The 236,392-nt window shown below is 38.5% G+C and overlaps 1 protein-coding gene, 1 non-coding gene and 2 pseudogenes across 2 annotated transcripts; 1 reads left to right on the top strand and 3 right to left on the bottom strand.

Moving 5' to 3' along the window:
- Positions 1–18,929: 18,929 nt before the first annotated feature.
- On the bottom strand, positions 18,930–19,027 carry LOC123456877 (annotated as a pseudogene).
- Positions 19,028–23,431: 4,404 nt separating this feature from the next.
- Radx (RPA1 related single stranded DNA binding protein, X-linked) lies at positions 23,432–231,062 on the bottom strand. The gene is given in 21 exon segments (XM_045139920.1): positions 23,432–23,556; positions 30,965–31,138; positions 33,644–33,706; positions 33,709–33,961; positions 67,560–67,712; positions 67,714–67,746; positions 68,742–68,902; positions 73,518–73,658; positions 83,158–83,280; positions 83,387–83,452; positions 84,413–84,430; positions 84,628–84,744; positions 98,876–98,882; positions 100,825–100,850; positions 100,853–100,959; positions 109,091–109,097; positions 127,562–127,721; positions 127,723–127,951; positions 127,953–127,995; positions 128,645–128,855; positions 230,937–231,062. Coding segments are annotated over 21 exon segments (2,343 nt in total).
- On the top strand, positions 96,071–96,561 carry LOC101594852 (annotated as a pseudogene).
- LOC123456817 lies at positions 176,869–176,975 on the bottom strand. Its single transcript, XR_006634695.1, has one exon. It is a non-coding gene; the product is annotated as a U6 spliceosomal RNA (small nuclear RNA).
- Positions 231,063–236,392: the final 5,330 nt, after the last annotated feature.

Raw genomic sequence — 236,392 nt, 5'->3', positions numbered from 1 at the left:
CAACCAGTTACGCTGGGAGAAAGTTATAAAACTCTAATTTTAATAGTTATGGCATCAATAGAAATAAATTCACTGCCTTATTTCTCAAATTTATTTTGATTCTTTTCTAAGCACATTCCCCAGGGAATCCTCTGCTACCTCACTTATTCATTAAGAAGTTAAATTTCATTGGTTAGTCATCTCATTAAGTACTGTGCCTTGCCCTTGGTAGGCAACGAATATTTGTTGATGGATACCTACAAGTCATTATGTTCCATTATTTTACTCCACATGCTATATTTGTCTTTATTTCACTCTTTTTTTTTGTTTTATGTACTGTTTTAAGTCAGTATTATCCTGGGTGCTAGTCGTAGTTAGACATGTATTATTAGAAGGTCAACTAGCTGGGCAATGTGCTGGGATGAGGAGATTAAAATGTTTGCTAAGGGCTGCTGAAGGAATACATGAACAGACAAGACAAATAGATATCAGTAGTTTCATTGGGCCAAGAGTCAGCAATCTATAAAACAAGTATCAGGCTGTCAGAGGAACAGAAAGCAACCAGGTCAAAAGGAAGGCAGGGACATTGATAGTTCAAAGTCCAAGGCAAGTAGTCTGGGACCAGGAAGACTGCTGAGTCTAAGGGACAGACCTACAGAAAATAAAAGACACTACTGCTTCTTCCTCATACTAAAGTCATGTCTTGTGTATCTGAGATATTAGCATGACATGAATACTAATTACTTAATAATTAATGTAATTGGACTAAAGTTTCAAAGATCTATGTATTAATTTATGGCTACTTAAAAAAACACAAATAATTTGTGAGTTTCAGTTAGCACAACTATTTGGATATATTAAACACAAAGGAAATCTTTAGAGTAAAAAATGTCACTGTTATTATAAATGTTATATATATCAAACTTTGTGATTGCTGAAAGTCAGTCACCTGTGATAACTTCGACATCAGCATTCAATATGCAATCTAATGAAGCTCTAACAGGCTGACATAAACTTTTCTATCAGTTATTAAATTGTTCTTAAAGGAAAACTTCTCATGAAATAGTTTACAAATAGGATAGTGTAAGCCAGGTATGGTGGCACATGCCTTTAATCCCAGCACTCGGGAGGCAGACGTAGGAGGATCGCCATGAGTGCAAGGCCACCCTGAGACTACATAGTGAATTCCAGGTCAGCCTGGGCTAGAGTGAGACCCTACCTCAAAAAAACAAAAATAAATAAACAAATAAATATTGTTTGCTAAATATAACAAACAGAAATCAGATTTTATTAATCTTAAAATACTGGTGTCATATCTTCACATGATATTTCTGGATAAGTCATGCCTTTATATATCATAAAAAACATAATTTTCTCATAATACTTTGTGATAGTACTGGAGTATTGAGGAGAACTTCACTACACAGGGTAAATCGCTCTGGAGGCTGAAGTTCATGACTTTAAATCGTCACCAGCATCATATCACTAGTGTATAGGTGCCTTTACCTTTTCCTTTTGTGACTTTCACAGAGAATCATCACTTTAAAAGATAATACTAAATTCCGTGTACAACTTTAACAATTGAGAAAAAAATTCTCTTGGAATAAAATGCTATGCAATTTTCTCTTTAACTCTTAAGGAACTTTATGGAGGATTACTAGTTTAAGTCCTCATTCAGTGTATTTATAGTTATGTTTGTGGAATACCTATATTATAATCTTTCAGAGGGTTATTTAAATAAAAGATTCTTGTGTCCCTTACTCCCAACCTTCTGTATCGGGTTAATAAGGAAAAACCAGTGATTTTATTTTTTTATTTTACTTAATTCTGTGGTTCTGAGGCTTGAGCCCAGGGCCTTGCACATGCCAGGCCAGCAACTGTTTCACTAAAGCCACACCCCAGCCCAGAATTCTCATTTCAAATAATCTTTCCAGTTAATTACTATGCACTGCCAAGCTTAAGGCCTTTGGATACTACTAGTTGTGTGATGGATAGTAGTAACTGGATCTAGGTCTGCTTTTGACAAATGAGTTCTTGTCACCTTATTTCAATCTCATTACTTCAACTAGAATCTATAACAGCTTGATGATTACTTGTACTCCAGGTGGGTGGTACCTTGCACATTTATGAAGGGTTTAACAAACGAAAAGCTTTGATCAGTCCAAACTCTGAAACTAGTGCTACATCCTTATGAATATAAAAGCCTCTTTGTGCCTTTTTTCACCTATACAATAAAATAGGGTTGGCTAGGTTTATGTGTCTTTAATTACTGATTTCTAATTTTTGTTTCATCAGAACAAGTCATGATAAAGCTAGAACTGAATACATGAAACCGTAATACCAAATGGAGTTAAGTTCAAAGCATTGTGGAATGCCTGAGCTCCAATAAAACTAAAACAAGAACTATATACCAGTGGTTTTCAAACTTGTCTGTACATTGGAATAATCCTGGGACCTTTATGTTATTCTGATACCCAGTAGTTACAATGCCACCACTCATAGAGTGAATCTCTGGAATATTTTGGAACTATTTTTTTCTCAATAATATCTATAATTATACAAGTTTGAGACCCAATGGTAGAGTTTTAAACATTGTATATTGCTGTTTATGATTACTTGCATTTAATATTCAGATTATTGTTAAAGGTACTAATTACATTTAATATATATATATATATATATATGTATGTATATGTATACATATGTGTGTGTGTGTGTGTGTGTGTGTGTGTGTGTGTGTGTGTATGTATTTAAGAAAGAAAGAGGGAGGGAGAGAGAGAGAGAGAGAGCGAGGGGATGGGCACACCAGGGACTCCAGCCACTGCAAATGAACTCCAGACGCATGCACCCCCCTACGCATCTGGCTTACTTGAGTCCTGAAGAATAGAACCAGGGACTTTTGGCTTTGCAGACAAATGCCTTACCACTAAGCCACTTCTCCTACCCTAAAAATATTTACTTAGATAATTATACCTGAATTTTAATATTACCTTTCAAGAGTTATATTTAGCCACCTATCCCCATTTCACTTGTCACCTAGCTGGCCTCTATACTATCAAATTTTCCACCTACATTAGTAGAATAAAATGTTTTTTTTTTAATTTTTGTTCATTCTTATTTATTTGAGACACACACACACACAGGGAGAAAGAGGGAGAGAAAGAGAGAGAATGGGTGCGCCAGGGCTTCCAGCCACTGCAAATGAATTCCAGATGCGTGCGCCCCCTTGTGCATCTGGCTAACGTGGGTCTTGGGGAACCAAGCCTCAAACTGGTGTCCTTTGGCTTCACAGGCAAGCGCTTAACTGCTAAGCCATCTCTCCAGCCCTGAAATGTTTTTAAATGTCTTTTTTTTTTATTATCAATGTAGAGTCTCACTCTCTAACCTAGGCTGACCTGGAATTCAAGATATAGTCTCAAGGTGGTCTCAAATTCATGGAGACCCACCTACCCTGCCTCTCGATTGCTGGGATTAAAGGTGTGCACCACCAGGCCTGGGTTAAACTTTTATTTATTTGTTTGTGTATATGGGCACTTGTGTTATGGTGCATGTATTGTCAGAGGACAACTTCATTGTGTCTGCACTCTACCTTCTTGCTACTCCAAATAAACTGCCAGAATGCAAATTAACATCAGACTAGCTGGCCTGTGTGCTTTGGATTCTCTTGGCTCTGCCTCCCATTGTCATAGGCACCTCAGGATCACAGATGCATGTGCCAGTTTCCATCCTGCTTTACATGGGTGCTGAGGGAACTGAACTCAGGCTAGCAGGCTTTGGAAGCAAGCACCTTTAACCCCTGGACCATCCCCCAAGCCCTACAGATTAGAATGTAAATTTGATTTTGGGTCAGAGTCTCAAAATAATGGTGGGTTATTGGTTTCTCATGTATAACTAAAATATATATGGAATACAAAACTGATAATTGCACCTCCACAGGAACCTAAGCTCCTACTACCTAGTGACTTTGCCATTTCTATGGTGTTTTATCTGCATGATCAAAGATGGCTCAGCACTATGCACATTCTAGCTAGTAGGAATGAAAAGAAGAGATTATTGCCTTCTAAATTTTGTGGCAATGATTCAGAAATTGAATACTGTGTATGACTATTCCCACTGGTCTAAGCTTAGATACAAAGCCATGCCTAGTTACAAAGGAAGGAAAGAAAACAATTCTTTCTTCCAAATGGCTTATGTATCCAGTAAAAAGCTGGGATAGCTACTGTTATAGAACATAAGAGGTGCTGTGGTATATCTAGCCATCTGCCAACCTCCTTATAACCCACACTCCTTCTAACAGACAGTGACCATTCTAAAACATCCATCAGGGCATATTTTGACCACAAGCCACTCAAGGGCTTCCCAGTGCTTCAGATATACAAACTCAAGTCCCTACTATGGCATGGTAAGGCTCTGTATACTCTGCAAATGTCCTTGTTTACTTGTCTGTGTAATCTTGTATGCCACTTTTTAAAAAATATTTTTTTTTATTTTTATTTATTTATTTGAGAGCGACAGACAGAGAAAGAGGCAGAGAGAGAGAGAGAGAGAGAGAGAGAGAGAGGGAGAGAGGGAGGGAGATAATGGGCGTGCCAGGGCCTCCAGCCACTGCAAATGAACTCTAGATGCGTGTGCCCCCTTGTGCATCTGGCTAACGTGGGTCCTGGGGAATTGAGCCTCGGACCCGGGTCTTAGGCTTCACAAGCAAGCGCTCAACTGCTAAGCCATCTCTCCAGCTCAAGTATGCCACTTTTTGGTACATCAATCTTATCTGTCCTTATTCAGTTCGTCAAATATACTTTCTGCTGCTAAGTCTTTTTACCTTATTTACTTGGGAAAATGTTTCCTAAATGTCCTCTTTTTCAAACTGTTCTAAGAGACAGTGATGTATAAGTGGAAGAGTTTTTGTCTAACATGCACAAGGTTCTGGGTTCTTATCCTCAGCAACCCTCACAATTATCTGGAATATAAGCACCTACTTTCCATTGTGATACTTACCACATTTATTTGTACAACTATTTCTTTCCTCTCTATAACCTTGTAAATTCCATGGAAGTAGAAGCTATGTTTGGTTTTGCTTGTAGTATATTATGTTCCTACTGATAACACAGTACTTGGTACAGAGTGAATACTCAAATACTTGGATCTATACTATAGTAGTTTGGCTTGTTATGAGTGCCAGAGTTTACAGGTTATCTATAGTGAATTATTGTTATTATCATCATCATTACTTTGTGGTCAAATGGAGTATAAACCTTTTCTTACAGTTTCATTGTCATGACAACCTTACATAGTCACTTAAGTCTTTTTCTCTTTCAGTTCTCCATTTAAAAATAAATATTAGGGCTGGAGAGATGGCTTAGCAGTTAAGCGCTTGCCTGTGAAGCCTAAGGACCCTGGTTCCAGGCTCGGTTCCCCAGGTCCCACGTTAGCTAGATACACAAGGGGGCGCACACATCTGGAGTTCGTTTGCAGAGGCTGGAAGCCCTGGCGCGCCCATTCTCTCTCTCTCCCTCTATCTGTCTTTCTCTCTGTGTCTGTCGCTCTCAAATTAAAAAAAAATAAAATAAATATTAATCTTCTATCAAGGAATGATTCTAGTTTTTAAGTTACTAAGAATTAGATATAGTAACAGTGTAATAACATTCTAAGAATTATGCAATAGATAATTTAGGGCAAATGACTAATCATTTGTGAAAAATGTTTAACTCCCAATTTGGATAGGCACATTACTAGAACATAAAAGTGTTATTGATGCTCTTTTTAAAACTGAAAATAGTTTTTACTTTGCATTCAAAGTAAGAACAGAAATCATACCTTTGTATAATTTTGAAATCTTTACCTATGGTATTCAGTTAATAGGTATTTCAATTTTTCTTTTTCCCCACATTCATGTCACACTAAAGTTGATTATCTTTGGAAAGTTAAAATAGGTTAGCACAAAAGACCATATTTCGTTTGATAAGCAACAGTTTTCAAATCCACATGGAAAATTATCTTGGATCATTTAACAAGCACATATATAGTCCTACAATATGGAGAAGCATAAAATATATTCAAAATTGGGTTACTACATTTAAACTATTTATTAATGCACTTAAACTTGTAATACAAGGATTTGCAATTTCAAACAACAGTTAAATACTGTCATAAGTAATGGTACCAAACTGTCTGTATTTACTGAAAAGAAAACTAATAAATTAAATTAAAAAAAATACAAAAAAAACCAAAAAACAAAACAAAAAAAAAAAAGATTCAAAGACTAAACACCTTTATGAACAAAGTGCAGTATGTTTTTATGTTCAGAGCCTGCCCACCACATTAAAATTGTATAGCATGTGAAGTCACAGTTACAGGGCTACAAGAAATCTTTCATGTTTAATAGCTTGATTCTAATCAGAATCATAATTATAATACTAATCTTTAATCTTGCTAACTGTTTTGGTTCATCTAACAAACCACACAGGTCTCAAACATAGAGCATTACAAATACAAAATGGCCATTTCTTTTTAAAATGAATGTAGTAGACAAATACAATAAAGTAAAATCCTTTTGTTGCCATTTTATTCTTTCAATATAAGCACATCAGATATTACTGTGAGAATATTTCACTATGTAATCACATGCATACTGAAACTACAAATGAATATAGTAAGATTATATATGTAGTGTAGCTTCTGGATTTACCACTATGCACTGGTCAAAATATTTAGAAATTTAATGCAAATCAAAGTACAATCAAGAGTCATGGTTGAACCTTCACTAGGCCCTTAGAGAGAACACCTGAGTCACAAGGCTCTGGAGAGGGTACAATGAAGACTGATCTTAATCTTCTACAGCTTCTCTCTCTCTCTTTGTTTTTCTCTCTCTCTTCTCTCTAACTCTTTTATATTATTTATCTTTTTCTTCTTTCTCTTAGTGGGCACTGACCTGGAACTCCCAGTACCAGCAGTATCATCCACAATGAGCTGTTCATCAGAGAGACTTACAAGGTTTCTTAAAGAATGATAGATTTCTGTCAGAGTACTTGATGACCCACCAAAAGTTAGTGGTAAGACCCTACTGCTGAAGACACCATTTGCGGCTGACACGTAACATGGAGTGACATGGCTGGAAGCTGGAAGAGAGTCAGTCCCCAGATAGTTAGCGCGTCTAGTGCCAGAAGGTGCTACATGGGCGACTGGGGGAAAATTACCAATCTCTTTCCAAGCAACCCATGGTCTAACTTACTTAACAGTAGATAACCCGTTGTGATGCTCATACAAGTGCAATAGTGGCACACAGCCATGGTAGGAAACCAACTGCTCTTGATTTAGCTAACCAATCCACTCAGTGGAACGGGACCCATAGCTGGAGCTGGGAAACATGTCAGAACCATATCCAAACATGAGCCCTCTCTCTATTATCAAGCAACCACCAATTGTGGGCTACAAGAGGGCCTACACCTATTAAATTCTCTATAAAAAATAAGGGTTGTCCCATGTATCTAGTGCTAACTTTCTCTATTGGTGAATCTGCTTCTCTTTTTCAGATAGACGCTGATCCTAAGGAGAGAACCACCCCATCATACCTCAAAAGGGCCCCAGCTGAAACTAAGAATAATTGGCAAAACAAGAAAGGGTGCTGTTTTCTTGGCGAACCTGGTACCAGCACAATGGTGAAGGAGATAGACACAGAGAACAACCAACTCCTACCAAATCAGATATACAGAGACACAGAGGCCCCCAACACCGCATCATTGAAGCAGACCAAAAATGAGCCCAACATGGCTCAGGGAAATTTTTCAGAAGATGGGGGAAGAAAGAATGTCACAGCCACAAGTTGGGTCATGGTATGCAGAAGCATTTCCTCCTACCCATAACTGTGGGCTAACCCCACAATGAATGACCCATCTACCTCAACAAGAAGGGGCCAAGGGGAGGGGGTAGGAACATGGAGGAGACTAACAATGGTACCAACTTGACTGTTTTCACTGAGTACAAAACTAATTAACAAAAAAAAGTTTAAAAAATTAAGAAAAAAAAGAGTACAAAATTGTCTGACAATTAAATACACTTATTGGACAGCTGAGAAAACAGAGAAACTGAGGGCAACTGGCTAAATAAAAACCATATGTGTCCTTTTGGTAATGATAAAAACTACTTTGCTTGAAAGAAATGCAGGTTGAACACTTTGGGAGAATGAAAATTCAATCTTTAAATTGGTAATGCAAAACTTGCCATTATATTTGAATAAAATTTGAATGATATTATGTCTTGTAAATCAGGATGAAGCATGACTTTAAAGCATGCATCACAAAAGGAACAGTAAGCCTCAATCATTTTAAGTCAAGATAATTGTCATATAGAAGGTAATTCTCAATGCACAATTTGTTCACTTTATTCAATAACAATATATTCTTTTTTTGTTTGTTTTATTTTCCAAGGTAGGGTCTCACTCTAGCTCAGGCTGACCTGGAATTCACTATGTAGTCTCAGGGTGGCCTTGAACTCATGGAGATCCTCCTACCTCTGCCTTCTGAGTGCTGGGATTAAAGGTGTGTGCCACCATGCCCGACAACAATATATTCTTTTTAAAATTTAACTATTTTTAAAATTTGTTTATTAGATATGGACATACTGAGTATGTAAACAACCCATTTTGGTACCATCCTTTCTTTCTTCCCTGCCACTTTTTTTTTTTTTTTTTTTTTTTTTTTGGTTTTTCGAGGTAGGGTCTCACTCTGGTCCAGGCTGACCTGGAATTAACTCTGTAGTCTCAGGGTGGCCTTGAACTCATGGCGATCCTCCTACCTCTGCCTCCCGAGTGCTGGGATTAAAGGCATGCGCCACCATGCCCAGCTCATCCCTGCCACTTTTCTGAAGAGGCCCTCCTTGTTAGGAAAGCAGGTTAACCCCATGGGGTTTGTGGGGGCAATAGTCAGTTATGGGGGAGAGGCAACTTCTCTCTGCAAAATGTTCCAAATTGTGGCTCTAATAATCTTTCTGCCCCCCTCTTCCATAGGGTTTTTGGGTCATGCATTGTGGGGGCAGCAGTCATTATGGGGGAGAGGCAATTTCTCTGTGCAAAATTTCCCAACTTGTGGCTCTAACAATCTTCTGTGCCCTCTTCCACAAAATTCATGAGCCATGCTGGGTGCATTTTAAGTCTACTTCAGTAATAGGCTATTAGGAGCCTCTGGATGTCAGCTTTGGTAGGTGTTGAGTGTCCTCAGTGTCTATCTCCTTCACTCTTGTGCTGATATATTCACAGAGAAAGCAGAATTCTTTCTCATTTCCCCAACTCCTCTGTGGTTTCAGCTGGGGCCGGAGTAAAGTACACTGGGTTGTTTATCTCCTCAGGCCCAGCTCTGACCTTTTTTAGTCTGAAAAAGAGAAGCAGATTCTCCAACAGAGAGTGAAGTTATCACCAGGTAAAAGAGATAACCGTTATTAATTTAGAGAGAATTTCAAGGCTGCAGATCCTTTTACAGCCCAAGATTAGTGATAGCTTGACAATGGACAGTAGGATCATTATCTGGATATGATTCTGACTTGTCTCTCAGTTCCAGATATAGTTTCCTTACCACTGAGTGAGTCTGTTAGCCAACCGAAGAGCGGTTGCTTACTCACCATGGCTGTGTGCCACTATTGCACTTGTGTGAGCATCACATCAGGTTGTTTGCTTCCGAGTGGCTTAGACTTGAGTTTCTCAGACAGTTATTGGCCTCACTAGATGGGCTAATTGTCTGGGGACTGGCTCTCTTCTGGATTCCAACAAGTCTCTCCATGGTCCTTGCTGACAGCATATGTTTTCTTCAGCAGTAGGGTCTTACCATTAACCTCTGGTGGGTAATCAAGTGCTCTGACAGAAGTCTGTCTGGTTTATTTGTGGAGACCTTGTAGGTTTCTCCAATTAACAGCTCAATGTGGGTGTTAACTGCATCCTAGAACAGGGAATTATAGGCCAGAACCAAGGGAAAAGAAAATAAAAAAAAGGAGACAACTTAGAGAAACAGGAGAAATTTAAGGTTAGGCTTCATCTCACCCTCTCCAAGGCCCTTTGTTTCAGGTGCTCCCCCTAAGGTCCTTTTGAGGGTTCCACCTTTCAGTCTAACTCTCAGGATATAAATTTCTATGGTACCAGTTCAATTTGGGTTCAGTTTTGTGCTCCCCTCACCCTTCCCCTTCCCCCAAGGCCTACCCTCTCTATTGTATAAACCTCAAGATGCCATTCAGGAATGTGAGCAACTTTGGCTGATCCAGGTTAGGAACCACAGATGAATGATACCATATGAAATTGTCTTTTTGTGATCATGTGAGTTGACTTACTATGATCTGTTCCAAGTTCAACTATTTTTCTACAAATTTCATTGTGTCATTTTTTTTCTTTCTGCAGAGTAGAATTCCATTGTGTAGATGTACCACATCTTGGTTATCCATTCATCCAATGATGGGCACCTAGGTTGATTCTAGTTCTTAGCTATTATTAATTGAGCAGCTATTAACATGGTTGAGCAAATATCACTGAACTGAGATGTGGAGCTTTTAGCGTAAATGTCCAGTAAGGGAATAACAAGGCCAGTTGTTAACTCCATATTCATCCTTTCAGGAGTCTCCATATTGAAATCCATAGTGGTTATACCAGCTTACATTCCTACCAACAGTGAATGAGTGCTCCTATTTCTCCACATCCTAGCCAACATGTTTTCACTTGATTTTTTTTTATTATTAAACTATCTTTACTTCTCAGTATTTTATTGTTTTTTTCTGAAGTGGGGCCTTACTCTAGTGACCTGAAATTCACTATGTAGTCTCAGGTGGTCTCAAACTCATGGCAATGCCCCTGACTCTGCCTCACAAGTGCTGGGATTAAAGGCGTGTGCCACCATGTCCAGCTTATTTCTCAGTATTTCCTTCCTTTCATCTTTTTTAAAAATTAAATATGGACATATTTTACATGTAAACAACACATGTTGGTACCATCCTTTTCTTCCTCCCTGCCTCTTTTCTGAAAGGCCTTCCTCATTGGGGATTCAGGTCAACCCCATGGGGATTATGGGTCATGCATTATGGGGGGGGGGGGGGAGCCAATGTCTCTGTGCAAAATGTCCCAACTTGTGGCTCTAACAATCTTTCCACCCCATCTTCCAGAAAATTCCCTGAGGCATGCTGTGAGCATTTTAAGTCTACTTCAGTGATAGACACTTAGGAACCTCTGGTTTGGTAGGTGTTGAATGTCCTCTGTATCTTTCTCCATCACACCTGTGCTTATATCAGATTCACTAAGAAATCAGCACTCTTGGTCATTTCCCCAATTCCTCTGTGGTTTCAGCTGGGGTTGGGGTGGAGTGCACTGGATCATTTATCTCCTCAGGTCCAGCTCCTGTCTGAAAAAGAGAAGCAGATTCTCCAACAGAGAATGAAGTAAACACAAGTTAAATGGTATAACCATTTAATTATTAATTTGGAGAGAATTTAAATGTTGTACACCCTCTTATAGCCCAAGATTAGTGGGGGCCTGACAATGGAAAGCAGAATCATTATCAGGATATGATTCTGACTTGTTTCCCAGTTCCAGATATGGTTTCCTTTCTACTGAGCAGATCTGTTAGCCAATTCAACAGTAGTTGGTTACCCACCATGGTTATGTGCCACTTCTGTACATGTGTGAGCATGATATCAAGTTGTTTACTTCTGAGTCACTTAGACTTTGAGTTGGTTGGACAGATGTTGGACACTTTCCCCCGGTAGCTCCTGTAGCACATTCCACCACCAGATGGGCTAATTGTCTGGGGACCGGCTCACCTCCAGATCCCAACCAGGTTTCTCCATGGTCCATGCCAACAGTGTTTGGTGTCTTCAGCAGTAGGGTCTTACCATTAACCTCTGGTGAGTAATTAAGTGCTGACAGAAGTCTATCTTGTTTGCTTAGGGAGAGCTAGTAACTGTCTCTTATCAACAGCTCATTGTGAATGTAGACCACATCCTGGTACAAGGAATTACAGGCCAGCACCAAGGGAAAAGAAAGAATAAAAAGCCAAAGAAGAAAGAGAAACAGAAGGAATTTGAGGTTAGGTTTCATCTCACTCTCTCTAGGGTCCTCTGATTCAGATGCTCCCTCTAATGTCCTCTTGAGGGTTCCACCTTTTAGTCTGACTTCCAGGGTATAGGATTCTATGGTATCAGTTCAATTTGGGTTCAGTTTTGTGTCCTTCTCCACCCTTTCCTTTTCCCCAAGCCCTACCCTCCCTATTGTCCAAGCCTCAAGATGATATTCAGTTATGTCAGCAACTTGGGCTGATCCAGGTTAGGAATTGCATATAAGTGAGACCATGCAATGGTTCAGTTTATTTATGTAGCATATTACATTGACTAATTTCCATATGTTGAACCATCCCTGCATCCCTGGGATTAAGCCTACTTGATAAAGGTGGATAATGCTTTTGATGTGTTGTTGAGTTCAGTTTGCAAGGATTTTGTTCAGGATCTTTGCATCTATGTTCATGAGGCATATAGGCCTATAATTTTCTTTCTTTCTTGCATCTCTGTATGGTTTCGGTATCAGGGTGATGCTAGCTTCATAAAAGGAGTAGGGGAGGATTCCCCAGTCTCTGATTATGTGGAATAGTTTGAGAAAATTGGTTTGAGATCTTCTATGATGGTTTGATAAAGTTCAGCTGAGCCTGTACTTTTGGGGGGGGGGGTGCGGGGGTTGATTACCTTTTCAATCTCCATGGATGTGATAGGTTTGTTTAGGAGATTAATCTCTTCTGAATTTAGTTTTTGTAGGTGGTATATGTCTAGGAATTCATCCATTTCTTCCAGATTATTTAATTTTGTGGAGTAGAGGATGTGGAAGTATGCCTTGATGATTCTTCTAATTTCATTGATGTCTATTGTGATCTCTCATTTTTCATTTCTGATTTTATTAGTTTGAGAGTTGTCTTGTTTTTGGCTTGATAAAATTGGCCAGGGGTAATTCTGATGTAATTTTGATGGGATTACCTTTGTATATTGTGAATTGCTTCTCTCTTCCTGCTTTTAACACTCTTTCTTTTCATTTTTAAGAGTTTTAACTGTGATGTGTCTTGGAGAGTTTCTTCTTTCATCCTGTCTGTTTGGTGTTATATAGGATTCTTGTATCTGGATGGGCCACTCTTTTCCAAGATTCAGAAAATTTTCATCAATAATTTTGTTGAGTATGTTCTCTATGCGTCTGGCCTGGATTTCCTCTCCTGGTATACCCATGATTTGGATGTTTTGCTATTTTGGGGTGTCCCACAGTTCCCTCATATTCTCTTCACTTGATTTTTTGAACTTAGTTTTTGGCCTTCTGATCAATTTCTTCTGTCTTATCTTCCAGGTCAAAGGTTCTGTCTTCCACATGAGTAACTCTAGTTATGAGGGCTTCTAGAGAGATTTTTACGATTTATATTTGTTTTTATTGTTTTCTGTAATTTCCTGGGGCACTGGGGTTTTATTTAGGAAGTTTTTTTTTCCCCAGTCATGTATCATGGAGAGTGTCTCCTATCTTTATTGAGGAGGAAGCAAGTTTTTTTCCTTTGGCCCATTCACCCACTGACTCAGGTGAACAGGGATGTTGGTATCTAGCAGCCAGTCAGGATACCAGAGCAAAAGGCATGATTCCACAGCTTACACAGAGGCCTCCTCAAGCAAGGCACCATGGGACCTACCCAGACCAGGGGACTGAGAGGAGCAAGGGAACAGGAATCTGGCCTAATTTGTGTGAAGCTCTCCAGGTCACAGACCAGTGTGAGCAACCTAGACTGGGGAGGTGGGAGGAGGCCAGATACAGAGGTTTGGCTTACACACTCCAGACTGCTGCACCCGCCTACACACTGAGCAAGGAAGTCATACTGGGAGGTAGGAGGAGTCCATAAATGGGTGCAGCCTACTCACTCCAGACTGTGGTGCCTGCCCAAACACTTTCCATGCCTGCATTTGATTTGTTTTTAATGGGCAACTTCAAGGTATTTTCCTTGCTCCACTTTTTTTCTTTTAGATATATTTTTATTTGAGAGAGGAAAGAGGGGGAGAGAGAGAGAATGAGCATGCCAGGGCCTCCAGCCACTGCAAACAAACTACAGATGCATGAGCCGCCTTGTGTGTCTGGCTTACATGGGTCCTGCAGAGTTCAACCAGGATCCTCTGGCTTTGCAGGCAAACACCTTATCTGGTAAGCCATCTCTTTTAATGTGTGCTCTCCTTACTGCGGTAATGTGGAATCTCATAGTTGTTTTAATTTGCATTTCCTTAATGGTTAGGGATGTGTGTTAGCCATTTGTAAGTCTTCTGAAAATTCTCTATTCAGTTCTCTGCCCCACTTTTGGAGTGGGTGGTTTAATTTTTTGTTCAGTTATTTGAGTTCTTTGTAGATTCTAGATATTAGGATTCTGTCTGCTGGCAAAGATTTTCTCCCATTAAGTGAGTAAGCTATTGGGTCTGCTTATGGTATGCTTGTCTGTGCAAAAGCTTATTACCTTCATGAGATCCCATTGGTTGAGTGCCTGTTTAATTTCCTGGGCGCTAGGGTTTTGTTCAGGAAGGTTTTTTCCCAGTCATGTATCATAGAGAGTGCCTCCTATTTTTTATTCCAGTAGTGGAAGCATTTCTGGTCTTATATTGGGGTCTTTAATCCATTTAGAGTTCTTTTTTTTTAATTTTTATTAACATTTTCCATGATTATAAAATATATCCCATGGTAATTCCCTCCCTCCCCACCCCCACACTTTCCTGTTTGAAATTCCATTCTCCATCATATTACCTCCCCATTACAATCATTGTAATTACATATATACAATATCAACCTATTAAGTATCCTCCTCCCTTCATTTCTCCACCCTTTATGTCTCCTTTTCAACTTACTGGCCTCTGCTACTAAGTATTTTCATTCTCACACAGAAGCCCAGTCATCTGTAGCTAGGATCCACATATGAGAGAGAACATGTGGCGCTTGGCTTTCTGGGCCTGGGTTACCTGACTTAGTATAATACTTTCCAGGTCCATCCATTTTTCTGCAAATTTCATAACTTCATTTTTCTTTACTGCTGAGTAAACTCCATTGTATAAATGTACCACATCTTCTATCCACTCATCTGTTGAGGGGCATCTAGGCTGGTTCCATTTCCCAGCTATTATAAATTGAGCAGCAATAAACATGGTTGAGCATGCACTTCTAAGGAAATGAGATGAGTCCTTTGGATATATGCCTAGGAGCGCTATAGCTGGGTCATATGGTAGATCAATCTCTAGCTGCTTTAGGAACCTCCACACTGTTTTCCACAATGGCTGGACCAGATTGCATTCCCACCAGCAGCGCAGAAGGGTTCCTTTTTTTCCACATCCCCGCCAACATTTATGATCATTTGTTTTCATGATGGTGGCCAATCTGACAGGAGTGAGATGGAATCTCAATGTAGTTTTAATCTGCATTTCCCTGATGACTAGTGATGTAGAACATTTTTTAAGATGCTTATATGCCATTCGTATTTCTTCCTTTGAGAACTCTCTATTTAGCTCCATAGCCCATTTTTTGATTGGCTTGTTTGATTCCTTATTATTCAACTTTTTGAGTTCTTTGTATATCCTAGATATTAATCCTCTATCAGATATATAGCTGGCAAAGATTTTTTCCCATTCTGTAGGTTGCCTCTTTGCTTTTTTCACTGTGTCCTTTGCGGTGCAAAATCTTTGTAATTTCATTAGGTCCCAGTGGTTAATCTGTGATTTTATTGCCTGAGCAATTGGGGTTGTATTCAGAAAGTCTTTGCCAAGACCAATATGTTGAAGGGTTTCCCCTACTTTTTCCTCTAGCAGTTTCAAAGTTTCCGGTCTGATGTTAAGGTCTTTAATCCATTTGGACTTAATTCTTGTGCATGGCGAGAGAGAAGAATCTATTTTCATCCTTCTGCAGATATTTATCCAGTTTTCAAAACACCATTTGCTGAAGAGGCTGTCTCTTCTCCAATGAGTATTTTTGACATTTTTATCGAATATCAGGTGGCTATAGCTACTTGGGCTTACATCTGGGTCTTCTATTCTGTTCCACTGATCTACATGTCTGTTTTTGTGCCAGTACCATGCTGTTTTTGTTACTATGGCTCTGTAGTATAGGGTAAAATCAGGTATGGTGATACCACCAGCCTCTTTTTTGTTGCTCAGTATTATTTTAGATATTCGAGGTTTTTTGTGATTCCAAATGAATTTTTGGATTGTTTTTTCTATTTCCATGAAGAAAGCCTTTGGAATTTTGATAGGGATTGCATTAAATGTGTAGATTGCTTTAGGTAAGATTGCCATTTTCACAATATTGATTCTTCCAATCCAGGAACAAGGGATGTTTCTCCACTTTCTAGTGTCTTCTGCAATTTCTCACTTGAGTGTTTTAAAGTTCTCATTGTATAGATTCTTTAATTCCTTGGTTAGGTTTATTCCAAGGTATTTTATTTTTTTTTGATGCAATTGTGAATGGGAGTAATTCTTTGATTTCATCCTCTGTGTGTTTGTTGTTAGCATATATGAAGGCTACTGATTTCTGTGTATTTATTTTGTATCCTGCTACATTGCTGTAGGTTTTGATCAGCTCTAACAGCTTGCTAGTAGACTCTTCAGTGTCCTTTATGTATAGAATCATGTCATCTGCAAATAATGATAACTTGATTTCTTCCTTTCCAATTTGTATCCCTTTTATGTGTGTCTCTTGCCTTATTGCTATGGCTAAGACTTCCTAAACTATATTAAATAGAAGTGGGGACAGTGGACACCGTTGTCTTGTTCCTGATTTTAGTGGAAAAGCTTCCAGTTTTTCCCCATTTAGTAATGTGTTGGCTGTAGGCTTGTCATAAATAGCCTTTATTATATTGAGATATGTTCCTTCTATTCCCAGTCTCTGTAGGACTTTTATCATGAAGGGATGTTGGATTTTGTCAAATGCTTTCTCTGCATCTAATGAGATGATCATGTGATTTTTGTCCTTCAACCCGTTTATGTAATGTATTACATTTATAGATTTGTGTATGTTGAACCATCCCTGCATCTCTGGGATAAAGCCTACTTGGTCAGGGTGAATGATCTTTTTGATATACTCTTGTATTCTGTTTGCCAATATTTTGTTGAGAATTTTTGCATCTATGTTCATGAAGGAGATTGGTCTGTAATTTTCTTTTTTTGTTCTATCTTTGCCTGGTTTTGGTATCAGGGTGATGCTGGCCTCATAGAAGGAGTTTGGTAGAATTCCTTCTTTTTCTATTTCCTGGAAAAGCTTAAGAAGCAATGGTGTTAGCTCTTCCTTAAAAGTCTGGTAAAATTCAGCAGTGAATCCATCCGGGCCTGGGCTTTTTTTAGTTGGGAGATTATTGATAACTGTTCGGGTCTCCATGTTTGTTATAGGTCTATTTAAGTGATTAATCTCATTTTGATTTAATTTAGGTAGGTCATATAGATCAAGGAAATCATCCATTTCTTTCAGATTTTCATAGTTTGTGGAATATATGCTTTTATAGTATGTCCCTATGATTTTTTGAATTTCTCTGGAATCTGTTGTGATGTTACCTTGTTCATCTCTGATTTTATTAATTTGTGTCTCTTCTCTCTTTCTTTTGGTCAGATTTGCTAAGGGTTTATCAATCTTGTTTATCCTTTCAAAGAACCAACTCTTTGTTTCATTAATTCTTTGGATTGTTCTTTTGTTTCTATTTCATTAATTTCTGCCCTAATCTTTATTATTTCTTCCCTTCTACTAATTTTTGGTTTGCCTTGTTCTTCTTTTTCCAAGGCTTTAAGGCGAAGCATTAGGTCGTTTACTTGCGACCTTTCTAATTTCTTAATATAGGCACTTAAGGCTATAAATTTACCTCTTAGAACTGCCTTCATTGTGTCCCAGAGATTTTGGTATGTTGTGTTCTCATTATCATTTGACTCTATAAATTTTTTGATTTCCTTTTTGATTTCTTCATTGACCCACTCATCATTTAGTAGTGTATTGTTTAGTTTCCATGATTTTGTGTATGCTCTATAGCCTTTCTTGCTACTGATTTGTAGTTTAATTCCATTGTGGTCAGATAGAATGCAAGGAATTATTTCAATTTTCCTGAATTTGTTAAGATTTGCTTTGTGTCCTAATATATGGTCTATCTTAGAGAATGTTCCATGTGCTGCTGAAAAGAATGTATATTCTGCAGCCTTTGGATGAAATGTCCTGTATATATCTGTTAGGTCCATTCCTTCTATGACCTCATTTAGTCCAGATGCCTCTCTGTTTATTCTTTCCTGGGATGACCTGTCAATTGATGAGAGTGGGGTGTTAAAGTCACCCACCACCACTGTGTTTGGTGTTATCTGTGACCTTAGTTCTAATAGTGTTTGTTTGACGAATTTGGGAGCCCCCATGTTAGGTGCATATATGTTTAGGATTGTAATGTCCTCCTGTTGGAGTGTGCCCTTAATCAATATAAAGTGACCTTCCTTATCTTTCTTGACTAACGTCGGACTAAAGTCTACCCTGTCTGATATTAGGATAGCAACTCCTGCTTGTTTTCTAGGCCCATTTGCTTGAAACACCGTCTTCCAACCTTTCACCCTAAGATAATGTCTATCCTTTGTAGAAAAGTGAGTTTCTTGGAGACAACAAATTGTAGGATCCTGCTTTTTAACCCAGTCTGCAAATCTATGTCTTTTTGTTGGGGCATTGAGACCGTTGATATTAAGAGATATTATTGAAAGGTGTGTATTTATGTTTGCCATTTGTGTGTGTGTGTGTGTGTGTGTTACTGGTTCTACCTGTGTTCTCTTCTGTTAACTGGTATTTGAGTATAGCTTGTTTTTTCTAGGTTCCTTATATGTGTGCTTTTCCTTTTGTTCAGCATGGAGGATTCTATCAAGTATTTTCTGTAGAGCTGGTTTTGTCTTCAAATACTCCTTTAACCTGCTTTTGTCATGGAATATCCTTATTTAAAAATATGGAACGCTTCACAAATTTGCGTGTCATCCTTGCGCAGGGGCCATGCTAATCTTCTTATTATAATGACCAGATCCTCTATCAATAAAGAGGTTTAGATTTCTGGTCTGTTGAGGGATCCAAGTCAGCTTGTGACCAAGTGAGACCCTTCCCTGGTGCAATCCCAGTTACCTTGGGTGATTTTGGTCTCAGTCAAGTTGCTGCCTGGGTCGTCGGGCTGCTGTTCTGATTTCTGGAGCTGGGCACTTGCTTTTCCTACGGGGCAAACCGAGCTGCTGCTGCTGCCGTAGCTGCCACCACCGGAGGCACCACCACTGTTGAAGCTGCCGCTGCCGTGTCCACCGCCGCTGCTCCCCCCGAAGCCACTGCTGCGGGATCTGCCGCCGCTGCCGCTCCTGGGTCCGCTGCTGCTGGGGCCGCTGGTACCGGTGCTGGAGCCGCTGAAGTTGCTGCCGAACTCTGCTCCTGCTTGGGTCCCGCTGTCAGCCCAAGTTGGCGTGGCCGGGTCCCGGGCCGCTGCTGTGTTCGCTGGAGCTGGGTTCAGGCGTTGGGGGAGGGGAGGGAGCCGCGGCTGCTCTGGATCTCTCGCTGCTCCACGTGTTCTTCTACCTCGCGGTCTGCTCCTCCGCTGCTCGCTGCCGCTCTCCTCTCACATTTCCCGAGTTGCGGAGAGTGCGGTGTGAGCGGAAAATCCCGCACCTGGCTTTTCCTGCGGCTCGAGCCAAGAGTCTGGCGGCTTTCTGCTGCGCCGCGGCTGCGGCGGTTGGCCGAGCTGCCGGAGCCGCTTTTCCCACCTGTGCAGGCTCTGGATGCTCTATAACTCTTCTACTTCTCCGCTGCCGCCTCAATTTCCTATACACCTCACTTTTTAGTAAAAGTGTGTATTTTGCTGAGTTTTTTTGTTCTTTTTCCCCCCTAGGCAGCTTTGGCATGGTACCTACACCTCCATCTTAACCGGAAGTCTCTAGAGTTCAATTTTGTATAAGGAGAAATGATTGGATTGAATTTCATTTTTCCATATTTTTCATCCAATTTTTTCAACACCATTTGTTGAAGATGCTGCCTTTTCTCCACTCTACATTATAGGCAACTGTGTCAAATATGCAGCAGCTGTAGGTACTGTTCCTACGGTCTGGGTCTTCAATTCTGTTCTATTAGTCCATGTTTCTATTTTTATTCCAGTACCATGCTGTTTTTGTTACTATGGCTTTGTAATATAGCTTTATATCAGGTATTGTGACACTGCCAGAGGTGTTTTATTTGCTGAGGATATATTTGGATATCTGAGGCCTTCTTCCTTTCCATATGAATTTTGATATCATTTTTTCAGTCTCGTTGGAGAATGATGCTGGTATTTTTCTTGGTATTCATTAAATCTGCATATTGCTTTTTATAGTACTGCCATTTTCACAATATTAATTCTACCTATCCAGGAACATGGGAGGTCTTTCCATATTCTCAAGTCCTCCTTGTTTTCTTTCTTGAGTTTTAAATGTTTTCATTATATAGGTTTCTCCCATCCTTGGTTAGTGATATTCCAAGGTAATTAAATTTTTTTGGTGCTATTGAAAATGGGGCAGACTCACTTATTTCTTTCTCTGTATATTGACCATTGCATGTAGAAAATCTACTAATTTTTGTGCATTTATTTTGTATCCTTCTACTTTGCTGAAGGAATTTGTCACCTTTAGAAGTTTGAGATGGAGACTTTTGGATCACTTATATAGAGGATCCTGTCATCTGCAAATAGGGCTAACGTGAGTTCTTCATTTCCAGTTTGATTGCCTTTTATTTCTTTCTCCTGTTTTATTGTTTGGGCTAGTACTTCTAGTACTATGTTTAAGAGCAGTGGTGGGAGTGGGCACCTCTGCCTTTTTCCTGATATCAGTGGGAAGTTCTTGAGCTTTTCCCCATTAAGTATTATTTGGGCTTAAGGAGCTTTATATATAGCCTTTATTGTGTTGAGGTATAAGCCCTCTGGGCCTATTCTTCACAGTGTTTTGATAATGAAGTAGTGTTGTATTTTGTTAAAGGACTTGTATGCATCAATTGAGGTGATCATGTGGTTCTTATGGTTAAGTTTATTTTTGTGGTGTATTGCGTTGTCTGATTTCCATGTGTTGAACCATCCCTGCATCCTTGGGTAGAATCCTACTTGATCAAGGTGAATAATGCTTTTTATGTGTTGCTGAATTTGGTTTGCAAGGATTTTGTTCAGGATCTTTGCCTCTATGTTCACCAGGGATCTAGACCTATAGTTTTCTTTCCTTCTTGCATCTATGTCTGGTTTTTGTATTAGGGTGATGCTAGCATCATAAAAGGAGCTAGGAGGGATTCCCTGGTCTCCTCCAATGATGCAAAACAGTTTGAGAAAAAAGGGTTTCAGCTCTTCAATGAAGGTTTGATAAAATTTGGCTGAGAAGCCATCTAATCCTGTACTTTTCTTTTTGTGGAGATTTTGGATTAATTTTTCAATCTCCATGGATGTGATAGGTTTGTTTAGGAGATTAATCTGCTCTGAGTTTAGTTTTGGTAGGCAGTATGTGCCTAGAAATCCATCCATTTCTTTCATATTATTTAATTTTGTGGCATAAAATTTTTGGAAGCATGCCCTGATGACTCTTCTAATTTCATCGATGTCTATTATGAGCTCAACTTTAGAATTTTTGATTTTATTAATTTGAGACTTGTTTTGTTTTGCTTGATCAGAGTGTCCAGGAGTTTGTCAGTCTTGTTTATTTTTTCAAAGAATCAGCACTTAGTTTTGTTGATTTTTAAATATTGTTTTCTTAGTTTCCCATTCATTAATTTCTGCTCTAATCTTGATTATTCCTTTTCATCTGGAGCTCTTTGGGTTGGATTCCTCTTGTTTTTCCAGTGACTTTAGGTGGACAGTTATGTTATTAGTTTAGGATCTCTCTGTCTTTGTAATGAAGGTGTTTTTAGTATTATGATATTTCCTCTTAGGACTGCCTTCATTGTGTTCCATAAGTTTGGTTGGTTATGTTTTCATTATCATTCAATTTTTGGAATTTTACAATTCCTTTTTTGACTTCTTCCATGATTGGTTCATTGTTTAAAAGTGTGTTGTTTAGTCTCCAGGAGCTTGTTGAGTTCTTGTTGTGTCTCTTGTTGTTAATTTCTAGCTTTAAAGCATTGTGATCTGACATGATGCAGAAAGTTACTTCAATTTTTGTGACTTTATGAAGGCATGCTTTGTGTCCTATTATATGGTCAATTTTGGAAAAGGTTCTGTGGGCTGCTGAGAAGAATGTTCATTCTGTAGAGTTGTGGTGGAAAGTTCTGTAGATATCACTAAGGTCTATGATGTTGTTGAGTTCTATTGTTTACCTGTTTATTTTCTGCTTGGGTGATCTGCCTATTAATGATAATGGAGTATTGAAGTCTCCAAGTATGATGGTGCATATGAACTCCAGATGTGTTCACCCCCTTGTGCATCTGGCTAATGTGGGTCATGGGAAATTGAACCTGGGTCTTTTGGCTTTGCAGGCAAATATCTTAACTACTAAGCTATCCCTTCAGCCCTCAGGGAGAGTCTTTATTTTATTGAGGAAGCAAGCTTTTGCCCTTTGGCCCTTGTACCCTCTGACTGAAATGAACAGGGATGTTGGTACCCAGTGGCCAGTGAGGATACTAGGCCAGTGAGGGCAAAAGTCCTGATTCCCCAGCCCACATAGGAACTAGCCCTCCCCAAGCAAGGCACAAGGGGCCCTATCAGTACCAGGGTACTGGCAGGAGTCAGGCAACAGGGATCTGGCCTACTCAGCTCTGTGTCTGCCCATACACTGTCAGGCACAAGGAAACAGGACCAGGGAGCTGGGAGGAGCCGGGAAACAGGGGTCTGGCCTACTTACTCCACACCGCCACTCCCACCTGCACACCCTCTGGTGCAGGGATCAGTAACAATATATTCTTAAAGGGTGTATAAGAATGCCAGAAATTGTTTTATTCTTAAATGCTGTATAAAAATGCTAGTAATTGTGTTTGCAACAATTTTCTATCAGAATATTGACATCCATCAGTTCCATCTGTCTAATGTCACTGTAAATTGTTCTACTTAAAAAATAACAACAGGGCTGGGGAGATGGCTTAGTGGTTAAGTGCTTGCCTGTGAAGCCTAAGGCCCCTGGTTCAAGGCTTGATTCCACAGGACTCACGTTAGCCAGTGCACAAGGGGGTGCATGCATCTGGAGTTCATTTGCAGTGGCTGTAAGCCCTGGCCCGCCCATTCTCTCTCTCTCTCTATCTGCCTCTCTCTCTCTGTCACTCTCAAATGAATAAATAAAAATGAACAAAAAGTTGTTAAAAAGTAACAACAAATCTAATTTGAAGTAAGTTAACTTCAAATATAAAACAAACAAAAACTAACAATGTAAGAGGTCATACAGTATTGTTGTTGAATATGCCAACAAAATAATACAATATTTTTAGAGAAGTATCTTGTTTACAGCCTATAATTGTTCCATTTGCTAATCGTTAGAAAGAATTCAACAAAGTATAGTCTTTTTGCAAATAGACTTCCACATTATTATCACCCAAATTACAAATATCCAAGACACCAATGATATTGATTCCATCCATTTCAGCTGCTGCTTTTATAACATAATGTAAATGTGAAAAGCAGATGGTATGTATTGTAAAACAGTTAAATATTTACTTGGATTTCCAGTCACATAACTTGATGATTTTCTTCTTACAATATTAACAATGCCCTTAATCTTCATTCCTCTAATTCATACATGCATTTACCAATCTTTTCCAGATAAAGTTGAGAACATCAAAAGACACAATCAATCATGTGATGATGACATGAAACTTCAGAATCATATTTGATCTATCTATTTTCTTCTTTTTTTTCATTTTTAGTACAGCAAAGTAAAACTACATATCTTCAATGGTACATAGAAAACACAAACAAACGGTTTCTTGTTGGATTTCAAAGAAGTGCAAAATTTTTTTCCTATTTTAAAATGTAATTATATTCTTTTTGCTAAGTCTGCTATGGTATAAAGTAAAATAATAGATATTTACCATATATATACATACACACACATACATACACATACCTGTGCATGTAACTCATGTAACTTATATATATATTTTAACAACAAAAGCAGCTTTGGATACTCTCTGGAAGTTTAACCAAAATAGAATAAGTGAATAGAATCACTGAAAATACAGAACGGAAAAATGCAGATCTCTGACTCTTTACTAAGCCAGTAAAAACTCTCATAATCAGCCCATACCAGTATCTACACAATGCTAAGAACAATGATGAAAAATTTGAATGAAGGAAGAAACTGCTGCTCTGCTGTATGAGTATGCTGTAGTTTTGTAAATTGCCTGCCTACCACCTTTTACTTCTCAGGTAATTGGCAACCATGAAAAGAACAGTTCACATTCTTGGTTGAGGTTGCTAGACTAAAGGCAGCAACTCAGAAATTTTCTCAAAGATGTGGCTGTATGTTTTGGCTTAGCTTTCAATTTCCTCAAAGTCAGATGCAAAGGTTTAAGAAGTTTCAGCCAGTTTGGAGCATTTTCAGAGCTGAGGTAGCTTTTCCAACAGATATATGTTGAAAGTATATAGAGCAAAGTATTCGCCACTGACGCTGAGTACAGTATAATGTTAGGACAAACAATGGATAAAAAATCCAGCACAGAAACCAGCTGGGAAAAGAGTTATGTAAGGGAATAAGGTGACTTAAAAGAGACTGTTTAAGAAGGCTATCTGCATACCCAGAGTTGGCTACATGTTCAAAAAGGTGTGATAAGATGCTGAACACCTTTGGCTGATTTTAGGGTTTGAACCAGAAGGAAGTAAAGACTAAGGCAGAGTTACATATAACCTGAATGAGTGTTTAAGAGGTGCTGTGGCACCAGGCAAATGTGAAAAATTTAGGAAAATATATTTTTCTTTATATTCTTCATTTTATTTGCTCCAGATTTGTAAGAAACTCTCTCAAAATACTAAACAACCTAATGGATAAACAAATTCAATGATGACAAAAGAGACTTTATATTAAGTATAACACATGAAATACAGGATCTGCGTAATCTCAGGCTCAACCACTACATGGAAAAAGAATCCCAAATGGATTACAATTTTAAGTTGTAAAAATAAAGTCATAATAACAGTAAGTTATCCCCTAAAAAATTAAAGGATGAGCAGGGAAGTGGATCAATGGATAAAGGTGCTTGCTAGCAAAACCTGCCAGCCTGGGTTCAATTTTCCAGCACCACACAGAGCTGATGCAAAGTGGTACATGCATCTGTGATCTCAATGCACCTAGGACAATTTGAGGTGGAGCCAGGATAATCTCAAACACATGGTCCAGCTAGTCTGACATTTGTTTGTAGTCTGAAAATTCACACTCAAAAGACTGTCTTAAAGGTAAAGCACAGACTTCCAAAGTTGTTCTCTAACCTCCACATGCATGCTATAATATGCATACACATGCATACAAACAAAATAAATTTTAAAAGACTTAATTACAAGAAAGGCCTCCAAGTTAGGCTTCATTAAACAAGGTAATAATAAATAAAAATAAATAAAGGAACTGACAATGATTTACTATCTCACACATTTTTAGTATGGCTGGCAAAACAAAACAAAATGCAACAGTACAACGAGGCAGTTACTGGTGTTGGTGTGGATATGAAGAAATTACACATTACTGATATAAATGTAAAATAGTGTACTTACTATGGAAAAAGAGTTTGGCTAGTCCTCAAAAATTTAAACATGGAATTATCATATAACCCAGAAATTCTATCTCTAGGTATTTTATTCACCCCAAAGAATTTACATCATGGATTCAAACAGATGCTTCCACAAATGTTCCTAACAGAATTATTTACAAGAGCCAAACAAAAACAAGTCAAATTAGACGGGCGTGGTGGTGCATGCCTTTAATCTCAGCACATGGGAGGCAGAGGTCAGAAGATCCCGTGAATTTGAGGCCAACCTGAGACTACATAGTGAATTCCAGGTCAGCCTGGGCTAGAGTGAAACCCTATACCTCGAAAAAGCAAACAAGAACAACAAAACAAGTCAAATTTCCAGAGAGTTAGCAGATGAATGGTTTAAAAATGTTTCAGAGTAGCTGGAGAGATGGCTTAGCCATTAAGCACTTGTCTGTGAAGCCTAAAGTCCCCAGTTCAAAGCTAGATTCCCCAGGACCCACATTAGCCACATGCACAAGGGGGTGAACACATCTGGAGGTCGTTTGCAGTGGCTGGAAGCCCTGGCGCACCCATTCTCTCCCTCTCTCTCTCTCTCTCTCTCTCTCTCTCTCTCTCTCTCTCTCCATCTGCCTCTTTCTCTCTCTGTCACTCTCAAATAAATAAATAAAATGAATTTAAAAATGTTTCAGAGCTAGGCGTGGTGGCACACACTTTTAATCCCAGCACTCAAGAGGCAGATGTAGGAAGATCACAGTGAGTTTCAGGCCACCCTACATAGTGAATTCCAGGTCAGCCTGAGTTAGAGTGAGATCCTACCTCGAAAAACCAAAAAGTTTCCAGCATAAAAAAGAATAAAATTCTGATATATATTACAACATGGATGAACTATGGTAATGTTATGTTAACATTATAGGCCAGATAATGAGGGAAAATATTCTATGATTTCATCCACATGAAATAAGTATAAGAGAAGAGTTAGAGATACTGGTATAATATGTGCCAAGGAATAAGGAAAAGGGGGAAGAGAGATTCTTTTTTAGTTTAACTTTTGTTGTGTATATTTTATCAAAATAAATATATGTATGATGGGTTGAGGAGATGGCTCAGCAGTTAAAGGTACTTGCTTGTAAAGCCTGACAACATGGGCTCAATAGCTCATGTCAAGCCAGGCACATAAAAGTGAAAATCCAGGGCTGGACAGATGGCTTAGTGGTTAAACTTGCTTGCAAAACCAAAGGACCAGGGTTTGATTTCCCAGGACCCACATAAGCCAGATACATAGGATGGCACATGCATCTGGAGTTCATCTTCAGAGGCTGAAGGCCCTGGCACACCAATTCTCTATCTGCATCTTTCTGTCTCTCTCAAATAAATAAAATAGATATATTTTTTTAAAGTGGCAATGCATCTGGACGTTGTTTGCAGTAGCAAGAGGCCCTGGCATCTGCATACTCACTGTTGGGATTCATAGTTGAAATTTTAATCCATTCTGCACCTGCCTTAGTAGCATGGTACTAGTTCCTAGCAGTAGGGACATTTCATTAATCTTAATATGTTACATCCATACACTCTCTGCTGTTCTCTTTTCTTTTTAAAAGCTGACATGTAGCTTGCCTTCTCAGTAAGACATCACTCTCTGTCAACTCTGCATGTGGAATTGGCAACTCATAACTCTAACTCCTCTCTGCTCTTTCCCTACACAGGACAAGTTCAATATTCCCTTTCTTTCAAGGGTAATCTCCTTTGATGATTAGCCTTTATAAACAATCCTCAGATGTGTTTTCTTTAAGTTCCTTGGTTTACCTACTACATGAACTTTTTACCCATTATCTTGACAGTAAACAATATGTGCTTTCCCTAATCAAAGACTAGCTCCTCATTCAGCTGTGCACTTCTCTATCTGGAGTTTGCCCTCTGAGGCCTTTCAGTTAAAAACTACCTGAGGTGATTCTGTGTCATTGTCCTTTAAGACACTCCCAGATAAATGCTGTGAGTCCCGGGGTTCTTAGGCTTCACAGGCAAGCGCTTAACCGCTAAGCCATCTCTCCAGCCCTTTTGAGGTTTTTTAAAGGTAATCATTTATTTTACAAATTTTAGAATTGTTATAATAAATAATTACAAATATACAGTACCATATAAAGTATAAAATATGCATATATTAATTCTTAAACATGAACAGAGCAATATTTTATGAATTTTTTGTTTGTCTTTTCATAGCATTTTTAATTATTCCCAGTGTAAAAATATCCTCTTGCCAGGTGTGGTGGCACACGCCTTTAATCCCCAGCACTCAGGAGGCAGAGGTAGGAGGATCACTGTGAGTTCAAGGCCAACCTGAGACTACAGAGTGAATTCCAGGTCAGCCTGAAATAGAGTGAGACCCTACCTCGAAAAACAAAACAAAAAACAAACAAACAAAAAATATCCTCTTATATACATGGTTTCAAGGTAATATACATTACTAGTACAACTAAATTGGTTGTCCATTGTTAAGTAACTTTAATATGTGTTATTTATGTCATTTATACTTTGTCTTCTGTTACAGAATAAATATAATTATTTACATTGTTCTTTTTACCGATATGAGAACTTTAATATATGAACATAATGCAAAGCGGTTATATTCCCATTGGTTTATACTCATATGTCCCTCCTCTCTCCTACCCCCATTCCCCTTAGGTGCCTCCTCAGTAGGTGTTCACAATGTTGTGAGTAAAGTGCCATTCTTACTTTGGCTCCAGTGTTAATTAATATAACCTTATGGAGAACTATTTTTGATGTCTATCAAAATTCTCAACAGACAAACTTTTTGAATCAGTGGCTTTTCATCTTGGAATTCATTTTATAGGTTTAGTTGTTTAAGTTTACAAAGATTTTATGTATATATACACACATACATATACTCATTGTATCATTGTTTAATTATACAATAAGTCATTTGGAAGCAATTTATCTATCTTATGAGACAGGGTCTCAATATAGCTCTGGCAGTCAGGAAATTACTCTGTAGTCCAGGCTGGCCTTGAAATAGCATTGGTCCTCATGCTAGAGCCTCTTGAGCTTTGCGCTTACTAGCATGAACCATCATGCCTGGCAGAAAAAAAACAAAACAAAACAAAAAAAACCTAAATGCCCGTCAATAGGGAACTGGTTAAGCAAATTTTGGTATAGTCATACAGTAGAATACTTTGTTATTACTAAAAAGATTGAGATAGATCTTACTGTAATATTAGTAGTATGAAAAATGTCCAAAATATACAGTTGGGAGCAAAAAGCTTATTTATACAACATCTTTTTATAAAATTCAATTTACATTTATTTATTTTACAAAGAAATATAATGTAGTTATATTAAAATATAAATTTCTTAAATGATTAAGGAGGCACCCCAGTGAAATAATGCTAGGAAATGGAAACAAAAGAGGATAACCCAATCAAAGTATGACCAATTTGTAATATGTTCATATATTAAAATTCCCAATAAACTCATTAAATAAGATTGATCATCTCTCCAGTTTAAGTGAGTGAGTGGATGGGCAGGGTAGCACCTGGGAAGACAAGGAAAGGAACTTTCACTTTTACCTAGGACCTTTCTGTAATTATTTGAAATTTAAAAAATATTAACATACAATTTTTGTGATCAAAACAGAACGGTTAATAAAAGTGTTTGAAAGATTACATCAGTGTTATTTTATGAGTCACTGAATTATATTACTGAGCTTATTTATGTCTTTCATCCTAGAATCATGAAAGGAAAAGTTTCTATTCAGACAAATTTAGTTTCAGATTATAGCTGTTACCTACCTTGGAGAGTCACATTGATCTTCAGTCTAGATACTGATCAATAGGGAATATCAGTGTATGTTTTGCAAGGTACTTGTTAGGAGTAGTTGAAACATGTAAGAGGCCTGGGCACAACGACTAGCACAGTCTTAAATGAACACTATCATTATTATTCATTTTATATCATACAAAATGATGTTCCACTCAACATGAATCACTTTGCTTTTGGCTACTATTTCAGTTTTCTTTCCAAATGATTTTCGTCCTTCGTGTGCAAATATTAACTACTTGGCAGACTGGTATCAGATATTTTTCATGTGACTGTGCTAATGATGACTGGAAAAATACCAGCAACCAGCAGATAGCTGAGAACTCTGACCTGACACTTTTATCAATGAATGACAGCATATACATTTAGCCAAAGGTATGTGACACAGTAGAGTTATATGAAACAAAAATATTAGTACACAAATATTAAACATACATGTTAGAGAACTAAGAAATGTGGGGTTAATGAAACCTAAGGAGTTGTAATATAGAAAATAATACTGCAAGTTATATCATCTCTAAAATTGACTGTGGGACAATAACAAAAAAACTTAATCTTATAAAATTAGATACTCAAGTTCAGTCTACATAACCATTAATGTCAACCTTACTTTATTCTCAGTTGGGGCTTATATTACTTGTTCAAATACACATATAATCAATAGATTCATGATCGTATAAAGTTTCAATAGAAAAACACCAAGATACTAAAAGGTTTTCTGTTTTATTTACTTGAATTTTACTTTTGAAAATGCCATTTCTGTATATAACATATTTTGATCATATTCACCCCATTACCCTCTTTTATCCACCTTCCACTTATATTGAAACCCTTCTATTTCCAACTAGTCCCTCTCTTGTGTCTTTTTAAAAATATATTATTTTGTTAAACTTAATAAAAACAGCTAAAAATTTTACCACTTGTTGAGGAAGTAGAAATGATAATGGAAAATGCACAAGATAATTATAACCTGGAGAGATAATTTTATAGGTACATATAAGTAATATGAAGTTTTGTTTATTTTGCAGTAGCATAAGTAGCTGCTTATAGAGTTGCACTACTGAGATTACATAAAATTGTAGTAGTCCTCAAGGAAATGATTGCATAGCACCTGAATAACTAAACATTTATGAAAGAAAAGAATTGTCAAAGTATTATGATTTCACGCAATTATGCAGTAAAATCAAATTGTCCTATCTGAGCATAAAGGAGAAAAGAGTAGACTTTACTATGCCTCCATGTGCATAACAATAGATCTGAGGAAATAATTATATTTCAAGTTGTACTATAATACGTTAATATTAATTAATTCACATAAATAAACTTAGCTTTATTTTAAAGACATACTCTCATTTTAAGTCTTAGATATATATTTATTTAAATTAATCTACATCAAGTTATGAGGCTATAGCTGTTCTCATAATAAAATTCTGAGTGGAGAAGGTTAAGCTTATTTAGAGGTTTTTTTGGTGAATGAAAAGAACACTGAGACTCTGTTACCTTTAAGTTCCTTGTGGTCTGGCAATTGTTCATTGACAGCTACTTCTGGTAGATACACATATCTATAATTCATGCACCTAAACAATGTGTGTATCTGGGATGTTCAGACATCTTCTGGACAATATATAGGTAGGAATGCAATGTCAATGGCGATCTCCTGGTTCAGAACTGTTGGAGAAAAATCACATTGTTTAAAGCTCAGTTTACAAATGATATCAAATTTTCTTGTTTGATCTTAACATGTACCTAATAGTTTGAGACCTGGATAAACCTGTTTACACACTGTAGACTAAACTCAGATCAGCAAACAACTTTTGAATACATGCTGTTGGTTCAAAGAGTAGGAACTTCACTGGAACATACCCTGCTAGAAATATTTTAAAATGTTTTTCCTACTGATAGAAAATTGATGTTATATTATCCAGAGGATAGCCTTGTCACATAAATGAAAGCCTGTGTTTCTTGGGTAATTCAGGACACCTTGCATTGAGGGTAGGAGGTTCAGAGAAGGTTATTGGTTCTCTTATTACCACCTGGACATAGTAATGTATCTGACTCCAGCAAGGTCAAGGATTATAATAACCAGTTCCTGTCTGGCCTAATACATAGAAGAAAAGGCTCACAGACTCACCATTAGAGTAAATTAAAAAAAAAAATAGTATAATAGAGCAAAAGGGGAACAACCAAAGGAACCCTGAATTTTGAACACACTTTTTTTTTTTTTTTTTTTTGGTTTTTCAAGGTAGGGTCTCACTCTGGCTCAGGCTGACCTGAAATTCACTCTGTAGTCTCAGGGTGGGCTCGAACTCTCAGCGATCCTCCTACCTCTGCCTCCCGAGTGCTGGGATTAAAGGCGTGCGCCACCACGCCGGGCTTTTGAACACACTTTTATGTGCATTAATGTCAATTAGGGCCAAAAAGAAAAAAAAAAAAAAGCTTTCTTAGAAGAAGCCAAATATTTGACCCAGGTACTAGAGGATGAATGGTATTTATGTAACCAGAGAGAAGGACATTTCAGACATGGCAGAGAGCACAGAAACTAAAGATATAGACAAGAATAAGGACAGCTTAATAGCTGGAACAAGAGCAAATAGCATAGATTTAAAACTACAAATTCTACCCATTTATTTGTGAGGAGATTGGAAAGAAGGAGCGTAAGAGAGTGAAATAGTTTGAATAGATGACCCCCAATATATTCAGTGTAAAAATGAACCATTCTCGGCGTGGTGGTGCACACCTTTAATCCCAGCACTTGGGAGGAAGAGGTAGGAGGATTTCCATGAGTTCAAGGCCACCCTGAGACTATATAGTTAATTCCAGGTCAGCCTGGGCCACAGTGAGACCTTACCTCAAAAAACAAATAAAAAAAACGAACCATGATAAAAGTAAAAACCAGGGCTGGAGAGCTAGCTTAGTCTTTAAGGCACTTGCTTGTGAAGCCTCAGGGCCCAAGTTCGATTCCTCAGTACCTACGTAAGCCAGATGCGCAAGGTTGTATATGCATCTGGAGTTCATTTTCAATGGCTGGAGGCCCTAGCATGCTAAATCTCTCTCTCTCCCTCTCCCTCTCCCTCTCTCTCTCTCTCTCTCTCTCTCTCTCCATCTCATTCTCAAATTCATAAATAAAATAAATCTTCAAAACATCAAAACCACTAGTATTGATACTATAGATGTATGAAAAACTGAATTTTTCCAAGAATTAATATGCTTATGTTTTTCCCTCATTGCTTTGTTTTGAAGTAACAAGACCTAGTGATAATATCATCCAACTGAGGACAAATGAAAAGCCTTTCCTGGACTTGGAATTATTGTGGTTAAGATTTCATTTTAGAATTATATTATGTACAGTTTTCCCTTATTAGAAACAAAGTACCTGGGCTAGGGAGATTTATTATTTTTTTAAAGGCTTTTGCTTGCAAAGCCTGATGGCCTGCGTTTGATTCCCCAAGACCCACTTAAAGCCAGATGCACAAAGTGGTGGCAAGAGGTGCTGGCATGCCCCCACCCTACTCCATCTGTTTCTTTTCTCAAATAAATAAATACTTTAATAAAGAAATAAAGTTCCTACATTTAAAATTGTTTTGCTTTTTTACATTTCTAGAAGTACTATAGCCACCACTTAGTTTTGAAAAAGTTGAGATCAGTTTATTTTCCCATTTAGACAATGTTAATTTTTTGTCATAACTTCTTTCTGGTGAATCTTAATTATTTGAGAGTTTCTTTTTTCTTCAATGACTAAATTGACCGCTTCTCATAGGAGCTTCCCTGAGCTACTACCCACTTTCCTCTTTAACTTACAATTTATTTCTCAATGATTTTAATGCACTGAGAAAGCAGCAGAGAATATGGGCAAGAAGAAGTGGCTAAGAGACAACAGAGTCAGTGTTAGAGGTACAGTACAGTAAAGTACAGTACAGTAACCAGATCAACACTGGTGAAGGGGAGTTCCTTTAGTTCACATTCTTGCTTTCCAAGGACTTGCCAATGTGGAATGCACACAATCACAGCTTGATTTATTCAAGAATTACTGTACCAGTCATAATTTGCACCAAACAGATATTCCTCTTGGTTTTGTGAATGCGTGTGTGGAGGGGGGCGTAGTTTTTTAAGACTGTATCTATCCCTAAATTATGCTAAATTTGTAGTATTCAATGAAAAGAACAAATGACTTACCTAAGAAGATTACTTCAAAATGTTCCAGGCTTCAGGAATTCTTAAATTCACTGAGTTTTGGGGCTTTCCTTCAGGAGTTACATATCCAGCAGGCTGAGAATTATACTGCTGAGTAACAAACTTCACATGCTCCGAAGTAAATTGCTGGGGAATACTTTCAGGATGAACATGGCTGTATTTGAAATGGTTTCTTAAACAGAATCTTTTCTCTTTTCACAGCTGACTCTCCCACTTGTTATTGATGATTTTTATGGTACTAGCACATGAACTTTCTTGAAGTACTAAAGACTCAGGAGACAGGTACAATTGGCTTATAAACTAGGCATGACAAGACATTTACTATTTGAAAGAATACAGATTAATGACTTGTAAAGAACTTTAAAACTCAATCACCTAAAAAAAAAAGGAAAATGGAAAAGAGAAAATGAATATCCAAATGACAACTCCTATTAAAGTGAGGAAAGAAATAAATTCATGTTTTAATCCAAAATATTAACTGATATTCTTTTCTCATTTGTTGGAGTTATAGAAATCTGTGATTATATTCCTTATACTATTTATATATTTTCTGATTGTTCTTTTTAAAAATATTTTTGTTGGGCTGGAGAGATGGCTTAGCGGTTAAGTGCTTGCCTGTGAAGCCTAAGGACCCCGGTTCGAGGCTCGGTTCCCCAGGACCCACGTTAGCCAGATGCACAAGGGGGCGCACGCATCTGGAGTTCCTTTGCAGTGGCTAGAAGCCCTGGCGCGCCCACTCTCCTCTCTCTCTCTCTCTCTCTCTCTCTCTCTCTCTGCTTCTTCTCTCTCTGGCTGTCACTCATAAAAAAAATACATAAAAATAAAAATAAAAAAAAATTTGTTTATTTTTATGTGTTTGAGAGTGACAGAGAGAGAAAGAGGCAGAGAGACAGAATGGGTGCGCCATGGCCTCCAGCCACTGCAAACGAACTCCAGACGCGTGCGCCCCCTTGTGCATCTGGCTAACGTGGGTCCTGGGGAATGGAGCCTCTAACCGGGGTCCTTAGGCTTCATAGGCAAGTGCTTAACTGCTAAGCCATCTCTCCAGCCCTGATTGTTCTTATATTCATTTTAAATTCAGTGATGAAAAAATCAAGTACAGGTCTGGAGAGATTGCTTAGTGGTTAAGGCACCTGCCTGCTAAGCCAAAGGACCCAGAATTGATTCTCCAGTACCCCCATAAAGCCAGATGCACAGGGTGGCATATGCATCTGGAGTTGTTTGCAGTGGTTAGAGGCCCTGGCCTGCCCATTCTCTCTCTCTATACATCTCTCTCTCTCAAATTAAATAAATGAATAAATAAATATTTTAAAAAATCAAGTCCACTCAAATTCACAACAATGGTAATATTATTTATTTATTATTCTTGTTTGCTTTTGATATGTAGGCCAGGCTGATCTCAAACTCACTGTGTAACTGACGCTGGCTTTCAACTCCTGAACTGTTTGCCCATGATTCCCAAGGGCTGAAATACAGATGGGCACCACCACACTTAGCTAACAGCAGTACTTTTTAGTACCTCACCATTGGAAGAATTCAGGCTTTAAATAAAACTTTGCTAATTTCTGATGGAAATAGCCTTTTGTGGATAACATTTCTCCTTCAATAAGACTATATTTAGCATGTATGACACTCCTTAAAGATATAAAATATATGGTAAAGATGGAACTAATTTAAAGTAAGAAATTTCATTTCTCCATTTTTATTATTAAGTCAATTTAATACTTAGGTACAACATAACTAGCATGCTTAGTTTTTAAGGCAGAAAACAATTTATAACTTAAACCATATATCACCACTTAACAAATATTCATTGAATACCTATTACATAACAGACATTGTACTAAGGAATTAAGTACAAACAGTATTTTGATTAAATAGTTCACCTTATAAAGTGAAAACCTATGATAAACTCAGAAAAAAATGAATTTCAGTACATGATGTTCACGTTATCAATTGCACTAGCTAAGGCAAGCTGTGAGTAACTCTATTTTAAAGTGTATTGAGCTTGGCAAGTTGCTTCCTTACAATTACCCATGTTCTGGTGTTGATTCTTTGTCTAGCATAAGAAAACTTGCTGAAGCAGAAGGTAGCAAAAGCAAGGTCTCAGCATGGTTAAAATACTACTATGCTTCTCAGAATCTATTCCATATTTCTTTTTTTATGAATTATGAACTTTATTGTGTGGACAAATCATGTTTAGGGCCCATTTCTCTCATATTATCCTATTATATCCACCCTCTCTGCCCCCTTGCACTGAGAGCCCTCCTCAGTGGGGTTACTGGTATTCACCATGGGGTTATGGGTTATGAATGCAGCATTCACTCATGCTGAAGGAGAGCAATGCCTAGGATACTCCTTCCCACCTTATGGCTTTCACAATCTTTCTGCCCTCTCTTCTGCAATATTCCCTGAGCCTTGGTAGATGTGTTAAAATTTTACTTTAGGGCTGAGCTCTCTGCAACCTCGGGATTTCTGCTGTTATAGGTTTTGAGTGTCTGCAGTGTCTATTGCCATCTCCCTGGCACAGACTGTCAGCACTGCCTTAATAGCACCACTCAAGCTTAACATGACATTTCCTCTGTGGCTTCACCTGGTCCCTGGCAGATGTGCTACAGATGGCACATATGATGCTAGGCAGTCGGCTATATTTTCTTGTCATATTGATGGATTTTGGTTCTCCCCAGTGTTCACTGAGTTCACTGTGGATAATTCCATTGTGTATATGCATCACATTTTCATTAACCAATTCTCTGTTCATTGGCATCTGGGCTAATTCCAGTTCCTAACTCCAGCAGACGTGTGATGTGGAAGCCTTCTCCTACTTCCTCACATGCGTGAACTTCATGGCTGGAAACTCTTCTGCGCCCTGGAGGCAGCCAAGAGTTCCCAGGCACTAATGGGGGACAGTGGGCGGGCGTGGTCCCTGAGGGCTAAGGGCGGACACCACAACAGCATCACCTTGGAGGGTCTCCTGCAGGCTGTCTACAGAGTGGTCATCATTTCTCCTGTCTTCTAGGAACAGCTTGGCACAGTCGCAGGGGTGGGAGCCGCTGTGTCACTTCATTCACTGACTGATGGTCAGCTTTTCCATTCGTAAATAAGCTATATTTTGGGGTTGAAATTTGTTGCTTCCTGATTTACAGTGCCTTTGTCATCTTCTGTTATTTGTGGGGACAGGGTCAGACTAGGATCCAGGCTGACCTGGAAACCTTTACAGACCAGAAATCTCACCCTCCCAGTTGACAGGATTAAGGGTGAGGGCAACATACACCCTTAGGGACTTTGATATTGTTTGTTTGTTTGTTTTAATACCCACTCTTAATAAATACTTCGTGCTGGTTTTGATTGAATGTGTATATCGTTTAGTTGAATTTTAGAATTTGCCTGTATTTTGCTCCATCCTGCCTGCTAGAACACTTGCACAGCAGTCAAACCCAACATGTAGGGACACTTAGGCTGTTAATCTAGGAGTCATCTACAAGTCACACATGGCACACTAAGCCCCTATCCTGAAGTTATATAATGTTAGATGTAAATCCAGGCAGCTACTGCCATCTGAGTTTTGACAAAAATGCCAAAAATATTCACTGGAGAAAAGACAGCCTCTTTAACAAATGATGCTGGGAAAACTGGATATCTATCTAAAGAAGAATGTAAATAGATTCTTATCTCTCTCTATGAACAATAATGAAGTCCAAATGGATAAAAGATCTTAATATCAGATATGAAACTCTCAAACTACTAGAGGAAAAAGCAGGGGGTCCACTTGATCATATTAGGATGTGCAATGACTTTCTGAATACAACCCTGGTTGTGCAGGAAATAAATCCTATAATCAAGCACTGGGACCTCATAAAATTACAAACTTTTGTACAGCAAAGGACACTGTGAGTTGAGCAAAGGGGCATTCTGCAGAATGGAAGAAAATATTTTCCAGCTGTACATCTGGCAAAAAAACATTAATATTCAAGGCATACAGAGAAATCCGAATAATAAATGATAAGAAGTCCAACAACCCATTTTAAAAATGGGCTTTGTAACTAAATAGACAGCTCTCAAAAGAAGAAATACAATGGCATATAAACATCTAAAAAATGTTCTAGGGCGGGAGAGATGGCTTAGTGGTTCACGTGCATTCCTGCCAACCCAAAGGAACCAGGTTCGATTCTCTAGGCCCCATGTAAGCCAGATGCACATGGTGACATATGCGTCTGGAGTTCGTTTGCAGTGGCTGGAGGCCTTGCCATGCCCATTCTCTCTCTCTTTCTCTCTGTCTAATAAATAAATGAATAAATCTTTAAAAAATACATTTAAAAAATGTTCTACATCCTTCCTCATCAAGGAAATACAAATTAAAACTAATTTGAGATTCCATTTCACTCCTGTCCGAATGTCTATCACCAAGAAAACAAGGGAGATGGCTTAGCAGTTACGGCGCTTGCCTGTGAAGCCTAAGGACCCATGTTCAACTCTGCAGATCCCACATAAAGCAAGACCCACAAAAATGAGGCACACGCAGGGTCACACCTGTCCACTAGGTGGCACAAGTGTCTGGAGTTCAATTACAGTGCCTGAGGCCTTGGCATGCCAATTCTCTCTGTCCCTCTAAAAAAAAAAAACTAAAAAAGTAAAGTTTAAAAACAAGTTAAGAAAAGAAAACAAATGACAATAATTGCTGGGGAGGATGCAGAAAAAAGAGAACCTTTCTACACTTGTGGTGGGAATCTAAACTGTTACAGCCTTTGTGGAAATCAGTGTGGAGGTTCCTGATACAGCTAAAAATAGATTTACCACATGGCTCAACTATCCCACTCCTAGGGATATACACTAAGGACTTTTTCATTATCTTACAGATAATAATCAACCATGTTTATTGCCACCCTATTCACCATACCTAGGTAATGGAACCAGCCTAGATGTCTCTCAACTAATGGGTGGATAATGAAGATGTGGTACATTTATAAAATGGAGTTCTATTCAATGGTAAAGAAAAACAAAATTATGAAATTTGCAGAGAAATGGATTGATCTGGAAAGCATTGTACTAAGTGTGTTAACCTAGGCCCAGAAAGCCAAATGTCACATGCTCTCTCTCATATGTGGATCCTAGCTACAAAAGCTTAGACTTGTATGTAAGTTGAGTAAAAATCAGTAGCAGAGGCCAGTAAGCTAGAAAAGGGCTCTGGGCTGGAGAGATTGCTTAGCAGTTAAGGCATTTGCCTTCAAAGCTAAAGGATCTCAGTTCAATTTCCCAGTACCCATGCAAACCAGATGCACAAGGGGGCTCATGTGTCTGGAGTTCATTTGCAGTGATTGGAGGCTCTGGCATGCCCATTCTCTCTCTCCCCCGCTTTCTCTCTTGCTTTTTTAAATAAATATTTAAAATTAAAAAAAAATAAGTAAAAGGTTCTAAGGTGAGGGAGGAGAGGGGAGGACTTAAGGGGATCTGTTATATGTATGTAAGTAGATGAACAGATTACTGGGGGTGCAATGGCCTAAGTGGAAAAGATTGAGTAAAACAAGGGTGGGGGTAGGTTTAATCAAAATTCAAGATGTTTTGAATGAGCCATATGGAAACTCACTTTTTTGGATAATGATGCATCCAGAGGCCAAAGACTGTTACTAGAAAAATTTCAGTGTCATGGATGGGATACTTTCCACTCAGTTGTTTGCTGGGACGTCCCTGATGCCCCCAAAACATAGGTCATTGTCAAGGCTCTTCGTTTCCCACCAGAAATAGATGGTAAGCACTTTACTTAATGTTCATACCCATTCGCTAATGCTACTCTCGATTTGAATTAGAGAAGCTTCTCTTTACAGAGGGCAGTGACCACTGGGAGGACCCACTACAGTGCTGAGAACTGACAGAGGAGTATTCCACACTAAAATATCTCTATCACACCCTCCAAGGCTCAGGGTTCATTGTGGAAGAGGTGGAAGAAAGAATGTAAAAGCCAAAGGCAGGGTAGGACTGCTTATTATGCAATTGGTCAGACAAAAATTGGCCTCAATATCCATGGCCTCCAAGTGCTTAGCACTACCTTCACAAGACCCTGACAATAGGAGGAAAAAGTAATGGTATCAAAATAAAAGAGAGACTAATGAAGAGAGGGAGGTGAGATGATGGAGAGTGGATTTGTGAAGGGGAAAGTGAGGGAGGGGAATGAATTATCATGGTTTATTGTCAATACTTATGTTAGATACTAATAAAAAAGTATAAAAAATAGTTAAGTACAATAAAAGAAACACTAATTGAGAGGGGTAGGGGATATGATGGAAAGTGTATTTGTGAAGGACAAAGTGGGGGATGGGAGGGAATTATGGTTTATTGTCTATAATTATTGATGTTGTCAAAAAAAAAAAGTTTAAAGGGGCTGGAGAGATGGCCTAGCTTAAGGCACTTGCTTGTGAAGCCTAAGGCTCCATGTTCTACTCTCCAGATGTCACATAAGCCATACACACAAAGGTGAGGCAAGTGCAAGGTTGCACATGCACATCTGATGACCATTCTCTCCCTTTGTCTTTCCATCTTTCTGTGTCTAAAAAATGTTAAAAGATAGGGCTGGAGAGATGGCTTAGTGGTTAAGTGCTTGCCTGTGAAGCCTAAGGTCCCTGGTTCGAAGCTCAATTCCCCAGGACCCACATAAGCCAGATGCACAAGGTGACTCATGAATCTGCAGTTTGCTTGTAGTGGCTGGAGGCCCTGGAACACCCATTCTCTCCCTATCTATCTGCATCTTTATCTGTTTGTCACTCTCAAATAAATAAAAATAAATAAAATAATAAAAAGAAAGAAAAAAACTCCCAACAGATCTGGAGAGATGGCTTAGTGGTTAAGGCACTTGCTTGCAAAGCCTAAGGACCCATGTCTTGACTTTTCAGATCCTATGTAACCCAGACGAACAAAAATGAGGCAAGTGCAAGGTTGCACATGCCTACTAGGTGGCACAAACATCTGGAGTTTGACTGCAGTGTCTGAGGCCCTGGCCTTTCCCTCTCCCTCTCTCTAAAATAAAAATAAAAAATATATAAGGGCTGGAGGAGATGGCCTAGTGGTTAAAGCATTTGCCTGCAAAGCCAAAGTGCCCAGTTCGATTCCCCAGGACCCATGTAAGACAGATGCACAAGGTGGTGCATGCATCTGGTGTTTGCAATGACTGGAGGCCCTGGTGTACCCATTCTATCTTTCTGTCTTTCTCTTTGTCTGTTTTTTTTTCTCTCTCTCTCAAATAAATAAATAAAAATAAATTATTTAAAATAAATAAATAAATAATCAAAAGGGCTGGAGAGATGGCTTAGTAGTTAAGGCACTTGCTTGTAAAGCCTATAAACCCAGGTTAGATTCCCCAATAAAAATGTAAGCCAGATGCACAAGGTGGTGCACATGTCTTGAATTCATTTGCAGTTGCTAGTATCCCTGGAATGCCCATTCTCTATCAGCCTCTTTCTCACTTTCTTAAATAAATAAATAAAATATTTTTAAAAGCTTTAGTTGAGTAGCTGGTGAATTAAAATTCACTCATGCATCCTAGGTAATTCTGAAGGTCAAGAATATAACTCAAAGTTATAAACTAAGAAAAAACCAGAAACGAGCTTTCTACTCAGGTTGCTCCTTACCCTCAGTGTAAGTCCAGTAAAATAACAAAGGAGGGATGACCAGAATGTAAAAGCCATCCTGCCAGACTGTGCGAATTAGTATTTATTTTTTATTTCTGTTGTTCAAAGAAATGTCTGTGAGAACAGATGAACCCAAGTAAGGAACAAACATCAGTGGCCACATATGGTAGTGTCTGAAAAAAAAAAAAAAAAGGTAGAGTCACTAGACAAAGGGATAACAGCTTTCAACATATAAAAACACTGAGAGGAAGAATAATCTCATCTCTATAGTTTCACATTATAATAATATCCCAATGTCCACTTTCAATAAGAAATTAAACACTTATAAAGGATGGAAGCACATAAGTTCAAAGGAACCATATCAACAAACAGAAATACCTACTGGAGAAGTCTTAACATTGGAGTTTCAAGAAAAATGTTCAAATGCCTAAGTAGGAAAATGAACATGAACAGAAACATCAGACTATACTTATGTGTCAATTAACATCTGTGATGTACAAATGTTTTAACTTCTAACTTCCTACCCATATTACCTTAAATAGAATGTTGTTTCAAATTACATGATTATTATAATTATGCTCATTACCAGTATTTTCCCAATTTATTTTCCTTCCCTTTGTTACACTACTGGGGATTTAGCTAAGACTACACATATGCTAGGCATTAACCTATCACTGAGCTATATCCCAAACCCCAGCAAGTTCATTTATTCTTGCATTTGGTTTTGTTTTATTTTCCCTTCTTTCATCATACATTAGTATCTCATTTATTGAAACTGTATAAGTAATATCTTTTATTATGCTTTGAATATGTGAAAATATATTTATTTTATACTTACTGTCATTTGCTTAGTTGGATAGAAATTATAGGTAAGAAATTACATTTCAAATTATTTCACAAAGATGTCTATTGATATTAAAAATAAATCTTTCAGTTTAATTATATTTTCTTTGTAGATACATCTGTCATTTTAACTCTTGTAGCTTTTAAGACATTTAAAATGTCTTTGATGCTCTGCATGTTCACAATGACATGTCTGGATATAGAGCTATCTTTATTCTGCCTATAGTTAACTGTGATAATTTAATGATTTTATCCATCCTTATTTTTCATAAACTCACTCTATTGCTTATTCCTATAATTATAATGTAGAATATTTTATAATAAAAATTATAAAATATTATATATTGCTTATTCATAACAATTTTATTGGGTTTTCTTCCCAATATACAACCTTACCCTATATGTACCTAAAGTTGCCTTTTACCTTTTAATATTCTTTACAATGCTTTGGTCTATCTTCCTTCATATTTATCTTCAAATATTATTCTTTCTTCATCTGCATTCATTTTCTCTCCAGTCCTCCACGACAATAAGCATGGGTACTCTTTCCATATATGTCAGTTCTTTTTTCATACTGAACTGCTTCTGGTCTTCTGATTCTTATTTATTGCTTGAAATTTCTAAGCATTTATTTGTTTAAATCCTTTCTTGTGATTTCCTTTCTAGTGTTAGAGACATAAATTCTTCTTTGCATCTGATCACAGTGATACAAAGTAGCTCATTTTCTTAGAAAATGTATGATTTTAACAATAAGTTTATTTTTGGGGGGCATTTTCTATTTTATTAGAATGCAAAGAATCAGGTTTCATTATGGTGCTTTCCACACAATTTTGGGGGGGCGGTATATGTTTCCCTCTTCCCATATTTCCGTCTATCCTTCACCTTCTGATACCCTCTCTCCAGAAGTCTACTTTCCACTTTCATACTCCATTATTTCTCATACTCACCCCCATTTCTTGTCACATCATGTTCCCCTGTCCTATTGCCAATTGTGATGCATAGCCTACACCTATTTTCACATCCCCTTATTTACATACATACAAACATTGAAAGTTAGGATCCATATATGAGAGAAAACATGCAATTTTTAACTTTCTGGGCTTGGGTTACCTCACGTATACTCACACTAATAGGAGTAATTTTCCTGGTTCTCTAGATTCCCAGCTTTCTATTAGTTCTTTTACACATTCAGAAGGCCTATGATCTATATTCTACTTCCCTTGTGATTATTAATTAACATTTTAGCTTATTGTTATTAAGGCCTATATGTAGTTCAGAAGAAATTTTAGTTTATGTTTCGTTTCACTACTAGCTTTAACTTACTTTATGCTTCTGTCACCTGGGTTTTTTTTGTTCATATTTTGAGCTTGAAAGCATGATTAAATTCTAATATTTTCTCATGTTCCATGGTTTTGGAGGGGTTGTGGTTTTTCAACCTGTCAGATGAACTAGAAATAAATGTCCCCTTTCCTATTTCTTTTCTTTCTCTTTTTTTGAGCATACATATGGTGTGCATGTATGTGTTTATACATGTGGAGGTCAGAGGTAACCTTTGGGTTGTGTTCCTCAGTCACATTCCACCTCATTCTTTGAGACAGTCTCCTGCTGAGCCTAGAACTCACTGACTTAGCTACACTAGCTACTCAGCAAGCTCTAGAAATTTCCTTTTCGCTGTCTCTCCAATACTAGCATTACAGGCACACATTGCCATGGAGGACATTATTTTTTAAGTTATTGGAGATCTAACCTTAGGTCTTAATCATTGCCGAGCAAGCATGTTAACTGCTCACCCTTTCCCCCACTCTTTAATCTCTACTTTTATTACTAGTTTAGCCAGCTATTCTTGAATTTGCTTCTTTCTGTAGTTTAAGAACCAATCATTTCTATGGTAATGATAAATTGCAAATAAACAAAGGCTTTCTTTCAAACACAATGAAATGGGAGAGAAATTAAATTAATTTCAAGTAATCACTGCCTATGAAGTAAGTATAATGTATACAAAAAATTCATTTCATAATATATGGAAAATTAGTATTGAAATAAATGGCTGGTACTATTATTATTTAAATGTGAAGAGTATATTACTTTTAGTAGATAAATTAGAAGGGATATTGTAAGCAGATAAGGTTATAAATTTTTATGATAAATTTAGTCACCAAGCTAAAACTGAATAATACAAATTTACCTTGTTTTCTTGGATATTATGTTCAGCAGAGAAACACAAAATCTAAAAGTAATTATGTTTTACTCTTTAAGTTTTAGAATTTAGACTTCAGGTAATTCTGAGAATTAAAACAAAATCAGTTTTAGGGCTGGAGGGATGGCTTAGCGGTTAAGGTGTTTGCCTGCAAAGCCGAAAGGACCCTGGTTCGATTCCACAGGACCCACGTTAACCAGATGCACAAGGGGGCACACGTATCTGGAGTTTGTTTGCAGTAGCTGCGTGCCCATTTTCTCTCTCTCTATCCCTCTTTCTCTGTCAATTAATTAATAAATAAAAATAAAATATGAAAAATATAATCAGTTTACACTTTGTTGGGAAAATAATTTCCTCTCCCTTAGTCCCAAGCATACTTTGTTAAAAACTACAAACATACTTTATTTTTTTACTATAATCATATGAAATGTTCATTGAAACAATGGAAAAATTACTCAGCATTATTTGGAGTACAGTTTGTCTAGAATAGGGAATGAAGATACTTTATTAGCTCACCCACATAAATCTAACACTTTGGGTTAGTAGTACCGATTGTGCATTATTTATTCATTTATTTAGAGTATAAGTGATTGAACTAAGGGCCTTGAGCATTCTAGGCAATACTCTAGCACTGAATTATGCTCCCAGTCCCTGTAAATGACATTATTTTTACAGATAGATTAATTTTTAAAAGAATGGTGTTGCTTAAAATAATCCAGTTACATATCTATGTCATGTAACAATCAACAAAATCTGTTATCAAAATATTTTGTAAGTTTCACTAACACATAATATTTAACAGGATTGAATGGAACAAATGACAGTCTTACCTCTGTCTAGATGAAGAATGCAAACAAAATAAAAATCATGCCAAAACTAAGATGGAGGAAAAGGGTTAAAAGATTTAACCCAGAGGCAGTATCCCATATATGATTTAATTTACATTAAGTTATTATCTACTCACACTAAATCATATTAACAAACCACTTCAGAAATGAACCCTAATGTAAAACTGGTCAACCCAGTAGTGAAAAAAGAAATAAGACATGCTTGGATTTATCTCCATCAACTATCAAATAAAAGTTAAACCTCAGCTAGATCTGGCAGTGCATTCCTTTAATCCCAGCACCTGGGAGGCAGTGGTAGGAGGATCACCACAAATTCAAGACCACTCTGAGACTACATAGTGAATTCCAGGTCAGCCTGGGATACAGCAAGACCGTACCTCAAAAAAAAAATAAAAAATAGATAAACCTCCTACTTAATCACTCTTCCATTAACCAAAAAGCCAATCTTTATACAAATATACTACTACCAAACAAACAAACTGGTAAATATTTTTATAGTTACTTTCACGTTTAAAAATTGCTATTTACCCATTTACTGCTGCAAAACAGATGTACCTGAGAGAGATATTGGATATTAAGGGAAAATATTAAAGGGAATATTATTACCAAAGTGCAATGAAATTCATCATTAAATGAAATATAGTAATATTCCACATAAAATTGCTTTCATTTTGAATTAGAGTTAGTTGTATTTTCAAAGTGTGTATAAGAGCATCTTCAAATGGACACCAGGTGCATGGTGCTCAATAGGAGGTGATTTCTTTAAAAGGATGGGCTTTTCAAGAAATTTAACTTACAACAAGTATGCAAATATTGAAAAATTTCAGTAAAATTTTTAGATAGTATTCAAATAATGCAACATTTAAATTTCAAGTTATACTGAGTTACAAGTGTCTTTGTAAAAATATATCCCTTTTTGGCTAAAACTATCTAAAATATTCACTGACATTTTTCCTAGAAAAATGAATAGCAAGCCCTATACAGAATCATGTGGAAAAACCATTACATTTTTTGCCTTCAGTAGTTTCTGTTTCTTACAATATCACTCATGATATTAATCTCAAGTACGCTATACATATTGACATAAAATATTTATTTTAATTGTGAAATTAATGTTAGCAGCAGATAGGATGATGAACACCCACTTAAATAGCAAGAATCACAAACAAGACACATGAGCTTGTGACCACTTCTCTTGTATCACTACTTGTCCTTGTCACTAAGCATTAATAACCTGAATCTTCAAACAGGCTTGCCTGTATTTTCTGCTTTCTAGTTGAGGTTAATGTATTTCTTTCTTCTAGCCAAAAGAATATCTACATTGATAGTTAAGATCTTTTATTAAAATATATTTTACCATTTTAATACATGGAAGCTGTTCACATAGACTACTTATTTTTTTAAAGTGACAGCTATGAAATATCTCTAGCACACCTTCCAAGGCTCAGGGTCCATTGTGGAAGAGGTGGTGGAAAGAATGTAAGAGCTAAAGGAAGGATAGGACTCCTTACAACGTGCTCCTACAGACACAAAATGGCCTGGATATCCATGACCTCACAGTGCCTGATGCTACCTATACAAGACCATCATAATAAGAGGAAAAGATCATGACATCAAAATAAAAGAGAAACTGATTGAGAGGAGGAGGGGATATGATGGAGAGTGGAGTTTCAAAGGGGAAAGTGTGGGAAGGGAGGGAATTACCATGGGTTATTGTCTACAATTATGAAAGATGTCAATAAAAAATAAACAAACAAAATAAAAATAAAGCCAGATGCACCTACACATTTCTATGGTACAGTGTGATGTTTAAATACATGTATGCAATGTATAATAATCAGATCAGAGTAACCAGCAAATATATCAATTCAAAAATGTATCATTTATGTTGAGACCATACAAAAACTCAACTAGATATTTATGAAAAACACAATAAATCTCAACCATGGTTACTACATTATTATGCTACAGAACAACAGAAAGCACCTTAAAATTGTTCTGCCTCCATCCCTCTACTCTTATTCCCAGCCTTTAGTAACTACTATTATAGTTCTTTCACTTTTGAGATAATAGGAAACTACTTTTCCCAATGACATAAATTCATATAAAACATTTATATCTTAATTATAACATAGAATATATAATCATTTAAATACCAATCTGAATGCAACAGGCTTGGGTTACACAAAATCTTCATAAAAAAATAATAATAACAGCAACATACCTTGGAAGATGTGTGATATACAGGGTCTGTGTATTTCCATTTCTTTATAAGCATATGCCTGAGATACAAAAACTCTCGAAATAACTAAAATATAACCAATAATTATAAACAGGCGACTCATACTGGGAAAAAAAGCTAATTAGGTCTATTCAGAATATTTTTTTCCCAGTTTTTCGAGGTATGGTCTCTCTCTAGCCCAGTCTAATCTGGAATTCACCACGAAGTCTCAGGGTGGCCTTTAACTCACAGCGATCCTCCTACATCTGCATCATGAGTGCTGGGATTAAAGGTATGTGCCACCACTCTCACCTTCAGAATTTATTTTTAATGTTGTAATTTTATAAAATATGCAATTTAAGGTTTTTAAATGTAACAATTTAAAAATATTCCTGTAATTATGAAAAAACATCCATTCAGTAATATTCAAAAAACTGCAATAGATTTAAATATTCTTTTAAGGAGCAATCCACAAAAGAGAGAATTTAATCTTATTATATATCAACTAAAATGGAAACATTTTCATTCTCTTTAATGGGAATTTAAAAATCAGCACAATAGCCATATTTTCTTCATTCCACAGTCCTGAAAAATAGCTTTGCTTATATCTCCAACTTCACTACAAAGGTTTTTGATAGTTCCATACCACTTTAGACCTTCATGGTTTTCTTTCTGCATGGAACAATCCTCTATTCCATTTCCTTTGCCTGATAAACTCCTATTTATCTTTCAGGTTTTAGCTCAATCATTTCCCACATGAAGCCTCTCCTGACTTTTCAAGGACAACTGCTAATTCAATATGTTGGCATAGCACCATAAGTTAAAATGTCCTTATGGTAGGCTTCCCACCAGTAATAGCATGACCCCTTGCCCTCCTGAACTCTTAGCAGCTGTGATTACCCCCAAGAGACCACCAGAGCATGGGCCCATTGGAGATGAGGTCCCAAAGACATACCCCTTTCAGGGAATCTATAAGTAGTTAATGGTTGCTAGGGGGAGGGGATCATGAGGCCCTTTTCCTCCATGAGGATCCATAGGCAGTTAAAGGTTGATGGGATATATAGAAAATATCTCTTCAGTACTGTAGCTGCTTGTAAATAACCCCTTACTCATATCCCTGTAAGTAACTCTAAGTAAACTCATTGGTTCATGAAAATAGATTTGGGTAAAATAGTTTCTTTGGTCTGTCATTGGTGCCCTATCTAGGGTGAAAAGATATTTGTTCTAGTAACAATATATGGCTTCTGGATGTGCCATTATTCAAGAAAGTAGCTTTTCATATGTTTTATTCAGAATATTCTGAATTTTGATTGACCTTCCCCCCACCCTTCTTCTATACAATCTCTTCCACTGACCTAGCTTAGCCTCTGTAATCTGTTTTTCTACTTACATATATACAATACCATCCCCTAAAGTCCTTCCCTCTCCTCCCTCCCTTATAGCCTTTTTCTAGCTTCTAGGCCTCTGCTACTGATTTTTGGTTCTAGTTCATACAAAAGTCCATACATTTGTAGCTAGGATCCACATACGAGGGAGAACATGTGAAATTTGGCTTTCTGGGATGGGGTTACCTCACTTAGTTTAATCCTTTCCAGATCTATCCATTTTCCTGTGAATTTCATAATTTCATTTTTTAACCACTGAATAGAACTTCATTGTGTAAATGTACCACATCTTTATTATCCATTCATCTGTGGATGGATATCTAGACTGGTTCCATTTCCTAGCTCTTGTGAATAGAGCAGCAATAAACATGGTTGTGCAAGTATTTCTAAGGTAGTGAGAAGAGTTATTAGGATAAATGTCTAAGAGTGCTATAGCTGGATCATATGGCAAATCTATTTTTAGCTGTCTCAAGAACCTCCACACTGATTTCCACAATGGCTGTACCAGATTACATTCCTACCAACAGTTTAGAAGGGTTCCCCTTTTACCACATCCTTACCAACATTTATTGTCATTTGTTTTCAGGATGGTAGCCATTCTGACAGGAGAGAGATGGAATCAAAAAGTAGTTTTAATTTGCATTTCCCTGATGGCTTTTTTTTTTTTTAGATGTTTTTATGCCATCTGTATTTCTTCTGTAAAGAACTTTCTATTTAGCTCCATGGCCTATTTTTAATTGGGTTGTTTGATTTCTTATTGTTCTAATTTTGTGACTCTTTTGTATATTCTGGATATTAATCCCCTGTCAGATGTGTAGCAGGCAAAGATTTTCTCCCATTCTGTAGGTTGTCTCTTTGCTCTATTCACAGGGTCCTTTGCTGTACAAAAGCATTGTAATTTCATGAGATCACAGTGGTTGATTAGTGGTTTTATTTTCTGAGCAATTGGGGTTATATTCAGAAAGTCATTACCTTCACTTCCTTGGTTAAGTTTATTACAAGGTACTTTTTTTCTTTTTTTGAGGTAATTGTGAATGGGAGAGAATTCCTGATTTCTGCAGGTTTGTTGTTAGTATATAGGAAAGCTACTGATTTCGTGTATTTATTTTGTATCTTGCTATGCTGCTAAAAGTGTTTATCAGCTCAAACAGTTTGCTGGTAGAGTGTTTAGGGTCTTTTGTGTATAGAATCATATCATCTGTAAATACTGATAATTTGATCTCTTCCTTTCCAATTTGCATCCCTTTTATGAGTGTCTCTTGCCTTATTGCTATAGCTTTGACTTCTAGTACTATATTAAATAAAAGTGGGAACAGTGGAAACCCTGGTTTTGTTCCTGAATTTGGTGGAAAAACTTCAAGTTTTTCTCTATTTAGTATTATGTTGGCTGTAGGTTTGTCATAAATAGTGTTTATTATGTTGAGAAATGTTCCTTTTATTACCAGTTTCGGTAAGACTTTTACCATGAAAGCATGTTGGATTTTGTTGAATGCCTTTTCTGCATCTATTGAGATGATCATGTGATTTTAGCCTCCAGACCATTTATATGATGTATTACATTTATCAGTTTGCGAATGTTGAACCATCGCTGCATCCCTGGGATAAAGCCAACTTGGCTAGGGTGAATATTTTTTTAATATATTCTTGTATTCTGTTTGCCAATATTTTGTTCAGTGTTTTTGCATCTATGTTCATGAGGGATATTGGTCTGTAATTTTCATTTTCTTTTTTGTTGTTCTGTCTTTGACTAGTTTTGGTATGAGGGTGATGCTGGCTTTATAGAAGGAGTTTAGTAGAATTCCTTCTTTTACTATTTTATGGAAAAGTTTGAGAAGCACTGGTGTTAGCTCTTCCATGAAGGTCTGGTAAAATTCACCAGTGAATCCATCTGTGCCTGGACTTTTTTAGTTGGGAGACTTTTTATAACTACTTGGATCTCCATACTTTTTATAGGTCTATTTACATGTTTTATCTCATCTTGATTTAATTTTTGGTAGGTCATATGAATCTAGAAAATTTTCAGTGCAAATTTCCAGTGAGTTGTTGGCCAAGGAGGTCCCTGTTGCCTCCAAAACATTATAGGCTTTGCCAAGGCCCTTTGTTTCCCATGAGAAAGAGATGATAAGACCATGTTGCTGAATACTTCACATGCCTGAGTTTCAAAGTCACTGAGAAATCAAGCTGGTGCTGAGCAGAAAACCTTTTCCCTGTAACCCAGACAACTGAAAGTTGGAAAAAGCTGTACTATGCAGTCCTATGGGAGACAGAAGTCATCAGCAGTGAAATCAGTAAACAGTGGAAACCTCAAGTTTGGCCAGACAGGTCAAATGACTGAACAAGTGCAATAGTGGCATGTCTGCTCTGGGGGAAACCAACTGCTCTCTAATTGGACTGAAGCCCTGCTCTATGGGAGAGAATACATGCCTAGTACTTAAAACCTAATCAAATGCATATGACAGGGGAGGTCATGAGCCTTAAGGGTATAAAGCCTGCTCTTTTCTGTACAAATGCATATAATACTCTCACCAAATTGTCCTAAAAGCACTATACTTAATGTTCATATTCATATTTAATGCTAATCTCATTTCTGGTTAGAGAAACTTCTCTTTTCAGATGGTGATGACCACTGGGATGACCCAAAAGGCAACATAGTGCTGAGAAGAGGGGACAGAGGAGTGTCCAGCACAGAAACATCTCACAACCTCCAATGCTCAGGGTCCATTACAGAAGAGGTGGCCGAAAGAATGTAAGAGCCAAAGGAAGGGCACCACTCCTTACATACAACTGTCCGGACAGAAATTGGCCTTGATATCCAAAACCTTGCAGTGCCTAGCAATACCTACACAATTACCTCATAATAGGAGAAAAAGATGATGACATCAAATTAAAAGAGAGGCTAATGGAGAGAGGGAGGGGATATGATGGGAGCAGAGTTATAAAGGGGAATGTAGGGGAGGGGAGGGAAATACCATCATATGTTGTCTGTAAGTATAGAAGTTGTCAAATATATACAAATATATATATTTGTTCATCTACTCAGGGAAAATTTTCACAATACCTATTTTACTGCACATCACAATGTTCTAAAATCACACATTAAAAAATCTATATCTTCTATAAAATTAAGCATTCTACAAGAGAATAGACTTTGGATTTGAATTTTGAGCTAGTAGATCCTTAACAACTATTTTTTGAACTAAAATTAATAATGAAAAAAGGGAGCATCTTATATGGAAGGTAAGGAGAATCGTGCTTTTATAAGAAAATACTGATGATTAATTTTGATTATTTCATTTCCAATATTAAAGGTATAAAGCAAAATAAAAATGTCATGGTAAAAACAACATATATTTTGCTCACCTTATTTTATCAAAATATTTTTCTCTCATTATAGTGTTCTTTGTTCTGATAGTTGTTAATGAACTAAAAAGAAGTATCTATAAACATGAAAACACCATTTTAATGTAATCATTTTTTTGAGGTAGGGTCTCAGTCTAGCTCAGGGTGACCTAGAATTCACTATGTAGTCTCAGGGTGCCCCCAACCTCATAGTGAACCTCCTACCTCTGCTACCGAGTGCTGGGATTCAAGGCATGCACCACCATGCCTGGAACATGTAAACTTTTAACAAATAAAAGTTTATTTGGGGACTGGAGAGATGACTTACCAGTTAGAGCACTTGCCTGGAAAGGCTAAGGATGCATGTTCATATCTTTCCAGATCCCATGTAAGCCAGATGCAAAGGTGAGGCAAGTGCAAGGTCACACATGCCCACTAGGTGGCGCAATTGTCTGGCATTTGATTTCAGTGGCTGGGGCCCTGGTGTGCCATTACTCTCTCTCTCAGGTGATGGTGCAGATCTTCAATCCCTACCCTTGGGAGGCAGAGGTAGAATTGCTGTGAGTTTGAGACTAGCCTGGGGCTACAGAGTGAGTTTCAGGTCAATCTGCACTAGCATGAAACCCTACTTAAAAATAAAATTAAAAAACTAAAATATAAACTTAAATAAATTTTGAGATACTTTATAAGTGTGCATGGACTTTTCAAAGAGTATGATTATATAGTGATTTTATGTTCATTAAGTCAGCCAATTTATTGCACTCTTAACAGTCCTAACACACTAGTAAACATTTTGATACTAGAAAGTGGGATGACGGTGTAACAAATAGCTAAAAATGTGAAAGCAGCTTTGAAATTAGATAATGAGTCAAATCTGTAAAATTTTGAAAGGAATAGAGAAGGCCCAGAAATTCCTGTTGGTAGAAACCCAAACTTTAAAGGAAAATTTAGTGGGAGCTCAGAAAAAAAAAAAAAAAAAAAAAAAAAAAGAAACCTGTAGAGGAATTTCCATTATCTTAGACAACACCATACATCATTATGAATAGAACAAAGTGCCTATAAATAGTAACCTGAAAGGTTATTGTGGCAGAGTTTCAGACAGACATAAGGAATGGTATTAGGGAAGGTGAACCTTCTTATACTGTGACAGAGGGCTTAGTCAACTTGTACTCTGCTTGCATGGAAAGCTCAGCTTGTAAGTGATAATACAGGATATGTAGCTGAGAATTTTTCTGATCAAATTGTGAAGGCATGATCTGTTTTATCCTTCATATTTATAGCAAAATATAAGAGGAGAGATATTTACTGGAAGGGAATTGCTAAGCAAAAAGGAAGTTATTAAGGAAAATGTGAACATTTGGGAAACTGTCATCCTCAATATACTGAAAAAAATGAGGAAGCATGTACTTTACAGTTCACAAAGGTGAGGTTGAAGAATCATTTGCTCAAGACGTGGTTTACATAAATAAATATGAAATATCATTTGAATTAAAATAAACACAGATCTCACCATGTTAAACAATATAATTCAGACACAGAAAAACATATATCAAGTTCTCTTTCATATGTAGAATTAGAATATGAGAGAGAGAAAGAGAGATACAGAGGGAAAAGGAGAAGCAGAAATAAGGACTATTGAGAATAGTGGCAACTAATGGGAGAGGGAGTGGTGGGAACATGAGAGGGTAATGGGGTAGATGAAAGATAAATATAAACATCACTTATTTTCTTCCACATGGAATCTATATTTTTATACATATATGTGTATATATGCACATATATGTAAAAATATATGAAAACATAAAGGGGATTGAACTATTTAGTGGAAAAAGGGAAACAGTGAGGAGGAAGAGGGGTACAGGAGACAACAGAGGACAAATAATGAGTAAAGTACAGTGATACACATTTATGAAAATATTATAATAAAGCAAATTATTTTGTACATTGATTAAAAATTAAAATATAAAACTATTAGACTTGGAGATGAGTCATCTCTATCACATCTGTCATGGCCCAGGAAACATTACCGATATAGACACAGATTAAATGAGAGCTGCTCTCTGATAGTCTGACAACCCCCTGCAAGAAGATTGTAGTAGATACTGAAGAAACTCAAAACTAATCAAAGGAGAATATCAGTCTGCCAAGAATTTAACACAAAAGGGACTTATAATACATCCTCCAAGGCTTAGGAAACATTATAGGAGCAAATATAAGAGCCACAATCTGGGAAGGCATACTCTGAGGCATTAGAGACATTACCCCCCCTCCCAACCAAGCCACAGAGAGTGACTGGTAAATTAATATGATGGGAATGGGACTAATATGCAATATGTTCATACAATAAAGTTCTCAACAAGGAGATTAAATGTGGGCTGGGGAGATGGGTCAGCAATTAAAAGAATTTTCTGTTTAAACATGAGGGCCTCTTAGAGACCAAATCCAAATCCCCAGAAACTATCCCACATACAAAACCTTGGTTTATAGGCTGCAATTGCAGGACATTTGAAAAATCAAGAAAATTAGATGGAAGCAACTTCCATGCCACCGAGCTGTCATGGTGCTGGAAATCACTATGCAAGCTACTAGGGGATAAATGTCACCAACAGTGTAAACAAGCAGTGGATCATGCAAGCTACAAAATTTACCAGTGGTGGAATAGTAGCACATAAATTAAGGGAATAATCAACTGCTTTGTTTGGATACGAGGTCTGCTCAGTGGGAGGGAATTCATGCCTGGTACTAAGAACCAAGTCAAAAGCCTATGGCTTAAAAGATCATAAATCACAGAGGGAAGCTGACATTGCTTTCTGGCTAAGTAAAGAAGTTATGCTCATCAAACTGCCTTCTAATTGTATAAGTTTATCCCCTTTTATCAATGCTGCTGACACATTTGGTTAGGAAACCTGGTTTTTACAGATGGTGGCAAATACCGTGGGAGACTCAAGACCCATCAAAATGACAAAAGAAAACTAAATGCCTAATTTGATAACTAACAGTTGTCAGTATCACAGCGATCAGTCCAGGAAACATTACAGGGGAAGAGGCAGATTAAATATGATTACTTCTGTCATGGTTAGCCAGAGAGGCTTTTCCACAGTTTGGCAGTAGACACTGAGGAGATACAAAAATTATCTAAGCAGAAAATATGAGGCTGAACACTGAAGTAGACTTCTACCATGTCCCCCAAGGATAAGGGAGTATTGAAGAAAATGAGTCAGAAAGAATGCAAGAACTATAGAGTGGAAAGATGTACTATGAGGCATTTTCTTCCTCATAGAAACTAACTGGTGTAATTGTGACCCCAACATGACTATCAATACCCACTGAAGAGGGCCCTCAATGGAATGGGGGCAAAAGAAAGGGAAAATAAGAGAATAACCCAATAGGAATACAGTTAGTTTGCCATATGTTCATAGATTAAACTTCCCAATAAATTTCAAATTAAAAAAAAAAAAAAAACTGGATGTGTCTAAGCATGTGTGTGAACCCCAGTCTCTGAGACACTGAGGTGGAAAATGGAGAATTACTGGCTATTTCAGACAGACAGTAGCTCTAGGTTGAGGAAGATACCCCATATCAAGAAAAGAAATATGTGGAGTGATTCTCGTCTATTCTCTGGTGAATATGCATGCAGGCCCATTCATCTACATACCTGTATATACTATACACCACACATAGCACATGCATACCACAACACCACACACACACACACACACACACACACACACACACACACATATACACACACAAACATACCTACAAACCAAAGAAAAATTTAGGCTTATGACCATGGATTAAATCAATCATCAAATTGGAAGGCCTATGTCCATATGGACCCACACTCAGGAAAGAGGATTAGACTAGGAACCCCCAAACTAGTCACCTTCCCCAGTGCATAGTCTCCTATGGAGTATACCTACAAATGGGTAGGCTACTCAGCTTCCAATGTTTCAAGCCCAGACCTGTGCCTAGACCACCAGTCTGTGCATGACCAGATCACTTAACATAGGCCTCACAAAAGCTGCCTGTTCCTGTATTCTCAGAAGACAAAAAGATAAATTCTGCTATAATTAGCCTTGCATTACTGAGGCAAAACACTTGACCAAAAGCAGCTGATGACAGGAAAAGTTTTATTTAGGCTTACAGTCTCAAGGGGAAGCTTTATGATGGCAGAGAAAAGCAAGTCATGTGGCTGGAAAACACAATATGCCATAGAAGGTAGAAAATAGCAGCAAGAGAGTGAAGTGAGCTCTGGCAAGTAAGAGCTGATTGTAACACTCCTTAGTTCACTTCCAACAAAACACCTCCTCCAGCATGGCTCCATTTACCAAATCACCAACTGGGGACCAAGCATTCAGAGCCTTTGTGTTTATGGGGGACATATAATTCAAAGCACAATTTACAGAGGGACAAACTCCAATGTAAAATAAATGTCACAAGAAATCAAGGCAAGTTATCCCCATCAAGAATGCTTTGTGCTGTAGTAGAAGCTGCCAATGAAAACTACTTAGAGATAACTCCAGACAAAGAATTCCAAAATGCAATTATGATATGCATCTTCAACAAACTTAATGAGACTATGGAAAAATGGATGAATGAAATGAAAAAATAACCAACAATAGACACCAGAATGAATTTAATGTATTCAAAGATGTCATTATTAAAGGCCTCAATGAATTCCAAGAAAGCACAATCAATCAACTAAAAACAATGACAAAGTAAAATCAATAAATGAAAATAGAACTAAATAAAGAGCAGATACTGAAGAAAAAGCAAACAGAAATCCAAAATGAAATAACTGAAAAGGCTTCCAAGAGAGCCTCACCAACAGAACAGAACATGTGGAGGACAGACTACTGGGACTTGAGGACAACACAGAGGAAATAGTTTGGGAGGCCACATTAATGGTTAAAAACAGCAACAATAAAAACATACCACCAGAACACGAGGGAAATGTGGGACAACATGGGGAGATCAAACATTTGAATCATGGGTATACAAGAAGGAGCAGGACTACAAGTTAGGGGCATAGAGAATATCTTCAATTAGGTTATAGAAGAAAAAGTTCTGAAAATTATAAAAAAGAGATCCATCCAGGTACAAGAGGCACAGGGAACACCAAATACACAAAACCAGAGAAGAAAATCAAAACATCATATTATAGTTAAATTACTAACTGTACAAAATAAATAGAGTACTAAAAGCTACAAGATAAGAAAAGAGCTCATCACTTACAAAAGTAAGCCATCAAAATTACATGTAATTTTTCAATGGAAATTCTAAAAGCAAGAAGTGTTTGAAATGCAGAATTAAAAATTTTTAAAGACTGGCTGCCAACCCAAACTACTATATTCAGTCAAATTATCCATCATAATAGGTGAAAAAAAAAGTCCCATAATAAAAGCCAACTTAGCTGGGCATGATGGAGCATGCCTTTAATCCCAGCATTCAGGAGGCAGAGGTAGGAGGATCACCATGAGTTCGAGACCACCCTGAGACTACATAGTTAGTTCCAGGTCAGCCTGGGCCAGAGTGAGACCCTACCTTGAAAAACCAAAATAAATAAATAAATAAATAATAAAAGCCAACTTTATAAATATATGAGCACTAAACCAACCCTATAGATAATACTGCATGGAATACTTTGTACTGAAGAGGAGAGTAAACATACTCAAGAGTCTTCAAGAGGGAAAAAGAACAATAATCAAAACTAGAACATTGGGCTGGAGAGAAGGTTTGGTGGTTAAGGTGCTTACCTGCCAAGACTAAGGACTCCTGTTTGACTCCACAGGTCCCATGTAAGCCAGTTGCACAAGGTGATGCAAGAGCACAACGTCGCATATGCACACTAGGTGGTGCACACATCTAGAGTTGGATTACAGTGTCTGGAGGGTCTGGAAGTTCTCCCCACCTCCTTCTCTTTTTCGCTCTCTCCCCCCCCCCCACAAACACACACACACAAACAAATGCACAGGGCCAAAGGAAAAAAAAAACTAGAACATATAAGAAAGCAAATGAAGATCAAAAACATCAAAAGTCACAAAAACCTACAACTTGACAGAGATTAACTCAATTTTTAAATTATAAAATGTGTATCAACAAACCCAAAAATCCAAAGACAAGTTAACAGGCTTGATGAGAAAAGTGGATTCATCCACTCACTGCCTTCAGGAATTCCTCCTTACCATTAAAGATAGATATCACCTTGGGGTGAAAGGATGGTAACAATCATTCCAAGCAAGTAAGAATAGGGGAAAAGAACATGTGTAGCTATAGTAATATCAGATAAAATAGTTGTCCAAAGATATAAGGAAAGTCATTTTGTATTCATCAAGGGAGCAATTCAACAACAGGATATTAGAATCATATATGCAACAAACACAGGTGTACCAAATTTTATGAAGTAAAATCAACTAGACATTAAATCAGACATCAATCTTAACACAACAGACAGTAAATCAGAAATAATTCCTAGCATAACAGTAATAGGTGACTTTAATACCTCATTGTCATCAATAGACAAACTATCTAAACAGAAAAAAAAAATGGAACTAAAGAACAACATAGATCAAATGGACTTAATAGACATCATCAGAACAGTCCACCCTACCTCTACAGAATACACTATCTTCACAGCAGCTCACAGAACCTTTTCTAAAACAGGAAGCAAGACTCTACAAATTTAGTAAATTTAATAGAACTACTTGCATTATATCTGGCTATAATGCAATAAAGCTAGAAACGACAAGAAGGGAATCATTAAAACACACAAACACCTAGAGGTTAAACAACACACTACTAAACAAAGACTGGGTCATTGGAGAAATGAAAAAGGAAATTTAAAAAAATCCTAGAACTAAACAAACAAACAAACAAGCAAAAAACTATGGGGCACCATGAAGGCAATCCTAAGAAGGAAGTTTAAGTCATAAATACCTACATTACAAAAATAGAGAGATCTTAAAATAACAATTTATATGAAGGAATTGAAAAAATAACAACAACACAAACCCAAAATAATGGTCACAAAGAATTAATGAAGATTAGGGAAGAAAACAATGAATTAGAAATGAAGAGCACACCAGTGCCAGAAATTGGTTACAACCCACATTAATCTGTTGAGACTTAAAAGGTCCCCCAAATAAGACAGGCTTCTGTCAAAGTACTTGATTACCCTCCTGAGGTAGAAGGAAAGACCCTTTTTCTGAAGACACCACAAACTGCTGACACAGAACAATAGATCATACAGGAATCTGGAATTTGGAAGTAAGCCAGTTCCCTGATGGCTAGCTCAAATAGTGCTGGAAAGCACAACATGAGCTGCTGGGGGAAAATAGCCACTGAGCAGGGATCCCTGCTAAACGATGGACAAAATGTACACACCTGTGCAATAGTGGCACCCAGCCTAAGCATGTAACAAATGGCTTTCTGATAGGCTAAGAGACTTTCTCAGTGGGAAGGAACTCATGGCTGGTTCTGAGAACCAAGTCAGAATTCTGTGGGGACAAGGGTCATGGTCTCCAGTGAGAAGCTGTCACTAGTCTTTGGCTAAAAGCGAGGTTACACCCATCAAAATCTTTCTTAATTAACAGTGCTTATCCCCTTTCACCTGTGCTACATTTACTTTCCATTGGAGAATATTTTTTTCTTTATAGAACCCAGCAAAACTGGGGACAACCAAAATCTATCAATATGACAAAAAACATATAGCCAAATCTCTAGCATGAGATGTGCCACCTCTTGCATACCATCCAGGGTCAAGGTGGAACCAGAGAGGAAATGGTGAGTTAAGCAAGAGTGCTGCTCTCAAGTGCTGACCATCTGTGCCAGGTTGTTGTCAATATACACTGAGGACACTCAAGTATTACTAAAGTAAAAATCCAGAAGTTTTCGAGAGCTTAACACTAAAGTTGACTTATAACAACTCCATCAAGGCTCAGGGAACATTTTTGGAGGAGGGGGAAGAAAGATTATAAGAGCCACAGGGTGGCATGGAGTATCCAGAGGCATTTCCCACCCCCAGTGAATGACCGCTCCTCTCATAATTCATAATCCCATAGTGAAACAGTAGCCCCACAGAGGAGGGCCCTTAGTGGAATGTGGGCAGGGAGGAGAAGAATGGTACCAACATATGATTTGTCCAAAGTTTCTACTTAATAAAAAGGGGTAACATGAAAGTAAGATGGTGATTAATTTGGAAGAAGAAATTGTTAGAGAGAGGGGAATAAGACAGGGTAACAGAAAAGAATAATATTAACATCCATTATATAGATATATGAAGGTGTCAAAATAAAAATTTGACAATTTTGTAAATACATGCAAAAGAAAGAAAAATAAAATAAATGAAGAAAACAATTTTACAATCTATTAAGTGAAGATCTGGTTCTGGAGAAAATAAACATAACTGATCAACCCCTGGCCAAATTGCTCTCATGAAAGGAAGATCCCAATCAACAAAATGAGAGATGAAAAAGGAGATGTTATAATACATACTAATGAAATTAAGAAAATAATGAGGACATATTTCAAAGACCTATGTTCCACTAAACTGGAAAATCTGGACAAAACAGATTAATTTCTTGATTCATACTATGTATCAAGGCTAAACCAAAAAAATATGAATTATCTGAATAGAATTGTAATATCAAGAAAGAAGTATTAAAACCTCCCAACCCCCCCAAAAAATATGTAGGTCCATATTGATTCACTAATTCTACAAAATCTTTAGAGAAGAACCAAAACCAATTCTTCTCAAGTTATTTCACAATATTAAAAAGGAAAGAATGCTCATTAACTCCTCCTATAAAGGCAGAATTACACTAATACAAAAATCAGAATCATAATGATAAAATAAAAGTATAGGATAATATCTCTGATTAACTTGGATATAAAACTTCTTAATAAAATTTTTACGAATCATATCTAAGACCAAATCAAAAGCACCATCCAACTTGATAGGCTTCATCCCAGAGATGCAGAAATGGTTCAACAAATGGAAATCAATAAACATAATGCATTATGCAAATTAACTTAAGAAACTGCATGACCATCTCAATACATGGAGAAAAAGTCTTTGACAAAACATAGCATCCCTTCATGAATAAAAGACTGGAGAGATAAAATATCAACGTGATAAAAACGATATAAAACAACCATCAAATGCATTAACACACAAAATGGGAAAAAATTGAAACTTTCACACTAAGGTTTGGAATAAGACAGGGTGTCTACCTTCACCTATAATATTCAATACAGTGCTTGAAGACTTACTTCAACCAATCAGACAAAAGAAATAAATAAAAGGGATAAAAATTAGAATGAAAGAATTCGGCCTAGCCTCATTTGCAGATAATATGATTCTGTATTTTATTTTTTTTGTTTTAAAATATATTTTATTTATTTTCTTACCTATCTGAGAGAGACAGACAGAAAAAGTAATTATGGCCTCCAGCCTAAGCAAACAAACTCCAGACACATGTGCCACTTTGTACACAGCTGGCTTTATGTGGGTACTGGGGACTCGAACCCAGACCATCAGGCTTGGCAGGAAAATGCCCTTAAGCCACCAGACCATCTCTCCAGCCCCAAGATGGAGAAATCATTTTTTCCCTCATTTTAATAATTTTTTTCTTTTCACAATTTTTATTAACATTTTCCATGATTATAAAAAATATCCTATGGTAATATCCTCCCTCCCTCCCGCACTTTCCCCTTTGAAATTCCATTCTCCATCATATTACCTCCCCATCTCAATCATTGTACTTACATATATACAATATCAACCTATTAAGTACCCTCCTCCCTTCCTTTCTCTTCCCTTTTTAACTTACTGGCCTCTGCTACTAAGTATTTTCATTCTCACGCAGAAGCCCAATCATCTGTAGCTAGGATCCACATATGAGAGAGAACATGTGGCACTTGGCTTTCTGGGTCTGGGTTACCTCACTTAGTATAATCCTTTCCAGGTCCATCCATTTTTCTGCAAATTTCATAACTTCATTTTTCTTTACTGCTGAGTAGAACTCCATTGTATAAATGTACCACATCTTCATTATCCACTCATCTGTTGAGGGACATCTAGGCTGGTTCCATTTCCCAGCTATTATAAATTGAGCAGCAATAAACATGGTTGAGCATGCACTTCTAAGGAAATGAGATGAGTCCTTTGGATATATGCCTAGGAGCGCTATAGCTGGGTCATATGGTAGATCAATCTCTAGCTGCTTTAGGAACCTCCACACTGTTTTCCACAATGGCTGGACCAGATTGCATTCCCACCAGCAGTGCAGAAGGGTTCCTTTTTTTCCACATCCCCGCCAACATTTATGATCATTTGTTTTCATGATGGTGGCCAATCTGACAGGAGTGAGATGGAATCTCAATGTAGTTTTAATCTGCATTTCCCTGATGACTAGTGATGTAGAACATTTTTTAAGATGCTTATATGCCATTCGTATTTCTTCCTTTGAGAACTCTCTATTTAGCTCCATAGCCCATTTTTTGATTGGCTTGTTTGATTCCTTATTATTTAACTTTTTGAGTTCTTTGTATATCCTAGATATTAATCCTCTATCAGAAATATAGCTGGCAAAGATTTTTTTCCCATTCTGTAGGTTGCCTCTTTGCTTTTTTCACTGTGTCCTTTGCAGTGCAAAATCTTTGTAATTTCATTAGGTCCCAGTGGTTAATCTGTGATTTTATTGCCTGAGCAATTGGGGTTGTATTCAGAAAGTCTTTGCCAAGACCAATATGTTGAAGGGTTTCCCCTACTTTTTCCTCTAGCAGTTTCAAAGTTTCCGGTCTGATGTTAAGGTCTTTAATCCATTTGGACTTAATTCTTGTGCATGGAGAGAGAGAAGAATCTACTTTCATCTTTTTATAAATATATATCCAGTTTTCCACCACCATTTGCTGAAGAGGCTGTTTTTTCTCCAATGAGTATTTTTGGCATTTTTATTGAATATCAGGTGACTATAGCTACCTGGACATACATCTGGGTCCTCTATTCTGTTCCACTGATCTACATGTCTGTTTTTGTGCCAGTACCATGCTGTTTTTGTTACTATGGCTCTGTAGTATAGGTTAAAATCAGGTATGGTGATACCACCAGCCTTATTTTTGTTGCTGAGTATTATTTTAGATATTTGAGGTTTTTTTGTGATTCCAAATGAATTTTTGGATTGTTTTTTCTATTTCCATGAAGAATGCCTTAGGAATTTTGATAGTGATTGCATTAAATGTGTAGATTGCTTTTGGTAAGATTGCCATTTTCACAATATTGATTCTTCCAATCCAGGAACAAGGGATGTTTCTCTACTCTCTAGTGTCTTCTGCAATTTCTTGCCTGAGTGTTTTAAAGTTCTCATTGTAGAGATTCTTTACTTCCTTGGTTAGGTTTATTCCAAGGTACTTTATTATTTTTTTTGATGCAATTGTGAATGGGAGTGATTCTCTGATTTCATCCTCTGTGTGTTTGTTGTTAGCATATATGAAGGCTACTGATTTCTGTGCATTTATTTTGTATCCTGCTACATGGCTATAGGTTTTTATCAGCTCTAACAGTTTGCTAGTAGAGTCTTTAGGGTCCTTTATATATAGAATCATGTCATCTGCAAATGATAACTTGATCTCTTCCTTTCTAATTTGTATCCCTTTTATGTGTGTCTCTTGCCTTATTGCTATGGCTAAGACTTCTAAAAGTATAATAAAAGTGAGGACAGTGGACATCCAAGTCTGGTTCCTGATTTTAGTGAAAAAGCTTCCAGTTTTTCCCCATTTAGTAATATGTTGGCTGTAGGCTTGTCATAAATAACTTTTATTATATTGAGATATGTTCCTTCTATTGCCAGTCTCTGCAGGACTTTTATCATGAAGGGATGTTGGATTTGGTCAAATGCTTTCTCTGCATCTAATGAGATGATCATGTGATTTTTGTCCTTCAACCCATTTATATAATGTATTACATTTATAGATTTGCGTATGTTGAACCATCCCTGCATCTCTGGGATAAAGCCTACTTGGTCAGGGTGAATGATCTTTTTGATATATTCTTGTATTCTGTTTGCCAATATTTTGTTGAGAATTTTTGCATCTATGTTCATGAGGGAGATTGGTCTGTAATTTTCTTTTTTTGTTCTATCTTTGCCTGGTTTTGGTATCAGGGTGATGCTGACTTCATAGAAGGAGTTTGGTCGAATTCCTTCTTTTTCTATTTCCCAGAAAAGCTTAAGAAGCAATGGTGTTAGCTCTTCCTTGAAGGTCTGGTAAAATTCAGCAGTGAATCCATCTGGGCCTGGGCTTTTTTTAGTTGGGAGAATATTGATAACTGTTCAGATCTCCATGCTTGTTATAGGTCTAATTAAGTGGTTAATCTTATCTTGATTTAATTTAGGTAGGTCATATAAATCAAGGAAATCATCCATTTCTTTCAGATTTTCATACTTTGTGGAATATATGCTTTTATATTATGTCCCTATGATTTTTTGAATTTCTCTGGAATCTGTTGTGATGCTACCTTTTTCATCTCAAATTTTATTAATTTGTGTCTCTTCTCTCTTTCTTTTGGTCAGATTTGCTAAGGGTTTATCAATCTTGTTTATCTTTTCAAAGAACCAACTCTTTATTTCATTAATTCTTTGGATTGTTTTTTTTTTTGTTTGTTTGTTTCTGTTTCATTAATTTCTGCCCTAATCTTATTATTTCTTCCCATCTACTGGTTTTTGGTTTGCCTTATTCTTTTTCCAAGGCATTAATGTGAAGCATTAGGTTGTTTACTTGCAAACTTTCTAATGTCTTAATATAGGCATTTAAAGCTATAAATTTACCTCTTAGAACTGCCTTCAATGTGTCCCCGAGATTTTTGTATGTTATGTTCTCATTATTGTTTGACACTATAAATTTTTTGATTTTCTTCTTGATTTCTTCATTGACCCATTCATCATTTAGTAGTGTATTCTTTAGTTTCCATGATTTTGTGTATGCTCTATAGCCTTTCTTGCTACTGATTTGTAGTTTAGTTCCATTGTGGTCAGATAGAATGCAAGGAATTATTTCAATTATTTTTGTGTGTGTGTCCTAATATATGGTGTATTTTAGAGAATGTTCCATGTGCTGCTGAAAACAATGTATATTCTGCAGCATTTGGATGAAATGTCCTGTATATATCTATTAGGTCCATTCCTTCTATGACCTCATTTAGTCCAGATGCCTCTCTGTTTATTTTTTTCCCGGGATGACCTGTCAATTGATGAGAGTGGGGTGTTAAATTCACCCATTACCACTATGTTTGGTGTTATCTGTGACCTTAATTCTAATAGTGTTTGTTTGATGAATTTGGGAGCCCCCATGTTAGGTGCATATATGTTTAGGATTGTAATGTCCTCATGTTGGAGTGTGCCCTTAATCCATATAAAGTGACCTTCCTTATCTTTCTTGACTAACATTGGACTGAAGTCGACCTTGTCAGATATTAGGATAGCAACCCCTGCTTGTATCCTAGGCCCATTTGCTTGAAACACTGTTTTCCAACCTTTCACCCAAAGATAATATCTATCCTTTGTAGAAAGGTGAGTTTCTTGGAAACAACAATTGTAGGATCCTGCTCTTTAACCCAGTCTGCAAATCTATGTCTTTTGGTTGGGACATTGAGGATGTTGATATTAAGAGATAATAATAATTATTAATAGTGGAACACAGTTGATGTAGATAACCAACTGCTCACAGATTGGACATGAGACTCCCCTCAGTGGGGATAAACCCATATTTGGCTCTGGGAAATAAGTCAGATTCCCTAGAATAGGAAACCAACAGGCTCCAGAGAGGACCTCCATTGCTCTCTACCTAAGAAGAATAGATATACACATCAATATATTTTTCTAATGACTAGGCTTATTCCCTGTTATTAAAACTGTTCTCATATTTTGTTGGAGAATCTGTTCTGTTTTAAAGATGGGGGAGAATGTAAGCAAGAACAAGGATACATCAATACATCAAGAAGAAAGAGCCATTAGTCTACCAGGAAGCAGGTCGTCTCCACCACATTTACCCAGGCCCAGAAGTTATTACAGGGGAAATGGTGACACAAATGCTGCTCTCACAGCTAGCCAGAAGAACAGTTCCAGGGAAATGGTGACAGATACTGTGGTTGCTCAAACCATAAAAACAGAGATCCATAGTCTATGGAGGAAACAACACTAAATCAGATTTCCATCTTGCTCACCAAGGGTCAGGGATTATCATGGAAGAGGGGAAGGAAAGATTGTAAGAGCTTCAGGGTGGATGGGAATAGTTTGAGAACTCATGGTTCCACCATTCCGGTAGACATTGACTGAGGTCTCTTGGTGCCCCCAACAATGAATACCAATATCCTACTGAAGATCCTCAACAGAATTGGGGCAGGAAGGGGGGAGAGAGGGTCTATGTGTACAACCTTTTTATTAAAAAATCAGTAAATTAAAAAAAATCACAATTGTACACATAAACATTGTATATGTGAAAACACTTAAAAAGAAATAATCCCCTTGGCTCCAGAGTGTGAGGCCACCATAGAGGGCTGAGGGCTGAATGAGTGGAGCTACCTTCTTCCCTGGAAGATATAACAATGAACCAGAGAGGACAATTCTAAAGAATTTAAAATCAAGTGTAATTTTCTACAGTAGATTTTGGAGTTGCTTGTGTCTCATAACTCATTTTTACCTTCTAATTTCTCTTTCAGAATGGGAATGACTATCATAAATCTCATCCCACCATTGCATTTTGGACATATCATTTGTCTGTTTTCATAGGTTTGCAGGATGAATCATCTTATTTTTCTTTTTTACTATTTATTGATTTGCTTATTTGAGAGACAGAGAGAGGCAGAGATGAGAGGAGAGAGAGAGAGAGAGAAAATGGGTGAGCCAGGATCTCTAGCAATGGCAAATGAACCCTAGATGCATGCACCACTTTGTGCATTTGGCTTTACATGAGTAATGGGAATTGAACCTCAGTCCTTTGGCTTTGCCAGAAAGTGCCTTAAGCAGTATGCCATCTCTCCAGCCCTGGGTTTCTTGATATGAAGATTCTGAACAAGATTGGAGACAGATTTATGTTAAGATTTTTAAGGATATTATGATGAAGCAAATATTTTCAAGGGATAACATGGATTTGGGGGAAGTAGGCTTGGATGTAAACTCTGTCCCTCATTTTTCATATAATGAAATGCTAGCCTTGTATACCACAGAACATAACTTTATTTAGACACTGCATTTATTGCAGAAGTAGTGGTTAAGGTAAGTTCACAGCCTGGCCTGGAAATATATAGCTATAATCTAAGCACTCAGGAAACTAGAACAGAAGGATCATGAGTGCAGTATGGCCTAGATAATGAGTCCAAAATAAAAAAAAAATACATTTGGAAACAGACATACACACTGGAGAACTCCATGACAAAAATAAATACATACAATGCAAGTGATTTTCAGATTGGAATATGGGTCTTCAGTAAATTTTCCTTTCTTGCTGGGACTTTTATATATAGTAAGAAAACACTGAGAACTCACAGGACTGTCATCTTGATCCCTTTCACTACTGTCTTTCCAGCTGATGACTTTTATCTTTAGCAGCTTGAGATGTTGAGTGTTGGTCAACACTCTAAAACCAGCAATTTAGACAACACATGTTAAAACAAATTCACAAAACTCCTTCTTCTAAAAGATTCATAACTTTAGTTTCTTCATGTTTTAATACCTTAAAGAGCTAAGCAAAACTTTGCAACCATATTACTTTGATAAAGATTACTAAATCAAATCTATGTAGCATTACCTATCTTAAAAAGATAAGTCTTTTAATGCTAGTCTAACCTAGACTAAATACATATCCAAAGTAATAATGCTAGACATAGCTTTTAAAATATATTTTATTTTTATTTATTTAGTTGACAGAGAAAGAGGGGGAGAGAGAGAGAGAGATTGAGAGAGAGAGAATGAGAATGTGTGAGCCAGGGCTTCCAGCCTCTGCAAACAAACTCCAGATGTGTGCGCTCCCTTGTACATCTGGCTAACATAGGTCCTGGGGAATCGAACCTGGGTTCTTTGGCTTTGCAGGCAAATGCCTTAACCGCTAAGCCATCCCTCCAGCCCTCAGCCCTAGACATAGCTTTTACATGATTAACAGGAAAAATTAACTTGTCTTGATTGTGTTTAGATTCCATAACCTACCTCTTTTAATATATAATTTATCTTATAAGAGTTATAGCTTTATGGTATAGAACCTGGGTAAGACTACCATGCCATCTATACAGATTAAAAACTTCCCCATGGAAGTTTTCCCATCATAATCTCATGGACCAAAGTTAGTAAATCAATTAGGTCATATAAACCACCAGGAAATTTAAGGCAGTTGTGATAGGCTTGGATTATTTAGAAAACAAAAGTAAGGTCGAGTTTGTTATTTTTTTTTTTTTTTTTTGAGGGGGGAGTACGGGATTGAGGCCATTAGCTCTGTTTGCTCCAAAATAAACCACAGAAATGGGAAACAAATACAAAATCTTAAAGCATTATTAACAGTCAATATGAAACATGAGAGACTAATTTTAATTATGACCACAGTGTTTTCAGAGATGTAATACTAGTTCTGTGGCAACATACTCAAAGTGTTTCTGTTGCTGAAGCACTTTCAGATGGACAGTTATGGCAGACATACTTTACAGCAGTCATTATCCCCTGAATTGCAATGCACTTTTGTTCCCTCTACTGTAATTCTTCAATCGCTCTTCTTACTTCACTTATAGCTGTCAAGAGTTTCTGAACTGTAAATGAGCAATTCCAAAGAAGTCATCACTATTAAAGAAGTAAAATGATAAAAATAAAACTGGGCCTGAAAGTTACAACATAGAATTATAAACTTGCTATATTAATTTAAATCTCTGAGATTTTGTGTTTATATTTGACATCATCTTAAGTATTTTTTATAAAACAGAGAAAATATATGCATCAATGAAACTGTTATTCGGTAATAAAGGCTTCCAATCTGAAATCTCTAAAGTTACATAGTGATTATAATTTATATATCATATTTCCAATTATAAAACACTAGTCAGTGTCCAGAAAAAACACATTTTATTTTATCAACCATATATGGAATGTTGTTAACATTAGAACATGCAAGAGGATGTCAATATTTAAGTGACAATATATCAGCATTTCAATGTTTATTTTTCCCCAAATCATGTAATTATCTTATAGTTTTTAAAAAGAACCCACTTAAATTTAACCTTTTGGCTGTCATATATTAATTCTATTTAAAAGAAAATTAATGCTAAGGTGTTCAACAGTAATTAAATTCCAAATTCAGTATATTTTCTTTGCTATCATATTTTAAATAAAGATAACCCTTGTTTAAGTTATATACGATCATCCTATAAGAATAGCATAGTAATACTGTTAACACCTAGATACTAAATTCCCTAATGTGTCTTTTAAATAGCATTGGTCTTTCTATGTAATTTGAGTTGAGATTATCAATGCCAGATGTCATCTTAATAACATTGGGATTCTTGGTGGGTCTTTTGTTGTTGATTTCTAGCAATATAGCATTGTGATCTGATATCATGCAGGGAATTATGTCAATCTTCCTAAATATGTGGAAGCAGTCTTTGTGACCCAGTTTATGGTCTATTTTAGAGAAGGTTCCATGGGCTGCTGAGAAGAATGTATAGTCTGTGGATTTGAGATGGAAAGTTCTGTAGATGTCCCTTAGGTCTAAGTGATCTATGGTTTTGTTGAGCTCTCTTACTTCCCTGTTGAGTTTCTGTTTGGATGATCTGTCTATTACTGATAATGGTGTATTGAAGTCCCCAGCTATGATGGTGTTGGTGGTTATTTCTGTGTTATCGTCAAGTAGGTTTTATTTTATGAACTGTGGAGCCCCTGTGTTTGATGCATACAGATTTATGATTATAATATCCTCTTGATGGATCGTTCCCTTGATAAGTAGGAAGTTTCCTTCTTTGTCTTTTTTGATTATTTTTGGTTTGAAGTCTATTTTATCCGATATTAATATAGCTACACCTGCTTGTTTCTTATTCCCGTTTGCTTGGAATATTGTTTTATACCCTTTCACCCTGAGGTCTTTAGTGGTAAGGTGGGTTTCTTGAAGACAACAGATTGAGGGGTCTAATTTTTTGATCCATCCTGTTAGCTTTTGTCTCTTGATTGGTGAATTAAGGCCATTAATATTTACAGTAATGATTGTGAGATTTGATTTGATCCCTGCCATATTGTGATGGCATATGTGGTTTGGTGTTTTCATGGACTTTGAAGCAATTTCACATATCTCAAAGATAAAAGTCAAGTTTGCTTGTTTACTATAAAGCATATAATTATCCAATGACAGTAAACCTGTTTAAAAAAATCAGACATATTACAGCTTAGGGGTACTAAACTGCAATAAACTTTTTTTTTCTTACTATCCAAATGGTTGGCTCCTCTAATGACTGACATTTAGACCATTATCTTGAAAGTATAGTGCCATGTAAGACATAAACTGTCTGTGGATATAGTTTGGCATTTAAACTCATGTTCATAGGGCATACTTAAAATGGAATATTTATGTCAGATATTGTCAGTATTTACAAAATATGGTATTGAGACAGATACTTTATATACATTTCCTAAACCTCTTCTTGTAACAAATTTCTTAATTCCAACAAGGTAGCAATCTGGTATATATCTTATTCTATTCTACTCCCTTATTCTTTCATTTGGAAATTTTTAGCTTAAAAGTATTAGGGAAACAAGATAAACAATGTAGTTTTTCTTCAGTAAGTATGGAAACTTAGTTCAAGAACTATTACAGAAAAAAAAAAAATCTGCAGATGCCCAGGGCTCTTATATAAACCATTATTGTTGTCAGGTTCTCACTATTGGCATAAGTCATCCGACTAAGAGGAGATTTTGGGAAAAAGAGGTTTAGTTTGGCTTACAGACTCAAGGGGACACTCCACAATAGCAAGGAAAACAATGGTATGAGCAGAGGATAGACATCACTCTGTGGTTAACATAAGGAAGACAATAACAACAGGAGAGTGTACCAAACACTGGCAAGGGAAAACTGGCTATAACATTAATAAGTTTGCCCCAAACAATATACTGCCTCCAAGGGGCATTAATTCCCAAATCTCCATCAGCTGAGAAGCTAGCATTCAGAATACCTAAGTCAAACCATCACTTTCTGCCCCTGGCCCCCATAAACTGATCACCATCCATGATGTAAAAAGTAATGCATTCAGTCCAATTTTAAAGTCCCCATATTTTTTTAATCAAACATTATAATCCAAGGTCTTTTAACTGAGCCATAATACCAAAAAATCCCCCCAAATTCCATGATGGCACAAAATAATCATTCACACTGCAAAAAATGGCATTGGGCATAGCAAAGAAATATTCAGCAAATACAAGATTTAAACATGACAAAGATCAAAATCAGTAGTTCCAAGTTCAACAACTCTAGCCACTGACAAATTTCCAAGTCCGATAATTCTAACCAGCAACAAGTCTCTGGAGTTCCAATTCTGCCCCTTCTAGCTAGGCTACTCACAGACTGGGAAAACTTCATCTGGTGCCAGCAACTTTCCTTAGCAGCATGTACCTCTCCTCTGGGTCTCCACTGCAATCCATGGTTCATCCTAATGGCTCCATCGGGGGTCTCTATGCAGGCATCCAGCAAACCTGCTACACATAGCTCATGGCCATTTCAAAAATACAAGACTGCATTGAAAATTCAATGAACCTCTCTTTCCTGCATTGACTATGCTCCATAATACCAGGTAGAGTACCACTTTGTTAGTCTAGGGGGAATAAAGCAGACTTTGAAAAACAGTACACTACTTGAGTACTCAGGCCCCTTCAAAAGGATCTACATTCTTCCTGTTGCCCCAAAGCAGGTCAGCTGGCCCAATCTCAATGGTTGTAATCTCTCAATTACAGCTGAATAGTCAGCAGTTTCAGCCCAAAGATTTCACTTCTGTGTCATATCTCTATGCATACACCATTCAATTTCTACAAAAAGCACAAGTTCTCAGGATACAGGCATAATAGCAAGCCTTTCACACAAACTGCTTCAAGCCCAGGTCAGGCAAAGTTCTTTCCCTCATAAGACAAATGTCACAGTCCATAGTTCTTACTGCATTCAGGTCTTTCAATAATGACCAGAATAGTATATCAAGCTGTATTTACAGCACTTCAAGGCATCTCTTAGGCCAAAGTTTCAACTCCTTCCACATTCCTCTTGAAAATCAGCTCCAAAAGGCCAAAGACACACAGTGAATGTCTAGTAGCAATCCCACTCCTCGATACCAACTATACTGTTGCAATCAGGTTCACATTGCTGGCAGAAATCACCCAACCAAGAGCAGATTGTGGGAAAAAAGAGTTTATTTTGGCATACAGACTCAAGGGGACACTCCACAATGTCTGGGAAAATGATGGCATGAGCAGAGAGGGTTGACATCAACCCCTGGCCAACATAAGGTGTACAATAGCAACAGCAGAGTGTGTCAAACAGTGGCAAGGTGAAACTGGTTATAACATCCATAATCCTGCCCCCAACACTATACTGCATCCAAGAGGTGTTAATTCCCAAATCTCCATCAGTTGGGAACCTAGTATTCAAAACACCTAAGTTTATGTGGGACACCTGAATCAAAATAGTCATTGTATTTGAATGTAACCAATACACATCATTCTGTACAATTTAAATCAATTTTTGGATTACTTATAACACTAAATACAATGCTATACGAATAATTGTTATATTGAACAGGTAATAATGAGACTAAAACATTTGTGTACATCTACCACATATACAATTTTTTCAAATATGTTTTGATCCAATATTAGTTGAATTAATGGATGTGGAACATGAACATAGAGAGGGACTAATTTACTTTTAGAAAAATTGTCTGATAAATAAAACAAAAAATGTACATCAAAATTTAGCCTTAGAAACACATATTAAAATTATATAAAGAACATAATATTTCTGCAATTAGGCTTTCTGTATCTTTATGTTCCATATCTATAAATGTTAGCTGATACTTGCTTAATATCATTATAGAAATTATATTTATACTTTCTGTGGTATGAAACCTATTAATCTTCAATATAGCAAGCCATTATGATTATCTATATTCTACAACATGCAGGAAGTAAAGGTAACCAACAAAATAAATTCAAATCTATGGTAAGCTACAAAATAATTTTCTCAATCAGACATAATCTATTTCATAGGCCAAATATCCTTTAATAAAATATTTTACAATCATAATGAGGTCAAAATAAAGCTATGTAATAATTGAACATTATAACGTAAAAGTTCTAGTCAAAAGACAATAAAATTTCAATAAAGAATATACAAAAAGTTACTAATAACAAATACTTGGCTCTCATTTGTGGTGGTGAAATACAGCAGTTTAGGCATTCAAGTGTCTTTTCTAACAACTTTCAACTGGATACTCACTTTCAACTGGGTATTCACCAAATATATCATGGTATAAAATGAAGACACTTGTGAATAAAATTGCTTTTGGATTTCAAAGAGTACATATCAAGATGAATACCTAACACAATGCTTTTATTTATTTATTTATTTCATTTTATTTATTTTTTTGCAAGCAAGAGGGAGAGAAGAGAAACAGTCACAATGGGTGCACCAGAGCCTCCAGCCATGGTACATAACTCCAGATGCATGTGCTACTTTGTGCATCTGGCTTTACATGGGTGCTGGGGAATCAAACTGGGGTCATTAGGCTTTGAAGGCAAGTGCCTTAACTGCTGAATCAGCTCTCCAGCCCTAACACATGCCTTTAAACTTTAAAGAACACAGGAATTACATAGGATTGTTATTAAGATGTAAATTTAGATTATATATGAAATGGACCCTGAGATTTTGCATTTCTAATGGGTTAGGTCATACTTGTGCTATTTGTCTTATTACTGTACAGTGATCTGCACATACTAGGTAGCCTACATTTTTATAAACAGAGGCTTTTCCTTTGCAGAGTGCAAGAGCTAAATATAAGTAAAGCTATTTGCTTCTTATGTATATGAAGAGTACAGGAGTCATTATAGCTGTGAAGAAAAGTGAGTATAAGTAGTTATTTTCTATAGGGAAAGAGGTTACTTTCTCTATTGCACATTCATTAACTTACTCTATATAGCATAAAATTTGAATATATGGAATCCTATCACACAGAGCTATAGTATTAAGTTGTATTTCCTTATGCAAGTGTTTTATATCTCTCATATAGTTATCGTAATTAAATGACAAGGCCCAATGACAGAGCTTAAACATCTATTTACTTTTTTTCATTTTGCTAGTGTACTTGATAGGTTACAAAGAATCTTTGTAAATGGGCTTGTAATATCCTAAGACTTAAAATTACTTTGTAAAGCTGTCAAACATTTTAAAATACAATTATTTTTAAAACAACAAATTATTTTAAATATTAGGTTACTTAGTTTTTAAAATTTCATTTATCCAACCTTATTGTTTCCTTCAACTCACCACATGCCCAAACAATCTTCATTTTATAAGCTAGGGAATGACTAAATAAATAATCATGTCTTTATACAACAATATGTTTTTGTTTGAAAGTGTCCACAAGATAAGTATCACCAATATCACCAGTATCAAACAATTTCTCCAGAGTATGAGTATAAATCTATTGGTTACTGTCCCTTTTTACTAAGTGATTTTTTTTACAGCAACCAAAGTAAAGGAAATATGTCCAGATCCTGAGGATAGTCTTAATTTATGCCACTTTAATTAAAAAACTAAAAACTCATTGATATCAAAGCCTAAAGGTATTGGTAGAGTAGTATCCAATAAATTTCTAAAATATATTAGGAGGGTAGATCATATGTTGTGTTCTTACCACAAGAAAATTAAACCTCTCATTCTAATTTCACGACCATCAAAACATTTCATAGTACCAGAAATGATTTAGACTTGTAAGTGCTTCCAGTAAAGTATTTGGATAGAAAAATAAACATGTAATCTCAAAAGTCTTTTCTATATACTAATAATAAATATATTGAGAAACAAATCAAGAAAACAATCCTTTACATAATACTATGAAAATACTAAGAATATACCTAACCATTCAGGTAAAAGACTTCTAGAAATAAAACTATGAAACACTGAAAAAAGTAGAAATATAACATGTTATTGATGGAAGAGCTGGAATTAATGGATTGGCTGACTACTGTGAAAAAGGACATAAACTACATCAAAATTCAATGATATTCTTTTTTAATATTTTATTTTAATTTATTTATTTGAGAGAGCAAAAAAGGCAGAGAGAGGGAGAGGGGGAAAGAGATAATGGGCACATCAGGGCTTCTAGCCACTGCAAACAAACTCCAGATGCATGTGCAACCTTGTGCATCTGGCTTACATGGGTCCTGGAAAAGTGAACCCGGGTACTTTGGCTTTGCAGGCAAGTCCCTTAACCACTAATCCATTTCTCCAGCCCTCAGTGATATTCATTACAGAACTAGAAAAAAATCTCCAAATTTATATGGATGCATAAGAGATCCTGAATACCAAAAAGAGTAATCTGCAGCAAATGCAGTGATGCTAGAGGTCTCATAATAACTGATTCTAAATTATTCTGCAGACTGATAGCAACAAAACAACATGGTACTAGCACAAAATAGACATATAGACCAATAGAAAAGGACAGACACGCAGAACAATACCTGCACAATGAAGATGCACATGTCAAAAAATATTACAATGAGACTACCTCACCCCAGTCTGAATGAATACTATCAAGCAATCAAACCATGTCGGTGAGTGTATAAGAAGAAAGGGCCTGTATACACTAAGTGGGAATGTTATATTATAAAAACAAGTATAGATGTCCTTCAAAAAACTAGAAATGCAATTCTGTATTTCTTTTTTTTTTAATTTTTATTAACATTTTTCATGATTATAAAATATATCCCATGGTAATTCCCTCCCTCCCCACCCCCACACTTTCCCGTTTGAAATTCCATTCTCCATCATATTACCTCCCCATTACAATCATTGTAATTACATATATACAATATCAACCTATTAAGTATCCTTCTCCCTTCCTTTCTCCACCCTTTATGTCTCCTTTTCAACTTACTGGCCTCTGCTACTAAGTATTTTCATTCTCACGCAGAAGCCCAGTCATCTGTAGCTAGGATCCACATATGAGAGAGAACATGTGGCGCTTGGCTTTCTGGGCCTGGGTTACCTCACTTAGTATAATACTTTCCAGGTCCATCCATTTTTCTGCAAATTTCATAAGTTCATTTTTCTTTACCACTGAGTAGAACTCCATTGTATAAATGTACCACATCTTCATTATCCACTCATCTGTTGAGGGACATCTAGGCTGGTTCCATTTCCCAGCTATTATAAATTGAGCAGCAATAAACATGGTTGAGCATGTACTTCTAAGGAAATGAGATGAGTCCTTTGGATATATGCCTAGGAGCGCTATAGCTGGGTCATATGGTAAATCAATCTCTAGCTGTTTTAGGAACCTCCACACTGTTTTCCACAATGGCTGGACCAGATTGCATTCCCACCAGCAGTGCAGAAGGGTTCCTTTTTTTCCACATCCCCGCCAACATTTATGATCATTTGTTTTCATGATGGTGGCCAATCTGACAGGAGTGAGATGGAATCTCAATGTAGTTTTAATCTGCATTTCCCTGATGACTAGTGACGTAGAACATTTTTTTTTAATTTTTTTTTTATTTTTATTTATTTGAGAGCGACAGACACAGAGAGAAAGACAGATAGAGGGAGAGAGAGAGAATGGGCGCGCCAGGGCTTCCAGCCTCTGCAAACGAACTCCAGACGCGTGCGCCCCCTTGTGCATCTGGCTAACGTGGGACCTGGGGAACCGAGCCTCAAACCGGGGTCCTTAGGCTTCACAGGCAAGCGCTTAACTGCTAAGCCATCTCTCCAGCCCTAGAACATTTTTTTAGATGCTTATATGCCATTCGTATTTCTTCCTTTGAGAACTCTCTATTTAGCTCCATAGCCCATTTTTTGATTGGCTTGTTTGATTCCTTATTATTTAACTTTTTGAGTTCTTTGTATATCCTAGATATTAATCCTCTATCAGATATATAGCTGGCGAAGATTTTTTCCCATTCTGTAGGTTGCCTCTTTGCTTTTTTCACTGTGTCCTTTGCAGTGCAAAATCTTTGTAATTTCATTAGGTCCCAGTGGTTAATCTGTGGTTTTATTGCCTGAGCAATTGGGGTTGTATTCGGAAAGTCTTTGCCAAGACCAATATGTTGAAGGGTTTCCCCTACTTTTTCCTCTAGCAGTTTCAGAGTTTCCGGTCTGATGTTAAGGTCTTTAATCCATTTGGACTTAATTCTTGTGCATGGCGAGAGAGAAGAATCTATTTTCATCCTTCTGCAGATATTTATCCAGTTTTCAAAACACCATTTGCTGAAGAGGCTGTCTCTTCTCCAATGAGTATTTTTGGCATTTTTATCGAATATCAGGTGGCTATAGCTACTTGGGCTTACATCCGGGTCCTCTATTCTGTTCCACTGATCTACATGTCTGTTTTTGTGCCAGTACCATGCTGTTTTTGTTACTATGGCTCTGTAGTATAGGTTAAAATCAGGTATGGTGATACCACCAGCCTCTTTTTTGTTGCTCAGTATTATTTTAGATATTCGAGGTTTTTTGTGATTCCAAATGAATTTTTGGATTCTTTTTTCTATTTCCATGAAGAAAGCCTTTGGAATTTTGATAGGGATTGCATTAAATGTGTAGATTGCTTTAGGTAAGATTGCCATTTTCACGATATTGATTCTTCCAATCCAGGAACAAGGGATGTTTCTCCACTTTCTAGTGTCTTCTGCAATTTCTCGCTTGAGTGTTTTAAAGTTCTCATTGTATGCAATTCTGTATTTCTACTTATACCGAAACCTGGACACAAGTCTTAATAAATCAAACACAGCATGCACAGAGTTATTTGTATACCTATGTTTATTGTGGCACTATTCACAACAGTCAAGTTATGGAATTAACCTAGGGACCCATAAATAGATGAATGTATAAAGAAAATGTGGCATATATACATATTGGAGTTTTATTCACCCATAAAAAATACAATCGTGTAATTTGGAGGAAACTGAATGCAATTGAAGGTCATCATGATAAATGAAATAGCCAGACTCAATGTATCAGACAGTTTGCTATTATATGTGGAATTTGAAAAAATAAAAGCATGAACCTAGAAGGGGAGCTACTGGCAAATAGGAAGAGGACCAAGAATAAAGGGAAAAAGGGCCAGTGAAGGTAATGGAAGGGTTAAGTATGCTCAAAGTACCTAATTTTCATGTATAAAATGGGATAAATCCACTACTTTGTACAATGAGCAATAATGAAAATGTGTCCAGCTGGGTTGTAATAAGGTTCAGAGAGCATGTCAGCATGTTTGAGGACCAGAATTAAATTTCCAGGTCATAAAAGTTAAAATAAAAATATTGCAAGCTCCATAGGTTGGGAATAACATATCCTCTTTGAGAAAACTGAATATTCATGTGTGTAGGATTCAAAGTAATGTCCTGTTTTTCACCCCTGTGTAGCTATTTCCTCTGAATTAGTAAGATGCCCTCCTGGAAGTAAGAAGGAAGCTATAAGTTTCAGGAAACTAACAAAAATTACAAGATTCAGGAAGTTCAGAAAGTGGTAAGACTCACTAGGCCCCTCCCTAAAGTTAAATAGAGCAAAAAACAGTTGCTGGGGTGGGGATAGAAGGGAACTCTAGAGTGTAGCTACTCATAAGTTTGGTAGGGAGTTCCAGGGATACAGCTTTTATGAGTCATGATCTATGCTGGGGTTGCCTTTGGTGATGCAGCTCCTTGGAGTAACCTGTGCTCCTGCAAGTAACCCTTTACCCAAGCCCTTGTAAATAACCAAGCTAGACTTGAGTGGAATCATTTCTTTGGTCTGTTGTTGGTGCCCTTTCTGGGGTGAATAAATGTTTGTTTACATCTTCGCAAGAAAAACCATGCAGCTCTATTGGCATCTGAATGAAACCCAATAGGACCTAACATGAGTTGGGAAGGAGCAGTAGCATGGCTCCTGTAATTGACAATAAGAAATGACAAAGGCTGGTCTGTCTAAAGGAGTTATAGGACATGTAATCAAGACTAAGCTGTCTGAGAGTGGAACATTCTTGTGGGTAATCCCAATAGCTGCCTACCTCCATATGGAATGAATTGGCATGCCTCCATGATGAATAAGGCCTGCCACGCAAATATGAGGAAGCCCCACTAAACAACAGATTAACTAAATATATACTTTTATCTTGGAAAGTAATGGAGAGTGATCATAAGCAGGCAAGGGCAGAAGTCATATAGTCTTTGCTTTGGGCAATAAAGCATGCAACTGAAGCTCAACTTTCTCTCCAGTAAGACCTTGTCTGAGACAGGCATGTTGGCACAAGCCTTTGATAACAGCACTTGGGAGGCAGAGGTAGGAAGATTGCTGTGAGTTTAAGGCCTGCATGAGACTACACAGTGAATTCCAGGTCAGCCTGGGATAGTGGGAGACCCTACCTTGAAAACCGGGGAAAAAGACCTTGTCTAAGTAAGGTAGGAATCACAATGACAAAAAGACAAGTGTCTGCAATCTCCCCTGTTATTTTCTGATTTGGTAGGATGTTATGTTGTAAATGGAGGATGATATGGAGGTGATGGCTTGCCATTTCTTCCTTTCTTCTGATATTGTGTGGGGGGAGGAAAGGAAGATGAGACAAGTTCTCAGGTAGTATAGAGTACAGGCTGGCTTACAACTCACTATGTAGTCAAGGGTTACCTTGAACTTCTGATTCTTTTGTATCTCACTCCCAAGTGCTTGGATTACAGGCCTATACCACCATGTTTAATGGCAAACATAAACCACTATGTCTGATGACTTGCCATTTATTACAGTTGAAAGGATACAAGGAGATGAAAATAAAATTAGGTATGTTTGAAAGAGCCCTTCCTGGAATCAGTGATGACAGAGGTAGCAAAGTGATACGATGAAAGGCCTTTACTCAGGTCCATCCTTTAATACAAAGAGAGGGGAAATCTATGATTCAGCATGCAGATGGAGGTCTTAATAATGGCCTAGCACAGGAAACTATGCTCTGCACCTGACCTGCTTAAATCAGATGAAAAGACAAGAATAAAAGAGAACCTCACAACCTGGTTCTTTAGGCTGTGGACATAGGGTTGATGGGACCTAGTCTGGTAGCTATGGAAGTGTCCTCTTTTGAGGTAAAGGTTACATAATCTGAGGCAATAAAAAAATCAATCTCTGATGGATTGACTCATACAAAACATTAGGAACAATGGTTATCACTAACTGAGGTCCTCAGAGGCATCAAGAGCCTGGAAGACAATAGAGGTAGAACATGCATTATTGAAGGAACTGGGAATGTGACAGGCATGATAAGGACTATGTTCACAAGAGAGTTAAGAAAGAAGTTGATTCAGTTTGGACCTCAGGATAGGTATGGGACTTTAGTGGATTTCTGAGTTCCCTGGAAGGATATGATATTTATGATGTAAGAAAGGCTCTGGTAGACCTGAATGATTCTACTAGTGTGTAAATCAAGTTTGTAAAGCACAAAACAGACCAAAAGGACATGAATAAAAGAAAACTCAAAGTAGTCTATTTGAATCACTCAACACCTTTATAAAAATATCAATTCAGAGTGGATCAAAATACTTAATGTAATTCCTGAAGCTGAAACTTCTAAAGGAAAACAAAGGGGTACTTCAATATATATATATATATGTGGGGACTTTCTGAGTAGGAATATAAGAGTTCATGGAATAATAGTAAGAACTGGTAAATGGCATTGCATCAAATTTCAAAGCTTCTGCACCACAAGGATAAACAAGAACCAGAGTGAAGAGACATTTTCAGAACCTGGGAAAATCTTTGCCAGCTAAATTTATCTGACAAGGTGTTAATATCCAGAATATATAAAGAACTCAGAAAATTATAGACCAAAAGAATAAATAAGGCCAATAAACTGGGAAATGAATTGAATATACAATTTTTAAAAAGTAGTACAAATGGGGTCTAGGAACATTACTATAAGTAGAGTGCATGACTAGCCTGTACAAAGCCCTGGTTTGATCTCTAAGAACCACATACACTAGGATACATAAGACCCTATCTCAAATGTATAAATAGTAATTTATAATATTCATCAACATTCTTAGCCATCAGGAAAATAATAATCAAAACTACATTGAAATTCCATCTCAGCCCAGTCAAAATGACTGCCTTAAAAAAATCATAAAGCAAATGCTGGCAGGGTGTGAGGAAAAAGCAACTCAAAAATAGTATTGGTGGTCAAGTAAATCAGGGTGGCCACTGTGGAATTCAGTATAAAGGTTCCTCACAAACCTAAAACAGAGTTTCCATACAATCCAGCCATACAATTCCTGGGTATATACTTGAAGAAATCAGAGGAAACACAACAGTGATGTCCATATTTACTACTGCACTATTCATGATAGATATCCAAGTTGTGTTATTAGCCAACTTGCCCATCAATTGGTGAATGAATAAAGAAAATGTGTTATATGTATACAATCGAGTTTTATTCAATCACAATGAAGAATGAAGCTGTGTTATTTGTAGGAAAATGGGCAATATTGGAGATCATCATGATAAGTGAAATAAGTTGCACTGAAAAAGGCAAGTAGTATAGGTTTTCTTTCACTTGCAGAATCTACATTTTAAAAGACATATTAGGGCTGGAGAGACAGCTTAGAGGCTAAAGCACTTGCCTGGGAAGCCCAAGGACTCATGTTCTACTCTCCAGATCCCATGTAAGCTAGATGCACAAAGGTAAGGCAAGCACAAGGTTGCACATGCCCACTAGGTGGCTCAAGCATTTGGAGTTTGATGGCAGGGGGTGAGGCCCTAGCATGCTCTCCTTAATTCTTCACTTTGCTTTGAAGAAAAACAAAGCCAATTAATAAAGGACTTTGCATATAACCAAGGCATAGACCTCCAAGGTATTTTTCTCAAAGATTTGGCGTGAGGTTATGTTCTATCCAGATACATTGACAAAATTTTATCTCACAAGCCAAGGATGGACTCTAATGAAGCAGAGGCATAATACCACTACGGCAATTATTTTTTGTCTTATGATAGATTTGAAGGCTGCTGTTTGCCATGTTATATGGACTATATACTACGGCAAATAGGGCATTCTTAAAAAATATCTTCAAATAAATAAATTAGTGGAAAGATGCCTTTAATGAAAGTTTGGGAAAAGTCAATGCCAATATAAGAGGAATACTAATTAGCTGTTTACCAACAAAAATAAAAGTAATTTTATATTCAAGTGAAGTCAGACCTACTATCAGTATTTAATCACAGTATGCCAATCCTTTCCCAATCAATGCCACTCTAATAAAGTCTCTAGTATATTTAATGTGTCTACTTGGTCAATTTCAAAGTGAATATAAATGTAATTAGCTGTCCATGTTTTAATTTTACTGAATTGTAATACTTTTGTGTATGAATTTCTACCCATGAGAATTGATAAGAATACCATTTTTTTCCCCTAAAACTCTGGTACATTTCCCAAGATAATTCTTGAATAGTCAACGAGAAGGTGATTAATATCTGTAAAGATATTAACAAAGAAAAGATTTAACCATGCTTTCAGATCACTTGCTTTTAACGTCATTACAGTACACTATTGGTGTGAGATACAATTTTGTTAATGTCATGCCATTTCAGTATGTCTGATATTTTTACCATATATTTGATTTTTCAAGGTAGTGTCTTGCTCTAGCTCAAACTGACCTGGAATCCACTATGTAGTCTCAGGCTGGCCTTGAACTCACAGCAATCCTCCTATTTCTTCTTCCCGAGTGCTGGAATTAAAGGTATGCACCACCAACCTGGCCTTTTAATAAACTATTTTTAAGTTAATAGTATTCAGATAAATAAAAAGATGAAAACATTAATTACTTGAGCAAATGGTTTCAAAGATTTCTGGCTGAAATGTAGAAAACAGTTCCACTATAAACAGCTGCTCTGAGGTCCTATCAACAACATGAATCCAGGGATATGACAAGTAGTCTTGGTGGTTTTCTGTCAGATAGAATATTAAAATAAGTGAAGGTAGTTGACTATATGCATATGAACTCAAGATTATCTTCTGAAATACTTTTTATCATTTTCAAATTTAAAAGGTTACCTCTTTTTTGTGGATGCTGGACCTTCCCTACAAAGGGTAACAGACTAACCAAATCACAAATGGTGCGAGACCCATAGTTGGAGCTGGGAAACAAGTCAGAATCATATCCAAACATAGGCCCACTCTCCAATATCAAGCTACCATCAATCATGGACTACAAGAGGGCCTACACCTTTTTCATAGAGTTTAATATTTGCTATAAAAAACGTAAGGGCGGGCTGGAGAGATGGCTTAGTGGTTAAGCGCTTGCCTGTGAAGCCTAAGGACCCCGGTTCGAGGCTTGGTTCCCCAGGTCCCACGTTAGCCAGATGCATAAGTGGGCGCACGCGTCTGGAGTTCGTTTGCAGAGGCTGTAAGCCCTGGCGCGCCCATTCTCTCTCTCTCCCTCTATCTGTCTTTCTCTCTGTGTCTGACGCTCTCAAATAAATAAATAAATAAATAAATAAGTAAAAAAATATATTAAAAAAAAAAGTAAGGGCTATCTCATTTGTCCTGGTGCTAACTTACTCTCCATTGGAGAATTTGCTTCTCTTTTTCAGATAGATGCAGATACTAAGAAGAGAGCCACCCCATCATACCTCAAAAGGGCCCCTGCTGAAACTAAGAAAAATTGGTGAAACAAGCAAGGGTGCTGTTTTCCTGATGAGCCGGATACCAGCACAAGGGGCAAGGAGAACAACACAGAGAAAAATCAACGCCTACCAAATCAGAGAGCCAGGGCCCCAGAGGCCCCCAACACCTCATCACTGAAGCAGACCAAAAATGAACCCAACATGGCTCAGGGAAATTTTGCAGAAGAGTGGGTGGAAAGAATCTCAGAGCCACATGTTGGGTCATGATATGTAGAGACACTTATTGTACCAATAACTGTGGGCTAACTCCACAATTCACAACCCATATACCTCAACAAGGAGGGGCCAATGGTGAGGGGGTAGGTCGTGGATGAGCCTAATAATGATACCAAACTGCCTGTAGTTGCAGAATAGAAAACTAATTTAAAAAAAGATAAAATAAAAAAAATGGTGCTTTCTGGAACATCATTCACTTCTGATCTGAAAAGACAAAATTATTAAAGAGATTTTGTAGCTTTAAATAGTGAAAACATAATTCTTCAGTGGTTACCATGAACCTGTTTATTTGCATAACTGATATAGCTTGATTTGAGGTATATTTTGAGAAAGCTATAATATATTCTTCAGTTACTAACATTTGAAGATTAATATTTAAGAAAATTATAAGACACTTTTATCTTGTGATAAATTGGTGACTTAGGTTTGGCAGTCTTCATTCTGGTCTCAACTGCTTCTCTGGAACAATTATTATATTAGCTACAGGATCACGAACATCCAGGCAGATTTCTAAAAAGCAAATATATTACTTTAATACACTGTATATTATATATTAAGGAATATATCTGCACATAAATTTCAATGGAAAATAGCCTAAACGTTATTAAACCCAAGATCAAGACCATTACCAGTGGCCTGTTACCTCTTTATAATTGACTTTTCAAATCCCATCTGTGGTAGTTTAAATAGATGCCCCCCAATAGATTCAAGAGTTTTATTAAAGTTTCTTGGATTTCCAGCTACCTGGCTGGAGGAGGTATCACTGGGTGAATCCTAGGAACCAGCCCTAAGGTGTGGGGGTGCAATTGGAATTCCAGTCTAGAGATATGCAAAATGTTGAGCTTGGTCTTGGGTTCCCGGAGTGTGCTTACTTGTGCTGGTGTGGCTGTTTTGGGTTTTTCTCTCTCTGTTTGGTCCTATGAAAGGAGGCCAACTTCTTCTGCCATTATGGAACTTCCCCTGGATCTGTAAGCTTAAATAAATCCCTTCCTCCTCCCATAAACTGTGTCTAGTCTGGATTTTCATACTAGCAATGTGGGATTGTCTACGACAGAGTCAAAGCTTGAATCTTGAATTTTGTGTTTTATAATTTCCTTAACTTAAACAATGTATCAGGGGTGGAGAGAATGCTTAGTGGTTAAGGAACTTGCCTGAAAAGCCTAAGGAACAAAGTTCAATTCCCCAGTACCCATGTAAGCCAGATGCACAAGGTGTTGCATGTGTCTGGAGTTCATTTGCAGTGACTAGAGGCCCTGGAATGCCCATTCTATCCTTTTTTCTCTTCTCTATCTCTCATAAGTAAATAAATAAAATATGTAGTATATTTTTAAATGTATTGTGCATGTGCCTTGCCAAAACAAAATTCTGTTGGCTTTGTGAAGTTTATATGAATGGAATTATGCCATGAATAATCCTGGGACCACCTTGCCAATTCAGCATTATATTACTAAAATTTTTACCTTAACATGTACTACTACTTTTTTTTTTTTTTTTTGATTTTCTGAGGTAGGGTCTCACTCTGGCCCAGGATGACCTGGATTTAAATATGTAGTCTCAGGGTGGCCTTGAACTCACAGCAATCCTCCTACCTCTGCCTCCCGAGTGCTGGGATTAAAAGTGTGGGCCACCAAGCCCAGATTCTACTTTTTCAGTTTTAACTGAATAATATACCAGTGTGGTAAAAACAACAAATTATATATGTATTATTGTGGTGATGTAAATCTGGATTATATCCATGTTTTCAAAATTATAAGCAGGCTTTAAAATGTTTATTTATTTATTTGAGAGAGAGACAGTGGCAGAGGGGGGAGAGAGAAAATTGGCATGGCAGGGCATACAGCCACTGCAAATGAACTCCAGACACTTGTGCCACCTTGTGCATCTGGCTAATGTGGGTCCTGGGGAATCAAACCTGGGTCCTTTGGCTTTGCAGGCAAGTGTCTTAACTGCTAATCCATCTCTCTAGCCCTAAAATCAGGTTTTTAAGTGAACATGTTTGTATCTGTCTGCTTGGGCATACAGGCAAGTTTTTCTAAAGAACTGTATCTAGAAGTGAAAAGTGGATTCCACCATATACAAACAGTCCTACATAGACAAATATCAAGCTAAGTAATGAAACCAATGGTATTTCTACCAGCATTGTGTAAGAATTCCCATTAATATATATCATCTCAAAATTTTGATACTTTAGAATTTCATTTTTGTAAATCTAGTGATATAACAAATTTTTGTGGTCTTTGTACTTCTCGTATTAATAGTTATGTTGAACAACATCTCATAGATTCATGATTCATACTTGCTTTTCTTCTGTGAAATGCTTATTATGTCTTTTTCCATTTTTTTCTTTTTTTGTTCATTTTTATTTATTTGAGAGCAACAGACACAGAGAGAAAGAGGCAAATAGACAGACAGAGAATGGGAGCACCAGGGCCTCCAGCTACTGTAAACGAACTCCTGATGCATGCGCTACACTGTGCATCTGGCTCATGTGGGTCCTGGGGAATCAAGCCTCGAACAGAGGTCTTTAGGCTTCACAGGCAAGTGCTTAACCACTAAGCAATCTCTACAGCCTTTTTCCATTTTTATATTATATTATACTATATTACATTACATTATAATACTTAAGTTAGCACTTATGGAGATGGCTACAAATCCATGTTTATTGTGCCTCTATTGATGATATCTTGGTTATGCTATCAACCTAAGTATTAAAACATCGACAGATAGGGGCTGGAGAGATGGCATAAGGGTTAAGGTGCTTGCCTGAGAAGTCAAAGGACCCAGTTTTAATTTTCCAGGACCCACATGAGCCAGATGTGCAAGGTGGCACATGCACCTGGAGTTCCTTTGCAGCGGCTGGAGGACCCTGGCATTCCCATTGTCTTTATCTGCCTCTCTTTTGTCTCTGTCTCTCAAATCAATAAATAAGGACTGGAGAGATGGCCTAGCAGTCAAGATGCTGGTCTGCAAAACCAAAGGACCCATGTTCCACTCTGTAGGTCCCTCTAAGCCCGATACATAATGGTGAGGCTAGTACAAGGTTGCACATGCTCACTAGCTGGCCCAAGCATCTGGAGTTCGATTGCAGTGGCTGAGGCTCTGGCGTGCCAATGCACTTGCTCACTCTCTCTCAAAAATAAAAGTATAAAGAAAAATAAAAATTAAAATTAAAATTAAAATTATTTTTAAAATCTACAGATAAATGAAGAAAGAAAATGTGACATTTATGACTAGATTTGAATTTTATTCAACCATAAAAAGAGATAAACTATGTCATATTTCAGGAAATGAATGCAACTAGAGGCCAATGTAATTAAGAAAATAAACCAGACTTAGACAAATACAGTGTGGTCTCTCATATGCAGAATCTAGATTTTATATGACCTGAAAGTAGAAAAGGGAATATTTGATAACTAGAAGGTGACTAGCAGGACAGAGGAAGGAAACGGGAGAAAGTAAAGGGTGCACATGGTCAAAGTATATGATATAATCATATGAAAATGTCTTAACTTAATTGCATTTGTGTTAAATTACATTAAATAGTGAAAGAGTAAATGAGATTCAGAAATACCCTTTAACAAAATATAATATCCCTTCATGAATAAAACACTAGAGAGACTAGGGGGGAGTGACCATATCTCAATATAATAAGGGGTATATATAATAGATCAGGAGACCATCTCCTATTAAATGGGAAAAAACTTGATGTATTGCCACTAAGATCTAGTACAGGATAGGGGTGTCCATTTTCACCATTACCATTTAATATAGTATTTGAAGTATTACTTTGAGCAGTAAGGCAGGAGAAATAAATAAAAAGGATACAAACTAGCAAGGGAGAGAAGTCAAAGTAGTACTAATTGCAGATGATATGATTCTGTACATAAATGACACGAAAGACTCCACCAAAGAAATTCTGGAGCTGATAAACAGGTAGAACACCTATTCATGCAAAGTGAGAGGATATAAATCAACACAGAAAAAATCCTTATCTTTTATATATAACAATGACAAACATACTGAGAAAGAAATCAGGGAAGCAGTCCCATTTACATAGATACAAAATTAAATGTTTTGGAATATCTCTAACCAAGGAAGGTAAAGAGGTCTACTATGAAAACATTAAATCATTGAATAAATTGAGAAAACATAGAAAGACAGAAAGACCACCAATCAAAGTTCTAGCAACATTCTTTACAGAAATAGAAAAATTCATATGGAAACCCAAAAGGCTACAGCCAAATTGTCTTCAGAAAAATACATCACCACATCTGATTTCAAGATAAACCAAAACAACAACAACAACAAAAAAAAAAAAACCAGTAATAAAACAGCTTAATACTAGGCACAACAGATACACAGTGTTGTAGTCAGGTATGCACTGCTGGTAGAAATCACCTGACCAACAGCAGCTTGTGGGAAACAAAAGGGGTTTACTTTGGCTTACAGACTCGAGGGGAAGATTCATCATGCCAGAGGAAAATGATGGCATGTGCAGAGGGAGGACAACACCTTCTGGCCAACATCAGGTGGACAACACAACAGGAGAATGTGCCAAACACTGGCAAGGAGAAACTGGCTATAATAGCTATAAGCCCGCCACCAACAGTAAACGACCTTCAGAAGGCATTAATTCTCAAATCTCCATCAGCTGGGAACCTAGCATTCAGAACACCTAAGTTTATAGGGGACACCTGAAACAAACCACCACATTCCACCCCTGACCCATAAACTGACAACCATACATGATATAAAATACAATGCATTTAGTCCAACTTCAAAAGTCCCCATACTTCTATCAATCCCAGAGATTTTCAAGCATCTCTGTAATTCAAGATGTTTCAACTGAGCCATAATACCAAAAAATAAACCTCTAAACAACAACAACAACATAGTGGCACAGGCTAAACACTCACACTGCAAAAGACAGCATTAGGCATAGCAAAGAAATATTCAAAAAATACAAGGTTTAAACAGAGAAAAGAGTAAACTCTGTAGATCCAAGTCCAACAACTCTAGTCATTGACAAATCTCCAAGACCTATAATTCTAACCAGCAACAAGTCTCTGGAGTTCTAATTCCACCCCTCCAGCTAGGCTACTCAGTCTTGGAAAACTTTATCCAGGGCAGGCAGCTCTCCACTGGGTCTCCATTGCAACCCACTGTTCATCCTCATGGCTCCATCTGTTCTCCATGCAGGCATACAGCAAACCTGATACACACTGCCCATGGCTGTTTCCAAAACACAAGATAGCATTGCAAATTCAATGCCTTTCTTTCCTGCATTTCTTATACTCCATGATACCAGGTCAATTTGTTAATCTGAGGGGGGGGGTAAAACAAACTTTAAAGAATAGGACACTCCTTGAGCATTCAGGCACTTCCAAAAGACAACATTGTTTCTGTTATCCCAATGCAGGTCAGCTGGACCAATCTCAATGGTTGAAATCTCTCATACAATTGAAATTAAAAGGGCAGCAGTTTTGGCCCACAGATTTCTTTTTTTTCTGTGCCATATCCCTCTGCTCATACCAGTCCATTTCTATACAAAGCAACCCTCCACAATTTCTCAGGTCATGACCATAACAGCAAGCCTCTCACATAAACTGTTTGTAGCCCTGTCCAAGCAAAGTTCTTTCTCACCCTCATAAGCCAAACTTCACAGTCCATAGTTCTTACTGCATTCAGGTCTTTGAACTCTGATCAGAATCAAGCTGTACTTATAGCACAGCAAGGTGTCTCTTGGACCAAAGTTTCAAATTCTTCCATATTCCTCTTGAAAATAAGCTCCAAAAAGCCAAAGCCACACAGTCTGGTGTCTAGCAGCAAATGACACCACTCCTTGGTATCAACTTTACTGTTGCAGTCAGTTTCACATTGCTGGCAGAAATCACCTTACAAAGAGAAGCTTGTGGGGAAAAAAGGCTTATTTTGGTTTACAGCCTCAAGTTGAAGTTCCATTATAGCAGGGGAAAATGATGGCATGTACAGAGGGTGGGCATCACCTCCTGACCAACATCAGGTGGACAACACAACAGGAGTGTGTGTCAAATACTGGCAAAGGGAAACTGGCTATAATACCCATAAGCCCACCCTCAACCATACACTGCCTCCAGTAGGCATTAATTACCAAATATCAGTCAGTTGGGAACCTAGCATTCAGAACACCTAGGTTTAATGGAGACACCTCAATCAAACCATCACACATAGATCAATGCAATGTAATAGAAGATTCAGCTTTAGGTTCTGGTAATTACAGCTATGTGAACTTTTACAATGAGGCCCAAAATACACACTGGAGAAAAGATAGCATTTTCAACAAATGGTTTTGGAGAAATTGGATAACTACATGTTGAATAATGAATCTAGACTCTCTCCTATCATCCTGTACAAAAATCAACTCCAAATGGATCAAGGACCTCAATTTAAGACCTAAAACTCTAAATAAACTGGGAGAAAAAAAGGAGAATAGTTCAAGGTATAGGTGTGGGAAAAATTTTCTGAATAAGACCCTAGTAGATCAAGAAATGAGACAAACACTCAATATTTGGGATCTCATGAAAGTAAGAAGAAATAATCAAGTCAATAGATGATGTACAAAATGGAAGAAAAAAAATCTTTGCCATCTATACATCTGACAAAGGTTTAATATCTAGACTATATAAAGAACTCAAAAAACTAAATAACAAAAAATCTATTAACCCACTCCAATAAAAATGGGGCAGGGAACTGAATAGACAGTCCTCAAAGGAGAAATATAAATGACCAATAAACATCTAAACTATATTCAAAATCTTTAGCCATCAGGGAAATGCAAAATAAGACAACAATGAGACTCCATCTCACATTGGTCAAAATAACTATTATTAAACAATATCTAATGACAAAAAATGCTGTGGAGGGTGTGAGGAAAGAGAAACCATCATCCATTGTTGGTAGGAGTACTAACTTATACAGTCACTATGGAAATCAGAATGAAATAGCCTCAAAAATCTCAGAATAAATTTACCATCTGATCCAGCTATGCCACTCCTGGCCATATACTTTAAAGACTCTACTATAGATACTTGATCAGCCATGTTTGTTACTGTTCTAGTCACAACAGTTAGGAAATTAAATCAGCTCAAATGCACATCAAGTGAGTAATGGATAAAGAAGATATAGTACATAAACACAGTGGAATTCTACTCATAGGTAAGGAAAAGTGAAATAGTAAAATTTTCAGCATAATGGATGAACTTGGAAATAAGAAATTATGCTGGAACTGAGATGGAAGCCAGATGCCTTCTGGCTAGCTCCCATAGTGCTCTAAATTTCTATGCAAGGTGCTGGAGTATGAAGGTCACCAATAGCATAAATAAGCAATGGGTCCTGCACACTACAAAATTGACCAGCCAAGCAAGATGTGCACACTAGTTTAATAGTGGCAAACAGGTTATGGGGGTAATCTACTGCTCTATGATTATATATGAGGCTCACTCAGTGGGAGGGAATTCATACCTTGTACTGAGAACCAAGTCAGAAGCCCATGACTTGGAAAGTTATAGACCCTAGCAGAAGCTCTCACTATTCTTTGACTAAAATAAAGAAGTATGCCGGTCAAAAATTGTTCTAAATATCTGTTTTTATACCCTTTTATCTTTTATCCATGTTGTTCTCATTTTTAAGAGAATACTCTTTTTAAAGATGGTAGTGAGTACTGGAGAGACCAAATTACAGCACAAAAAGAAAGTCTCACACATAGTAAGAGGCCAGCCATCTCTATCACATCTATCACATCTTCTAGGACCCAGGACATATTATAGAGGAAGTAATCATTTGAATACATATGCTACTCTCACTCCTAGCCTGAGAACCTCTCCTCCAGGGCGATGGAATTAGATGCTGTAGTTGTTTGATTCAGGGGACCCCCATAAACATAGGTGTTCTGAATGTTAGGTTCCCAGCTGATGGAGATTTGGGAACTGGAGGCAGTGTATTGTTGGGGTGGGCTTATGGGTATTATAGCCTGTTTCCCCTTGCCAGTGTTTGGCACACACTTATGTTGGCCAGGGGTTGATGTCCATCCTCTGCTCATGCCATTGTTTCCCCCTGCCATCATGGAGCTCCACCTCCAGGCTGTAAGCCAAAATAAACATTTTCTCCCACAAGCTGCTCTTGGTCAGGTGATTTCTGCCAGCAATACAAACCTGACTGCAACAGTAAAGTTGGTACTAGAGGAGTGGGATTGCTGCTAGATAACTGACTCTATGGCTCTGGCCTCTTGGAGCTGATTTTCAAGATGAATATGGAAGTATTTGAAACCTTACCTTAAGAGACACCTTGCAGCTGCAGATGAAGTTTACCAGGACTGTGTGTAGCCTAGCTGAAGGGGTAGAATTGGAATTCCAGAGACTTGCTGCTGGTTAGAATTATTGGACATGGAGACTTGTCACTGGCTAGAATTGTTGGACTTGAAACTATAGAGTTTAACGTTTGCCCTGTTTAAATCTTGTATCGGTTGAATATTTCTTTGCTATGCCCAATGCCATCTTTCGCAGTGTGAGTGTTTATTCTGTGCCATTATGGGTCTTTTGGTTTATTTGTGGTATTATAACTCAGTTAAAAGGCTTTGAAAGTGATAAAAACTATGAGGACTTTTATAGATGGACTGCATTGCATTGTAGATCATGGACGGTTATCAGTTTATGGGGGCCAGGGGCAGAATGTGGTGGTTTGATTCAGGTGTCCCCCATAAACTTAAGTGTTCTGAATGTTCCCAGCTGATGGAGATTTGGGAACTGACACCTCCTGTAGGTGTGGGCCTATGGGTATCATAGCCAGTTTCCCCTTGCCAATGTTTGGCACTGTTGCTGTTGTTCACCTTATGTTGGCCAGGGGTGATGTCCAACCTCTGCTCATGGCATCATTTTCCCCTGCCATTATGGAATTTCCCCTCAAGTCTGTAAACCAAAATAAACCTTTGTTCTCACAAGCTGTTTATGCCAGCAGTGTGAACCTGAATGCAAAAGATGCTAAGGAGACACAAGTAATCAAAGCCAAAATTCAGAGGCTGATGAGAACTTAACACTCAAAGAGGGTTATGCCCTCCAGGGCTCATGTAACATTGCAGTAGAGGAGAGGGTGGAAAGATTATTAGGACCACTATGTAGGAAGGACTATTCTGAGCCATTGTGCCCATTCCCACAAAGACTGACTGGTTCATTCATAATCCCACAGTGAATAACAATAACTCTACTGAGAAAAGTCCTCAGGGGAGTGGAGGTGGGAATAATGAACTTGAAATATAACCTAATAGGAATAAGCCCAATATGCAATATGTTCATACAGTAAAGTTTACAATTAATAAATATAAAATTTTAAAAATCTGGGTCTAATGTTTGGTTCGGTTTCAATAGTACATGTTTATTGGCTACTTATCTAGTGACTACATGCTGTCTACTGTCATAGTTTTCATAAAGCAGCAACTATTACAATCAGCTACATTTGTAGACCTATCCAAAAGCATGTGAAGTTATTACAGTAAAGTACATATTTTCATGTAAGAAATACTGCATTAGGTATCAAGAGAAGTAGGGATTTTATTTTTATTAATTAATTAATTAACATAAATTGTATTATGACACCTCCTCCAGTCTCCATTTCCCTGTGGGACCTGTTCAGTAGGGTTTTTGGTGATCACTGTGGGGTAATTAGGTCTTCTGTCTTTGTTGTGCCTCAGGTTGTTTCTACCTGCCTTGTGGCTCTTACAATCTACCTGGCCCCCCTTCTGTAATAGTCCCTGAGCCTTGGCAGATGTGTTATGGTTCAGTGTTTACTTCTCTGTAGCCTCTGTATTTCTGTTTTGATGAGTTATACTTCACCACAATGTTGCTATTTTCCTGGATGCGGATGCTGGGCTAGCACTGAGGTAAGTCACTTACTATGACAGCATTGGGATTTATTTCTGTTATCAAGTAGATTTTGCTTTATAAAATGTGGTGCACCTATGTTTGCTGCATATAAATTTATGATTATGATATCTTCTTTTGGGGTCATTCTCATAATTAGTAAAACCTGGCTCTGGAGGCCCCCAAACATGAGGTCAGGAATTTCCTGTCTGTGGTGAGGCACTCCCTATCACTCTGTCAGTAAGGCCACAAGCATGTGACCATCCAAGCAGGGCCCATGTTCAGGCACTCTATCACTGTGCTTTTTCTCTCTGCTTCTCTCTTTTTTGAAAATTATTTATGAGAGAGAGAAAGGCAGAGAGGGGGACATGCCAGGGCGTCCAGCCACTGCAAACATACTCTAGATGCATGTATCTCCTTGTGCATCTGGCTTACATGGGTACTGGGCCATCAAACCTGGGTCCTTAGGCTTCTCAGGCAAGCAGCTTAATGACTAAACCATCGCTCCAGCTCTCTTCCTCCTTCTTATTAAATAATTAAAATTAAAACTATTTAAATTTCAATAAGGTATCTATAATTCTGAAGAATAAAGCTTGAGAGTCCAGTCAAGATGGTGGACTCAAAACCACCCTAGAATTTTAGAGGAGAAAGGAAGGAAGAAAGAAGATAAAACGGAGGACAACAAAAATCTACCAACACGAAAAAGAAAAGATAGCTGACTTCCTATCATGAGATGAGTCACCTTGCACATCAGCTACAGATCAGGTGACACCACAGAGGAATTGGCTAGATGAGCAAGAGTGCTACTTCCATGGAAATCCTGACAACCTGCACCAGGGTGATGGAGACAGACCCTGAGGATCCCCAAATTGTATCAAAGCAGAAATCCAGAAGCTGCTGAGAGCTCAACACTTAAAATGTAGCCACCGAGGCTCAGGGAACTTTGTGGAAGAGGGGTTGGGAAGATAAGAGGCATAGAATGGGAGGGAATATTCAGAGGCATTGACCCCTTTCAATAACTGACTGCTACTCTCACAACTCAGAACTCACAACCCCATGGTGAATAACAGCATCCCATGGAGGAAGTCCCTCAACGGAATGAGGGTAGATAAGAGGGAAATGGTACCAACACATGATGTGTCCATACAAAGTTTCTACTTAATTAAAAAAGAATCCTGAAAAATGATACCCTTGTCTAAAGTAATTATTAAGTCAACCATCCTAAAATCTTTGGTACAACTAGATATAAACTTTGATTTCAATACTAACTAGAAAATGCTATGCTGTATGTGATGGCTCATGCCAGTAATTCCAGCATTTGAGAGGCTGAGGCAGGAGGATTGCTGTAGACTAAAGGCCAGGCTGTCCTCCACAGTGAATTCTATGACAGCCTTTTCTATGGTGAGACCCTGTCTCAAAAGAAAACAACAATGGGCTGAAGAGATGTTCAGGAGTTAAGTGTGCTTCCTGTGCAAGTATGAGGGCTTAAGGGGACTTAAAATGCCCTGAGTTTGAATCTCCACATCACACATAAACAGTTGGGTATGGCTACATGTAAAGCCAAGCATGCAAAGGGTAGCAGAGACTAGGAAATCTGCCAGGCTTGTGAAAAATAGTAAACCCCCTATTCAGTAAAGAGACTCCAGCGGAAATAATAACAGGCAGAACGGTGGAACAGGACAACTCTGGCCTTTGCAGGTGAATGCCCCCCTGCTACTGGTGAGTGAGTGGGCAATTCAAGAGTACATATATATGTATACACCACACACACACACATACTACTTTACATACATACATGCAAACAACAACTACAATAGCAACAACAAACAACAAAAAGCCCTTTTAAGAATGTAGTCATAGAGGGGCCTTGTCCGTCTTTTTCTCCCGTACGCAGATGACTCGTCTTTCCTGTCGGCCTTCAGCCCGTGTTGCTGACCCCCAACACCATGCCTTCAATTAAGTTGCAAAGTTCTGATGGAGAGATATCTGAAGTTGATGTAGAAATTTCCAAGCAGTCTGTGACCATCAAAACCATGTTGGAAGATTTGGGAATGGATGATGAAGGAGATGATGACTCAGTTCCCCTACCCAATGTTAATGCAACAATACTTAAAAAGGTCATTCAGTGGTGCAACCACCATAAGGATGACCCTCCTCCTCCTGAGGATGATGAGAACAAAGAGAAGTGGACAGATGATATCCTTGTATGGGACCAAGAATTCCTGAAAGTTGACCAAGGAACACTTTTTGAACTTATTCTGGCTGCAAACTACTTAGACATCAAGGGTTTGCTGGACGTTACATGCAAGCCTGTTGCCAATATGATTAAGGGGAAGACTCCTGAGGAGATCGCAAGACCTTCAATATCAAAAATGACTTTACGGAAGAGGAACAGGCCCAGATGCACAAAGAGAACCAGTGGTGCGAAGAGAAATAAAAGGTTGTACCTGACACTGTAACACTATAAGGATTGGTCCAAATACTAGTTGCACTGCTCTGTTTATAATGTTAATATTAGACACACAGTAGGGAAATGCAGCAGCAAATCAATTGTATTAGCACTATATTGTCCTTGCATGTGTAGTCTGAGTGAAAATTCCAAGTTAAAGGCGGAGTTCCTTCAAGTGTGAGTGAAAGTTGTCTTTCTTTACTTTCAATAAAACTGAACTATGGATTCTCTGGAGAGAGTGACATCTTGGGCTTTTTCTGTCTTCTGTAAAGCGATTTCTGCCTGGTTTATTGTCCAGTTAACTTCAGTGAACTTTTCAGAGTTGCCACTGTAAATAAAAAAACTTATGAGGGGGGTTTGTAATAGCAAAACTAGGATCTTTATTCAAGACTTGGAAACTGGAAGCAGGCAACTTGAAGTTAATGCTCTGACTAGAGTTGTTAGGATGCCTCCAGCCTCCTGAGCCAAGCAGCACACTGCTCTTGATTAGCTCATGTGTAGCTGGGTTCTCTTAATGGAACCTGAGGACTGGGGTTTGGTTTTTCTTTCCTTATTATTTTTGGGGGGTGGATTTTTAAAATTTTTAATCACAGCTTTGAATATGTTGCCTAGAGACTTAGTGATTACCCAGTTTGTGGTTTTGAGGGGAACAGTAACTAGAAAATTTGTTAGGTTTCAATTGAAAAAAATACTTTAAAAATAAAGAAAAAGAATGTAGCCATAGAGGAAAGAATGTCAGAGCCACACGTTGGGTCATGATACACAGCAACATTTCCTCCTACCCATAACTGAGGGTTAACCCCACAATATATGACCCATATACCTCAACAAGGAGGGGCCAGGGGGAGAGGGAGGACAGGGAGGAGGCTAACAATGGTACCAACTTGACTGTATTTACTGAGTACAAACCTAATTAATAATAAAAAATTGTTATAAATTTTAAAAACAGAAAATTTCAGAAGTAAAATCAGCATTCTTTGCTACACATCCAACATAAAAAAAGATTGTAGCCATAGGCAACATTTGTTGTGATAAGTTTAAATTTTCTTATTTTGATAATTGCATTTGATTAAGTAATGAATATTTTGGTACAAATTTCTGCTATGTAGCCCAGTGTGGGCTTGAAATTATGGACCTCCTATCTTAGCCTCTCAAGAGGTGGGATTTTAGGTATGTACCACCATACTTGGCGAGAATGTTCTTGATCTTCAGAAATACAACTTGAAATATTATTGAAAGGTTGAGGGTAAGCAGTATGATATGTGATGACTGTAACTTTCTCTCAAATGAAAAAAATATATATGTATATATAGAGAGTATGAGAAAACAAAAATATATTTCTGGTACTTAAGAAAGGGAGATATCAATGCCAACATTATCATTGCTGAGTTCAGGCATGATTAAAATATAGAAATCTGCTTCAGTATAAAGCATGTTTTTCTCTATTTCAAAATAAAGTTCTGCTTGTAAAACAATCTTCCAAGTGTTCTCTAGTGCTTTTTTATTTTTATTTTTATTTTTGTAGTTAGTGAATACAGTCAAGTTGGTACCATTGTTAGCCTCCTCCTTGTCCTACCCCCTCCACAGGGACCCTCCTCGTTGGGGTATATGGGTTGTGCATTGTGGGATTAGCCTTTAGTTTTGGGTAGGAGGAGATGTCTCTGCGTGTCCTGACCCAACGTGTGGCTCTGACATTCTTTCCGCTCCCTCTCCTGCAAATTTCCCTGAGCCATGTTGGACTCATATTAGGTCTGCTTCCATGTTGAGATCTAGGGAGACTCTGTGTCTCTGGAACTCTGGTTTGGTAGGGGTTGATTGTTCTCTGTGTCTATCTCCTTCACCATTTTGCTGGTTCCTGGTTTGCCAAGAAAACAGCATTCTTGCAAGTTTCCCCAATTATTCTTAGTTTCAGCTGGGGCCTTTTTGAGGTATGACGGGGTCGTTCTCTCCTTAGGAACTGCATCTATCTAATTTATTCTCAAATGTTATATTTTCAAATCCTTTCTGTTACTGATTAGGATATATTTTTAGTAATATATTCCTGTATGAAGTTTAAACATGCATTGAGTCTGTACTGTACTCCAGGCATTATGTCAGACACAGGGATGAATACATGAATCAGGGACTATCCCCAGCAATTGTTAAAATAGAGAGACCACTTATTTGCTTGAAACAGGTAAACTATTGACTTATGTTAGCTAATTCTATCATCACATCAGTTCTGTAAGGTAATGATAAGCAATACTGTCATTTACTGAGGAGGAAAACAAAGATTAAAGAGGATAAATAACATTTCTCATACCATAAAGCTAAGAAGTGGGAAGCAAGAGCTGAGACATGAAATCAGTTCATCTGACTACAGGGCATGAATTCTTAAGCAAAATGCCCTGTTGCCTCCTTAGAGGAGAGAAGCTCACAGTAAAGTAAGGTTAGCAAAGCATTAAAAATGCACACAACACTCACTCCACAATGAATACCAATAACCACACTGAAGAAGACCCTCAGCAGAACTGGGATGGGGAGAGGGGGTCTAAGAGTAGAATCTTTCTATAACAATCAATCAATAATAAAAACACACACAACTAGGTTATAATGCTGTGAGAGACAACTATAAATCCATATAGTCCAATGTAACTCATGTCCCTAGCTATTATGCATATGATTATCGCTGGAAAGATTTAAAGCAGGGGTAAGAATCCAACTGAATCTTACAAATGGCTTTCCCAACCTTAAAAGTTGTGAGGAAGAACATTCTTGGCAGAATATACAACATGAGCAGAGGAATGAAAGGCAGAAGATGAATGATTACTTTGAGAAATTCTAGGTGGGAAAATCTGGCTACTGCAAGACATCGAGAACTCAGGAAGAAAACACAGAGGTATGCAGGGGCAAGATTATCAAAACCAAAGAAGGTAGAAAGACAATGAAACAAATGGCGTAATGACTCCATGGAGAAAGTACTTTAAGAATGAGTATCCAGGCTGGAGAGATGGCTTAGTTATTAAGGTACTTGCCTGCAAAGCCAAAGGACCCAGGTTCAGTTCCCCAGGACCTACATAAACCAGATGCATAAGGAGGCGCACACATCTGGAGTTTGTTTGCAGTGGTTGGAGGTCCTGGTGTGACCATTCTCTCTCTCTCTCTCTTTCTCTTTCTCTCTCTGCCTATTTATCTCCCTCTCTCTCAAATAAATAAATTTTAAAAAGGAATGAGAATGAAATGACAGAGTTAAGATGACAACAAATATCAGATTGATATGGAAATTAAAGGCTTATTAGTGAGTAAAGTCTTGAGGGAAAATTATCAAGATGTAAGTGGAAGGTAAGAAAGTGAAAATGTCTAGTGGAAACTACTGTATGTAGTTTGCCTGAAGTGTAGAGTGAGATGAAAGAAATCATATGAGCCGGGCATGGTGGTACACGCCTTTAATCCCAACACTCTAGAGGCAGAGGTAGGAGGATTGCCTTGAGTTTGAGGTCACCCTGAGATTACATAGTGAATTCCAGGTCAGCCTGGACCAGAGTGAGACCCTATCTCAAGAAAAAAAAAAAAAAAAGAAAAGAAAAGAAAAGAAAAGAAAGAAAAGAAATTCATACAATAAAGGGAGGTATTTTTTCCTTTTTCAAAATTAATTAATTAATTAATTAATTAATTAATTTGAGAGTGACAGACAGAGAGAGAAAGAGGCAGAAAGAGAGAAAGAAAGAATGGGCGCACCAGGGCCTCCAGCCACTGCACATGAACTCCAGACATATGGGCCCTTTGGGCATCTGGCTAACGTGGGTCCTGGAGAATCGAGCCTTGGACCGAGGTCCTTAGGCTTCACAGGGAAGCGCTGCCATCTCTCCAGTCCCTCTTTTCTTTTTTTAATTAGAGGCTAGAATATGTTTATGTACTAGTGAAGAAACCCCAGTAGAGAAGAAAAGGTTGACAACAAAGAAAAATGTGTGAAACAAACCAGCTGTATCAGGAAACTAAAGAGCACCTGTACACAGAGAATGTTTTTCAAATCTATTTTTGTGGTGCCTGGAACAGAATCCAGGGCTTTGCACATGCTAATTAAGTGGTCTGACAATGAGCTTCACTCACAACTGCCAAGAATTCCTATTACTATAAAAAGTTATATAGAAAGACACTTGCAACATATATTTATATGAACTTAAATTATTAAATTGAAAATATGTGATATTATTTGAACAAAACATATCCATATTCAGATAAACTATAACTTTCACACGTTATTAGTTGTACCTGATATGGCTCAATCATCTTTTTATCCCATAGTATTGCAGTTTTGGTTTATTAGTGATCCTCACAAGCAATGCAGGAAAATTGATTCGGTTGTTCCAAGTCATTTCAAGATGAGAAAGATAGTTATTTTGACACCTAGAATATAAAAAGAAAAAGAATTTTGTTTAACATGCTATTGAAAGATACTCTGGAGAAAGCTAGCTTCTTTTAGGTAATTTTAGTTGGGAACAGGGCCCCAAAGAGAACAAAAAGATGCCATTGCACCTTGGCAGGAATGGAAGTTCAGGTTCCAGACAGGCAGGAATGTCTGACTCAGGTTCATTCACAATAGCTGCAGCACCCCTGCTGCTTCCACAATCTATCCTACTATCTAGATGGGCTGGGCTTTGGGTCAGTCCCCTTGACTGCAAACCAATCAGGTCTTCCCCTTGCACATCTGAGTCTGAAAGATTCCTTTTTTTCTTTCTTTCTTTTTTTTTCCGAGATAGGGTCTCACTCTAGCCAAAGCTGGCCTGGAATTCACTGTGTACTCCCAGGCTGGCCTTGAACTCACAGCAATCCTCCTGCCTCTACCTATCAAGTGCTGGGATTGAATGAAGTTATTTGCCACCAAGCCTGGCAGAGTGAGAATGGATGCTCCAGGGCCTCTAGCCACTGAAAACAAATTCCAGATGCATGCTCCACTTTGTGCATCTGACTTCATGTGGAATTGAATTCATAGGCTTTGCAGGTAAGCACTTTAACCACTGAACTGTATCTCCGGCCCAAAGAATACAGTTTTAATCTACCATAAAGGCTGTCTGTGTTGATCTCGATCTTCTCTGCCCTGTAATCTCTGTCTGGACACATGGAAGTCTGGCTTTCCCCTTTCTGGCCTGTCTAGGTAGGGGAAAGCATTGCTTTTTGGCCTTAGTTGTTTTCTGATTGCCTTTTATCTATCTGCCTTATACATTGGGGTAAATTCTCACATTAACTACACATATTTTTCTCTAATATCTGAGTCTACCACGTATATATTTCCATTACACTATAGATCTACCATGTGTATGTTTCCTGTAAACTCTACCTGTAAACAGGCCTGCTACCTGTGTAAATTCAAGATAATCATGAGTGTATTGCTACCCATTTATCATCTGAATTTCTTGGTCTCTGTTGTGGTACTTTACTCTCTCCGATTTTTTTTTTAATTAGTTTCCTATTCAGCAAATACAGGCAGTTTGGTACCATTATTAGACGCATCCGTGACCTACCCCCTCTCCATTGGCCCCTCCTTGTTGAGATAAGTGGGTCATGCATTGTGGAGTTAGCCCACAGTTATTGGTATGATAAATGTCTCTGCATATCATGACCCAACATGTGGCTCTGACATTCTTTCTGCCCCCTCTTCCCACAAAATTTCCATGAGCCATGTTGGGTTCATTTTTGGTCTGCTTCAGTGATGAGGTGTTGGGGGCCTCTGGGACTCTTGCTTTCTGGTTTTGTAGGAGTTGATTTTTCTCTGTGTTGGTCTCCTTCCCCCTTGTGCTGGTATCTGGTTCATCAGGAAAACAGCACCCTTGCTTGTTTTGCCAATTTTCCTTAGTTTCAGCAGGGGCCTTTTTGAGGTATGATGGGGTGGCTCTCTCCTTAGGATCTGAATCTATCTGAAAAAGAGAAGCAGATTCTCCAATGGAGAGTAAGTTAGCACCAGGGCAAATGAGATAACACTTACTTTTTTAATAGAGAGTTTAATAGGTGTAGGCCCTCTTACAGCCCATGATTGATGGTAGCTTGATATTGGAGAGTGGGCTTATGTTTGGATATGGTTCTGACTTGTTTCCCAGCTCCAGCTATGGGTCTTGTACCACTGAGGGGATCAGTTAGCCAAATCAAGAGCAGTTGGTTCCCCACCATGGCTGTGTGCCACTATTGCACTTGTGTGGGCATCACAAAAGGTTATTTGCTGCTAAGTAGTTTGGACCATGAGCTGCTTGGACAGATATTGGTTGTTTCCCCCAGTCGCCCATGTAGCACCTTCTGGCACTAGATGCGCTGACTATCTGGGGACTGACTCTCTCCTGGCTTCCAGTCATGCTGTTCCATTTTACCTGTCAGCTGCATATGGTGTCTTCAGCAATAGTGTCTTACCACTAATAGTTGGTGGGTCATCAAGTACTCTGACAGAAATCTGTCATTGTTTTGGGAAACCTTGTAGGTTTCTCAGATCAAAAGCTCATTGTGGGTGATAGCCCCATGCTAGTACTCAGAGATTCAGGTCAGTGCCCACTAAGAAAATGAGGAAAAAGATAACTAATATGCAAGAGTTAGAGAGGAGAGACAGAGAGAGAGAGAGAGAGAGAGAGAGAGAGAGAGAGGGAGGGAAGATGTAGAAGATTTAAGTTAGACTTGATCCTACCCTCTCCCTTGTCTTGTGGTTCAGGTTTTTCCAATAAGCCATTTGGTCTGCCTTTTAGGAAGTAGAATTTTATGGTACCGTTGCCATTTGGGTCTAGATTAGTGTTTCCCACCCCTTCAATGCCCTCCCCATCCATCCTAGTGTCTAGTCCATGAGATGCTTGCTGGGTATGTAAGGTATCTTGGGTAGATTTGGGTTAGGTGCTGTAGATGAGTGATACTATGTGGTGATTTTTTTTTTTTTTTTTTTTTTGTGTGTGTGATTGGATAAGTTCACTGAGAATGATCTGTTCCAGGTTCAACCATTTTTTTCTTCAAATTTTTTGTTTCATTTTTTTCTTACTGCTGTGTAGAATTCCATTGTGTAGATATACCACATCTTAGTTATCCATTCTTGAGTTATGAACATCTGGATTTATTCCAGATCTTAGCTATTACGAATTGAGCCGCTACAAACATGGTTGAGCAAATCTCTCTGGCCTGTGGTTTGAAGGCTTTCGGGTAGATGCCCAGTAAAGGAATAATAACTGGGTCTGTTGGTATCTCTATAGTCAGCTTTTTCAGGAGTCTCCATATTGCTTTACAAAGTGGTTGTACCATTCTACATTCCCACCAACAGTGGATGAGTGTTCCTACTTCTCCCCATCCTTCCCAGCATTTATTTTCATTTGATTTTTTGATGTTTGCTATCCTTATTGGGGTAAGGTGGAATCTCATAGTTGTTTTAATTTGCATTTCTCTGATGATTAGGGATGATGAACATTTTCTTAAGTGTGCATTTGCCAGTTGTATTTCTTCCTCTGTGAACTGCCTGTTCAGCTCTTTGCCCCATTTTGTGAGTGGGGTGTTTGACTTATTACTGTTTCGATTTTTAGTTCTTTGTAGATTCTAGAGATTAGGCCTCTATCAGTTGGATAACCCACAAATATTTTTGACATTCTGTGGGTGATCTATTGGCTTTGCTCTTCAGCTTCATGTGATCCCATTGGTTGAGTGACTGTTTAAGATTTTGAGCTACTGGGGTTTTTTTCAGGAAGTCTTTTTCCATTCCTATATCATGGAAAGTACTTCCTAAATTTTCTTCCAGTAGTATTTGAGTTTCTGGTCTTATATTGAGGTCTTTGATCCATTTGGATTTGCGTGTAGTGCATGGTGAAATGTGTGGATCAAGTTTCAGTTTCCTGCATGTAGTTATCCAGTTTGTCCAGCACCATTTGTTGAAGATGCTGTCTTTATTCCAGCCTATATTTTGGGCCTTTGTCAAATATCAAGTAGCTATAGTTGCTTGATCCAAAGTTTGAGTTCTCAAGTTTATTGCATTGGTCTATACTCCTATTTTTATGCCAGTACCATGCCGTTTTTATTACTATGGCTTTGTAATATAGCTTTAGATCTGATATGGTGATGCCACCAGAGTTATTACTTTTGCTGTGGATATGTTTGGATATGCAAGGCCTTCTGCCTTTCCATATGAAATTTGAGATCATTTTTTTCTATCTGTGTGAAGAACACTGTAGGAATTTTAATTGGAATTGCATTAAATCTATATATTGCCTTTGGTAGGATTGTCATCTTCACAATGTTAATTCTTCCTATCCAGGAGCATGGGAGGTCTTTCCATTTTCTCAAGTCCTCCACAATTTCTTTTTTGAGAGTTTTTATGTTTTTGTTGTATGGATATTTCACTTCCTCGGTTAACATTATTCCAAGGTATTTCCTTTTTTGTTGCTATTGAAAATGGGACTATGTCCCTTATTTCTTTCTCTCTATCTTTGCCATTTGCATATAGACATGCTACTGATTTTTGTGCATTGATTTTGTATCCTGCAACTTTGCTATAGGAGTTAATCACCTACAGGAATTTTAGGGATGAAATCAGAGAATCACTCCCATTCACAATTGCATAAAAAAAAAAAAAGTACCTTGGAATAAACCTAACCAAGGAAGTAAAGAATTTCTACAATGAGAATTTTAAAACTCTCAAGCGAGAAATTGCAGAAGACACTAGAAAGTGGAAAAACATCCCTTGTTCCTGGATTGTAAGAATCAATATTATGAAAATGACAATCTTACCAAAAGCTATCTACACATTTCATGCAATCCCTATCAAAATTCCAAAGACAGACTTCCGGCTGAGATGGCGACCGCCTGGCTGCACTGCAGATACCCGGGAAAGAAAGAAAGATGCAGATCTTAAGGAGAGAGCTGCCCCAACATACCTCAAAAGGGGCCCGACTGAAAATAAGGACAATTGGCGAAACAAGCCAGGGTAATGTTTTCCTGTGAACCGGATACCAGCACAAAGGGGAAGGAGACCAACACAGAGAAAAATCAACTCCTACCAAATCAGGGAGCCAGAGCCTCAGAGGCCCCCCAACACCTCAGCACTGAAGCAGATCAAAAATGAACCCAACATGGCTCAGGGAAATTTTGTGGAAGAGGGGGCAGAAAGAATGTCAGAGCCACATGTTGGGTCTTGATATGCAGAGACATTTATGGTACCAATAACTGTGGGCTAACTCCATAATGCAAGACCCATATACATCAACAAGGAGGGGCTAATGGGGAGATGGTAGGCCATGGATGAGCCTAAACAATGTTACCAAAGTGCCTGTATTTGCTGAAAAGAAAACTAATAAATTAAATTTTTTAAAAATTCCAAAGACATTCTTCATGGAAATACAAAAAACAATCCAAAAATTCACTTGGAATCACAAAAAAGCTTCGAATATCTAAAATAATACTGAGCAACAAAAATAAGGCTGGTGGTATCACCATACCTGATTTTAACCTATACTACAGAGCCATAGTAAAAAAAAAAACAAACAGCGTTGTACTGGCATAAAACCCGACATGTAGATAAATGGAACAGAATAGAGGACCCAGATGTAAGTCCAGGTAGCTATAGGCACCTATTATTTGATTAAAATGCCAAAAACACTCACTGAAGAAAAGACAGCCTCTTCAGCAAATGGTGTTGGAAAACTGGATATATATCTGTAGAAGGATGAAAATAGATTCTTCTCTTTCTCCATGCACAAGAATTAAGGCCAAATGGATTAAAGACCTTAGCATCAGACCTGAAACTCTGAAACTTCTAGAATAAAAAGTAGGGGGAACCCTTTCAATATATTGGTCTTGCCGAAGACATTCTGAATACAACTCCAATTGCTCAGGCAAAAACACCCCACAGATTAACCACTGGGACCTCATGAAATTACAAAGATTTTGCAGAGCAAAGGACACAGTGAAAAAAGCAAAGAGGCAACCTACAGAATGGGAAAAAATCTTCGCCAGCTATATATCTGATAGAGGATTAATATCTAGGATATACAAAGAACTCAAAAAGTTAAATAATAAGGAATCAAACAAGCCAATCAATAAATGGGCTAAGGAGCTAAATAGAGCATTCTCAAAGGAAGAAATACGAATGGCATATAAGCATCTAAAAAATGTTCTTCGTCACTAGTCATCAGGGAAATGCAGATTAAAACTACATTGAGATTCCATCTCACTCCTGTCAGATTGGATACCATCATGAAAAGAAATGATCATAAATGTTGGTGGGGATATGGAAAAAGAGGGGCCATTCTACACTTCTGGTGGGAATGCCATCTGGTCCAGCCTTTGTGGAAATCAGTGTGGAGGTTCCTAAAACAGCTAAAGATTGATCTGCCATATGATCCAGCTATAGCACTCTTAGGCATATATCCGAAGGACTCATCTCATTTCCTTAGAAGTAGCTCTGACTAAGCACAGGGTTTATATGTGTGGCCCTATGGTAAGACTTCCTTAAGTCTCCTTTGGAGGACTGGCCAGGTGAGCATCTCTTTGAGGGAGAACTGGTTTTTCTCCACCCCTCCCTATGTACCACACAGGGATAGGCACATATAAAAGTCCCCAAATTCTTGGTTAGTGAATCTCTTTCATTATGGCATCTGCACAATCCTGATGTGAGACCTGAACAGTTCTGCAAACTATCCTTGACAACTTCAAATAAGGATTCACTGCTGACAACAGAGTGAAGATGAAACCAATAAAATTAAGAACTCTTTGTGAAGATGAATGGCCTTGCTTTAATGTCAGCTGGCCACCTGAAGGGACATTAGAGCTGGCTTTCATTGTTGAGATCCAAGAAGCTGCATAAGAATGCCTAGTCACCCATATCAGTTCCCATATATTGACTCTTGGTACATACTGGCCCAGAACTCTCCTGAAGGGCTTAGCTACAAGCTACCTGGAGTTCTAAAACCCCAGACCATTTTAGCTGCAAGGTCCGTTAAGACTGAAAACACTAAGAATAACACCAAAGAAATAACTCCTTAGCTTTCCAAGAGGATGAAATTTGGCTGCCACCACCACCACCAGTGGTGCTACCTCCTTACCATCATCCTCAATTGCCAGTGCCACATAGTACTGATGCTGTTATTAGTTCATCAGCTGATCCAACCCCTCCAATTGAACCCCCAAATATGCCACCCATTAGCCTCATCTGGCCAACCAGCCCAGTCAGACTTGACCACTGTGTGGGGCAGCTCACCAAACTCTGGTCAGCTGTGTTCTTGGAAGGATCCCACTTTGATGTGCCCATTGAGGGAAGTGCCAGGTCCTCCTCTCCTTCAAGCAGATGGCAACAATGTTACTGGACCAACTGCTCTTGTTTATTAGTCCTTCACCACCATTGACCTCTTGAACTAGCACCAACAAATCCTGCCTTATTCTGAAAAACCCAAAGTCACGATAGACTTGTGTTCCACTATTATGGCAACTCATGGGCCAACTTGGGATGACTGTTGCCAATTCCTCACCTCACTCTTTGACTCTAAGGAAAGATGAGTCCTTCAGGCAGCAAAGGCATTGTTGAAGTCACATGTCTCAATTGGGACACTGAAACCAGAGGGTTTTGCAAATGAGGCCCTACCAAATGTACAGCCAAACTGGAGCCCAAATACAGATGCGGTAACCCAATCTGTCAATCTGATGAGACAAGGTCTGAAGGGGCTAAAACAGGGGCCAGAAGTGCCATCATTTTGATACATGTGAGTAAGATAACTCAAAAGGAAATGAGCCTCCCATCCAGTTTATGAGAGACTCTGTAATACGTATCATAGATATGCTCCATTCAATCCTGTGGCACCAGAAAAATCAGTCCACAGTGTACATAGCCTTTGATCCCCAGTTGGCCTATTACAGATGCCATAAGCTGCAACACTTAGAAGGATTTTCTGGGAAAAACATTGGTGAGTTTCCTGAAACTGCATCTAAGGTAGTGGCCAACTGAGGTCACAGCAAAGAAAGAAATGGACAGACAACATGAGAGAAAGGCCTGCATACTGGTTTCTGCCATAAGAAAAGTCACAAACCCAGCAAAGCCTATATTCAAGGAAAAGGAATAAAAAACAACAGGAAATTTTCTTAGTAAAGAGTAATGTGCTCATTGGAAATAAAAAGGACATTGTAAGCATGAATTTCCAAAGCTGGGTAAAGACACAGACACACTCAAGTCAAGGCCCCAGGAAAAGGGATCTATTGTTGCAATGTCCAAGGAAAAGAGAAAACCACAATCAGGCTCTAGTGTTGAAGATTCCAAGTGGGGTTCTGAATCGGACTACTGGGCTCATTTTCCATTTTTTCCCACAAGAGCCCATGGTCCAAATTGATCTGGGGGTTGGGTAGGCAAACCATTGACTTTATTTTGGACACTTGCAAAGCCATGTCTACTGTGTCCAACCCCACTGGAAAACTTAACCAAAGACTATTAAGTAAGATATACCAGTTCTGCGAGCCATAAGAATGTTCAGTAGGTAGCCACTGGGTCCATCACTGATACCTGTATGTGCCAGAGGCCCCAGGGCCTCTACTAGGGAGAGACTTAGTATCTGAATTGGGTACTACTATGACCATGGACTTGGGGCCTGCAACCAACCCAAACTCCCTACCTATGTTGATGTTAGAAATCCATCCAGAAGAGGAATACAGAGTTCACAAGAAAACAAGGCAAAGGACTCCAATTGCCACAGATATTTACCAGTACTTGGAGCAATTTCACCAGCTCTGGGACATACAAGGGGGAATTGGACTTACAAGCGGCCATCCACCAGTGATAGTGGTAAATAAATTAGCTGCCCTCCCAGTGAGACAGAGACAATATCTGATTTCATTGGAAACCTGGCTTGGAATAGCCCCACACATCAAAAGATTGAAATATGAGGGAATTTTAAGAGAAATTCAATCCTCATAGAACACTCCCTTGCTCCCAATAAAAAAAACAGGAGCCAATGACTCCCAGTTCAAGACCTTCACAGAGTCAATGTTGCTGCTGAGACCTTACACCCAGTGATCCCTAATCCATACACCTTGTTAAGTCTGATATCCCCAACCACTTCTGTCTTTACATGTTTGGAGTGGAAAGATGCCTTCTTCAGTCTGAGGCTGCCAGAAGTAAGACAGGCCCTGTTTGCCTTTGAATGGGAGGGCACAGAGACTGGACTCATTTGCCCTAAGGTTTTAAGAACTCCCCAACCATCTTTGGGGAGGCACAAGCAAAGGACTTAAATAATTGTCGACCTGCTGGGTGCACCATCCTGTGGTATGTTGATAATTTGCTGTTAGCAGTCCCCATGAGGATGGTCTGCCAAGAAGGTAAGGGAGAGCTGCTAAGTTTCCTGCAAGAGGCAGGATACAGGTCTCTATGAAGAAGGCTCAAATTTGTCAAAAAGAGGTCGCCTATTTGGGGTATCACCTCATCCAGGGACAAAGGAGACTAGGGGAAGAACAATAAGTGATAATCCAGTACTCCCAGTCTAAGATTAAGAAAAACTCTGAGAGGATTTTTTTGGGGGGGTGTAGCTGGGTTCTGCTGACTTTGGATGTCCGAATTCTCTACCATAGCTACGCCTCTTCACAGTGCTCTCCAAGGGCCTACAATTGACCCATTGAAATGGGAGGAAGAGGAGGAAAACAGCTTTAATCAACTTAATAAAAGGCAGTGAGGCTCCTGCACTGGCACTTCTGGACATCACCCATTCTTGTAACCCTTATGAACATGAGGAGGAATTGGACTAGGGGTCCTAGCTCAGTGGCTGGGCCCATGGAACAGACCAGCGGCCTACCTGTCCAAAAAGCTGGACCCAGTCTTCAGATGGCCCCCTTCCAGGCCCTGGCGGCTGCAGTGGTACTTATATAGGAAGAAGACAAACTAACGTTGGGGCATAATATTGCTATTAATGCACCACATCAAGTCACCTCTTTGCTCAATGGGACAGCCAGCTGTTGGATGACCAGGAAGCGAGCGGCATGGTACCAGACCATGCTGGGAGAGAATTCCCGAGTACAGGTAGAAGCTACTCAAGCTTTAAATCCAGCCATATATCTACCAGAAAAGGAGGGGGAACCCCTTCATGCTTGTGAATAAGTCATGGAGGAAATCTCCCTACAAGACCTAAAAGATGAGCCACTCCCCAACTCAGATGTGGAACGTTTTCCTGATGGGAGCTGAAGCTTACAACAAGGGGAATACTGTACTGGGTATGCAGTGACCACCACAGACTACCAAATCATTTGTCAGCCCAAAAGCCTGAACTTCGTACATTAACAAAAGCACTCTTCCTGGCAGAAGAGAAACAAGCCACCATTTACACAGACTCTTGGTATGCTTTTACCATCTTGCACATTCATGAGGCGATATATTGAGAAAAGGGCCTAGTCACCTCAGGAGGCAGTGAGGTTAAAAAAAGTAACCAAATTCTTCATCTCTTAGAAGCCATGTGGGCCACTGTCTGACTCAATGCTCATTGAAACCCTAAAGCGTGGAATAATTTTTCTGGCCAGAACATGGGATACTCCTTGGGCTTTTTCTGTGCTGGTTGGGAAAACTTCTGTACATCCTGAAAAGGTGCACACTATAACTAACAGGTACTGGTAAACTTTGCTGGGTTGAATGTCAGTGAAGTCCACTTCTAGATGTTCAAATGGATAAGATCCTTGCTTCTATGTCAGCATTGGAGCTTTTGGATCCTGTTTAAGGTTGTTTCTTGTGCATTGTAAGCAGGCTTTGCTGATTTGCTGGGTGAATTTTGCTAGTTTTGGGACCAACTGTAAACCATAGAGGGACTGTGGCTGCAAGGGACATTTCTGTCTTTCTCCTTTGAATAGATACAATTCTTTATTATTGCTTTGTATTATCTCCATCACTCTCTGCAGGAGTGTTTGCTTCTCTTTGAGGAATATGGTATAATCCCTCCCTTTTAACTGCAGGAGAATCCTGAGTTTCCCCCCACAGTAGGCTTAAACAGACATCCTCACTAACTGGTCCTGTGCTGAAAAGGCCTCTCAAACTTGCTTTCTTTGGTTTTATTTTATCATAAGAATTCTTTTGCATTACTATATGTATTTTCAAGGACAATAATCATGAACTAGTTCCTGCTCCTGACAGTTGTAAAGTTGGATTTAATGGTGACAACTTCAGTGTTCCCCATGACAATTTACATGTGCTTGATTCTAGAGGTCACCCTCACTCAAGTTCAAGGAGGAACAGTTAAAGGGATATATCAAGACACCTCCATAACTTTTGTGAAAAATCCAAAAGATGGGTTATGCATTGTCACTTTTAGATGATCTATGGATTATTATTCTCATGTTGGAATAAGTCCAGATCACTGGTGAAAAAAGGAAGATAAAAATCTGGAAAGAATATTATGGGCTATCAACTTTTGTCTCTATGGACAAGTAGCCCATCAGGAGGGAGATAATTGATGGGGGTACTCTTGGGCCTGTACTGATTTTACCAGCAGCACCTTCCTGAGAACCCCCAACTAAACAAGGGATAAAAGAGATAAGAGGCCTTCACGTGGATAACAAAGGAGGAATTCAGATACAGCTGAATTTTGAATGATCCCATCACATAGGACATTTGCAAGCTTGGATTAGAACTGTACTTCAGACTGGGAGTACTGTCCCCAACTATGGCCCTCCAACTGTCAGTCCAACAGAAAGGTATTCACCCAGTAAGTAGAGTAAATTCCTTAGATAAATCCTAGGCTCCTAAAATGAGCCCTAAGCAAGACCAGGCTAAACAATTTGATCCTTATACTCCTCTTAAAATGATGACTCTGATAAACATCAGCCATGAGCTCCTTAATTTAATAGATCTCACACTAGGAAGGGATTGCTGCAAGTCAAGTCACCTACACTGGAGTGGGAATCACTAACCAAAGTTTAACACCACCAAAGGAATTTGTGTAGCTGGACCACCTGTTCAGATAATAGGTGAAGCCCAATGTGTGGGGAATGAAAAGGGCTGTACAAAATTAGTGAAGGGGACTGTGGCCTATGAGTGCATATATATTTGCTTGTTCCAAAGGAATTTATACTTGTTACCCAGGGGAAAATTGTAAATTGGTGTTCTTGGCTCTGGACACAGACGTGTTCCCAGGTGAGGAAATCCAGTGGTATTTAGATTCTCCAAATTCAAGAACTGAGCACCAGTGTTACTGCCAATTTTGTTGTGAGTAGCCCTGGCAGGAACTACCACCACAAGTGCTGCAGCAATTGGCATCCAACACGTTCAACATACTCAGCTTTCTGCCCAGATTAGGGAAGATTTAACTATTGTTCAGGAAAGTATAATCAGCCTTCAAAATCAGATAGACTCATTGGCAGCAATGGCCTGTCAGAATCGTAGGGGATTAGATTTAATAACTGCTGAAAAGGGATATATATGTATGTTTCTAAATGTGGAATGCTGTTTTTATGTTAATCAGTCAGGAGTAGTAAGAGAAAATGCTAAGAAACTGTCAGAAAGAATCAAGGCAAAGAGTACAAATGAAGATCAATGGAATGCAGTTTGGACTACATGGGGACCCTGGCTAGCTCCATTAACAGGGCTCCTTCTAATGATAATGCTGGGTCTCATGTTCAGACCCTATGTTCCAAATGTCCTATCTAAGTTCCTCCAGCTAAAATAAAAGCAATCAAAATACAGATGTACAACAGGAATATCAGCCATTACATGTAAATTCATAGGGATTATGAATGGGAAGAAGAGGGAGATATAATGGGAAAGAAGCCGAAAGCTGGACTGATGCAATAAGAGTTAACTGCTGAGGAATTGAACTTATCTCTGTCAGTAGCTGAAGGAATTCCAAAGAGAGAACTGTCTAGGGGGAACCACGAGGGATGATAAGAAATAAGGACAGTTTATACTAAAATAGAGTAAAATAGAGCTCATGGTTAGAGTGACCCGACTACATGATTCATATGCATGTTGATTCATATATATGTTTTGAAAAATTATTTTGAATCATATAGACTGCACAAACTGTCATGTCTTACTTCTGTAAACCAGCTGCTGGCTTGCTTGATCACCCCTCCCCTTGATTATGAACACTATAAAATGAAAGTAAAATCTCAGCTTAATACCAAAATTACTTTGGAAAGCGATCCCAACTTTGGTCCCCGGGAAATAAACTGGCATTGGATTGATCTTTTCAGAGAAGTTCTGCAACAGAAAGAGAAATCTAAATAATGCAAAAATTAGTTAAAATTGATGTTGAAAATAAGTATAAAACACTATTCTACAATAAACAAAAAATTAACAATGATAAATACAATTACCTAAAAATTTAATGAAAATATCAACTTTTGTCAAGTCTATCTATCATACAAGACAATGAAAATGTACTATTATTCACAATATTATGAAATTTTATAAACATTGTGAAAATGCATTATTCAATATTAATACATTTGGAAATACCAGTAAAACACATGAACTTCTAAGAAAATTTGAATTACCAGTATTGCTTTTTAAAAAACAGAATAGGCCTGGAGAAATAGCTTAGCAGATAGGGGGCTTACCTGCGAAGACTAAGGACCCATGTTCAACCCTCCAGAGCCCAACTAAGCCAGACGCACAAAGTGATGCAAGCATGCAAGGTCACACATGCGCACAAGATGGCACACGTCTGGAGTTCAATTATAGTGTCTAGAGTCCCTGATGTGTCAATTCACTCTCTCTCTCTTTTTCTCTCTCTCTTTCTCTCTCTCGCACACGTGTGTATAAAGGCCAGTCTGTTGGGCTTGTCTCAATACAAAAAAGAAGCAAAGTAGGTCAGTGATATGTGATAAAATGAAAAAGTTGGGCTGGAACAATTGTTCAGTCAGTAAAACACTTGCCAGGTGAAATTGTAGGCCTGAGTTCAGATGCTTAGCACTCATGTAAATGCTGGGCATAATGATCCTGGCATATAATCCCGGAGACCAAGAAGCAGAGACATGTGAATCCCTTGAGAAGGTGGTTAGATGAACTTAATAGGTGAGCTCTGAGTTCAGTAAGAATCACTTTCTCAATAAACAAGATGGAGAGTAACTAAGAATCAAACTCTGGTCTTCACAAACATGTGTTCATACACACACACACACACACACACACACACATGCATATGTACATGATACATACACACATATAATCACAAAAATGAAAAAGTTTACAATGATCTCCAATATTAGCAGCAGTTTATTTTACAAGAAAATTTAAGACCTGCTTCTTTTACCACACTGGGCTTTCCAGTATAGGAATTTTAAATGTTATAGCAATCCATAAAATAAATTCTTAGAAATAAAAAGAAATGAGGACAATCAATCATCATGGAAAAAAAATACTCAGCTCAGAGAAATTGTCATACAAATTTAAAGTAATAATAAGGGGGCTGGAGAGATGTTTTAGTAATTAAGGCACTTACTTGTCTGCAAAGTCTAAGGACCCAGGTTTGATTCCCTAGTACCAATGTAAGCCAAATGCACAAGGTGGCAGGCACATGCATCTGGAGTTCACTTGCAGTAGCTAGAGGCCCTGTCAGGGCGGTTCTCATTCATTCTCTCTTTTTCAAATAAATAAATGACTAAATATTTAAAAATATGAATATCTGAATTAAAAACTCAAAACCTAGCTGGGTGTGTGAGCATACACTTTTAATCCTAGCACCTTGGAGGCAGAGGTAGGAGGATCACTATGAGTTTGAGGCCAGCCTGGGACTACAGAGTGAGTTCCAGATAAGCCTGGGCTACAGTGAGACCCTGCTTAAAAAAAAAAAAAAAACCAAACAACCAAAAACTTAATAATTCACATAAAAGGAACTTTACATCTAATAAATATCTAATATCCAATAAACCTTTTCTTAACTTTTGAATGTTAAAGCACAATCCAAATTCAAATAAGAAAGTATGAATAACAAACAATAATACAGTTTCAACTTTCATCATATAACCAAAGCAGTACACACAGGAAAATGTGGAATTTCACAATCTTTGGAAGAAACAAATGAAAATTCGATTCAAGCAAGTCATATAGGAAAAATGGGGAAAAGGCAGTGCAAGGTATTAAAGAGCAGAAATTAACTAGGAAATATCTCCCAAATGTAATTTCTCTTTCTCTCTCTCTCTCTCTCTCTCTCTCTCTCTCTCTCTCTCTCTCTCTCTCTCTCTCTTTGTTTTTTAGAGGTAGGGTTTCACTGTAGCTCAGGCTGACCTGGAATTCACTATGTAGTCTCAAAGTGGCCTTGAACTCATGGTGATCCTCCTACCTCTGCCTCCCGAGTGCTGGGATTAAAGGCATGTGCTACCACACCTGGCTCCAAATGTAATTTCTTTATTAGTAAAGCCCAATTTCTTTCTACAAATAATAAAACACTGACTGGTGCTACAGTCTTATAATGCCAGCTACATTGTAGGTTGTGGCAGGAAGATCCTAAGTTTAATGTCTGACTGGCCTCCGGAGTGAGTTAAGGCCAGCCCAGGCAATTTACCAGTTTTAAAATAAAAAGTGAAAATAAGGGTATATGGGATATGTCTCCGGGCTAGAGCACTTGCCAGTGTGGATTAGGCTCTAGGTTTAATCTCCAGCACCACACACACCCAAAAACCCCCCACAAAACTACATGTCTATTGACAGGTATGGTAGCACACACCTTTAATTGCAGCACTCAGGAGGCAGTTAGGATTGGTGTGAGTTCAAGGCCAGCTTGAGACTACATAGTGAATTCCAGTTTACCCTGGTCTAGAGTGAGACCCTACCTCAAAAAAAAAAAAATTCCTTCACAAATAGGGGGACTGGGTATGAGATATCTCAGTGGTTACAGGTACTTATTTGTGAATTGTGATGACCCAGGTTCAATTCCCCAGTTACCACATAAAGGCAGATCCATTAGCAGGAGGCCCTAGCATGCCCATACACACAAATATTCTCTCAGTCTCTCTCTCTCTCAAATAAATAAATAAAATATTTTTAAACACAAATAATAAGTTCAGAAGATGACTCTGTAGTTGGAGGCACTTGCTTGCAAAGCCTGCCAGCCTGGGTTTGATGCCCCAGTGCCCACATAAACTCAGATGCATATGCATCTGTTTCTTTGCAGTGGTAAGAGGCTCTAGCATGCCCATACTCTTGTCTCTCTCTCAACTCTTCTCTCTTGTTGCTTACAGATAAATAGACACAAATAAGCCAGAACTGTTAGTTTATGCTTTCAGTATTTGGGAGGGGATGCTGTAGCAGAAACAACAGGTCCGCATGTGCTGCAGACCCTGTCTCAAAAAATTTAAAAAAAAACAAAACATAATGGACAAATCTCTAGTAAAGATAATCAACAGGAAAGGTGATGATGGTAAACTTTAGGACTTTCAAAGGAGACCTAAGTATTTGAGGCAGATTAAAATTACAGATTCATATGTTCTCTTTGAGATCAACATGAAATGCAAAATTCTAGCAAAATATCAGCTCTCTAAGTGCAGTTTGGAGAAATAGCATTACTGGTTTACCTTACTTGGTCTCCACACAAGGATTTAAACCCTGTTCTCCACTGCCACATCTCTGCAGTTCTAGAACCAGTTCATCTTCATACAGTAGCATTAACGGGACTCCGCACAGCAATTCCAACAACGATACTTCACAGCAGGAGCTTCTGGAACATGTATACTGCATGATTCACTTACCTGCATTTTTCATGCTTCTAATTCCAGTACCAGTTGGGCTAGCAAATTTTTTAATCCAGGGGGAATAAATATTGACCATGATGAACAGTATACTCATTCACAATTCTTCCCTCAAGGTTTCTTCTTATAAAAGAACTTGAATTCCTATTCACTGATCCTTTCATGGCTCAACCTCAGGTAATCATTTTCACAGTTTCAATGCAAAACAGTTTGATCCACCATTAATGCTGGAAATCTTCCTTAACAACTGCAGCTAAGTAACCTAAAACCAGTCTCTTTGCCAGTAACTTCAAACTTGCTTAATATTTTTTTTTTATTTCCTGTGATAAAGTATGTATCTTTCATAAGTTTTTCTCTTATACACTTTCTGCCAAGTGTACCAGTCCATCACTTTTAAATTCAAATTTGATCAAACTGTTTGGGCACAGGCAGAAGGACTCAGCCGCCCTTTTCCCAGCAGAAAAGCTCCCATAAATTTCTCTCTTTCACCTTTAAGAGTCCCTAAGCCAAGCTTTCACAGTCCACAATTCTCTCTGCATTTAGTATTTTCAAACTCTCAACTGAATAACTCATAAAGCTCTGCTTATAGCAGTGAAATGCTTTTCTAGTCAAAGTACCAAATCCTTCCACATTCCTCCCACAACCACATTACAAAAGGCAAAATACTCTCATGGTCAGATTCATCACAGCATCAACCTCACTTCTCAGTACCAATATTCTGTTGCAGTTGCTTTTCATTGCTGGGACAAACATCCAACAAGAAACAGATTATGGAAGGGTTTATTTCAGGCTACAGAATCCAGGGGAAACACCATCAATAGTAGAAGAAACTTGCTGAGATAAATAGATCCAAAGCAGAGATATACTACCAAACAGCCAGCAAACACTAACAGCCAGAGTTCCAACTGGATGTCTATACACCTAGTAGGGTTGGACTGAAGATCTGCTCTCAGTGACACATCTCTTCCTTAGCAGAGCTCTGCCTGCTTGAGACTCAAGTTGCCAGTTCAGGCTTAATCAAATATCCCTGACGCTAGGGGGAACAAACATTCACATTCAAATCAACAGTTTATCTTTGTTTTTCTACAATATTAAGGAGGAGTCCTTCCTACTACCCTTTGCTAGTCACAGCACCAATCACCATATTCATATAGTTTTAAGGATTAACTGTGCAAAATTATCATGGTAAAGCATGAAAACTTCTTTCTCATTCTACAAAGCAATGATTAACCTGATAATCAAAACTGGAATAAGGGTTGGAGAGATGGCTTAGCAGTTAGGGTTCTTGCCAGCAAAGCCAAAGGACCCAGGTTCAATTCTCTAGTACCCACATAAAGCCAGATGCACAAGGGGGTGTGTGTGTCTGAAGTTCATTTGCAGTGGCTAGAGGCCCTGGCAAGCCCATTTTCTTTATCTGCCTCTTTATCTCTCAATCTCTCATATAAATAAATGAATAAATAAAATATTTTTAAATTAGAATAAAAAAGTACTCCACAAAAAATTAAAAGAAATTGAGAAGGAGTACAGTTAGGGTGACTGGATCCCTGAATATAAGAAAAAGGCAGGAAAGTCTGCACTTGCTAGAAATCAAAGATTATCTGGCTTATCTCTTGCTTAGTTCCCTAGACCTGTTTTCCCCAAAACAGCCAGGACCCCTCCTGGGAGGGAGGCCTTTCATAGGATTTAAACAATGTGGTTGGTCAAGTTCAATCCCTGGAACTTGGTGTCAGGGCTAGCCTCTTCCTGAGACAGCCCCTACCCCTAATCAAACAGCCATCCCTCTGGTTCACCTGAGCCAGAAGACAGTCCACCACTATAGTTATAAATACCTTTGCAAGGGTAAGGCAAGCACTTTGACCACTTGGAACTTCCAGCTGTGGGAGAATTTTTCCCTCAGTTGGAGTTTTTCCCTCAGGGTGAGACAAGGGGAAGTACTCCTATCCCTTATTCTCCACATGGATTCTTTACCCCCTCCAGCTCCCCAAGTGCAGTAGCTCCTTGAACTTCCTTTATTCTTTTTTTCCATTGTTTTTCTAGGCCTTCCATGTGGGATCTCTAGCCATGATGGTGGCCTTTTTGGTTTTGTACTTCTCATAGTAAATATAATAATTTAATAATTATTCTTCTCAGTCAATTTTATTCAACTTTTTGATAAAAATTAGGAATGAACCTAGGGTTTGGTGTTCACAAACCTTCCTGGACCCTGTGCACCCCATTACAAAATCATTTAGACTAAATTTCCTTAAATGCACGGATCTCAAAGTAATGGTTTTAATCAAGTAGTATCCCAGAAGTGGTTCAAAATTAGATTCAACAATATCATTGTTTTCACACATTCCTTTACTAAACAAACACTTAACGAGTTCCTTCCATATGCCAGACATTGGACTGTACAGAGGGGACATAGTTCACATCAGACAGATCTTATAAACAGAGAAGGCAAGCAATCAAATAAAATAATTTCTGTGTTAGAATTCTATGAGGAGCATCTTTGGGGCAAGTGGTTATAAAATAAATTGAAAATAATATGGCAATAGCCCTTTCTTCATATGTTCGATATATTTTACCTGAAACCTAAGGATGGAAAGAAACTTCCATAAAGAGGAAAATGCAGGTGTAAAGTGTCAGAGGAACAAATCCACAGCAATCCCTGTTTCTGCAAATCCACAGCAATCCCTATTTCTGCAAAACTCCCTGTTTGAAGTAGACAGGTAGACCCAATTGTTTACATGCTTTCTAGGACTGCTATTATTCCAGTGGTAAAACTGAATACTTTATTTATTTATTTATTTATTTATTTGAGAGCAACAGACACAGAGAGAAAGACAGATAGAGGGAGAGAGAGAATGGGCACGCCAGGGCTTCCAGCCTCTGCAAACGAACTCCAGACGCGTGCGCCCCCTTGTGCATCTGGCTAACGTGGGACCTGGGGAAATGAGCCTCCAACCGGGATCCTTAGGTTTCACAGGCAAGCGCTTAACCGCTAAGCCATCTCTCCAGCCCAAACTGAATACTTTTGATAATGTCTATATGTCTTTCAAAGTTACAAAGATTTGTTATGGGCTGGAGAAATGGCTTCATGGCTAAGGTGATTGCCTATTAAGCCTAAGGACTCATGTTCAACTCTCTAGATCCCAGATAAGCCAGATGCACAAAGGTGAGGCAAGCACAAAGTTGTACATGCCCACCTGGTGGTGCAAGCATCTGGAGTTCGATTTCAATGGCTGAGGTCTTGGCATGCTAATTCTCTATCTCTCCCTCTCACCCTAACTCTCTCTAAAATAAAGAAAAACTAAGTATATTTTTTAAATATTATGTTAGCAGGATATAGGCCAGCATGTATGCAGTCTCATGTACTCTGAAAGCTGAGGAAGGAGGGTCTCAAATTTGAGGTCACATTGAGCAATATGCCAAGAACTCATCACCCTATGCCTTGGAAGAGGGGAGATTTGTTATATGTTCTTTTATAGAAAATTTGCTAATCTCTACTATAGGGAACTTTTTGGCCCTAGTAGGGAGTACAAATTGTTTCTAAGTATGATAGACTAGTAAGGATATTTAGCCTGGGCCTAAATAGCCTATGGTGGCCTGAAACTAGATCTTCTAGCCTCAGCCTTCCCAGAGTGCTGGGATTACTGGGGTCCAGATGAAAATAGATCAGGGGGGAGGGAGGGAATTACCATGGAATATTTTTTTATAATGATGGAAAATGTTAATAAAAATTTAAAAATTAAAAAAAAGAAAAAAAAGAAATGAACTGGTGTGAGCAGAGGGATATGGCACAGAAAGAAAAATCTTTGGGTGAACTGTTGCCCATTCAGCTGCAACTGAGAGAGTACAACCTTTGAGTTTGGGCCAGCTGACCTGCACTGGGACAACAGGAAGAATGTAGACTCTTTTGAAGGTGCCTGAGTACCCAAGGAGTGTCCTTTTCTTCAAAGTCTGCTTTATTCCCCCTGGATTAACAAATTAGCACCCTACCTGGTATTGTGGAGTATAAGAAATACAGGAAAGAGAGGATCATTGAGTTTTCAACACGTTCTTGTGTTTTGGAAATGGCCATGGGCAGTGTGAAGCAGGTTTGCTGGATGCTTACATGGAGACCCCATGGAGCCATAGGATGAACCCTGGATTGCAGTGGAGACCCAGTGGAGATGCCGGGACCATGAGATGGCTGCCAAGGAGAGCTGTTGGCCCCGATTATGTTTTCCAGGACTGTGAGTAGCCTAGCTGGAGGGGTGGAATTGGAATGCCAGAGACTAGTTGCTGGTTAGAATTATCGAATTTGGAGACTTGTCACTGGCTAGCGTTGTTGGGCAGAGGTTGATGTTTGTCCTGGTTGTTTCAAATCTTGTATTGGCTGAATGTTTCTTTGCTATGCCCAATACCATCTTTTGCAGTGTGTTCATTCTGTGCCATTATGGGATTTTTTAAGGTTTTTTTTTTTTGATATTATGGCTCATTTAAAAGACCGTGGACTATGAGGATGTATAAACATCACTGGAATTGATTAAAAACTATGGGGACGTTTAAAAACAAAACAAAACAAAACAAAAATAAATATGAATGTTTTTACTTGGCATGGTGGTGTACATCTTTAATCCCAGCATTCAGGAGGCAGAGGAAGGAGTCTCGCTGTGAGTTGGAGGTCAGCCTGAGACTACATAGTGAAGTCCAGATCAGCATGGGCTAGAGTGAGACCCTACCTCGAAAAACAAAAACAAAACAAACAAACAAACAAAAAAATTGAGACTTTTACTCCAGATTTTGTTAGGTTTTGCCAGTAATTCTAATACTATTGAAGCTGAGGCAGGAGGATCATGAGTTTCCTCAACTTGGGCTACTTAGCAAGGTGCTATTTCAAAAAACAAAGCAAGACAAAACAACACAAAATCTGGCATAGTTTCACACACACTTGTAATCATAACATTCAGGAAGAGAGGAAAATTATGAGTTCTGAAGCAGCCTAAACTGCATGGCAAAGCTTCCACATGGAAAACAAAAAAGGAAACGGGATGTAGTGGAACATGCCTGTAATCCCAGCACCTGGGAGGTGGAATCAGAGGAATCAAGCGTTCAAGACTGTCCTTGACTTCATAGTAAGTTTTGGGATAGCCTGGGCTAAATAGGTTATATCTGGATAACAAAATCAAAACAGAAGAAAACTCTAGAAAAAAAGAAAAAGAAACCAAGGCTGGAGAGTTGACCTAGCGGTTAAAGTGCTTGCCTGCAAAGCCTAAGGGCCCATGTTCCACTCTCCAGATCCCACGTTAGCCAGATGCACAAAGGTGAAGCAAGCACAAGGTCACACATACCCACTAGGTGGCACAGAGTCTGGAGTTCTATTGCAGTGGCTGAGGCCCTCGCACGCAATTCTCCCTCTCTGTCTCTAAAAATAAATAAATAAATAAAAAATAAACCAGTTGTCTTTAAGATGAAAGTATGAGCTGCCACTTTTCTGTTAGGGGATAGATAAAGAAGTCTTAATGTGCTTGAAATATCTTGATGGGAGGGTGACGACACAGGCGTGTGTGTGTGTGTAAAATCAAGCAGGTTGTATTTTTAATTTTTTATTTTTATGTATTTATTTGACAGTGACAGAGAGAGAGAGAGAGAATGGGTGTGCCACGGCCTCTAGCCACTGCAAACAAACTCCAGATGCATATGCCACCTCGTGCATCTGGCTTATGTTGGTCCTAGGGAATCGAGCCTCGAACCTGTGTGCTTAGACTTCAAAGGCAAGCACTTAACCACTAAGCCATCTCTCCAGCCAGTATTAAACTTTGAAAAAAATTATTTATTTATTTATTTATTTGTAAGCAGAGAGATAGAAGATAGACAGAGAGAATGGGAACTGGCACACCAGGGCTTTCAGCCACATGTCCCGCTATGTGCACCTGGCTTACGTGGATACTGAGGAATTGAACATTAGTCCGTAGACTTTGCAGACCAGCACATTAACAACTAGGCCAACTCTCCAGTCCGAAATAATCTTTTTTTTTGATGTTACCATGTAAAGTTAAACTTTACTAAAAAGGATCAATGACAAGAAACATAACAAAGCAGGCTGGAGAGATGGCTTAGCCTTTAAGGCACTTATCTGTGAAACTTAAGGACCCATGTTCAATTCCCCACTACTTGTATAGGCCAGATTCATATGGTGGCATTTGCATCTGGAGTTTATTTGCAGTGACTAGAGGCCGTGGTATGCCCATTCTCTCTTTCTCTCTCTGCTTCTCTCCCTCAAATAATGAAATATTAAGACACCTGGAGAGATGGACTAGCAGTTAAGGTGCTTGCCTGTGAAGCCTAAGGACTCATGTTCAAATCTCCAGGTCTCATGTAAGCCTACACACAAAGTGATGCGAGTGTGCAAGGTCGCACATGAGCACAAGGGGAACACCCATGTGGATTTTGACTGCAGTGGCTGGAGGCCCTGGAGTGCCAGTTCTCTCTCTCTCACTTTAACTCTCTCACACACACATAAAAATATCACTCAAAAAATTCAAAGGAAAGGGGCAGGCCACTACAAAAATAATTTGCAGTATTTAACACATAAATTTAATCCTCACTAGCAAAGAACTCCTGTCTCTCTTCTCTTCTATCTTTCTTTGAAAATAAATAAATAAACAAAACTATTTTTTAAACTAACCAAAACTATTTTTTAAACTGGACATGGTGGCCCATGCCTTTATTCCCAGCACTTGGGAGGCAGAAGTAGGAATACTGCCCTGAGTTTGAGGCGACCATGAGACTACATAGTGAATTCCAGGTCAGCCTTCACTAGAGTGAGACCCTACCTCAGAAAAAATATTAAAAAAAAAATTTGGGTGGGGGAGGGGGCTGTCAAGGTAGGATTTCACTCTAGTCCAGGCTGACCTGGAATTCACTATGCAGTCTCAAGGTGGTCTCCAACTCACAGCGATTCTCCTACTTCTGCCCCCAAGTGCTAGGTTTAGAGGCATGAGATGCCATGCCCAGTTAAACATGTTTATTTTTATTTATGTATGTATGTATGTATTTATTTGAGACAGAGGGAGGGAGAAAGAGAGACAGACAGAGAGAGAGAGAGAGAGAGAGAGAGAGAGAGAGACAGACAGACACACAGAGAGAATAGGCATGCCAGGGTCTCCAGCCACTGCAAACAAACTTCAGATGCATGTGCCATAATGTACATCTGGCTAACGTGGGACCTGGAGAATTGAACCTGGATCCTTAGGCTTCACAGGCAAGTGCCTTAACCACTAAGCCATGTGTCCATCCCTAAACTTTGTTTTTATATCAGAATAGATATTACTTTGAAAAGAACAAAACCAAATATGCTTTTATAATTTATTAGCCCTTTCTTAATTTTCCTAGGGCATCTCCATTTATGGATACAATTCTAACGATAAAAATGAGCACTGGGAAGCTTGAGGGATGGTTTAGTGGTTAAGACACTTGCCTGCAAAGCCAAAGGACCCAGGTTCGATTCTCCAGGACCCAAAATAAGCCAGATGCACAAGGTGGTGCAAGCATCTGGAGTTTTTTGCAGCTGCTGGAAGCCCTGGTGCACTCATTCTCTCTCTGTCATCTATCTGCCTCTCAGATATGTAAATAAAATATTTTTTTAAATGACCACTGGGGCTAGAGATATGCCTCTATGGTTAAGGTGCTTACTTGCAAAGCCAACAGTCCCTGGTTGGATTTCCCAGTACCTACATAAAGGCAGATGCACAAAGTGGCACATGCATTTGGAGTTCATTTGCAGCAGCCAGAGGCCCTGGCATGCCAATTCTCATTCTCTCTCTCTTTCTGTCTCTCTTCTCTCCATGGCTCTCTGCTTGGAAATATATTAATTAATTAATATTAAAAATGAACACTATTTGGAATGGTAATACACTACTGCTTTATTCTGTGCCTAAGATAAAATAAACCCGTTATTTCAATCTGGAAATAACTATTTTGCATTTAAAATTTATTATTTAGGGTTGGAGAGATGTCTCAGTGGTTAAAGGTGCTTGCTTTTAAAGCCGGATGGCCTGCAGTTAATTCCCCAGTACCTATGCAAATCTAGATGCACAAAGTAGTACATGCATCTGGAGTCGGCAATGCCTGGAGGCCCTGGCATACCCATACTCACACACCCACTCTCTCTCTCTCTGTGCCTCTCCCCCCCCCCCAAATAAAAATGTTATTTAAATCATCCTTCTTTACAAATTTCTTTAACATTTTCTTTCCCCTTATAATTGGATGTGACTAAAATTTCGTTATTTTGTACCAGTTATCCTTTCACCTTAAAATCTGTGTCTCTCACAGGTCTTACTAAGATGATCTTTGTCTTAGCATTGTGACTATGGTGTAAAAACAAAATGAAATAAAGGATGTCAAAAATATTTACTCTTTTTTTGCATTTAACTTTTCTCTGTTCCACATGTATTTAGCCTGTAGCAGTATCATTCCCCTTGATTCTTTGTCTTATAGAAGAACATTTTATAGCATTTTGATGTCAAACTGGTATCTTCAGGTTAAACTCTTACTGTTGCAGAAAAAAGCCAACATTCCTGTATCAGTACTATTTGTAGTAAAAAAAAAAATTCACAAAAAATAATGGGCTGGAGAGATGGCTCAGTGGATAAAGGCACTTGCATGCAAAGCCTGGTGGCCCTGGTTCAATTTTTCATGTCCACTATAGAGCCAGATGAACAAAAGTGGTGCATGAGTCTGGAGTTCGTTTGCTGATGCAGGAGTCCCTAGTGTGACCATTCTCCCTCTTTCTCCCCCCCCCTCTGTATGTATGTATGTATGTATGTATGTATGTATGTATGTATGTATGTATCTATCTATCTATCTATCTATCTATCTATCTATCTATCATCTATCTATCTATCTATCTATCTATCTATCTATCTATCTATCTATCTATGTCTGTCTGCCTCAAGTAAATAATAATCAAGAAAATGAGAATGCCAAGCCTTTCCATAAAAATTATACTTTCATAAAGTCATTAGAAGTTGGAAACATGGCTTAGTGGTTAAGGCACCTGCCTGTGAAGCCTAAGGACCAAGGTTTGATTCTACAGTACACATGTAAGCCAGATGCACAAGGGGGCACATGCATCTGTAGTACATTTGCAGAGGCTGGTGGCCCTGGCATGCCCATTCTCTCTTTATCTGCCTCTCTTTCCCCCTCTCAAATACACATGTGGGCGCGCACGTGCATGCGTCTGGAGTTCATTTGCAGTGGCAGGAAGTCCTGGTGGGCCTCGCCACCCACCCTCTCTTTTTCTCTCTACCTTTCTCTGTCTCTCTCACATAAATAATAAATATTATTTAAGTGACGCAAGGACTGGAGATGGCTTAGGGGTTAAAGCAGTTTCCTGAAAGTCTTAAGGATCCAGTTTCAACTCTCCAGTACCCATGTAAGCCGCAAGGTGATGCAAACACACAAGGTCGCATATGCGTACAAGATGGCACATGAGTCTGGTGTTCGACTGCAGTGACTGGAGGCTCGCGCTCTCTCTCTCTCTCTCCCTCTCTCTCTCTCCCTCTCTCTCTCTCTCTCTCTCTCTCTCTCTCTCTCTCTCTTAAAAAAGGCCAGTCTGTTGCCTCCAAAAAAAGAAGTGGCGGGAGCATCTGGCATTCCTTTGCAGAAAGAAGTCATCCATGAGCCTGTGCGAGTACATGCGGGGCTTGTGCGCGCACACACGTGCATATACGCATGCATTAAAAGTTTTAATTTAATAATTTTAAAAATATTTAGATAAATATTATCCATTAACAAAACCGATATTTTCTCTAACATAAATTACCAAGGAAAAATTCACGGAAACTTTGTGAACGGATGTTAAAACACAGAAAATTGCAATATTCATAGTTAAATACGAAATTCAAGCATATATGTTTCCACCTACACAACGCACTATTTTTACAACTGAAATGGAAATGCAACTAAGATTAATTCAAGTCCAATAGACGTAACAGATGCATATAGAGTACTGGAAAACAAATTCTTAGTCTCTGACAGAATTTAAAATTCAGTCAGACCCTTCCAGGAACTGCACTTAGCAAGACCACCAGCTACAGAAATTTTATTAAGACAGTCTCTCAGTTCTGTCTCGCTACACCTCGTGGGTGGTTTTTAATCCACACTAGAAAAGATTAATCCGATCCCACACCCAAACACGATTTAACATTTGGTTTGTTTGATTTTTCTTGAGACAGGGTCTCACAAGGTACCCTAGACTGCCTGGAACTCGCTATAATCCTGCCATCTCAGCATCTCAAGGACGAAGCTTGCCTGCTTTCGCGTTCCATCCCAACCACCCAACTCCCAACACTACTTTTCAATCCCTCTGCCATTCCCTCGAGTTATTTACTCTTTAAATCGCATTCATTATCATGTTTGTTGGTCAGCCAGATCTCTCCGTAGGGATCTTCCTTGTTCCAAAGCGCCAGGTAGTGACTCCTCCTCCAGCCGCTCAGTGGCCTCTGGGGCTTCTCAGCATGGTCTCGGTTTCGGAAGGGATAATCTACACTAAACCACAATTAGTGCCCGCCCACAGCGGGCCTTTTCTATGCATGGCATTCCCTGTTGTCCTACTCTTGTCTCTTAAAGACATGAAACTCTGAAATTTTTCATTTCCACTCCAACTTTTAGTGTATTTTGATATATTAGAAAAGTCAGACTGGAGTCTAGGTGGTAGCACTTCGCCTTAAACACCCCGTCCGAAATAGTCATATCATAGTAAAGCGGAGGCTTAGGAACTCTGAGGCTCACCCTCTAAAAGGATGGCTAGTACAGAGACAGACACTGAAGGGTTAATAGCCTTTCCTGAAAACTAGAGGGAACTAGAGAGTTTATAACTATCCCTAAAGCTCGTGGGCAATAAAAGAAACAACAGAGACATTTGGCTTGGCACCCTTCCCTGATTGATGTACTCCCCTTAGCCTAGATGGCCTTGAAGGACCAGAGACCATCTGAGTGGTACCGTCTGTTTTTCTTAGGATCCTCCGTATAAAGTTGTACCCTAACCTGGCTCAGTGCTTCAGCCTCCATGCCGCGGTAAAGCTGTTGCCCCTTGCTGTTTTCTCTAAATAAAAACAGTCTGTATTGCTTTTCTCTTACATTTTCCTTACAGTCACCACCTCAGAGGGGACAACATCCAGGTGAGGTGAGCCCCTTAGTTGCTTAAAAATCTCTTCAATGCAGGACCTTCGCCTGTAGGACCACTTCTCCTTGAGCCTCAGAGCCCCAGTCAGAGCTCTAGAGACCTGTTGAGATGGCTCAGCCTGCGAAGGACCAGCCTGAGGCTGTCCCACTCACCAGAAATTTTACGATAAATTCACACTCTCTGCACTCCTGAGGTACTTTTCAGGATCCCAAGCCCAGAAAATAAATGAGGAGCCACGCCCAGAAGCAAGGATGCTAACGCGCCACAAGATGCTGACGCACCTCACACAGCTCGCCTGCTCTACGCGACTCTGGTTGTCTCGCGCGAGATTTGGAGACACTGTTACCAGGCAGGACAGGTAGAAGGTGCGCTTTGGCCCGGGAACCGGGTGGGGCTGGGTGCGTGGTTGCGGGGGCGGTCGACCTTTCCATCTAGAGCGGGCGGGGTGACCTAGGAGAACCAAGGGCGAAGCTTGAATATAATTGTTTCCACCACACAGCTAAAGGAAGGATGAGCAAAGGCGATGGAAAAGAGGAAGTGGAAAAACTGCGGTTCATGAGTAAAAACACAGGGTTCGGTCTAGAGCCGTCAAAAGAAAAGAATTAATTTAGTATTGATTAATATACACGAACGTGACAATATGTATCTTCTTTGGTATAAGCTAAATCAGATAATATATTCACAGCCTCTAGGACACTCCCTAGCACAAAAAGTCCTCAATAAAACGTTAGCATAATTGTCTGTAGTGGCTTCCTTGAGTGAAGGGTGGGTGAATTAGCTATTGAGTGCAAATGAAAATAGAAAATTGTAGAATTGGCTTGCTACATAGCTTCCTTTAAATTAGACTTCCTTTTAAAAATACTTATTTGCAGGCAGAGAGAGATAGGAGAGATAGGGACAGAGAGAGAATGGGCGCACCAGGGCCTCCAGCTGCTGCAAACTCCAGATGCATGTGCCACGTTGTGCATCTGGCTTTACGTGGGTGCTGGGGAACTGAACATGGATCCTTAGGCTTTGCAGGCAAGCACCTTAGCCACTGAGCCATCTCTCCAACCCTAGACTTCCTTTTTAGAATATTTTTATTTGCAACGGGTATGTGTGGGGGAGTGGAAGGTGGCAGGGCCTCCTGCTGCTGCACATGAACTCCATATACATGCACCACTTTGTGCATTTGGCTTTACATGGGTACTGGGGAATCGAACCTGGGTCTTTAGGCTTTGCATGCAAGCACCTTAACCACTCAGATATCTCTCCGTCCCTAGACTTCTTTAATATTTTTATTGGCAAGGAAAGAGAAAGGGTGGGGTCAGAGGTGTCAGGTCCTCCTGCCACTGCAAATGAACTCCAGATGCATGCACCACTTTGTGCATCTGGCTTTACATGATTACTATGGAATTTAATCCAGGCCATCAGGCTTTGTTATTAAGTAACTAACCACTAAGCTATCTTTCTAGTTTCTAAATTAGACTTCTTAAAAGATATACTTAAATTTTTTTTCTTTCTTGCTTTATTTATTTGAGAGCGACAGACAGCAAGAGAAAGGCAGATAGAGAGAGAAAAAATGGGCGCACCAGGGCCTCCAGCCATTGCAAACTAACTCCAGATGCATGCACCCCCTTGTACATCTGGCTAACTTGGGTCCTGGGGAATTGAGCCTCAAACCGGGGTCCTTAGGCTTCACAGGCAAGCGCTTAACCACTAAGCCATCTCTCCAGCCCAGGTATACTCATTTTTATACAATGCCTGACTCATCACACAAGAGATAGAATTTCAGAAAACAATTATTTTTAATTAAGAACATATTTAGTATAGATGCATCATGTGTTGGTACCCTCTTCCCTGCCCTCATTCTGCTGGGGGCCTTCCTCAGTAGGGTTGCTGGTATTCCCCCATGCATTTGAGGGTTATGCATTGTGAAAGCAGCTGTCAGTTTTTTGGGGGGGGAGGGGCAATGCCTCTAAGTGTGACATCCCAACCTCCAAACCTGTGGCTCTTTTAATCTTTCTGCCCCCTCTTCTACAAAATTCCCTGAGCTGTCTTAAGTGTACATCAGTGATGAGCTGTGAGGAGCTTCTGGATTTCTGCTTTTCTATGTGTTTAGTATCCTTGACATCTGTCTCCTTCACCCTAGTGCTGATTGCCAGGGTCATTATGGAAACAGCACTCTTGCTCATCTGCCCAATTCCTCTATGGTTTCAACTGGGCCTTGGCTGCCATGAGAGGGATGGGTTATCTCCTTGAGCCTTGTTGCCTTCTATAGAAGAAAATAATAGATTTTTTTCAACAGAGAGTGAAGTCAGCATAAGTTAAATTGCATATGTGTTATTAATTTAGGGAGATTTGATGGATGTAGACCCTGTCTTACCCAAATACTAGTGAGAGCTTGATATTGTAGAGCACAATCTTTGTCTCCATAGGATTCTGGCCTGGATCTCAGTTCCAGCTATGGGTTCCTTTCCACTGAGTGTATCTCTTAGCCAATCAGAAAGCCATTGGTTACCCACCAACGCTGTGTGCCACCATTGCACGGGTGTGTACATCTTTCCAGGCTGATTGCTTCTGAGTAGCTTAGATCCCTGTCTGCCCACACTGTTGCTGGCTACTTTCCTGCAGTACGTCATCTAGTACTTTCCAGCACTAGACAGGCTCTCTGGAAGCAGCATTCTTCCTTGTCTCCCCAATTCCTTTGTGATTTCATCTAGGCCTTGGCTGAAGTGCAAGGGGTCATTTATCTCCTCTAGTCTCCCTACTTTGTTCTAAAAAAGAAAAACAGATTCTCCAGTGGAGAGTGAAGTCATAATGGAATAAGCATTACTGATTTAGGGAGAATTTGATGGATGTAGCCCCTGTTTTAGCTAAAGACTAATAGGAGCTTCTCATTGTAGGGCATAATCATTGTCTTCATAGGATTCTGACCTGGTTTCCAATTCCAGATATGGGTTTGTTTCCACTGAGTGGATCTCTTAGTGAATCAGAAAGCTACTGGCTACTCACCAAGACTGTGTGCTGTCATTACACTGGTGTGTACATCTTGTCAGGGTGTTGCTTCTGAGTATCTTAGATCCCTGGTTGTTTATGCCCTTGTTGGCTACTTTCCCCCAGAAGCTCATGTAGCATAGAAAGCAAATTTCTTAACTATATAGCATGTATCAAGAATAAATGTAGCCAGGTATGGTGGTGCACGCCTTCAATCTTAGCACTCAGGAGAGGTCAATCTTGAGTTTCAGGCCAGCCTGGGACTATAGAATGAGTCAGAAGCAAACAAAAGCATAAATGTAAAGTGAAAGAAAACACAAGACTGTGTGCATAAATATGATCAAAATGTCATATATCTTGTCTCTTAACCTGGACACTCAACATTTTGGGACAGAAGATTAAATTGTTTTTGGGCTGTCTCGTGTGTTGTGTGGTCTGGCCAATTCAGGAGTTCCTCCACCACACACGTTGTATCAATCAAGAATATCTGCAGACATTGGTAAATGTCTCTTGGGGTGCAAACTTTCTCTGGTTAAGTGGGATAAGTAAACTAGATGATAAACTTTTAAAAACATTTTATTTATTTATTTATTTGATGAGGGGGTCAGATAGAGAATGGATGCACCAGGGCCTGTAGCCACTGCAAATGGCACCTTGTGCATCTGGCTTATGTGGGTGCTGGGGAATCAAACCTGGGTCTTTAGATTCAACAGGCAAGAGCCTTAACCACTAAGCCATATTTCCAGGTCTCTCTCTCTCTCTCTCTCTCTCTCTCTCTTTTTTTTTTTTTTTTGGTTTTTCAAAGTAGGATCTCACTCTAGCCCAGGATGACCTGGAATTTACTATGTGGTGTAAGGATGACCTCAAACTCTCAGTGGTCCTCCTACCTCTGCCTCCTTAGTGAGTGCTGGGTCTAAAGGTATGCACCACCATGCCCGGCATCCAGCTTTAAAAGAAATATTTTATTTCTTTATTTGAGAGAGAGAGAGGGGGGGGGCAGATAAAGAGTGAATGGGATTATGGGAGCAGAATGTGATTTGTTCTTTGTTTTTCTTTTTTCCTTCACTACTGCTATGCATAAAAGACACTAAACTATTTTAAATTAATGAAAAATGGAATTCTCATGCCTTTCTTCCAAAGGGAATATACAGTTTGGTTTTCTATAACAATACACATACTCCAAAAGTTCCTAGGGTATAGTTAACTTTGTCACACTTACTGCTGGGTCCCCAGTGGCAAAATCAGTATCTACCACAGAGTAAATCCTCAACAGTAATTGACAAAGGAATAAAGGATGTTGTAAAGATTTATTAGATTTACATGAAATATCAGCAATCTGCATTAATTATTTAGATGAGCTTAATTGAAATATTTTTAATCCTGTCACCACTCCCCAGACTCTATAGTCAATGGAATTTATGCATAGTAGCATTATACCATCACATTCTGGGTCCTTCTAGTTAGTTAATGAAAGATGAGTTTTTTGCACTTGTATCTTATTAGTTGGATAATCACTGAAATTAGGAAGATAGAGCACCATGTTTGCTTTTATACTATTATTCATAATAAAAATGAATGTGTCTGGGCTGGAGAGATGGCTTAGCGGTTAAACGCTTGCCTGTGAAGCCTAAGGACCCCAGTTCGAGGCTCCATTCCCCAGGACCCACGTTAGCCAGATGCACAAGGGGGCGCATGCATCTGGAGTTCATTTGCAGTGGCTGGAGGCCCTGGCGTGCCCATTCTCCCTCTCTCTATCTGCCTCTTTCTCTCTCTGTTGCTCTCAAATAAATAAAAATTATTAAAAAAATGAATGTGTCTAAGCATACACATTTGGAGTCTTTTGTATTATCCTACTGACACTCTGCCAATGGTGTATCGCACTGAGTTAAGATGTCTACTTATATAGTGTTGGAAGTATGAATACCCCAGATGTGGCATTACTAAGCCCATGTTACAAAATAACAGAATTGTGAAGGAAAATGAGTTTCAGAGTCTATAACAGGCATTATTGTTTTCTCCCCTCCTATGTGGAAGGTTTGTCATAGTCTACTCTATAGATTAAAATGGTAAAAGTAGGCAAGATGAAATTTTATAAAATTGTCATGTCTTCAGAGATGAAAAAAATATATTGTGATATGGATTTTTATAGTGAATCATATTGGTGACCATATCAGCTATATTGATTTTATTCATCTTTATAATTGTACTAATGAGGGCTGGATAAATGGCTTAGCAGTCAAGGTGTTTGACTGCAAAATCAACAGACCCTGGTTTGATTCCCTGGGACCCATGTAAGCCACAGGCACAAGGTGGTGCATATGTCTAGAGTTCATTTGCAGTGGCTGGAGGCCCTGGCACACCCATTATCTCTTTTCTGTATCTGCTTCTCTCTCTCTCTCTCTCTCTCTCTCTCTCTCTCAAAATAAAAATAAAATTGTACTAACTAAAGTGCTAATGGTTTTTGAAAAATTAATTCATATAGGTAAAGTGCTTGAAACAGTTTCTGACACAGTACAAGTCAAAATAAGCTAGCTTTACTATTATTTTTCTAAAAGATAAGAGATAACATAAAATAATAGGATACTAGAAGTATAGGAAGCCATCAGATTCTCATTGCTTTAGTGTTCTTCAGATTATATTGTGAAGCCTTAAGAAGGTTATGAATCCAATTTATTGGGGCAAAAGCAGCCATTAAAAACAAGAAAAACACTTTAATCCCAGCTCTCAGGAGGCAGAGGTAGGAGGATCACCATGAGTTTGAAGCAACCTTGAGACTATATAGTGAATTTCAGGTCAGCCTGGCTTAGAGTGAGATCTTACCTCAACATTATTGCAAAAATACAAGAGTATATCTTCCATAATAAGTGTAATTATCACTTCATAACATTTAAAAATATTTTATGTACTTGGTCACTAGGAGTGTTTGAGAGAGAGAGAGAGAAAAAAAAAAAAGACCAATAACAGAGAGAAAGAGAGGGAGAGAAAGATAGAGAGAATATGGGCATGCTAGGACCTCTAGCCACTGCAAATGAACTCCAATCTTGTGCATCTGTCTTACGTGGGTACTGGGGAATCAAACCTGGGCCCTTAGGCTTTGTAGGTAAGTGCTTTCACTACTAAGCCATCTCTCCAAGTCTACTGCATAGCATTTTTATCTTTGGCTGTGGAGATGGTTCAGAAGGTAAGAGTGCATGCTGTACAAGCATAAGGGCCTGAATTTGTACATATGTAGAAAAGCTGAATATGACTGTCTATGACTCTAAACCCAGCACTGAGGAAGGAGGAGACAAGAGAATGGCTGTGGTTCACCAATTGACTGGGAAATGGTAGCATGCACTCCAGGTTCAGGGAGAGTCTCTATCTATGGGAAAGAAAGTAAAAAAGCCATAGAAGGAGAACACTCAAAATCTTCCTCTGACCTCTTCATAGTGCATGTACATGGGATACACACATGTACATACATAACATAAGGCACATACACAACATATCACAAGAAATTTTGTCTTTGATTTGTTGGCATGCATATGAGTTCACTAGAGTGTGCTATAAAAATGAATTTCTAGGGCTGGAGAGATGGCTTAGCGGTTAAGCGCTCGCCTGTGAAGCCTATGGACCCCGGTTCGAGGCTCGGTTCCCCATGTCCCACGTTAGCCAGATGCACAAGGGGGCGCACGCGTCTGGAGTTCGTTTGCAGTGGCTGGAAGCCCTGGCGCGCCCATTCTCTCTCTCTCCCTCTATCTGTCTTTCTCTCTGTGTCTGTCGCTCTCAAATAAATAAATTAAAAAAAAAAAGAATTTCTAAATATAGGCTGTGATTAGAAATGTTTAAAAGTCTCTGTGGTAGTTCAATCCTCTTTTGTTACAAATGAATAAATTCAAGTGTATAAAATGATACTAACATGAACAATATCACACAGTGGCAAGTGGCAGAGCATCAGAATAACTAGCCAAGCTTCCTCATTAACAAGCTTTATAAAAGGTCTTCTGTAACAGGTGAATATTTTCCCAGTACATTATTTTAAACAAAAAATTGAGTAACTTTATTTTGGTCTATTCTCTTATTCATTTGGGTATATTTTTATTCATTTCTTTGAATAGGCAAATTATAATTATTCCCTAGGCTTGAACACTGGAGGTATTCTTATACATTTATCAAGTCCATAAAATTATGAAAGTATAAGTAGAGTTGTGGGGGGGGGGAAATGAAAGGAAATAACAGGGTGTTAAAGGACTGTGGAGAGTTCAGATGCTATTTCAAAGACTGGTTAAGTAAGCTCTCCAAATATCACCAAGGTAACAAGAGAGGGCCTGAGGGTGGCTGCCTGGGAATCAGAGCAGTACAGCCTTTAGCTTAGTGCTGCCCTTCAACAGGGTTTGTCTTTCTTTAGCTTTCTCATGACTACTCTTGGTGGTTTTTACTAACTAAATTACTTCTACATAGAAGATGAGTTTGATTCTCTTATAATGCTCCCCATTTCATTGGAATCAAGAATATTCTCATCAACCATCATGGCTGTATACACACTATATACATAACTAATAAAAAGGAATGCTGTCATCAGATCATATCCTAGCAGATATGGAATATGGTTTGATACATTTATGTAAGTAAATGGAAACAGAAGTTTTGACCACAGATTCACCAAACAATTTTTTACATTTTTCCTCATGCCTTTGTCTTGCGTACATACTAGACGTATCATAGTTTGGCAGTTCTATTCCCATATTCTGTTCATCAAAATCCTACATTTGGGCTGGAGAGATTGCTCAGTGGCTAAAGGCACTTATAAGGCCCCAAGGAGGTCTGAGAGCAGACTCAAGTGGTGGTGGACAGGAATCAGAGAGCTTGTGCTGGAAATACGGCCAATTTATAACCTCCCATGACCACTCCTAGTGACCTAGATCAGTCAGCTAATCACTTTATCCCAAAGGTTCTACAAGCTCCCCAAGCAGGGCTGTCAGCTGAGGACCAAGTGTTCAAGTACATAAACTTGTACATCACATTTCACATTTAAGCTATAATGTGTGCATACTTTATAATCCATATATTTGAATCCTATGTTTATGCTCAAGAGTAGGTTCTGTCCAAAAGGAGGATATTATTATCTCATGTAGATTTGTATTATATTAGATTTTCCTTGTATTACAAAGCACCACATATTATATTATGTTTAATATCCCTAGCCCTAACCCTGTGAATTCTAGTTTTACTGCTGAATCACTTTGATGACCAACATTCACCAGAGGAGAACTACTTACTCAGAAAAGCTTGAAAAGGTGCAATTGTAGATGTGGAAATGTTCACAACAATGTTATTCATAATACCTCTTAGTTGGAAATAGCACAAGTGTCCATAATAGAATAATAAATTAATTACAGGATATCAAAGTTTATTGTCCTGTTGACACCACTATATCAGCATCTATGTCTTGCATAAAGTCAGGTTTTCAGTGCAAGAGCCACTTTAATAAATGACCTCTAAGAAAATACTAGTTTGAAAAATCACCGTAACTTAAAAGTGAGCTCTGTCCCTGCCAAACAAATGTGGTATTATAATAATACCATTTCCTCTTTACCACATTCCATAAAACTATATGAAATGTTTGGAACTTGGATATGTTGCTGGCTGATACAATTTGGTTACGAATCACTATTTGGAATTCAGATACTTTTTTTTTTTTTTTTTTAAATTTGAGAGTGACAGACAGAGAGAAAGACAGATAGAGGGAGAGAGAGAGAATGGGCGAGCCAGGGCTTCCAGCCTCTGCAAACGAACTCCAGACGCGTGCGCCCCCTTGTGCATCTGGCTAACGTGGGACCTGGGGAACCAAGCCTTGAACCGGGGTCCTTAGGCTTCACAGGCAAGCGCTTAACTGCTAAGCCATCTCTCCAGCTCCAGATACTTATTTTTTTAAAAAATATTTTATTTATAGTTATTTATTTCAGAGATAGAGGGAGAGAGAGAGAGAGGAGAGGAGAGAGAGCAAGAGAGAAAGAGAGAAAGAGGGTGGGAGAGAGAAAGAGGCTAATAGAGAATGAACATGCCAGGGTCTCTAGCCATTGCAAGCAAACTCCAGACATGTGCACCACCTTGTACATCTGGCTTATGTGGGTACTGGTGAATCAAACCTGGGTCTCTAGGCTTCATAGGCAAGGGCCTTAATTACCAAACCATCTTTCCAGCCCCCCCCCCGATTTTTTAATTAAAGTGTGTGGTTGAATTTTTGATGTAATATGTGTGTGTGTGTGTGTGTGTGTGTGTGTGTGTGTGTAATTGTTTTTGAGACAAGGTCTCACTCTAGCCCAAGCTGAACTGCAATTTACTGTGTAGTCCCAGGCTGGCCTTGAACTCATGGTGATCCTTCTACCTCTTCCTCCTGAGTGTTGAGATTAAAGGTCTATGCCACCACACCTGGATGTGTAATATTTTATAAGATGGGTAATGATGTAAAAATATCTCAAGCTGTAGGATTGCTTCTTGTTTAAAGGACTTTACATCTGTGGCTGAAGAGATTGCTCAGCAGTTGAGTACATCCAGTTCAAGCATGAGGGCCTGAGCAGGCCTAAGAGATCTGTGGAGCGTTCAACCCCAGTAACATAAACAGCTGAGTACAGTCATGTGCTTCTGTGATCCCAGTCCCACGAGGAGCAGAGACCCATAGAATTCCCTGGAACTTGTAGGGAGTCTGAGGAATGGCAAGAACCAGGTGGAGGCTCAAATAAGAAAGGGCCAAAGAGAGACTAACATGCACACTCAACATTCTGCTCACCACCGCAGATGAGCACACCCCATCAGAGACCAGTCCATAGGGTGCTGCATGGGCGCATACACATGCATACACTACACATGCACACATGCACGCACACACATGCATGTGCACATGCACACCTGCATGTGCTTGCATGTGTGTGCAAAACAAACAAACACAATGAAAATCTACATCTGGCTGGGGAGATTGCTCAGTTGATAAAGTGCTTGGATAACGTGCATGCTGCACAAATGTTGAGTTCAAAATCCCAGAACACAGGCAAAAGCAGGAACATCTGTAATTCCTCTACAAGAACACTGAGACAGGAGAATCGTCAATAAGCTCCTGGGCCAGCTAGTCTGATGAATGCTGAGGCAAATAAGAAAAGACCCTGCCTGAAAATTAGTGAAGGTGCAGACCCACACCTGAAATTGTCCTCTGACCTCCACATGCACACCACAGCATGTGCACATCTTAACTCTGTTAGCATGAGCTCTTAAAATGAGCACACACACCAAAATGACTATACATCTGAAGCAGTGTAGGGACATAAAGACAGTGGTAATGTAACTGAAATTTTACAGCAAAAGTCCTGGCTCCAGCATCCTCAAAGGACTACTGTCTGACTTCCAGTATCTATCAATGCATAAAGAGAGAAGGACAAGATAAAGATATCTAGTGGCCCCAAGTTTGCCTTAGTGGTACTGATACTAGCTTTTGAGGGTTGCATAATTAAGCAGTCCTGATCAACTTGTGGTCCTGCCCTTCATAGTCTCAGCAAGGTGTTCTACTAAGAAGTTAAGGCTATAAGACAATCTGCTCCAAGCCACTTCCTGTGCAAGCATACAGGCCTGAGGAGACTGGGGACAGCTGGGTATAGCCACAGTCTGTAGCCCCAGTCCTGTGGGGAGCAAAGACTGGAGAATCTCTGAGACTCATGAAAACCTACAGCAGGCCTGGAGATATTGCTTAGTGGTTAAGGCACTTACCTGCAAAGCCTAAGGACCCAGGATCCATTCCCCAGTACCCACAAAAGCCAGATGCACAAGATGATGCATGCTCTGGAGTTTGTTTGCAGTGGCTAGAGGCCCAGGCCCACACATTCTCTCTCTTACTTTCTCTCTCTCTCTTCCTGTTTCTCTCTCTCTCTCTCAAATAAATAAATAAAAATAACATAATTTAAAAAATAAACCTGGAGAATCCAAAATCAGTGAAAGATTCCATCTCAAGGGAATACATGAATGAGTGATGGAAAGAGGACACCTGATACTCTCTACTGGTGTTTGCATGTGCACATGGGGTGCATACCTTTGCACCCCATATGCACACACACAAACAATATGCACTATGCACGTGCCCAAGCAAAAAAATCAAAACAACAACCAAAAGTCAAACTGAATGATAATAGCAATTTATTAGCAGCTGGGGTTTTATACGGCAGGGTGGACAAAGGGAAGAAGGATTTGATCAGAGTATTTAGTGCACTTGGCTCTACATGGGAACTGAGGAACCGAACCCAAGCCATCAGACTTTGCAGGAAAGCTCCTTTAACTATTGAGCCATGTCTCCAGAACTGAAATTTATATTTTATTTACTTTTCAGGCTATAAAGGTAATGGATAGTTTGGGCAAACTAAAGGAAAACTTTCAAAGTAGTATTTAGTTGTCCTATCTCCTAAATAGTTGAACTTGAAATTTCATGCATGTCTTTAAAAAAGCTATTCTTTATATTTATTGCCTATTTCATATATGTTTATAATAAGTTTTTATCACATTCATCTGGATTACCCTCCATTTTCCCCTCACACTCCTATGGAACAATGTCTTCTTCCCAATTTATCCTGCTCTGATTTTTATGTCTTTTTTTAAAAAGTTCCTTGAATTTAGTTAGGGTTGCTTGCATAAGCATGTGTAGGTAGTCATTTACTGAAGCATGTGGAACATACCAGTGACTACACCACTGAAGCAAGTGACTTCTCCTCCTTCATTAACCATGAGGTACCATCTTACATTCCCACCAACAGTGGATGAGGGTTCCTATTTCGCTATATCCTCACCAGAATTTATTTTCATTTGATTTTTTTTTAAATTTTATTTATTTGAGAGCGACAGACACAGAGAGAAAGACAGGTAGAGGGAGAGAGAGAGAATGGGCGCGCCAGGGCTTCCAGCCTCTGCAAACGAACTCCAGACGCGTGCGCCCCCTTGTGCATCTGGCTAACGTGGGACCTGGGGAACCGAGCCTCGAACCGGGGTCCTTAGGCTTCACAGGCAAGCGCTTAACCGCTACGCCATCTCTCCAGCCCTCATTTGATTTTTTAATGTATGTTATCCTTACTGAGGTAAGGTGGAATCTCATAGTTGTTTTAATTTACATTTTCCTAATGATTAGGGATGATGAGCATTTTCTTAGTGTGTGTTTTCCATTTGTATTTCTTTCTCTGAGAACTGCCTGTCCAGTTCTTTACTCCATTTTGTGAGTGAGTTGTTTGAATTTTTATTGTTTAGGTTTTTGAGTTCTTTATAGATTCCAGAGATTAGGCCTCTGCCAGTTGGATATTAAGCAAATATTTTTTCCCATTCTGTGGGTAATCTATTGCCTCTGCTAATTGTGCATTTGTCTGTGAAGAAACTGTTCAGCTGCATGTGATCCCATTGGTTAAGTGATTGTTTAAGATCCTGTTCTAGTGGGGTTTTGCTCAGGAACTCTTTCCATTCATTCCTTTATCATGGAAAGTTCCTCCTATATTTCTTCCAGTAGTAGTTGAGTTTTTGGTTTTCTGTTGAGGTCTTTGATCCATTTGGACTTGATTGTTGTGCATAGTGAGATGTGTGGATCAAGTTTCAATTTCCTGCATATGATTATCTAGTTTGTCCAGCACCATTTGATGAAGATGATTTCTATTTTTCAGCCTATATTGTTAGGGCCTTAGTCAAATATCAAGTAACTGTAGCTACTTGGCCCAAAGTACAGGTCCTTGATTTTATTCTATTTGTCTATACTCCTGCTTTTATTCCAGCACCATGCTGTTTTTATTACTATGGCTTTGTAATATAGCTTTAGATCAGGTATGGTGATGCCTCCAGATGTGCTTCATTTGCTGAGTATATGCTTGGGTATCTGAGGCCTTTTGCCTTTCCATGTGAATTTTGAGATCATTTTTTCTATCTCTGTGAAGAACAATGTTGGTATTTTGATTGGAATTGCATTAAATCTGTATACTGCCTTTGGTAGGATTACATTTTCACAATGTTAGTTCTGCCTATCTAGGAACATGGGCGGACTTTCCATTTTCTCAAAATTTATTTTTAATAAAATCTTTGTATTATTTAATTTGATTGTTTATTATGAAGCATATTAATTTCTTAACACAGGATGAACATTTCATCACAAGTATGAAAATTGTAGAAATTTTAATTTTTAAAATTTAACATGGACATACCAATGTAAAAAATATTTTATATCATTATTTATGTTTTAAACATAATAAACTTACTACTAAAAAGAAAATAATGTTACATAAATTCTTAGCATTTGGTGTCATAAACATATCTCAGGAACAACATGTTTATAATACATATTTCTTTAAAATAACCAGATTATTATGCAGTAATATGTGTTATTAAATATTATTTATTCAGAAATTTTATTAATTACAGAATAATGTTGACTAAAATTTCATGTCCGAAGGTGATTGTTACAGTCAGGTTCTCAGTGCTGGTAGAAACCACCCAAATGAAAGCAGATTGTGGGAAAAAAAGAGGTTTATTTTGGCTTACAGGCTTGAGGGGGAAGCTCCACAATGACAGGGAAACAATGGCATGAGCTGAGGGTAGACATCTCCCCCTGGTCAACATAATGTGGAAATCAGGAACAAGAGAGTGTGCTAAACACTAGCTAAACACTAGCAAGGGGAAGCTGGCTGTAACACCAATAACCACACCCCCCAAAATACACTGTCTCCTGGAGATGTTAATTCTCAAATCTCCATCAGCTGGGAACTTAGCGTTCAGAACACCTATGTTTATAAGGGACACCTGAATAAAACCACACATTCAGTCCCTGGATCTCATAAACTAATAGCTGTGCATGATGTAAAATGCAATGCATCCTTCCAACTTTAAAAGTCCCCATAGTTTCTATTAGTTCCAATGATGTTCATACATCCCCATAGTCCAAGTTATTTTAACTGAGCTATAATACCAAAAAAATCACCCACCAAAACCCATAATGGCACAGAATAAACAGTCAAACTGCAAAGGATGGCATTGGTCATAGCAAAGGAATATTCAACCAATATAAAATTTAAAACAACCAGGGCAAACATCACACTCTTTAGTTTCAAGTTCAACAACTCTAGTCAATGACAAATCTCCAAGTCTGATAATTCTAAGCAGAAACAAGTATCTTGAGTTCCAATTCCACTCCTCTAGCTAGACTCCTCACAGTCCTGGAAAATATCATCTGGGGCCAGCAGCTTTCCTTGGCAGCCATCTTGTGGTCCCAGCATCTCCACTGGGTCTCCACAGCAAGCCACAGATCATCCTCATGGCTCCTTCAGATCTCCATGCAGATAACCCATCAAACTTGCTTCACACTGTCCGTGGCTGTTCCGAAACACAAAACCATGTGGTACGACCCTCTCCTTCCTGCATTTCTTATAGTCCACAATATCAGGTAGGCTGCTAATTTCTTAATCTGGTGTGTGTGTGTGTGGGGGGAAATAAAGCAAACTTTGAAGACTAGGACACTCTTTGAGCACTCAAGCCCCTTCAAAAGAGTCTACATTCTTCCTGTTGTCCCAGTGCATGTCAGCTGGCCCAATCTCAAAGGTTGTAATCACTCATATAATTGAAGCTGATGGGGCAGAAGTTTCAGCCTAAAGATTTCATTTCTGTGCCATATTCCTCTGCTCACACCAGTCCGTTTCTATGCAATGCAACCCTGCACAACTTCTCGGGACACTGCCATAACAGCAAGCCTCTCACACAAACTGCTTCTAGCCCAGTCCAGGCAATGTTCCTTTCCACCCTCATAAGCCAAACCTCACAGTCCATAGTTCTTATTGCATTCAAGTCTTTCAACTTTGACTAGAATAGTCCATCAAGCTGTGTTTACAGCACTGCAAAGTGTCTCTTAGGCCATGGTTTCAAATAATTCCACATTCCTCTTGAAAATTGGCTCCAAAAACCACACAGTCAGGTGTCTAGCAGCAATGTCACTCTTGGTATCAACATAACTGTTGCAGTCAAGTTCACATTTCTGGCAGAAATCACCCTACCAAGAGCAGCGTTTGGGAAACAACGTGTTTATTTTGTTTTACAGTCTTCAGGGGAAGCTCCATCATGACAGGGGAAACCAATAGCATCAGCAGAGGATGGACATCACCCCCTGGCCAACATAAGGTGGACCAAAGCAACAGAATAGTGTGCCAAACACTGGCAGGAGGAAACTGGCTATAATACCCATAAGACCTCCCCCAACAATACACTGCTTTTAAGAGGCATTAATTCCCAAAAATCCATCAGCTGGGAACCTACTATTCAGAACTCCTAAGTTCATGAGGGACACCTAAATCAAACCATCACAGAAATCACCTAAGGCTGACACAAATAACTTTTTTGAAAGGATCTTCAGTGTCATTTACATACTCTTGCTATGTATTTCCTTTTCAAATTTATATTTCAGTTTGCATTTTTGGAGCAGTTCCTTATTATAGTAATTACACATTTTTCTACAGAATATATGACATTTTAAAAACAAGAAATGGGCCTAGTGTGATGTTACTTGCCTTTAATATCAACATTCAGAAGGCAGAGATTGGAATATGAGATTTTAGGCTTAGCAGGCAAATTCCTTATCTGATAAGCCATCTTTCCATCCCTCACCATTAGCTTTTTGAAACAGAGTCTATTACTTAAGCCCAGAGCTTTACAATTTAGCTAATCTAGAGAGCCAGCTTGTCCAAGAGGAATTCCTGGTCTCTGCCTTCTGAGCACTGGTATTTCAGGTGGCTCACCACACCCATGGGTATTTATATGTGTGCTAGGGATCTGAATTCTGGTCTTCAGCCTTGTACAAGAAGTGCTTTATCCACTGGACCATCTCCCCAGTCGTCCTGTATAACTTTTCAATTAATGAAACTACTCTGACTATTAAGATTACCTTAATGGTGGTCTTCCCATTGAAGACTGACAGTCTTAAATTAATTCTTATTAATGACATGGAAAGAAACAAAAGGACAAGAAGGAAAATACCCATAAATTAAATGTGAAGACTATGCCTGCTAAAGAATATTGAGTATGGTTTTTGGCATAGTTCGTTGATTGACAGCAACTCTATTAAGTTTATGAGACATTTGAACTGTTAAGGAAACAATGATGCTAAAGTAACAAACCACATGAAAAATATTTAAGCCCCGGTTTGCCAAGATCAAAACAATCTATGTCATTAGAATCAATTTAGGTCAGAAGAAAAACAATCCTTTGATTACCAAAATTCTATATGCAAGAAATATGCTAAGAAAGATGTCTGTTTCAAGTAAGGCCAATTCTATAATATTCATTTTAGGTACAAGAGAGACAGATAATGGAAAATGAAGAACCATTTAAATGGTGAATTATAGAACCAGAGAGAACAAGAACAAAAGAATTGCCACAGAAATAAAGCAAGCTTAATGACACAATGCCTACTATAATTTGTCTCCACAATTGATAGTATTTGCTGTGGCTATTTCATCTTCATTAAACCATTGCATTTGGTGAGCATGGGATGGATGACTTTCTTTTAAGGTTGTATGCCTCAGGACCAACAGAAGCCACGGCTTAACCTGGTGGACAGGTACTGAAAATCATCTGGAGAGTTGGTACTTTTAAATTATGACCCCGTAAGATTTGTGTTGTCATCCTTAGAGAACAAATAGGTTTTTGTCAGAAGAATTATGAAAGCAAATATTTCATGGACTATGGTACTGGTTTCTGCATCCATCATTAACAATTTCTCTTCTACTCCTTTTTAAAATTTATTTATTTGAGAGACAGAGATAGAGTGGGTGTGCCAGGGCCTTTAGCCACTGCAAACAAACTCTAGACACATGTGCCACTTTATGCATCTGGCTTTATGTGCATACTGGGGAATTGAACCTGTGTTCTTAGGCTTTGCAGGTAAATGCCTTAACTGCTGAGCCATCTCACCAGCCCTAGATTCTATGTCTTGGGCAAAGTGTGTGTGGGGGGTAGAGACTCAATCAGATTAGCTTCACTAAGACCCTCTCCCTAAAATGCTGAGCAGTCAGGGGAAATAGCCAGGGAGATTGCAGGAGAGCTTCCCTGCTCCTGGGAACTATAGGGTTAAGTACAAATGGTAAGACAGGGCTCAGGGTAGCACAGCCAGGCTGTGGTCACTAGGACAGGGACCATAAATTATAGATACATTTGAATTACATCAGTCATCACAAGGGCAACTGACTAGCTCTCTTAGTTAATCTTTTACATACTCAGGGACAATACTAACTCCCCCTTTCCATTGCCTTGGAAACTTGTAGCTCTCCAAAAATGTAGAATGTCAAACTGCAAGCCAAAAAGCCTATAAAAGACATGGACTCATCCTAATTGGGGTAGGAGACATTCAAGAACATGGAGCGTACTTCAGCCCACACCTCTGTGGATGACTCTAGGATTTTTAGCTGACTTGAAAATAGATTTTTTTTTTTTGGAACAGTTGAATATCATAACATTGCTCTTTTATTAATTTGCAATTTTTATTTTACTTTTTTTGAAGTAGGGTCCCACACTAGCCCAGAATGATCTAGAATTCATTATGTAGTCTCAGAGAGGTCTTGACCTCGAGGTAATCCTCCAACCTGTGCCTCCAGAGTATTAGGACAAAAGATGTGCACCACCTCTATTTCATTTATTTATTTGGTGGGGGGGAGAAAGAGAGAGTGAGTAAGCACACAACAGGCCCTCTAGCCACTGCAAAGGAACTGCAGATGCATGTGCCACCTTATGTATGTGGATTTACGTGTGTACTGGGGAATTGAACCCAGGCTGCCTGACTTTGCAAGCAAGTTTGTTTAACCACTGAGCCATTTCTCCAGTCTCTTGGCTGATTAGTTGTGAGTAGTGACTATTCTATAGGAAGTTTCTGGGAATTGAAGCATTCCCTCCTGGAGGGAGAATGGTTCATGAAGCTCAGTAAGTAAACAATTCACAGGTCTTGACCTTTCTCCAAGATTATAGAAGCAGTAAACAACTACAGTTGCTTCACTTGGGAAAGTCACAGGGTCACCCCTTATGCTTTTCTGTGATGAAGCTGCTTTTGAGTCACTCATGCTCCTTTAAATAACCTCCACCCATGTTCTGTAAGTGTCACCAACAAACTCTTTGGTCCACCAAGATGAACTTTGGTGTAATTGTCATTTTAATCTGTTTTCTGTGTCCTATCAGGGTGAATAGATATCTGTGTGAGTTTCTCCAGGAAAAGTTAATACAACAGTGGTATTCACTTCTTGGAAATAGAACTTAATTGTTTAATTAATTAATTAATTTTTACCACTCTCCTTCTTTTTGTGGCAAAAATGGCAATGGTTTGAGTTGAACTAGGAATCACACCTCAAGCAGCTTAGTTTGCCAAACCACCATTTGCAGAAACAGCTTATCAAAAGAACAACTTGAGGGCTGGGGAAATGGCTTAGTGGTTAAACCATTTGCTTGCCAAGCCTAAGAATCCTGGTTGTATTCCCTAGGACCCACATAAGCCAGATGCACAAGAGGTACATGCATCTGGAGTTTGTTTGCAGTGGCTGGAGGCCCTGGTGTACCCATTCTCTTTATCTGCCCCTCTCTCTCTTTATCTCTCATAAATAAATAAATAAATAAATAATACTAAAAAATAAGAGTCACTTGATCTACTGAGATTTGGGTTGCTATTACTATACCTTTAACAAATGTGTAACTGTTATTTTTATTAAAGTGTTTAATACAAAAAGAAATTGGAAATGTTATTAAACATCTCACAAACACTTTATTTATTTATTTGACAGAGAAAGAGAGAGAGAGTGGGAGAGAGAGAGAAAGAGAGAGAGAGAGAGAGAGAGAATGGGCCCACCAGGGCCTCCAGCCTCTGCAAACGAATTCTAGATGTGTGTACCCCCTGTGCATCTGGCTAACGTAGGTCCTGGAGAATTGAACCTGGGACCTTTGGCTTTGCAAGCAAACACCTTAACTGCTAAGACATCCCTCCAGCCCCTTTCAATTTATGGATATCTTCTATGCTACACAAAATAATTCAGGCACACACACAAAGCAGTATAGATATTCAATTAATATTGCAAATGTAGAATAACTAACACAAATATAATCAGATAACTTAGGACAGTAGATCAATTGAATTTCTACACAGAGGTCCATAAACTAGTGTATGTAGCAGATGCTGTAGGCCTACTAACTCAACTTCCATGTTGTCCTAATTGCTGTTGGATTTTGAAAAAAAGTATTTATTTACGCATTTGCAAGAGTGGTAGGGGGAGAATAAACACTGCAGGGCCTCTTGCCACTGAAATCTTACTCCAAACACATGTGGCACTTTGTGTATCTGGCTTACATGGATACTGGGGAATCAGTCCCAGATGATCAGGCTTTGCAAGTAAGCACCCTTAACCACTGAGCAATGTCTCCAGCCCACTGCTGAGTTTTTTGGTATCTATTAGAACCTACCAGTTATGTTTGTCAGACATGTGTAAGGTAGAAGTGAGATGGAGGATATCTTTCTTCTGCTGTTGAATCTTCAATGTCATAGATACAATGAATGATGGTTACTGTGGCAAGATTACAGAATCATATCAACAGTTTTGTGGGTGGGTATACAGAGGGAGGTAGAGGCCATCTCAGCTTTTTATTGTCTAGTTCCTAGCACAATGGATGTTAGAGGTTGTTAAGTAGCAACACTATAAGCTACCCTAAATTCAATGATGTCAATTATGTGTTTATGATCAGATTAAAAAAAACCTTCTTCTAGAGTATGTGGCCATCCCTTTATTCTAGTCCTTTGCATCTTAAATGACTCATGTTTGGGAACAATAATAGGATTTGTAATTTTCTGTTGTGTGGTTTGATATTAGTCCTGTCTATATTCATCACAATGTTACATTTTTATTAATCTATAGCTCAAGAAGAGGAGACTAGTAGTAGGCTACTCACCTCTTTAATTCTTAGGATAGTCGTAATTGGCAAGCCATTAGGAAAATTGTCTATAGGTCAGACTATTGTAAACTGTATTTTGATTCTGATTCTTTTGTTTGTTTTGGCAGTTCTGGTGATCAAGTCAGGGCCTTGCATATGCTAGGCAAGTATCTTACCATTGAGCAATATTCTCTCTCTCTCTCTCTCTGTGTGTGTTTACACACACACACACACACACACACACACACACACACACACACATATTTCACTATTTGTATGATCTGAGCTTCAGTGTTTCCTGGGGCCCAGCATTTCTCACCATCATAGAAATACCAGAGCCACAGTAAGTTCTATTTCTCTTTCTGGATAGCAGAGGTTCACTCTGCTTCACATTATCCGGAGACCCTGGATGGAAGACTCGAGGGTCTTGAAATCCCAAATTGCCATAGCTACATTCATGTCAGCAGTGCAAAATTTGTGACAATCTTGCTTGTCCACCTCACAGACACTTGAGTGATGTTATTCTGGTATAAAACCCTTAAATCTGTGTTGCAATGTTGGATAATGGTCCTTGTGTTCATATTGTAAGAAAAGTTACAGGGCTGACATGTTGGGATGCATGCTCTGCTTGGAATGTCTGGATTGGAAACAAAGGTCAAGCAGTCGTGGTTTTCATAATTAAAGAACACTGGGAAGCAGTCATAGCCAGCAGATGCAGCACTATTTTCTGAGAAAAGTGATACACTCAGGAGTGGCAGGAACCTGGATTTCAGTGTGGAGACATGCCCAGTTTTCAAAGCGTCAGAAACATACTTAATACTGTCATAGATGCAGATCCTAAGAAGAGAGCTGCCCCAACATACCTCAGAAGGGGCCCAACTGAAACTAAGGACAACTGGCGAAATAAGCAAGGGTGATGTTTTCCTGTGAACTGGATACCAGCACAAAGGGGAAGGAGATCAATGCAGAGAAAAATCAACTCCTACCAAATCAGAGAGCCAGAGCCTCAGAGGCCCCCAACACCTCAGCACTGAAGCAGACCAAAAATGAACCCAACATGGCTCAGGGAAATCTTGCGGAAGAGGGGGCAGAAAGAATGTCAGAGTTACATGTTGGGTCATGATTTTCAGAGACATTTATCATACTAATAACTGGGGGCTAACTCCACAATGCACGACCCATTTTCAATAGCAAGGAGGGTCTAATGGGAGGGGGTAGATCACAGATGAGCCTAAATAATGGTACCAATCTGCCTGTATTTACTGAAAAGAAAACTAATAAATTAAATTAAAAAAAAAAACTGATTTCACAGATCTAGCAGATGGTGACATTCCCATCAAACTTCAACATCTGACTGAAAGTCATCTTGCTACCCCAGCTACCTTCTGATCCTTTTTTAAATATAAGCCCAAAACGCTCTCCCTTTGATATCACATGATCCTGTAGCCAGCAATATATGGTTGGAATGTCAGTCCAAGCTGAGGACTGGTGTGACTCAGCCTGCTAATGTTTTTGTTTTACCCACTAGGCATCCCCAGAATCAAAGTAATAAACAGTAATTGGACACTTCCCATGGCAAATTTGTTCTTTGGGGGGACCACTTCACAAAAGTGGCTGTGTGATTAATTAAATGACAGAAATAACAGGGTTGGCTTCTAGATGCCACCTTTCTGACTCCAGACATAGGTGTTACAGTCTACTCCACAAGTGACAATGAAGCCAATTTTCAGAGCCCTGTCAATATTGTAATGTGTCTGATACATTTCTTGAATTCCTGAGCTTTCATCTATGGCTGGAAGATTTCATTATAAGCAGCCCTAACCATCCTTTGGCTCTTACATTCTTTCTGCCACCTCTTTTACAATGGACCCTAAGCCTTGAAAGCTGTGATAAAAATGTCTCAGTGCTGAACACTCCACTCTCACTTCTTCTCAGCAATATGGTAACTTTTGAGTGATCCCAGTAGTAACCACTATCTGAAAAGAGAAGCTTCTCTAACTAAAACTGAGAGTAGCATTAATATACAATGTAAACATTAAGAAAAGTGCTTAAGGGGCAGAACAATGAGCATAATATATGCACTGAGCCAGACAACAGCAGGTGTTACTCCTCTAGGACTCATAACTTTCACCGCCACAGGCTTTTGAGTAGGTTTTTAGTATGAGTCATTTATGAAATAACTTTTTATAAAATAGTAGACTACTAATTATTTTGACTCACTAATGAGCAAATATTGCATAACTGGTAATGTCTTTATTTTTTCATAAAATAAGCAGAAAAGATAGTTTAAGTTCTAATGGAAAAGAAATACATAAGTGAACCTAATATTTCTTCATAAAAATCAATTTTTAAATGTGTGTGTGTGCAGATGTGTTGTTCCATGTGCACACAGGGAGGCTAGGGGAGACTGTCATGTATTCTTTTCCATTGGTCATCCACTTCTTTCCTTGACATGCAGTATCTTCACTCAGTCTGGAGCTTTGGCTGTTTCACGAGCCCCAGTGACTCTCTGATCTATATGTCCCACACAACTGGGGTTATAGAAGTGTGTGTGTGTCCATGCCCCAAAATTTACATTGGTTCCAGGAAATCAAATCCAATTGTCACAGGTCCCCTGTGGCCCAAATGCTTGCATAGGAAGGGCTTTTAAATTCTGGGGCTTTTCTCCAGCCCCAATGTGTCATATTCTTTTAAAAAATATTTTATTTATTTGAGAGGCAGAGAGAGGGAGGCAGATATAAAAAGAAAGAATGGGTGCACCAGGAACTCTAGTCACAGTAAATGCACACTAGACACATGTGCCACCTGTACATCTGGCTTTATGTGGGTGCCGGGGAATCGAACCTTTGTCCTTAGGCTTTGTAGATAAGTGGCTTAACTGCTGAACCATCTCTCCGGCTCCCCCAATGTGTCTTGTTAAAAAAAAATCCGTGTGTGTGTATGTGTGTGTGTGTTCATATGTGTGAAAGTACGAGTGTGCACCTGCCATTACAGACTTTTTGAGGTTTTGGGGTGCTGTTCCTCTCCTTCCACTGTTTTTTTTTTTTCTTTATGAGGCAGGCTATCTGGTTGTTTGCAAGTGGCATGATTGCTAGCACACAGACTTTCAGTGATTCTTCTGTTTATGCATCCTATCTCCATAAGCACATTGGGATTACAGATGTATGTGACCACATATAGTTTATATGGATTCTGTAGACCCAAATGTAGAACCTCACACTTTTCTGACAGGTGCATCACCTATTGGGCCATCTCTGAAGCCTTAAATCTGTCTTATTAATTTATAATGATATCTGATACTGTCTCACTCTTAATAGGGAACTAGAACAAGTGTATGTATTCTTCAAATTGATCAACTCCTTATCTTTTTTTTAACTAAAGTAAATTTTATCATTTGATCCTTATGCCAAATCTGTGCTTTTGAGATGATGTAATGATTCATACCTATAATTCCAGTTCATCAAAGCAAATCAATGGAGAGTACATATTGATCTCTAGCAAAGGGAGGGATTTGTGGCTGTAAGCAAAGACTGGTTTTCCTGTGAACAGAATTAGAGGTCTAGAATTAGAAACTATCTTTGGCATCTGTCCCTCCACTGACACATAAATGATACCTACAGTGTTTATTGGAGAGTTTCACCAAACCTCTGCCTACATGTAAGTTTTCCTCAATAGATGACAACCCCCATCACTATTTGGTCTTGGTGGCATTCAGGCAATATTCATAAGGCATCATGACTCATCAGTAGTAAAGAATGAGAGCTGAAGGGAACTCATGTTTCTGTCATGGCATTCTCTACAGGCAGCAAGGAAGCAGACTAACATGTTGAGTGAAGATGAAGGATCATATTTGGGGAATGGGAAAGAATGTATTTAAGTTTAAAAGCTTTGAGTTTTCCTAATTGAAAGTTAGGGATATGATGGGTATTTGCAAGAAGAATCAAGGAAAATGACTGACCACAAGAACTATATGGAGTAGATGTATTTTTTTTCTGAGGTGTATTTGAGTTGCTGGGAGTGTGTTACATGACCCAGAATAAAGACAAGAGGACTTTGGAAGGAGCCCTGTTTCTGTTCAGACTCCATGAGTCTTTTCTTTCTAACCAGTTGTATCCATAGTCATTGGTAATTCCACTGATAATACCTTCACTGCATTGCCTTGTTCTCTTTCAGGTTTAGAGAAACTTACACTATATCTTTCTGGCTTCATTTTCAGTAATTTGGAAATGATGTACATGAATAGATGAATAGCAGTGTTAAGGTATCTTGCAATTTAGAAATGACTCAATGATAATAAAAATAAGAACTATATAAAATGCAGACAGTTATATCTTCATATGCTTGCATGGCAATATCTCTGTGGCTTCTACACAAAATACCACAGGAACATGGATTTCAGCAATTTAATGCACAGATATCTCCATTACCTGCTGCCATTCTACTACATATATATTTTGAAAATTTTGTTCCACTTTTGTTTAGCCAATTAAAGTAGAAGTATTTTCTCATGTAAAGTAGATGTTTTATCTTAAGAAAATACAAAAAAAATAATATGGCTGCCCCAACACATATTCATACATTGTTTCCTCAGTATGCATTCCTTAGAGATTATGTCCTTCTGAATATCCCATACTCTGGAAGAAATGGAGATGTAGAAGGTATTTGGATGGCATTTGGTTCATACTTTGTGTTTCAGGGAATTAATGAGCACTCAAATAAGTCAGATGGAAGTGTGGCACCCAGAGGATCATGAGGAATTGAGTGCTGAAGAGTTGCATGATGCAGTTCCAGCCCAACTGTCTCTTCCTTGGAGTCCAATGTGGCCCCTCTATAGAAAAATCTTTGGCTCTCTACACTACAGATATCTATATTCTGTATGCTTGTCTTTTTCTGTCTTTCACTTGGTACACCAATCTCTAAGTTTACTTTTTCAGCAAAAATGGATGTTAGTGAAGTGTTGGTCAATGTATCTGAAAGCAGCTCTGACATAGAATTGGAAAACAAGAAAATGGGTCAGAAATAATTGTTTTCCTTAAGTCCTTAAAGAAAGTCAGGCATGGAGTACAGTACACTGAGGAGGAAACAATGAACCTCTGGGAACAATGTAAAAATTGTTCTATGACTAATTTTTCTGAATGGTGGCAATTGCAGCAAACTATGACTCTTTACAGGAAAACCAACCAAGGCCAGAAAGAGTTCCATCGGGGGACCACAGTGTACGTATTGGAGGGACATGGAAAGGGGGTTTCAAAAGAAATGGTTGGGGGATAAATGGGTTTATTGGATCAATGGTCAATGGTGGGAATGCTCATTTTGTGGTTGTTCTGTCTCTCACCTTTAATATAGTAATTGAAAGTAGGAGCTCATGAAACTGCAAGTGCTTAACTGCACATACATGGGGAAAGTGTGAAAATAGTTAATCATTATAGGGGCCTCAAGGCTGTACTTGAGGTAAATAATTATGGGATTGTTTGATGTAAAGAAATAGCAAAAAGTTTCTAAGAATTCTGTGGAACTGTACCTTTATTGAAGTTTGCTCTTGCATGACATGATCAGAAAATAGCCTGTCAGCTTGCACCAGAACTTGACTTTGAGTCATTATTGTGCCTCTCCCTTTCATACCTCTCTTCAGCGACTTTCCTTCATGTCAGGGGTAGACCCCGGCAGCAGGTGCTTTATTTTTTTTTAGAAACCCCTCCAAATTAAAAAAAATATATATTAGGGCTCCCATTCATATTCATACAATGTTACCTCAGCACTCATTTCTTAGTGATTTTGAGACCCTGGAACATCATTTATTCTCAATGCTGGAGGAAATGGAGATGTAGAGGATATTTGGATGGCTATTGGTTCATACTTCGTGTTTCAGGGAATTTAATGGGCATCCAGAGAATACAGATGGAAATGTGGTGGGCAGCACCCAGAGGGCAACCTGAGGACTCACATACAGGGTACTGGATATATGAAGATGGTCAAGGGACAGACAGAATTATGCACTCTTATTTTAGCCAATTAGAGTATAGGTACTCTTATATAAACTGTATATTTTAGGTTAAGAAAACTACAGATTAAAATGTATGGCTATCAGTCCATACTCATATATTGTTTCCTGAGCACACATTTCTTTTTGTTTTGTTTTGTTTTTATTTATTTATTTGAGAGTTACAGACAGTGAGAGAAAGAGGCAGATAGAGAATGGGTGTGCCAGGGCCTCCAGCTACTGCAAACAAACTCCAGATGCATGCACCAACTTGTGCATCTGGCTTATCTGGTTCCTGGGGAATCAAGCCTTGAACTGGGGTCATTAGGCTTCATAAGGAAATGTTTACCCGCTAAGCCACCTCTCCAGTCTCTGAGTAAACATTTCTTAAGTATTTTGTCCCTCTGAACACTCTGTAGTCACAAGTATAGTGGAAATGGATATGTCATAGGTTTTTGGATGGTGATTGGTTTATAATTCATGTTTTTGGAAGTTAGTAGTCATTGTATGAAATCAGAATGTAGTGAGATTGTGGCACCCAGAAGGCACCCTTAGGACTCCCATATAGGTTACTGGGTACCTGGAGACGGTTATGGGCCCAGAAGGCAGTATTATACACAAGGTGACACATGCATCTGGAGTTAGGTTTGCAGTGGGTCTGGCTGCCCAATCTCTCTCTCATAAATAAGTGAATAAATATATTTTTTAAAAGACGTGAGATGGAAGTGTGGTATCAAGAGGGCACCCTTACGACTAACATAGAGAGTACTGGGTATGGCAACATGATCATGGGTCCAGAAGGCAGCATCATTCACTTTTCTTTTAGACAATTAAACTAGTTATTCCTGCATTTAAATTTATGTTTTATCTTATGAAAATGCCAAATTAAAAAATAATAAGGTCCCACCCCCATGTACTCATACATTGTTTTTCACACATGCATATCTTAGGTGATTTGCCCCTCTGAACACACCGTAGTCTGTATTCTGACAGAAATGGATATGTAGGTGTTTAGATGGCAATTGGTTCATATTTCCTGTTTCCAGAAGTTATTAGGCATCCAGAGAAGTCATATGGAAGTGTGATGGACAGCACCCAGAGGGCACCCTTAGGGCTCACTTACAGGGATATCAGGATACTCACAGGCCCAGCAGACAGTATTTTGTACTTTTCTGTTAGCCTATTAAACTAACTGTATTTTCTTTCCAAAACTAGATGTTTCTTGTTAAGAAAACTTCAAATTAAGAAATAATATGGATCCACCCCCATACTCATACACTGTTTCCTCATTAGGCATTTCTTAGGGACTTCGTCTATCTGAACACTTTGCAGTGAGCAGTCTGATGGAACTGGAGATGTAGAAGGTATTGGAATGATGATTGGTTCACACTTTATGTTTCTGCAATTTCATAGGCATTGTGAGAAATCAGATGAAAATGTGGTGGGCTGAAGTAAGAGAGTACCCATAGGGTTGACATATAGGGTGCTGGGCACGTGGAGCCAGTAAAGGACCCAGAGGGCAATTTTTCCCTTTTCTTTTAAGCAATTAAATTAGAGACACTCTATCCCCTAAAGTAGATGTTTTATGTTAAGAAAGCTCCAAATTAAATAAAATTATTCCAAGCCTATACTCGTACATTGCTTGTTCAGCACACATTTCTTAGTTATTTTGGACCCTAAACACTCCGGAGTCAAGATACTGGTGGAGATGGAGCTATGGAAGATTTTTGAAAGGTGATAGTATCTTTATGTTTGCAGAACTTAGTAGTAGTCAGTGTGAGAAGGCAGAATGTAGTGTGGTTGACAGCCACTAGAGGGCACCCCTAGAGGGTACTGGGTATGTGGAGATGTTTATAGTCCTAGCAGACAGTATTATGCACTTTTCTTTTATCCAATGAAATTACAGGCATTCCATCACCCAAACCAGATGTTTTGTCTTAAGAAAATCCAAATATAAAAATAATATGGCTCCACCTACAATCACACATTGTTTCCTGAGCACACATTTCTTAGGGAATTTTTCCCTCTGAACACTCCACAGTCAAAAGTCTAGGGAGATGTAGAAGGTATTTCGATGGTGATTGGTTCATACTTCGTGTTTCCAGAACTTAGTAGACATCTAGAGCAATCAGAATGTAGTGTGATGGGTAGAACCCAGAGGGCACCCTTAGGCTGACATACAGGGTACTGAGTACATGGAGTTGGTCATGGACCCATCAGACACTATTATGAAGTTTTCTTTTAGCCAATTAAACTACAAACATTCTATCACCTAAAATAGATGTTTTACCTTAAGAAAATACTAAATTGATAGACCTCCCTTCCACATACTGATACACTGTTTCCTAAGTATGCATTTCTTAGGAATTTTGATCCTCTGAACACTTTGTAGTCACAAGTCTGGCTGAAATGCATATGTAGAAGGCTTTTGGATGGTGATTGATTCATAACTCGTGTTTTCAGAAATTAGTAGGCATTGTGAAAAGTCAGATTGAAGTGTGGTGGGCAGAACCCAGAGGACACTATTAGGGTTCATATAGGGCGTAAGGAAAATGTAAGAGAAAAGGGAAAGAGAGCACCAGACTTGATCGTTACAAACAGACTGTTTATTGAAGAGAATAGTGAGCTGCAGCAGCCTTCCTGTTGGATGAAGGTGAAGCACTGAGTCAGGCTGGGGTGCAAGCTTAGCAGGAGGATCCTAAGAAAACCAGACTGGACCAGCTGCAGGTCCAAGGAAGTAGATAAGGAACTGTAGTTATTTGTGTCTTTGCTCAGAATAAGCCTTTTTAGCAAAATTTCCTAGGAAGGATATCCCACCAGTCAGTTTCTGTTCCCTCAAGGTTTTCTGAGCTAAGGAAAGTTTATAAATCAGGAGTAGATGAGCTTGTCAAGGTGGCATGCCTCTGAGGCATCTTTATTGCCTGCTAGTTTTAGGGACAGTTACTAACTCTTTAGTTCCCTCTACTTTTCAGGGAAGGCTATTAAGCCTTCACTGGGTATGAGTTGCTGGTCAAGTGCTCAACAGACAATATTATGCACTTTTTTTGGCCATTTAAAATAGAGACATTCCAACACCAAAATATATGTTTTATCTTAAGAAAACTCCAAATTAAAATATATTATGGCTCTCAGCCCGTACTCATGCATAATTTTCTCAGCATGCATTTCTTAGGAATTTTGGTTTTCTGAATACTCCGAAGTCACAAGTTTGTTGGAAATGGACATGAAGTAAGTATTTGGTTGGTGATTAGCTCATTGTCCATGTGTCTGGAATATAGTTGGCCTTGGGAGAAATTAGACCTTAGTGTAGTAGGTGGAACCCAGAGTGCACCCTTAGGGCTGACATACAGAGTTGTGGGTACAGGGAACTATTCATGAACACAGCAGGCAATTTTATGCCCATTTCTATTAGCCATTTAAAATAGAGACTTCCTGGGGGTGTAGAGATGGCTCAGCAGTTAAGGCACTTGCCTGTGGAGCCTAAGAACCCAGGTTTGATTCCCTAGTACCCATGTAAGTCAGATACACAAGGTGGCACATGGGTCTGAAGTATGTTTCCAGTGGTTAGAGGCCCTAGTGTGCCCATTTCCCCCTCTCTGTTTCTCCTTTATCCCACTCACACATAAAACTTTTTTTTCTTTTTTTGGTTTCTTTCAAGGTAGGGTCTCTCTCCGTAGTGCAGGCTGACTTGGAATTTACTATGTGGTCTCAGGATGGCCTCAAAATCATAGCCGTTTTTAATATATATATATATATATGTGTGTGTGTGTGTGTGTGTGTGTGTGTGTGTGTGTATATACACATATACATACATACATGCATACATATATGTCTCTAATATATAATATATATTATATAATCTATATGTAATATTATATATATTATATATATATATATATATATATATATATATATATATATATAGAGAGAGAGAGAGAGAGAGAGAGAGAGAGAGAAAGAGAGAGAGACAGAAATAGTGAGAGAATGGGCACACCAAGGCCTCCAGAGGCTGTAAGCAAACTTGTGAACTTGTGATGCAAGCACCATCTTGTGCATCTGTCTCACTTAGATCCTGGGGAATCAAACCTGGGTCTGTTAGTTTTGTAAGTGCCTTAACTGCTAAGCTATCACTTCAGCCCAAATAAAACACTTAAATTAAATAAAAAATAGAATCAGTCACCTAAACTAGATGTTTTATGATAAGAAAAGTCCAAATTAAAAAAAAAAAAAACAAAACAATATGGCTCTGCCTCCCCAAATACTCAAAGTTCCCAGCAGATTTTTAGGGATTTTTGTTCCTTTGACAATGTGGTAGTCACAAGTCTGGTGGAAATGAAGATTTAGAAGGTGTTTGGAAGACCATTTTTATATTCAAATACAGGGTACTGGGTATATGGACCTGTTCATAAGCCCAGCATACAGTATTATGTACTTTTCTTTTAGCCAATTAAACTAGAGGAATTTTCTTGCCTAAACTACATGTTCTGATCTTAACAAAAAGACTAAATTAAAAAATAATGCGGCTCAGTCCCCATATTTGTGCACTGTTTCCTCAGCAAGCATTTCTGGAGAATTTTGTCCCTCTGAACACTCCAGAGTCACAAATCAGGCTGAAATGGAGATATAGAAGGCATTTGGATGGTGATTGGTTCATACTTTATGATTCTGGAAATTAGTAGGCATTGTTGAGAACTGAAATAGAAGTGTGATTGGTGGCATCCAGAGGGTACCCTTAGGGCTCACATGCAGAGTACTAAGTACATGGATTTGTTCTGATCCCAGCAGACAGGATTATGCACTTTTCCCTTACCCAATTAAACTAGAGACATTCCATCATCTAAAATAGATGTTTTATTTTAAGAACATACCAAATTAAAATAAAATTGCTCCTTTTCAAAAAAATCAAACAATGTTTCCTTAGCATGCGTTTCTTAGTTATTTTGTCTCTCTGAACACTCCATAGCCACAATTGTGGCAGAAATGGAGATATAGAAGGTATTTTTATGGTAATTGGTTCATACTTAATGATTCTGGAATTTAGTAGACATCCAGAGAAGTGAGATGGCAGTGTTATAGGTGGCACCCAGAGGGCACCCTTAGGACTGACATACAGGATATTGGGTACATGGGGCTGGTAATGGGTCCAGCAGACTGTAGTATGAACTTTTCTGTTAGCCAACTAAATGAGAGATAATCATGGGTCCAGTAGTCAGTATTATGCCCTTTTCATTTAAAAACATAATTCATTTTAATTATTTGAGAAAAACAGATAAAAAGGGAATGGGTGTGCCAGGACCTCCAGCTACTGCAAATGAATGCCAGACACATGTGCCATCTTGTTAATCTGACTTATTGTGGATATTGGGGGGGGTTACCTGGGTTTCTAAGCTTCCCAAATGCCTTAACTGTAAGGAAAGTATAAGAGAAAAATAAAAGAGAACACCATACTTTATCTCTACAGACAGTTTGAGTGAGTGGCAGCAGTGTTCCCATGGGATGAAGGATGAAGTGATGAGTCAGGCTGGGGTACAAGATTATAAGGAGGATCCTAAGAAATAGACTGTGCGAGCTGCAGGTTCAAGGGAAGTTGATAAGGAACTGTAGTTATATCTGTTCTTGCTCAGAATAAGCTTGTTCAAACTTTTCTGAGTTAAGGGAAGTTTATCAATCAGGGGAGTTGTCTGGCTTGTCAGGGTTGACTGTCTCCACTGCTTCTTTATGACCTTCTACTTATAGGGATAGCTATTAATTCTTGGGTTCCTTCTGGTTTTCAGGGAAAGCCATTAACCCTTTAGTCTGTACTCTGGAAGGATAAAAACGATTGGGGAGAACTGGGGTGACTGGTACACTTAGAGGTAGACTGTATGGGCCTGAAGAGGGGTGAAAAACTCTCAGACTACTTCCTGCTGGTGGGGGGGGGAGGCAGTAGATCTCTTGGAAGTTGGATGTCTAGGGGCTAATATTCAATTGCCATGAAGAATTCAGTGACTTGCTGTGAAGTGAAGGCGTATATTCTCTCTTGGAGGAATTCAGTGAGGTATCTGAGTATGTAAGGATCAAAAGAAAGAGTGAATATTATCATAATTAGGGGAATAAATTACATGTCAGAGACAGAATAGGTTTAAGTTGAAAGGAGTAGATCTGTAAGATTATTTAACTTATAGCAATAGATGTCTTAGCAGGTCATAGAGACATGTCAGGTCACATGTGGAGGAATTGGCCATTAAAGAGGCTAATATAGCCCAAAATAGTTTCAGCTCTGGATTGGTAACATTTACTTCTCCGCAATCATTGTTGAAGTCTTAGTTACACAAGTGTGGCTTTTGGGAGTCTCAGCTTTTGGTTTCTCATTTGTCAGACAGTACTTATGAATTTTTCATTTACTCAATTAAACTAGAGGCATTCCATCAACAAAACAAGATGTCATAGGTTAAAAAAATTCCATGCTGAGAATCTTGATTTTCTACCAGGAATAGATGGTACAATCCTATTGTTGAACACTCCACATGCTTGCATTGCAAGGCCACTGAGCAATCTTGCTGGTGCTGAGCTGAAAACCTTTTCTCTGTAGACCAGCTAACAGAAAGCTGGAAAAAGCTATGTTACATGCAGTCCCATGGGAGAGAGAGAGAAGTCACCAGTGGAGATAAACAACAGTGGATGCTACAAGCCTTAAATTTTGGTAGCCAGGCTAATTGAGCCAACAGGTGCAGTAGTGGCATGCCTGTTATGAGGGAAACCAGTTCTCTAATTGGACTGGAGGCCTATTCCATGGGAAGGAATACATGTCTGATACAGAAAACCTATGATGGGGGAAGCCATAAGCCTTAGGGGTGTAACTTCTGCTGGTTTCTGGCTAAATGCATATAGTATGCTCACCAAACTGGTAAACACTTCTCTTAATGTGTATATGCATATATTAATGCTACTCTCACTTTTTGTTAGAGAAGCTTCTCTTTTCAGACGGCGGTGACTTTGGGATGATGCAAAAGGCACCATAGTGCTGAGAAGAAGTGACAGAAAGAGTGTTCACCCCTGAAACATCTTTGTCACACCTCCCAAGGCTCAGGTTCCATTGCAGAAGAGGTGGTGGAAAGAATGTAAGAACAAAAAGAAGGGTAGGACTCTTTAAAATCCAGACACAAAATGGCCTGTATATCCATGACCTCACAGTGCCTAATGCATTGAAAGGAGGAAAGGGTATGATGGAGAGTGGAATTGCAAAGGGGAAAGTGGGGGCAGAGGCAATTATCATGGTTTGTTCTCTATAATTCTGCAAGTTTTCAATAAAAAATAAAAAGAAAGAAAACTTTAAATTAAATAATAATATGCCTCCACATCCACATACTTATAGTTTCTTCAACATTCATTTCTTAGGGATTTTGTCCCTGTGAACACACCATAGTCACAAATCAGGAGGAAATGGAGATGTAAAAAGCAACTCAATGGTGATTTGTTCATGCTTCATGTTTTCATAACTTAGTAGGCCTCCAGCGAAGTCAGATGGAAGTGTGGTGGGCAGAACCCAGAGGGTACCCTTAGGGCTGACATACAGGATACTAGGTATGTGGAGCTGGTAATGTGCACAGCAGGCTATATTGGGCACTTTTCTTTATCCAATTAAACTAGACACATTCCATCACCTAAAATAGATGTTTTATCTTAAGAAAATACCACATTAAAAAAATATTATGTGGGCTAGAGAGATGGCTTAGTTGTTAAGGCACTTGCATGCAAAGTCTAAGAATTCATATGTTTGAATTTCCAGGTCACACTTAGCCTGACAGTGATACAAGCACACACACAAGGGGGCACACACAGCTGGAGTTTGTTTGCAGCAGCTGAAGGCCCTGGTGTGTCCATTCTTTTCCTATGTCTTTCTCTCTCTCTCTCTCAAAATAAATTAAGATCCGAGTATGGTGGCATACACCTTTAATCCCAGCACTCAGGAGGCATAATTAATAAAGCACAAAATAAGGAATCCCAGATGCTGTAGAGGTGAATCAGCGATCAGTGGTTAAAGGTAATTGCTTGCAAAGCTTGATGGCCCAGATTTGATTTCTCCAGTACCCATGTAAATCTAGATGCATAAAGTGGCACATGCATCTGGAGTTCATTTACAGTGGCAGGGAGCCATGGCATACCCATTACTCCTCATCAGGTATTCCAGACAACACTCATCAGGTTAAGTACTATACACTCTATCCCTAGACAAAATATAATATTTAAAAAAAGGCAAAGCCAGCAGGAGAGATGGCTTAGCGGTTAAGCACTTGCCTGTGAAGCCTAAGGACCCTGGTTCAAGGCTCAATTCCCCAGGACCCACATTAACCATATGCACAAGGCAGCACATGTGTCTGGAGTTCGTTTGCAGTGGCTGGAGGCCCTTGCATGCCCATTCTCTCTCTCTCTCTCTCTCTCTCTCTCTCTCTCTCTCTCTCTCTCTTTGCCACTTTCTCTGTTGCTCTCAAATAAATAAATAAAAATAAACAAAAAATTTTTAAAAAGGCAAAGTGGCAATCTCAAAAAACCCATAGGGGGAGGACACTTGTCATTTATAGGAAAAAAAATAAATGATAACAAACGTCTTATCAGATATCATTGAAGTTTAGTTGATAGTAAAGTGAATTTTTTTTCCTAACACAGATGTTGAATCTTTATATATATATTTTTCCATTAAAAGCATTTATCTAGAGTCAGGCATGGTGGGCCATGCCATTAAACCCAGCCCTCGGGAAGCAGAGGTAGGAGGATTGCCATGAGTTGGAGGTCACCCTGAGACTTCATAGTGAATTCAAGGTCAGCCTGGGTTAGAGTGAGACCCTACCTTAAAAGATGGAGAGAGAGAGAGAGAGAGAGAGAGAGAGAGAGAGAGAGAGAGAGAGAGGGAGAGGGAGAGAGAGGGAGCTGGACATGGTGCTGTATGCACGCCTTTAATCCCAACACTTGGGTGGAGGCAGTGGTAGGGTGATTAAAAAATATAGATTCTGCATATTAGAGGAAACATGAGATATATTATATTTTGCTTCACTACCCTTACAGATGGTTAACGACCATAGGAAAATTGTTCCACAACATACACCAGCAGGGATATGCAAATGAAAACAACAATGGAGATACCTTCCTATGCCTATTTGCATGTGAAAAATCCAGAAGCATGAAGAGAAACATGAACTCCCATTTATTGCTGTTGGTAGAACCATTCTTCAAGAAAGTTTGGCATTTATTACAAAGCTAGTCATGTTTTATTCCATATGATTAAACAATAATGTTCTTTGGTGCTTATTCAAATATCCACATAAAAACTGCACAGGGATGTTTATAGAAGATTTAGTTATAATTATCAAAACTTGTAAGCAACCAATATGTCTTTCAGTAGGTGACTGGATACATTGTACATCCATGCAATGTTATTATTTGTCAGACTTAGAAATTAAGGAAAACCTATAATTTGTGTCATAGGGAACGCTAAGCATATTATACTAAGTTCATGCTGAATAATTTCATATGTGGCTCTATAGAAAGTTGAGTTTATAAGATCAGAAAATATGACAGTTGTTTCCAGACATCAAAGAATGAGGACAATGGGAAAATTTTGGCTAAAAGGCACAAAGGTTCAGTTCTATGAATGAATTAATTTTGAATATTTTACTTGTAGCCTGATATCAATACCTAATAATACCATATTGTGTAACTAACATTTTCTGAAAGAAACAAAATAATTATTCTTAACACACACTATGTGAAATAGTTACCTTATTAATTCTCTTGATTTTGGTTATGATTTTACAGTGTATACCTATATTAAAATATCACATAGGATATTATATATCTTACATATTTGCAATTTTATTTGCCAAATATACATGACCAAATCTAGAAGAAAAATGGTATATGGTATTAAAAAACACAGAGAAGTACATTGATATTTTGTGCATTAAAGTGATTGTATTGAAAATGGAATTTAAAAAAGAATACCACATATTCAAAATGAAATAATTAAATACAAATATATTGAACACTTATGGGATTTTATACTATGAACTGTAGAACACTGATGAAAAAAATGAAACAATACTCACATAAATGTAAAGATATTCCATACTGATAGATTAGAAGATTCAACATAGTAATAACTTAAATTCTTACCACATTGCTGTAAAGATTTAATGTATATCAAAATATATGCAAGCTGTGCGTGGTGGCGCACGCCTTTAATCCCAGCACTCAGGAGGCAGAGGTAGGAGGATCTCTGTATCGTCGTGAGTTCGAGGCCACCCTGAGACTCCAAAGTGAATTCCAGGTCAGCCTGGGCTAGAGTGAGACCCTACCTCAAAAACGAAAATTATATATATATATATGCAAATTTTTGCAGATCTTATGTAACCATTTTCAAACATTTACATGAAAAGAGAAAGAAACTGAAATACACAAGACAATTATGAAAAAGAACAAGTTAGTAAAACAAGTCTATTTAAATTCAGGTCTCATTACAGTCCTACAATACTCAAAATTGGTATTTACCCAAAGAGACACAGAGTAATAGAAAACAACAAAGAACTCAGAAATGCAACCATAATCATATGCCTAAATTTTAATAAAAATTAGCACATTTGAAGTAGCGATTCATTAACAGAAAGAAAAGTTTTCAACAATTGGCACTGTAGCAATTAAATACACCTAGGCTAAAATGAACTTGAGCCCATTCCTACGCCTTCTATAAAATTAGGCCTTGGGCTGGAGAGATGGCTTAGCAGTTAAGCGCTTGCCTGTGAAGCCTAAGGACCCCGGTTTGAGGCTCGGTTCCCCAGATCCCACATTAGCCAGATGCAGAAGGGGGCACACGCGTCTGGAGTTCGTTTGCAGAGGCTGGAAGCCCTGGTGGGCCCATTCTCTCTCTCTCCCTCTATCTGTCTTTCTCTCTGTGTCTGTCGCTCTCAAATAAATAAATAAATAAATAAATAAATAAATAAATAAATAAATAAATAAAAATAAATTAGGCCTTTATGAATCACAGACTTAAGCACAAAATGCAAAATTATAAACTGTTAGAAAAAAATAGAAATACATTTTATAGATCTACAGGCAGGATTTTGCTCTTAGACAGATCTACAGCCAGGATTTTGCTCTTAGATTTCACACTAATGGTACAATATATGAAAAAAAAATGGAAAATTGGGCCTCATTAATGTTAAAACCCTTTTCTCTAGAAAACATTATGTCAAATGGATTAAAGGATACATCAAAAACTGGGAACATGTTCCTAAACCTCATGCATGGCAAAGCATTAGAATATAGAATACATTAGGAAGCCTCAAGACAGCATTTAAAAACAATTTAATTCAAAAATGAGCAAAAAGGCTGGAGAGATGGCTTAGCAGGTAAGGTGCTTGTCTGCAAAACCTAAGAACCCATGTTTGCGTCCCCAGATGCCACATAAGCCAGACACACAAGATGATACATGTGCAAGGTCGCACATGCACACAAGATGATGCATACGTCTGGAGTTCAGTTACAGTGGTTGGAGCCCCTGGCATGTCAGTTTTCTCTTTTTCTTTCTCTCTCTCAAAATAAAAAAGAAATATTAAAACAAAAAGAAAATGAGCAAAGACATGAAATTAAGATATGAAAATAAATTTCCACAAACATATAGAAATAACAAATAATTTCATGAAAAGATATTCAACAGCATTAGCTATGAGGAAAATCAAAATTAAAGGCATGAGATATTACTATAAGTCTGCCAGAATTACTGAACAAAAATAGTGACAGATCCAAATGCTGGACAGAGTGCAGAGAAACAGCACTGCTCAGGTATTGCTGCTGGGTTGTATAATAGTGCATCTACTCTTGAAAACTGTTTGGATCAATAATGAACATAGTTCAATTTATAAGAAACTTGAGAATCTATAGTTTTCCAGAGTATATATGTCACCCTATAGCTGTAGCAGCAAAGAAATGTATGTGTACAAATAGAAAATTTCTTAATACATGACAATATGATAGTTAAACTGTATACCACATTGTGGGCATAAATTTGCATTTATTTATCATTAGATTAAGAACATTTCTTATTTTAATTTTTTTGTTCATTTGTTATTCATTTATTTGAGAGCAACAGATAGATAGATAGATAGAGAGAGAGAGAGAGAGAGAGAGAGAGAGAGAGAGAGAGGGTGAATGGGCATTCCAGGGCATTTACCACTGCAAACTAACTCCAGATGCATGCGCCCCCTTGTGCATCTGACTAACGTGGGTCCTGGGAAATCTGGCCTCGAACCTGGGTCCTTAGGCTTCACAGGCAAGCGCTTAACTGCTAAGCCATCTCTCTAGCCCGGTTAAGAACATTTCTTATGTTCAAAACTTTTATTTTCATTATTGTGAATTTTGTGTTGAAATCATTCACTCAGTCTTTTTAGAGGTAAAGTCTCACTTCATCCCACGACTCACTTTGTAATTCTAGGCTGACCTTGAACTCAGAGGGCTCCTCCTGCTTTTGCCTCCCAAGTGATGGAATTAAAGGCATGTGCCACAATGCTTGGCCCATTCATTTTCAAAAAATATTTTATTTATTTGAGAGAGAAAGAGAAAGAAAGGGAGAGAGAGAGAAGAGAAAAAGTGAGTGCATGGGCAAGCCAGGGCTTCTAGCCACTGCAAAGGAATGACTCTAGATACACCTCTTTGTGCATCTGACTTTACATGGGTACTTGGGAATTGAACCTGAGTCCTTTGGCTTTGCCAGCAAATGCTTTTTTTTAAAAATAAATATTTTACATATATTTATTAAGGCAAGGAACTATATAGAAATAAACACATTTGTTTTGCTCAAGGCATACTTGGGAACAAACCATGGTAAAAATTATTGCAGATCTCAAACCACAGTGCATAACAGATTGTCTGCCTAAAATTGGTAAAGAATTCAGGTGTATTTACCTGACTTACGTTATAAACAGCCTACCATGCATGTGTCCCAAGATCAAGAAAGAGGCCATCTCATTCTGCACAGGTTGGCAGACCCCTAGAGAACCACTTTGGCAGGGGACCCCAACTCAGCAATAGTTCCCCCTGGGATGGCACCTGCCCCTCAGGACCACCCTGACACTGGATCCCGAGGAACTGCTGAACAGCAGGGACTGTCACTCTGCCCTGAGCTTCCCGCAGGATTCAATCCCATTCAGGCCCAACCACCCTCCTTTTTTTATTTTTAAATTCTTAAATTAGTTTTGTACCCAGTGTATACAGTCAAGTTGGTACCATCATTAGCCTCCTACCTGTCCTTCCCCCTAGGCAGGTACCTTCCTCATTGGGGAATATGGGTTGTGCATTGTGGAATTAGCCATCAGTTTGGGGGAAGAGGCAATGTCTCTGTGTATCATGACCCAATGTGTGGCTCTGACATTCTTTCTGCTCCCTCTTCCACAAATTCCCACAAATTTCCCTGAGCCATGTTGGGTTCATTTTAGGTCTGCTTCAGTGATGAGGTTTTGGGAGCCTCTGTGTTTCTGGATAGATATGGTTTGGTAGGAGTTGAGTGTTCTCGGTGTCTATCTCCTTTGCCCTTGTGCTGGTACCAGATTCACCAATTATTAATTTCCCCAATTATAATTATTCTTAGCTTCCGCTGGGGCCCTTTTGAGGTTTGATGGGCTGGTTGTCTTAGAATCTGCATCCATCTGAAAAAGAGAAGCAAATTCTCCAAAGGAGAGTGAGGTTAGTGCCAGATAAATGGGGTAGCCTTTGTTTTTTAGAGAGAAATTAATAGTTGTAGGCCCTCTTTTAGCCCATGATTGGTGGGAGCTTGGTAATGGAGAGCGGGCTTATTTTGGATATGGTTCTGACTTTTTTCCCAGCTCCAGCTATGGGTTCCATTCTACTGAGCAGATCAGTTAGCCAAATCAAGAGCAGTTAGTTTCCCAATATGGCTTTGCACCCCTATTGCACTTGTGTGAGCGTCACCTCAGGTTATTTGCTGCTAAGGACTTTAGACCATGAGTTGCTTGGACATATATTGGTCATTTTCCCCCAATCGCTCATGTAGCACCTTCTTGTACTAGATGAGCTAACTCTCTGGGGTCTGACTCTCTTCCAACTTCCAGCCATGTCACTCCATGTTCAGTACCAACAGCATATGGTGTCTTCAGCAGTAGGGTCTTACCACTAATCTTTGGTGGGTCATCAAGTACTCTGACAGACGCTTTTAAGCACTAAGTCCTCCTTACTTTTATCTTATAGGATGGATATCTTAAGATATTAAATAAAAGTAAAATTAGCATAGCATTTCATAAAGAAATTTAATATAGAAAAATATGAACTAAATATGCAACTTCTATATAATTCAGTGATTGCATTTATGGGCCCTTATTCCAAAGCAATGAAAACGCCATTCAAATGCACACATGCATGCACGCCTGTATCTGATGTTTATAGTAGCTTAATAATAAATAATAGCCCAAAGTCTGAGTCAACCTAGATGTCTTTCAGTAGGATAAGCAAACTTTGGTATGTGTATACCATGCTGTGCTACTCAACAATAGTAAAACTAATGCATACAAGGGATCCCTCTGTATTATTTTTATGCCTTAATTAAACCTATTATCAGAAACTGTTTCATTTAAAAATGCAATGCACATTACCAAGGCCATATTTTTAAGTCGTGTTTCAAAGATAGGATTCCAAACATAAGGCAGGTGACTAGTATACTCACCTGCCATGGAGGCAGAAACATGAGCTTGGATTTGCTTTCTTCCCATCCCAGCTGTGCATGTTGGAGTTTGTGCCCATGGCTTTATCCTGTATATTCAACTTGTCACATACAGAATCTAAAATATGCCTTCTATTTAGAAGGTTATGCTTTTATGTATAAAATTCTAAATTTGCTATATTTCTTAGCATTTTCTTGTAATGCTATCTGTCTCTGTGTGGGTATGTTTTCACTATGTGTGTAGTGTGGTGTGTAGTATGTGATGTATGATGTAAGCACATGTGTGTGCCCCATGTGCATGTGTTCGAAGGCCAGAGGAGAATGTCCTTTCTTTGTTCATCTGTGTTTTCTTTTGGGGACTCTCCCTCCACCCGAAGCTTTTGTCCATCAGCAAATCCCAGCAATTCTCTGGTCTCTGTATCCTACACTGGAGTTACATGCATATATATAAATGCCCAGCTTTTCATGTGGCTTTTGAATGGCTGAACTTGGCTGTCTCTTGCCAAAGAACCCCTCATACTCAAGCATGAGGTGCTTTTAACTGCTGAGCAATTTCACCAGCTCTCTGTTAATTATTTCATTATTTATTTATTGTTGTTATTTTTTATAAGGTCTTACTATGTAGCCTCAGCTGACCTGAAACTTGCTATGTGGTCCATGTTGACCTCAAACTTATGGCAATCCACCTTCTGCCTCCTGAGTTTTAGAATTATAGATGTTTGCAACCACACTTGGTATGAAGACTGTTTTTAACATTTTTTTTTTTTTAGAATTCTTTGGTGTCTTATCATTTCTCCTTTGACCATACTGTTTTATTCTGACATTAATTATAGTGAAGTAGAATGTGGCCTTAGCTATTACAGGGTATTCATGCTTCTGAATCAATAGGAGAATAACTAGTTTACTCCGCTAAATGTGATCTAGCTTAGCAAGGAGTCATTCTATTATAGTTTCATAGTGAAAGCAGAAAGGACAATGTAATAAACCATAAGATTCTGTAGGGTAGTAATTCTATGTTCAGTAGTAAGTATTATTGCAAAGCTGAAATAAGAATAATGATAATCTTACTGAGGGCTCTGATCATTCAATAATGAATAGATTTATCCATAATGTCAAGAGTCAGAATATCAATGTGATATGTGTTGAACCATAAAAGAGTTATAAAGATATAAATATTAAGTTATACAAATATTAACTATGGCCTTGTAAATAAAGAAATGAGGTTAGCAGGAATGTATTTTTTTTCTCTTTTTTATTTTTAGTGTTCGTGTGTGTGTGTGTGTGTGTGTGTGAGAGAGAGAGAGAGAGAGAGAGAGAGAGAGAGAGAGAGAGAGAGAGAGAGAGAGAGAGACTTGGCATGCCAGTGCCTCAGCCACTGCAATCAAACTCCAGATGCTCTTGCCATCTACTGGGCATATGCAACCTTCCACTTGTCTCACCTTTGGGTGTCTGGATTACGTAGGATATGGAAAGTCCAACATTGGTCCTTAAGCTTCACAGGCAAGTGCCTTAACTGCTAAGCCATTGTTCCAGCCTTCATTTTTCTCATTTTTTGCTTATTATAAATGTACTTTTATATCACAAGTATTTTTGGGGAGATGGAGAGATGCCACAGAGGGTAAGAATATTTGCAACACATGCAGAAAGCATGAGGACCTTGGAGGGCCTGAGAGCTCCTGAGTTTGATTCGCAGTGCCCAAGTAAATAGATCGGCCTAATCATAAGCCTGTAACCCCAGTCCCATAGGTGATCACTTACCAAAAATGGTAGCTCTGGGTTAAGTGAGAGATTTCATCTTAAGAAAAAAGTTGAGCAAAATAGGACACTTGAAGTTCTTGTCTGACTTCCACACATACATGAGCACAAGCATCTGCACACAAGCATGCACTTGCACACATCACCTCAAATACCACACCACATATACTCTACACACATATGCAATAAAACCTCTTATTTTCTTCTGTTTATTCTCTTTCCCATTGTTATTTTATATTCTTATTTATTAATCTGTAAGGAGAGAGACAGACAGAGAGAGAGACAGAGAATGAGAGAGAGAGAGAGAGAGAGAAAGAGAGAGAGAGAGAGAGAGAGAGAGAGAGAGAGAGAGAGAGAGAATGAGAATGGTCATGCCAGGACCTCCTGCCACAACAAATGAACTTCAGATGCATTTGCCACCTTGTACATCTGGCTTTATGTGGGTATTGGGGAATCAAACCTAGGTCATCAGACTTTGCAATCAAGCATAACTAACTCTGAGCAATCTCTCCAGCCCCATTCTCATTATTATTTTATTTATTTATTTATTGTTTTTTAGAGGTAGGGTTTCACTTTAGTCCAGGTTGATCTGGAATTCACTATGTAGTCTCAGGGTGGCCTCAAACTCATTGTAATCCTCCGACCTCTGCCTCCAAGTGCTGTGTTTAAAGGCATGTGCCATGCTCAGCCTTATTGTCATTTTAAACACTGAGCCTTTTGGTCAAATTTGAATATATACCTTATTGTATGTAATATTCAGCTTGAACAGTGATAGAATTCAATAAATTATTGCTATTAACCCAAGACGTATGGGATGATTGACACCTATATTTGGAGGGAACACTATTGGAAGTTTGCATGTCCTTTTTTGACAGAGTGAGATTACTTTGTTTGATGATGAACAGCTGTGTTATTAGCAAAAGAAGTAGGTGGATTTTATTGATGCACGGAAGATCAAAAACTCATTAAAATGTTTACGCTTGTATGCAGGTGATCAGTTCTTAACAAGCAATAAGATGACTTGTGAATTAAGAAACAAATTTCTTGTAGCTTCAATATATTCTGCTCTCTGCATTTTGGTATTGATTCTATATCTTTATTGTTTTGGCTGACTACCTGATTATCTCTGATATTAATGATAGTAGAATGAAGCCTGAAGTTCAATAGAGGAGTGACAAATTTACTACTTCCTGGATTTTTTTTTTGTTTCTATGTGTCACTACAGCCAATTATCTTTATTACAATACGATTGTATTCATACAATAACCCACTAAGTCATTTTAAAGCGGTCATTGAATTTTATTTTATCTGATGTTAAAATTGCCACACATGTCTGATTATTTTTTCACGTGTGCCAAATTTACCATCTTCTATGTACAACATTTTAAATGTAATATTTAGTTGCATAAGTAACCTATCAATTAGTTATTCTTCAAAAATATTAAGTTAATCTAAAGAAATCCTACCATTTTGCTTTACCAAATCTTGTAATGCTTCTCTCTCACCTTTCTATTATATGCAGCTACTTCTACAGGTTAGCATATACCATTTAAGTCCTTATATCTATGTATTTCCTGGTAATAATGTTTAAGAAGAAATATAGTATTTTTCAATATATTTATTTTTCTAGTATATAACTTTTTAATTATTACCATATAACCTTTTAAAATATTTTAATTTATGTATTTGAGGGATGTGGGGGATAATGCATATATAGGCACACCAGGACCTCCTGCCACAGCAAACACATTCCAGAAGCATGTATCACTTGGGGAATCTGGCTCTATGTATGTAGTGAGGACTCAAACCCAGGCTGTCAGTCCTTGTAAACCTTTAGCCACTGAGTCTTCTTTCCAGACTACTTATAACTTTTGACTTTTCTGTATGATTACATTTAAATGTGCATCATCCTTATAATGAATATATAGCATTTAATTTCTGAATTAAATACTGTTTATTCTTCTAATTTATCCCTTGGGGGAGATTTAGTTTGGTTTTTTCTCAACACAATTAATTTTTTTGTTTATTTTATTTATTTATTTGAGAGGGACAAATAGAGAGAGAAAGAGGCAGACAGAGAGAGAGAGAGAGAGGGAGAGAGGGGGGGGATGGGCGCGGCAGGGCCTCCAGCCACTGCAAACGAACTCCAGACACATGTGCCCCCTTGTGCATCTGGCTAACATGGGTCCTGGGGAATCGAGCCTTAAACCGGGGTCCTCAGGCTTCACAGGCAAGTGCTTAACTGCTAAGCCATCTCTGCAGCCCTCTCAACACAATTTGATAAAACAATAAACATTGTAAACGTGTTCTTATGAATATTGACTCTTCGAATGACAGGGTAATGGTTTCAGGATCTGGCTCTAGACATAATTTTAGGTTGTCATAAGAAAGAAGAGTTAATCTCAGATCTTAGGTGGAAATCAAATTTGTATGGTGACCAGGATACACTATGTATTGCATAGTGATATTCAACAAAATAGCACTTTGCTGCAGCCATTTTGAGACCAGTTTCTGGTAACTGAAATCCAAGCTGACCTTGCCTTTGTAAGTCTGTGAGAAAGGTTTTTGTTACAGGTAGCCAGGGAAGTTCTCAATCTCCTTAATCACATGATTCATACCCAATACACTTATGGAGTGTACCTGGAAGTGTGTCAGGTATGTCTCATTTTTCCTTTCCTTGAAAACTGGTGTTGTCAGATGCCATGGGAAAGTGAGAATGGAATTAGGTTTTATTGACCTATCAGACCTCTTTCAGATCAAATGTATGATATGGAGGCCTAGCAACACCTACAACTAGGACTGGAACATAGATGTGTTTCTGTTTTTCCCCGTCTTGTTTTTTGCATGTGTGTATGTGCGTGCACATGTGTGCGGGAACTCTCCAATGCACATGCACACACATGCTCCAGGGTCTTTAAACACTGCAAACAAATGCCCATCAGGTTTTACATGGGTGGCTGAGGAATTGAATCCAGGTCAGCAACTTTGCAAAGAAGTGCCTTTTAACCTTTGATCCATGTCCCCAGCTTGCCTTGAAATGTGTGCCTGTAAACAAAGTCTAAATTGATTCCTTAAACCACAAAAAACTTTTTCTTTAATGTATACTTCTTGGTGAATTTCTGATGATTGCTCTAATGTATTATCATTATTGATTTGGAGTACTGTTGCAAGTTTTGAAGATAGTGATTAAAATACTGTCCCCCAAAAATGAAGTGGTACTATCTAGCTACCATAGAAAAGTGACATCAACCATCACATGATATTTCTATGACAACTTACCCTGAGAGGGAAAACATTTAAATTTTATATTTACAGACAGGAATTTGGTGACACTTGAGCTAAAACAACATCATTTTGTTGTGTGTCTACCTTCACTGGAAGGTGTGTGTTTGGGGATGGAGAGAATTATTCACTATAGGTTTGCAATTATAGGGGCTGATATTAATTGTATAGGGGAGGCTAACAACTACTACTGAGAAGATGCTGAAATTGGCTGAGTCACTACTTTCTTTTGCCTTTCCTTGTTTCTGTAGTCTTAGTTGACATCTGTAATGTGATGGCTCTGCAACCTGATTCTGCAAAGTAGAAGTTTAAAGGACTTTTAAAAGAACACACTGCTCTCCAATGACTGTTTTTACATTAGACTTAAAAGCTGTATCTTTTGGGTGCTGGACATATGGCTTAGTAGCTAAGGTGCTTGCCTGAGAAGCTTGGGGATCCAGGTTAGATTCCCTATTACCCATGTAAGCCAGATGCACAAGGTGGCACATGCATCTGGAGTATGTTTGTAGAAGCTAGAGGCCCTGACATGCTCATTCTGTCTCTCTTTCTCAAATAATAAATATTTTTAAAAAGATGTATCTTTATTTAAGATATGTCATATATATTAAGGAAGTTTATAAAATGTAAATTATGAAACCGTGGATTTTGAAACAAATTGTGAGACATAATGAATAGAAGGGCAGTACTAATCCTTTTTCTCTTGGTCTCCAATGGACCATTTTCACATCTCCTAAGTTTCTGATGACATTGATACTCTAAAGTTCTTTTGAATTATCACATCTGTAATTAAAATCTGTAAATGGCTTTCCAACAAGTTTAGTCTTACTTTGCTTCATCTTAGTGGTCATGGACACTTTCCTGGTTATAATGCAAAGAGAGGGAACTGAGTTGGAGCCTAGTGAACTTCCTGAATAAAATACATGCAACCAACATTTTAGGAGAAAATGGTAGTTAGAGACATCATCACAGAAAGGACCCTCTAGGTCTCTAGAGAATGGTCTAGAGAGATGACTCAGTGGGTATATCACTCACTGTGCAACATGAGGACCTGAGTTTGGATCCACAGGACACACATAAAATCAGATGCTGTAATTCTAGCAACTGTAATCTCAGCTTTTCTATAGTGAGAAGAGAGGTTAAGACAAAATGAATCACTGGGAAACTCATAGGCCACTTGGACTGGAAAACATAGTGATGATCCACATAAATAAGTATAAACCCTGACTCAAATAAGGTGGAAGGCTAAGATTGACACCTACAGAGGTCCTTTGACCACTACACATGTACCCCCACACTCACACACATAAACATGCAACACATTATATATGCATACAACCCCCCAAAAGAATTCACTGGATATTTGGTTGAATGCACAGTAAGTTGTTACCTCTGTAACAGAGAATAATACTCCTTAGAGTCTATAACTACAAACCTGGCTAACAAAATTGCAAGTCATATCTAAGTCAAATTATTCCCAAGTAACAAATGAATTTCTGAACAAATAAAAAAATCCAGAAATGAAACTGTACAGTTCAGCAAGCAAAAAGCAAATGGTTCATTTTAAAAATTAAAACAATTGATTTAAATAAATACTTTACAAAAGAAGTTATATGACCAAGAGGCAAATGCGGAAAAAAAAAAAAAAACTTTCAGTTTTTGTCACTGTGGCAAACACCTAAAAGAAACAACTTAAAGGAGAAAAGATTTGTGCTGATTCAGAAGTTTCAGTCCATCATCGACTGGCTGTGTTATTTATGGGTTGTGATGGGGAAAAACACCATGGTTATTGCTCATGGAAATACAAAGGTGCTTATCTCATGACAGCCAGGAAGCAGGGAGGGAGAGGAAGAGGAAAGGTTGGGGAAACAAAGATGCCATTCATAGATATGTCCCAGTGGCTTACCCCTCCATCTAGACCCCATTGCCTACCACTTCCCATTAACAATAACAATTTGTGAATCCATAAACGGATTAATCTACTGATGAAATTAATTCCCTCATAATCTCTGGAAAACGTAGTAGTGATCCACATGAATAAGTAGAAACCCTGACTCAAATAAGGTGGAAGGCTATGATTGACACCTACAGAGTTCCTTTGACCACTACACATGTACCCCCACACTCAACCTCTCTGTGTTTGGATCTATCAATTGGGGGGCCAAGTTTTCACCAGCACACCTTTTGAGGGGACATTATATTGAAACCATAATAATAAGCAACATCTTTAGTCTTCCAGAAACCACAACGTTCTGCCACTTCCATATTTCCTGGAGGAGTTCACATGTAACACAGACACCACTAATGACAAGGATGCACAGCAGCAGGAGATAGCTGTAGAGATGGATCTATGGTGCAACTTCCCTGGAAAACTGGTGTTGTCTCATAAAGTTAAGTCTGCATCTCAGCAATTCCACTTTGATGAATTTTACCAATATTGAACCATATGTGTATGGACATTCCTATATTCATGGCAGTGTTCCTCATTATAGCCTCAAACTGGAAATAACTGAGCTAGGCAGAATAATGACTCCACCTTAACCTTACAAGTTGAACATCCACCATAGTAAATAGAGAAAGAGGAGCACATAAATCCCAAACAAGGCTGAAGAAATGAAATATTTAAAATTAATACAGAAAAAGAGGAATGAACTCAGGATACATGCAACAATATGATGCATCTTAGAGACATTATGCAGAGTGAAAAAAATGTCAGGCACACAAATCATGTGATGCTTGATTCCATATATACACCACTCCATAAAAGTCAAAACTGATTTGCAGTGCAATAAATAAAAAGTTTAGTAGTAGTGGAAGTGATAGTACTAGAAGTGAACTAGTAAGGAGCATATGAGAGTTCTCTATGGTGGTAGTTAATGCTCTGCAGTTTTTAAAACTATGTAATGCTTCATGAATTTGCATGTCATCCTTGTGCAGGGGCCTTGCTAATCTTTTCTGTATCATTCCAATTTTAGTATATGTACTGCCAAAGCAAGCACAGATTTTTTTCTCTTCTTTTTTATTTTTCAAAGCAGGGTTTCTGTCTAGCCCAGGCTGATCTGGAACGCATTATGTAGTCTCAGGGGGGCTCAAACTCACAGCAATCCTCCTATCCCAGCCTCCTAAAAGGTGGGATTAAAGGCATGTGCCACCATGCCCAGCTCTGCATTTTTATGGTTTAAAATATGTGCCTCTAACATTTGTTCATATCCACTGAGCTATGTCTTATAAACATCCTTGAAATTCACTCTAAGTTCATCTCAATTATAAAATATTTAACTATTTTAAAAACTGAAAAGTTTATGAACAGATATGTTTCAAAATTCAAAAAATAATCCAAAACCTAACCAAACAGTTTATAACAACTGGAACCCATCTAAAAATTAATAAGCACTAAATGAAGTGGAAAAACCCAATGCATAATGACGACAGTGACCAATCAGACTCAGAAAAGACACATATTTATTATGACTATATTACATATTTTCAAATAGTTTTATAGAGATATAATATATATTTTAAAGAAAGATTAAAGTTCTATAGGATACGATAATTTCATCACCAATCAAAGCCCCAGTAAAAATCATATGGATATTTATAAACTGATTCTAATGTCTATATGAAGAGGCAAAAGAGCCAATAGTTAAAATAATCTTGAAGAGAAGAAGTCAGAGGACGTATACTACCTAACTAGAAAGTTAATCAAAAGAGCATGGTACTAGTTAAACACAGACAAAAATAATCAATAACATAGAACAGAAAGCAGAGAAGCTGTGTCACATAAACATAATCTACTTGTTTTTGACAAAGGAACAAAAGCAATTCAATGCAGTAAAGATAGTGTTTCCAACCAATAATGATAAATGAGACATCCAAATACAAAATAATGAGTCAAGACACAAAGCTTACATATTTTACAATGCATGTCTTTCCATTTTTGTTTCAAGAAATTTAAATTTCTCTTTTGGGTTCTTTATTGAACCATTATTTATTCAAGTGTGTATTGTTAATTGCCATGGATTTGTGAATTTTCCTTCTATTACTCAATTACAGAGTTATACCATTAAATTCAGAAAATATACTTGATATAATTTCAGTCTTATTGAATTTGAAATTTGTTTATGGCCTTATATTTTGTAGACTGTTCTGTGTGTATTGAAGAGAATGTATATTCTGCTGCCATCTGACGAAATGCTCTGTGTGTGCCTGGTAGGTCTATTTGGCCTATGGTGTTGATCAAATTAGCTGTTTATTGATTTCATATCTGGGAGATCACTGTGGACAGAAATGTAATAAAGTTCCTTTCTATTATGGTATTGCTGCAGGTTTTCCCTTCCAGTTTTGCTTTATAAATTTATGTTGCCCTTTATTAAGTGCTTAAGTATTTACAGTTGTTATATATTCCCTCATATGACCCCCCCATACACCAAGTCTATTGATGCATTACTATTCATAACAATTATTGTGACCTCCAATTTTTCCATTAATATTTTGGTAATAAGGTGAGATTTATTGGGCCCACCTATATCTCTAACATATAAGCAGTAATAAGATGGTTGATAAAGTGTACAGTAAAAGCTGGATGTGGGGCTGGAGAGATGGCTTAGCGGTTAAGCGCTTGCCTGTGAAGCCTAAGGACCCCTGTTCGAGGCTCGGTTCTCCAGGTCCCACGTTAGCCAGATGCACAAGGGGGCGCACGCAACTGGAGTTCGTTTGCAGAGGATGGAAGCCCTGACACACCCATTCTCTCTCTCTCCTTCTACCTGTCGTTCTCTCTGTGTCTGTCGCTCTCAAATAAATAAAAGCTTTTTTAAAAAAAGCTGGATGTTTGTAATTCCAGTACTTGAAAATCTGAGGCATCTTGAGTTTGAGGCTAACATGACAACCTAGTGAACTTGAGGTAAGCCTGGGATATGTAGACAGACTGGTCCTACTTTATAGAAAAAAAAAAATAACAGATAATCAAAGGGTAAATAAATAATTAAAAATAAGACACATGACTAGGAGGCCCAAATCAGATCCCAGGTTTGTCACATTGCTCCAGTGATCTGGAATCTGGTCTTTTCTTTAGAACATACACATAAATCTACAGCCTACTACCATATATAATGAAACCCCTTTAAAATGTTAAACAACTTTCTCACATACATTTTCTCCAAAAATGTAGAACATACAACTAGATTAAGAACAAAACTATAACCTTCATTTCTAATTTGCAAGAATTTAGATCTTGTGGGCAACTGATATAATAGCTCAGTTGGTAGAGTGCTACCCTGCCATGTGTGTGGCCCTGGGTATGATCTTGTATCATCTACATTCACCAATCTGTATCCAATCTTCTTAAAGATGCAGTTCCATTATTTTAGCTAAAGAGCTAGGTGTGCACTTAATTCAAGGGATGATATTATTTTACAGTTGTGATTTTTGTCCAAATCACTTATATGTATTTGTTTTGCTGGTATGTATGTACGTATAATAGTGTGTGTGTGTGTGTGTGTGTGTGTGTGTGTGTGTGTGTGGTGTAGTGTATTCACATGTAAGTGCCCTGTGGCGCCCCATTTAACTCTCCTGTGTCAGTGATTGCTTGCCTGAGGTGGCCAGATACTGTCTTGAGTTGAAGTATCTCTTTTTAATGTTTCTGGAACTTGCTGTGCTCCACTGATTCTTCGGTCTCTGCTCTGCTGTGGGTCTGGGGTTGCAGGCACCTGTGGGCATACCAAGTTCTTTAATGTGGTATCTTGAGATTTGAACTAGGACAGTGTGATCTTTTGATACAAGTGTCCCCCATTTAGTTGTTCTGGATGCTAGGTTCCCCAGTTAATGGCAATTGGAAATTGAAGCCTACTGAAGGCCGTGTACTGTTGAATGCAGGCTTATGAATGTTATAGCCAGTTTCCCCATGCCAGTGTTTGTCACACTCTCCTGTTTTATTGTTCACCTGATGTTGGCCAGGAGATGATGTCCAGCCTCTGCTCATGCCATCATTTTCCCTGCCATGATAGAGCTTCCCACTCAGCCTGTAAGCCAAAATAAACCTTTTTTCCCCACAAGCTGCTCTTGGTCAGACGATTTCTATCAGCAATGTGAACTATGGTCTTTTCCAATGTGGGAGGATTTGAAACCTTGACCTAAGAGATACTTTTCAGTGCTTTAATTATAGCTTGATGGACTATTCTGGTTAGAGTTGCAAGTCCTGAATGCAGTAAGAACTATGGACTGTGAGGTTTGGCTTAAGAAGATGAAAAGGGGCTGGAGAGATGGCTTAGCGGTTAAGCGCTTGCCTGTGAAGCCTAAGGACCCAGGTTCGAGGCCAGATTTCCCAGGACCCACGTTAGCCAGATGCACAAGGGGGCGCACGCGTCTGGAGTTCGTTTGCAGAAGCTGGAAGGAAGCCCTGGCACGCCCATTCTCTCTCTCCCTCTATCTGTCTTTCTCTCTGTGTCTGTCGCTCTCAAATAAATAAATAAAAATTAAAAAAAAAAAGATGAAAAGGAGCTTTGCTTGTACTGGGTTAGAGACAGTTTGTGTGAGAGGCTTGTGTAATTGCTATGTTCTCAGAACTTGTACAATGTTGCTTTGCATAGAAACAGACTGGTGTGAACAGAGGGATATGGCAAAGAGAAAATGAAATCTTTGGGTGAACGGTGCCTGTTCAGCCACAATTGAGAAATTGCAACCACTGAGATTGGCCATTGAAATTGGCCAGCTGACTTGCACTGGGACAACAGGAAGAATGTAGACTCTTTTGAAGGGGCCTGAGTACTCAAGGAATGTCCTGGTCTTCAAAGTATGCTTTATTGGAGCCTGGATTAACAAATTGGCACCCTAAGAAATGCAGGAAAGAGATGGTCATTGAGTTTGCCTCAGTCTTTTGTTTTGGAAATGGTCATAGGCAGTGTGAAGCAGGATTGCCTACATGGAGACCTGATGGAGCTGTGAGGACAAACTGAGGCTTGCAGTGGAGACCCAGTGGAGATGCCCAGACCACAAGATGGCTGCTGATGACAGCTGCCAGCCCCAGATGAAGTTCTTTACGACTGTGAGTAGCCTAGCTGGAGGCATGGAATTGGAGCTCCAGAGACTTGTTTCTGGTTAGAATTATCACACCTGGAGATTTATCACTACCTAGAGTTGTTGCACTTGAAGCTACAGAGTTTGATGTTTGCCCTGGTTGTTTTAAATCTTGTATTGGCTGAATAGTTCTTTGCTATACCCAAATGCCATCTTTTTTTTTTTTAAACTTTTTTTAAAAATTTTTTTATTTTATTTATTTGAGAGCGACAGACACAGAGAGAAAGACAGATAGAGGGAGAGAGAGAATGGGCGCGCCAGGGCTTCCAGCCTCTGCAAACGAACTCCAGACGTGTGCGCCCCCTTGTGCATCTGGCTAATGTGGGACCTGGGGAACCGAGCCTCGAACCGGGGTCCTTAGGCTTCACAGGCAAGCGCTTAACTGCTAAGCCATCTCTCCAGCCCCAAATGCCATCTTTTAAGTGTGAATGTTTATTCTGTGCCATTATGGCTTTTTTGAGGTTAATTTTTGGTATTATGGCTCAGTTAAAAGACCTTGGATTATGACAATGTATAAATATCATTGGAATTGATTAAAAAATAAGGACTTTTAAAGTTGAATGGATGTATTATATTTTAGATCATGTATGGTTATCAGTTTATGGGGGTTAGGACTTGAATGTGGTGGTTTGATTCAGGTGTTCCCCATAAACTTAGATGTTCTGGATGCTAGATTCCCCAGCTGATAGCAATTGGAAATTAAAGCCACCTGGAGAAGGTTTATTGTTGAGGGCGGGTTTATGGGTGTTAAAGCTAGTTTCTCCATGCCAGCATTTGGCACACTCTCCTGTTGCTATGGTCCCCTTTATGTTGGCCAGGAGGTGAGGTCCACCCTCTGCTCATGCCATCATTTTCCCTGTGATCATAGAGCTTCCCTCTTGAGCCTGCAAGCCAAAATAAACCTCTTTTTCCCACAAGTTGCCCTTGGTCGGGTGATTTCTACCAACAATGTGAACCTGACTGCAACAGACAGGCTCAGACCTTCATGCTTATACAGGAAGTACACCAACAACTTAGCAATCTCTCCAACTCATATGTATTTTTGCAATAAAAATACAGATTATACCTTATGTATCTTTTTTTAGAGTTCAATCTACTGGGTTTTATAATTATTCTTTTTCTCATTCAAGAGAGTAAGAGTGACAGAGGGTGAAAGAGAGAATTGGCATGCCAGGGTCTCCTACCACTGCAATTGAACTCCAGATGTGTCCACCCTTGTGCATGTGTGTAACTTTGCATGTCTGCATCACTGTGTGTCTGGCTTATGTGGGACCTAGAGAGTTGAACATGAGTCCTTAGGTTTCACAGACAAGAGCCTTAACTCCTAAGCCATCTCCCCACCCCTATAATTATTCTATTAATATTAAATTACTATATTTTATATTTTAGCATAGCTGAATATATATACATACATATATATATATATATATATATATATATATATATATATAAAACCTTTATGGAAAATCATAAAGTAATATAATAATATAATATTAGTAATAAAATTATAACCACATTCATGCAGAGACATTAATAATTCCATAGAGTTTACTTATCAAGCTATATTACATATGTATACAATTATAGAATTCAACTTAAGTGTCTTAAACAGCTGCATCAATAATTCCTTTCATATTTTTGTATATTTTTTTCTTTTGTACCATTCACCCACCTTATATATACAAATGCATTGATTATTTTATTTTTCTTCTGAAGCACACAGAAAACAGATTACTGCCACTGTCTAGTACTGTATAAACAAATAACAGAAAAATGTTAAACAGGGTAAAAAGCATATAGGAAAAAAAATATAGCAAGTGTTTCTAATGCTTAGAAAACAGGAAGCAGATGAATATGTCCAGTTCTATTTTTCTCAGTGAAAGACATTTGGCTAAATACTTTCAAAGCCTAAATATTGGGCTTTTAAGTTCTGGCTAGGCCTCTTATCAGGATTCCAATGTGTCAGGTAACAACAGACTTCCAGGAGACTGAATGGACAAATAAGAATTTTTCCATATATTCTTTTTACACTAGCTTAGTCCAGTGATTCTTCCTAAAAAGAATGTGGTAGTTTGAATCAGATGTGCCCCATACATCATGTGCTTTGAATATTTGATGTTCAGCTCGTAGAAATTTGGGAGTTGGAGCATTGGTAAAGAGGTGTCTTGCTACAAGAGGGCTTAGGGGTGTTATTGCACACTTCCTCCTTGTCAGGGCTCAGCACATTCACATGCTGTTTTCTGCCAGCTGCTACAAGAAGTGATGGCTAGCCTTTCCCCTACCATCTATTCCCTGCCATACTGAAACTTTCCCTCAAAACTTTTAAGACAAAATAAACCCTTTCCTCCCATCAGTAGCTTTAGGTTGGCTGATTTGTTCCAGTAACAGAGTGTAACTACAACAGAAAAATGGTATCAGACCAGTGTGTATATTGATGCTAGACACCTGACTGTATGGTTTTGATCAGTTGGAATTGATTTGATGGAGGAAAATGGAAGAATTTAACTTTGGACTAAGAGACAACTTTTGGTGGTATAACCAGAACTTGTTGGATAATTCTAGTGAGATTTGGAAGACCAAAAAGAAAGAACTGTTGAGGCTTGGCTTATAAAGGGAAGAATATCTTTGTCTGGACTGAGGTAGAGGCAATTTGTGTAATCTTTGTGTGATATACCTGTGCCTGAGCACTAAATAAAAGTTAAATTTAAAAGTAATAGACTGATATGTTTGGCAGAACATGGAACAGAAGGATATAACCCAGAAAGAAAGAAAACTTTTGGACTGGAGACTGCAGCCTAGTTCAGTTTCAGTTGCTTGATTGTACCCATTGAGATTGGGTTTTGGATTGGCATGATAGCAATAATGGTGATTATTTTAAAAGTGGGCTTAAAGGAAAAATGCTGGAATATCATTATCTTCCAAGTAGGCCTTTCAGTCATGGATGAATGCATTTAGCAGCCTTCCCCACCTGGAACTAGTTTTGGAAGTATGAAAAATGCAGAAAAGAGGGTCATTTGATTTAAACTGCAGGTTTTTTTTTTTTTTGAGACTGAACTTAGGTAATGTGGAGCAGAGTCATAACCCCTGAATATAATCTATGAGGATCCATGAAAATGGAACTATGGGTTGCAGTAGATATCTCAGGATTTTGGAAATACCAGGACTATGGGCCCAGCCATCAAGAAGATCTGCTGGTTTGGTGTGAATTTTTCCCCATGCTGTAAACACCCCAGCTACAGGAATGGAATTTAGACCACAGAAATTTTGTCACATTAAGTGGCAGGATTTGATGTTTTTCCATGCTGATTTCTCATCTTACATCAGTTCAAACTGTCTGTACAATGCCATATTTATAAAGCTATTAATTAGCTAATTAATTTATTTATTTGAGAGCAAAACAGGAAAACAGAGAAAGAGGGCACACTAGGGATTCCTGCCACTGCAATAAACTCTACACATATGCATCACTTTGTGTATCTGGTTTATGTGGGCACTAGGGAGTAGAACCTAGTCCATCAGGCTTTGTAAGCAAGTACCTTTAACAGCTGGACCATCTGTCCAGTCTGGTGTCCCCATAAACCCATGGGTTCTGAATGCCAGGTCCCAACTAGTGGTGCTTTGGGAAGTGGAGCCTCCTGGAGAAACTGTGTTGTTGGTGGTTGGCTTATAAGTGCTTTATCCAGCGTCCCCTTGCCAGTGTTTGACACACTCTCCTGTTGCTTTTGTCCATCTTATGTTGGCTAAGAGGTGATGTCCATCCTCTGGTCATGCCATCATTTTCCCCTGCCATGGTGGGGCTTCCTGTCTAGCCTACAAGCCAAAATAAATAGTTTCCTCACATCACCTACTTTTTCCAGGTGCTCTGTGTCATCAAAATAATGACTACAACAGCTACCAAATTTGTTAATCCAGAGGGGAATAAAGCTGACTTTGAAGAGTAGGAAAACTCCTGTACTCTTCCTTCCTCCTAATGCAGAACAATGGGGCCCAATCTCAATGGTGATAATGTCTCAAACAACTGCAGATAAAGGAGGTTTCTATCTCCTACTCAAAACATTCATTTCTTTCTGTGCCATAATCTTCTATACTTTTTTCTGCTACTACTTTTTAATTTAGATTTGCTTAAGTTGTCAGTAAATTTGAAGATCACAGCCAGCCTCTTAAACAAACAGCTTCTCCTGTTCTGTCTCAACAAAGTTCTTTATTTCCCTCCTAAGCCAAGCCAGCACAGGCCACAGTTATTTCAGTATTTATGTCTTCCAACTTCCTCTAGAATTGTCCTTCACTCTTTTTAGAACACTGCAAGGTTATAAGGGCCCAGAGTTTCAAATCCTTCCACATTCTGCCAGCAAATCAATTCTAAAAGAACAAAAGCAATACTGATAAGTTTTCATCATTAACATCCCCACTCCTATGGTATAGATTTTCTGTTATAATTACCTCAGTGTTGATGGGACAAAACACCTGACCCATATCAAATGGTAGGAAGAAAGGATTTATTATAGCTTAGAGTCTCAAAGGGAACCTTCATAATGGCAGAAGAAAGCATGGAATCATCAGAGGCTGGATACCATCTCCTTGTCACAGCAGAGGTAAAATAGCAATAAGAAAGTGAGCCAGGCTCTGGCAAGGGGGAGCTGGATACAATATCCTAAAGCCCACTCCCAAAACACACATCCTCCAGGAAGGCTGAATCTCCCAAATTTCTACCAGTTGGGGGCCGTTAATTCAAAATACATGAGTTTACTAGGGACATATGATTCAAACCACTTCATCTCCCATCAGCTGCTTTTGGTCAGGTGATTTGTCCCAGCAAAGCAAAGCTAACTACAAGGAGCCACAAAGAGTTTGTCTATACAATAAGTCTCACAACTTTTATAGCTCCCACCTGGAAGATTGGCTTTTAAATCACTAGTAATTGATAAAACTGTATAGTAATGACCATGCTTGGACCACATAAAGTAAGAAAATGGTTTTAAATAAAGGTATTGGACTTCCAGAAGCCATTTTTCCTGTATCAGCACAGAGAAAACAGGCAAAAACATATACCTCCAAGTAATTCCAAAGAAGTGGTTTGACTGTACACATAATACTATGAATTTCTCTGTTGCTTGTGGGCCAGGTTTTTTGTTTGTTTGTTTGTTTGTTTGTTTGTTTGTTTGTTTTGAGGTAGGATTTCACTATAGCCCAGGCTGACCTGGAATTTATGTAGTCTCAGAGTGGCCTTGAACTCATAGTGATCTTCCTACCTCAGCATCCCAGGTGCTGAGATTAAAGGTGTGCAAGACTACACCCAGCCATGGGCCAGGTTTTGAATTAGCTTGCCCCTGGGAGCTAACAGACAAGATAAACAGTAGTCCTCTGGGTTCTAGAGTAAGTACATTGGCACCTCAAAACAACTACCACAGCTCCAGCCACAGGATCACGCCAACTTCAACTCCTAAGCTTTCAATTAAACTTCTAATCTTTGAGAAAAGATGAACGTATGTATTTACTAAACTCACAGTGGTGAAAAAGAAAAGCAAAAGGTTCAAAGAAGGTGTAGTCCAATGTGAGTGTGTTTGCCAGTTATTTACCCTGCCTTAGAGCAGAGCAAATGAGAGTGAAACCCAAGGTCCCCACTTCTTCCTGAGAATATAATGAATTACTCCACCTTTTCCTGATGCATTATGCCCATCTAGGATACTGATGATACTTGCCAAACTCTAGTCTCTTGGAAACCATAAGAACAAAAAGCAATTTAGACAAGCACAAAGATTTGTCTTATACCTAGGATCTTTGGTTAAGTAGACAAGTAAAATTTATTATCTACAGAAGGCTGAACTGACATGACTGGCATGGTAGTTTCTATATTTAATGTACAGAAACCAACACATAAAGTAAAAGAAAATAAAAAAGTTGGGAAATATGTTCCAAACAAAATAAGCTAAATTTCTAGAAACTGTCACTAGTGAAATGGTGATAAGTGATTTATATTAGATAATTCAAAATAACAATCATAAAAATGGCCACCAAGAAGTTCTTTGAGTCAAAACAAAAGGATATAGGGTTGGGGATAAACTTTATTTTTTACAGTGTTTGCTTACAATGCACAAAGCCCTGGTTTCAATCCCTAGTACTACATAAAGCCAGACATGGCGATGCACATCTGTAATTCCAGAACTCATCAGGTAGAGGCAGGAGACTCAGAAGTTAAAGGTTATCATCCAGCTTGTGTTACATGTGACCTTGGCTCAAGAAAAATGCTATGAGAACAAAATGAGAATATAAGAAACATGAGACTTGGGTCTAAGAAAATGGCACAATGGATGAATTGCCATACAGATGTGAGGAGCAAAGATTTGATCCCCAGCACCATACAAATACTAGGGAGACATGACAGAATTTCTGTAAACCTAGCACTCAGGTGGCAGAATCAGGGTATCTCTATGGCAAGCTAGTTGTTAGTCTACCCAAATTGGCAATTTCTGGGTTCAAATGAGAGATTTTGCCTCAATAAATAAGGTAAAGAGCAATCAAGGAAGACATCACCTGATGTCAAATTCAGGCCTTCACCTATACCCACAGTAAATACACATATACATATACACACATACGACAATATGAAACTTTTGGCAAAGGAACTGTGGTAGATAAAAACAGAATAGAGTATAACTATGGTAATAAAGTCAATAGTAATTCTACTAAAAAATTTAAAATAAAAAATATACAAACAAGCATACCTAATTATATGTGTGTGTGTGTGTGTGTGTGTGTGTGTGTGTGTGTGTGTGTAGTTTATAAGTTATCACCTTAAATTAGATTGGAGTATGAGATTTTATTCATATTTATGTTAACTTTAAATTGCTATGGGAGTAATGATATGCCTCGAGACAATCAAATTAAGAAGATATAAAGTTTATTTTGTTTCACCAGTTTTGAGGTTTTGGTCCATGACTGGTTGGTCCCATTGATTTTGGCTTATGATAGCACTTCATCATGGTTGCGTGTGATAGAGCAAAGCCATTCACTTCACTGCTAAGAAGAGAAGAGAAAGGAATGGGCTGAGATCTATTCCTGTCAAGGGCTCACTTCCAGTAATCTAACATCCACTCAAAAGGATCCACATTTTTAATATTTTTGAGGTAGGGCCTCAATCTAGTCCAGACTGACCTGGAATTCACTTTGTACTCTCAGGGTGGCCTTGAACTCACAGCAATCCTCCTACCTCTGCCTCCTGAGTACTGGGATTAAAGGCATATTTCATCATGCCCAGCCAGAATCCATCTTTTAAAGTTTTCACTATTTCCTAAGAGTATCAAACTGGGGATTAAGCATTTTTATTTAGTCCATGTGTCTTTGGGAGATATTTCAGATCCAGACTACAGCAAAAAATCAATAAAGAGGCAACAGACTGAGCAGCACAATAGATCAACAGGAGAAACAGACACACAGAGAATTTCTACTCAATATCCAAATAATATACATTCTACATGAGAACATACATAACATCTTATAGGACAGATCACATGCAGGTTCATAAAACAAGTCTTAGCAGACTTAAAAAGATTGAAATCATAGAGTATATTTGCCAACTATGATACAATGAAACTAGAAATTCATAGCAGTAACAATGATAATTTTCACTGGAAACCGAATAACACATTTTTGAACAACCACTGGTCCAAAGAAAAAAATCAAAAGGGAAAATTAGAAACATCTTATAATTAACAAAACTAAAAATTCAATTTGTCAAAACTCATAGGATATATCAAAAGCAATATTATTAAGGAAGTACACAGAGAAAAATGTCTACAACAAAGAAGGAAGTAAAAGTTTCAGCACTGTGCCTGTGATCTCAATTATTTGAGAGGCTGAGGAAAGAGAACAATGAGTTTCTTTCTGAAAGTCAAAAATTACCTCTTAGCAGAAGAAAAAAGGCACCCTCAATAATAAAAATTACAGTTGACATAAACCACAGGGAAATGGGAAAATGATAGAGAAATTAATTTAAAAAGTTAAAATTTTGAAAAATGAAGTTAACACACCCTTTGTTTGACTAGGAAAACTTTAGAAATGAATAAATACACAGGTATTACAATGGGTAGCATTCATTTATAATGGCAAGAAGTCCTGACATGCCCTTTACATATATAAATAACTAAATAAATTGTTAATGTAAACTTTATGAATTTAATTCCTAGAAAAGCTACTTTCCTCATGGGTGTTAGGCCACTGATTTGTTCATTATAAACTCAAAAATATCATAGAAAGGGACTCTGAGGGAGGGAAAAGAAAAGAGGGCTTAAGGGCAGTATATAGTAGATATTTAAGTGGATGGACAGAATTGTGAGATGGAAATTGTCTAAGGAGAGGGGTGGAGGAGGGTTAATCAAAATTTAAGATCTGTGGGCTGGAGAGATGGCTTAGTGGTTAAGGCATTTTCCTGAAAAGCCTAAGGACCCAGGTTTGATTTCCTAGTACCCACATAAGCCAGATGCACAAGGTGGCACATGCATCTGGAGTTTGTTTGCAGTGGCTAGAAACCCTGGCATGCAATTTTTCTCTCTCTCTCCCCCCTTGCCTCTTTCTCTCAAAATTAATAAATATTTGTTTTAAATAATTAAGATTTATAATTAAGCCATATAGAAACCTAATTCTTAGGAATCTAATAATATGTTAGAATAAAACAGAGTATGGGCAGAATTATCTTGTGGAGTTAGATTATGTTGTATCCAGAAGCTACAGATTGTTATTAGAAACAACTTACTGTCAGGGATGGGATATCTTCCAGAGTGTTGTTGGTCAAGGAGACCCATGATGGCCCCAAAATATTACAAGCGTGGTTGCTCACCAGAACTTGAAGGTAAGATAATATTGCTGAAGAATCCATATGCTTGGGCTATAGGATACTGAGAAATCAAGCTGGAGTTGAGCTAGAAGCCTCCTTTCTGTTGACTAGCTGTCAGGATACTGGAAAGACCTATGTAGCCTGTGGAAGAGAAAAGTTTATCAACAATCTTAACCAGAAGTGGACCCTACAAGCTTTACCCCTGGCCAGCGAGCCCAAATGTACCAACTGGTGGAATGTTGGCATGTCTGTTATGAGGGAAATCAATTGCTCTCTGATTGGACTTGAAGCCAGCTTCATAGGAGGAAACTCCTGCCTAGCACTGAAAACCTAATGAAAAGCCTATGGCTTGGGAGGTCATAAACCTTATGGGGAAACTATTACTGTTGTTGGCTAAAAGGAGATATTATGTCCACCAAACTGTCCTCTAAATAATTATGTTTATGCCCACATACTAATGCTACTCTCATTTGAGGTTAGAGAAGCTTCTCTTTTCAGATGGCAGTGACAAGTGGAGTGTTGCAAAACTCAGCAAAGTGCTGAGAAGTGACAGTGGAGTACTCAGCAGTAGGTGAGATATCTCTAATTATATACCTCAAGTCTCAGGGACCATTGTGAAAGAGGTGGCAGAAAGAATACAAGAACCAAATGAAGGGGAAGAGTAATTTGTAATATTTCCTTCCAAACACAAAGTGGCTTTCATACTGCATGGTGTTGTCCAAGGAAAATATTAAAATTCAAAATCTTAAGTGTAGTTTCTTTCTTTCTTTCTTTTTAGCATATACATCTGTCATTTTTTTTTTTTGCAGCAGCAATAGGTCCTGATGCCCTTTGCTGTAATGCACACACAAATAATAAAAATTAAAGTGATGCTTAACAGGGTAACCAGTCTTAGGACCAAGAGGGACAGGGAGGTGACTCTGGGCTCGTGATTACAGACTGAAACAGCTAACTTTTCCAAGCATCAACAAAAAATGAAGGCTGATATGGTGCTGCATGTCTGTAATCTCAATCTCAGCCTCAGCACTGTGAAAGCTCTCATGGTGATCATCCCACTTAAGCCTCCCAGGTGCTGGAGTTAAAGGCCACCATGCCTGGATTACTAGGTCTTTAAGTAGATATTCAATTATAAATGGAAGGTTATTAGTGTTTCTATCTGCATTAGGAACCTTGAACTTCCCTGAATATCACATCTTCTAGACCTTGTTACTGTTTTAGAATTTCAGATGTACCTGACATTTGTCATTTCCATAATCAATACTAAGTTGACATACACGTCTATATTTGCCTTCTTTTCTTATGGTCTCCTCTTTCTCTAGGGGGGAACTCTGTCTCCTGCCAAAGCTCACACTTTGATAACTTTTTCAGGAATGGTTTGTGGGAGGGGAACTCTTTCTTAGAGCTTGTGTGTCTGATGTCATCTACTTATCTCACATACTTCTCTTCCCCAACTCTCTCTCTCTCACACACATACACACAATCATGCATATACACATGCCTTCATCTTTCATCTTGTGCATGTTTACCTGACAGCAAAATGACCTTTGGAATAAAGGGAAAGGTGAGGAAGAAGAGGAGGAAGAAGCAGAAGAGGAAAGACAAGTTTAAAAACTGGATAACTATAAATTTCTTATTAGATATTTTCTTTCTGGAAGATATTTGCAGACTCTGAATGTGTTATAAAGGAATCACCACTTGGTAATATTGTACTTGTTATGATAATTTATGTAGTCCTTGAGTATTCAAGCTAGTAATCAACTATTAAATTTCATATGAAGGCTGGGGAAATGGTTTAGCAGTTAAGGTGTTTGTGAAGACCAAGGACACTGGTTCAATTTTCCAATCCCTATGGAAGCCAGATGCACAAGGGGGCACATGCGTCTGGAGTTCGTTTGCAATGGCTGGAGGCCCTGATGTGCCCATTCTCTGTTTCTCTTTTCCTCTTCTTCTCGATCAATTGAATAAATAAATAAATAAAATATTTTTAAAAAAATCATATGAACTTATAGCACAAGGACTAGGCAATAACATAAAATGGTTTAGATCATGTGTGGCACACATTTTTACTGGTATGTTACACATTAATAACAATGTGCTTACATACTGATATGTGTATGTATATCATGGTTTCTCTATCTTTACCAATTCACGTATATGAGAGAGGCTATATTTATAGAAAATCAGAAGGCATAATGCCAAATATTTAGAAGAATAATTTTAATAGAGGAGAGCATGGCATTGTGGCTCATAGCTTTAATCCCAGTTTTTTGGGGGTTGATGTAGGAGGATTTCCATGTAGGCCAGTCTGGGCTACAGAGTGAGAACATGCCTCAAGAAATAAACAAAAAACATAATAAAGAATAATTTGAAAACAAACTGAGGAGTAGGATGACCAGTTTGTTAACCTTCTTGTTTTTATGGATTCCCTTTCTGAACATTTATTTTAATTGCTGTGGTGGTTTGAATCAGAAATTCCTGACAAACTCATGTGTCAGCTTGGTTCCCAGCTTGTGGCAATTTGTGAGGTAGAGCATTGCTAGAAGAGGAATGTTGCTGAAGGTTGCTAGAGTCCAGCCCATTCTGCTGCTGTTCTTTCCCCTGCCATAATGACATTTCCCCTTGAGACTGGCAGCCAAAATAAAAATTTCTTTCTAACCATATACTTATGGTTGGGTGTTTGGTCCCAGCAATAATAAAGGCATTACAACAGTAGATTGACACTAGGAATTGGGTAGTTGCTGCTAGAAAACTGTGTGGCTTTTGATCTTTTGAAGAGTGTTGGGATTAATGAAAATACAAACTATGGAGAATTTTAAAGATAGAATTCATTTTTACGTTTTGACAATTTCATGAGTCTATGGGGGCCAGGGATGGAATGTGGTGGCTTGAGCTAAATGTGCCTCATAATCTCATGAGCTTTCAATGCTTGGCTCCAGCTGGTGGCAATTTCAGAGGTGGAGCCTTGCTGAAAATGTGTTTGACTGAGGTTAGCCTTAGTGGTGTTGTGACCAGTTCCCCATTACCAGAGTCCAGCTCACTCTCCTGCTTCTGTTTTCCACATGCTGTGTCAAGGAGGTGACATCCAGCCTCTGCTCATGCCATGCTTTCCCCTGCCATCATGAGCCTTCCCCTTGAAACTTTAAGCCAAATAAAAGCTTTCCTCTTGTCATCTGCTTTTTTTTCAGGCACTTAACACCTGCAATGAGATGGTAACCACACAATAATAAATTATAATCAGACAAATTATTGAAATTAAGCAACTAAAATATGCAGATGTTTGTTCAAAGCAATTCACACAACCATGTAAACATAGAAAAGTGGAAATATACTTAAGTTTGTTGTTGAAATTAAAAGAAAAATACGAGTTAGAGAGATTTCCCATAGGTTAGGCTGTTTGCCAGCAAAGCCTAACAACCCAGGTTAGATTCCTCAGTACCCAAGTAAAGCCAGATGTACAAACTGGTACATGTAACTGGAGTTCATTTGTGGTGGCTAGAGGTGCTAGTCTCTCTCTCACACTTCTCTTTCTTCCTTCCTTCCTTTCTTTATTCCTTCCTTCCTTCCCTTCCTTCCTTCCTTCCTTCCTTCCTTCCTTCCTTCCTTCCTTCCTTCCTTCCTTCCTTCCTTCCTTCCTTCCTTCCCCCCTCTCTCTCTTTCCCCCTTGCAAATAAATTAATAATATTTTTTTAAAAGAAAGAAAATGTTTTTAAAAGAATTTATCAGATTTGGGAGATAGTTCTATGGATGAGTGTTTGCTGTACAAACATGATGACTTGAATTCAACCTCAGGACTCATTTTTTTTAAGCTAGGTGTTATAGTTAGTTTTACCTTGCTGGTAAAAAACATCTGACCAGAAGTGGATTACTGGAGGAAAGGGTTTATTTCAGGCTTACAATGTCTTTTTTTTTTTAAACAAATGTCTGTATTTATTTGAGACAGGGAGTGAGAGATGGAGGGAGAGAGAGAGATAATGGGTGCACAAGGGACTCTAGCCACTGCAAATGAACTCTGGACCCATGTACCACATTGTGCATCTGGCTTTACATGGATACTGGGGAATTGAATTCAGGTCCTTAGGCTTTGCAACCAAGTGCCTTAACTGTTAAGCTTTCTTCCCAGCCTTGTAGATAGTTTTTTTTTTTAATATTTATTTAATTTACTTTAAGATTTATTTCTATTTATTTATTATTAGAGACAGAGGGAGACAGGGAAAGATTGAGAGAGAACGAGAGAGTGGCAGTGAGAATGGGCACACCAGGGCCTCTAGACACTGCAAACAAACTCCAAACACAAGCACCATCTTGTGCATCTGGCTCACGTGGGACCTGGAGAATGAAACTTGGGTCCTTGGGTTTTGTGGGCAAGTGCCTTAACTACTAAGCCATCTCTCCAGCCGTAATTTATTTATTGAGAAAGAAAGAAAGGAGCAGACAAAGAGAGAATGGGTGTACCAGGGGTTCCTGCCACTGAAATGAACTCCAGATGCATGTGCCACCTTATGTATCTGGCTTTACGTGGGTATTGGGGAATTGAACCTGAATCCTTAGACTTTGCAAGCAAGTGTTTTAATCACTAATCCATCGTCCAGCCCAGTGAGTTCTCAAGGAATGCAAAGTTCTACTTATGCCAAGAAATGTCTCTTTCCTTAGAAGAGAGATATGATACAGTTTTCTAACAGACGATGAAAAAAAATATGACACCATTTTTATATTTATGTTTTTTATTTTTTTCATTTATTTTTATTTATTTATTTGAGAGCAACAGACAGAGAGAGAAAGAGGCAGATAGAGAGAGAGAGAGAATGGGCGCACCAGGGCCTCCAGCCACTGCAAACGAACTCCAGATGCATGCGCTCCCTTGTGGATCTGGCTAATGTGGGTCCTGGGGAATCGAGCCTCGAACCACAGTCCTTAGGCTTCACAGGCAAGTGCTTAACTACTAAGCCATTTCTCCAGCCCGACCATTTTTATATTTCTATATTCATTCAGTGGAATATTAATAAATCTGTTAACATGAAAACTGATTATATGTACTGACAGCAAAGATTTCACATACTATGTGAAAGGGCTATTGTGAAATGGCATATAATAATGATCCCATTTGTGGAGAAAACATACAGTGAGATTTAGGTCCCATTTATTTACATATACACTCTTTGGTATTTAATTAATTGAGAGTGATAATGAGAGAAAACTCTAGATTGCAACACAGAGAGCTCATATTTCAACTTCAGGAGGTGGTGATGAGTGGTAAAACAATTATATTATCTTTAGCAAGTGACCAACAATTCCTTGAACGCTGGCCAACAGTATGATTTGTTATTATTTATTTCTTCACCATTTGGGTTAAATGATAGGTGGATGGATGGGAGCATTTGGTACAGAAGTATGATCTTTGCATTGGATTACTTGATGTGGCTATCTTTAAACATATATTGGTTGTCTTTATTATTGTTTTCTTCAATTTGAGGGTTTTATTAACCACCTTTGTCTTTCTTACATGAGTGTGTGTGTGTGTGTGCAAGAGAGAGAGAGAGAGAGAGAGAGAGAGAGAGAGGGAATTCAAGCAAGACTAGTGACCTATAAAGTTAACCTGAGAAGAATACAAGGTTTTTACCTGCAGTTGCAATTCCTCCTAGATAACGTGGACTTCTTTGTTCCTACCTTCTACCCTTTCTGTTTCTTCATTTTTCTCTTTGTTAAGAACACATGCTAGTTACATTTTGAGATAACTATAGTTTAGTGAATATTTAAATATAAGAATTATTTGGTTTATCCATGCTGACATATTCCAGAATATCTTATTTATGACTGTATTGATTTTTTCAGATGAACAGAAGGCTCAAATTCTTGTTCTTATGAAGAACTGAACACAAAGTACATTGTACAAATGGGTTTCTATTGTGGGGATACATTTTCCTCTCCAACTATTTTCAGGTGAATTTGTTCAAGTCCCCTTTCACCCTGAACAGTGTCTCAATTTGCCTGGTTTGTCTTTTCCTACACATTGGGGACTCATTCTCATTGATTTTGTTCTTATACGATTATCAGTTATTGAGCTTCCCACTTGCACAGATATGGAAACTGTTGTGATCACATTGTCTTAACTTGGACCATGTGTAATAGAAAAACAGAATCAAGTTTCTCAGCTCTGCATTCCTCTTTTCTTATTGAGGCAGGGTCTCACTCTATCCTAGGTTGACCTAATTCACTCTGTAACCCAGTTTGGCCTCAAAATCATGGTAATCCTTTTATCTCAGCCTCTGGAGTGCTGGGATTAAAAGTGTGCACTACTGCCCCTGGCTTTAGTGTTTTACTCTTTAATTTCAACTTCTAACTAATTCATTGGCAATAATTAGAATGATCTATTCAACTATTTATGCATGATATTTTAAAGCTTGTGAGTAATTAAGATATGACTTAAGGTTCTACTCAAAAGTGATGTAGAAGTTAGCATTGGTACAGGGAAGTGATATTAATATTGTGAACCAGATGAAAACATTTTACATTGTTTTCTTTGTTGATATTATTCATTATGTTGTCTTGGAAGTAGAAAATTTTAGTTAAGGCAAGAACTAATAATAATAATTGCTAAATGCTAGCATTAGGAATCAGGAGTCCCAAGTAAACACAGTTTTATGAGTTTAATTTGCTTGCCTTGAATATAATTCAGGTCTAGTCACTTACAAAAGACAGAAATAAGCTATCACATATTCATTTACTATCCTGTAATTTGATTTCTGAGTTCATAAAGTGGTGCCTGGGGAGAGGATATGCATTTGGGGTTGTGTGGCCTACATGGTTTCTTCTAGTCTTATGTTTTATGACTAGTTTTCAGATTTACATGAGATGGGACAGCAAATAATATCTCTATTGGATAGGTAGAATCATTTTTTTTTAGGTACTGCATTCCTAATCCCATATTAAAAACTTTGTTTTATAATGATTTTTCTTTGGTTATCTTCTAATACTTTGTCTATTTCTATCAATATTTCTATATCAATCTATTACCTATCTATATTTCACCTCCTCATATAACTAAATATTGAATTGGGCTGTGTAGCTGAGCTAATAGTTATGTATTTGTACTTTCTATATACTGTAGTACATTGATATGAGCCAGAAGATGCTTTTTCTATGACAACTTAAAGCCACTTGTTCTAGGAGGACACTTATCTTTTTGAGTAAGCAAAAACATTTAGTGGGGTATTCACAATAAATGTGTGTGGGATACTAACATAAATATCAACTCTATCATTACTGAACATGTGTTAAGGGATGAGAAGTATGTTTAGGCATAAGTGTGTTTAATTTTACCTATCGTGGGAGAAGATGGCAATCCATGCTGAGGGAAGGCAAGTGGCTGAGTCATCAGCCTTATTTCCTCTTCCTCATTTCTATGTCCCAAAATAACAACGATAGTGAGAAGACCATATGGCGAAGGAGCTTTTTAAAAAAGAGGTTTGCAAACATTCTAATTATTTACCATTATGCAAAAATGTATTTGAAGATAACTTCAAAAGATGTATCTGTATTTATAACAGACACAGCCCCCACAATCATCAATAATACATTCAAGTTAATTATGACAAATATTTTACATATGTACGTGTTTATACATTGTACAAAAATAATACTGAAGTTAAGAAGGACACAGACTTCCTGCTCTGGCCATATCATTCTTACCATAATGGACTACACCCTATGAAACTGTAATCAGTATTCCTTATTGATCCCTATTAGACCACAGTGTGGATTTCTTAGGTTATCCTAGATATTATTTAAGAAATGGTTGTTTGATGCCTGGAGAGTTTGCCTAGATGTTAAGGTACTTGCCTGTGAAGCCTAAGGACCCAGGTTCACCTCCCCAGTACCAACATAATGCCAGATGCACAAACTGGTACATTCTTCTGGAGTTCATTTGCAGTGGATAGAGACCCCGATGAGCCCATTTTCTCCACCCCCCTCTCTCTCTCACACACACACATACACACAAAACACACAAAAATAAATAAAAATAAAATATAAAAAAGGCAAAAGAAATGGTTGTTAAAATATATTTGTTATAGTCACCACTAAGTAAGCAAATGGTGCCTTTAAAATAAACTAAATCCTTAAATATATATGTGATATGTGTTCCTCTCTTTTTGGTCGTGGACTTTGTTGATACCTCATGTGTTTCTGCTTTGATATGGCTAGAGCAAGAGTTATTCAAACCCTACTTTTCCTTTGCCCAATGACTTTGTGTTTGGCTGATCTTACTGAAGGTAATAGACACATAGAAGATGTCTGAAGGTTTCCTATATGTCTGTCATCCTAAGAAAAGAACACCTGACCAGGGGTATATAGATATGACATGGTCATTGAAAGTTCTGAAGGATCCACCTCAAAACCTTTAGTACCATTTGAACTATTCCTCAGTTTCAAATATAGGAGAACCAATTCTGTGTGTACATTCTTCTCTGAACTGTTTTACTTCCACCCCTAGCTGGACATCCTTTGTTTTCACACTCAAACACCAGACACAAGTTTTGCAAAATACTCCAGTTGTTTTCCCAAACTTGGAGAGGTAGCTGTTTCTGGACTTTGTACACTCACTGTAGTCCTTTTCCTACTTAAACTCTATTTAAATGTCTTCTATGGATTTTATGGGGTTCCATGGATTTGTGCATTTCTAGTAACATTACTATAATGTACCTTTTTGTGTTTTGTGAATGCCATCTGCCTGGTGTTTGTTACATGTCTGTAATTATATCTTGATATCTTCATTATTTAAGAATATTCTTTCCTGTTACCACTTTCAATACTTGTCTTGCCCATTATTTTGCTTTCTTGCCCTCTGGGAACATAATTGCATGCCTCTTAGCTCTTTTGTCATGTTGCTTCTCTCCTCAAATGTCCTTCAACCACTTTCTTCCATTGGATTTCTTTTTCTTTTTGTAAGACAGAGTCTCATGCATTGCAGGCTGACCTCAAACTTACTATGTAGCTAAGGCTAGTCTTGAATTCTGATTCTCCTGCCTCTACTTCATGAGTGTCACAGGCCTGAACCACTATGCACTCTATGTCATTACTTAAGACTTAATTTGCACACTAAAATCAACCATTTCATGATACTGTGTGTTTCAGTATATACACAATTTTGATCAAATACAATCATTGTTGCAGGCAGGTTCTCATGCTGGCAGAAATCATCTGATCAAGAACAAATTGTGGGGGAAAAAAGCTTTATTTTGGCTTATGGACTCGAGGGGAAGATTCATAATGGCAGGGGAAAACGATGGCATGAGCAGAGGGTGAATGTCACCTCCAGGATCACATAAGGTGGACAACTGTAACAGGAGAGTATGCCAAACACTGGCAAGGAGGAGCTGGATATAACACCTACAAGCCCATCCCCCACAATCCACTGCCTCCAAGACTCATAATTCCTAAATGTCCATCAGCTGAGAACCTAGCATTCAGAACTACTAATGTTATGGGGGATACCTGAACCAAACCACCACATTCCACCCCTGGCCCCCATAAAATGATATCCATTCATGATGTAAAATGCAATGAATCCAGTCCAACTTTAAAAGTCCCTGTAGTTTTATCAATCCCAGTGATGTTCAAACATCCCCATAATCCAAGGTCTTTTAACTGAACCATAATACCAAAATACAGTGGGTGGATATCACTGCCTAGCCAACATCAGGTGGTCAACTGTGCCAGGAGAATGTGCCAAACACTGGCAAGGGGGAGCTGGCTATAACACACATAAGCTTCCCCCCAACAATACACTGCATCCAGGTGGCGTGAATTCCCAAACCTCCACCAGCTGGCAACCTAGCATTCAGAACACCTAAGTTTATGGGTGACAACTGAATCAAACTGCCACAATCACTAATTGAGTTTTAAAGTTCATTTTTCCCAAATTGGCCATCAAACTTATAGTCTTACATGTGCAAGAGAAACGCTGTACCATAGTGCTACACCTCTAGTCCCTAGAACTATATTTTAGTCACCCTAAATCAAATCTCTATACTTTTTGTATTTTTTTTTAGAGTGAAAGAGAGAGAGCTAGAGGGACAGAGAGAATTGGCATGCCAGGGCCTCAGCCACTACAATAGAACTCCAGATGCTTGCACCACCTGGTGGACATGTGTGACCTTGTGCTTGCCTCACCTTTGTGTGTCTGGCTTATGTGGGATGTGGAGAGTCAAACATGTGTCCTTATGATTTGCAGGCAAGTGACTTAACCACTAAGACATCTCTCCAGCCCCCTATACCTTTTTAAATTTCCTGTTCACTCCTATTCCTTGCCTCTGGAATACTCACTACTTCACTCTTTATCTTTATGAATTTTCTTTTCTGTATATATTGTATGAATTTAATTTAAAATTATTTTGTATTTTCAAACTTTCTTCTTTCACCTAGCATGTTTTCTTTTTCCAAGTTCATTCATGGTATAGTGTGCATCAGGAATTTGTTCCTTTCGTTGCTTAATAATCTTTCTTTGTGTGGATTAATTAAATTTTATTTCTCCACACATAAGTTGGATTATAATGGATGAAATATTGCAATAAACCTTACAGTATTTAAAAAGGAAATAAAAAAGAAAATTCTATAAACAATTGTATGTTAATAAACTAGTTACAGGGGCTGGAGAAATTTCTCAGTGGTTAAATGTACTAGCTTGTAAATCCTGGTGATCTGGGTTCTGTTCCCCAGCAGCCATATAAAGCCAGATGCACAAAATGGCACATGCATCCGGAGTTTGTTTGCAGTGACTGGAGGAGACTCTGGTGTGCCCATTCTCTCTCCTGAGCTCAAATAAATGAATGAATGAATAAATAAATAAATAAAACATTTAAGACTTCCCCACATAAATATAAATAATTACAAACATTATGACATAGTCACTCATAAAATAATATACAAAAATGAAAATGGACAATGTAAAACTTCTCAAAATTGGATTAATCATAGAAGAGTGTTAAGCAAAAAAGTCAGTAACAGTATATATTACATGATTCTTTTCATATAAAGCTCAAAGCATGCAACACTAATCTATAATGATTGACTAGTTCATGCTTGAGAAGTTCAGTAACTTAATCAAGAATGAGAGGGAATCTTCAGATGTGATCATGCATACCTGACATTCTTATATTATTACATGGGTGTGTAAAAATTCATAAAAATTTGCATTTGTAGTTTACTAACTATTTTCTGTAGGTTATAGTTCAAAAGATAAATTAATGGTTGCTGATGGAGAGGGCCTTTCCTTCATTCTCCTCTATGGCATAGCCACTGGTCAGTGATATGAAGGAGTAGAGTGGGGCTGAGAGATAATTACAGAGATTTGGGGGATATATGATCACAATGCAATAGATAGGGATAAAAATGTCAAAAATAAATTAATTTATTAATAGAAATAGAAATGTAAAAAAAATAACAGGCCCATATTAGCAACAAACCCTTCTAAAATCTATAGGATTTCTACAGCAGTGTGTAAAGAGATCTTCATCTTCTGCTTCAAGAAGAAAGTGAACTGAAAGTCAGGGCCTGGTGCAAATTACAAAGAAGTAGAAATTCAGAATAGCACTGGGTGTATAACTTACAGAGTTCTCCTGTGTCAAATTTGGGGACCACATAGAAATGTGCTCATGATTTAGATGTTGATATTTACATGGAAGTACTTGAGAATCTTGACCTGCCATATTCTCTTTATCCTTACACATCAGTTGACTGTGAACAGGTCAGATTCTCCCTATAGCCCCTACTTCCTAGAGGAGAACAACTTTCCCATGCTTGGAGACCCTGCATATACATTATTGACACAGGACACTTAAATGATAACACATTCAAAATCCACACTCTCTGGGCTGGAGAGATGTCTTCGTGGTGAAGCGCTTGCCTGTGAAGCCTAAGGACCCTGGTTCAAGGCTCAACTCCCCAGGACCCATGTTAGCCAGATTCACAAGGGGCGCACGCATCTGGAGTTCGTTTGCAGTGGCTGGAGGCCCTGGCACGCCCATTCTTTCTCTCTATCTGCCTCTTTCTCTGTCTGTTGCTGTCAAATACATAAATAAAAATTTTAAAAAGATATATCTAAAAAATATTTTTAAAAATCCACACTCTGTCACCTAGCCAAGTTATTAGGTCAACTCTTATTTTAGGCATAGCAGTAAAACCAAGTTATTTTTATAGGAGGAAAGCCTTTATTATCAAGTGAAGTAGAAAATCTGAATCAAATATATAGGCACAAATCCTGGAAACATATGTGGGAGTGGATCTTACGGCTCTGAATGGGAACTGGGGATAATAAAGGAACATTATCCACATGACACTATAGCAGGATAGCTGTGTGAACACTCACACCCTGTGAGAGAATGACTGGCTGGTTAACTGCTTGCTAAATAAAGGCACTGAAATTGTTGCCCAAGTTGTTCAGCTGTGGTAAGTATTTGTAGCTACCATCTGCTCCTGAAGTGTCACAGTGAAATTTGAGGACAGGTGAACTGTTGCTACCAGGCAGATACGCCTGTTGTTTGCTGTGCTGTTGGTAATAAACTATATTTGTTCTGAACCATTGAATTTTGTCCTCTGTCACCACCTGTGGAGAGTAGCAGATTAGTATACTGGCTTAATTAATCATTTCCTTTTCAGCCTAGTTACTTTGTGCCCTCCTATAGCTGGGTTTATACAATGATTGCCATATCAAAGTACCAATGCAGATAATGACTTTCTGGAAAATAAATGACAAGGATCCTTACAGGGCTACAGGCAAATTACCTGCCTTTAGAGTAGACATGGAAGGTAAGTGGTTTGTCCTTTGAACATGAGGTGAATTGAATTGAGTGGTGAGAAGTCAAACTGCATCAAATTGCCCAAATGCTATCCTCGCCTACAAAGTATGGAACAAGGATTCCTGCCAAAGAGAAAGGCACACTTCCCCACAATGTTTAAAAATCACAGCTACAACCATCAGTTAGAATTGCAAAATGACCATAAGCAAAGTAGTAAGGAACATTCAAGAGGCAAAGGAACGAACTCTGAGACTACTTCTTTCAAAACACTGGAAAGCTATCAGCAATTGAGTTGGTATATCTGGGGACAGAACAAGAATTTTGTTGTTAGATGGTGAATATTAGCAAGTAGTGCCTCACACACATGACCTGCATTAATATGAAAATTTTTCCTTTAAGTCAGAATAATGTCTGAACGTGGTTTATGCTTTGAGTTTCTATTTCAATGAAATTATGACCAAATTGGGGTAAATACAAAGAAAGAAATTGTTTAAAACTTGGTAGCTGAGTTGTGTGTGCATCCCTATAATCCCAGCACTGTATAGGCTGAGTGATATACATCAAGAAGACTTCAAGTTCAAGCCCATTCTGAGTTTCACAGTGAGATTTTCTAAATGTCCCCCAAATACAAAACAAATACATAACAGTGCTGTATCCACTCTAGATTGACTGTGTCATTGAAAGAATGACAGTCCTGATAATGAGTCTGTCATCCAGAGAATGATAAATGTTTAAGCACTGCTGTTCTAAAATGAAAGCGAGAGCCAGTTGAATGTTATCTTCCTTTCTGTAGATGAAATTCCCAAGGCAAAGGCACATATTTTCACTAACTTGGGTTATGGATAATAGTTTGTATGATTAAATTCATTAACGAAGACTAATGAGTAAGGTGCTGTGTTTACTCTTTCCTCTGGATAAGAGATGACTACTGATATATAAAAGATACATCACTGTGAAGCCTGAAAAGACATTGTTTCAGCTGTCAGGACATTTGTGTAATCCATATGAATGACATGAAATAGGTCCACACTCAGTAAAGCCCAAATCATGGCTGGAGAGATTTCTCAGTATTTAAAGGCACTCACTTGCAAAGTTTGGCAGCATGGGTTAGATTCCTCAGTGCCCACATAAAGACAGATGCACAAATTGGTACATACATCTGGAGTGCATTCACTGAGAAAAAAGGCACTGCTATACCCATACTCACACACTTTCTCTCTTCCCCCTCTCCTCACTTCTCTCTCTCTCACTACTTGAAAATAAATATGGTTTTAAATATTTTATTTATTTATTATAGAGAGAAAGAGAAAGAGGCAGGGGAAGATAGAGAGAAAGGGAGGGGGAATGGTAATGTCAGGACCTTTAGCCACTGCAAATGAACTCCAGATGCATGTGCCACCTTCTGCATCTTGCTTATATGGGTACTGGTGAGTTGAATCTGGGTCCATAGGCTTCACAGGCAAGTGCCTTAACCAATAAGCAATCTCTCTAGCCCAAATTAATATTTTTTTTTCTAAAAAAGAAAAGCCTTAATCAAGCAATGGGACCAATGGACCTACAAAGCCCTAGGGGCTAGAAGTGTTACCTGGATTCATTAACAGACTAGGGATATAACTTACACCATAACAATGGGCTATATTATGATTTTTAAAATTTTCATTTTATTTTAATTTTAGAGAGAATGAGAGAGAGGATAGGTGTGCCAGGGCCTCAGCCACTGTATTTGAACTCCAGACACTTACACCACCTAGTGGGCATGTGTCATGTGTGACCTTGCACTTGCCTCACCTTTGTGTGTCTGCCTTATGTTGCATCTGGTGAGTTGAACATTGGGTCTTAGGCTTTGTAGGCAAGCGTCTTAACTTCTAAGCCATCTTTTCAGCCTGTTATGGTTTTATAAAATGTATGTCATGGGTTCATGTGCTTGAACAGTTGGTTTCCAGGTTGTGATAATGTTTTGGGAAGTTGTAGAACCTTCTAGAGGTGGAGAAAATAGGTCACTGATGAAATTCTTTGAGATTTATAGCCTAGACCCAATTTCTGTCCTATCTCTTCTATCTGGTCCATCCATATGTGACTCTCACATTTGTACTGCCACAGCCATGAGTCCCCCCTCACCACCATTCCTGCCATAATGGATATTCCCCAAATCCATGAGCCAGACTAAACCCCTCCTCCATTAAGTTGCTTCATATCAGATATTTGGTCATAATTAGAGAAACATACCTAATACCTCTAAACTCTGTGTGTATTTTATCAGTAAGTGACACATGTGAATTTTGGCCATCGCTAAGAGCCTACTAATGTTCTCTGCTGCCATCCTGTGGCCCTTTTCTAGCATTTAACAAGATCTGGAAACTATTCCAAGTATGAAATCATTCATGAACAGTAACAGATTCTTGCCACACCAGGGCAGCACTTGAGCCTGATTTTTGCTATCGTTATGGCACTTATAATTTTCCAGTGCCCATTACTCACAGGAAAGAAGACATAACAGTATAATGATGGGCATGCCATTCAATATGTATTCCATGCTCCCTTTCATGTTCAAATAGGTACTGGGTAATCATGTTCAAATTTCTGGCATGAATTTTAAAGCCTGAATTATAAAAGATTTATTTCTGTGCAAGCTGTGTTGCCAGAATTGTGGACTGGACATCATTGTAAAACTGTATGGCTACTTGGGGGGTAGGGGCTGTTCCCTGAAAGCAAATATTCTGTTTTGAACATTGGCTTGGAGAATGTTGGGACAGAAGAGGTCAGTGAACATGGAGTACTTTTCTCCAATTAAGTGATTTAACTCTGAAAATCTCCAACCATCTCTTTTTCTCCCTTCCCCCACTCAAAGCATAAAGTTAGCGGTTAGGCGCTTGCCTGTGAAGCCTAAGGACCCCGGTTCGAGGCTTGGTTCCCCAGGACCCACGTTAGCCAGATGCACAAGGGGGCGCACGCGTCTGGAGTTCGTTTGCAGAGGCTGGAAGCCCTGGCGCGTCCATTCTCTCTCTCTCCTCTATCTGTCTTTCTCTCTGTGTCTGTCGCTCTTAAATAAATAAATAAAAAATTAAAAAAAAACATTCACGAAAATGCCTAGCTTTAAGTGATAATTTATTGTACATGTATTATCTTGTATTGCTTAATATCTGAAGAAAATTTTAGGTGCAAAGGGGCCTTTCCATTTTTTATATAATGCTTACACCATCGACCTTTGTAATCACTGTCGATAGCACACTTGCTGAATGTCTTCATCATATTTCTGAAACTTTATGCTTTGAGTATTGGATGCCCTTGTTCCCAAAAGGTAGTCCTTCCAGGAAGTAACAGATGCTAGGTTCTACTAAACCTGAAGCTAGAGATATCACCTGGCCACTTCAATTTCCTCGTTGTAGTGCATCAGCAGACATAGGAGGAAGTTTATACACCAAAAGGACAAAGTGATCATGATCACCATGGTAAGCTAAGGAATATTGCTACATAATAGGAATAAGGAAGATCTTGTCAGTTGTTTAAGTCTCAGTCTATCTCTCTCTCTCCCTCCATTTATCCTTCCTTCACTCTCTCACCTATCAAGGGAGGTGAATTTCCTAAAATATTTTCTTTGAGAAAAGGTCTCACTCTGATACAAGCTGACCTGAAACTCGCTGTATAACTCTAGACTGGCCTGAAACTCATGGCGATCCTTTTACCTAACCTCCAGACTTCTGGGATTATAGGTGTAAACCACCATATCTGGCTATTCCCATAATATTTAAACATTTTAGGAAAAATATTTTTATTCAAATATATAACTATAACTTCCTTTTTAAAATTATTTTTATATCTTTATTAATTTGAGAGAAACAGAGAAAGTATGAATGCTCCAGGGCCTGTAGTTGCTATGAACAAACCCCAGATGTAGTGGGAAAGAAGCTGAAGGCTGGACTGATGCACGAAGTCACTATAGAGTTAACTGCTGAAGAGCTGAACTTATCTCTGTCAGTAGCTGAAGGAATCCCAAAGACAGAACTGACTAGGGGAACCATGAAATATGATGAGAGGGTAGGACAGTTTAGACTAAAATAGAATAACACAGAGCTCATGGTTAGGGCAACCTGACTACATGATCCATATGTATGTTTATTCATAGGTATATTTTTTTTCTCAATTTTTAAAAACATTTTCCATGATTATAAAAAGTATCCCATGGTAATACCCTTCCTCCACCTGTAGGTATATTTTGAAAAATTGTTTTGAATCATATAGACTGCACAAGCTAACTGTCACATCCTGCTTCTGTAAACCAGCTGCCTGCTTGCTTGCTTACCTTTCCCCTTGGTTATGAACACTATAAAATGAAAGTAAAATCTCAGCTTAACACCAAAGTTACTTTGGGGAGCGATCCCAACTTCAGTCCCCGGGAAATAAACTCCTCTACTTTCACTCATGCTGGAATTGGAGTGATCTTTTCAGAAAAGTTCCATAACACAGTTGCATGTGCCACTTAGTGCACCTGATATTATATAGGTACTGGGTAATCAAACCCTGGCCTACAGGCTTTTTAAACAAGTGCCTTAAACCACTAAGCAATCTCCCCAGGCACCTAGAAACCACTTTTAAGAGTCTCCCAAACAGAAGGGAAATATGGATATAGCATGTGTATAATAACAAGACAAATAAAATTGATTCAAGAAATATTATAATTCATGAAAAAAAATTCCAAGGGAATTTAGCAGAATGCTTCATTATAAGTAGCTGGCTGTCATAAACACTGAAGACATGACAATAAAATTGTGCAATCAATAAAACAAAGTAGAGAAGCAGTGAATAGTTAAGTATTTACAAATGGAAAGTATACGAATAAAAATGCTTACTGAAATTAGGAAAGAGGATAAGGAACCAAAAGGTAATAAGAACACTGAAAACCCCAGTCATAATCAACTTTTCAATGTGCTAGAAATTAATCAAAGACTTTCAATTATTCAAGGAACATTTATTTGAGAAAAGTAGCCAAATCTTTTGAACAGTAAGCTTTGTTGAATTTTGCATTTTAATTTACTGTATTTTGATTCCCTTGACCCCAGTTTTCTTAGTGTTGAAACCAATTACTTTGCAATTATGTTACCTTAGAAACTTGTAGCCTATTCAACTACAATTACTAATATTGCAACTTCCAGAGTTATAGATAGCAGTTAGCCCTAAACAAAAGCTGCTCAAATACTTAATGTTAACAAACAAAAAAAAAAAAAAAAAAGAAATTGGAAGTATGCTATCCACAAAATAATTTGTCTGAAAAGTCCCAATAAGAAGAGATCTTGATTTGTGTTTCCCACCCCTTTGATGCCCTCCCCACCCTCCCCATCCATCCTAGTGTCTAGTCCATGAGATGTTTGCTGTGTATGTAAAGAATCTTGGGTAGATTCAGGTTAGGTGCTATAGATGAGTGAAAATATGTGGTGACTTTTTTTTTTTTCTGTCATTGGGTAAGTTCACTGAGAATGATGTTTCAGGTTCAACCATTTTTCCTCAAATTTCATTGTGTCATTTTTTCTTACTGCTGTATAGAATTCCATTGTGTAGATGTACCACATCTTAGTTATCCATTCTTCTAGTGATGGGTTGATTACAGCTCTTAGCTATTATGAACTGAGCCACTACACACATGGTTGAAAAACACTCTCTGGCCTGTGATTTGAAGGTTTTAGGGTAGATGCCCAGTAAGGGAATAACTGTTTCTGTTGGTATCTCTATAGTCAGCCTTTTCAGGCATATCCATATTGCTTTCCAAAGTGGTTGTACCACCCTACATTCCCACCAACAGTGGATGAGTGTTCCTACTTCTCCACATCCTCGCCAGCATTTATTTTCATTTGATTTTTTTGATGTTTGCTATTCTTATTGGGGTAAGGTGGAATCTCATAGTTGTTTTAATTTGCATTTCTCTGATGATTAGGGATGATGAACATTTTCTTAAGTGTGTGTTTGCCATTTGTATTTCTTCCTCTGTGAACTTCCTGTTCAGCTCTTTGCCCCATTTTGTGAGTGGGGTGTTTGACTTCTAACTGTTTAGATTTTCGAGTTCTTTTAGATTCTAGAGATTAGGCCTCCATCAGTTGGATAACCCGCAAATATTTTCTCCCATTATGTGGGTAATCTATTGGCTTTGATTACTGTATGCTTGTAAAGAAACTCTTCAGCTTCATGTGATCCCATTGGTTGAGTGACTGTTTAAGATTGTGAGCTACTGGGGTTTTGTTCCGGAAGTCTTTTTCCATTCATATATCATGGAAAGTACTTTCTAAATTTTCTTCCAGTAGTATTCAAGCTTCTGGTCTTATATTGAGGTCTTTTATCCATTTGGATTTGAGTGTAGTGCATGGTGAAATGTGTGGATCGAGTTTCAGTTTCCTGCATGTGGTTATCCAGTTTGTCCAGCACCATTTGTTGAAGATACTATTTTTTTTTCCCAGCCTATATTGTTCGGGCCTTTGTTGAATATCAAGTAGCTATAGTTGCTTGACCCAAAGTCTGGGTCCTCAAGTCTATTCCCTTGGTCTATACTCCTGTTGTTATGCCAGTACCATGCTGTTTTTATTACTTTGGCTTTGTAATATAGCTTTAGATCATGTATGGTGATGCCTCCGGAGGTATTTATTTTGCTGAGGATATGCTTGGGTATCTGAGGCCTTCTGCCTTTCCATATGAAATTTGAGATCATTTTTTCTATCTCTGTGAAGAACACTGTAGGAATTTTAACTGGAATTGCATTAAATCTGTATGTTGCCTTTGGTAGGATTGTCATCTTCACATTGTTAATTCTACCTATCCAGGAGCATGGGAGGTCTTTCCATCGTTTCAAGTCCTCCTCAATTTCTTTTTTGAGTGTTTTTATGTTTTCATTGTATAGATCTTTCACTTCCTTGGTTAACATTATTCCAAGGTATTTTATTTTTTTGTTGCTATTGAAAATGGGACTATGTCCCTTATTTCTTTCTCTGTATCTTTGGCATTTGCATATAGAAAGGCTACGGATTTTTGTGCATTGATTTTGTATCCTGCTACTTTGCAATAAGAGTTAATCACCTCCAGGAGTTTTGGGATGGAATCTCTTGGGTCTCTTACATATACAATCATGTCATCAGCGAATAGAGCTAACTTAACTTCTTCCTTTCCAAATTGTATCCCTTTTATTTCCTTCTCCTGTCTTATTGCTTGAGCTAGGACTTCCAGTACTATATTGAAAAGCAGAGGTGAGAGAGGACAACCCTGTATTGTTCCTGATATTAATGGGAATTCCTCCAGTCTCTCTCCACTAAGTATTATTTGGGCCTTTGGAGCTTTGTATATTGCCTTTATTATGTTAAGATATTAACCAACCATGGCAATTCTCTCCAGTGTTTTGATCTTGAATGATGTTGTATCTTTTCAAATGTCTTTTCTGCATCTATCAAAATGATCATGTGGTTTTTATGTTTAACCTTGTTTATGTGGTGTATTACACTGACAGATTTCCATATATTGAACCACCCCTGTGTTCCTGGGATGAATCCCACTTGGTCAATGTGGATAATGCTTTTGATGTGTTGTTGGATTTGGTTTGCAAGGATTTTGTTCAGGATCTTTGCATCTAAGTTCATCAGGGAAATAGGCTGGTAGTTTTCTTTTCTTGTGGCATCTCTGCCTGGTTTTGGTATTAGGGTGATACTAGCTTCATAAAAGGAGTTGGGTAACTTTCCCTGTTCTCCAATTGTGTGGCACAGTTTGAAGAAGATTGATTTGAGTTCTTCCATGAAAGTTTGATAGAATTCAGCTGAGAAGCCATCTGGTCCTGGACTCTTTTGGTGGGGGAGGTTTTTTATTACTTTTTCAATCTCCATGAGTGTGATGGGTTCATTGAGGTGATTAATCTGCTCTGAGTTTAGGTTTGATAGATGGTATGTGTCCAGGAATTTATCCATCTCCCCCCACATTATCCAGTTTTGTGGAGTAGAGGTTTTTGAAATAAGTCCTGATGATTCTCCCCATTTCCCTTATGTCTGTTGTGATCTCTCATTGTGATCTCTCATTTATCAATTTGAATTTTGTTAATTTGAATTCTCTCTCTCTCTTTTTTTTTTTGCTTGATCAAATTGGTCAGGGGTTTGTCAATCTTGTTTATTTTTAAAACCAGCTCTTTGTTTTGGCAATTGTCTTAATTGTTTCCTTGGTTTCCAATTCATTCATTTCTGCTCTGATTTTAATTATTTCTTTCCTTCTGGAGCTCTTTGGTTTGGATTCTTCTTGTTTTTCCAGTGCCTTCAAGTGGATGGTTAGGTTATTGTTTTGTGATCTTTCTGTATTTTTTATGAAGTCATTGAGTGCTATGAATTTTCCCCTGAGGACCACCTTCATTGTGCCCCATAAGTTTTGGTCTGATGTCTTCTCATTGTTTCAATTCCAGAAACTATGTAATTTCACTTTTTATTTCATCCATATCAATTTATTGTTTAAAAGTGTGCTGTTCAGTTTCCACGTGCCATTGTGATTCTTGGTGGGTCTTTTGTTGTTGATTTCTAGCATTACAGCATTGTGATCTGATATCATGCAGGGAATTATGTCAATCTTCCTAAATATGTGAAGGCAGTCTTTGTGACCCAGTTTATGGTCTATTTTAGAGAATGTTCCATGGGCTGCTGAGAAGAATGTGTAGTCTGTGTATTTGGGTTGGAAAGTTCTGTACATGTTCGTTAGGTCTAAGTGATCTATGGTTTTGTTGAGCTCTCTTACTTCCCTGTTGAGTTTCTGTTTGGCTGATCTATCTATTACTGATAATGGTGTATTGAAGTCCCCAGCTATGATGGTGTTGGTGCTTATTTCTGTTTTATTGTCAAGTAGGTTTTGTTTTATGAACTGTGGTGCCCCTGTGTTTGGTGCATACAGAAATGCATACGGATTTATGATTGTAATATCCTCTTGTTGGATCATTCCCTTGATAAGTAGGATGTGGCCTTCTTTGTCTTTTTTATTATTTTTGGTTTGATGTCTACTTTATCTGATATTAATATAGCTATGCCTGCTTGTTTCTTATTCCCATTTCCTTGCAATATTGTTTTCTACCCTTTCTCTCTGAGGAGGTGTCTGTCTTTAGTGGTTAGGTGGGTTTCTTGAAGGCAACAGATTGAGGGGTCTAATTTTTTGATCTATCCTGTTAGCTTGTATCTCTTGATGGGTGAATTAAGGCCATTAATATTTAGGGTAATGACTGTGAGATTTGATTTGATCCCTGCCATATTGTGATGGTAGATATGTGTTGGTGTTTTCATGGACTTTGAAGTTTTTTGTGCCTACACTGAGTTTGGATATTGTGATCTGCATTTTGTAGGCATTTGAGTTTATTTGTTTCTTCTCTGTGGATAATTTCCTGAAATACTCTCTGTAGGTTTCGTTTTGTGTTCATATAATTGTAAAGCTGAGTTTTGTCATGGAAAGTTTTTCTTTCACCATCTATTTGAGGGGTACTTTTTCTGGGTAGAGTAGTTTGGGTTGTAAACCATAGGTTCTTAGACTTTGCAGTGTTTTTTTCCAGGCCCTTCTAGCTCTCAGGGTTTCTATTGAGAAGTCTGAATAATTCTGATGGGATTACCTTTGAAAGTGGTATGCTGTTTTTCCCTAGCTTCTTTTAGGACTTTCTCTTTCGTGTCAGTGTTTAGAGTCTTAATGACAATATGTCTTGGAGAGTTTCTCCTTTGGTCCAGTCTGTTTGGAGTTCTGTTGGCTTCTTGTATCTTGTTTCTACTTCCTAAAAGGCAGACCAAATGGCTGAACCTTCACCAGGCCCTTACAGGGAGCACCTGAACCACAAGACACTGGAGAGGGTAGGATCAAGTCTAACGTTAATCTTCTACATCTTCCCTCCCTCCCTCTCCCTCTCTCTTCTGTCTAATTCTTGTATATTAGTTATCTTTTTCCTCATTTTTTAGTGGGTACTGATCTGTATCTAACAGTACCAGCATGGGGATATCATCCACAATGAGCTTTTTATCAGAGAGACCTAGAAGGTTTCCTAAAAGACAGACAGATTTATATCAGAGTACTTGATGACCCACCAAAGGTTAGTGGTAAGACCCTACTTTTGAAGACACCATATACAGTTGCCACTTAAAATGGAATGGCATGGCTGGAAGCTGGAAGAGAGTCAGTCCCCAGACTGTCAGCACGTCTAGTGCCAGAAGGTGCTACATGGGCGACTGGTAGAAAAAGACCAATATCTGTCCAAGCAACTCATGGTCTAACCTACTTAGCAGCAAATAATCTGTTGTTATGCCCACAGAAGTGCAACAGTGGCACACAGCCATGGTGGGGAACGAACTGCTCTTGATTTGGCTAACTGATCCCCTCAGTGGTATGGTACCCATAGCTGGAGCTGGGAAACAAGTCAGAACCATATCCAAACATAAGCCCACTCTCCATTATCAAGCTACCATCAATTATGGGCTACAAGAGGGCCTACACCTATTAAATTCTCTATAAAAAAGTAAGGGTTATCTTATTTGTCCTGGTGCTAACTTACTCTCCATTAGAGAATCTGCTTCTCTTTTACAGATAGATGTAGATCCTAAGGCAAGAGCCACCCTCTCATACTTCAAAAGGTCCCCAGCTGAAACTAAGAAAAAATGGTGAAACAAGCAAGGTTTTCCTGATGAACTGGATACCAGCACAAGGGGGAAGGAGACCAATACAGAGAAAAATCAACTCCTACCAAATCAGAGAGCCAGAGCCTCAGAGTTCCCCAACACCTCATCACTGAAGCAGACCAAAAATGAACCCAACATGGCTCAGGGAAATTTTGCGGAAGAGGGGGTGGAAAGAATGTCAGAGCCACATGTTGGGTCATGATATGAAGAGACATTTATCATACCAATAACTGTGGGTAACTCCACAATGCATGACCTATATACCTCAACAAGGAGGGGCCAGTGGGGAGGGTGAGGCTTATGCATAAGCCTAATAATGGTATCAAACTGACTGTATTTGCTAGATACAAAACTAATTAATAAAAAAAATTAAAAAGAAGAGATTTTGAAAATGCCAAGAGAAAATAAAACCTATACAATAGATTCTAAATAAAATCAATAGCTGACATCAACATGGAGACCAAAAGGCAGTGGGATAATAAATTCCAAGAACTGATAGAAAAAGACTACTGGCCACATGGAGGGAAATGTAAGACATCATATTAAGTAAAATATGCCAGATACAGAAAGACAAAGACAACATAATGTGAACCATATATAAAATTTTAAAAAGTTGAACACATGAAATTTGAGAGAATAGTAGTTACTCAATTTTGGAGAGTTAGAGAGAACATTAGAATGGTGACAAGGCAGATTAATATATACTATGGTACTGTTAGGCTGGAAAATTTCTTGTGTTCTCTACACATTGAGGTAGCTATAGGTAATGATACTGTACTGCATACTTCAGAAAGGGAAAGGATTCTGACTGTTTTTACCAGAAAACAGTGATTAATGTTTGGGTAGACAGACATACATACCACAGTTTGAATATTACATAATACATGCATGGATCAAAGCATCATATTGTGATCCATGAGTATGGGTTGTATTTGTTTGATTGAAGGAGTTTTGCTTGTTTATCCATTCTTTGTTTAAAGTTATGTTTATTTATTTGCGAGGAGAGGGGAGAGACATGAATGAATATGTGAATATGGACATGCTAGGGTCTCTTGCCACTGCAATTGGACTTCATATTCATGTGCCACTTTGTGCATCTGGATTTATGTGGGAACTAGAGAATTATAGCTAGAACATCAGGCTTTGCAAGCAAGTGCCTTTATCTGCTGAGCCATCCTTCCAGCCCCTATCCATTCTTTTTTATCCAATATAATATAACAGCTCTAGGAGACAAGTAATTATAAAATCTCATTGATAGGCATATAATAGGAAAGGACAAAATTCACATGACAATAATAAACCAAGGAAGGAAATAACAGTTCTTAAGCTTTTGATGTTGAGATTAAACTGCTGCAAACCACTCCTAGACTGTTATTGTTGAATCATAAATGTTGTGCCTTTAAGAAGACAAATGCTATTCCTACATAGACAAGAAGCCAACTAAGAAAGATGGCTTAATGGTAAAGGTGCTTACCTGTGAAGACTAAGGACCCATATTTAACTCCCTAAATACCATGTAAATCAGATGCATAAGGTGACACATGAGCAAGGTTACACATGCGAAGAAGGTGGCACACGTGTCTGGAGTTCAATTACAGTGGCTGGAGACCCTGGTGTGCCAATTATCTGCTCTGCTCCCTTTCTCTCATAAAAAAAACAAAGGGAAATGATGTTTCCATAAATAGCAGTGAATTATTCAGTTCTTCTACTATTAGAAGAACAGAACTGATAGAATGAGTATATACTAGGAAGGTGATGGATTGGATTGGATTGGTTTACATAATAAGGGTTGGGTATCCCAACAATGGCTGTCTGTACTTGGGAGGGTCTGAGAGCTTGAGAATCCAGTAGTTGCTCAGTCCACCAGGTTGAATGATTCAACAGTCTCAATCTGGCAACTAAGGCCTGGAGGAATTCTGAAGAGCCACTAATCTTCAACCTAAAGTGGAAGCTGGGTTCCAGTGTTACTAGCCACAGGTTAGATGGACTTACTAGCAAGGAACAAGGCAAAAGTACAACTCTCAGCAAAACTTTGCTATGTGTAGTTTGCCTTTTGAAGGGTTGTACAGTCTGAGAAGGGTTTTCCTACTCTGCTAATCCTTCCTGGAAATGCCATTAGAGACCTGCTCAATGTAATGCTTCTTACTTGTATTAGTCAATGTTCATCAGAGAAACAGTACCAACAGGATGCCTGCAGATATTTGAGAAGAGATCTGAAGGAAATTGTCACCCATGATGATGGAGACCTAGAAGACCCTTGATAAACTATCTAAATGATAAAGAACCAGGTACATGGAGGTAGAACTCAGTCAGAATTAGAAGCCTAAAAAACAAGGTAGCAGAGAATGTAATTTTGAGACCAAGACAAGAAGCCTAAGAAGTGGCAAGGATAGGGCTTGGCAGAGTGGTGTAAGTCCCAGGGTCCAAAATCCTGAGCATAAAAAGCTCCAGTATCTGAGTATAGGAGTAAATAGATGAAAACAGTGAATTCACCCTTAACTCACCATTTAAAAAAATTCTATATGGGAAAATATTCTTCTGCACTGGTTAAGGGAAACATTAATTTAATCAACATATCACAGTATCAATGTTTTCCATGAATACCCTCAGAGACACACACAGAAATAATGCTCTGCCTGTCATGTAGGTTTCCCTTCGCCCAGTTAACATAGAAAAATGAGCATTGTATATTTAATCCTCCTAGCTTAAGAATAGGCCAGATAGGATCTTTTACTTTTAAAAAAAATCTATTTATTTATTTATTTAGGAGGGTGAGTGAGTGAGTGTATAGTCTCATCAGAACCTTCAGCCACTACAAACAAACTCCAGATACATGTGCCACCATGTGCATCTGTCTCCACATGGTCACTGAGAAATCAAACCAGGAACTTCAGGCCTTACAAGCAAGTGCCTTCAAACACTAAGCCATTTCCCCAGGCCCAGATAGGGCCTTTAAATGGAAACACTGTGGACAAAAGTATTCCTCCACAAATGAGACCTTATATAATAATTTTAAATCCTTGCAGACCCTATTTTAAGTTACCTTAAGCCCTATGAACTTTTTAAAAAGGGGTTGGCACATAGGGTCCAACTTCATATATCCAATATCAGTAACATTTTATTGTCACTTTTCTTTTCCTCCATCACAATTTAAAAAAGTTTGTGCATAATGCAATGATTAAAAATCACTATCAATGGACATAGCAAGGTGCAATTTATCACAGTGATCACATAAAGCATATTGCACAGGTGCAAAGAGGAGATTTTTAAAATGCTTTACTCTCTCTATAAAATAAATATGTAATATTCATTTTAAAAGGGGAATGGAAAGATGGCTGAGTAGTTGAAGCATTTCCTACAAACCCTAAGGACCCAGGTTCAATTCTACAGTACCCATTTAAAGCCACATACACAAGTTGGCACATGCATCTGGAGTTCATTTGTAGTGGTTAGAGGCCCTACTGTACCCATTCTCTCTCTCAAATAAATAAATAAATAAATGAAATATTTATAAAAATATTTTTTTTAATTTTATTTATTTATTTGAGAGCGACAGACACAGAGAGAAAGACAGATAGAGGGAGAGAGAGAGAGAATGGGCGCACCAGGGCTTACAACCTCTGCAAACGAACTCCAGACGCGTGCGCCCCCTTGTGCATCTGGCTAACGTGGGACCTGGGGAACTGAGCCTCGAACCGGGGTCCTTAGGCTTCACAGGCAAGTGCTTAACCGCTAAGCCATCTCTCCAGCCCTATAAAAATATTTTAAAAACACCTTGGTAATAACCAATTTAATCCTTGAAGTAACTGCCAAAGCACAACCAATCTTGAAAAGGGAGGGGAAAAATATTTGAGATACATGGGAAACAAACAGAAAAATGGTAGAACAAAGTCTTTCCATTTCAATATTATTTCAAAACAAAGATGGAAAGCCAATTCAACTAAAAGACTGAAATACGTAAAGGGGATTAAAGCAAAAAAAATGATAGTAACTAAATATAAATTTACCAAGAGCTTTGTTTTAGATCCAAAGTTACTTAGAGTCCAGAGCTGTGGAGATAGCATAGTCAGTCAAATGCTAGCCTCAACAGCATAAGGACCTAAGTTTGATTGCTAATACCAATGTAAAGTGTCTGGTGTGGTGTCTTGTGCCTGTAATCCCAGGGAATGGGAAACAGAGACAGGAGGAGAATACCTTGAGGTCAATACCCATGGTATCTAGCCTAATTTGTGAACTTGGAGTCAATGTATGACCCTCTCTCAAAAAGAGGTGAATGATGTCTGGAGGGATAGCTTAGAAGTTAATACACTTGCCTGCAAAGCCAAAGGACCCAGCTTTGATTCCCCAGGCCTCACATAAGCCAGTTGCACAAGGTGGCATGAGTGTGGAGTTCATTTGCAGTGGTTGGAGGCCCTTGCACCCATTCTCTATCTCTAAAAATAAATAAAAAATTGAAAAATTGAAAAATTGGAAAAAGAGGTGAATGGCCTCACTGAATAATGATACTTAATATTGTCCTCTGGCTTCCACATATATACACACATACACAAAATAGCATACAGATGTCCATTTCTACATATACAAATACACATATGTATTTATGCACACCATACATGCACGCTCACATATAAAGAAAGTCAGATTCAAGGTAGAAGGATGTAAAACTATATTTCACACAAATAATATGAAAAATAATTCTTGGTTATGAAGGAGAGATTCAGAAGAAAGCTAACTTATTTTAAGCAGTGTTGGTTAGGGACAGGAGCCCAAAGAGTAAACCAGAAGATGTCGCCTGGCCTTGGCAGGAATGAAACTTGTGTCTAATCCAGTTTCATCCACAATGGTTATAGCACACCCTGCTACTTCCACAGTCTAGTACACCACCTAGGTGGGCTAGCCTTTGGGGATCAGCCCCTTAAATCTGTGAGTCTGATTAACCAATCCATTTTAATTAACTGTAAACCCATGTCCATGCTGATCTCTGCTCTCTCTGCTCTATCATCTCCATCTGGATACTTATAAGTCTGGCTTTCCTCTATCCAGCCTGTAGAGAGCAGAGGAATTCTTCTTGGCCTAGGTAGTGTTTTGTTTGCCTCCTATCTGCTTTGGGGTACCTTCTCACTTTGATTACATGTATTATATATCTTCTATCTCTGAACCTACTATGTATTATATCTGCTAAACTGTAGATCTATCACATGGGTATTTCCTCTAAACTCTGGAGCTGCTACCTGTATAATTTCTCTAAACTTAGGGTAGCCATGGATGTCACTCTCTTTACTACCCATATCTCATCTCAGTTTCCTGGTCTCTTACTTGGTTCTTTCCTTCTTCTATTCTACCTTAAGCCATTGCTGCCTTTGCCTCTTAACGTTCATCCATGTGGAATCGCAGGGCAGATGCTGTGCATTCCACATGAATGCATATTTCTTCTAAATTTCTCTACATGAGCATCTAGATCCTGTCTTCTACATACTTTTGATTCTGCTCTAGCCTTTTCTTAGATCCCAATTTCCCTTAAATGAACCTCATGAATTTTGATTTCTCCCTAAATAAACTCAATAATTCACAACTTATCCTTCATGAGTCTGATTTTACCAATTCTTTGGTAAAATAGGATAAGGACCCCAAATTAAGATTCATAAGTTTGGGAGGCCCCTCTTGAAGTACAAAATCCTGCATTAGTAGGAGCTGGGAAGATGGCTCACTTGGCAATGCACTTACCATGCAAACATGCAAACCTGGAATTTGGATCTCTAGCACTGATATTAAAGTCAGGTATGTTGGTATATATATGCCTGCAGACCAAGTGGTGGGGAGGATTCCTTGGACTAGTTTTCACCTATTGTAGCTGGATTAATGAGTTTCAGATTCAGTGAGAGATATTGTCTCAAAACAACAACAACAACAAAAAAAAAACAAAATAAGTTGAAAAGCAATTGAGGAAGACACCCAAAGTCAATTTCTTCCCTCTGTACATACATGTCAAAAAGTACACAAATGTGTAGATATGAACACATGCACATACGTTCACCCAATATACACACACTGAAAATAATTCTTGAATGATTATACTGATACATGAAATAAAATTGATGTTGACAAAAACTTAAATGAGACTTTATTTGTTGAGAAAAATGTCAGTGCACAGAATTATTGGGTTCAAAAGTGTCCTCAAATTATGCTCATGTATTAAGTGCTTCTTCCAGAACATAAGCTGTGATCAAAGCTGGGGCTTTAGGATACATGATTAGGTCATTAGAACTCTTCCTTCATCAATGGACCAAGTCATTGATATAATCAAAATATAACAGACCATTGGGAGGGGGTGAAATTGCAGAAAGTGGAGAGCAGTTGGGGGAAATAGATCAATGGGGCATACCCTGGAAAAATAAACATTGTACCTTACCTTATACTTTTCCCCAATGTGCTTCCTGAATTCCATGACTTGAAAAAAACTTTTCCACACACTCCCACTGCCATGACATTATGCCTTAGCTCAGGTCTGAAGAAATGGATCTATCTACCATAGTCTAAATCCTCTGAAACTATGCATCAAAATAAATAATTTCTCCTTTGTAGTGTTTTAAACTTCAGATATTTTTCATGATGACTAAAGGCTAACTAACATAATATACAGAAGATATAACTGGCCAAATGTCCCAAATGTGTTTCTGTGTATCCTGTATCATTATTTGTAATAGAATAAAGTTCAAATGGTATCATTTGAGACAGGTTAAATTATCTTCACTTCCTAAAATTGAATTTACCATAATTAAACATGTGATACATCTCTGTTTAAAAGTGTAGAAAGGGGCTGGAGAAATGGCTTAGTGGTTAAGATGCTTGCCTGCAAAGCCAAAGAAACTTACTTTGATTTTCCAAGCCCTGTGTAAGCCAGATGCACAAGGTAGCACATGCATCTGGAGTTTGTTTTGTAGTGGCTGGAAGCCCTGGCATACTCATTCTCTCTCTCTCTCTCTCTTTCTCTCTCTCTCTCTCTATCTCTCCTGACTTTTTTCTCTCTCAAATAAATAAATTAAAACAAAATATTGAAAAGTGTAGAAACATTTCCATGGAAAATTGTGGAATGAAAAGTTCAAAATAGGACTGGAGAGATGGCTTAGTGGTTAAGGCATTTGCCTTCAAAGCCTAAGGACTCATGTCCAACTCTCCAGATCCCACATAAGCCAGACGCATAAAGTGACACACATGCAAGGTTGCACATGTGCACAAGATGGTGCATGCATCTGGAGTTTGATTGCAGTGGTTGGAGGCCCTGATGTGCCAATGAACTCTCTCTCATAAAAAAGTACAAATATAGGGGAATGGAAGATGGATCAGCAGTTAAATGATGTTGCTTACAAAGCCTGCTGGCTTGGTTTCTACTCCCAATCTTCTCACATAAGCTGGATGCAAAAAGTGGCATCAATGGTGCTGTTTTGCAGTGGCAAGTGGTCCTGGTGCACCCATACACCCACATACACACAACCACACACACACATTTAAATAAAGTTTTACAATGCAATACAGTATGATCATGTGTGTATCTGCTCAGCACACATCAGCATATCAAAAAGCCTAGCTGAGCCGGGCGTGGTGGCGCATGACTTTAATCCCAGCACTCGGGAGGCAAAGGTAGGAGGATCGCCATGAGTTCGAGGCCACCCTGAGACTACATAGTGAATTCCAGGTCAGCCTGGGCTAGAGTGAGACCCTACCTCAAAAAAAAAAAAAAAAAAGCCTAGCTGTCCCGCCAGGGGTGGTGGCACATGTCTTTAGTCCCTGTACTTGGGAGGCAGAGGTAGGAGGATTGCCGTGAGTTCAAGGCCACCCTGAGACTCCATAGTGAATTCCAGGTCAGCTTGGGCTAGAGTGAGACCCTACCTCGAAACAAACAAACAAACAAACAAAAAAAAAAGCTAGCCATCTGAATGATAAGACACGAAAAAGAAATAAAAGAGACACAAATTGGAAAGAAATAAAACTAGCCTTATTTTCAGATGTTATGATTCTGTATGTTAAAAGACCTTAAAGACTTCATCAAAACACTCTTAGACCTAACACTTTCAGCAGAGTGGCAGAATATAAAATCAACACACAAAAATCAATAGTCTTCATATCTGTCAATGACAAGCATATTAAAAATGCTAAGCAAAATATTGAATATAGGGTTGGAGAGATGGCTTAGAGGTTAAGCTCTTGCCTGTGAAGCCTAAGGACCCCGGTTCGAGGTTCGATTCCCCAGGACCCACGTTAGCCAGATGCACAAGGGGGTGCACGCATCTGGAGTTCGTTTGCAGTGGCTGGAAGCCCTGGAGTGCCCATTTTCTCTCTCTCTCTCTCTCTCTCTCTCTCCTCCTCCTCTCTGTCACTCTCAAATAAATAAATAAAAATAAACAAAAAATTTAAAAAAATTGAATATAAACATAGCATAGACAGAATTTAGGTTACATTCAGTTTAATTTTTATGCTTTTCTATATTTGAAATTCAAGCATGTGTCCAAAAATTATGATTATAAAAGTGTTTTCATTTTAATTAAATTATGAATATGCTTAAATATTTATTACAGTTTACCTAGTAATACAATTGTATGAATATATCTTAAAAAATATAGCTGTAGTCATGGTTCTACATGAAATAATGATAACTGGTGTCAATTTTGAAAATTAGAAAATACTATATATAGGTAACAATGGGCTATAATACAAGTTATGCTATATTCAAGTAAATAATATACAGCTATAAAATATAGTATCATACAAAACAGTATGTACTGTATGAAATAGAAAGACATGCTACAATGCTGAATTACATTTTTTTTTTAAATTTTATTTATTTATTTATTTGAGAGTGACAGACACAGAGAGAAAGACAGATAGAGGGAGAGAGAGAATGGACGCGCCAGGGCTTCCAGCCTCTGCAAACGAACTCCAGACGCGTGCGCCCCCTTGTGCATCTGGCTAACGTGGGACCTGGAGAACCGAGCCTCGAACCGGGATCCTTAGGCTTCACAGGCAAGCGCTTAACCGCTAAGCCATCTCTCCAGCCCCTGAATTACATTTTTGTGGAATAGATTTATGCTGCTGATATTTATTTATAAATCTGTATAATTATTACATATGGCAATATTATAGGATAGACAGAATAATGGAGTTACAAATATAAGTATACATAGAACTAATACAGCCCCGCCAACAATGTGACACATAAACTGGCAGATTTAAAGGGAAGCTACCCTACGTTAAATAATAGGAGATAGACAAGCATACAACACCAGACAAGGGAACCATTGCAGATGACATCTGACAATTAGTCATATAGCCTCATAGCCCGAAGGCATTAAAACCTTCAAACCATGCAGACAGAGTTACAGGGGAGACTTATTTGAGAGCAATAGGCCAGCAGAGGCTATGGGAAACAGGGGGATGGTAAAGACCTTAGTTCTCACAGAGTGATATGATTACCTCATTTGAATAACTTATTGGGCTGGGAGAAGGCTGAAAGTTGGTAAGTAGAGGAACAGGCAAAGTCAAGCTCATCAGCTGATTACTGGAAGGAGACGGATGAGGAGAGATTCCCATAGGGTTAGTAACACAGACAGACATGGTAGAATAAACCAGGCCCTTTGAAGTTTATTAATCTCAAAGTTATTGAGTGAGCAACTGCAAATTTCAGTGTTGATATGCACATGGAAAGCCTACCTAAGTCTGCCTATATATAGTAAATGCAATCTCTGTCCAAATACATTATTTTATTTTGTAAAATAAAAAAGCAGATTCTAAAATTCATTCTAAATTCATGAAAGGGTCAATAATAGTTAATTTATAAAAAAGAAATTGGACTCATATTTCCAGTATCAAACACTCTACAAGGCTACAGTAATAAAATCATTGTAATACTGACATAATGATAGACATATACAATCTTGGAATAGAAGTAGTGGAGTGTTAAGAAATAAACCCCTATATGTATAGTTATTTAAATTTTAGGAACAATACTTTTATCACTGCATGGGGGAAAATCACATCCACAACATTATAAGGAAATAAGGCATCCACATGTGAAATATAAAACTGTCCCTTTCCAGTCATGGTGGTGCACACTAATCCCAGCACTCAGAAGGCAGAGATAGTAAGATCACTGGGATCTTGATGCCAGACGGGGACTGCAAAATCAGTTCCACGTCAGCCTGGTCTAGAGTGAGAGACCCTGCCTTGGGAAAAAAAAAGTAAAATTGCACTTCCAATATCACATTGTATTCAAAAATAACCCAAAATTCACTGAATACTTAAATTCAGGAGTCAAAACAATGTTATTTTTAACATGTGGCTCTAAGGGTTATGTCCACGGCCTTCCAGATGCTAAGCAAGCACTCCATTAGTGAGATATATTTCCAGGCCAATCTATAGAATTATTAGAAAAAATGCAATAGTGTCATCATATAAAGCCAGAGTCTGGATAGACTAAACAAGAGGAATTCATTTTCTCACAGTTGTGGCTAGAAGTCCAAGATCATGGTGTGAGCATATTTGATTTCTTCTGAGAGATGCCAGCATGCTTGCCTGCCAGGTTTTTGAGACTTCACATGATTTTCCTTTTATGCTTACACATCCCTGATATCCCTGTGTGTGTCCAATTTTCCTGTTCTCGCAAGGATGCCAACTAGATTGGATTATACCCTACTATATAACATAATTTTACTTTAATTATGACATTAAAAGCCTCCTCCCTAGTGTCTCACTTGTGCCACAACAAGTGGAAAATAGCAGCAAGAGTGAACCATGCTCTGGCAATAGGGATGTGGCTGTAACACTATAAAGCCCACCCATCCATCAAGGCTCCACCTTTCAAATGCCACCAGTTGTGGACCTAGCATTTAGAACCCATGAGTTTATGGGGGACATCTGAGTCAAACACCACAAAGTATATCCCTTAAAATGGTAAATATTGTGTTCCATGAATTTTACCAGAAAAAAAATGTTGATAATGAAGATGATAGTGATACTAATAATAGTAAATCATGATAATTAGCTCTGTACCTCTACAACTAGGTTGTGAATTGAAATTAAAAAAAAAAGTTAAAGTTGATGAGTTTGGAAAACTGGGTGAGTGCAATCCATGCTGGAGACTGAATCACTTTGACAGCTAGGGATTACTTACATTGTATAGAGTAGCCCCTTTTGTCTTAGAGGGGTAATCAAACACAAAATTACATCTCACAATAAGCTATTTCCAGAGATCACAATACCCACTGCCCTTAAGTATGTCATTGTGAACATTGGTGCTCTAGCACAATTAATGATGATTCGAAATTTAATCTTTTGACACTATAAATTGATTTGACACAACAGGACCCAAACAGCCATCTTCACTTCAAGTACTTAATACATCCTAATATAAAATCTAAAATAGATTTCTGGGATTAAAATCCATTATTTGAGTTCTATGTAGGTAGCAGGCAATTACCCCTACCACTTCATTCATTATTTAAGAGTCCATATGAGTCTGTTCCTAAACATATACTGCACATTGTAGACAGCTCCACATTTCTGGGACCAACTTCCAAACCAGACACATTTTATGGGTCGACAGGATTTATTTCAGGCTTGCAAATCCGGGGGAAGTTCTATAATTGGCAGAAGAAGCTGCTTATTTCCATGTATGCAAACAGAGAAACAACTATAGCAAGCAAAACACCAACACCAGAAGACAGTACCACAAGCAAGCAAGGCCAGAGCTCCAACTGCTCTCTATACCGTTTGGCTGAAATCAGGTACATCCCCAGTGACACACCCATCTCCAGCAGGCTGCTGGAGAGTTAACAAGAAATTTAACCTTAATAAAAAAATTATTGAGGCTATGGGGATCTAACAATCACATTCAAACTATCACACTACCTGAAAATGAATTTCTACTGCCAGAGACCTCAAATCCTATCTCACCCATTAAGATTCCCATACTCAATATTATTGAAATGAGTCTCTCCATCCAAACAGTAACTGATAAACAATTTTCCGTTAAATTGTTGACAAATATGTTGTTAAGTGCAACACAGTCTTAGCTGAAGTATGCCATCACATCCACGCAGATTTAATACAACTTTATGTGCATAAAGTATTCAGTACTTCAGGGCTGGAGGGATGGCTTAGTGGTTAAGGTGTTTGCCTGCAAAGCCAAAGTACCCAGGTTTGATTCCCCAGGACCCACATTAGCCAGATGCACAAGGGGGCGCACATATCTGGAGTTTGTTTGCAGTGGCTGGAGGCCCTCATGCACCCATTCTTTTCCTCCCTCTTTCTCTGTCAAATATATAAATAAATAAATAATTTAAACAACAAAAAATAAAAGAATTCAGTACTTCAAAACCATAGTGTCCTTCATAATAACTATAGGAAAGGTCCTACGAGCATTCATATTTGTACAGAGTCACAAGTATCACATTATGTGTACTATATCCTCAGAAGTATATCCTGCAGAAGAGTAATATTTAGAGTCTAAAACATGGCTAGGCATGGTGGCACATTCCTTTAATCCCAGCACTCAGGAGGCCGATGTAAGAGGATTGCTGTGAGTTCAAGGCCAGCTTGAGACTACATAGCAAATTCCAGATCAGCTTTGGCTAGAGTTAGACCCTACCTCAAAAAAAAAAAAAAAATCTGTAGAATCTAAAAAATGCTGAAGAAATTAAACATCAAAAGCCACACATTATCTAATAAATAAATAGCCCTTGCAGCTGCTTTGTCATTGCTGGTAGAAAATACCTAGCCAAAAGCAGCTTGTGGGAGGAAAGGGTTTATTTGGGCTTACAGACTTTAAGTGAAGCTCCATGATGGCAGGGTGAAACATGACATGAGCAGAGACTGGACATGACTTCTTTGCTGAAGTCAGGTGTACCACAGCAGCAGGAAAGTGTGCCAAACACTAGCAAGGGGAAGCTGACTATAACATCGTGCCCACTACAACGCACCTCCTCCAGCAAAGTTGCAATTGCAAAATTACCGGGGACCTAGCATTCAGACCACATGAGTTTATGGGCAGTAGATAGCTTCAGGTTGCTGGGATGAATTTATAAATCAGATAGTTTGTAGGCGTGAAATTTATTTGAAGCTTACAGATGTAGGGGAAGTTCCATAATGGCGGAATAAGCTGGATCCCTTTCACAGGCCCACAAAAAGAGAAAAACAACCACCACCAGCACAAGCAAGCGCACTCCATGCACCCAGGCAGAGCTTAAGCACTCTGCATATCATAGGCTAGAATTCAGATCTGCCTTAGGGCTGGACCCCAGGACCCACCCTCAATGACACCTCCTCAAGCCAGAAGGCTGGAAAGCCAAGAAGCTTTAATAAAACTGAATTTATTGGAGGATATTTATTCCAATTGCCAAAGTGGAGGATACCTACTTCAAACCACCATATTGCATTCCTGGCACCCACAAACTTACAATAAAGTAAAATGCAATGTACTCAGCCCAACTTTTTAAAAGTCATCATAGGGCTGGAGAGATGGGTTAGTGATTAAGGCACTAGCTTATAGCCTATAAAGCCTAAGAACCCAGGCTCAATTCTCCAGGACCCATGTAAGCCAGACGCACAAGGTGGCACATGCATCTGCTGTTCGTTTCCAGTGGCTAGAGGCCTTGGCACACCCAATTCTCTCACTTTCCCTCTCACTGTCGCAAATAAAAATAAAATAATTTTTTTAAGTCACCATAATTTTTGTCAATTCCAATGTTGTTCAAAATTCCCATAGTCCATATTTTAGCAGTTAGCCTGTAAAACAGAACAAAACAAATCATAATGGCACAGAATAAACTTTCACATGAAAAAAAAATAGCACATGCCATAGCAAATGTAATAAAAAACCTCCCAAAAAAGAAGAGTCCAGGACCAGATGGATTCCTAGCCAAATTTTATCAAACCTTCATGGAAGAACTCAAACCAATCTTCCTAAAACTGTGCCACACAATTGAAGAACAGGGAAAACTACCCAACTCCTTCTATGAAGCTAGTATCACCCTAATCCCAAAACCAGGCAGAGATGCCACAAGAAAAGAAAACTATCGGCCTATTTCCCTAATGAACATAGATGCAAAGATCCTCAACAAAATTCTCGCAAACCGAATCCAACAACACATCAAAAGCATTATCCACCTTGACCAAGTGGGATTTATCCCAGGAACACAAGGGTGGTTCAACATACGAAAATCTGTCAATGTAATACACCACATAAACAAGCTTAAACATAAAAATCACATGATCATTTCGATAGATGCAGAAAAGGCCTTCGACAAGATACAACATCACTTCATGATCAAAACATTGGAGAGAATCGGCATGGCCGATTCACATCTTAATATAATAAAGGCAATATACAAAGCTCCAAAGGCCCAAATAATACTTAATGGAGAGAGACTGGAGGAATTCCCATTGAGATCAGGAACAAGACAGGGATGTCCTCTCTCACCTCTGCTTTTCAATATAGTTCTGGAAGTCCTAGCCCAAGCAATAAGGCAGGAGAAGGAAATAAATGGGATACAATTTGGAAAGGAAGAAGTTAAGTTAGCGCTATTCGCCTATGACATGATTGTATATGTAAGAGACCCGAGAGACTCCCTCCCAAAACTCCTGAAGGTGATTAACTCCTATAGCAAAGTAGCAGGATACAAAATCAATGCACAAAAATCGGAAGCATTTCTGTATGCAAATGACAAAGACACAGAAAAAGAAATAAAGGACATAGTCCCATTTTCAATAGCAACAAAAAAAATAAAATACCTTGGAATAACGTTAACCAAGGAAGTAAAAGATCTATACAACGAAAATATAAAAACTCTCAAAAAAGAAATTGAGGAGGACTTGAAACGATGGAAAGACCTCCCATGCTCCTTGATAGGCAGAATTAACATTGTGAAGATGACAATCTTACCAAAGGCAATATATAGATTTAACGCAATTCCAATTAAAATCCCTACAGTGTTCTTCACAGGCAAAGAAAGATTGAACCAATACAAGTTTTAAAATAAATGGGGCAAACATCAAGTTCTATAGCTCCAAGGCTGATATTTCTTTAAAATTTTTTTTGTTTATTTTTATTTATTTATTTATTTGAGAGCAACAGACAGAGAGAGAGAGAGGCAGAGAACGAGAGAGAGAGAGAGAGAGAAAGAATGGGTGCACCAGGGCTTCCAGCCACTGCAAATGAACTCCAGACGTGTGTGCCCCCTTGTGCATCTGGCTAACGTGGGTCCTGGGGAATCAAGCCTTGAACTGGGGTCCTTAGGCTTCACAGGCAAGTGCTTAACCGCTAAGCCATCTCCCTAGCCCAAGGCTGATATTTCTAACCAGTGTCTGGAATTCCAATTCCATCCCTCCATCTAGGCTACTCACAGTCCAGAAAACTTTCATCTGGTGCACAAATCACTCCTTGGCAGCCATCCCATAGTCCTGACATTTTCATACACAGGACCTTCAACAAGCCTGCTTCACCTTGCCCATGGCCACTTCCAAAGAACAAAATCACGTTCCCCAGCCAATGAATGACCCTTTCTTTCCAGAATATTTTATACACTATAGTACCAGGTGAGCTATCAAATTGTTAATCCGGGGGAGAACAAAGCCAACTTTGAAGAGGCGGATACTCCTTAAACATTTAGGCTCCCTACTTTCAAAAGTGTCAGCATTATTTCTGCTGTTCCAAATTCAGAGCAGCTTGCCCATTCTCAATAGTTGTAATTTCTCAAGCAATTGCATCTTAACTGAGCTGTTGTCTTTAGCCTGAGGCTTTCATTTCATTTCATTTTTTTTTTTACCATATCTATCTGCTCACATCAATCCATTTCTACACAATGTAACCCTGCAGAAGTTTTCAGGACACATGCAAGCCTCTCACACAAACACCTTCTAGACCAGTCACTTTCTTCCCCTCATAAGGCAAATCTCAGAGTTCAGAGTTCTTATTGCATTCAGATCTTTCAATGCTGACCAGAATGGTCCAGGAAACTCTGCCTTCAGCACTTCAAGGTGTGTCTTAAATCAGGGCATCAAATACTTCCAATACTTCAGCAACTCAATTCTAAAAGGTTAAAACGAAAAACTACAGTCAGGTATCTAGAAGCTATGATCCCACTCCAGTAGTACCAATTTACTGTTGTAGTTACCTTATCATTGCTAGTACAAAGCACCCAACCAAAATCAGTTTGTGTGAGGAAAGGGTTTATTTTAGCATACAGACTTCAGGGAAAGCTCCATGATGGCAGGGAAAAATGTGGCATGAGCAGAGGCTGGACATCATCTCCTGGCCAATGTAAGGTGGACAACAGCAGCAGAAAAGCATGTCAAATACTGGCAAGGGAAGGCTGGATATAGCAAGCATAAGCCTGCCCCTAAACAACACACCTCCTCCAGCAAAACTGTAATTACCAAATTTCCACCAGCTGGGACCTAGCATTCAGAACACAAGAGTTTATGGGGGACATGTAATTCAAACCATGACAATAGTCAATGGACTAAATAAACAGGTATCAAAAGATAAAAACTAGGCTGAGTAAGGGGGCTTACACTTTTAAACCAAGCATTTAGATGGCCAAAGTAGGAGGATCACCATGAGTTCTGGGCCAATCTGAGACTAAATAGTGAATTGCAGGTTAGCTGGGGCTAAACCCTACCTCAAAAAAATCTAAAAAAAAAAAAAAGATGAAAAACCAATTGCCAATTAATATATGAAAACAACCATGGCTGGAACGATGTCTCAGTGGTTAAGGCTTTTGCTTCCAACCCCTGATAAACCTGGGTTATATTCCCCAGTACTCATGTAAAGCCAGATGCACAAAGTAGCACATGTGTGTAGAATTTATTAGTAGTGTCAAGAGGCCCTTCTGTGACCATTTTCTCTCTACCCCTCCCTCTCTCTCTTTGTAAATACATAAATAAATAAATATTCAACACATTTTCCATTAGGGAAATCCCAGTCAAAACTACACCTCAGGCCAATCAGAATTCCTAAGGTATGTAAAGGAAACAAACTATTGCTGGTAAGAGGAGTGAAGGGGTTTTTAACCTACTTGTGGCAATGTAAATTAATGAAGTCACTATGGAAATCAGTATTGAGACTCCTAAAAACACTAATAATACAACTTTTTTCTTCTTTATGGCTAACGCGTGCGTGTGCGCGCGCGCACACACACACACACACACACACACACACACACACACACACAAGTTTATTTTTCCATCTATTGATACCTTTCTTTGTCTCATGGGAAGTTTGGGGGCTGTCGGAAATGTACTTTTTTCACATTAAGCAACTGTATGTCTCTAGTGCATCAAGCCATCTTTTGTGCAGGTACAGAAGAAAGAATGCAGGTCCCCTGGCCCCAAAGACTCAAGACAAGCAGAAGTCTCAGAGGACTTTGACCAGGAAAAGTGAGGCATGTGAATGGTCCTTCATCTCCCAGCCAATGATATTAGAGGCTATTGGGGAGGGGGTGACCATTCTGTAGCCCTTCCGGTCCCGCCATCATGGCAAAACATCCAGGAGTTTCACACTTTGTGAGGTAGCCACGTGAAGGAACGCAGGGTGGCTTCCACCCTCTCTGCGCAGTCTCAGACTGTGATTACCCTGGAGACCAGCCCCTCTCGTGCTTCCCCCCACCTCTCTTCCCGGCAGTCCCTGCGCGGCAACAGTAGGAGAAGGCCGCCGTTTGCTCTGTTGCTGCTGAACGAACGGCGTTTCCGACCTCCCATCTTGTCTAGCACCTACGAACCAGAGCTAGGGACAAGCCCAAATGGAATCCCTAATGCCATCAGAATGGCTGGCTTTTTTCGTGATTGTCATAGCTTTATTGGCATTCCAGAAGATCTTATGGGCCATTTTTCAAAGGGATGAGGAGCTGGAGGCGATTCGGGTTGCCTTAGCACTCAGGCCTAAGCTTTCCCACTTAGTGCTGGACGAGTGTGAGCGTGCTGGGTATGAAGAAGAGGAGGATGGTGTTCATGACAACTACTATTATAAAGATAAGGAGAATGAGGAAGATTATGAGCAGATAGAATCACCTTGGTATGTGGAGAAAGAAGACGTTAACAAGGATGCCAGAGACGCCAACATCTGTGAGTTATCTATCCCTGATCTTTCAGTCCTTTTCTAGATTCTGGGTGGATTTGCTCTACACATTGTTTGATCTGGTTCAGGTCTAACACATATGCCTGTGGGGCTTCACTGAGGAGTCTGGGTGCTGGGAACGGGGTGGGAGTAGTGGCGGAGGGGAGAGGGTGGGAAGGAGGGCTGAGGAGGACAGACGTTGGCTTTGTTATAGAAGGAACCCTAAGTAAGTTGGCAGAGTACCTGCAGACAGGGTAGAATCCCTGAAAGCAGATATGAGGCAAGGAGCGTGAGGCTTCTGGGGATGGCTGGGATCTAGAACGCTTGCTTGCAGCTCCTGGTGAGGGGAGGGGAGGCTCAAGGCATCAAATTCCTCAGCCTTGCCACATCTTGGCATATCTAGCTTATATACAGGACGTGCTTGCCCGTCCTAATTAAGCAGTGGTCCAGAGTTACATGCAAAATTCAGAGGCATTTCAATTCAGACCCAATAGGTTGTAGATTCTGCCTTTCATCAACCTCTGTTTGATAAAAAATCTAAGATCTACAGTGAAGCCCATGAAAGGTGAATGTCAGTCAATAACATGTTCAGAGACATAAAAAACGAAGAAAGAAAAACCAACATATTTTGTGAAAAGTGTTTTTTCTCTCATATTTCTATTCGCTAGGCATTTCTGAGACTAGAATTCTGAGTGAAGAAACAATGTACAAACTGGATTATTTCTTTCCTGACCTTCAGGTCATGAAGACTCTGTCATAAGTTAGTGAAGGATCAGATGCAGTTCAGTGTATATATTCTAATGAAAAATTTGAACCAATTGCAGATGAGCTGGGTGGAGGAGAGCCCGACAGTGGAGGACCAGAATGGCCTTGAAAGAAGTGAACTCTGCAGAGAGCTGCCTCCCTGAGGAAAGCAGGTATTAACTAACCATTCTTACACTTGCTATTGATAGGTTTTGTCTTTATTTATTTAATTATATATGCCTGAGGCTTTTATATACAGTGTCTTTCTCCCTGGCTTGGAGTTTTCCAAGAAGGCTAGATTGGCTGGCCAGTGAACTCCAAGGAACTTCCTGTGCCTGTCTTCCCAAGTGCTGGGATTACAAGCACTTGCCACCACACCCACCTTTTTTTGAGGCAGGGTCTTACTCTAGCCCAGGCTGACCTAGAACACACTATATTTCCCATGCTGGCCTTCCAAGGTGATCTTCCTACCTCAGCCACTTGGGTGCTAAGATTAAAGGCATGAGCTACTCTGTCCAGCTGCCAGGTTTAACAAAAATATTTATTTGATAGAGAGAGAGAGAGAGCGCAAAAGAGCACCCAGGCTCTCCTGTCTGTCTGCAAATGAACTACAGACACATATATCACTTTGTGCATTGAATGAGTACTGGGGAATTGAACCCTAGCCTGCAGGAAATGTCTTTAACTACTGAGTTATCTCTTCAGCCTCCCTCCCAAGTGGTGAGATTAAAGGCATGTACCACCGCACCCTGCAAATTTTAGTTTAATAAGGTTTCTATTAATAATATATTTTATGTTAGATAATTAGAAGTCAGTGTATTCTTGGACTTCATTCCCAGCTGCAAATTTTTCATGCTATAACTGTATAGATTATTATAAATGAAATTTTATTGGACCTGGTACTAGAGATCAATGGAGAAAAGTCACCAAGAAAATCTCTGCTTTTGATACTTAGTATTAAAAATGCGATCTCTTATAATAATGACTTTGGAAAAGCTTTTCAGTCATGTTTAAAGGGTATTGACAAAGTAGTGAAAAATGAGGTTTTCAAGTGAGACCATACTTCAGTTTTGATTTTTATATTTCATGCAACTTTGAAACAACCCTATTGTGAGTTTTGTTTATTACTGAGTTGAAAATTGAGTTGTATTTCCTGTATTCACCTTTGCCTCATTTTATAGATATGAAAACTTATAGGCTAGGAATTTTAAGGGAATATATAGTTAGTGATGAGAGCACAGGTAGAAAGCTGTACTCAGGGTGTTCTTAGAAGAGAAAATTAAAAATAGGCCTTTAAATAGAGGGAAGAATGACAATAAATCATATGGGATTTAGATGACTGAAACCATTGAACTCTTGAGCACTTTGGTAGATAAGGGTATGTGTAACAAGATTGAAGTGATTTCGTTTCTTCTTACTAAGACAGTAATTGTTTATAATATTCACAAGTTTCAGAAAGTCAATACTGTCTTTTAATGGCATACAAATGTCAGTTGTCTCTCATTTCTTTTTACAGTTGAAAAGCCTGTAAGAAAGAAGTTAATGGATGAAGCAAACAAGTGTTTTTTTGTTACCAGTTTTCAGGAGTATAGAAGCAGTTCTAAAGTTCTTCAAAATATGTCATTATCATTCACTTTACAAGACATGTGACTGCATTTGCTCTTGTTAAAAATAAAATTTTGTTTGAAATGCATAAGTTGTAGAATTTTTGTGTGATTAAAACTAACTCGAACTTTTATTTTTTTGCCATCTTTTGTTATTTTGTATTATCTTACTACCACTAAAGTACATTTCTTCATTTTGGCCATCCAGAATTGAAGATATAACCCATAAGGCATTTCATTATATGAAACTAATAAATGTCCTGGCTTGCCAATAATACTAATGTGTTGGCGGGTGCACCAGCAGTGGCAACAGCTGGAAATTTGCTAGTATTACAAATTCTCAGGCCCCACTACAGACCCATCAAAACAGAGATCTAGTAGCTCTTCCAATCAGGTTTTCTTAAGTCTTCCAGGCACTTCTGAACCCAAACTTATTCAGATCACTGGTATAGAGCAATGGGATGGTGCACTGAACCTTGCCTATTATAAGACCAGGCATTATTCACTGACTTGGAATGTACTATATTTGTGTTCTGAATGTCTGGAAAAGACCCAGGTGATGAAGGTCTGGTCCTTGGTTTGTACCACTATTTTTTGGTGGTAGAAACTTTAGGAGATGGGGACTTTAGGGGGAAGATGTTAGGGTTTGGGGGATCATGCAGTCAGCTTTGCATGGCTGGTAGAAAACACCCACCCAAGAGTAGCTTGTGGGAGGAAAAGGTTTATTTGGGCTTACAGACTCAAAGGGAAGCTCTATGATGGCAGGGGACAACGATGGCATGAGCAGAGGATGGAAATCACCTCCTGGCCCACATAAGATGGACAGCAGCAGTAGGAGACTGTGCCAAACACTGGCAAGGGGAAGCTGGTTATAATACCCGTAAGCCCACCTCTAACAATACATTGCCTCAAGGAGGCTCCAATCCCCAAATTTCCACCAGCTGGGGACCTGATGTTCAGAAAACATAAGCTTACAGGGGACACTTGAATCAAACCACCACAGTCTGCCTCTGACCCCCACAAGCTGATAACCCACCATACATGACTTAAAATGCAATGCATTCAGTCCAGCTTTAAAAGTCCCCATATTTTTTTTTTCTAATCAGTCTCAATGTTGATCAAATATCCCCATATTCCAAGATCATCTTTTGGTGGTTTTGTTTTTATTTATGTATTTGAGAAAGAGAGAATGGGTGTACCAGGGTTTCCTCCCACTCAAATGGCCCACTTTGTGTATCTGACTTTACATAGTTATTGAGGAATTAAACCCAGATCCTCAGGCTTTACAAGTAAGTGATGCAGGGTTTTAGGGTTTAAGGGGGGAGTTTCCCAAACTTATGAACCCAAAAATTGGGTTTTGTACTACTTTTAACAAAAAAATGATAAAGACCGACTCAAGAGGCTAAATTGTGAATTATTAAGTTTATTTAGGGAGAAATCACAAATTGGGTTCATTAAAGGGAGATTAGGACCTAGGAAGGAAACCCAGAGCAGAGTCATAAACAGGAAGTAAGAAACACACTGTCACGTGTGAATACTGCACAGTTTATAAGGTCCATTTTAAAGAAAGGTTTTGTGGGGGAAAAACTGAAAAAGAGCTGCAAGCATATGGAGGGGAGTTAAACTGAGGTTTTCAAGCCTCACATGCAAGCACATGAAAAATAGAACTTAGTTGTATATGTAGGGAGACTTAGAAGTAACACACATGGCATCTGCCATGTGCTTTCCTGTGGAGGGAAGTTAGAGGGAAAATGATGAGGCTTGAGGAAAAACAAGAGGGAAAATATCAAAGCAGAGACGAAGAAATCAAGAGAAGAAATGAGTAATGAAGAAAGTTACACCCATCAGCCTGGCATCATGGTGCACACCTTTAATCCCAGCATTAGAGAGGCTGAGGTAGGAGGATCATTGTGAGTTTGAGGCTACCCTGAGACTACATAGTGAATTCTAAGTCAGCTTGGGCTAGAGCAAGACCCTAGAAAGCACAAAAAGGATAAAAAAGAAAGTTACACTCATGGTTACCCCAAGTTTAGAGATATTACACAGGTAGCAGACCTAGGATTTAGGAAAGTACTCACCCATGTGATGAGTTACTGAAAGCATCCATGTGGTAGGTTCAGAGATCACAAGAAAATCATGCATGTAATCTAAGTGAGAAGTTACCCCAGACTGTGAAGTAGAGGCAGAGGCATGCAGAAGAGTTTCTCCAAACCAAGAAACAGTTTTATACTCTGCCTCACCTCCTCACCTGGGTGAGGGAGAAACTACATGCACATGTGTCCCATTGGCCAAGCGAAGAGACACAGGCAGCGCAGAGCAGTGCAAAGAGCAGAGTCAGTTTGGAGCTCATTCCAAGATCTTTTTACTGAGGCATAACACCACAAAAAGCTCTATAAGGGCAGAGAATAAACTATCACACTGCAAAAAATGGCACTAGGCATACCAAAGAAAGATGGAGCCAATACAAGATTTAAAACAAGACAGGAAAAAAATTAAATTTTGCAGCTCCAAGTCTGACAACTCTAAACAGTAACAAATCTCCAAGTCTGATAATTCTAACCAGTGACAAGTATCTGGAGTTCTAATTCTGCTCTGCTATCTAGGCTACTCATAGTCCCAGAAAACTT

This window comes from Jaculus jaculus, chromosome X (assembly GCF_020740685.1).
Source record: "Jaculus jaculus isolate mJacJac1 chromosome X, mJacJac1.mat.Y.cur, whole genome shotgun sequence".
NCBI classification, from domain to species: Eukaryota; Metazoa; Chordata; class Mammalia; order Rodentia; family Dipodidae; genus Jaculus; species Jaculus jaculus.
The sequence above is the reverse complement of the archived record's forward strand: the minus strand, read 5'-3'. Positions and strand labels throughout refer to the sequence as shown.